Source organism: Sminthopsis crassicaudata, chromosome 3, assembly GCF_048593235.1.
Source record: "Sminthopsis crassicaudata isolate SCR6 chromosome 3, ASM4859323v1, whole genome shotgun sequence".
In the NCBI taxonomy this organism is placed as follows: Eukaryota; Metazoa; Chordata; class Mammalia; order Dasyuromorphia; family Dasyuridae; genus Sminthopsis; species Sminthopsis crassicaudata.
In genome coordinates, this window is record NC_133619.1 from 636154776 (window position 1) to 636404775 (window position 250000).

Below are 250000 nucleotides of genomic sequence, written 5' to 3' on the forward strand. Positions count from 1 at the left end.
CTCTGAAATTACCAGTCTTGTCATTTTTTAAAATCATAGAATAATGGGACAGCTAGGTGGTTCAGTGAATAGAGTACCAGCCCTGAAGTCAGGAGGATCTGAGTTCAAATGTGGCCCAGACACTTAACATTTGCTGATATTGGGCAAGTCACTTATCCCCAATTGCCTCAGAAAAAAACCAAAAAACCATAGAATAACATTTCATTACATTCATGTGCCACAATTTGTTTAGGAATTCCCCCAATGGGTGGCTCACCCCTTAAGTTTCCAATTGACATGACATGAAAAATGCTGCTATAAATATTTTTGTATATAGAGATCCTTTCCTCTTGGAATTTAGGGAGAGGGTTATAGAGCTGGTAGTAGCACGGTCGGGTCAAGGGTCTAGAAGATTTGGGTGACTTTCTGGGCATTGTTCCAAATTGCTTTCCAGAATGGCTGAGTCAGTTCATAGCTCCACCATCAGAGTCAGTGTGCCTGTTTTCCCATAGTACCTACAGCATATCATTTTCTGCTCTTGTTATCTTTGTCAATGTGAAGTAGAACCTCAAAGATTCTTCTAATTTACATTTCTCGTATTAGAGGTTTTGGGCATTTATTTTATTTACCTCATTTAATGATTTTATTTATTTATTTTTGCTAAAGCAATTAGGCTTAAATGACTTGCCCAGAGTCACATAGCTAGGAAGTGTTAAGTATCTGAGATCAAATTTGAACTCAGGTCCCACTGACGGGTGCTTTATCCACTGCGCCACCTAATTTAATGATTTTGAGTATTTTTTCCCACTGGGTTAATGGTAGGTTGAATTTCTTTAACTGAGAACCACTTCTTCCTATCTTTTAACCCTTTATCTATCTGGGAATATTTCCTATACTTTAAAGTTTGAATCAGTTTCTTATATATTTTGTATATATTAGAGAAACTTGCTGCAAAGATTTCTCCTCAGTTACCTGTTTCCCAACTAATTTTTTACTCTGTATTAGTCTGCGTACAAGCTTTTTAATTTTATAGAACCAAATTTTATTGGTTTATTATTATTATTATTTACTATTGAAATACTTTATATATATATTTTTTTAATATAACCAAAATTTAATTTTATATAGCCATCTCTTATTTCAGCATCAATTCTTCCCTTTATCCATAGATCTAAAAGGTACTTTCTTCCTTGCTCATATATGGGCCTCTAGGTAATACTATAGTTTGTATATATATATATATATATATACATATATATATATATATATATATATATATATATATATATATACATAGTGTATATGTATAATATAGATATGTATAGTATATCCTCTAGTCCTGGAATCCAGATTTATCTTCACCAGTTCAAATCTGCTCTCAAACAATTGCTAACTTTGGGACTTTGGACAGTTCACCCTCTTTGCCTCGGTTTCTTCATTTATAATACGAGCTGGACAAAAAAAATGACAAACTACCCCAGTATCTTTGTCAAGAAAAATCCCAAATAGAATTGGACACAACTGGAAATGACTAAACCACAATAAGACCTTTTTATATCGTAGCCAAGTATCCATTTGGAGTTTACCTTAGTATCTGGCAAAAAGTGCTAATCTCTTTCTTTCCTTGTTAAATTTGTATCCGATTCAAAAAAAAAAAAAAAAAAAAGGTAATCTAGGGTATAATTCAAATATTATTAAGTTTCCAGAAACTCTCTCTCTTTTACCGGTTCATGTTTCTAGCACTCTCCTAGTAAAAATATTTTCCCTTTGAATTAAAATCCCCTGTCTCAGTTTCTAACCACACACCGACAGACTCCCCACCCCCAAAATCATGGTAAATGACCTTTTGTAGCTGCTTCAAGTGACATGGAAACGCAAATGAACATCAGCAGACATATGGCGTCCAAATGTAAGCCATGGCGGTTACAGCTATGGGATGAATGTCTTTCTCTCTCATGTACCATCTCCCATCTGCCTAAGGGGAAATAAGCAATGAGGTGTGATTGGACATTTTGGGAATCAAAAACTTCCCTAAGCAGTGAGGGGAAATATAAAGAAGGCCACAAACTAGGTTCTGTGGACCTCACCAGGTGACTAGTTGTCTGAAGTTCCTATGCAATGCGCTTTCTATTCCTTTGACCAAAATCTATCTATTTCTTTTCATGTTCTGGTGATATTCTCATCTCCCTATGCCTCTCCTCCAAGTCAAAAGCAGTTTGTTGGCCACGCTTCCACTCTCCACCTCATTAGCTAATTTAGGGTCCTGAAGCATCAATCCATCTATCTCCTCCATCTGTCCTGGGGCCAGCTGAATTCTCTGCTGAAATCTCTTTCAAAATCACTAGAAACCCGAAAGACCAATAGCTTTCTGGTTCAACCAGCAGATGACTAGCCCCGCTGGTGACATTTCTGGAAGACAATTATACCATCAAGCAATCAATAAGCATTTTTTAGCCAAGCATTGAGTATACAAAGATGAAAGTGGCCCGGTCTCTATCCACAAGAAGGTTCTGCTCTACTGGGAGGATACAGGAGAGGCTAAGAGAAGAACCACAGTCATGAGGGAAACCTGGAAGGGCTTCTGTAGAAAGTGACAATGGAGTTAAACCTTGATGTAAGATGAGGAATCCAAGAAGGAGAGAGGGGTGAAGACATATCAAGCACTAAGGACAGCCTGTGCAAAGACAAGAAAGTGGAAATGGAATGACCCATTCAGGGAACAACAGAGATCATTTTGTCCTACATGGAAAATGTGATAAAGGGGAGACTTGGGAAATCAGGACTGAGAAAGTAGATTTGAGCTAGACTCTAAAAGGATTTTACATATCAAAGTAATTGGTTCCTTGAGTTCAGTTGTTCAGCCATGGCTGACTCTTTGTGACCCCATTCGGGGTTTTCTTGGCAGATATCCTGGAGTGGTTGACCACTGCCTTCTCCAGCTCATTTTACAGATGAGGAAACTGAGGCAAAGAGAATGAAGTGACTTATCCAGGATCACACAGCTAGGAAGTGTCTGAGGCTGGGTTTGAACTCAGTTCTTCCTGACTTCAGGCTTGGCACTCTAGCTGCTTGAGAGAGATCATAGCTTGCACACAGGAAATATGTCCTGTTTTCAGATAGCAAGTGCTTAAGAATAAGTGATATGTAATCATTCTGGAAATATAAACTCCACAATGAGAAAATTCACAAAATAAAATTGGATATGTTGTAATTACAATAACTTAGAAACTTCTCCTTGAAGAAAAATTGAAACAAATTCACCTTGTTTCATTTTTTGCCCCGGTGGAGGACTATGGGGATGTGACTCCCCATTGCCCTGTCGGACAATCTTCATATATTGATGGCTTTTGCTACTTCTCTCCTCTCCTCTTCTGTCTTTTTAAAAAAGTCTTTTTTTTTGAGGGGTAACTCACTGGATAGGAGAGAGCCTAAGGAGCATATTCCAAAACTAAAGTGTTGTGAAAACAAAAGATTAATAACTTTTTATAAAACCTGTTTTTTTTCCTCAGTTACATATAAAATAAATTTTAGATTCATTTTTTTTTAAATTTTGAGTTCCAAATTCTCTCCCTTCCCTCCCCCCTCCCTGATATATTATACATGTGGAATCATACAAAACATATTTCCATATTCATCATGTTACAAAAGAAAACACGGGACAAAAAGAAAGAAAGTTAAGTCTGCTTCCATCTGCATTCAAAGATCATCAGTTCTCTCTGGAGATGGAGAGCTTTTTTCATCATGAGTCCTTTGGAATTGTCTTGGATCATCGCATTGCTGAGAATAGCTCAGTCATTCACAGTTGATCAATATTGCTGACACTGTGTACAATTCTGGTTCTGGTTCTGTTCACTTTGCATCGGTTTACTTATCAATACAATTTTTAAACAAAAGCCAGATTGTAAAGAACTTCCAATGCCAAATTAATTAATGAATATTTTATCCTAGAGACAATACATAGCCACTAAGATTTCTTTAAGAGTGGGATAAAACAATTAAACTAATTTTTAGGTTTGTTTGTATTTTCGGCAAGGTAATTAGGGTGAGTGACTTGCCCAGGGTCACACAGCTAGTAAATATTGTCTGAGACCAGATTTGAACTCCAGTCTGGTGCTCTCTCCACTACACCATCTAGTTGCCCCCCCCCCCTTTAGGATTATTTGTCTTAGTTCCATTCTTTTCCAGTTGTTTTTTGTTGTTTTTGTTTTGTTTTGTTTTGTTTTTGTTTTGTTTTGTTTGGGGGTTTTTTTGGGGTTTTTTTTTTTTTGGTTATGCAATTTGAGCAAATGCCTTTGTTAAGAATTAATTGTGTCTACTGACATGATTGCTTGTAGGAAACATCCCAGCAGGGGCTTGTGAGCTATAGTAGTAACACCACAGATTTCTTTCTAGAGCTGTTCTTATTGACCTGAGGATAAACGCTTGAGAATCTAGCCTGCAAACCTTGGGTGAAAGTTGGAAAAGGAACCCAGAGGAAGTACTATATGAAGAGGTTAAGCTACATCTTTGAATCTGTGACTGAAAAAAGGAGGAGACCACAGCTGTCTGTGAGATGGGAAGTATACTGAAGGACCTGGGAACACTCATGAGTGGGGCTGGGCTACAGAGATGGGGGGAAGAGTTAGGGAGGGGCTGTGAAAGGGCCCAGGAGCCACAGTCTAACATTCTCGGAGACCCGATGCCAGCCGGAGAGAGAGATTATCCAGGTGCTGGAAACCAAGCCCGAGGAAGCTTAGGAGCCCGGACCCCTGAGCTGGCCAGAGCAATGTGGCAGGCTGCCCAATGCATCTCTCCCTAATGATCCAAGACCCCCTCCTCCTTTCTCCAGCTTCCTTTCTCACCACTGGCTTCCTATGGGAATTGGAGGCAGGGAAGGGAGAGCTGGAAGGCACCTGTTCTCAGGCCTGGGGATTTCAGACACTGAATGTGGAAGGGCTGGGGGACTTGCTAGACCAGCTGACCTGAGCAACATCTGGAGACTGAAGATTAGGGAGTCCTGGAGACATCCGTGGGAAAAAGTACCAGCCATCTGGGGGAGGGGTGCTTCCAACCTTTTTTCTCCCTCCCAGCTGTTCCCTGGATCCTTTCCCTCCTGGGCTCCAGTCCAGCAGCTGTTAACCCTTTCAACAATCATGATGAATTACAGTGTGTTAAATAGATAATAAAAAGGGAAAGGAAATTTAATTTGAAACCTTAATGTATACCTTTCAAATTTAGGCAAAATTCACAAAAATAATTTTTTTTCTTTAAAAAAGAATAGCATCGAGTCCTGAGGGTACATGGACCCTGGGGCCAAGTCTCGAATTCAACTCAGGAACTCCAGGGGAGTAGAGCAGCTGGGGAGGAACAAGGAGTTGTGGGAAGAGTCTACCCTCCAGGAGCCCCGGGCTCCCCATTGACAGCTTAGCTTGGCGTAGGGAAGGCTGGCAAGCACGGATGGGGGCTGTTTTGAGGTCAAAACAATGGAAAATATTGGCAGGACAGAGGGAAGAACAGGGGAGCTGGCCTGAAGCTCTTCCCATGTTTCCCCCAATATAATGTAAACTCCTTGAGAACAGAAACTGTAACAGGAGAAGGACTTCCTCTACATTTGTAGCAAATAGACCAGTGCCTGATCCATAACTGCCATAGGAAAAGTGAATGAATGGGGGAAGGAGGAGAGTTCCGCACTTGAGGCTCTAAGATCTAGACTGGGATAACCTGCACTCAGACCCTGGCCATGGGGCAGGACCTGAATTTGCTGTTTCTGGTCTGAGCTGAGTTCTGGACCCAGGGCTCTGAGGTTGGGATCAGAAAGATGGGGCTTCCTCATGTCAGACTTTCTCCAGAACCCCCTCCTAGAGCACAGCCACAAATGAAATGTAGCTCTCACCTTCCTAAAGGGAATCTCCAAGGGAAAAGCCATGTCCAGAGAAGGGAAAACTCTGGGGGTTTCCCACTCCTCATTCTAACCTAGTACAGACAGTATTGGCTTTAGGAACCAGAAGATCATAGATTTAGAGCTGAAAAGGATTTTGGAGACCATCTAGCCCAGATAAGGAAACTGGGGGAATAGAATGCCCAGGATCAGCCAGTAATAGGGTTGGAAAGTCAGCTGACTCCAAATCCAGGGCATTTCCCACAGCACCACAATAGACTGTGAGCTAGTTGAAGACAGGATTATCTTTCATTCTTGATTGTAGCCCCAACACTTAGCCTGTCTGAGACTCAGTTTCTTTATCTAAAAAATTGTGGCAATAATCATAACATGGATTCAAACTCCTCACACACAGGCTTTGTTGTGGGCCTGATAAATCACTTCATTTCTTAATACCCTGGTCAACTTTTTAAGGCTCATTGGTGAAAGGAGTTTCCTTACTAGGAACTATTTAAATAAAGGAAATCACAAATTAATAATTATATATGTGTGATATATAATGTATTACAAAGTGTGATGCATGTCATGTAAGAATTACATATGTGTGATATATCACATATATTATACCTATATCTGCCATATGTATATGCATGTGGTGATAGAGATAGATATAGAAAAAATAGATGATTGATAGAAAGGAAGGAAGGAGGGAAGGAAAGAAGGAGGGAAGGAAGGAAGGAGGGAAGGAAAGAAGGAAGGAAGGAAGGAAGGAAGGAAGGAAGGAAGGAAAGAAAGAAAGAAAGAAAGAAAGAAAGAAAGAAAGAAAGAAAGAAAGAAAGAAAGAAAGAAAGAAAGAAAGAAAGAAAGAAAGAAAGAAAGAAAGAAAGAAAGAAAGAAAGAAAGAAAGAAAGAAAGAAAGAAAGAAAGAAAGAAAGAAAGAAAGAAAGAAAGAAAGAAAGAAAGAAAGAAAGAAAAAGAAAGAAAGAAAGGAAGGAAGGAAGAAAGAGAAAGTGAGGAAGGAAGAAGGGAGGGAAGGAGGAAGGGAAGAAAGAAAGAAAGAAAGAAAGAAAGAAAGAAAGAAAGAAAGAAAGAAAGAAAGAAAGAAAGGAAGGAAGAAAGGAAGGAAGAAAGAAAGAGAGAGAAAGGAAGAAGGGAAGAAAGAAAGAAAGAAAGAAAGAAAGAAAGAAAGAAAGAAAGAAAGAAAGAAAGAAAGAAAGAAAGAAAGAAAGAAAGAAAGAAAGAAAGAAAGAAAGAAAGAAAGAAAGAAAGAAAGAAAGAAAGAAAGAAAGGAAGGAAGGAAGGAAGGAAGAAAGAGAAAGTGAGGAAGGAAGAAGGGAGGGAAGGAGGAAGGGATGGAGGGAGGGAGGAAGGAAGGAAGGAAGAAAGAAAGAAATGTGGCTGATTGATGGTTAGATGGATGGGTGTGTGGTTGGATGGATAGATAAATAGATGGGTCCATAGATAGTTGGATGGATGAATGGATGTTTACATAGACTGATGAGATATTGATAGATAGACAGATAGATAAATAGATGGATAGATAGATATGTGCATGCTTAGATAGATGGATGGATGGGTGGATAGATAAATGGATGGATAGATAGATAGACAGATAGATAGATAGATAGATAGATAGATAGATGATAGATAGATAGATAGATAGATAGATAGATAGATAGATGGATGGATAGATAGATATGTGGATGCTTAGATAGATAGATGATGGATGGTTAGATATATGTATGTGTGGCTGGATGGATAGATAATAGAAGGGTGCATAGTGGATGGAGGGATGGATGGGTGGACAGATAATTAGCTAGATAGATAGATAGATAGTTAAATGGATGGATGCTTAGATAGATAGGTGGGTGGATGGTTAGATAGATGGATGGATGCCTAGATAGAGAGATGGATGGATAGAGAGATGCAGCTCGATAGATAAATGATAGATACACATCTACTTCACAGAGGTACTGCAAGGACAAGAATGCTAAAAGGCAGAAGGGAGGAGGCAGGTATTTCAGGGCACACAGAATGCAGCTTGTACAAAGGCTGAGCTCAGGGAACAGCTCTCTAATTGTCCAGTGTGGCCTGAGTGACTAACAATGAATCATCTAAAATGAACCTGGAAAAGCATTATAGAGGCACCAAATGGGAGAGTCAAAAGCGAGGTCAGCATCCAGCCCACAGCCCGCAGGACTTATACCCCATCCCTGCTATAAATGTAGGTAGGAGGGAGACGTCTGCGTAGGGCCTTGAATGCCTTATTGATTCTATATCTGATCCTAGAGGCAAAGAAAGCCACTCAGGGTGATTAAACCAGAGAGCAATGTGACTTCAGACCTGCACTTTAGGACAAATCTTTTGGCAGCTATGAGGAGAAAGAAATGAGATTGGAAACAGAAAGACCAATTAAGAAACCATGGAGGCTGTTTCCCAGTAGAGAAATGGTCAAGGAATGTGAACAAACAATTCTCAAAAGAATTATGAACAACCACCTGAAAGGAGGGCCAGTAGGAGGCATCATGTGCCCAAAGGGCTGGGCCTGAATTAGGAAGACTCAACTTTCTGAGTTCAAATCTGTCCTCAGAATTGTATTAGCTGCATGACTCTGGGCAAGTCACTTAATCCTATTTTCCTCAGTTTCCTCTTCTGTAAAACGTACTAGTGAAGGAAATGACAAACACCTCTAATATCTTTGCCAAGAAAATCTCAGATGGGGTCACAAAAAGTTGGGCATGACAGAAATGATTGAACAATAGCATAAGAAAGACCACAGACCATTAATAATAAGGAAAAATGCAGATCAAAACAACCTTGAGGTTTCACTTCATCACCAGAAAATTGGTAAATGTAATGTGCCCTCCTGGCAGTTACAATTACTAGTCTGTCCTAGACCCACCAGAGTACCTTTGACCACTGTCCTCTGCAGTGTGAACTCTACCTGGCTCGCCTCCTCTGAGGCCTTCAAAGGTCTCTGGCCACAATCTCTTGAATCTATAGTTTAATAACCGGTAGCGCACTCAAGAACAGGCATGTGTAATCTTAAAAGCCTTTATCATACCTACTCACATAATGCCCTGACTGATGCCCTGACTTGTTGGTTCCCGAGTGAACACCTGGTCAGAAGACTCACGTGTTCACTACCAAAACCCTTACCTCTTTTGGCTATCCATCTTGGCTTGGCCACCCAGGCTAGGAAGCCAGGGTGAAGAACGCCAGGTTAAAGAGAGCGACTGCTGCCTGCAGTGGGCTTATAAAGGGCCTGTGAGGTCTCACACACAGCCAACCAGCGAGAGAGTCACCCATTAGGAAGCTATCTCAATATGGCCAGGATCCCACCCAAGGGCAGTCCTAATATCCACAGAAATTTAGAGTTCCAGCAGGTAAAGATGACAAAAGATGGGAAAAGCCAATGTTGGAAAGAGTGTGGAATGGTAGGCATGCTTGTACATTGTTGGTAGAGTTGTGATTTAGTGCAATTATTCTGGAAAGCTATTTAGCATTATGTAAATGAAGTGGCTAAAATATACATACCCTTTGATGCAAAGATTCTAGTGCTAAGCATATAATTTAAGGTTGTTGCCACCTAGTTGCCCACCATAACCCAAAATGGTCATTGACAAAGATAAAGGTGCTACCTACAGCAAAATACTTGTTTCTTTAATGGTATTTTATTTTTTCCAAATACATGCAAAAATAATTTTCAACATTTATCTTCACAAAAACTTGTGTTCCAGATTTTTCTCTCTTCTCTCCCCTCCCCAAGACAGCAAGCTATTTAATATAGGTTAAATGTGTGCAATTATTCTAAATATATTTGCATGTTTATTATCCTGAGTAAAAAAAAAAAAAAAAAAAAAAACAGATTAAAAGTTAGGAAAACATGAAAAAGGAAAAAAAAAAAAAAAAGCAAACAAACAACAACGACCAAAAAAAGTGAAATTACCATGCTTTAATCCACATTCAGGCTTCATAGTTCTATCTCAACATAATATTTAAAACTACATTTCTGGTAGGAACAAAGAAACAGGGACAACAAGACACAAGAATCCAATGAGATCCCAGGTGACTTTATGTCCATTTGAGGGTCAGAAAGGTAAAAATTGCATATTGTGGCAATAAAAGCATTCAAGAGAAATAATTTGGGGGTAATTTAATCATTTTATTAATCATTATTAATTATTAAGAAAGTCATCATGTTTATTAATAAAAGGATGGCCATTTGGCCCTCTCAGTTTACGTGCCTTTAGAAGACAGTGCTTCTGAGGGTGACCGCTCTGATTGGTTAACAATTAATGAGCAAACACAATGAGCAGAAATGCACCATTAGCCAAACTTCAATTTTCTTTACTGTCTGGATCTTAACCTGAGCACATCTGTGAGAGAGATTTCTCATACTGATTGGTCTCTCAATAAGGAAGTAGAAATTTGAATGTAACATTTAGTTGTTAATAAATAATTATTTCTCGGATTAACCATAGTCACATGGCTAATGTCAGAAGCACTGTGTGAATCCAGATTGACTAGATGCCAAGTCCAGACACAAGCCAAGGCCCAGAGGCAGGAAAGCCCAAGGGTTTAGGGGAAGGCAGCTGGGAGCCCAGCACAGCCAGAATTCAGGGGAAGGGAGGAAGCAAAGCTAGAGAGACTAGAGGAGAGATTTCTTTTTTTTTTTTTTTTTCTTTTTTCTTTCTTTCTTTCCTTTTTTTTTCCCCTGAGGCAACTGGGGTTAAGTGACTTGCCCAGGGTCACACAGCTAGGAAGTGGTAAGTGTCTGAGGGAAGATTTGAACTCAGGTCCTCCTGACTCCAGGGCTGGAGCTCTATCCTCCTAGAGGGGAGATTTCTATTCAGCTCTGGGTTGGACAGGATGCCCTCTGAGGAAAGTCTGAAGATCCTGTGATGCTGAGGATCCTGGGAGGGAGGAAGTATCCACAGTTTCAGAGAGAACTGAGATGAAGGAGAAAAGGCCAGCAGAGCAGGCTAAAAGGAAGAGAAGGAAGAAGAGGAGGAAGAGAAAAAAGGAAGAGGAGGAAGAGGAAAAGAACAAGGAGGAAGAGGAAGAGAAGGAGGAGGAAAAGGAGGAAGAAGAAAAGAAGGAAGAGGAAGATTTGCGAAGGTGCCTTTGCCGGCACTTGCTGTGACTGAGTCACAGAGGCTGGACTCCCAGCCAGCCTTTCTAGCCTAATGCCAATTATTCCCCTTCATGCACACTGTGTTCCAGCTGAGCGGACCCACGTGAGCTGCTCCCCGGACTTGGCATTCAGTCCCGACTCCCTCGCCTTGTCTCGTCTCTGTGCTTCACACTGATTGTCCTGCATACCTAAACCAGAAGGATCATAACAAATGGGAGATTCCGAGCCAGACATGACTTCAGAGACCACCTAAGTCAAATCTTTTCTTTTACCGATGGAAAAACTGAGGCCAAAGAAGAAAAAGTCACTTGTTCAAGGTCATACACTAGATCATAGCGCTGGAGGAGCCCTCAGCAGCCATGTAAGCCAGATCCTTCGTTTTACAGGTGGGGAAACCGAGGCAGGAAAGCTAAGTGACTTGTCCAAGATCACCCAGACAGTATCAGAGAAGACATCCCATGAAATCAGTCACCTTCATCCTCAATTTTCTGTAAAATGGGCATAATATTACCTTATTGTGCATCGACCTTACGGGGTTGTGAATTTGAAATGGCACACTTGTGAATCACTCTGAAAACTACAAAGCTCTAAGGAAGTCAGCTGGCAGCTCACTGTCTTCCACCTATCTTCAAGGCCCCTTTAAGGAGCTCCTTCCCTCTCCTCCAACAAAGCCCTCCCCACCCCTGCTCCCTCCACTCCCTCCTACTCTTCCCCTCAAACTACCCTGCCCTATCAACACTTCTCGGTGCCCTCATTATTTACCCCTTCCTCCATAGAGTCTAAGTTCAGAGCAAGAGTCATCTTCCACATGGGGCTTTATGTGACCAGCTGCCCCTGCCCTCCCTACAAAACTCTATACGCAGCCCTCCTTCTGGGCTCACTTCCTAACTCTGCCCCACATTGGTGGGTCAGGGTCCTCGGGGTGCAGCTATTACTGCTCTCCCCACAGGCACCAAGGGTCACGCAGGGGGACTTTCTCACACTCTGGCTGCCGAGCCCCCACCCAGGGCGGCCCTTGTTAGCGATCAACTGGTTGGTCTCCGTTTGCTAAAAGCAAAGGCCATTAAGCCAATAGAGTAGGAATAAATTTTCTATGTGTGTATATACCCAATATGTGTATATTATATGTATATTATGCATATCACATTATATATTATATATAGATTTATGTTTATCTGTCTATATATACATATATTGTGCATTTTATATATGTTGTCTATGTACACACGCATGTGTACATATTATCTCCTTTAGTTAGATTACATGCACTTTGAAGGTGGGCCCTTTCTTACTTCCATCTTAAACTCTAGCTCCTAGCACAGAGGAAGTGTTTAATAAACACTAGCAGATGGATTACTAAATTTATTCTATTCTTTAGGGAGCTTTTCCTCATTCCCCCCCCTTTATGTGGCTATAGCCCTCCCTCCCCAAATATCTCCTCTTCATTGTGGGCTGGGGCTCTGTCCTCCTAGAGGGGAGATTTCTATTCAGCTCTGGGTTGGACAGGATGCCCTCTGAAGAAAGCCTGAAGATCCTGTGATGCTGAGGATTCTGGGAGGGAGGAAGTGTCCACAGTTTGTGCCCTGTATATACTTATAAATGGGTGTGTTGTCTCTCCCAACAGAATATAAGCTTCTTGAAGACAGGGATTATTTTTGCTTTCATTTCATATTGTTAATGTTTAACATAGTGCCTAACATACGGTAGATATTTAATAAATGTGTGTTGATTATTTGAAGGTGGGTACTTTTCTTTATTCTTAATTATTCTTATTATTCTTATTTTTTTTTTTTTTGCTGAGGCAATTAGGGTTAAGTGACTTGCCCAAGGTCATACAGCTAGGATGTGTTAAGTGTCTGAGTCAGATTTGAACTCAGGTCCTCCTGACTTCAGGGCTGGTTCTCTATTCACTGTACCCCACTAGCTGCCCCTTTTTCATTATTTTATTTATTTATTTATTATTATTATTATTTTATATTATTATTTTTGTTTATTTATTAGCTTCTTATTTACAAAACATATGCATGGGTAATTTTTCAGCATTGACAATTGCAAAACCTTCTGTTCCAGCTTTTCCTCTCCTTTCCCCCTACTCCCTCCCCTAGATAACAGGTAGACCAATACCTGTTCTTAATTAATTTTTAAGAAATTAATGTATCCTTTCCACTATCCCCGCATTGAGTAAATAAAAAACCAAAAACCAGACCCCAAAAATGAAACCCTCAATACTTCATCTTCATTCTTCTGAATTTAAAGTTTAAATTCATTACACTGTTCTTGATCTTTTGAATCATTCTCTCTCTTCTGACTGGCATACAGTAGGCTCTAAATAAATGCTTATTGGTGATATTGATGATGATATCATCACCTAACAGTTCCTTGTGCATAACAAGCAATTAATAAACACTTGTTGAGTCGAATTGAAATGAGATCAATCGAATTGCGTTGACAGAGGCCAGAATCCAGGGCCCTTGGGCATTGGACCTTGGACTTAGGAACTTGCTTTATTCTCCTCAAAGATCACACACAGTTTGTACTCTGCCCTCCTCATAAAGTGCACTCCCCGTGACTGGTCAGCAGGGAGAAAAGTTTGTCCCAGAGACGAGGGCACAGCTTGTCCAAGGGTCTGGCCACCCATTCTTGGCAGGCATTGAGCGGCACTCCTAATAGGAACTGCAGGCTCAGAGAAGCTGGGGGTCTCTTCTCCCTGCTTGCCCCCTTTGGGGCCGGCCAAACATGTGTCACACATACCGCGGCCGTCCGGCTCTAGGGAGTGGTTTTGGAGAGCCGGCCCGGCCTGGCTGAACAAAGGCCTCCCCCCAACGTATGGGTTCTCCGGGCGACCTGGCCAAAGCATTTGGACCTGAGTGGTCACTCGAAGAGGGAAGCCAGAATTCCAAACAGGGCTTTGGCTCCCAGGCCCCTGGTACCCGTCCGGTGCCCAGAAAGGTCACTCTGGCTTTTTAGTGGGGGCAGCCTCCTGCACGCTGAATCACAGACCCCAGAGTCTCGAGGACCCTCAGCAGCCAGGCCAGAGCAGGAATCCCAGGGATACATCCCTGCTTGAAGAGCAGCAGTGAGGCAGACAACCCAGCCTGCTTCTGGACAGCCTTCAGCGCCCGGAAGCCTTTGGTGAAATCAGACCTAAACTGGATTCTTCATAAATCCACCTGGTTCTATCCTGGTTCTTGGCTCCTCGGGGGCCAAACGGAGCCGTCCTGTCCTTCCTGCCTCTGACATTCATCCAAACACTCAGGACCAGCCCAACCTTCTCCTCCCCAGCCTACCTCCCCAGCTCCTAGAACCAGTCCCAGGGCAGAGGCTTATGGGTTTTGCCCCATGGCAGAGGAAACTCTGAAGGACAAAATTCAGAAAACCAGACTGGACGGGCAAATCTTCCGGAATCTTTCCAGGACCCAACCCCCAATGCCTGTGAGACATGGACCAGAGTTCTGATGGACCCAGAGAGACCCATGTTTCCTGGACACCAACCAGGGTTGCTGGGAACCCAGAGGTGGGGAACGGACCTGGAGCCCATGAAGTTAACTGCACTCAGCTGACTGGGACCTTCATGCAGGAAGGAAATAACAACAGCTCCAGGACTCGGCTGAGAAATTCCAGGGACCCCAGGGAAACTTTTTGTTTTCTGCTTTTAATTTCCTTGCTCGAGGTTTTCACCTGATTCTACTTTCCTGTTTACCGTTTGGGGGCCATCTTCTACCTGGGGCTTGGTGAATGTTTTTATTAAAGGGATTGTTTATCTAAGCCCTGGAGCTCTGAGTGATTCATGGCACCAGATGTGTCTGGAGTGGAATCCCAGACTACAAAAGCAAAGGCAGGCTTGAGGTGAACAAAGAGCCCGGTTTGGACCGACCTGGCCAGGTACAGATCTCAACTCTTTTTTTTTTCCTCCTTTTTAAAATTTTCACTTCAGCTGCTGAGTTGAATTGCATTGATTGACCAAGGCCAGAATCCAAGGGCCTGGGCCTAAGAACCTGCTTTCCGGAGGTCACAGTTTCTAGGTCAGAGTTCCCGGCCCTCGGCATCCATCCGCATTCCCCCCGATTGGCCAACCAAAGGGGAAGGTTTGTCCTGGAGACGGACGCAGGGGCCAGCTGTGCCCATTGGAAAGGGTTGGCTGGTGCTGCTCGTAGGAACCAACTTTTCGGGGTTAGTGAAGGGTCCCCCCTCCTCCATTCCTTCCTGTTTGGGAGGATTTTTTGGTAAATCAGTTGGGATAAATGATTTGCCTAAGATCACACAGCTGAGCTTAATTTAAATTCAGGTCCTCCCGACTTCAGGGCTGGTGCTCTACCCACTGCACCACCTGGCTGCCCTAATATCACTGCTTTTGCCAAAGAGAGAAAATCAAGGGACAAATCAATCATGACCCCCATTAGGGTTCTCTTGGCTCGGATTCTGAAGTGATTTGCCTTCCCTTCTGCAGCTCATTTCCCAGATGAGGAAACTGAAGCAGATAGAGTAAAGTGACTTGCCCAGGATCACACAACTAGGAAGTATTTAAGGCTGTGTTTTAAAAGTTACATTTAAATTGAGTTAAATTAAATAAAGGCTGTAAATTTAAAAAAATTTTATTTTCAAAACATAAGAATAAGCATGATTTTTGTTGAAATATGTATAGAAGAATTGCACGTTTAACATAGATTAGATTACTTGCTGTCTAGGGAGGAGGTGGGAGGAGAAGAGGGAAAACATTTGGAATACAAAGTTTTGCGAGTGAATGTTGAAAATTATCCGTGGCTATGTTTTGAAAATAAAAAGTTTTAATAAAAAAGAAGGAAAAAAATGTGCATAGATAGTTTTCAACATTCACCCTTGCAAAACCTTGTGTTCCAGATGTTTTCTGCCTCCCTTCTCCCCTTCCCTAACAGCACGCAATCCAGTGTAGGTTACACATGTGCAATTCTTCTGTACAAATTTCCACAATTATCCCGCTGCACAAGAAAAATCAGATCAAAAAGAAAAAATGAAAAAGAAAACAAAATGCAAGCAAAAAAAATTTCAATGCTATGTTGTGTCCACTCTGAGTTCCCAGGGTCCTCTCTGCGGGGCAGATGGCTCTCTCCATCCCAAGCCCATGGGAACTGGCCTGAATCACCTAACTAGGGAAAAGAGTGAGGCTGTATTTGAGCTCAGGTCTTCCTGCCCCTCTGTTCACTCCATCCACTGCCCCCTTTGGCCTGGTGGTCTGAGACAAATTCTCCGAGATTCCAGATCCTTCTACACATGGAGGGACCTGGAAGTTCTTAACCGCGCCTGGTCATTGGAGAAGAAAACTCGGTGGCTCCTGAGCCATGTCTTTAATAACTAATCATTTAACATTCAACGCGGTGTCTATAGCAATATGTGATGTGTGGGTAGCAGAGCTCACGGATTATAAAATTGTCCATCGCACACGTCTATCTCCAAGATTATCACGACAGCTGTGAAATCGGCGATCGCGAGTGAATTACATGTAATATATATTATGTGCATGAGTTAGACACGGCATATAGCGTACACAATTATGTAAATGTATGCGCGGAGACACAGGCCGGGAATACACTGAACTTCACTGGAGATCAAACAAAATTCTCAAGAACTTGTCCAAATATTCGTGAAATAAATAAATTTGGGGATGAATGAAAAAAAATGAAGGGACCTCGCCCTCAATCCACACTCCCACCGGTGACCTCGGGGGGGCCTTTGGGGCTCCCTCAAGTGGGAGCCAAGCGGAGAGCCACGTGACACGGGGTCAGCCTTCGCCCCTGACCCGGGGTCTCTGGAGGTGACTCCCGCAGGCCCCGCCTCCTGGGGACGGGTCACGGGAGCGGGCGCCGTTCATGTTGTGGACACCAGGTGGCGCCCTGCTCCGCGGGCCCAGCCAAGTGGCGAGTCGCTCCCCCGGGTTCTGGAGGGGCCCAGTTGTTGCTCCGGGTTATAAAGCAGAGCCGCCCGGCCCGGCGCGCCTCCCGCCCTCTGGGAAAGGCCCGGGCCGCTCTCACCCCCCGGGCCGATCGCTGTGAGGGACTTTTCAGCAGCCACGGGCTTAATTCTCCATTATTAAACTCAGAGAGCGCGCCGGGCGCTCCACGGTGCGGCCACGAGGTGGCGCTGCAGCCAAACGCAGCCTTAGAAGCTTTCCAGCTCGATACCCCAGGCCGCTTAATTCCCCAGAGGTTCAGTTTTCTCAGCTGTAAAATGGGAATAATAACAGCGCCGCTCCTGCAGGGTTGTTGCAAGGCTCAAACAAGGTGCTATTTGTAGAAGAGGCTGGGCGTGTTCCTTGGGGAGCACCTGTGGCCCCTTTAAGAAATACATTCAGATTTGGGGTATGCTCTGTGGAGTCACAGCCCCCCAGACACTCCTTAAAGGGGAAGGCACCAGCTAGCATGGGGTGTTGGGGGGGGGGTGAGGGACGGCTTTCTGCAAGTCATGGGGAGGTGTGCCGAAAGCAAGCAGGGGGATCGTGGGCCCAGAGGCCGCCTGGCCCATCGTAGGCCTAGAGCCGGGGCTGAGGGCAAAGAGAAAGCTGAGGGGGATAGTGGGGCCGGGAGGAGAATGGAGGATGAGCGGAACACTTTCTGGGGGCTCCAGGAGGGGGAATCTCTGGAAAGAGAAGGAAGCGGAAGCATCGGGGCGAATCCTGGCTCGGTGCCCACCTGGTGGCGAGAGGAGGGAGTGTAACTGGGATCCAGAGTGCCTTCTAACGCGGCCTTGGAGAGGAAGCATCTGGTGGGGACCCAAAGCCAGCCCTGCTCCCCAAGAATGCTTGGGCCTAAATATCTTCCCCTTCTCTGGATGTGCTGATGAAAATTTCTCCGGGAACAGGAAGTAGTCCAAACAAAGACTTATTAAACCCTTTTTCTCAATCATCCAGACATTTCCCCTACTTTTCTAAGGATTTGTTTGAAGACAGGGGAGGAAAAAACCCTGGAGGAGGGAACCGTTTTTGTGGCATCCTCACAGATAAACATCAAAGGCTCCTAAAACTTAGAAGCGGCTCATTCTCGAACCATCCTAGCTGCGTGTGATTGTGGGCCAGTCATTTACCTCCTATAAGCCTTGCTTTCCCCATCCGTAAAATGGGGGCAATCGTAGCACCTTAGGGTGGTAAGGATCAAATGAAATAGTTCTAGAGCACCTAGCAAATCTGAAAGCTACTATTAGAGCTAGAAGGGTCTACAATCCAACACTCACACCCCCAGCCTTTTACTAAAACCTAGAATGGGAAAGCGATCCACCCAAAGTGATAAGAATTAGTTGAACTTGGACATAATAGGGAGAATGCTGAATGTTTAATTCAGAAGATCGAAATTCAAATCCCACTTCAGATTATGCCCAACTCCCTATGAAGCCACTTGGGGTCTGCTTAGCAAAGACACTAGAGTGATTTGTCTTTCCCTGGGGTAACATAGCTAGGAAGTATCTGGGGTCCAATTTTAATTCAGGTCTTACAGACTTCCTGACTCTAGGTCCACTGAGTGCCCTATCGACTGCAACCCTAGCTGCTAGAGGCTATGGTCTTGGGCAAGTCCCTTCACCCGTCTACCTCAGTTTCTTTATCTGTAAAATGAATTGTAGGAGGAAAAGAAAATGTAATTGCTCCAGTATCTTTGCCAAGAAAACCCCAAACAAGGTCATGAAGAATCATACAGGACTGAAACAACTGAAAAATAATAAAATCCATTATCCTACCACATAATAATCTGGAGTGTCTGCCTTACAGGCTTGTTGGGAAACTCGAATAAGGTAATGGAAGCTAAGCCTTGCAAACCTTACAGTTTGTGCAAATGTCCAGTAATCAATCAATCCCACAATAAGCTTAAGTGCTAGCTTCTTAGGCATGGATTACTCTCTTGAAGTGATTCTTTGGGTTACCACCATCAACCATATTCCTTTTTTGCTGACGATGAAAAAAAAAATCCTGGCTACAGCAGAGTGACTGAAATCTCCAAATTCAAGATAAGTGGCTAGACTAACTAACTCTTTTAGGATGTTAAATTCTTCTATAGATTTAGCCTGAGATCAAACAACAAATCACAGAAACAATCAATAATTTCATCCAAGAGAATGACAACAATAAAATGACAGACTCCAATCAAGTGTAGCAAGCTGAGAAATGAGATATCCCAAGTCTCTAACTTTCTCCCCAAGAGGATCTCAGCTGCCTGGGTGAGAAATTGAAAAGTGGAGTTTCTCTTTATTCCTGAGACTTCTCCCCTGAGGTATGCAGGATGGAGCTGGGATGGGAGAGCTAGTTGTTAAATGTCCAATGTGAACATTTGCATCTTAGAAATATACAAATCAGGCCTTAGTTTGTTGTTTTGTTGATTTTTTCATACCAAAGAAAACAATGGGAAAATGGAATTAATACAAGTTAAATTTAAAAGTCTATGGATAAAAATGTTTTTGTTTTTGTTTTTCCTAGAGGATAGTTGTTAAATAGTCACTAGCCCTTCCCTGATCATTACCAAAATAATAACTCATGTTTGCAGAAGGGTTTACAGCTTTGAAAGGCTTTATTCCATAGTCCTCAGATACCATTCCAATTCCAACAGGAAGGAAAGTCTGAAGGGAGGAAACAGATACTTCCCTTCCCAGCCAAATAGAGCCCTGGAAGGAGGAGGTGGGAGATGGAAGTGCCCAGATGTGAACCACTGGATGGCTATCTTGGAGGGCAGTATTTATTACCCTCTTGTAGACACAACCATCCTAGGACACAGACAACCATCAGAGAGGTCTAGTTTCACAATGAATGGTCAATGGAACAATAAGCATTTCCTTTAATTTTTAAAAATATTGATCAATCAATAAACATTTATTGCGTACCTACTATGTGCTAGGCACATTATTCTAACAAGGATGCCACAGACTTCACTTTAAAGAGTCCAGAACACACAAAAAAGGATAAGAACCCTTATGTTTAACAGTCCTGGCCACGGGAAGACTTAATTCTAAGAGAAGAAGAATAGAAACATACACTATCCTAGAATAATAAGGACAAGAAACATCCCCTAGATCTCCTCCACAAGAATGCTCCCTTCAGAGATGATGCAAAGATGACCTCTTCATGTCTGTTCATGCCCTGAGCTGTTGTTATTCCTGTTCTACCACAGGATTCATTGACAATCTATATAAAGTGATATAGGAGAGCAATTCCTGGCTCCCAGTGATGTGTTTGAGATTTGACACCAAATAATGAGATTTTAAGCACCAAATGTTGGGGTTTAATCATATGAAGAACTCACAATGGTCATTGTCTTTGGCAAAAGGTATGTATATTTAGGAGAAGAGGTTATAGACAAAAAGAACAGATACCAAAAATGGTAATTATGAAATAAAGTAGGGAGAGCACTTAGCAAGAAAAGGGATTTTAATAATTAATAATGGAAAAGACAAGTTGCCTAGTGGAACGCACAATTAACCAGGAGAAATGAAACACCCCACAAGGAAGGTTGGAGTATGCCCTTACCTAGCAGGCTAAATCTATACTAATATTTTATTTAATATTTTTGCATCAATATTCATAAGGGAAATTGGGTTATAATTTTCTTTCTGTTTTTGCCCTTCCTCGCTTAGATACCAGTACCATATCTGTGTCATAAAAGGAATTTGGTAGGATTCCTTCTTCCCTTAGTTTTCCAAATAGTTTATATTGTATTGGAATTAATTGTTCCTTAAATGTTTGGTAGAATTCACTTGTAAATTCATCTGGCCCTGGAGTTTTCATAGGGAGTTTTTTAATGGTTTGTACAATTTCTTTTCTTAAATGTGACTATTTAAGCCCTTTATTTCCTCATCTCTTAATATGACTAGTCTATAAATTTTCTATGTACTCATCCATTTCACTTACATTATTAGGTTTATTAGCATACAATTGGGCAAAATAGCTCCTAAATTGTTACTTTAATTTCCTCTTCATTGATGTTAAATTCACCCTTTTAATTTTTTATACTGATAATTTGGTTTTCTTCTTTTTTTCTAATCAAATTAACCAAAAGTTTATCTATTTTGTTTTTTCATAAAACCAACTCTTTTTATTAATCCAATAGTTTTCTTATTTTCAGTTCTATTAATTTCTCCTTTGATCTTCAGAATTTCTAATTTGTGATTTAATCAAAAGGTTTTAAATTGCTCTTTTTCTATATTTTTAGTTGCATGTCCAATTCCTGATTTTCTCTTTCTCAAGTTTATTCATGTAAGCATCTATAGATAAAAAAATTTTTCCCAAGAACTGCTTTTGGCTGCATCTCATACGTTTTTTATTATGTCGTCTTAATGTCATTCTCTTGGATGAAATTATTGATTGTTTCTATGATCTGTTGTTTGATGTCAGGCTAAATCTATAGAAGAGTTTAGCAACCTAAAAGAATTAGTTAGCTATAAGAAGAAGACATTATGAGGCATTGTTGGGTGAGAGGAGAGATACCATGTGGAATGGGGGATGGAAAAGGGGAAAGACACTGTTAGGTAGTGCCATGGAGGAGCAGAAGAGGATGGCTTTGGGAAACAAGGTAACACTGAATAAAAACAGTTATTGCAAGGTAACTTTTGTTCTGAGCAAAGGACTGAAAGATGGGGATGAAAGGGGAGGATCCTGGAAGGGGAATAGAGCCCTAACTGGAATAAGGGAATCCAAGAATTGGAGAAGAAAAAAGAGGCACTTTCCAGGCCCGGGGGTCAGTTTAGGAAAAGGCCAGGAATAGTGAATCTTTTGCCACAAGGAAGTCCCAGTGACTGGAAGGGAGAATGGATGAGGGGGTAAGAGAGTCAGAAACAGAGGTTGCAAGCAGACAGTGAATGACTTCCAATTCCAAGCAGAATAGTTTGTATTTTACCCTGGGAGTACTAGGGAGTTACAGAACCCTCATGAGCAAGGCAAGTAATTGGTCAGATATGAGTTTTAGGAATAATAATAATTGACCATTAACATGCTGTATTTTTTTCAGGCTACTGGGTGGCAAAGTGCCCAAAGGACCTGAGTTCAAATCTGACCTCCCAATACTCTCTAGCTGTGTGAATCTAAACAAATCCCTTAACTTCCAACTGACTCAGTTTTTCTCATCTGTAAAGGATAGAGGAAATAGCAAGCGCTCCACTATCTATGCCAAGAAAACCCCGAATGACTTGGCTCTTCTCAACAAAGAGATGATTCAAAGCAATTCCAATAGACTTGGGATGGAAAATGCCATCTGCATCCAGAGAGAGAACTATGGAGATTGAACGGGATCGAAGCAGAGTATTTTCACCCTTTTTTTGTTTGTTTGTTTGCTTTTCTTTCTCAGGCCTTTCCCCTTTTTAGTCTGATTTTCTCTTGCACAAAATGACAAATATGAAATATGTTAGAAGAACTGCACATTTTAAAACCTGTATCAGATTGCTTGCTTCTCGAGGAGAGGGGAGGTAAGGGAGGAAGGGTAAGGGAGGAAGGGAGAAAAAATTGGAACACAAAGTTTAGAAAAATGAATGTTGAAAACTATCTTTACATGTACCTGGAAAAATAAAATGTTATTGAAAAGTGAAAGGAAGGAAGAAAGGAAAGAAGGAAGGAAGGAAGAAAGAAGAAAGAAAGAAAGAGAAGAAAGAAAGAAAGAAAGAAAGAAAGAAAGAAAGAAAGAAAGAAGAAAGAAAGAAAGAAAGAAAGAAAGAAAGAAGGAAGGAAGGAAGGAAGGAAGGAAGGAAGGAAGGAAGGAAGGAAGGAAGGAAGGAAGGAAGGAAGGAAGGAAGGAAGGAAGGAAGGAAGGAAGGAAGAAAGAAAGAAGAGAAAAGAAAAGAAAGAAAACCCAAATGGGATCAGACAGGACTGAACCACAAAACTTCATTTGATCCTATTAGAATGGAGCAAAGGTAGCCCCTTTTCTCTCCCTTTCGGCTTTGGATGAGGAAAACATCTTTCTAGAGCTTTAAATATATTATCTCACTTAATCTGAGAGGTAGGGGCTGTTGTTTTTGTTATTTTATCCATTTTACAGATGGGGAAACTAAGTCTAAAAAAAATAAAAAGATTTGTCAAGAGTCACATAGCTAGTCAGAAGTTAAATTTGAATTCCTGTCTCAGTCTGATGAAAGACTTAGAGATTGAGATGTGACTCAGCCACAGTCACACAAATGGATCAGAAGCAGAATTTCAATGTGCATCTTCCTGATCTCAAGCTCTTTTGCTCTTTTTTACTATGGACCTGAATCCAATGATAGGGAGTGAAAGGCTGGGGCCAGAAAGACTAGCCTGCCTTCCATTTTCTACCGTGGGATACCACAGGTACTCAAGTTCTCAGGACAATAAAAATGTGAAAAGAAGAAAATGCTGATAACTAAGGGCTGGGCCAAGGAGGAAAGGCTCAAGGAGTATTCAGCTCCCAGACAGAACCTCATCCTTGTGGGACAATGGGAGAGGAGCAGAAGAGGGCAAAGGGGGGGCTGGTCTCCCGAGCTAGGACCCTTGGGGCGATTAGGGAGGATAATAGCTCTGGCCAAGACCAAACAAAGTGTGTGTTTGGCTGATTGAGGTTTGAAAGACCTCTTTGGAAATCCCTGGGAAGAAAAGGTCTCAAGGAATTAATGGGGCAGCGAGACGACTTTAGTGAACTTGGGATCTTGGAATTGAGAGAAAATGGGAATTCAAATCTAGTCTGTGACTAACTGTGGACACATCTTTTCGATTTTCTCAGCCTCAGTTTGCTCGTCTGTAAAATGGAGATACTAATAACAATAGCACCTACTTTCCCGAATTAAGTGAGATAATGTGTTTTAAAGTGCCTTATATAGATGTTTTCATTAGAAAAATTATACACTTACTAGCTGGGTGACCATAGGCAAGTCACTTAACCACAATTCTCTCACAAAAAGAAAAAGAAAAGAAAAAAGAGAGAAAACAAAGTTATCTATAGTCATATCTGAAAAAGCCTATCACTACTGATTGTTGTTGCTTAGTGCTCCCCACCTCTTGGTCAACTCCATTTGAAGTTTTCTTGGCAAAGATACTGGACTGGTTGGCCATTTCCTTCTCCAGCTCATTTTACAGATGAGGAAACTGTGGCAGAGAGCAGTTAGAGCAATTAAGGGACTTCCCCAAGATTATACAGTTCAGGAAATGTCTGATCCCAAATTTGAACTCAGTTCTCCAGGACTACAGGCCTGCTATTTTATCCACTGAGTCCCTCACTATTGATTAAAGAAATGAAAATTAAAACAACTCTGAAGTACTGCCTTCCATCTAGCAGAAATGACAAATACTGAAGGGGATCAGGAAAAATAGGTACGCTAATACAATTTCCGTGGAGTTGTGAACCCGTCCAAATATTCTGGAGAACAATTAGGAACTCCACCCAAAGGACTATATGATAACTGCATGCTTTTGACCCAGCAATACCTCTACTCAGAGAAAACCAACTCAAAGAAGGAGAAGACCTTTCTGTGCAAAAATATTAATAACAGCTTTTTTTGTCATGATGAAGAATTGGAAATCAAGGGCATCCCCAAATGGGGAATGGCTGAACAAGTTGTGATATATGATTGTAAAGGAATACTATGGTGCTTTAAGAAATGAGGGGAGCTGGGGGGGCAGGCGAAGAGGTCTTCAACGAAATCTGGGAATAATACTTATATGAACTCGTGCAAAATTAATTGAGAAGAACCAGGAGGGACCAACAGTGAAAGACTTGGCTACTGGGATGAATAGGATGGTCCAAAGGACTCATTCTGTAGAAATGCTCTCTCCAGAGAGATCTGATGAACTCTGAGTGCAACTTGAACTATCATTTTCTGTCTTTCTTCCTTTTTTCCACTTGGCTAATAGGAAAATATGATGATTCCACCCGTAGAATTGATATCATTTGCTAGCCTTTTCAGCTGATAGAGCAGGGGTCGAAAAAAGATAATTTGGAATTCAAAATTTAAAAACAATGTTAAAAGTAAATAAATTTATTTCGAAATAAATGTCTTGGGCACTCAAAAATGCTATACAAACACTACTATTATTTTTATTATTAATGTGATTTGTTTTCTGGACAAGTGACCTTTTAGGTCACTCAGGAGACCTAATCTAAACCCAAAGAAGTCAAGAAATCGAGTCTAATTGTAGTTAACAGAGCCCTTCCCGGTGATCATTTCGCCCCCCCCCCCCCAAGAAGCCTTTTAGAAAGGGATAGGAAATGAACACCCGTCGTGCCCTTTCGCTCTGGTTCTTCTGAAGTGCGTCTTCCGCAGTACCCAGACTAACCGGGCGGTGGCGCTGCTGCGCTGCTTTCTGGGACCCTCAGGCTGTGGGCAGCCACTGGCCCAGGGCCCAGACCGCAGCAGGAGGTCCAGAACACTTCCAGCTGCTCCCAGGAAACTCCCCAGAAAGGGGAGAAACTTCAGCCTGAAAGAGGCTTGGGCGGGGCCGGAGGCGCCTTTCAAACGTCGCCCCCCTGGCGTCTCCAGTGTGGGAGCGCACTGTTCCCATGCGGCGCCCCCTCCTCTCTGTGCCTCAGTTTCCTTTTCTGTAATACGGAGGGGCTAAATTGGATCGTTCTGAAAACACGATTCTGCGGTGGAAGGGGCTGGGGGGGGGGGCTCCCTTAGAGCGGGGGAGGCGGGAATGGGGGCTCTCCCCCAGCAGAGACGGACGGGAGCCAAAGCTCCCTCTTTGCACAGGAGGGGACTTTAGGGGGGTCTCCCCTCGGATCAGAGGCTTTCCAGGGTGTAGGGGCGCCCTTAGTTGAGGTCTCCTAGGGCCGGAGCCAAGCAGTCTTCCCCACAGAGGGATGGGGTGTCAGAGGCGACCTTTAAATGGGGAATCTCCATCTAGGGCAGGAGCTAGGCAGTCTCCCGTGAGGGTGAGGTTCTCAGGGGTAACTAGGCCCCCCCCTCAGATCAGGGGCTCTCCAGGGTGTAGGGGCGCTTTTATGTATGCGCTCTTCCTAGGGCAGGAGTCAGGTAGTCTTCCCCCTGGGAGGAAGGACCCCCTGCAGATTATGGGCGTCTCCCCCACTTGGGGGGTTTGGGGGCGATGGCCAGAGTTTAAAGTCTGTTTCCAAGCGCTAGGGGGACCGGGAGGCCCACACTCCGCACCTCCCCCACACTGTGGGTCGGCTCTGGGGTGATGGGCAGGACAAGGGGCTCCCGGGCCAAGGGGGATGGCTCCCAGAGGCGGCGGCGGCGGCCCCAGCCCGGGCTCCCCTCTCTCGGGACCTCGCGGCCGGCCAGCTTCCCCGGCAGGGGCGGGGGCGAGAGCGGAGGGGGGCCCTCCGGAGGCCGTGGAGGGGGGGCGGAGTTTTCCCAGGCTCGGCTCGCCGGCCTCCCTCCCCGAGGCCGGACCCGGGCGGGGCGGACTGGGGCGGGACGCGCGGCTGCTCGGCTGCGCGCGGGGCCCGGGGCGCCTTGGCACGTGCTCCCGGGGACTGGGAGCCGGGCGGGGGCGGGGGCCGAGCGCGCGTCGCGCCCGCCCCCGCGCTCCTCGGCCCGACCTCAAACCCGCCGGCTGATTGACAGCTCCGGCTCCAGCCAGCCAATCAGAGTGGGCCCGCCCAGCCCCGCGCGCGCCCATTGGGTTACCCGCGTGGGCTAGGCGCAGCCGCTTCGCGTGCCTGAGCTGCTGTGGCCACAGCTGGAGGAGGATTGAGCCGCGGGCTCCTGGGGACCTGGGGCCTGCTTACCTTGGCCGGCCCACGCGCTCGGCTGCCTCTCATGGCTAGCCCTGCGTGCCAGGTCCGGAGGATGCGCAGTACGCATGGGCCACAAGGTCACAATATCGATAGTAATCGTACCAGGAGAACAATTGGGTTTTATGTCGGATTTCAGAGTTTACATTTACAATATGAATCTCACCCCAAGGAGGTAGGAGACAGGTACTCCGACATTACCCCCACTTTGGGGATGAGCCCAGAGAAATTAGTAACTCACTGCAGAGGTCTCTGAGCTGTGTCAGGGGTGGGTCAGACCCAGCTCTCCCTGATTTCTAGGGGTCAAAAACCCCAGCATTTTCTTAAAAGAAATCGATCAAAAAGATGGGGTTCCCAACCCAGGAGGGGCTTAGCTAGTCGGGAAGACAAAAGCACGCAGAACAGTCTGGTTTCTATTATTCACCCCCTCCCCCTTTAATGAATGATCCAAGAACGTTTCCGGGTTGGAATCTTGGGCCTGGCTTGGAAGGATGGGGCAGCCGAGGTTAGAAATCAGACAGTCCATCAATAATTAAGTACCTGTTCTCTGTCTGGCCGGGAGATTCTAATACAAAATCAAGACGGGTTCTGCCCTGGAGGAGTATCTGACAATAGAAGGGGATCTGCCTCAGTCCCTCCCCCAAGTGCTTTCCCCATGTGATCCATTACTTCGGGGACATTCAGGTGGGCCCCGACTCCCCCTGGTTCAGGAAGCTATTTAGAATTTAGGGTATAGAGGTGGAACTGGGAACTTCCTGGTTCCAAAACACCCTCTCCACGAGGCTCCCTAGTCTCCAGGGGGAATTAGATCCAGTCACTAGCTGAATGTTTATTAGGCAACTACTGTTTGCAAGGCCCCCTATTGAGTAATAATAGTGTAGTTCAACCCCTCACATCCTTGGCCACCTTCTATTTTCATAAACCTACAATTATTCTTCACATTTTTTACACGTGGGGAAATTGGGGCTCAGACTGACACCCTCACTTGCTAATGAATGAGTGGTGAGACCAGGATGGGAAATTGTCTGAGTTCCAAATTGAAGGCACTTACAGTCACTGGGTTGAAGCTGCTGAGCTCCCACAATACTGAGCTTGTCTCCCTGCTGGGCTTAGCGTCAAGTTTAAACATTTGTTGAATGAATGGAGGATACTTCAGGCTGTGGGTGATCTCTCCCTCCTCCTCTCCCCTTCCTAAAACTTGGGGATGCTTTCTGCCTCCCCAGCCGCGTCATCCTTCCCCTGAGCAGACTCTAAGATTCCCAGAACAGGGACAGTCACTTTTGTGGCTTTCCTTCTCGGGCTGCTCCCAGTCTAGGGCTGCCCCCACCCAGCCCCAGCTTAATAAATGAATGAGCTGAAAAGCAGGTTGAGGAGTTGGGATTTAAGTGATAATTAATGGACTAAGAGCCGGCTAGAATCTGGCGGAAGGAGTGACTGGGCCTGTCTGAGGCCCGTGACTCCCCGGGGCCGGTGCGTTGGCGGTGGGGGATGGACTGCTAAGAAGCACCTGGGCTGTGGCAAAAGTCCTGGAACTGGAGGGGATGAGCCCCGGACGAGAGTGGGGGAGGGGGGCGGGGAGCGAGACGTCTCTTACAGAGAGGTCCAGCTGAGCCTGGCGGGAAAGTGTTCAGACTCTGGAGGTGGAAAGCCCGCGGGTTATTGTCAAGGATTATTCTGAGGTTACAAGCCAGAAGCTGGGAAGAGGGGCCCTCCCCACCCCCACTCCCCAGCCAATCAATCAATAAGAGTATATTGAGCGCCTGCTTTGTGCCCACCGGCCTTAGCCTGGGAGATGAAGACATTAAAACAGAGCTGGGGCGGGCGGCGTTGCGGGAAGAGATCGGCGCGGGGTGGGGAGGGGGGGAGCCGAGCGGCCCCTCTCTGGGGAAACCTTGGCGGGCCCACCAAGAACATGCCCTTCCCAGCCTTTCCAGAGCCTGTGCCGGTGCCAGGCGCCGAGGGCGAGCTGGGCTGGCCAGATCTGGGAGCCCTCCCCGCCCAGGCCTCTCGGGACAAGAAAACAGGCAGCCAAGCAGCTCTCTCCCTGGCCCCGCGCCCGGCCCTCGGGCGGTGGGTCCAGCAGGCGCACCCGCCAGGCGAGCCGCACGCAGGCAGGCGGGCGGGCAGGCAGAGTGGGTGGGTAGTAGGTGGGAAAGGGAAGGAGAGCGAGGGAGGGAGCGGCGCGTCGGGGAACCGCTGCCCCTCCCTCTCTTCCTCCCTCCCCCGTGCACCATCCCAGGGAGGCGGCCGCCTGCCTCCAGCGCCCCGGGCCCTTCCTTTTGTCCGCTGTCCCCGACCTCCGGCAGCAAGGGGGGAGGGAGGGAGGCCAGCGCGTGACTGACAGCTCGCGGGGGCGGCGGCCAATCGCGAGCCAGCCTGGGGCTCCCGGGAGGCGAGGCGGGCCGCTCATTGGCTGGCGCGAGTGTGGGAAAGAATGCAGAGCGGGTTTCACACGAATGGGTGGCGGCGGTGGCGGCGCGGGCATAAATAGAGGCGGCGGCGGCGGGAGCGGGCGCAGCGCGGCAGAGCGCGGCACAGATCGGACGGACACCGCTCGGGCCCTAGGGCAGGGAGGGAGGCACCGGGAGGACACACGCCGAACTGCCAAGGCGCGCTGAAATTGGCACGCACAGAGCCCGGCCGGCCAGAGGCTAGGACAGGGATTGGCAGCCGCCTGCAGCTGAGTCTGCCCGCTTTCCTCTGCCACCGCTGCAAGTTCCAAGCAGCCTTCGCTGGCGATCGGGATCCGGGGCGTCCTCAGCCCGCACCCCGCAGGCTCTAGGTGTGTTCGGAGACCTCGGGCGGAAGCCAGTCAAAAAGCCTTCTGGGTCACGATGCCGGCGGACACCCTGGAGAAGCCGAGGGCCTCTCCTCTAGCCGGAGCGCCGGCCAGCGCCAGCCAGACCCCGGACAAACCCAAGAGCGCGAGCGAGCACCGCAAGGTAAGGGCTGGGCTGTTCTGCTCCGGAGGGCGGAGGTCACCCGCGGGGCTCCGGGGAGAGATAACCATGTCCGGCCCCGAAGCGGCAGCGGACTGATGCCGACCTTTTCCTTTTATCCTGCAGTCGTCCAAGCCCATCATGGAGAAGCGGCGACGGGCGCGGATCAATGAGAGTTTGGGCCAGCTCAAGACCCTGATCCTGGACGCCCTAAAGAAAGATGTAAGTGAGAAGGCGCGAGACGGGATGGGGGAGGGGGAGGGACACGACTGGGATGGCTGCTGGCCCTACGCCGGCCGGAGCGCGGTCTCATCTGCATACGTCTCTGCTCCCCCAGAGCTCCCGCCACTCGAAGCTGGAGAAGGCCGACATCCTGGAGATGACCGTCAAGCACCTGCGGAGCCTGCAGAGGGTCCAAGTGACAGGTGAGCCTTGTGGACGTGCGGAGCGGGTTCCAGTGTGGGAAGTGGGGGTGACTCGGCCCTGCGGCCCGCCGCGAGCGCCCCCCTAATCTCGACTGCCGTCTCTCCCCAGCTGCCCTCAGCGGTGACCCGAGCGTCCTGGGCAAATACCGCGCCGGCTTCAACGAATGCATGAACGAGGTGACCCGCTTCCTGTCGTCCTGCGACGGGGTCACTTCGGACGTGCGCTCTCGCCTCCTGAGCCACCTCGCCGCCTGCCTCAACCAGCTCGGACCCGTGCGATACACGCCGCCCGGACTCGTCCAGCCCTCGCATCTGTCTCAACCGCTGCACGTCCAGCTGCCCGGGACGGCGGCCGCCGCTCCTGCCCAGTGCAAGATGAGCCCGGCCGGAGCCCTGTCGCCCAAAGTATACGGCGGCTTCCACCTGGTGCCGGCCCACGACGGCCAGGCCGTAGCTTTCCTGATCCCGAACCCCGCTTTCGGGCCCGCCCCGGGCTCGCTGCTCCCGAGCTACCCCGGGGCCGCGGCGGCGGGCGGAGGTCCGGCCGCCCCTCCCCCCGCAGCCGGCGGCGCCTCCAGCTCCCCGGTGCACGGCCTCACCTCGCTGGGAGGCAGCGGGCCGCGGGCGGGCAGCCCGGCCGAGGACAGATGCGAGCCGGTCTGGAGGCCGTGGTGAGCCGCCGCAGGCCTCCCTTGCTCGGACTTTGCCGGGGAACCAAGGTTGCCCCGGGCCCGCCCTCTGTCGAGGGAAGCCCCTTGTCCAGTTCGTTCCGTTTTATGGGACGCCCGAGTGTCAGACTTATTTATCTCCACAGGTTGGAGTTCCCGTGTTGTCGAATTGTGACTTGTTCTTAGTGTCAATGGTTTTTATATATAAATGCCTTCTTGGAAACTTTGCAAAGTCCCTTGTTTTTGTAGCTGCCGCCGCTGACCTCAAACTCCCAGCGAGCAACCTGTAGAGGGGGGAGGGGTGTGAGTCTCGGGTTCCAGCGGCCGAAAAGGCTCCCACTCGGGGCTTGGGGGTGGGGGGAGAGCCCTGACAAAGGGAGAACGGGAAAGAACTTCCTGGGATCGCCTGGCTCGCTTCTTCCCGCCACCTTTTCCTTGCCCCGCCCCTCGCCCGCCTCCAGAAAGAGTGGGATTGGCGTAGTAGAGGGCCCCTTGCTCCCCTCACCCCCTTCCCCGGGGGCATCACGGGGGGGGGAGGGGGCGGAAGCTTTGCTGTGGGAACGAAGGGTGGGAAATAGGGCGGATTTTGCATCTCTTTGAAAGAGAAGGGACTGGAGTCTATCTTTATTCCTAAAGCAACTTCCTGCTTTAAAAGGCCCTGAGCCTAACTGGGGGCTGGGCTGGAACCCCCGATCCTTTTCCACGGCTTCGCTGGCGGCCGTTCGGCCCCACGTCCTGAGCTGGAGGGGGAAGGGTATTGAACTAGCCTTTCCCTGGCTTCCCGGGTGACTCACCTCACCTTACCCAGGGCGGAAGGAAAAGCAGCTATAAAGCAGTGCTTTGACCAAAGTCAATAAATCAGGCTCCGAACTCTTTATCTTTAGTCAGCGCCAGCCTTGCACACACAGGCACAGCGCCTGCCATCCCCGTGACCTCAGCCTGGTTATCCACTTTATCCTGCCCAGGAAAAGTCCAGGGCTGACAAGCAGGGCAGGGTCCCGGAGCCAGAACCTGCAGGATGACAAGAACTGAGCCCTTTGGCTACTCTTGGGAGATTACGTCTCTCCGTCCCCGCCCCCCCGGGTCCTTCCTCCCTGGCCCCTTCGGTGATGGCTGAGAGGATAAGAGGTGATCCTAAACAGAGAAAGGGACCTTAGGGCAAGGTGCGCTCCTGGCGTCCCGCAGACGAGATCTGTAGATCCGCCCCTGGAATGGGGGAAATTTAGTCCCCCGGGGCCTGTGAGCCCCACTGTCTCCAGGAGGGCTAGGGGGGAAATTACCCTGCTGGCGCGGGGCTAGACAGGCCTCCTCCAGATCTGTAATGCAAACACCTGACCCCGGGCCTCCCCTGGGGGCTGCCCTGTACTGAGGAGGGGAGGGAAGGAGGAGGATAAAAGATTAGGCAATGGAGGAGGGGTTTCCATCCTCTCAGACCGGCCTCCCGCCCACCTGAGTAGGCCCTGGAGTATTAGACCTAGAGAGGGGAAGTCTGGGCCAGACTCTCTCTGCGGGTGGGAAATTGGCCCCCCTCTAGAATTCCTAATCCCATTTCCCTGCCTCCGGGAGCTTAACTCCCAGGCTGGGGTCAGGCTCTGCTGAGGAAGAATTTACTTAGACTGAAACAAATAAGTTCACACTCGGGGAACCCTGGGTGTTCTCCAGATGTGCCTCCCGTGCAGGTGTTCTGGGACTGGGTTTGTGTGGCTATCAGCGTGGGAACTGTGCATTCTGTGGGAGCTTTGCTCTATAGGAGCACGTTCATCATTAACTAATAAATCCCTGGGAACTGGGAAGTGCCATAAAGCAAGATTTGAGTCCAGGGCTCATCCCTCTTCCCTTCCTGATATTCCACAGCATCTCCTTCAATCCCACCGGGGTTTGGGAAATGCTTTACAATTCACCTCATATCCCTGTGAGGTAGCTGCTATTCATATTCCCATTTTACAGAGGAGAAAACTGAGGCACAGAAGGACTGTGATCTTAACTGGCTGACTGAGAACCAAGCATGATCTACATAGGTGATGTCAACCTCAAATAAAAGTTGTTCTTCAGTTCTGGCCCATCTTTGGTGACCCGGAGGACATGCTACTACTGTTCATGTGGGTGTTCTTGGCAAAGATACTGGAGGGATCGCCATTTCCTTGTCCAGTGGATTAAGGCAAATTGGTTAAGTGACTTGCTTGCCCAGTGTTACACGGCTAGCTGAGGTCAAATCTGAATCCAGGTATTCCTGTTGTTCTATCCACTGAGTCACAAAGGTACCCTGAAACAAAAATTGAGGGGATGTGCTGGGGACTCTGCTGCCCGTCTGAAAGGCCACATATTGACCTAGAACAACATTATGTATGCTCTATTGTGTTTCTATTTATGTTGTTCAACATTTCCCAATTTTATTTTAATGTGGCTAAATATGCATGAGATATTGGGTCTATACAATGTAAAGGAAAGAGTCTATTCCACGATCAATAGCGATTAGGCAGATCAGTGTAATATTCTTCTCTAAAATGTAATCTTCTTTTGTTGGGGTTTTCTTGGGGTTCTCTGGAGGCAGCCTTCGTTTCAGTTCAGTAATCACTCCAAATGCAGCCGGGAGTTAAAGGCCAATCCTTTATTGTCTCTTTCCAAGCCTTTTTTTCCTGGGCCCGGTTAGCTTTCTCAAAGGCCTTCTGTAGTCTTGGTTCCGAGAGCTTGAGCTCTGACTTCCAAATCTCCCCGACTGAATCCTGGTTGAGACTCCTAGCTTATACATGCTCTCTTAGAGGGGTGAAGCTTGTGGAATTATAGTAAGTACTAAGTGCATGTACTGAACTAGAGAACTGTTAAGCACCATGCTAAATAACCGTTGTCTCTATCAATTCCACTGACTTAGCACCTTGTTTCAAGTTCTGGCCCACAACAGATCAGAAAAGAAATATATGGTTGTCTACACAGGCTGGCTCTGTCTAGACTTCCTTTTGGTTTTGCAGCCACTTCTCAGGTCCCTCCTCCCAGTGACCTATCACCTCTCAGGTCCTCTCTTAGTCTGACAGACTTCTTCCAAGTTTTTCATCTGGGGTCTCCATACCGGAGTAGATTTCATGGGGATCCCAGAACTTGGATGGAGGGTAAAAGTGGGAATCATTATTATTGGCTTCCTTTATAATCCTAGGCATAACGCATTTAAAGACAATATTCTGGGAAGGGGTCCCTAGGCTTCACCACACTGCCAAAGTAGTCTATGATTAAAAAAAAAAAAAAAAAAAAAAAGAACCCTAATTCCTTTTCCAAAGAAGTGGGGAGGGAAGATGGGAGATGGAAGGAATAATCTCAGAAACACTGGCCTGGGGTCAGGCTGGTAACTTTCCATCCTTATTTGCAAGGTTCTATTCCTGGAAGCTCCCTATGGAGTTCAAGGCTACTGAGGGTGGTCCAGCCCCAGGGTCTTCTGGGAGAAGAATATTCTGAGAGAGGGGAGTCTGGGTTCTCCTGAAAGGATAGAATTAGAGAATTGTGGGCCAGCCTGGGTGGTGAGATAATTCAAAGAGTCCCATTGAAAAGCTAAACATTAGCTGTCATACCTTGGGAATAGGAAGGGAGTTTCTCTGCTCCTTGCCAGGAGTCAGAGTAAGGAGGGACTGCCATGACATAGAGCAGGGAGGTGTTTCTGGGAAAATTATTCACCAGTAAGAAACAGCTGCTCCAGGCTGGGTGTGGGGTAGGTATTTCTCAGGGGCAGTGGGGGCCCCCAGGGATGAAGGTTGGGGGGAGGAGGGCCCTGCTGAGTGAGGAGGACAGGTGAGGAATCCACTTTAGTGTACAGAGATTTCCCCCCCTCTGCTCATGGTGAGACTCAATCCTCAGCCCGCCTATATTTAACTCTGTGTCAAGGGGCCTGGTTTCCAGTTTCACTGGGAAAGCTGTTTCTCCGTCTCCTGGTCTAGACACAGAGATAAAGAAAAAAAAAAAATCCAAACTGGGGAGTTGAGGGGAAACTGAGGTCATGGAGGGTGAGGGAGTGGAACTCCAAGCTCAGGGGGGTGAGATCCTCACTGTGTGACAGGAGGTAATCATTCCCCCAAGCTGACCCTCCCCCGCCATATGATGGGGGGGTTAGTCTCCCTTCTGGGACAGAAACTCTGATGTCACCCTGTCAGTATCCAGGAGTCTGGCCCCAGCCCCTTTCATCTTCCCCCAGGATCCCACAAAGGACTCACCTCAGGAGACTAGCCTCCAGCCACTGTTCCTCTTGGCCCATAAGCTCTCCCAGACCAGACTTTTGGCTGGGGACGCTTCGGAAACGAGCTTTGTTGGAAATGGGGGGCAGGGGAGGATCGCCCAGCCAAAGTTTTCTCCAGAGCCAACTAGGCAGAAAGGCCCAGGTCTGGCCCTTTCAGAATGAAAGGAAGTGCTTTTTGTCTGTATTTCCAGTATTTAGCACAGGGCCTATAGGAGCGGAGTATACAGTGGGCATTTACTAAATGCTTCCTGATGGAAAGAAACCTACAATGAGAGTTGCAAGGGACCTTATGGTCATCATCTAATCCAACTATTTTCTCTTAATGGATGAAGAAATGGAGGCAAAGGGAGTTGTATGGCTTCCCCAGTGTCACACAGGTGGGGTCTCCAGGTCCCCTGACTTCTATCTATCTGATTGCTCCACTCTTGCCTTCTCAAATCTACTTTTCCCTAATAAACGACTAGTTATCTACTCCCTGACTCCCTAAAAGCTGGCCAGCTAACTGTGGACTTTTAGCCTTGTCCCATTTCACAGGACAGGTAACTGAGGCTGCCAGAAAGGAAGTTAGGAATTTCACCAGTCCAGTGATGTTCAAACAAGTTCCTAGAGCAAGAAAAACAGGGTCAGTTCTCCCCTTTGGCTTGCAAAAAAGTAAAGTGTGAGGAACCGAGGTCCCCAAACTCTGTCCACCCTGGAGAAGTTCCTCATGGTCTTTTGTTCATTCCCTGGAAAAAGGGAAAGGGAAACTAAGGCTTGGATCAGGAAAGGAAGGGCCTTGGGAAGGTCCTGACAAATAACTGTCAGTAGGGAAACAGGGTGCCAGACAGATAAAGGAGGAGTGTGAGCGGAGAGCTCCTTGGTCACTGAGGGGCAGCCTAAAGATGACCTCTCACTCAGAAAGGGATCACTGGTGGCAAAGGTCCTGAGTGAGCCCAGGAGGCAAAGGCCTGAGGAGAACTGCTGATTCAAAGGGAAGCCTTCAGTGGTCAAGGGAGACCTGAAAGACACCTGACCAGGAAAGAGCCTGAGAGGTCATTGACCACTGGTGGAAGGGGCCTCAGAGATTATTGACCACTGGAGGGGGGTCCTGAGAGGTCATTGAGCATTGGTGGGAAGGCCCTCAGAGATCATTGACCACTGAAGGGGGAGTCTTGCTCATTGACCACTGAAGGGGGGATCCTGAGAAGTCATTGACCTCTAGTGGGAAAGGTCAGAGAGGTCATTGACTTCTGGTAGGAGGAGCCTGAAAGGATAGAGGGGGTGTCCAGAGAGGTCAATGATTTCTGGTAGGAGGAGCCTGAAAGATTACATTATCACTGGAGGGAGGAGCCTGAGTGGTCTGTTGATAGAAGGGTCTAAAAGTCATTGATTACTGAGGGAAGGGCCTGGAGGTGGGGGGAATGTCATTGACCCTCCCCCAATGGGAGGAGCCTGAGGAGTGACTATTTGCCAAGGGTGGAGCTAGAAAGATCAGTGATCCAGGCTGGAGGGACTTTCTTACCCCCTGAACTCAAGATCATGTCCAAGTCCAGACCCAGGTCCAGTTCAGGTCTAGAACCTGAGGCCCATTGGATCTAGTTGGGCCTGGAAGAGGCAGAGAGGTCCCAGATGACTGGGAGAAAGGGCCTGAGCAGCGAGTGGTGCCAAGAAATAGAGAGGCTGGAGAAGGCTTTGGTGGTCCCTGTCGCTGGAAGGGGGAAGGTGGCTGGTCAGCATGGGGAGCTGGGACTTTGAGGAACCTCTGACCACCACTGGAAAGGACCTGAGGGCTAGGGGGAGGCACTAGAAGTCAGCAGGTCGGGACCTGGGTTAGAAAGGCCCAGATTTTTCCCCCACTTCCGTCAAGCTAGGGTGTGGTTTGGATTTTTCTCAGCTCCCCCCCCCCCAACTTGGACTTATCTCCCTAGGGCCTCTAGGAGGAAATAAACCCAACTAAGGACCCTACAAACAAAGTCCACCCTGTTTCCTCCTTCTTGGGAAATCAGTCCCTTGTCAGATCATCTGCACACAGTCAGTGCCCCCAGCCTCCGGGCCCCCAGCTTCCCGGTGCTATTTTATTGTCCTTATTTAACCAAAGCCAGATTCCTCCTGCCCCCTCCCTCCAGACACCGAGGCTGGTCTGGGAGGAACTGATTGGGCAATTGGTTGGGTGGGTGGGGACCCACAGGCCACCCAAGGACGAGCAAAGGTCTCTGGGGAGGGAGGCCAGATCTGCCTCTGAGTCACACACAGCCCAGACACAGAGGATTCGGGGTCATCCTGTCTGTGCCTGCCAACCTCCCCCAGCCCTTCCCCTGCACGGGGATAGCCCTTCCCTGGGGGCTAATGCTTCCTTCTCTCTCTCAGAGGGAAGGAGAAAACCCTGCTCTGGGAGCTCCCCCTCCTTCTCCCCAGCTTCCCATGGCCCCTGTCAAGTCGAGATTCCCAGAAAGTCCATTAAAATCCCTCTCCAGCCTAAGGAAAGATGGAGGGGACAGCTTGACAGATCTTTCCCTAGCTGCCTCCCAGATCCAGTCCAGCCCTGGAGCTCTCCAGAGGCTCAGCTGCTTCACCCAGGAGATGAAGGCTCCCCAGTGGCAGGGCGTGGGAGTCTCCACCCAGGACACCTGGGTTCAGGGCCACCTCAGTCCCTGTGAACTCCGGCCACGTGGGGAGCTGAGGGGGGAGGTCCTGAAGGGCTCGGGCCGGGCCGGGAAGGGGCACAAGCTCAGGCTTGCTCTGGAATGAGTTGACTCAGACTTTCTCAGCTACATTTTCCCATCCAAAGCCTGGCATTTTCACAGCTGGGGAGGCCACGGGGGAGGCAAGAATGGGGAAGAGGAGGCTTTCAGAGGCAGCCCAACACCAGTCCTTTCAGAGCTGCCGCCTGGATTGGAAAAGCTCAGGAAAAGTTAAATCAGGATAGCCTCGGTGTCACAAGGGAGCTGACCAGATGCCAAGAGGGAGAGGCTCCTGACAGCTGGGGCCTGGGTGAGCTCCCGGAGGCCAGGCCTCTGGGCCAGCTCCAACTCCTGCTGCTGTGGGAACTGGGAAGAGAAAGGCCTTCTCCTCGCCTCGGTCTGGGGAAGGGCCCCTTCGGGCACCCAGAATGATGGGTCTGGAGCCTGAGCCCTTTCTGGGCCCTGACCAGGAGGGGCTGTGGGAGTGAAGTCTGTGGGCTCCTTCTGAAAACCACCCTTTTACTAAAAAAAATGGCTGGGATTAGGAGGGAAGCCAATGGTGAAACGCAATGATGTCGCTTATTTTTAAATCATTTTTAAAAATCTATGTTTTCGGACCCCAAGTTAATAACTCTTGATGGAGATGGGACAGAAGTGAGTGTGCTGAACAAGTCTCCAAGTGGCAGGGCCCACAGCCACTTCCCCCACACTGGGCCAGGGCCCTGCTTTGCAGGGGGGACATAGGGGGAAAGGGGGGGTGGGCTGACTAGGAGCAGGAAACCCCCCACCCCCCTCAGCAATAGCAAAGCCATCCAGGTACTGGCAGACTGTGTCAGACAGCAGCCAAAGGGGAGCACGGGAAGAACCCTTTCGCCTCTGAACTTTGGTTCTGCAGTTCCCCTTATACCCAGTGCCCACACCTGGGCCCTGCCCTCTAGAAGGAGGCTTTATTTTCAGGAAGGGAATCTTCAAGTATAAGTTAATAGAAGTTAGCTAGGGAGCAAGAACAATTTCTGCGGGTCCTTGTTGAGTACATACAGCCTTACAGGAAGAGTCTAAATCCCAAAATACCTTCTTCTGGGATCCATAGCAGAAGCTTAAAAAGTATTGAAAGTAAGAAAAAGTCATTTCAGGGAGGAGAGAAGACAAAACTCTGGGGGAGTAAGAAAACAAGGTGAAAGACAAACCTAGGAAACACGATTTGAAGGGGCTTTGGACCTCAAATAAGGACAGAACAAGGAAATGGTTGAAACAATTGAGTCCTGGGAAATGAGAATGGTGGATGAGAAGGCAGTCCCAGCTTTATTTTAAGAAGTGGGGGGTCTCTGAGTGTGGAACACAGGGTACAGCAGTTGAGTTTGGGGCATATGTAAATAAATGACTATGGTCTGACTGGAGGTAGTGTATGGTTTTGCTGAAATGTTTTTTTTTCCCCCTTTTTTGATTTATAGCTCTCTGGGAGGGGAAGGGATTAGGATACACTGGGAAATGTAGGTGATATAAAGACAAAAGATTCATTGGAAATTTAAGCCATTGGAAACAATTTTTACAATTAAAATTTTTTTTAAAGGGAGGCCTCTTATAGCTAAAATCCCATTTTCTTGCTATAAGAAATCTTTCCGGATCTGTCTTAATTCTAGGACCTTCTAGCCTTTATTATCGCTAAATTATCTTGTCTTTATCGCGTTTTATGTACTCATTTGCATTTTTATTTGGCATAATTCCTCGGGGCCAGGGACTATCTGGGGTTATTTCCAGAGTTTAGGGCCCCTGGGCAGGGCTTGTATTCAGTAGGGATTTAATACATGTTTATTGATTGACTGACTGATACTGGAGACTCTTCTATGAGAGGAGCCACACAGAGTATGCAAAGACATAGGAGTCTGGAGAAAGTAATAAGCTACTTGGACGGGACAGAGACCAGTGTGTGAAGGGGAGCAATGTGAAAAAAAAAGGTTAGGGAGGCAGGGGGGAGCACCTTCCATAGGGAGGACTTTTCATGGAGTTGAAGAGATTTCAAAGTCAGGATTCTCAGAGATAGGGAAACCTGTAAATTTCTTCTATGAGACTCAGTTTCAACATCTATAAAATGGAGTCTACAAGATCCAAATTCTCTTCCAGCTTTGAAAGGTAGATTTCCTTTTTAAACTTGTGTTTTTTAGGAGACAATTGGAGTTACCTAACTAAATAATACCTGAGGGTGGATTTGAACTCTGGTCCTCCTGCTTGCAAGGCTCATACAGCTATCCTAAAATCTATTCCATTTCCGTGTCCATGCCCTAGGACTTGGAGGAGGGAGAGGGAAGCATCTCGAATTCTAGGATTGCTCCCTGAGAACTCTACCTCGGTTTCCCCATTTTCTGAAACACAAGCAGAGGAGGGAAGGTCAGCGCCCCTTAGATGGGACCCCCCAAAGTCAGCACTAAAGGGCGGTGGCCATGAATCAGACAGAAGTGGAAGCTCCTAGCTTATTCCTCAGGCTTAGGTTCTTCATTGCTCCAGAAAGTTCTGGGAAGTTTTCGAGATGGAGTTAGAACAGAAAGGGCTCTTGGGGTGATTTCTTTTTTATAAAAGAGGGGAAAGACTCAGACACCTTAAGCGATTTCCCCCAAGATCACAATGAATAAATACATGGCAGCAGCTGGATTTGAACTCAGGGACTTTGTCTGGCTCGGGTTCCCTGGAATTGCACGTTTTAACCTTTATCCCATTGCTTTCTATGGGGGGGGGGGAGCAGAAAAAAAGTTTGGAACACAAGGTTTCACAAGGGAATCTTTGCATGTATTTGGAAAAATAAAATAATATATATAAAGAAATAGACTAAACAAAAGTCTCTCTATTGCTGGCAATCTCCGGGGGCACAAAAGGGATGATGGAGGGTACTTCTGTATCCTTCCTCCATTCCAGGGCCCAAGGCGCAGAAGGGACTGAGAATTGTGGGTTTCTACCCTGCCTTCGCTTAGATCTAGGGAGAAAACTGAATTTTGGGGAGAATCGGGGCTAGAAAAGGAATGAGGTGATGGTGAACGGAACAGTCAGTAGAAGAATAAGCATTTATATAGCACCTACTATGTGCCGGGCTAAGCATCCTATTTCATCCTCACTTCAGGAAGAATGATAACGATCGTTAGCATTTATACCCAGCTCTGGGGTTGCCAAACGCTTCCTATTTTCTCCCTTGATCCCCGCTACAACCCGAGGAGATGAAATACTACTATTCCCATTTTACAGACGAGACAGACTGAGGTTCAAGTTCCTCGCTCTGGGTCCCAACAGCTCGTAAATGGCTGGGGCTGGTTTCATAATTCAGTTAATGGCTCTGTCTCGATTTCCTCTAGTGTTAAATTAAAAAAAAAAAAAAAAAAAAAAAGGCAGCTGAATCGGGAAGCCGCGGGGTTCCTCGCCTCTCCAGGCCGCGGTCCCGGGGCAGGTCCCTTCAGGCTCCGGATCTGGGGTTTGATGATTCCGCCGGCCTCAGAAAGTGCTAATGGCTGTGGAGGGCACACTTCGGGGGGAGGCGGATTGTGGATTAGAGTCCGAGGCCCCGTGCCTGGAGGAGAGGGGGGCTGCGGTGAGGGGGAGGGGGCGTCGGGCGGAGGGAGACCTTCCCCTTAGAAGAGCGCCACCCCCATAGCGCCCATAACTACTGCCCCGGAAAACGGCAGGGAAGGGGGGAAGGGCGGCAGGCTTGGGGGAGGGGGCGCCGGGGTCCGGCTGAGGATCCCACCGCCGAAAGGGCATTTTCAGCCGGGGCAGCTTAGTGGGCCCCCGGGCGGACCCCCGGCACTTCAGCGCTCGGAAGCCCGGCTCCTCCGGCTCTCCCACTCCCCTACGCCCCGCCCTGGCTGGCGGCTGGGAAGGTGTTTCATACATTATTCAGCAGGAAAAGTCTGGAGAACAAAAGCTCAGATAAAAATAGTCCGCTCGCCCCCCCCTCCTCCTCCCCCTCTCCCCAGCGAGGCTGAGGGCGCCTGGCCCGGAGGTGGGGGTGGGAGACTGAGGTGACCCGGAGACGCCCCCCGAGACTCCGGAAAAGTGGGCAGGGAGGGGAAGGAAGTGATGGGGGAACGGAGGAGAAAAAGGTGTCCGTAAGGGCCGCCCCCCCCCCACCCTCAGCCGGGCATCTGGGCGTGAGCGGGACCACGTGCGGCCGGCCCACGCGGCGGCGAGTCTGAGGCCCACCGGGCGTGGGGATGCGCGGGCACCGCCGTCTGCGGGTGCTCGGGCGCCCGTTAGCGTCCGTGGCTGCGCGTGTCCGTGGCTGTGCACGAGAGGTTCCTGTAGCTGGGGATGCTTTTGCCCTGCACGGGGGGTTCGGTGGGATCGGGCGCGCGCGTGTATTTGAGGCTTCCTCGGCACCTGTGTCCGTGGGCCTGCTGGCGGGGGGGGGCAGCTCTGGTCGGGGTTGTGTGCGTTTGCATCATCTGTGGGTGGCTGTGGGCATCTGTGGGAGTCCCGGCCGGGATCAAAAAGGAGGGAATTCCCCCCGGCCGGAGGCGGGGCTGGGCAAGGCCTCCGGGCCCCGAGACCCCCCAGGGGCCGGCAGGGCCGGGCTGGCCTTGGGACTGGCCTCCGACAGCCGCTCACAGGCTGTTGAAAACCTGGAGAAAGGCTTGGTTGCCCCGGCGACCTGCTGGCGGGCCTGCTGGGCCCCATTAAACTCCAATCACATGTAAATCTCCTCCAGGGGGCGGGGGGCGGGGCGGCCTTATTTATGAGCTGAGGGCAGAGGCTGAAGTGAGAGACTGAGACTGAGGGGGGGGAGGGACAGGGAGAGGGGGAGGAGGGGAGAGAGCGAAGAGAAACGGAGTGAGAGACAGAGATAGAGAAAGGAGGAGAGACAGAGAGAGGGGGAAGGGGGAGCAGAGAAAGAGAGAATGAGAGCAGAGAGGGAAAAGAGGAGAAAGAAGAGAGAATAAGAAAAGAAACAGAGAGGGAAAGAGGAAGAGAGAAGGAGAGACAGAACGAGGGAGAATGAGAACGAGAGAAAGAGGAAATGAGAGAATGAAAAAAAGAAGACAATGAGAGGGAGGATGAGAGAAAATGAGAGGGATTCAGAGAAACAATGAGAGACTGAAAATGAGAGGGAGAAGAGGAAAGAGGAGCAACAGAATGAGAGAAAGAGAGAATGAGAGGAAATGAGAAGAGAGACAGTCACAGGAGATGGGGCAGAAAGCTGGAGGCGATGTGATGTGGAGAACGCCCGAGGTGGGAAGATGAGCCCCCAGTCAGGGCTCAGGGCACAAGGGGCAGCTCAGATTCTGGTGCCATCTGCGTGCTACTTTGGACAAAGGGGTGCTGAGAAGGGAGTGAGCCTTCTGTGTGCCGGGTCCAGGCTGAGCTCTTTACAGATATTACCTGATGCTCACAACAGCACTCTTACTGCCGGCCTTTTTACAACTGAGGAAACTGAGGCAGACAGGCGAGGTGACTTGCCCAGTCACAGCCAGAATGTGGAGGCGGTGTTCTCCAGCCTGTTGCTCAGTCCAGCTGCCGTCCGGTTTCCTCCTCTGCAAAAAGAGGGGGGTGGAGGGCCTGAGAAAGCTCCCTTCCATTTTCAGATCTTCTCTGGGGAAGAAGAGACCAGGCCCCGGGGAGAGGAGAGGTGATGGGGGTGGGGAGGGGAGAGGAAATAAACAAGCAAAGCAGACATGGGAAAAGGCATCGAGAAGCCCTCATAAATGCTTGGGGAATGACTGAGGAGGGGGTGGGACACTGTGACCCGTTAATGGGCCTCGGCCCTCCCCTCTTTGTCACCCCACAAAGGGTCCGGATTTATCACCCCCACGCTCCATCCCTCTCTCTCCACATCCCGATTTGGGGCCCAGAATATCCTCTCCCCCTGGATTTCCGCCTGCCTGCTCCAGCTCCCCACCCACAGAGGCTCAGACTGGGGGTGGGGGACCGGGAGGAAGGGCCTGGCAGTCCCACCAGCTCAGGGATGATCCCCCCTTTTATCACACCTGTCCCCTTCTGGCCTAGGCGGCAGGCAGGAGCTTGGGAAGAGGCTGGGATGGGGGAGGGACAGAGCCCACGCTTCTCTCCCTCCTGGATGCTTTGGGGGAGGGGGGGTCACCTTTCACGGCTTTTGAGTGAGAGAGCTGGGTGAGAGACAGACCCAGGAGGGAGAGACCCGGCTTGGGGAGGGCCCAGACAGAGGCAGTCCCTTTCCTTATGGCCGCCCATCTCTGGGATGACTGTCTGCTCAGGCTGCTAATGTGTCAGGATCAGTGTTTGCATTCAAAAAAGAGTTGCTTTTCCCCTTTTGCTCTGATTTTTCTCTCCCAACATGATTCACAAAGCAATGTGTATTAAAAATAATTTTTTAAAAAATTGCATTCCCTCTGGCCAGACTTAGTACTTACCTCAGTTTCCTCAGTTGTAAAATGGTGATACCAATAGCACTTACCTTTTAGGATTGCTGTGAGGACCAAATGAAACAACTGCTTACTCTCTTCCCCTTCTTTCTTAACCCCAATCATTTCCAAATCTTCTGGCTGTACCCCAAGGGGTGGCTGAAATCAGAGTCAGTTCTGGGACTACAGGTAAAGACAGATCAGTGCTGGGATGAGGAAGAGGGGAGTGGGGAGCTGAAAGACTGGAGTCCTGAATCCCAGTGCTGACTTTGCCCTTCAAGCTGACTATGTGACTTTTATGGGCCTCAGTAGTCCTACTCTGTAAAGACAGTGATGGAGCTTTGAAGGTCACTGAGTATGACCCCATTGCTCTATAAAAAGCTAGGATTGGAAGAATCTCTTCTAATTTGTCGATTCCAATACCAGGAATCTCATCATTATTCTAGATATTTAAAGGATTCTGGGAAAAATCCTACCCTTCCCCCACCTTAGGGATGCCTAGAGCATCAATCATAGGAATCACAGGGAGGGGGGCTCTCAGTCCCCAGTTCTTCAAACTGTGGGACAAGAACTGAAGGGGAAGGGACTAAGTCCCCGCCACTTCCCAGAGCCCTCTTTCTCTCACAGCAATGGCCCTGACATTACTGGATGTTTGTAAAAACAACTTTATTTTTTCGATGAAACAAAGCACATGTGGATTTTTTTTTTCAAATGCTGTAACTGGGGATGGGGGGGCAGCGTGTGTGGCCTGCTGTCTGCTGCCTGGGAGCCCCAACTGCCTCCCTCCTAGTTCTCTCCTCAGTTTCCTCAGGAACCATCCTGGTTCCACCCCTTGCTAGTGCTCAGACAGAGGCTCTGAATCACAGGGGGAGTAGGGAATTGGACCCTGAGCTGGGAGAGGATGGGGCTGGGACCCACATCCTCCCTGATTCTCCTGGGACTCTCCTATTAACAAAGGGAGTTCTTTGGATTGGACACTGTGGATGAACCACTGAGGCCCTGGTCACACCTGCTGCTTTGGGGGGGGGGGGGCAACCACATTCTTATTTCTCTCCCCCATCCTTGGTAACAAGCACCAACAGAGTAATCCTGTGCTCAGGCCAGCTTGCCAACTATTCCCAGACCCCTGAGCTGACGGTACCGGCTCCATCTCATCCGCAGGCCCCCATCTGGAGATGTTGCTGCCCTCCCAACAATGGCACAGCGTGGCTCAGGGAACCCCAATCATCAGTTTCCAGTGTCACCCTACTCATAAAAACCTGACAGAGGAAAGTGTGGGGGATGGTCCTCAATGTTCCCAACCAGAATTCCTCTTTTATTATTATCATTATTATCCTCATCATACTGAGGCTGACTCTGTCTTGCCCAAGTACAGCAGCCACACGCCGGCTCGATGGGTCCAAGAGTTCTGACTTCCATTTTCCAGCCTGGACTAGTTGACCGTTCCTCAGGGGTGGAAGCCCAGACTCACAGAACCACATTAGTGCAGACATTCAATTAGCTTGGTCCACCATAGCTCAATCTCAGCCTCCGCCAGATGCCATTCTTCCATGGATCTTCTTCCCTTCTTCCAAAGGCCTCCCTGCCTCCTTTGTCCCATCTCACTTTTCCTGGTTCCATCAAGCTGGAGGAGTCACTTGGGACAGTGACAAAGGCCTTTGAGTCAGGGAAACTGTCTTGGTTTAAAATCCTGGTTCTCACTAGTAAATGGGTGACCCCGGGCACCCAGTTATGCAAATTCTCTGGGTCCGAGCTTCCTCATCTGTAAACCAAGGAGGTCAGGGTAGGTGGCCTCTCTGGACCCCAACTCTTCCGTTCTGTGATTCTGAGAGGACCCTTTATTCTTCCTCCAAGATTCTCGAGCAGGGAGAATTTGTGGGTTGAGTCCTGACTTTAACACATGACCTCTGTGGCTAAGTCACTAGGCAGCCAAGCTCAGTTGATCAGATGGAGCCTCTAGGGCTGGCTCAACTGGGAGCTCCTGGGGGCGCAGATACAGCTCTCCCCAAGCTCTGCAGCCTCAGGAGGCCAGCCTCAGCCCAGCCAGAGCAGACCAGGTGCTGGAAAATCCATTTATACGGTAAAGACTTCCAGAATCACAGATTTTGGAGCTGGCATCCAGTCCAGCCCACACCTGAAGGACATTCCTGCTTTACCACATTCAAAAAGGAGTCCATCATCCATCCTCAGTCTGAAAACCTGCAGGGGGAGGGACTCACTGCCTCATGGTTAGCAGGTGTTTCCTGACATCGGGCCAGAATTGACTTATTTACTGGCTGTGGGGGCAGGGGTGAGTGACTTCACTTCTCTGACTCAGGCAGCTCTAAGCAGATTGATTTATTAAATTGTAGATCGGTTGCACTCTGCAATTTGAGAAGGGAGTTCCCAATTGTTTTCTATATATTTCTTGGCATAAGAGGCTCTAGCTATTGGCCAGGAGTCGGCAGACAAATATATAGATATAGACATAGGTATAGACACAGACATAAACCCAAATACACACACAGATGCAAAGATATAGACATAAATGTAAGTAGAGACACAGATACCGACACAGACCCAAAGATATGGACATGGATATAGACACAGATACAGACATAGACCCAAAGATATGGACATGGATATAGACACAGACCCAAAGATATAGACATAAATGTAGGTACAGACACAGACATAGACCCAAAGATATGGACATGGATATAGACACAGACTCAAAGTTGCACACCTAAATAATAGACACAGATATAGACACAAACTCCAAGATATAAACATAGATATAGGTAGAGACACAGAGATATGGTTTCAGAAATAGATCTAGGCATAGACATAGACACAGATCCAAAGATTTATTCATACGTTTAGAAATAGACATAGACATAAAGATATAGATACAGTCACAAATACAGCCACAGATGCAAAACATAGACATAGATCTAGTCACAGACACAGATGCAAAGATATAGACACAGATACAGACACAGACAAATACAGACTCTAAGATATATTTATAGATCTAGACAGACACAGATGCAAAGATATAGACATAGATCTGAACACATAGACACAGATACAGACACAAATTAATATAGACATTGATACACATACATGCAATCTTTGGGACCCCCCTATGCCTTTGATATCTTCCCCACTTCTTTGTCAGTTCTTTTTTATGTCTTGTCTTTCTCTGTTAGAGTGTAAATTCTTTGAGAATAAGGAATGTCTGTCTTTTAAAAATTTTATTCTCTGCCTTTAGCACTGTACACAGCACATAGTAAGCACTTCATTTAATTGATTGACACAGACACAGGTAATAATTGTGGCCATTACCATTTATATAGAAGTACTTTATAATTATTATCTCATTTGATATTCCCAACAATTCTGAGATATAGGTGCTGTTATCTCCATTTTACAAAGGAGGAAACTGAAGCAAGTTAAATGACATTCCCAGTTCTAAGGGCCTCCCAGCCCTGACAGTTCTAAGATTCTCTCCACCCAACTTTGAATCCTATAATCCCATGAATGTCAGCTCAGAAAAACAGGCAGCTGGGTAGGCAGGATTGGAGCAAAGCGGGATGACTGAGTGACCTTTGCTAGAGGAGTCTGAGACTGTCCTCCATCCTAGGTACAAGATGCTAGGGGACCCACAGTCCAGCTGAGAGGTGACCAGTACAAACATCATTTTACAATTAAGGAAATGGAAGCCAGAAATTAACACTAGATTTGGAGAATTTAAAGACTGATTTCTGTTAACTCTGGCCCCACATTCTTCTCCCTACTCCACACTGAGCTTGCCGTGACTGGCGTCCAGTGTATTCACCACTCTATATCTAGGTTTCCTCTTCTGAAAAATGGGGAGAATCATATTCCTCTTCTCCTGGGAAATTGGTCAGAAGGAATTGCAAACCTTAAAGTTGTGTCCAAATGAAGGCTGTGATGGTGGGAAAGATGGAGGCTTCAGTAGAACTTTAGCTGCTGTGAGTCCTTCTTCTCCTTCCTCGTTGTCAGAATGGCAAGAATGAGGCTCAGTAGCTTGGTAGAGTACAAGTTCTCTGAAGGCAGGAACTATCTGTCCTTTACCTCTGTGTGCCCGACATAGGGTGGCTACTTAACACTAGCTTTCTGAATTGAATTAAATTGATTTTAAGAAAGAACTTGGTGTTCACCCCTTGATAAACCAGCTGCCCCGACCTTCATGTTCTTCCCTTGGACACCAGGGGCACGTTCCCAAGCTCAGCGGCATCTGTGGATGTGAGAACATCTTCCCTTTGGAGGCTATGGCTCAGCTCCTTGGCATGGATGACCATGGGCAGGGCTCACCTCTGACTGGGGACAGTAGACTAAATGCTACCTCCTTGAAGGGGTTTGTGGGGAAATAGAGTAATCTCTGATGGCCCCTCCAGAGAATAGTGGAATTCATGGGTATCGTGTACTCAGTGGAGCAGAATTTGAAACCCGACTGCTCAGCTAACTGCCAGGGTGTTCATGGGAAGGAAACTTTCTGTTTCTTTACCTGTAAAATGAGATTTTGGCCCCAGAAAAGCATTAAAGCTTCTTCAGCTCTAAGCTGAAAAGGAAGATGAAAAGGAGGAATGTGAAAGAGGAAAAGAGAGGGAGAGAAAGAGAAACAGGGGAAGGGACAGAGAAAGAAAGAGGAGAGAAAGAACTTAAGAAGAGGACTCCTGAAGGGGGCCAGATGAAAGGCTGCGGCCTGCGCTCTCCTCCCTTTCCTCCGGTGGGACAAAGGCCCGGGAACCGGTCACTGGTCACTCCTTATGGTCTGGCTGCCACCTTGGTGACAGCTGGGCCACCAGCCTGGGCCATTGTCCCTGGGGAGGGAGCAGACATGGCCCGTTGCAGACAGAGGGATCTGGAGGCCTTTGTTGGGGCTCCAGGGAGAAGGGAGGGCAAGGATAAAAATGGCAGGCGGGGGAAGGGAGGGCCTGCTGTGCCCCATAAAGGCCAAGCTGCCCCAGGCCCAGCGTACACTACAAAAGCACAGCCTCCCACTGGGTCTGGCCTTGGAACCTGATTTTTTCCCACTAACTGCCCCTGATTTATGGAGCCTGGGCCTGCCTGACTCTGGAGAGGGCAGGGAGGAGGGGCTCCTACTCCCCTCCACTGGCCTCGAGGTGCCCTCTGCCTGGGCCGCAGGCATCCTGGCCCCACTCCCCAGCCCCTGGCTAGTGTTCCTTCTCTTCTAGAACATCTGGGAGCCGGCCTTCCTCCCCTAAAAAAAAAAATAATGATTCTTTTGAACTCTGCTCTTCCTGGAGAATGTAGAATCCTGAGCCTTCCATCACCTAGAGTGGAGACCCCCCCCCTCGATCATCTTATCTCTATTCCCACCTTCTCAGGGGTTCTCCTGTCCTCTGATCAACCTCATTACCTGACCCTGGTCATTGCTTGGGCCCAGAAGATAAGTGGGGGACCCTCATCCTCTTCCGCCCACCTCAGCAAAAGTCTGACTGACAGATGAACTATCTCTGAATCTAGCCTAACTCAGCCAATTTCCCATCCCCCCCCCTGTAGATAGACCCCAAGATCCAGCCAAGGGTCAGCAAATCCATCTCACGCCTCTCCCAGGAGCCAGACAGAATGGGGGTTCAGCACATATAAATGTGGGGTGACTTGAAGTCTCATCACTGCACAGGAGTGCCACAGAAGTGATTCTGGGGGGTGTTTGTACCCCTACTCTTGTCTGGAATTAGAGAAAAGGGGTTTGGATGTGTAGGAGAAGGGAGGCTGTGAATGGCCAATGTCTGAGGTGGATTGCTCTTCTCTAAGCTCCTAACCCCTTTCAGACCCCACTTTCCAGTCCTTCCCCCCCCCCAGTATTACCTGAGGCCGAGATTCACCTTGGAGGTGACCTCAGGTGGACTCCTTCACCTCTCCTTCTGTATTCCCTGGATTCCTTCCCTAGCCAGGCACCATGATTGTCGATCTCCAGCTACCACCCTGCAGATCCCCTGCTCTTGGCCATCCTGTCCCCCGGCTTCCTGGCCGGGCCCCCCAAACCTTCTTATTTTTCAAACCCCTTCTTCCCCCCCCAGCCCCCTTTTCTTCCCACTGTCCAGGTGAGTGACTGCTTCCTCACACTGGACCCGGCCTCCTCTCCAGACTCAAAGACTTAGCTGGTCACCCTGCTTCCATGGCCCGGCTCTTGGATGATGGGTCTCATGGGACCCCAGAAGGTTCCTTCTCCAGCCCAGCCCCAAGGATTGGCCCTTCCCCCCTCTCATCTCCAATGGCTCGCTCTCCTTCTGCCTAAACCTTCTCTAATCTCCACCAGCATAGGAGCCGGAATTATCAATTTGGTGCCAGAGCATTTTAAGACAAGCTCTTGGGGCAGGGATTTACCCCACACTGAGCCCAAACTGTGGGGGAGGGGACGGTGTCCTGGGCTGGAAGGAGAGGGGCGGGCCTCCCTTAGCTTCTCCTGGCAGTTAATGATCCTTACTGCCCAGTGCTAGAAGCACTTGCTTCTGGCCCACCAAGGATCCTGGGGATCGTCAGCACCGAGGGGCAAAGCCTGGGCTGCCCGGCTCTGCCCTGCCCCCCTCCCACTGCCCCCAGCTCCCGTCTTCTGTCTCTTCAGCGCCAGCCTCTACAGCCATCTTCGTCCTCTACCTCACCGGCTCATCTCACAGGCCCTGGCGATCTGATTTCTGTCTCTGTCACTCTAAGGTCACCAGGGACTTCTCCGTTGTCCAGGGCAGCAGCCTGTTTTCTGTCCCTTAACTTAAGGCACCAATACCCCAGCGCTTTCATCTTCTGGCTCTGCTTTCTTCCACGCTCCCCTTGAGACAATTAGAGGCGCTCCCCTGGCCTCTCCCCTTGATACTTGACCCCTTCTCTCTTTCACTCTCTATCTCCCTCCCTCCCTTCCCCCCTCTCTTTCTCTGTCTCCCTCCCTCCCTTTCTCTCTCTCTTTTTCTGTCTCTGTCTCTCTCTCTGTCTCTCACTTCTCCCAAACATCTCCTCCATGGGATCCCGCCCTCAGAGGTTCAGACCAGCCTTTCCAGCCGCTCCCCCCCCCAGGGCAGTAAATGGCCAGGACCCAGTGGTGGCGGGAAGAAGAGAGAAGCCCCCAGTAGAGGTGGGCCATAGACCCGAAGCAGGGAGGGTTGTCAAAGCCACTGAGTCTAAAGCCTGCATTAGGCAGAGAAGGAAGCTGCCCAGTGACTTGATCAGTGTCTGGGGGCAAGAGTCAAATCCAAGCCCTCTGGACTCCACTCTGCCCCGAGGTCTCCCAGACAGATATAAGAAAGGAGGGAAGGAGAGGGGACAGAAGGAAGTGGGCAGAGATGGAGAGAGGGGATTGGAGGAAATTGGAGCAGAAGTAGATTGTAGGGAGGGGAGGGGAGGGAGATAAGGACTGGGGTGTGGAGGGAGGCCAAGGACAAAGGTGTGGCCCTCCCGGCGAGGGGACCCTCCCTCTCCCCGGCCTCACCTCAGGGCACCTCCTCTGAGCTGGGGGCGGGAGCTGAGTCTCCAGGGGCCCCCGGCACATCTCAGCAGCCCGGACAGGCTGGGCCTGTTTTTCTGGATCTGGGTTCTCATGCTGGCCCTCCCAGGGCCCTGGCTCCCAGCCAAGCCTTCCCTTTGCCTCCCCTGCCCAGGGCTGAGCCCCTACCCAGTACCCAGGCAGGCAGGTCTGCAGGCGGTGCCGGCCCAGCCCACTCGGCCCGGCCCAGCTTAGTGGGAGATTGGCTGGATCCAGGAGCCCCCAGGGACGGAAGAAAGCTCAGCTCCCCTGGCCTGGGGCCAAGGCTGCTGCCTACCACGTGGGAGGAGAGGCGTGAAAGGCCCCAAAGTCAAGGGAACTGCCCGGGGATCCGGGGGAGGCTGGGAGCTGAGGCTCTGGGGCAGGGTACAGCTGGAAGGGGCTGGGAAATATCCAGGGAATCATTCTGAACCCCCAAACCTCACCACTCTTGCCCGGACAGGAGGGGGTAGATGTGAAAGGGGAGAAATGGTAATTAGAGAAAATTAGAGAGAAGCTGGGTACCCGTGAGAGAGAGGGGGTGAATGGGAAAAAAGAGGGGGGAGAAAGGGAGAGAGACTGACACACAGAGAAAGAGAGAGAAAGAGTGAAAGAGAAAGAAAAGAGAGACAGAGAGAGGGGGGAAAGAGAGGAGGAGGAGGAGGAGGAGGAGGAGGAGGAGGAGGAGGAGGAGAGAGGAGGAGGAGGAAAGAGGGAAGGGAAGAGAGGAAGTGAACACAGAGGAAAGTGGAGTGGGAGAATAAATGTGTGGGAGAGGAAGAGAGATTGAAGAGGTATGGGGAGTAAGAAGAGAGGAGAGAAGGAAAGTGAGATAAGATGAATGTGAGAATGTACTTATGGGTGTGTGAGAGGGCAAGGAAGACACAGAGGAAGAGAGAGAGAAAGACGGAGAGAAATGAGAGGGGGTGGAGAGAGGCAGAGAGACAATGACAGAGAGAGATGGGGGAAGGGAGAGAGACAGAGATGGGGAGGCCAGAAAGGAGACACAGGCACACTGAGACAGACTGCGAGAAAGGGGGGAGGAGGAGGGAAGGAGGCGGAGAGCACGGCGCTCATTGGCTGGGCTCCAGGTGAGAGTCTGCCTGCCAGTCAGGACCAGCAGGTGAATCCCTTTCTTCCCAGAGCCACACCCGGGCCTCCAGTGACCGAGAAGCTCTGACGGGGAGGCTAGAACTAGATCGGAGGGGGGTGGGGGAGTGAAGCCTGCGGGAGTGGGGGAAGGGCATGAGCCTGTCAGGTGTGTTAAAATCCCTCTGAGACTGAGTTTCACCCAGACTCCCACTCCTCCCACTCCTGCCCCAGTAGGGAGTTCCTTGGTTTTAATTAGATCATTAGATAATTAACAATAGTAGAGCAGACCTCCTAAGACTTTTTCCAGTTAGATGTGGGAGAAAGGGGGCCATGAAGAGACCAGAGCCCGAGGAGGTGGCCCCCCCCTGAGGCCCCCCCCCCCCAGAAAAAAGCTCTCTCCAGAGCTGTCAGTTTTACTTTGGAGATCCTAAAGCTCACAGACTGGGCTGGGAAGGGAGAGTCATGTGACTCAGTTTAGCGGGGAGGGGGTTGATGGGAGAAGAAAGGAGCCTCCCTTTTCCCCTTCAGCAGAGGCTGGGTGAGGATGCACTGAATATGTTGGGGTAGTGGCCCCCCTTCTTATTGGGGCTTGGATGGAAGTCAAGGAATGGTGGATCCTTCCAAATCCCAAATCATCTGATTCTGGCTCAACTCATCCAGATTTCATTCAAGGAGAGCTGTAAATGACACCCCCAGACTCCTCAGGTACATCAGTCAGGAAGGGCCCGGACAGGGAGAAGGGATGGGAACCTGGGTACCCCCACTCACACATACACATACACTCACATAAACACCCCCTCCCCACCCCCACCCCACCCCCCACACATGCTACACACATTCCCACTGCCATGAACCACATCTGGAGAGCTGGCCTTCAAGGGGAAGAAGAGAGAGACAAGGAAGGGACATGCAGTCACATCCATTCTGGAGCTGTGTGACCTTGGGAAAGTCTCTTAACCCCAAGTACCTCAGGGAAAAAAAGGCATTTTGGGATCCCTCTTTCCCAGGTGGCCCAAGCAGCAGCCAGAGACCCCATGGCCACCTGCCTGGAGAGGTTTTCTGAGCTGGCCTAGTTCTACTGATGGAGCCAGTTGGAGGGGATGGTCTCCCTGACCAGAAGACACCTTCCTCACTTGAAGGTAGCACTGGGTGTGTCAAGGTGTGCCCCTTGCTTGGTAAAGAGTTGACTAGTGAAAAGATGGGGGAGGAGATGTGATCTGGTTAAGGGGGTGAGATTGAGGTGGGCTATCTAACTATCCAATAGAAGAGCTCCTGAGTGCCTCCAATCAATCAACCAATCAATAAGCATTTTTTTAAAATATTTTAATAGTTTTTATTTACCAGATGTCTGCATGGGTAATTTTACAACATTGACAATTGCCAAATCTTTTGTTCTAATTTTCCCCTCCTTCCCCCCCACCATGGCAGGTTGACCAATACATGTTAAATATGTTAAAATACAAATTAAATACAATATATGTATACATGTCCAAACAGTTGTTTTGCTATACAAAAACAATCAGACTTTGAAATAGTGTACAATTGGATGGCAGCTAGGTGGTGCAGTGGATAGAGCACCAGCCTTGAATTCAGGAGGACTCGAGTTCAAATTTGACCTCAGACACTTAATACTTCCTAGCTGTGTGATCCTGGGCAAGTCACTTAACCCTAGCCTCAGGGGGAAAAAAAAATAGTGTACAATTAGCCTGTGAAGGAAATCCAAAATTTTTATTCTATGGAGTGGTTCATAGTCATCTCCCAGAGTTCTTTGGCTGGGTGTAGCTGGTTCAGTTCATTACTGCTCTGTTGGAACTGATTTGGTTCATCTCATTATTGAAAATGGCCACATCCATCAGAAGTGATCATCATATAGTATTGTCCTACTCATTTTACTCAGCATCAGTTCATGTAAGTCTCTCCAGGACTTCCTGAAATCATCCTTCAACAAGCATTTTTAAAGCTCAGTGGTTTGTTTGTTTTTATTTGATGACCAATCTTTTTTTTCTTGATATTATTTTATTTTTCCAAATACATGCAAAGATCGTTTTCACCAGGCACCTTTGCAAAACTTTGTGTTCCAAATTTTTTTCCTTTCCTCCCTTCCTCTTCTCTCCCAAAGAAAGCAAGCAATTCACTATAGGTTAAATATGTACAGCTCTTCTAAACATATTTCCATGTCTGTCATATTGCACGAGAAAAATCAAATCGAAAGGGAAAAACCACTAGAAAAAAAAAGCAACAAACAATAAAAAGGCGAAAATACTATCTTTTGATCCACTTTTTCTGGATGTGGATGTCTCTCTCCATCCCAAGTCTATTGGAATTGCTTTGAATCACCTCCTTTGTTGAAGAGTCAAGTCTATCACAATTGATCATCACATAATCTCGTTACTGTGTACAATGCTTTCCCGGTTCTGTTCACTTCACTCTGCATCAATTCACGTGAGTCTTTCCAGGTTTTTCTGAAATCAGCCATCTGCAAGCATTTCTTAAGCTTCCCTTTTGTCTTAGCACCGAGGATACATATCTAAATAGAGGCAGCCCCTGCCCTCTACCATGATGAGTTCTCTCCTTTCTAAAATTAAATCATTCACTGTGATTCCTTTTCTCCCCTCTTCCTCATCTCTTATCACTCAGCTGCCTCTTCCCACCCCTTCTTTGTGTGTCCCTTAGGGGACATACCATGGCTAAACCATCATGTACAAGCAGTTAATCCACTCCACCCCCTCTCATTTATCTTCATTCTGTCGCTCTGTCTTGGGCTCTGCCTCTGTCTCTATGTACATCTTCCTCTGTTTCTCTTTGTCTGTCTATCTATCTGTCTCTCTCTATATTTCTCTTTCTTTGTCTGTCTCTATATATTTCTGTCTCTATATATGTATAGTCTTATATTTTTTCCTGTCTTTTTTGTTTGTCTCCTTCTCTTATATATATCTCAATCTCTGTATATAATTATTTTTCTCTCTCTGCCTGTTTCTTTCTCTTTCTATATATTTCTCTGTATATATATTTGTGTCTGTCTCTCTATATATAATTATTTCTCTGTCTCTGTCTCTTTATAATGATTTCTCTCTTTATCTGTCTCTCTATATATATTTCTCTGTCTCTCTTTGTCTGTCTCTCTTCTGACTCCTTCCCTACTGCCCACAAACATCACCCCCATCCTAAAAAGACCCTTGATCCTTCCATCCCTGTTAACCGGTATTATCCTATTTCTCTTCTGATCTTTGTAACTAAACTCAAAAAGACCAACTACAACCGGTGTTTCCACTTTCTCTCTCTTAGTCCCTTACAATCCAGCTTCTGACTTATCAGTCAGAACTGCTCTCTGCAAAGTAACTAGGGTTCACTTAATTGCCAAGTACGACTTTTTCTCAGTCCTCCTTCTCCTTGACCTCTTTGCAGCCTACAGCCTTTAACAGGTGGCTCACTCTCTCCTAGACACTTTCTCTGTTCTAGTTTTTGGGGACCCACCTCCCTACTTCTCCTGCCTCTCTGACTGTTCCATCTCTGTCTTTGTTGCTGGAACCTCCTCCAGATCATGCCCCCTAATACACACAGAGTCCCACAGGGTCCTTCTAGCTCTCTTCTCTTCTCCCTCTAAACCAGTGGCTCCCAAACTTTTATTCTCAGTATCTTTATACTATTAAAAACTTATTGAGGAGCTGTCCAAAGAGCTTTTGCAGATTATATTTATGGATATTTACCATATTAGAAATTTTAAAACTAATTTTGAATTTTTAGGCCCTCTGAAAGGATTTCAGAGAACCCCTAGGATTCTCTGGACCACACTTTAAGAACCACTGCTCCATAGTACTTGGAGATCTCATCAGCCCCTGTGAATTTAATTACTCTCTCTCTGCTGCTGCTTCTCTTGCCCCAAGCTCTCTGCTGACCTCCAATTTCACATCCCCAACTGCCTTCAAACAGCTCAAGCTGGATGTCCCGTGGACATCTGAAACCCCATATTTCCCAAGCGAAGCTCCTTATCTTTTCTCCTAAAGCTCCTTATCTTTTCCCCCAAACCTTCCTCCCCTCCTACCTTCCAAGTGACTGTAGAGACCGCCCCCCTCCTCCCAACCCCCCCACTCTCAAACCAGAACTATCCTGGACTCCTCACTCTCTCACCCCCCCCCCCCCCACATCCAAGCTGATTAGAAGGCTGGGAGATTTTACCTCTTGAATACAGCCCTGCCTCTCTGCTGATATTGCCTTGACCCTGGCCAAAGCTCTGGTCACCTCACGCCTGAACTGCTGCAGTAGCTACTGGTCTGCCTGCCTTAAATCCATCCCCACTCCAATCCACCCTCCTTCCCACCACCAAAGGGATTTTCCTCAAATGAAGCTCCAATCATGTCACTCCCACTCTATAAACTGCAGTGGCTCCCCATTGCCTTGAGAATCAAAGACCAAGCATTGTTAGCCATTTAGAGCCCACTTTCCAGTCTCTTTACAACTCAATCTTCAAAGTAAACTCTTATATTTAGTGACACTGGCTTCCTGACTATTGCATAAACAAGATGCCCCGGGGTCTCTCTGGGTGCTCCCCATGGCCATAGCACTCTCCCTCTTTTGCTTCAGTTACTGACTTCCCCAGCTTCCTTTAAGTCCCAGTTAAAAAGTCCACCTTCTACAAGAAGCCTTCCCCCACCCCCTTCCAGTGCCTCCCCCTGTTAATTATTTCCTATTTGTCCTGTGTATACTTTGCCTTGTATGTATTTGTTTGTAGGATTTCTCTCCCATGGGACTTGTCTCTTTTTACATCCTTAGTTGTCTAGCACTGTCTTAACTACTGAGTGGGACAGAGGGCCCCCATCTTACCTGCTGAGAAAGAGAAGATCTGATAGAGGAAGGAGGCCCAGAATAGCCCATTCTTATGAACAAAAGATCCTCCTTTTTCATCCTATTATATTTTTTCCAATTCCCTGTGAAGACAGGTTTTAATATTCTTTTTTTTTTTTTTTTTAATTTTGAGCTCTAAATTTTCTCCCTCTCTTGCAAAACCCCCTCCCTAATGTTTATTGATTGCTTGCTTTGTTCCCTGGAATATTCTTTTTTTCTCCAGTTCTGCTTCCCGAGATCCCTTGGTTGTACACATCCCCTCTTCCAGAAAGTCAGAAGCCCCTCCCCTCCCCTTCTCCCCCATTTGGTTCCCCCCCAGGTCAACCTTTGAAGCCTTGAAAGCTCTAAAAGGCTCCCTTTGTTTTCTGCTTTCTAATTAGTCATTTCTGTGTTTCTCCCATCTCTCTCACCCAGCAGCTCATGGAGCTATGGCCATTTCATCCGGGATGCTCTGTTGTGCTCTGTGATATCTAATGGGGGCTCTGAGGGGAGTTGATGGAGAGAGGGGGGATCCAAGCTCCAGATAGTAGTGTCTGGACTCCCAGGAGGCAACATGATGAAGCAAGGTGTGTCTACAAGGGGGTCACTGCCTCGGTAACCTTGTGGAGGGCAGCCCAGAGACTCCCAAGGAAGGCTGGGAGGAGTGGGGGAGGAGGAGCACTGTATACCTGGAACAGAGAAGGAGCACTACCTGCTGAGGAGGGAAGGGGATGAGGGGAAGAGGAGTGATCACTCTTGAGCAATTCTCTCTCTCTCTCTGCAAGGCAGAGGAGGGAGGAACACAATCTTTTCTGCTGGAGAAGAAGAGCATTGTCTTAACTACTGAGTGGGACTAACTAACTGTCCCTGAGTGGGACAGAGGGCCCCCATCTTACCTACTGAGAAAGAGAAGATCTGATAGAGGAAGGAGGCCTGGTGTAGCCCATTCTTATGAACAAAAAGATCCTCTTTCTTCATCCTATTTTATTTTTTTCAATTCCCTTTAAAGACAAATTTTAATACTCTTTTTTTATTTTTAATTTTGAGCTCCAAGTTTTCTCCCCCTCTCCCACTCTTGCAAACCCCCCTCCCTAAGATGCTAAGCAATTTGATATGAGCCTTCTTTGAAACAGAAATCTCTCTCTTTGCCTGCAGCCTCCCCCACCTCCCTGAAGCCCCAGAGGAATAGCTGACAAGATGCAGGCTGAAGGCTGCTTCACTTTCCTCCCACTCCCTGCAAGAAGTACCTTTTATCCACTCCATCCCCCTTCCAATTCTGCAACCGTAATCAAATCAGTCTAGTGATTGCTCTCAGAAAGAATAAGTCAATCTACTCCCCCATGGTTCCAGTTCCCATCCCTGGAACTGAACATCTCTCCCAACTCCCTACTTCCCACGTGAATAGTCTCCTCCCAACAGCATGTAAAGGTCGGGGAATGGCTTACCCTTTGTTTCCCATAGTACCTGGCGCATAGTAAGTAGCTAGGTGGTACAGTGGCTAAAACATCCAGTCTAGAATCAGGAAGATTTGAGTTCAAATTCTGGAAGGCCTGAGCAACGGACTTAACGCTCTTTGCCTCAGTTTCCTCATCTGCTGGAAAAAGAAATGGCAAGCCACCGTAGTGTCTCTGCCAAGAAAACCCCAAACGGGATCGAGAAGTGTTGAATAGTTGTGGCTAACAGAAGTAGCTACTTTTTCTCTCTGTCCTGGTGCTGCTCCTTTACCATTCTGACATTTTATTTCCCAAGAGTCCCAAAATGCATGTAATTTGAGAGAGAGTTCTAAGGATCTGAAAGGACACTTAGTGCCCCTGAGCAAATAAGCTGAGAGGACTGTCTGAAAGCTGAGCAAAGTGGGAGACGCTGAACTTTCCAAAAGTTCATGGGGGCTCAAAGGTCCAACTGCCCCATTTGACGGATGAGGAAACTGAGGCCCTGACTTGGCCAATGTCACACATCTGAACCAAGATTCAGCGGGGTTTTCTGACCTCTCTTACCACAGTACCAAGGCTGGATTCCCTGGGGAAGTTGATTCTCTAGTTTTCCCTTTCTAGTGCCCACATCTTTCTGCCCCAACCAGGGCCCAGGCAGAGACAGACCAGGGAGTTTATGCCTCAGTTGGCTCCTTTTTGCCCCCATGGCTCCTTCCATTTCTCTCATCATCCCCCCTAGAGCTGTCTCTTCTCTGGCTAACATCTCCTCCCATTGATCCCAGGGCATAAGTCCAAGGCCATTCACCCTCCAGAAGTTTCTCTTCAGACATCACTGATTAAGGTTGGCAGCGACAACCGCCACTATTTTATTGGGATTGAGTTCACTCCAGGCCTCTGTTCTATAGGCTTCAACTTGATGGTGTCCAGATGTTCCTTCTGCTCATTTTGGGGGTTTCAGCTCCCCATTAACCCCTTCTGTTTTATCGGGGGACAGAGGAGAAGGGAAGATTTCCCAGAACAGCTGTCTCTGGTATGCCCTGCTGTGTGGACAGGCAGGGGAAATATGTGTGATGGGGATAGAGTGTATTGTCGTCATGTCAAAACAAGCCAATTAGGATTTATTGTGTCTACTGTATATCTAGCACTGTGGGGATCTTTGGCAACAATAAAAATCCCCTTCACTCAAGAAATTCAAAATCTAGTGGGAGAGACCAGGCAACTGTGCACAAACATAGTGAGAGGCAGCCAAATGGAGCAATAGTGCATAAAGCATCAGGAGAACTGAATTCCAATCCAGTCTCAGACACTTACTGGCCGTTTGACCCTGAGCATGTCTCAGTTTCCTCATCTGTAAAATGGGCAGCAGAAGGAAATGTCAAGCCATTCCAGTATCTTTTCAAGAAAACCCCAAATGGGAGCACCAAGAGTTATATATGATTGAAATAACTGAACAGCAACAACCACAAACAAGACTCAGTCAGTATAAAGTGGAAATACTCTTAGAGGAAGACACTAGCTTAAGGGAACTTGGGAAAGGCTTCTTGCAGAAGGTGAGATTTTAGCAAGGACCTAAAAAGTGAAGGAAGCCAGGAGGGGGAGATGGAGGGAGAGAATTCCAGCGGGGTCCCTAGCATTTCCTCTTCTCAAAAGACAAATGAAGGGAAAAGACATTCTGGGATCCATCAGTGGGAGACAACCAATGACAAAAGAGCTGGGAAATGGGTGTTTTGTTAGAAGAAAGAAAGAGACCCACGTCACTGGATTCTAGAATAGATAAAGGAGAATAAGATATCAGAAGATAAGAAAGATTAAGAGAGACTAAGATTATGTTCAGTCTTTAACTCCTTGAGACCCCATTCTTGGCCAAAGGTGGCTTGCAATTACCTATTATTTTATTTTACAAATGAGGAAATGGAAGTAGATTTGCTCATGGTCACAAATACAGTAAGTGTCTGAGGCTGGATTTGAAGTCAGGCCTTCCTGAGTCGAGACTTGGTCTCTATGCAACACGCCACCTAAATACCCAGATTAAGGAAAATTTTCAGAGGCAAGCAGAAAGTTTTCTATCTGATAGTAGAGCTGATTGGGGGGCAGGAGATGCCATGTGCTTGAAGAAGATCACTTTGATGGCTGAAGGGAGAATGAATGGAAATGGAGAGAGATTTGAGACAGAAAAACCCACCAGCAGGTATTGCCAAAGTCCAGGCTCGAAGTGATAGGATCTCCTCCAAGGTAGTTGAAATATGAGAGGAGGGAAGAGCCCCTATACAGAAATGTTGCAAAAAAGAGAACTGGGAGAATTTGACAGATGTTGGATATGTGAGAAGGTGAGAATGGCACCTAAGCTTTGGGCCTGGATGACTAGGAAAATAGTGGTACCTCCACAAATAATTGGGAGGCTTGGGAGTGGGAGGGTTTGAGGGAAAGAGTTCAGTTGCGGACATGTTGAATTCAAAGTCTTTTCAGGACATCCAGTGCAAAATGTCCATTAGAAAGTAGGAAATGTGAGACTGGAGATCAGAGAAGTGTGGGCTGGATAAGGAAAATCTGAGTTCAAAACTGACCTCTCACACTTAGTAGATTTGTGACTCTGGACGAGTCATTTCACCCTCTCTGTCTCAGTTTCCTCATCTGTAAAATGAGCTGGAGGAGAAATAGCAGACCATTGGCTGTGTGACCCGGGCCAGTCACTTCATCTTATCTGCTTCAGTTTCCTCATCTGTAAAATGAGCTGGAGAAGGAAATAGCAGTCGGGTAACTGCCAAGAAAACCCCAAATGGGATTGTGAACAGTGGGACGTGACTGAAGCAGCTGAACTATAACAAATAGATCTGAGGATTATTTATAGAGTTAATAACTGAGTCCGAGGGAGTGGCTGAGGTCACCAAGTGAAAGAATATAGAAGGAGAAGAGAAGAGGGCTTAGAATCTGTCCGTGGTTATAAGCAGGATGGGGAAATCCAACAAAGGAGACAGAGGAGGAACAGTGGGACAGTTAGGAAGATAAGGAGGACAGAGCCAAGAGCAGAGGGAATGATCAAGGAGAAAAGGGTGGCCACCAGTGTCAAAGATCATGGAGAAGTTAAAAGGGATGAGGAAAAAGTCATCACTTTGGGCAATAAAAAGATTATTAGAATTTCAGTTGGATGATGAGGTCAAAAGCAAAAGAATTAAGAAACGAATAAGACTGGCAACTAGATGGCACTGTGATAGATAGAGCACCTGCACTGGTCAGGAGGAACTTAATTAAAATATGGACTCACTTACACTGTGTGAGCCTGGGCAAGTCACTTAACCCCTTTGCTTATAAAAAGGAAGAAGAAAAAAAAAAAAAAGAAAAGAAAGAGGAGGAGGAGGAGGAGATAACTTAGATGGCCTCTTTAAGGAGTTTAGCCACAAAGGGCAGGAGAGAAATGAGGTGAAAGTTATCAGGGATGAACAAATTCAGTGAGGAATTTTTGAGAATGGGGGTGAGACATGAGCAGTAGGGAAGCAGCCTGTAGACAGGGAGAAATAAAGAGAAATGAAAGAAGGGGATGATGGGACAGAATGGGATCCTTTGAATACGATTAGCTATAAGAATTTCAGAGTTATGTCTGTGGAGGTACAACATTTGTTCGAAAAGACCAGATCAAGTATATGAGTCGTTAAGGTTGGGTGGAGGAGAAGGCCATGGGAAATGAGTAAGGTGAGGAACTGGGAAGTGATTGAGGGTGAATTAGTCTGTGTGGGGAAGTCCCTCAGTGTGAGCTCAGGAGTTAGGGAGGAGAGAAGGGCTCTAAGCCACTTACTGACTTCATTGAGGAAGAAAAGAGTCTGAAATAATTGCAAATAACAGCCCCCAGAATCTTGATTGGGGAATTAACATGGCTTAAGTCAATCTCCAAGGAGAAGAGGGGGCTGAGCCATAGTGAAAAAAAGGCCACAAGGAGTTGGGAGTATTCTGACCCCCCTCCTCCCCCCCAATATTGTTTCCTAGCAAAGCTGTTCGCTATCAGCCTGTCCCTTGGGGGATGACTTGGAGCTCTGTCTCTCCTCTCTTGGTCTGGATGAGCCTGAACCTTTTGGGGTATCCCCACTCCAGAAACTCCCTCAGGTCCAGGACTGGTGCAAAGTGTGATGGCCAGGCTGGTTGATTACAAGAGAAAAATGACTTCCTTGTCGGGTTCTAGGACCACCCAAGACCAATTTGACTTTTTAAAAACTTATAGCCAATTTTAGGCTTGAGCCCAGAAACACCTTCTCCCTTCACATTACGAAGTATTCGCTGTGTGTAGATTCTGGCCACCAGAAGTTAGTCACTTCAACTCAACCAGCATCTATTAAATGCCTACTGTGTTCCAAGTACATTGCTAGGCACCAGGAATACAAAAGTTAAAGGGAAAAAAAAAAAAAGATGAAAAAAGAAAACCTTCCCCCGGCCTCAGGGCTGTTCATATTCTAGGTATTTGCTTGATTAGGGTAGTGGAGATGAGATGCTGAATATTGTTTTGAAGCAAGAGAAACTAAAGAATTAATCCCTGAGCCAAGCAGGCAGAAAATTCTAATAGAGATCAGTTTAGCTCCATGGTCTCACCCTTTGGGGAGATGGTCCAGTCTGAAATCCACCTTATGTCAAACTCCTGAGACCTCCCCCCCCCCCCCCCCGAGTCTGGAGCAGTCTCACCTTGCCAGGCCCTGTTAGAAATCCCAGTCATGTGCCTGAGGTTAAATTTTCCTTATAAAGTCTATTTGTGGTCCATCCCATGGCTGCTACCTTTCTTTGGGTCAGTCCACCAGACATCCTGCCTCGGGGTATCTTTCCCCTTCCCGGTGACTCAGTGGTATGTTCCCCAACTCCACTCTACTTCCCAACCCCACTTCTCCTCACAGCTAACTAAGCCTTTCAGGGTGCTAAGTCCCTTCCAGGATTCAGCCTGCCCACTAAGGGCGTGCCCCAACATCATGGAGTGCTCCCTTTCCACTAATTGTGAGTTCCCCTGAGGAGCTTGTCTGCCATGCTCTCCCCCTCTATTTCATATTTACCATTCCTGGTGTCTATTACATCCCTCCATTTTGTCGGTACTCTATTTGCCTAAACAAATCTGCCTTTTGCCAAAGAGAACATCCATTGTGGATTTTTCATGTAACCAAATCCCAACTGTTGGTGCCTGCCATCATTTGATGACAAATCCACAACATACATCACATCAGTGGGATCATGGGATCATAGCCTGACTCCTGCAGAGACCTTAGAGATCTAGTCAATCAAATCAACAAGCATTTACTTGCTAAGTGCTGGGCACTGGGCTGAGACCTGGTTAAAAATATCAACAACGAGGGGCAGCTCTGTGGCTCAGTGGATAGAGCACCAGCCCTGAAGTCAGGAGGACCTGAGTTCAAATTTGACCTCAGACACTTGACACTTCCTAGCTGTGTGACCCTGGGGGGGGGGGGAACAATCACAAACAGAACAAAAAAATAATAACAATATAAAAAAATCAGTCAGGAAATCATTGACTTAAAAATTGGGCAGCTTTGAGTTAGTTCCAGGGACTTGGAAATGCTCCCCAAATCAAGAAAAGAGTTTTCCAACACCCTCAGGGGTCTTTCATTCAAGACAAAAGTGATCCACATTCTGCCCTCAAGGCGCTTCCTTGCTCGGGTGGTGGATTGTATGCAAGAGATATTCTGGACCTAGGAGAATCTCTCCGATGTCACTGTCCAGAGTGCTGAATGCTTCGTGTGGCCCATCTCACCTAGGTAGGCGCCTTCCATGCTTCTCACTCTCCAAGAAGTTCCCAAAAGACACTTTCTTTCAGAGCATGACTCTAGACTCTTTCCTTCCTCCCCTTTGCAATTCTAGACCTAAAACCAACAAATCAATACTGCAATTATCATTATTACTATATCATATTTTTTTATATATAATATTACTATATTATATATTGATATTATACTATAGAATTACTATGGCCAGTTTGCAGCTCCCCATGATAACATTTTCTCTCCTATCCCCATGCCTGGAATGCTTTGTCCTCTCATCTCCTACTTCTACATTTCCCCTGATTTCCTTCAAGAATCTATTACAGGGGGCAGCTAGGTGGAGCAGTGGATAGAGCACCAGCCCTGAATTCAGGAGGACCTGAAATCAAATGTGACCTCAGACATTTAATACTTCCTAGCTTTGTGAGCCTGGGCAAGTCACTTAACCCCAATTGCCTCAGGAAAACCCCCCAATAACTCATATATGTTCTCCCCCACTTCCAGTGGGATGTAAGCTCTCTGAGGGGAGGGAGGACTGTTTTATTTTTCCTTATAGTCTCAGCTCTTAGTACAGTATAGCAAGCACTCAATGTGCTTTCACTGATTCTTGAATAAGTGTGTTAGTTGACACACATACACATACACACACGGTTTCATTCACTACCTCCAGTAACTTTTCAAATAAAAAAATCCCTTCCTAGTGGTTTGGACTTTTCTGTATGTGTTGTCTTTTTTTTTTTCTTTTCTTTTTCTGAGGCTGGGGTTAAGTGACTTGCCCAAGGTCACACAGCTAGGAAGTGTTAAGTGTCTGAGAACAGATTTGAACTCGGGTTCTCCTGAATTCAAGGCTGGTGCTCTATCCACTGTGCCACCTAGCTGCCCCTTTCGGTGTTGTCTTAATAACTAGCATGTATGTAGCGCTTTGTGGCTTGCAAAGCATTTTACAGATATTTTGTTTAACCCTCACAACAGCAATGTAAGACAGGTGCTATCATGTCCTTATTTTATTTTTTTATTTTTTTTTTTTAATTTTATTTTATAATTATAACATTTTTTGACAGTACATATGCATGGGTAATTTTTTACAACATTATCCCTTGCACTTACTTCTATTCAGATTTTTTCCCTTCCTCCCCCAAACCCCTCCCCCAGATGGCAAGCAGTCTTATATATGTTAAATATATTACAGTATAATTTAGATACAATATATGTGTGTAGAACCGAATTTTTTGTTGCACAGGAAGAATTGGATTCAGAAGGTAAAAATAACAGTTTACATTCATTTCCCATTGTTCCTTTTCTGGATGTAGCTGGTTCTTTCCATCATTAATCAATTGGAATTGGATTAGCTCTTCTCTATGTTGAAGAAATCCACTTCCATCAGCATACATCCTCGTACAGTATCATTGTTGAAGTGTATAATGATCTTCTGGTTCTGCTCGTTTCACTCAGCAATGTCCTAATTTTATTGATGAGGAAACTGAAGGAGGCAGAGATTAAATGATTTGCTTTGAGCCAGTAAATATCTGAAGCAGAATTTGAACTCAGGTCTTCCTGGCTCCAGATCCAGCCTCCTAACTTAGCAACCCTAGATAAAATGTAAGGTTCTTGAGGCTCACGTGCCCTTGCATGTATTAATGTATGTACTTGTGTTTGGTACTCAATAAGCACTTAAATGCTTTTTTCACTCCCTGATTCAACTGGTTGTCATCCTTCATTCTGGAAGAGGACCAAAATGCTGTCACTAATGTTGAGGTCAAGGGACAGTGTGTCTGATTGTGGCTGATCAAGTCAATATGATCTTGGAAGACTCTACCCCAAGCTGGGCACAAATAGTCCATGGGAACATTTGGAGTGAAGATGGCTCTAAACTTGGGCATTCTGTGTTTCTTTTAAGCTACTGCAATCCAACTCCGCTCATAGAATGCAGCATCTTTTAAAAATAATTTTTTTATTTTAGCTTTTTATTGACAAAACATATGCAAGGGTAATTTTTCAGCACTGACCCTTGCAAAACCTTCTGTTCTAACTTTTCCCCTCCTTCCTCTCCGCAGATGGCAGGTAGACCCATACGTGTTAAATGTTAAAATATATGTTAAACACAATATATGTATACATATTCATACTTATTTGCAGCATCTTCTTTGATAGGGACACACCATGCTGGGAGGTCCTGTGCCAGCACCTCCCATGTCAGCTGTAATGTTCTTCAGGGAAACCTTGGGAGTATCCTTGTATCTCTTCTGACCACTACGTGAATGCTCTGAAAAATGGTCTTTTAGGCAAACATATTTGAAGCATTCAACCGCTGGATTTGTGTTCTCTGTAGCAGAGTTTGAAGGCTCATAGTGTCCGGTACCTTTCCCTGCCCAGGTGATGTTCAGAATTTTCTTATGACAATCCAGATGAAAGTGGTTCAGTTTCCCGACATGGCTTACAACAGTGAGGTCAACCCAAGCCTTTCAGTCTGGCAGTCAGCCTAATACCTCTTTTGTCCCCCACTTTCCCTCAGAGATGTTCAAACACTGAGCTGGCTCTGGCAACACCTCTGTCAACCTCATCATTCAGAGTGCACATCCTTGGGAAGCACACAACCAAGGTAAGTGAACTCTGCAGCATTCAGAATTTCCCCATTTGCTGTGAGCTACAGTCCCACATGTGGATGCTGTGGTGCTGGTTAGTGGAGAAGCTGTCTTTTCTTGGTGTTGATTGCTAGGCCAAAAGCAGCCCAGGCAGCAGAGAATCAATCCATCTCAGCCTCAGAGGCTGCACAGAGTGCCCAGTCATCTGCAAACAGATTGTGTCCAACTCTCCCTCTGCTTCAGTATTGGCTTTTAGCCTTTTCAAGTTAAGTTAATTTACTGTCACTGCAGTAGCTGACCTTGGTGCTGTTTTCATGCTTGGTAAAGGCATCTGAAAACATCCTTCTAAAAGGTATGGGAGCAAGCACCCAGACTTGTTTACTCCACTGGGGGAAGGGGATGGGAAGCAAAGAAGAGCCTCATCCATTATCCAGAACTCTGGGCAAGCATATTATCATGGCACCAGTATGCAATGTTGATGAGCTTTTCTGGGCAAATTTTGACATAATTTCCTTACAATTCACAGTATCAAAGGTCAGAATGATTAAGAGAATGTTAAAAAAAAAAAATCAGGTGTACAAAGCTCTGTTCCACTCCTAGTATTCTCCTGAAGTTGTCAAGTTCTTCCATCTCTTCTGACCCCACACTGGCTTTCAGATACATGACCTGGAAAAGTGAAGGCTCTGTCTAGTAAAGAGGACCATGATAAGAATCTTGCCATCAACGACCAAGAGAGACTCTCTGTGATTGCCACAGGACAATCTATTCCCTTTACCTTTATAGAGATGGACAAAGGAGACATCTTTGGACTTCTGGGAAAAATCTCTTCTTGTCATATAACCTAGGAAATTTCAGGCAGCTTTTGTGTGGGCAATAAACTCCCAAGCTTGTAAACCTCAGCTGGAATAGAATCAGTGCCAGATGTTTTCCATATGAGAGGAGCTTCATGGCATTCAACATTTCTTCTTATTTGGAACTTCAGCCAAGGAGGGAGGGACTTCAACCAGAACTATATAGTGGCTTCAGTGGCTTCAGCATTGATTGATGATAGCCTATTGAGAATACCATGGAAGTGTTCGGCCCATTTCTCTAGGATCGTATCCTTGTCACCAATCAATATGACTCCATCAGCACTGAGTAGTTGAGATGCAATATAGGTCTTTGGTCCATAAATAGCTTTCAGGGCATCATAAAAGCACTCTGCATTGCTACAATCAGTGTAAAATAGTGTAAAATTAAATTTCATCTGCCTTCTTACATAGCCAAGAATCCTGCATGTCTCTGAGCTTCACTTATACTTTATTTTTGATGAAGTTAAAAGCTGCCTTCTTAAAGGCAAATGAACTATCTTGCTAGGCTACTCTGTGAAGTTCTCATTTTTCATCTACCAACTTCTGAATTTCTCTAAAATTTTCATCAAGATCAACTCTGATGGACGTGTATCTTTTCAACAGTGAGGTGATTCAGGCCAATTTCAATAGACCAGTGATGGAGAGAGCCATCTGCATCCATATGGGAACTGAATGTGGATCACAACATAGTATTTTCTATCCTTTTTGTTCTTGTTTTTTTTTTTCTTTCTTTCTCATTTTTTCCTTTTTGATCTGATTTTTCTTGTGTAGCATGTTAAATAATTTATTTAGAATATATAGAATAATATATATACGCTATATGTTAGACTATATATAGAATAATTTGTTTAGAAATAGATTTAGAATTATATATTTTAACTTATGTTGGATCAATTGTTGTTTAAAATAGGGTGGTGGAAGGAAAGGATGGAGGTTTTGCAAGAGTGAATGTTGAAAACTATCTTTGCATGTGTTTTGAAAATAAAAGGCTATTATTAAAAATAATAAAAAATTAAAATTTTCATCAAATCATTCTTTATATTTGTGAGTGTTCTGACTCAGATGAGTAAATGCAGTTCTGTACACCGAATCTCTGAAAGTTGTGCACAACTGTTCTGCTCCGATTTTGCCAATTATGTGTTGGCTCACCTTTCCCTTCAAATTAGTACTAAAGAGTTCTGCTCCATGAAGTGCCCTAATCTGTTGACATTTAGTCTGGCAGTCATCTTGCCTTGGGGCCTCCACTTTTGTTGATTGGGAATATTTATTTTGGAGGAGAAGATAAGTCCATGATCCATTCATATCATCATCTTTGCCACTCTCACATCCTGTTTGTCTCTTCTCTTTGTAATGACATTATTTATTAAATGCAGAGTTTGCTGCTAGTGGCTGCATCCACAAACTTTCATTATATTTATGTGACCAGAAGGCCTTGTTGGTGATGAGAAGGTCATGAGTCACCCAAATCTTCCAGAGTAAATGACCATTACTCTTGCTATTTCCAACTCCATTCCTCTCAAGGACTCTCTGCCACATCTGGTAGTCTGTGCCTAATCTTGCTTTAAAGTCACCAAGAATTATAAGCTTGTCCTCTTTTTTATTTTTTTTTATTTTTTATTAAAGCTTTTTATTTACAAAACATATGCATGGATAGTTTTCCAACATTGACTCTTGCAAAACCTTCTATTCTAACCCTCCCACCCCCTTCCCTAGCTGGCAGGTAGTCCCATCCATACATGTTAGATAGCTTGTCCTCTTTTGACACACTGATGAAGAGAGTCTCCAGGTCTTCATAAAATTTTTCTTTGACTCCATCAAAGTTCATCATGGAGGGAGCATAAGCACTGATGATGTTGACGTGGCGTTTTCTTGCGAGTGGCAATCACATTGTCATGAGCCTGCCATTCACTCCTTTTGGTGGGCATGCAAACTTGACTTAATCAGTTTTAATAGCAAAGCCTACACTTGCTTCAGAGTGCTCCCTTGCATTGCAGGCACTCCAGAAAAAGTCTTTCCAGCTCTGATTTCAGTAAGCTGGCCTTCATTTATCAGCCTTGTTTCACTCAGAGCTGTTATTTGGATGGAGCACATCCTGAGTTCTCTTGAAACAAGAGTTTTTTATCTTTCAGGTCGATTGGATTTCATGTTGTCCATAATTGTGAGCACATTCCATGTACTTATGGTGAGTGGAATCAATCATCTTTGCAAAAGGTTTTGTACATTTTTTAGTGTTTCAATCCCAGAGTAAAACTGCCTACATATGCCACGGAAATCAGGCCAGGATTAACTAAGCAGACAATTTTAAATTTAAATTATTTAATATTTTCCCCCAGTTACATTCAAAACAAAAACAATTACATTTTTAAAAAATTTTTTGAGTTCTATATTCTTTCTCATTCCTACTCAAAATTAAGAAACCACTTGTGAAGTTATGCAAAACATTTTCTTAAAGATCAAGTTATGAAAAAAATCATAGATCTCTCACCCTAATAAATAGTATGGAAATAAAACCCTCAAGAAAAATTAAAAGAGAGAGAGAGAGAGAAAGAGAGAGAGACAGAGACAGAGAGAGATAGAGACAGAGAGAGAGAAAGAGAGAGAGAGAGAATAATTCAATCTGGTTCATACACAATCAGTTCCTTCTCTGGGTATAGATAAGATACTTCAGAGTAGTGGTGGATCATTGTACTGCTGAGAATAATAAAGTCATTCACAGCTGGTCATCCCACAATATTGCTATTACTTTTTATACAGTATTTTTCATTTTGCTTGAGTTCATGGAAGACTTCCCAGGTTGTTTTTTCCCTGAGAGCATCCTGCTCATTATTTCCCACAGAACAATAGCATTCAGAAACATACACCACAGTTTATTGAGCCATTTCCCAATTGATGGACATCTCCTCAATTTCCATTTTTTTTTCCCTGAAAAGAGAGTAAGCAACAACTTTTAGAGCACCTTTTTTAGTCCTTTACTACTACTTGGAAGTGAGCAGCAGGGTCCTTATAAAACTGTTCAGACTGCTGAATCCCTCTGCCGTTTCCAGTGAGAAGATGATCTTCTGGCTTGGGCCACCTGTGTGTAGGGTTTTGTCTAGAGCTGCTAATGTACCTGCTGCTTTGCCACAGGGCTTTGAGATAGGTACAAATGGTATGGATAATGCCTTTCGATTCACCCATAAATTGGATTTAAGTGAAGCAGAGCTGCACAAAGTCATCAATCTCATTCTCTCTAACAAAGTCCTCATAGTCCGGTGATAGGTCATAGTCAAGATTGATGAGCTAGTTCTTCAGTATTAGGTGCTGGTCTTTACCAGAGGAACTGATAAATATTAATCCCTGAGGCAAGCAGGGAGAAGGCTCTAATGGAGATCAGTTTAGCTCCATGGTCCTACCCTCTGAGGACATCATCCAGTCAGAAATCCAAGTTATGTCAAATCCTGTAGGGCTCTCTGGCAGTGTCACCTTGCCAGGCCCTGTCAGAAATCCAAGTCATGGCCCTGAGATTAAATTTTCCCTATAAAATCTACTTAGGGGCCATCTCATGACTGCTGCCTTCCTTTGGGTCAGTCCACCATGACACTGCTCTTCCCCTTCCCCCATGCCATCAGTGTCTCCCCCAACTCCCCTATGCTTCCCACTTCTCCTAACCCTAACCCTAACCCTGAGCCCCTTCAGGATTTAGCCTGCTAGCTAAGGATATGCCCCAACCTCACAGTGTATTCCCTTTCAAAAGGGTAATTGTGAGTTCCACTGAGGAACTTGTATTTCATATGCTCTCCCACTCTATCTTATATTTACCATTCCTGTTGTCGATGGAATCCCTTCATATTGTCTATAACTCTTTCCCCTTTTGCCAAAGAGAATGGCCATTGTGAATTCTTCACATGACCGAACCCCAACTTTAAGTCGCCTGCCATCATCTGGTGTCTACATTGCCCACAACAAAGACGACTGGTGGGTGACCTTGCACTTCAGTGTCTGACCACTCTCCACAGAGCCTGCCTCAGTTGCCTTCGTGGACTTGGGAACAAATTGCTCTCATCCACCCATTCCACCAGGGCAGCCCTCGCATGCTCCGGGTAAGCACCCCTCTAGCTCACCAATAGGTTTTAGATCCCTGGGTCACCCTCAACCTGGCTGAGCCTGTCTGCCCAGACGGGATCCCAGGGTGGGCCACTTTGCACTCTGTAGCTTCTTGGAGGCACGGGTGAAAGCTGGGTGAGTCAGGAGGCCACCAACCGTCACTGAGCAATCCTCCAAAGGGCTCTGCATCCCTCTCACCACAGGGGCTTAGTTGTCAGGGAAATTTTTGTTTGAGGGAAGGGCTTCAGACAGAAAAGTTGAGCTGAATCGTGAAGGAAATTGGGGTGTCTAAGTATCCCAGAGAGAAAGGAGGACCCTATAGAAATGGGAAAGGATGAGTGCAAAGGGACAGACAGGGAAGAGGAAGCCAGTGCTCCAAGTCAGCATCAGCCCAAAGATGGGGTTGGTTGGGCCTGAACATAACAACAAAAAACAAACAGAAAACAAAAGCAAGCAAGTGAGAATCTCCTCCAAATCCCTGAAAGGGTCCCTGCCTTCAAAGAAGTTTTTACAATTTTCAATTTGATTAATTATATAAAATGAATGAATAAGTAGAAAAAGAGTAAAAGATAGGGCAGCTGGGTGGTGCAGTGGATAGAGCACCAACCCTGAAGTCAGGAGGATCTGAGTTCAAATCTGCCCTCAGATACTTAATACTTCCAAGCTGTGTGATCCTGGGCAAGTCACTTAACCCTAACTGCCTCAGCAAAAAAAAAAAAAAAAAAGTAAAAGATGGTCATAAAATGGCAAAAATGAATGTGGTAGAAACAGATCTCAGCTCCAAAGTAGGACTAAAAGAACCTTCATCTTGCTAAGTTCCATGGGGATAAGATTTGCAAAGGCAAGTCAGATTTTTTGGATATCTGTAGCGAGCTGTCGTCTCCAGAAGCTGCTGGATCGTTCTCTGGGAAGAGATCTGCTGTGTCTACTCAAATCTCTCAGACAGATTCTTCTTCCTGTAGTGAACCGTTGTCTCCAGGCAGTTGCTGTTAACTCTTGTCCAGAGAAGTGACTTCCCTTCCTGCAGAGAGCCCCGTCAAGCCTGATGCAATTCAGAGTCTTCTTCTTGAATCGTGGCTCTGAATCTCCTCTACCTCTTATCCTTCTCCAGGCCGATCTGCTCTCTGGGCCCAGTGCTGTCTCTTTTATCCTCCCAGAGAATGGGCGTGGAATAATGCAAGGGCTTCTGGGAAGAACCACCCCAGCCAATGAGCTTGCCCCCTCTATCAAGTCAACCTGAGTTCTCACCTTGTAATTGTCCAGAAAACCTGAGTTCTCACTTAGTAATCCTAACATCTCCCCCTTTCTTTTGATTTAGAACATAGGACAGTCATGACCTTGAAACATAAATCCATCAATATGGGAAGTATTACAGATAATTACATAAATGACCTTGAAACATAAATCCATCAATATGGAAAGTATTACAGATAATTACATAAATTACATAAGCATATAGTAACATAGTAACATAACACATGCTAGAAGTATATAACATAATCATAAATTGAAAATTTATAAATGTCCATAAGTCCATTGTCCATTAGTCTCATCTTGTGTGAGGAAGTCCAATGATTCCTGCTAGTTTTTAAAGTTCTTTAACAGTCTTCTTATTATCCATGCTCTTTCAGTGTCAGATGTTTCTTAGATCTTCTCCTTTATTTTGAGGTCTTTCTCTTTTTCTGTCTCTCTCTGATGGACAAGGCGAATATGACTCGTTGGCACCCATCTGATTCCTTCTCCTGCTGAAGAAATACAAGCAAACCCTCTCCCCCAGGCAGTTAACCTATCTGGTCCCTTCCATTCACCACTTTCTGGATCTCTCCACATCACCTGGCGATTATCTAAGGACAGTGGAGATGCTCGCACTGGACACTGCCCTTCTGGTGGGTTATAAAACCTGTCTGCCGGAGCCAGTGCATCTTTGTCAAAAATTAGAAAATTAATGGTATAGAGAACTAAATTTAGAAGTTCCCTAGGGCTACCTGTGGCTCCCCCTTTCTTTTGTTTTTGGAGGAGTGTCTTAATATCTCTGTTTCTTCTCTTTACTATTGCCTGACCTTGAGGATTAAAGGGTATGCCCGTGGTATGTAAAATCTTATACTGTGCACAAAAGTGTGTAAAATGTTTGGACGTATATGCAGGTCCATTGTCTGTTTTTATTGCTTGTGGCACACCCATAATTGCAAAAGCTTGTATAAGGAATTCAGTGACCACTCGGGCTGTCTCTTTTGCTGCTGGCATTGCAAATGTGAGTCCTGAAAAGGTGTCTACCACGACATGAATAAAAGATAGACGACCAAAAGATTTATAAAATCAAAATAATAATAATAATCAAAATAAATTTGATGTTAGGATTACTAAGTGAGAACTCAGGTTTTCTGGACAATTACAAGGTGAGAACTCAGGTTGACTTGATAGAGGGGGCAAGCTCATTGGCTGGGGTGGTTCTTCCCAGAAGCCCTTGCATTATTCCACGCCCATTCTCTGGGAGGATAAAAGAGACAGCACTGGGCCCAGAGAGCAGATCGGCCTGGAGAAGGATAAGAGCTGGAGGAGATTCAGAGCCACGATTCAAGAAGAAGACTCTGAATTGCATCAGGCTTGACGGGGCTCTCTGCAGGAAGGGAAGTCACTTCTCTGGACAAGAGTTAACAGCAACTGCCTGGAGACAACGGTTCACTACAGGAAGAAGAATCTGTCTGAGAGATTTGAGTAGACACAGCAGATCTCTTCCCAGAGAGTGATCCGGTAGCTTCTAGAGACGACAGCTCGCTACATTTGGCGCCCAACGTGGGGCAAGGACTTTTTCTTATTTCTGACAAGAGGAGCTAGACTGGACCATAGCAATTAGACCAGACCTTCGCAATCTGGCGCCCGAACAGGGACAGACACAGTCCTGATTCCAGTGGAAAAGCTTCTGATCTAGATCTCAGTCTCTCTGACCCAGAACCGTGAGTAATGAGGAAACTTTGTTAAAGATTAAGTGAGCGTGCTAATAGATAAATAAGGAACTTAACTTGTTAAGGGATAAACCAGCAATCTCTTATAGTGAAATGGGGCAAACACCTTCTGTTAAAGGAAAATGTTTAGAGAGCATCATCAAGGTTATGAAAAGCCAAGGCTTGATTATAATTTTAGAGGAGATTACTGAACTTTTAAGAACTGTGAAGGTCATATGTCCTTCTTTTTCTCTGGAAGAAGAATTGGATCCAGATGAGTGGAAATTAGTAGGAGAGCAATTAGGTGAACAGTACAATTACCTTTGTGACATTTTACCCTTTGGTTCCAGACCAAACTCAGTTTCCAAAGATACAATTCATACCTACAATTTAATCCAAATGGCTTTAAAAAATGTTATTCTAAATGAAGAGATGAAGGAGCAAAATGGGGAAGTGTCAACTAAACTAGGTGAAAAGGATGAATCAGATAACAATGAAGTTAAGTACAATTCTGAGCAACAGCAACAGGAGCACCTCCCATCTCCTCTCTCAATTAACCCTTCATGGGTGGAGCAAGAAGGAGGAGAGGAAGAGGCAGAAACACAAACAGAATTGCCTGTGAAGCAGCATAAGCCTATGACAAGATTAGAAAAAGCATTGGTTAAAGCTAAGAGAGAAGGACAGGATATAAGTGATTTTATACATGCATATCCTGTGATTGAAAATATTGACTCTGTAGGTAAAAAAAGGAGAAGATATTCACCTTTAGATTTGAATAAAATTAAGGATTTGAAAAAAGGTTGTACCCTTTATGGGGCTACATCAGCTTATGTCAAAATGTTACTAGATGGTTTGTCTTATGAAGTCCTAACCCGAATGATTGGAAATCCATAGCAAGGATATGCCTGGAACCTGGAGAAAATTTATTATGGCTTGCGGAATTTCATGAATTATGTAAAATTCAAGTCAGATGCAATTTGGAAATAGGAGTTAACACACAATTCACTTTTGAGCACTTAGCTGGTGAAGGTCAGTATGGAGAGAATTCGGAACAGATTAATTATACCATGACAATATATGAACAAATTGCTAAGGCTGCAATAAAAGCTTGGGGTGTCCTCCCTGGACAGAAAGATCGGGGAGAGGCTTTCACTAAAATACAGCAAGGTCCCAATGAACCTTTTGCAGATTTTGTGGGACGTTTGCAAACTGCTGTCAAAAGAACTATTGGAGAAAATTCAGCTACAGAAATAATGACCAGACATCTGGCTAAGGAAAATGCCAATGAGATTTGCAAAAGAATTATATGGGGATTAGACAAAGATGCTCCTTTAGAGGAGATCATAAGACGCTGTGCTACAGTGGGAACAAATGCTTTTTACACCCGGACAATGATGAATGTGGAAAGACAGGGTCCCTCCTGGCAAGGGACTTCTAGAGAAACTCGGAGATGTTTTCAATGTGGAAAAGGGAGGGAGAGAGAATCTTGATAGAAGGAGCAAGCCCATTGGTTGAAGTGGTTCTTCCCAGAAGCCCTTGCATTATCCCACGCCCATTCTCTGGGAGGATAAAAAGCAACAGTGGGCCTGGAAAGTGAGTCTGCCTGGAGAAGGATAAGAGCTGGAGGAGATTCAATAAGAAGATTCTGCATTGCATCAGGCTTGATGGGGCTCTATGCAGGAAGGGAAGTCACTTCAAAGGACAAGAGTTAACAGCAACTGCCTGGAGACAACGGTTCACTACAGGAAGAAGAATCTGTCTGAGAGATTTGAGTAGACACAGCAGATCTCTTCCCAGAGAGTGATCCGGCAGCTTCTAGAGACGACAGCTCGCTACAGATATCTTAGTTGGTTTGGTGGAAATTTTTCCCTTTTTTCTATGGAAAAACATTCTTTGGTTCTCTGGAAGAAGAAAATGGAGGAACAAGGTATAAAATTCTAGGTGATATAATGAAGGGAAAGGAATATGCATTTATTATTCTCCTACCATGTGCCAGGTATTTTGCCAAGTGCTGGAGATCCAAAAAGAGGCAAAAAAGCAGAGCCTGTCCTCAAGGAGATTACAATCCAATGGGCAAGACAACATGCTGACAAATAAACAAAGCAAGTCATCTACAGGTTAAATAAAAATAACTAATAGACTTTAAATTTGATTAATAATTGCAAAATTATAACTCATTAACAGACTTTTGATTGATTACATTTGATCCTCAAAACGATGAGAGGTAGGTACTATAGTAAGGCCCAATTTACAGTTGATAAAAGTGAGGAAACAAAAGTTATGTGACTTGCTTAAGGTCAAAATTGAACTTCAGTCCCAGACCTTTATCCCCTGAGTTACCTAGCTGCATCTAAAGGAATATAAGAACAAAAAAAGCAATTTAAAAAACCTCTCATTTAAAAGGAAAAAAGAAAAGAAAAATATAAGCTTGTCCAAGCTACAATAAAAATTAGTTAATAAAGCAATAAATTGGATAGAATCCTGGACCTGTAATGAGGAGTGGCTGGGATAAGTCAGAATCCTATCAGTTCTTGAGATAGTCCAATTCCTCTAGAACAGCTATCATTGCTGGGAAATTTTTCCTGAAATCAAACTTAAATCTGCCACTTTACAATCTTTTTACTAGCTATAGGAGACTTATTAGAGGCTTACACCTCTCTGAGCTTCAGGCAATAATTATAATATATATATTTCTAAGTTTTGCAAAGTGCTTTACAAACATTTTTATCATCACAGCAATCCAGGGAAATAGATGCTATTAGTATCACTATTTTACAGGTGAGGAAATTGAGATAGCAGAGGTTAAAAGACTTTCCTGATTCAATGTAAGGCTTCTTGACTCCAGACCTAGAGCTTTGTGCCAAGTAGTTGTCTATGGGCTTGGAGCTAATACAAAAATTAATATATAAAGTATAAATACAGACGCAGACACATCTACACACACAGAAACAGACATAGACACCAACATAGACACAGACATACTAGAACTATGGACTCAGGGACTCACAGTTACAGACTTATAGATGTTAGAGACATATAGACACTGGACGTGCTCACGGACTTTGGGGATACAGTGTACATGACATTACCTATGAAATCACCACAGCAGGATGCTATAATGAGTAACCTTCTGGACTTGAAGTCAGGAAGACTTAGATTCAAATTCTGTCTACTGTTGTATGACTATAAGAAGGTAAATTAATATTTCTGAGCTTCCATTTTACTGCTATAAAATAAGATCTAGAGGGTTGTCTACTTAGTTGGATTGTTTAGAGAGCCAAAAGGAAATAATACATTCTTCAAATCAAACAAACTCTTATTATCCCTCAAGTCCAAGATTACCCCCAGGTAAGTGAATTTGAAAGCAATATAATCCCTGCCCTCAAAGAGTTTAAATACTAATTGGGGAAGAGAAATGCAGTCTGGGTGTGATAAGTGTTTTAATTAGGGAAGTTGAGGGGATATTGGATGTAGAAGTGAGAGTATAGAGGTTGAAGTGAAGTTTCTGAAAAGGGAATTGTTGGGCAGCTGTCTGAAAGATGTCCAGACCACTGGGGAAGTGACACTGCCTGGATTTGGTTGGTCCTGGAGAAGCTTATAAAATCATTTAGAGTATAAGGCCCCAGAGCAGGAATTTTAAGTCCCTCCAATGATATAAAAGTATTATTTTGTCAATAGAATTGTTGTTTTCATGAACCTCCCACAGCCCTAGTTTCCTTGATTATTTCTCAGGTTATTCTAAGGATCCAGATAATTTATTTAAAGCTCTTTATAACACTTATCTATATAAATATAAGACTTGTCTAGGAGCATAGGATCTAATCCTATGTGATTAAGGAGGGGCCATTAATGGACTCTGGGGTAGGAGTTTACAATATTGAAATATGTAAAATGTAATTCAATTCAACAATCACATACTAAGCTCAACTAAAGGTATACAAAGACAAGAAATCCCAGTGAAAAAGCTGATTTTTTACCAGCATTGGGAGAAGAATAAGTAAATAAAAGATACAATCTAAAAACTGAGAGCAAAGCACAAATTGAAGAATTCCTGGGACTTGAAAGCTTACAGATCTTTTTTTCAGTTGATATCAAGCCTGTTCTATCAATCCCATGCACAACTGCAGAGCATCCTGGAAGAGATCAAAAAGGACTGAAGAGAATTTGGCCTAGTCATCCACATGGGAAAAAACAAGTGGATGAAAAAGGCTGCTGTCACATTATGATCTCAGAAATCATGTTCTTCCTGATGTCTCCTGACTTTCACCACTATTCATTGGAAGGCTAATCCCTGCTGGATTATGCTAAATCTTTATTACTGTTTGTTGAAGCAACATTACCTAAGAAACCTCCACAAGTGTCTTGGAACCTGAGAAGTTGGTCTATTGCAACAAATAGCTCTCCCAAAGCAGCAGAAACAAGGCACAAGGCACTTTCCAAATGCTGTTGACAAGTAACACCCAGTCAGACACACCAAGATATTGATTGAGGAGTGTATACAGGCCCCTCTGCCCCGGAATTCCCAGGGGGAAGTGTTTCCCAGAATCAGATGACTTCATGAAGTAGACACTTAATCCCTACTCTTTGGAATAAGAAGCCTGTTGAAATGCATATTTCTAAGCATTCCTGTTCACTGTTTCTTTGTCTTTCTGATTATCATTATACTATTGACCATTGTTTGATATAATTCCATAACCCTTATATAAAAGTACTTAGCTTTAGAACACCAGTAGGCAGCTAAGTGGCAGGGTGGATACAGTTAGGAAGACCTGAATCCAGCCTCAACTTACTAATTGTATAATCTTGGACAAGTCACTTAAATCCTATTTGCCTCAGTTTCCTCATTTGTAAAAAAAAAAAAAAAAAGAGAGAGAGAGAAAGAGAGCTCAAGAAGGAAATGGACAAACCACTCCAGTATCTTTGCAAGTGAAACCCCAAATGGGGTCACGAAGAGTAAGACATGACTGAAATGATTGAACAACAAAGAAGTTTAAATCTAGGTCATCTATTGTTAGCTCCTTGTTCATCTCATCATCCTCTGTGAATGACAGAACCATCAATCTCTATAAGGTCCTATTCTTTGAGCTCTGGGTTTTCCACCTCTGAGAATAAATAATTTTGCCAAATAGTCACACCTGTTCAGAGTAATAGCTGTAAAAGCTGCAAGGCGTGATAGGGTTCTAAAAATGATTATGACTTTCTAATCTTGGTAAGAGGTTTTGTTCAGACTATTTTAAATTGATTTTTATTATAGTATATACCAATAATTCTTGCAATACTGTAAATCATTACATGGTCCATTGATTAAAGATATATTTTTTTAAACCAAGACCAATGGAAGAGTTGTTGAAAGTAGATTTTTGGGGGGAGAATATAACTGATTACATCTCATGCTATACTTTCTATTATTTTTTCTTATTTTTAAAATTTTATATTAGATATCTTAATAGAGGACAAAAATGAGAACTTTCTATTGGCCCAACTTGGGTCAAAATCATTATTTCTAAAGTAGAAAAAATGGAAACTTTCAAGGTATACGGACATTTTTTCATCTTGTCAAATAAAACTTTTATCATTTTAATTTTTCTGAGAATTTACAAATTCATGGTCTATTCCAATTCTCTAGATTTTTTATCAGCAGATTCACTTAGAAAATTTAGTCCTAAATCATTCACTACAAACACACCACAGGATGGGGGAAAATGTTCTCTTTCTGATTCAAACAAGTTTTTTCTTTCCAAGCTGGAGAGAACAGTTCAGAGTTGCATTAGGTGGATAATAGTTTTCAAAAGTTCAAACTGAAAAACCACGTGTCTTTTTTGAAAGATGAAACTTTTAAACTTCCTTCTTTAAACTTTGAACTTCCAATTCTACTTAAAAATTGAGCATTTTGTATCATTCTCTACAGAAAAGAGAAAACTGGGGCAGCTAGTTGGTGTAGTGGATAGAGCACCGGTCCTGAAGTCAGTAGGACTTGAGTTCAAATAAGACCTCAGACACTTAGCTGTGTGACCCTGGGCAAGTCACTTAACCCCAACTGCCTCAGTAAAAATAAAACAAGAGAGAGAGAAAAAATTAGAATAGTGGTATTGTTTCTGTTAAAATTTCACTAACTTAAATACTAGAGAATTGTAACTCCAAAAACTTCCTAGGATATTTTATTATATATTAAAAAAAAATCCCAAACAAACAAAATTTCCCCTTATCTGTCTTTTTCTTTTCTCCCAACTAGGCCAGAATTGGAAATACAAAGAAATCTGTCAATAAACATTTCTTAGGTACTGTGCTAAATTAACACCAGGGAGGAAAAAGTAACAAAACATAGTCTGTTTTCAAGGAACTTACAGTCTAATGGTAAAATACAGCTTTTAAATTTTCTTCTCTCTCTCTCAGAGGAAATAGGCAGGATCACAAAGTTAGTAATTGTCTAAGGCTGGATTTAACTAGGGCTACTGCTCTATTCACTGCAACACTTAGCTACCTCCAACTTTGAAATTTTCTCTTTTCATGGACCCACATTTAACACCACATACTAAGATTAGATCAAAATGGGTCCAAGATTTAGGCATAAAGAACGAAATCATAAATAAATTGGAGGAACATGGGATGGTTTACCTCTCAGACTTGTGGAGGAGGAAGGAGTTTGTGTCCAAGGGAGAACTAGAGACCATTATTGATCACAAAATAGAACATTTTGATTACACCAAATTAAAAAGTTTCTGCACAAACAAAACTAATGCAAACAAGATTAGAAGGGAAGTAACAAATTGGGAAAAAATTTTTACAGTTAAAGGTTCTGATAAAGGCCTCATCTCCAAAATATACAGAGAATTGACTTTTATTTATAAGAAATCAAGCCATTCTCCAATTGATAAATGGTCAAAGGATATGAACAGACAATTTTCAGATGATGAAATTAAAACTATTTCCACTCATATGAAAGTGTTCCAAATCACTATTGATCAGAGAAATGCAAATTAAGACAACTCTGAGGTATCATTACACACCTGTCAGATTGGCTAAGATGACAGGAACAAATAACGATGAATGTTGGAGGGGCTGTGGGAAAACTGGGACACTGATGCATTGTTGGTGGAGTTGTGAAAGAATCCAACCATTCAGGAGAGCAATCTGGAATTATGCCCAAAAAGTTATCAAACTGTGCATACCCTTTGACCCAGCCATACTACTACTGGGCTTATATCCCAAGGAAATACTAAAGAAGGGAAAGGGACCTGTATGTGCCAAAATGTTTGTGGCAGCCCTTTTCATAGTGGCTAGAAGCTGGAAGATGAATGGATGTCCATCAATTGGAGAATGGTTGGGTAAACTATGGTATATGAATGTTATGGAATATTATTGTTCTATAAGAAATGACCAACAGGAGAAATACAGAGAGGCTTGGAGAGACTTACATCAACTGATGCTGAGTGAAATGAGCAGAACCAGAAGATCATTATACACTTCAACAATGATACTGTACGAGGATGTATGCTGATGGAAGTGGATTTCTTCAACATAGAGAAGAGCTAATCCAATTCCAATTGATTAATGATGGACAGAACCAGCTACACCCAGAAAAGGAACACTGGGAAATGAATGTAAACTGTTATTTTTACCTTCTGAATCAAATTCTTCCTGTGCAACAAAAAATTCGGTTCTACACACATATATTGTCTCTAAATTATACTGTAATATATTTAACATATATAAGACTGCTTGCCATCTGGGGGAGGGGGTTGGGGGAGGAAGGGAAAAAATCTGAATAGAAGTAAGTGCAAGGGATAATGTTGTAAAAAATTACCCATGCATATGTACTGTCAAAAATGTTATAATTATAAAATAAAATAAAAAATTAAAAAAAAAAAAAAAGAAAAAGAAATTTTCTCTTTTCTTTTTTTTTTTGGAGGGGGGAGGGCAATTGGGGTTATGTGACTTATCCAGGGTCACACAGCTAGGAACTTAGGTCCTCCTGAATTCTAGCTGCCCCAGCTTTGAAATTTTCTTCCTTTCTTTTTCTTTTCTTTCTTCCTTCCTTTCTTTCCTTCTTTCCTTCTCTCTCTCTCTCTCTCTCTCTCTCTCTCTCTCTCTCTCTCTCTCTCTCTCTCTTTCTTTTTCTTTTTTTTTTTTTTTTGGTGAGACATTTGGGATTAAGTGACTTGCCCTAGATCACCCAGCTAGGAAGTATTGAATGTCTGAGGTCATATTTGAACTCAGGTCCTCCTGACTCCAGGGCCAGTGCTCTGTCTGCTGCACTATCTAGTTGCCCCAAGTTTTGGAATTTTCAATGGCAAAATTATTTGTCTTTCCTGTCTCATCTTTCTACATATCTTCCAGTGACAGTTTGGTCAAAGTATCAGTAGAAGTCACTGATTATTGGGAAGGAGAGCTTACCATCAGAAATGGCTTCTACTTTTCAGAATTCGTAAAAAAGTACCATTTAGTGACTATTTAGATCGACAGCTCAACAAACACAGACAGAAAAACAGCCTTTCCTGGGATCTTTTCCCCTCAATTTGTTAACAGAAGCTCCACTGGTTTTATTTCCAGGACAAATCAGATTCTATAGTGACCACCGACCACTTCCATTATCATTATGTCATTTTGGATATTTGAATCATTAGATGAGAGAATCTACATGACTCCATAATGAAGACTGCTACTCAAGTTAGAATTGAGGTACTTCTTTAGTTTTATAACATTATTGATAGGAATCCTGCTAGCCACTCTTTCTACATTAGCTTTAGGAATTGAACTTTTTTTTTTTTTTTTTTTTTTTTTTTTTTTTTTGCTGAGGCAATTGGGGTTAAGTGTAATGTTCTCTCTAAAATGTAGTGTGTTCTTGTTTCTGTTTTCTTGGGGTCTCTGGGAGCAGACCTCGTTTCAGTTAGTAATCACTACACAAATAGTCAGGGGTTAAATTCCAAATCCTTTATTGTCTCCTTCAAAGTTTTGTCTCCTTCACTTGGGGCTTGGCTAGTTTTCTAGAGACCTTCCTCTCTCCTTGATTCTGAGAGCTTGAGCTCCAGCCTTCCTTCTCTGGCTTCTGCATCTCCCCGACTTCCTAGGGTGTGTGCTTCAGCCTGCAGCCACAACAAAGGTAGATGATGAGATGAATCTGTCTCAGCCTGGGAGAGCTTCTATGTGCCTGCCCTTTCTGGTCCTGAGAGCTTCTTGCTTATAAGCCCCATACTGAGTACAAACCAATCATTACATCACTAGGAAACCATTATTTGTTGTAGGATTAAATCAATGCTAAACTAGATTTAACCATTGTCTCCTCAATTCTACTTGTACCTTGTTTCAGGCCCATAACAGTTAAGTGACTCACCCAGGGTCACACAGCCAGGAAGTGTTAAGTGTCTGAGGTCAGATTTGAAGTCAGGTTCTCTTGACTTCAGGGCTGGTGCTCTATCCACTGCTCCACCTAACTGCCCCAGAAATTGAACTTTAACTGACAATTTAAACAGAAAGGGTAATCAAGGCAATGTAGTTATCGTAAGCCGATGATTTATCAGACAGATAAGTCTTGTATTTATTTGCCTGCAAAAAATAAGATGAAGGCCCACCAGATTCAGAAAATTAGCCCAAAACAAGTGTTCCCCTAGAAATAGAAATACAAAATTTTCTCAGACACAGTGAGGACAGTCCATATGGAATTAGAAAACATGAACCTCTCTCTAGTTTTCTTTGTCATGAACCTCTCTCTAGTTTTCTTTGTTTTTAGAGGCCGAGTTGCCCAGGATCACACAACTAACAAGTGCACTCGAAGGGCTGGGGTTCCATCACTGGGGCTTCTAGCAGTTCCTATAGTTTTCTCAGTTTGGAGAACAAAGGTGTTGTTGGACTGCAGCTTTTTCAGCTGTCTCAGTTTCTCCTCTCCAGGAGTTCCTAAATTGGTGAAATCACCTTTTATGCATATGTTGGAAGTTCTTAAAGATGCGCTTCTGAGAGTCTGAGTCAGCAATCCCTTAGTGGTTGCCTGAATTTTCAATCCTTACTACCTATTGCACAAATAAGCCCAAATAGGTTAGACAGATTACTCATACATTAGAGTTTAATTATTCACTCTAGGTATGACATATACCATCAGGAGGTGATAGACATGTGTGATTCACAATTCCATAGATCTTACACACACACACATACACACACACACAAAATCTCCATTTTGGTTATGTGACTTGCCCAAGGTCACACAATTAGTAAGTATCTGAGATCACATTTGAACTCAGGTCTTCAGGGCCAGTGCTCTATATATTAAGTCACCTAGTTGCCCCCATACGTACAATCTCTCCTGAGCTACATAACCCGGAGAGTAAGATCAGGTGGGTCATGGGCAGGAAAAACACATTTTTATAAAAAGGTTTTTTAAACATTCATTTAGGAGCCTCTCTTTCTCTTAGTTTCATACTCTTCATATCAACCACCTTATGAAAATCCTAGTAGATGTAGTCTATAATCCCTCATTCCCATCCCTGTTACTCCCTTTCCTTCCTCAATGAGCTTTAGTATATGGTTTACATTTTTTCTTTAAAAAAAAAAAAATAGTATTTGGTTTTTCCAAATACACTCAAAGATACTTTTCAACGTTCACCTTTGTAAATATTCGGGTTCCAAATTTTTTCCTCCCTCCCCCACCTCCCTTATCCCCAAAGACAGCACGCAATGTGATATAGATTAAACAAGTACAATTCTTCTAAATATATTTCTGCACTCATTATGTTGTGCAAGAAAAATAAGATCACAAGAGAAAAAACCACAAGAAAAAAACCAATAACAGCAACAACAATGTTGAAAATATTATGTTTTATTTGGAACTGTGCCCAAAGGGCTATAAAATTGTTCATACCCTTTGATCCAGCAGTGCCATTACTGGGTCTGTGTCCCATAGAGATCATAAAAAAGGGGAAAGGGACCCACATGTGGAAAAATGTTTGTGGCAGCCCTTTTTGTGGTGGTAAGGAACTGGACACTGAACAGATGCCCATCAGCTGGGGAATGGCTGAATAAGTTGTAGTATGTGAATGTTATGGAATATTATTGTTCAGTAAGAAATGACCAGCAGGATGATTTCAGAAAGGCCTGGAGAGATTTACAGGAACTGATGCTGAGTGAAATGACAGGACCAGGAGATCATTGTACATAACAACAAGGCTATACAACGATCAATTCTGATGGATGTGGCTCTTTTTACAGTGAGGTGATTCAGGCCAATTCCAATAGACTTGTGAGGGAGAGAGCCACCTGCACCCAGAGAGGACTGTGGGAACTGAGTGTGGATTACATGATATTTTCACTTTCTCTGTTGTTGTTTGCTTGCATTTTGTTTTCTTTTTCATTTTTTCTTCTTTTGATCTGATTTTTCTTGTGCAGCAAGATGATCGTAGAAATATGTTTAAAAGAATTGCACATATTTAACCTATCTAGGGGATGGGAGAGGTGGGGAGGGAGGTGAAATTTTGGAACATAAGGGGTGAATGTTAAGAACTATCTTTGTATGTACTTTGAAAAATAAAAGTTATTATATCTCTATATATTATATGTATACTTACATATATAAACATTTACACAGGAGAAGAAAATACTATGCTTTGATCCACATTCAGTTTCCATAGTTCTCTCTCTAAATGTAGATGGCATTTTCTATCTCATCTATCAAAAAATGGCTAATATTTTTCCTATTCTCCCCAGCATCTACCCTCATATTAGGGGACTTCAACGTACAAATTGATTCTCACTCAAATACCCTAACTATTCAATTCCTCAACAAATCCACCTCCCAACAGCTACTCCTCCACTCCACCTCAACCACACACAAAGATGATCAGACCTTTGATCTTGCCATCACCCACAAATATATCACTGCCATGTTCAAGTATTCCGAAATCCCCTTCTATAATCTATTGAACTTTCACCTTTCCTTTTGCTTTCCCTTCCTAAACCTTACTCTTTGTCCACACCATGATCTCTGGTCCCTTGACCTCTCAGTTCTCTCCCAGGCCACCTCCCTTTCACTAGCCACCTTCTCCTCTTTTTATCTCAGCTCCTGCATTAGCCAATTCAACTCTACTCTGGCCTTCTCTAGGAATCCCTCGACCTCCTTATCATATCCCCGATCTTATCCAGCCAATCCTAGGCCTTGGATCACTCCCACCATCCCTTGCTCTCTTGCCTACACCCATGTTGCTGAATGAAGGTTGAGAAAGTCACACAACTGTTAGTACAAATTTATACTATGTAACCTCAACTGGGCCCTCACTATTGCTAGGCAATCCTACCATGTCTCCCTTATCAACTTTCTCCTACTCTCTATAGTGACTTTTCATCCTTTCTCAAACCTCCCAAAGCTGCCTTCTATCTCCACTCTTTCAACTGGGAATATACCTTCTATTTTACCACAACAACCAACAAAATTAAGGCCAAGCACCAGGGATTCCCTCTTTTCCTTCTCTCATCTTCTATCACTCAGGTGCTTTCTGTTACTGTCTCTCTCCCCAAAGAGAGCAATGATCTCTTAATTGCCAAATCCCAAAGTCTTTTCTCAATCCTGATTCTCCTTGATTTTGATACTGTGTACCTCTCTCTCCTCCTTGAGACTCTCCTCTCACCTTTCCTCTTACTGTAGAAGGAAACACCATCCTCCCAAGTTTCCTAGGCTCACAACCCAGGAGTCACCCTGGACCCCTCACCTTTTTCACCCTCCATATCCAAACCTTGTTTGTCATGTCATGTCATCTCTGCAGCATCATTCTCAAATGCCCCCATTCTCTCCTTTGACATTGCCCCCACCCTGGTGCTTACCTTACTGCCTCACCCCGACTAGTGCAATAGCAGTTGGTAGGTATGCTCAAGTCTCTCTCTATTTCAATTCATTCTCTGCTTAGTCATTACATTCATTTTCCTTCCCGAAAGCGCAGGAATGACCATATTACCCACTTGCTCAATAAATTCAGTCAGTGGCTCTCCATTATCTCCAGGATCAGATAAAAAATCATCTGTTTAGTATTTGAAGCCCTTCATAGCTTAGTGCCCTTCTACCTTTCCAGTCTTATATTCCTCAACATATACTCTCCAATGCAGAGACACTGGTTTCCTGCCCTTTCTAGGAGAAAAATGCTCCCCACTCTGAAGAAAGGAGCTTAATAAATATTTACTGATTTATATTGAATGGTTACAAAGGATTTTGTTTCCTCTTTTTACTTTATTTCTAAAATAATAATAGCTTTTCTTTTTCAAAATACATGCAAAGGTAGTTTTCAGCATCCTCTCCTTCAACATCTCTCTCCTTCCCTACCTCTCCCCTCCTACTAGACAGCAAGTAATCCAACATAGGTTATACATGTACAATTCTTTTAAACATATTTCCTCACATATTATGCTGTGCAAGAAGAATCAGATCCAAAGGGGGAGAAAATGAAAAGAAAAAAAAAAAACAAGCAAGCAAACAAATAAACAATGACAACAAGGATGAAAATACTATACTTTGATCCACATTCAGTCCCCATAATTCTTTCTGTGGATGCAGATTTTTCCATCTCAAGTCTATTGGAATTGCCTTGAACAATCTCATTATTGAAAAGATCCAAGCCCATCACAGTCCATCACATACAGTCCAGTACACACAAGTCCATCACAACATAATCTTCTTGTTGCTATGTACAATGTTCTCTTGGTTCTATTCATCTCACTTAGCATCAGTTCATGTAAATCTTTCCAGGCTTTTCTGAAATCATCATTTTACATAGAATAATATAGCCATTCCCCAATTGATGAGCATCCACTCAGCTTCCAATTCCAAAGAGCTTTATTAGCAAAACTATTTACACCAATCTATAAAAACCAATATCTTCTTTACCGGCCGATTAATTTAGCATTTATTTTGCTCTTTCTATATATCTTCTCAGATAGAATATAGAGAAATAAGTTAGTTCCTGGAAACTATTCAGAGTCCTGTGATTCCCTTTTGCAATCATAAAGTGATTGGGGGAGGGAGAGGACATATGAAGGAGAATCTTCAGTATATTTTGTGCAAATATAGCACAAAATGGAGTCTGTTATGTCCTCCCAAAAATCTACTTCCAATAAAACACTTGGTAATATGCTTAGATTACATATAAAATCTCTCCGTGGGAGAATTTATACTTCATTGACAGAATGACAGCCCAGAGTCACCTCATTTAGATATCAGTAAGGAACTTAACCTCCCTTAAATCCAATTCATCCAAAGTTAAGATACTCCATGATGTCATTGGTCTTCTTCAACAATGAAGGAGGAACAACAACAGTGAAAATCTTGTAGGAAACTGGAAAATACATTGGTAAGTGTAGCAATGATGGTTTGTTGGTATTATTTGTCCCTATCTTACTTGTAAATTGTTGCCTAAATGTATCTCCCAGTATAAACAGTTAATCCCTTTAGCAAGATGTTGTAAAAAAAAAAAAAAAAAAAAGAATTAGTAATAATATTTAGAATTACCCTTTTTATTTTTATTTTTTTATTTTATTTTAAATTTTTTTATTATTAGCTCTGAATCCCTACCCTGAGACAGTTTTGTAGCAAAACAACAGTTTTATACATACCCCTTCTTTCCTAGAATAACTCCTCAATTTATTCCCAGTAAATGCCGTAGATTAGCAACAACTATGGTTAACACTGTCTATCACAACTGTTGACTTAAAAGACAACTGAAATGTTTAAAAGAAAACAAAACAAAAGCTCTAAATAAACTTTTAAGACTGATTTTTTCCCTGTGCCCAAAGAAAAAGCTTCATACTCCTATTTGGGATTCTAATGAGAATAAAAAAATTATATAGAATGATCATTCTGGGATCTATAGTCTGGAGTCTCACAGAGACTCTTGTCTATCATAGCTGGTGGGCTCGGACATGATTATATTCAATCCCAAATATGTGGTTATAATAATTTAACAAACTCATATAATTAGCTGTCCCAATGCTTGCTTGACTTGATTTCCAGCCTACCTCCTACCCATAAGTCCCCTGCCAAAGTTAGAGTGCCTAGGTCTTCTCCCTCCCTATATAAGTATAATAAAAAATCAGTGGAGGGATCTAGACAAAGTGCTCAAGGGAAATCGGAGGAATGAGACAATGTTTTTCAGTTGGGCAGAAGAGGAAATTTTCATGGTTATAACCACGAAGTTAGGTCTTAAAGGAAGATCAATATTCATTTATAAATGTTTAATTTACTACTGCTTAATATTTCAACATTATTACCTAATTATTGTTTGGCCTTTATTGTTTAATAAATGCTCATCTGCTGTGGGATGAAATGATGGAAAACTAAATAGTCTCCCACCCTCAAGCAGCCTATGGCCTAATTCATTCACCAAATATCTGTTTTTTAAGTTTATATTGATAGCTTTTGTTTTTACAAAACTGATATTTCCCAATATATCTTCCGCCCGGGAAGAGAATTCCCGGAGATCCATCCCTAATAATGTGTTTAAAAAGAGAAGAAAAATATAACCAACCAATACTTCAAAGAAATGAAATATTTTATGCAATACTCTGCACCCATAAAACCCCATCTCTTGCTTTTTTGTTTTTGTTTTTTAAATTTTTATTTAATTCTCCTAGCTCATCCTTGGGGCCAAGCTTAATCATTATAATGTCAAATCTTTCCATTTAGTTTCAACAAACATTTATTTAACATATATTATAGACCTGGCACTGTGCCTGCCTTCAAGGAGCATCCTCTGTTACACTCATTCGATTTAATTAAGTTATCACTTATAACACCATAGATTTTAGAGCTGGGAGAGACCATTAGGTCTGATCTGATCATTTTACAGATGAGGGAACTGAAGCACAGAGGTTTGCCTATTGCAAAGGTGATAAGTACCTGAATTTACTCAAGTTTTTTTTTTGACTCCAGGTGCAGGAGTTTATCAACTGGATCACACTTTAATTGTTGTTATTCAATCAAGTCCAACTTGACTTTAAGTCAAGACCCCATTTGGTATTTCCTTGGCAAAGATTCTGAAGTGATTTGCCATTTCCTTCTCTGCTCATTTTGCAGATGAGGAAACTGAGGTAAACAGGATCAAGTTGCCCAGGAAGTGTCTGGGGTAGGGTTTGAACTCTGGAAGTTGAGTCTTCTTGATTTCAGGAAAAGAGCTCTATTCACTATGGCGCCACCTAGAGGCGTATCGTATAACACTGCCTCTTATTTATTACTCTCGTGCCTTCTGGCCCAAGGACTAGAGCAGAATTTCTTAAACTTTTCCATTGGAGACCCCTTTTCTCCTCAGAAAGACCCCAAGTATACAGATATATAAAATAGGTCTGCAAATTAAACATTTACTAATAATAAATCATTAAAATATATTTTAAAACAGTTCTTCGGGATACATGTAATTTACATGTATCATGTAATTAAAGAGAAAAGCAAATTTGCACGCTAATTGGATGGACACACTTGTTTATTTTTACCTAAGGATTTAAATCCTGGGGTAATATTTGTGGCCAAATTTTTCAGTGACAACCGACAGTTTAAGAAGCTTTGGGCTAGGTCAGCTGAGGGGATTTTCAGCCCGAGAGCTAGGATCCTCTGCGCCCCCACTCAATTCTAAAACTACATATTTCGGGGGCAGCGGGATGGCGCAGTGGATAGAGCACCAGCCTTGAATTCAGGAGGACCCGAATTCAAATCTGATCTCAGACACTTAACACTTCCTAGCTGTGTGACCCTGGGCAAGTCACTTAACCCCAGCTTCAGGAAAACAAAACAAAACAAAACAAAAAAAGCTGCATATTTCAGAGGAGCTGAATCTCTAGCTCCCCACTAATGTGAATTAGCTTTCCCCCCACCCAATGCCAGGCCCTTTGTTGGGGATTGGGGCTACAAAAACTAGAGGGAAGTTGTCCTTGCCCTCAGCTAGGTCAGTGTGAGGTTCAAATTCTGCCTCGGAGACTTGCTTCCTTTTTGATAATGGACTAGTCACGCTTCGTGCCTCAGTTTCCTCATCTGTAAAATGGGGATAACAGCATCTCCTTCCCAAGTTGGTTGTGAGGGTCAAATGAGTTAGCAGCCATAAAGCGCTTCATAAATGCCCTTACTTTCCAATAAGAGGGAATAAAAATAAGCCAGAAGGGCAAATAGAGAAGTGGCAATGGGGGAGAAAGTCGTACCAGGAAGTGTGTGAGAGCTCTGAGCCCGGGGACTCCGGCCAGCTAAGCGGCCTCCGGGACTCCCCCAAAGCCCAGATCCAGCTTTGTCTACACGGTCTCGGTACTCGGTTAGTGGACAATTATTAAAAAGGTGGGGGGGGTGCTTGGGAGGGGGGCGTTCCTGTTCCCCAGGAAATCACATCTCACGGAGCATCTGGAGATTGTTCCCCCAGTGGCTAACCATTGGTCTCCGGCTGCTCGGGGAGGTTTCTGGGTCTCAGGTGGCCCGGCTGATCCCTCGTCCTCCTCCCAGGGAGCTTCTCCCAGGTATGGGGAAGTCTGAGCAAAGGCAGAGAGGCGATGGAGGGATGGCCGCCCCTCCCCCTCTCCAGCTTCCCAGGGCACCTTCGCTTAGGGCCCGGGGTGCTCTGGGAATGGGCTCTCTCGCTTCCCCCGGGGGCACGAGGTGGAAGATGCGGGTGCTGCAAGCGCTGGCGGGAGTTAGAGGAAGGGCGTGGGGGGAGGGGGTTTTCGAAACTCAGTGGCGGCTGGAGGCCCTTCCCGGGAGTCACTTCCCCCCTTTCATCCCCTCCCCCTCCGCCCCCCACGGAGCCCGGGAGGAGCTCCCGCCCCTCCCCCCTCGGGATTCCTCTCCCTTCCCCGAGCCTGCCCCAGCAGCCCCGGCCCGGCCTCAGAGCAAACCCGGCCTGACCCCGGGGCGGGCCCGGGGCGGGGCGTCGGCTCCTGCCAAGGTGTGTTTGTCCCGGGCTGAGCAAACATTTGCGGAGGGAGGGGGGCGGGGGGCGGGGAGGAATGCGCCCGGGGCCGCGGCGGCTGCGGGCGTGGGAAAGCGCTGCTCGTTCCAACCTCGCCCCCTCCCCCCGGCCCTGGCCCGGGGAGAGTCAATAAGGGCCGCGCCAGGGACTCGCCGCGCCGATAACCGGAGCGGGCCCCGAGCGGCCCGCCGCCCGCGGGGGAGGTCACCTCCCCCGGCTGGAGCCACCGTCTCCTCCCTCCCCCTCCAGAAGGATGTCCACTCTCCAGGGGGTCGGGAAAGGGGGGGCGCGGGCTGCCCTTGACTTTCAGACTCGGGCCCTGTTGGAGCAGTCCGAGCTGCGAAGCGTCTCTCGCCTGTGGGCCACTCCGGGGGGCGTCCCTCAGCCCGGTCCGGAGCCGAGGGCCCAGAAGCCCCCTCCCCAAATTGCCAAAGGCTTTTTCGGTTTTCGCTATCTCCCCCTGTTTAAGCTGGGGAAGGTGGCCCTCCCGGTGTGGGTCTCTCCTGGCTTTTTGATTTCCCCCCCCATCAGCCCTTGGGGCCTCCCGTCCAGCCCTAAATCCCTCTGCCCTCTGGGCCCGGTCATGGGTAGGGGGCCCGTGGTTCCCCCTTGAGGTTCTTTTGGGGTTCGGGTGACCCAAACCTCCCTCGCCTGTCAGAGGACGCTAGTCCGGGCGGGGTCTGCAGGGAGGAGGCAGCTGAGATTGGAGGCTTGGAAGAACCCAGCTCCGGGCTGCGCGGGCCAGAACCAGGGTGCAAGATGGACCTTTGGACCCCTGAGTCCCAAAGACACCTCATTAATGTTGTGCCTTCTGTCCCAAGGTACTGAGAAGACTGCATGTGGAGGCTGGACCCCCCCCCCCCCAATTGTCTGGAAGTCTCCTTTTTGGAGAGTAAAACCGCTGGCCTCCTGGTGGGCGGGTGGAGGTCCCATAGGCCCGGTCCCGGGCTTCTGGACCCTCAGATCTGGGCGCCTTAATGCCCCACCACGTCTAAGCCTCCAATGGAGGCTCCAGATAAAGATGCGGAGGCCAGCGGAGGGTTCTCCCCAGCCTTAGTTTGCAATGAACTTCCAAGTGTTCAGGTGTGTGTGGAGGACTAGGGGGCAAGGCCTCGGGCTCTTGGGAGTTTCCCAATGTCCCGCCCCAGGGCTTGGCCCCAGGGATTAGGTGATAGAAAGGAGTTTAGCCCTTTTTCCTCAGGTGAGAAGGCAGTCAGGCAGTTTCCAGGATCCCCTCAGGGCCGCAGTTGGGGGGTGGGGTGGGGTTAGGTTGCTCAATTAGGAATGGCAGGCGGAGGTCAGAGATCACCTCTGGGGAGGAGGAGGAGGGTTTGGGGGCTGGGTTTGACTCCGGGTCACCTCTCAGTTCACCACCTGCGTAGCCCTCAGGGAGCTGGGTGGTCGGGGTGAGGGTGGGGTGGGGGGCAGGGTGAGAGAAGCCCTTCAGGGGTCAGTTTTCTGCCTTAAACTGTCCCAGATGCTCCAGCTGTGGGTCTTGACACTCCAGCAGGGCAGGGGGTAGGGAGGTGGGGTGGGAGGGTGGAGCTCTGCTGAGAACCAGAGCTTCCTAAAGAACTTCAGTCGTTCCCCACCCCCACCCCAGCTCCAGTCTGGCCCCCAGCCCGAGGTCCCCTCCCAGGATACCCCGTCTCTCCCTGAGGTTGCTGTTTCTGCTCCAGGAAACCTTTGTAGGCAGGACCTGGAGGGTGGGAAGGAAATCCAGGCATGGTGCCCAGGGTGGGGCTTGGTTTCCCAACTGAGGAATGGGGCTAGGGCAGCCCTGGCCTTGGACTTGCCATGTCTGGAGCAGCTGGGAGAAGGGCCACGTCTGGGAGGGGAGACCCAGTGAGGGGGGTCACAGGCCCGAAGTGTCCCCTTCCCCAGAGTCCCAGATGGGAACGAGAAGAGGAGGTCCCTCCCATGGGCCTGGCTGATGAAAGCCTGGGGTGTCAGTGGCTCAGGGGCCATTGGCCCCTGCCCCAGATACAGACATTTTACGGCTGGGGCCCTGAGACAGGCTATCCCCTTTCTCTCTGTCTGGAAATGTGGGTTCCTAATCTGCCTCTGCCTCTGCTCTCCACCAGGCTAGGACCCCCTAGCCTCTGTACCCTAGCTTCCGCTCAGGGGAGCCTCTTCCCATCCTCCTCAGCTACCCCAGTGAAAGGGGCTCCCGGGTCACATCCTGACAGGAAATGCTCTTTCTGGAGCTCTGCCCAAAAGATGCAGGACTAAGGTGGAAAGGGACCTTCCAATCTCATGTTTGGCAGCCATGGATCTGGTCTAGAGGAAGGGGGCTTGGGTTCAAGTTAAGAAGCATTAAAGGGCCCACTGTGTGTCAACCTGTGGTTCGTCCTTTCTTTTAGAACAGGACCAATGACATCTTGGGCTGGGGCTTGACATCTGAATTAATTAGGCAGGGCTGCCCACTCTATCTTCCAGTGGCAGGACAAAAGTCAGGATGGCTAGCAATGACTGACCTTGGTGACTCTCATCCATTCTGGGGGGGAAAGTCTTCACACACACCCACCCCTCTCCCAGCTTAAATATTCACTTGCTGAATGACCTTGAACATTTCATTCCCCTGAGCCTCAGTTTCCTCACCTGTAGAATTGGGTCCATTCTGGGGTTAAATCTATTATCCGAACTCCCTTTTCCTTGGCTCTGTCTTCTAGTACTCCCTGCTTTTTAGTTCATGCTCACACCCTGCCCCACCACAGTCCCAGGCCCCTTCCCACAATTCCACCTCAGGATCTGCCCTTAAAGCAGTAATGCCTCTGTTTTAGGGAAGAACCTGGCAACCAACTCCCGTATGCTTCCATTCTTACCTGAGATTTCCCCCCAAAAAATAGCCCCCTGGGGCAGTTAGGTAGTGTAGGGGTTAGAGCACCTGCCCTGAAGTCAGGAGGACCTGAATTCAAATGTGACTTCAGACACTTAACAGATCCTAGCTATGTGACCCTGGGCAAGTCACTTAACTCCAGTTGTCTCAGGGAAAAAAATAGTCTCCTCCAGTCACCTAGAAGGTAAGCAAGTGAGCTGCTTTATGTTTTGTATCTGTGTCCCAAGGCTAACTAAATGCTTTTCATTCATTCATTCATCAGTCAAATGAGGGGAATAAACCAGATGTGGTCCCTCCCAAATCTCAATGATTAGTTCATCTTCGGCTCAGTTTCCCCATCTGTAAAACATAAGAGTTGGAGTCATACATTACCCAGTTGGAATTTCACAATAATCTGTATCTAGTCAGGAAGATCTGAGTCCAAATTCACTCTCAAAACCTCACTAGCTTGTGTGATCCCGGGCAAGTCACTTAATTTTTTTTTTTTGCTCAGTTTACTCATCTGTAAAATGAGCTGGAGAAGGAAATTGCAAACTGCTCCAGTATCACTCACTGCCAAGGAAACCTCAAATGGGATCACAAAGAGTCAGACTTGAATAACAATTTTTACTTTATTTTTTTGTGAAGCAATTGAGGTTAAGTGAGTCACATAGCTAGTAAGCGTTAAGTGTCTGAGGTTGAATTTGAATTCAGAGCCTCCTGACTTCAGGACCAGTGCTGTAGCCACTGTGCCATCTAGCTGTCCCTAGCCAGACATTTATACATTTTTCAATCATGTCCACATATAAATGTTAGCTATTTTTATTATCTGTAAAATAGGCATGTGTATATATATCTACATATATATATATATGTAGATATATATATATATGTAGATATGAATATATGTGTGTGTCTAGATAGACACATCCATGCTTAATTGTAGGCTTTTGGGGTGAGGGGGAAGGAAAAGGGAAAAATGGGATAAAATTAAAAATGCACAGCAAAGAACAAAAGAAAATCTACAAGGAAACAAAGTGCAGATGTGTAGTATTTCTTGAAATGGAAGTTTATTGACTCATATTTTGAATCCTTTCTTATGTTCTGTTTTGCATGTGATGATTTTTTTCTTTTTCCTTTTCCATGTTGTTTTGTTTTTCTTTTTATATTTTGCATTTAAGTGTTAAACAAATAAATATAATTTTAAAATAAAATAAAATCAGCATAATGATAGAATGTTCCAGGGTAGTGGGGATCAAAGTATTTTGAAAATCTTAAGAGTACTATGTAAATGTTTTTGATTATTAACATTTTCATCATCATCATCACAATTTTAAAGGTGAAGAAGTGAGGCTCGGAAAGATAATAAACATGTATATAGTACCTACTATGTGCGAGATTCTCAGTGTTTTTTAAAACACATATCTCATTTTGAGCTTCACATGGGAGGAAGTTGCTATTATTACCCCCATTTTATAGATGAGGAAACTGAGGCAAACAGAGAAGGTCATTATTAGACTATAGTGATCCAGCTAGTGAATGTCTGAGATGAGATTCAGATAGTTCTTTCTTACTCCCAAACATCAGATTTGGCTGCTTTTTTCTAGCTTTGATGGCTAGGAATGAGATGCCCTTGTTTCTCCTTGGGGTAGGTGGGCCAGTGGAGGTGGAATTCAGCTAGTCTGCAGGTATTTGTTAAACCCCTACTGTGTGCCCTTCTTTGTGTTAAGCCCTGAATAGAACAAGAAGGTAAAAACCATATGGGTTTGAAATCCCAACCAGGCTGATCCCTGCTCAGGCCTGTGGGCCAGAACGCAAATGAAGGGTGAGAAAGAGCTGGACTTGGGTCTCTTCCAGCTAAATGTGACTCCTAACAGATTCCTGATCCCAGCTTTCAAGACCATTAGGCTCTGCAATTCCCATAAAGCTCCCCTCCTTTATTGCTTCCTGGTTTATCCTCACATTATTCCAGATGCCTGGAACTCAGCCCACCTCTCCCTATGACTTTCTAGCCATCTCCAGCACCCAGTCCTGGCCCTCTATGGTGGAGACGTGTTCTTTCAATACACCGGGGCCAGGAGGGGAGGAATTGGCAGAGAGATCCTGTTATTCCCATGACGCACTGGGGTCCAGATAGTAAACCTCTCCATCAATCTCTCATAGAAGCCAAGGCAGAAGATTTGAAGGAGAGGCAATAGCAATCTGCTCTTTCCTTTTTCTCCTCCTACCTAGGCACTAAAGACCCTAGAAGTTCTAGAGCCCTGCCCTGGACACTCAGATCCTCAATAAGACCCTCAAAGACCTTGCCCAATGTGGATCTGAGACTTCCTTTCCCCCACAATCTTCTTAGAACAGGTGATTTAACTTTAGGAAGGGCCAAAGGCTCCTGGAATCTTTTGAATCATAATATGTAATAATTAAAGAAAATTCTAAATTTCAGTTAGAAATTAGTGAAAATCGGGATGTAATTTTGTTTCTAATTCAGGTTTTCCTGAAATATATATATAAAATTAATATCTCTAAGAGAATATTGGTGGCCCAGAGCTCTCAAATTTCCTACCTCACAGACTAATAGGATTAACACTGATTTAGAATTCAAATGGACTTTGAAGGCCCTTTAATTTGAGACCCAGAGAAATAAAATAGCTCATGTAAGTGACTGGACAAGATTTGAACCCATGGTATGACCTTAAAGCCCATACTCCTTCCATGGAAGAGGCTTCCTCCTTACTATAAACTCCTGGACCACCACATCCTGTTCCCCCTCCCCCCAGGTCCTTTATTTCCATTTAGATTCCCCCTCCAGAGGACCCAAGTGTCTCATATATATCTCCCTCAGCCCTCAGTCTCCCCATTTCTATCCCGAATCCCACTCAGGCCCTGGCCTCGGCCTCTCAGGCCAGCCTATAATGCTCCCTTCTCCCTCCCCAGATTTCTCACACTGCCCGGTCCTTCCCAGCCCTGCTCTGGGTGGGGCGGCCCATGAGAGAGGGCCTGATTCATGAACCCTGGCACACATGGAGCGTGTGTGGGCAGCCCCATGATGCCACAGCCCATGAAGGGGAAGGGGCTGCAGTTGTCTCGTGGTCAGTGGGAGGCTGGGGCAGGCAGGATGTGTGCGCTGAGGCAGCAGAGACTCTGGGTGAATGGGCCAGAGGCCAAGGACTCAAAGGTGAAGCTTGTCCCGGGCTTCCTGCCAGCACTGCAGAAGGGGAAGGCTGTTCTGTTCTGTTCTGGGGAGTGGGAACTCAAGTCTGCAGAGGGCAGATATCCTGAGGTGACTTCCAAGAAGGCCTCAGCCCGGCCTTCCCCATGGGGCTCTAAGCCCTCCCAGGGCCCTCTGGATGAAGCCTGAGACCCCAGCTGGCCTTTGCCCCTGGTCGTTGATAAAGGAGGTAGTTACCCCCCGGGGAACCAACAAGCTCCCATCTGTCCTCCAACAGCATGCTGGGAAGGAGCAAGCCCAGCTGAGCTGGATCAGGCCCTCTGGTCTTCGGGTGGGGAAAGGAGGTGGGGGAAATCTTCAGTAATGTCATCACTACTCTCCTTGGCCCAAATCCCTGCTTAGGGATGTGGAGGGAGGAGGGAGAGAAGAGCAGTGTTGGGTCTTCCTCCCTGTGCCCCCCTCTCCTGCCCTCCCTCTCCCTGGGAAGGCTTTATTCTGAAGTCTGTTCTTCTAGATCCTTCCCTCCCCTAGGAGAGGGTTCCCAGCAGCTCCGGAAGGCCCCTAAGGCCTGCCCAGACGGAACCACATTTCACCCTCCTCCCCATGAATCCATAAGGCTTTCTTTCAGATCACAGGAAGAGCCAGGAAGGAAGTTAGGGACCATCCAGACCAGACTTTCTTTTCTTCTTCCCCTCTTTGATAGTCCCTGGGAGTCCCTTTCAGGACAATGGTTTTTGTTTTACCAAGGAGGCTGCTTAGATCGAAATAAAGATATAAACACCCCCCCCCAGCATCTAAGATCAGACCTTGATCTAGTCCCTCCCCCTGTTCTACAGAATTGACGTTTAAAATGTGGAAGTGACTGGCTCAAGGTCACCTCACGTGAGGAAGCCGGGTCCCACTTCCATAGGCCTGACCCTCTATTCCGAGTTCTGCAGAGGGAGGGTGACTCCTTAGGCCTGGAACTCCCCCCAATTTGTGCGTATCAGAAACTGAGCCGGACTTGTCCTGAGGTCACAAGTCAGCGGCTGAGTCATCGTCCTCAAAATGCAGTCTCTTTCCACTGCGGCCGGCCCGGACTCGGGGATACAGGCTTTGCTGGCTCAGTGAGGGGCTGGGAGGCAGAGGCAGGAACGGGCTTAGCCCCGGGGATCGATAGAGAAATGGAGCCTTGGCTATCCCTTCCGAGCCGAGTCTTCACATGTCTGTGCCGGCCACACCCTCCGCAAGGCCTGGGAAGGCTGTGGGGGGGGGGGAAGGGCGCTGCTGCAGGAGGGGGTTGGTGGGGGGAGGGGTAATATTGCAGGAGGGGGGGGGCTTTCCGCTCATTCTCCCCCAGGGACAACCCTATAGCATCAAGGGTGTGGCACTTGGGATTCTAAGAGACACTGGAGGGGGTGGGGGAGGAGGGAGGGTCCCTAGCAGCCGGCGCTGGTGGCTTAGGGAGCCGAAGCCCACGGAGTGAGGGACGGGTGGCAGCCGGCTCCGGCCCAGGGCTGCGGGGAGGGGAGGGGGCGCAGGGTGAGCGGGAGGCCCAGGGTCATCTCAGATAGTATTTGAACGCAGCCCTTCCTGACCCCTGGTTATCGGGAGGCTGCTGGAGCACATGACTGGGTCCGGAGAGGCCGGCTTAAGGCTCACTGTGTAACTGCCCAAATCTCGCCCTTCCCGTAAAGTGAGAGGAGAGACCTCGAGATCTCCAGGGGCCTTCCTGGCCCGGCCATTTCTCCCGGGCAGTGGGAGAGGCAACTCCCTGGAAAGGGAAGGAAAGCTCCTGGGCCCCGCTAGTCATAAATAACTCCCTCCCCCTCCCCAGCCGGCAGCCCACCCCCTCCCTCTCGGGATTTTCTTGGGAAGGAAATCAGGCCGACAGCTCCTCTTCCTACACACATCTGGGAGTGCATCTGTCAGGCTTAGGGAGGCTCCATCCTGACCACCCAGCCAGGCCGGGAGAGGCCGCCCCGACTCCAAGAAAGCCCCTCCCTCAGTCCTTGTGGCACCTGAGGGACGTGGGGGGCGGGGAGCAGGCTAATAACTCGGGTTATTCCGCTGGAGGTGGGGGGGCGCAGCTGTGCCCCAGCCTCGGTTCCTTTAGTCCCGGGGGTCAGCCTCGGAACTCGTCTCACCCCTGTCCAATCACTCAGGTGCCAGCCTTCCCTGGGCGGCGGGAGGGGAAACTGAGGTTTCTTCCGCCCCCGCCCGGGTTGGACCTCCGGCTCCTTCCCTGGGGGCCCAGCCAGGCGTGGCCCCGGCTCCCCCGCCGAGCCTGGCCCGGGCGCGGGGTCAGTGCGTGCGGCCTGGGCGGGCGGCTCGGGCTCGGGTTTCCTCTCCCCGGGGCCGCCCGCCGAGCGCAAGGTCGGTGAGTCAGCGCGGGAGGGGCCGCCGCCGCCTCCGGCCTCCGGCCTCTGCTGGGCCCCCCTCCCGGCCGGAAATCTCTCTCCCACGGGGGGGGGGGGGGCGGGGGGAGAGGCGGGGGCGGCTGCTCTTTGCTCCTCCGGGCTGTCTCCTTCCCCCCTCCCCCCGCGGGCCGAGCCCACGTACCCAGGGCGGAGAGACTGGCCCCGCAGCTGGAGGGATTGAGGTCAGACAGCATTTGTTGATTTCATCGGCAGGGAAGCTTTCCAGACCGGAGGCCGGCTCCCAGGGAGGAGGAGGGAAGGGGGATGGGGGGGACTCCCGAGGGCCTCGCCGCAGGCCTGCAGAAGCCAGGACGCTGCCCGCGTGGCTTGGGCCTGGGGATCGTCAGCTAGTGACCTCTTGACCGCCCCCCCCCCAGCGGGCCCGAGTCGGGGGCCGGGGCCCAGGCCCAAGGCCGGGAGCACCTTTAGCCTTCCCCCTCTAGTTCTCTGGCTTCTCGCACGTTTTCAAAGCCTCCTCACGGGCAGGAAATTCTTGCTCGGGATCTAACTTCTAGGCCCGCTTCCCTCTGAGCCCGGCTGGGCTGGGAATGGGAAGGAGGCTTCCGCAGGGTCAGATGCTGGACAGTGACAGCTGGGGGGAGAGCTGGGGGGTCTTGGGGACCCGGATTTCGTTCTCAGCCGCATCCCCCCCATTTCCCCACGGACATTCCTGGTGGGGGGAGAAATTGGGGAAGGGGAGGGGGCGCTGAAGGAGACAGGGAGAAGGGAGGAGGAATGGCACAGTGGGCTCGGAAAAAGCCCACCCGGGAGGGGCAGGAAGTCAGTTCTCTCGCAACACGTGCGCACCCCCAGGTGACAGGTGGCGGGGCTGAGGGGCCTCGGCTTTTAGGAGGCTCTGGGGGCATATTGTGCCTCTCCAGACCCGGAAATCCCCCAATCCTGCCCCATGTGAGTGAGGGGCTTTCCCCCTTAAATCTAGATGGGGGAGGGTGAGTGCTGGGCCAAATCATGAACTTACACTGTTTATTTTCAGGATTCTTCCTGCAAACCCGAAGCCGCAAACCCCAAGCCCTATTTACACAGGGTTCAGGAAGGGTCACATGACTCTGGGTGGCCACAGGCTCCCGAGGGAGGGGCTGCAGTGGGTGGCCACAGGGACACCCCACCCTGACCCTGCTGACCTCCCTCCCCCCGACCTCCAGCTTAGTTTTCCTCCAGGACCTTGTCCATCTCCCAGTTTCCCCTCGGGGCCGTACGGCGGGCTGCCTCTCCCACATCGCCTTCCTCCCCACCGGTCCCCTTTGCCATCTCCCTTCCATGGCGCCCTCCCTGCCCTTCCACTGAACCTCAGCCCCTTCAGCCTTCATTCACTCTCCCCCCTGTCATGAATAAAAACGTGCATTAATTCATCGATAATTAATTCTTCACTAGTAAATGTTTTCTCTATTATTGCCCCCCCCCCTCCATAGCATGTTTTCCTCCCTAAATGACCCCCTCATCACCTACTCTCATTTCCCCCCAGGAGCCTCCCCCTCCCGGAAGCTCTCGGACTATGGAGAAAGTCTGGCTCCTTTAGGGACAGGTCACCATCTCCCCCTTGTGGGCAAACGCGGTCACTGCATGATTCCCACCCTTTGACTACACTTCTAGCTTGAGCTGGAGGGAGGGAGTTATTCTGGGAAGGCTGGGGGGGTGGGCTCCCGGTCATGGTCGAGCTCCCCAAAGCATCCCCTTCTGCCGGGATCCATTCCCCGGTCTTTCTCAGTCTCCTTGCTCTCCTTCTGAGATCATCCATCCCCAATTATCTCCATCCATCTTGTTTGTACATCATTGTATGCATGATGGCTCCCCCGTAAACTTCTGGCTCAGAGATATTCTTTTTTGCTTTTCTTTGTATCCCTAGGGCTTAGAACTTAGTAGGTGCCTAATAAAAGCTTTCTGACTTGGCTGCTTTGATGAGACCCTCAGAGATGTCAGCTCCAACCGTGGGCGGAACCTCCTTCCACCATCACATCCCTGGGTCCTTCTTCCCTCAGGGAGCCTTTCCCTAAGCCCCAGCTCCAGCTGCCGGGACCCCAAATATTCTCAGTCTCCTCCCAGGAAGAGGAATGATGCTCAGGGGTTGGGCAGTGACGAAGGGGCTCTGGGGGTATTCAGTAGGGGGCTACTTTTCTGACATCTGTCGGGTGCCCCCGGTTACCTCTCTAGAAAATGAAGAGAGTGTAAGGATTATCTCTCTGAGGGGTCCTGAAGGGATAGCTCCTTTGATTAAATCTGACTGGCACCTGGGAGAGAACTCAAGCGGTCTGTTCTTCATTAGGCCTTTCTTTCTCTATCCCTTCCCCACTATTGCCCCCCCCCCATTCTCTGCTAGGGCCCTCCTTCCCGAGATGCCTTGTACTGCACTACTTGATATTTATTTATTCTGTTACATGTATGTATACGCTTATCTCTCCGTTAGAATGTAAGTTCCTTGAGAGCAGGGCCTGTTTCAGTCTTGGGCTTCTAGTGCCTGGTATATAATATGCAATATTATTATAATAATTAACACAATACAATAATAAAATAATATAACAATCAAAATACAATATAGTATGTATTATTAAATACATATATTATGATTGTTATATTATTATAATTATGTTATATTAATGAAATTATATTACATATTATTAAATGCATATTATGTAATACAATTATATTAATATAATAAAATTATAATATGTTCATATGTTATTATATTATTAATATGTTATATATTAGAACATATAATATGTGTATATATGTTATATATAGTATAACACAATATAATATTTTTATATGTTATAGTCACTTTTGGTGTCTGATTATCCTCCTGCCCTTCATCCACTCTTCCCCTTCATCATTCCAACTTTTCTTTCGGATGGGAGGAGCGCTACCTTGGTGTCCTGGAAAAATACTGGTTTGGATCCGCCCCTTGGTAGCTAGAGGACTTTGGGTAAAAGTCCCCTTCCTCTCCGAATTTCCCTTCTCCAATGAAGGCCTTCGATGAGATTTCTTAGGTCTCTCCACTTTCAGAATCTGTTCCTGGTTATCTGGACTACGAGTTCAGAGCCTGATTTGTCCACTCACTTGAGTGACCCCTGAGGCTCAAATAGAATCTGTGTCACTCTGAGTCCCTGCCACCAAGGAGCTGTGACTGGGACATGTGGCTCAGGCAGCCTTTACCCTGTGTCCCTGACACAGGAAGACCCCTCCCCTTCCCCGCCCCCCAGGGGGCTGGGCTCTCTCAAATGCCATCTATTTGTAGAGCTGGGTCCCAGGGTGGGTCAGCAGGGGCTGGCAGGGAACATGTGACCAGTGGGCAAGGAGAGTATTTTTAGGATGTCAATGAGAGAGGCCGGAGGGGCGGGGCTCAGCCCTAGACTGAGCCAACGGCATGCCCCTCTGGACCCAGCTGCCTGCCACCCCCAGCCTGCTCCATGCCCTCCATCAAGCTGTAGGGACCCAGGTAGGACCTGTCAATCCCTTCCCCCTCCCCATTCTTCTCCCCCATTCTATAAGGGTGAGTGTCCCGGAGCGGTGGGAGTCAGCAGAGGCTAATTCTGTCCATTTGGGGTTTTCTTGTGGCCTGGAAGTGGGGGGGCCTTGGATCCTCCATTGCTGGGGTCACTGTGAGAATCCGTGCAGGGGTGGGGGGGTCTGTCACCAGGAATGGGGCCCCAGGACTTGGGGAGAGTCCAAGATTCGCTTCCTGGGGTGAGTGGGTGGGACTCCTTAAAACCTGGGGTGCCTCTAGGTATGAAGGATCATTCTGGGAAATGGTGGGTCAGGGAAGGAGCAAAGAGTGAAGGTCCACACCGTGGAGCTGTGTACTTGGAGACCTCAGAGTCGTCCCTGCTGAGGGGAGCCAGAGGGTCTCTCTGTTGCTCCTATGAGCTGTGTGACTATGTCCCACTCCGTGCCTTGGTTTTCCCTGCTTTGGGCCTCAGTTTCCCCACCTGCTTTCAGGGATATCCTGGAATCCCCCCTGCCCCCATGGGAAGGAAAGGGAATGACTGGAATTCTCCTAAGAGAACTAAGCCCAGGTTCCGATTCTGGCCCAGCCTTTTACTACTGCTCTGACCTTGGATAAATCTCCCTGGGTTTCAGCTTCCTGGTTTGTAAAGCGAGTGCTTTGACCTAGATGGCCTGAGAGCCTTTCCAGGCCTGAGCCCATGATCTCCCTGCTGACCACAGGCCCCTGACCCTGGGGGGTGAAACGACCTTCAGAGACTGACCCAGTGACCTCTTGAGGCTGCCAAAGACTGCTGGGAGCCCGAGGTGCCCCTGGAGGGGCTTGGTGGTCCTCCTGGGCTGTCTGCCCTCGCCCCCTGCTCCAGGCCCACTCCTTGCTGAGGAGGGGTCTGATCCCCAAAGAGCAGCCCTGAGTGTAAGCTCAGAAAGGGTTGGGGTGTCTGAGAATATTAGCGTTATTCTGTGGAGGGAGATCAGGGTTGGGAGAGGGGAGGGACCCACCAGAAAAACAACTATATACAGAGATATTATATAATATATAATTACACATAACATAAATATATAATATAGTATTATTATATAATATATTTATATTATATATAATTATGATATATTACATATAATATATATCATCCTATAATAGCAAATCACCTTAGCTAAGCTAAAAGATTATATTGTTGATACTTTTTCCTCAAGAAAATATAAATTAAAAGACCCCAGAGGAAAAAAAAAAAGAGCATACCCACAAGAAAGCATTTTTGTTTTCTGATTTTAGGGAAAATATCCAAAAAGTTTTTAGGGAAAAAAGGGGGGTTTGTGAGTCTGGAACTCGATCCCCTTTGGCCAGGGGAAGAGAGGAAAATGAAATGATTGGCTTGTAGTCAGATGGGGGGGAGAGGGAGACTCCCCAGGACCCATGACTCCATGCAGGGTTCCAGGCTGCTCTCAGAAAGGGGGGGAGGAAGATGAGCAGAATTGAAGCCCCAGACCATGGGGAGAAACTGAGGCATGAAATATGGGCGAGGCTGCAGCTCTGGGTTGGGCTCTCCTTGGCACTGGCTCCATGCTCTAGCCTCTGGCCCGGAGGCCCCCAGACTGCCCCCCCCCCATGTCTCTGTCACCCCAGAATGGAGAACTTTGAGTACAGCATCCAGCTGAGTGACAAGGACTGGGCCGACTTCTCGGCGGCCGCAGAGGAGTGCGGCCTTCTGCAGGCGGCTCTGGCTTCAGGGGATGAGCCTCTCTCCAGTGACATTGAGCAAGGGGACAGCAGCGGCAGCAGCCCCCCGGGGCCCCCTCCCCCTCGGCTCCTCCGGGTGCGAGCAGGCAGCCCCCCGCCCAAGGGCCTGCTCCAGGTGCTGAGCAGGCGGGCCTTGGCCACAGCCCAGGGGGGCTGCTCTGGCAGTGAGGAGGAGGAGGGCCCAGACGCCCGCCTGGTCAGCAGGTTTCGGTGTGAGCGTGTCCTGGCCCCGGGGGCCAGTCAGCAGACTCAGTGCACGTCCACCCAGCTGGAGGAACAGCTGCCCTCCGGTGTCCTCTGCCCCGAGCAGCTCACTCCCACCCTGCCGCCTGAGCCTGGTCCCCGAGGCGGTGAGATGCAGAAGTCCTCGCGTGGGACCGCCGCCCAGCTTGCCGAGTCGGGGGGCCGCTCAGGGAAGGACCCCCCCAGCCAGGAGCAGCCCAACAGCTTCGGCTCCGCCGATGGGAAGAGATCTCCCCGAGAGCCCAACCCCAGCGCCTCCCCCCGGAGCCCAGGGAAGAAGAAGAGGAGGTCAGTGGCCACCAAGGGAAGTGGATCCCCAAAAGCTCAGGACTCCAAGAGACAGGGCCCCCCCAGCCCCTCGCTGTCCCCTTCTGGGAGCCAGCCGGACAAGGGCCCCAGCCACTTGGCTCCAGCTGACCTGGAGGAGGATGGTCTGGGATCAGAGCCGCCGACCAGAGCGGCTGGCCTGGGAACCAGAGCCAGCCGTGGGCCAGACCCACTGGGCCCATCCTCCTCCCCTGTCCTGGGCCCAAGGCCCTCTCCCCCTGCACCAGGTCCCAAGACAGGACCTGCCCCCCAAGGACGGTCCTTCTCAGATCTGCCTCCACCTGCCTCAAAGACAGTGAATGTATCCACACCTGCCCGGATTCTGGAAGCAGAAGAAAACTTGTCTACACCTGTCTCCTTCCCTGAGAAGTCTGGAGTGGCCTCTGAGGCTGAGCCAGGTGGTAATCCATCTATACCTGTCTCCAAAGATAAACAGCACAGAAATGTGTTTACACCTGATAAGACCAATTCAGACTTCTCTACTCCTGTCCCCAAGTCGGAACGGCAAAGCCATCAGTCTACACTTGTTCTCTTACCTAAGGAAGAGGTACCCAAAGCCCAGCCAAATGTGAATATGTCTATACCTGCTCCCCAGTTCCAGCCAGAAGTGGATGTGTCTACACCTGACCTCAAGGCTGAGCCAGATAGGAATCTCTTTGCTTTTGACTCCAGAGCCAGGGCTTATGTGGATGTGTCTACACCTGACCTCAAGGCTGAGCCAGATAGGAATTGCTCCGCTTCTGCCCCCAGAGCCAGGACAAAGGTGGATGTGTCTACACCTGACCTCAAGGCTGAGCCAGATAGGAATCGCTTTGTTTCTGCCCCCAGAAACAGGGCTGATGTGGATGTGTCTACACCTGACCTCAAGGCTGAGCCAGATAGGAATTGCTCTGCTTCTGCCCCCAGAGACAGGGCTGATGTGGATGTGTCTATACCCACCCAAGTTACTAAGAGTTTCGATTCCCTGGCTCCACAGGAACTCCAGGCGGAACCCAAGGAAGGGGCTCCCTTGTCTCCCGGCCCCCCGGAAATACCTTCACAGGGCTTAGCTCTAGCTACCCAGTCCCCTGGCATTACAGTCCCGGGCCGAGCTCCAAGGAGGAAGAAAGTCCGTTTTTCAGGAGTGTCCAGCTCCCCCGGGGAAGATTCTGCCCCCGCCTCCCCATGGGCAGACAAGTCTGGGTCCGAGAGCCCCCGGACTTTGGGTGGAGGCCGAGGGGGCCCCAGAGCCTGGGACGCCGTGGCCGTGGGCTTGCACCCCCAGCCTCGGATTCTGAAACACCCGCCCTCCCCCTCGGCCTTGGCCAGGGAGTCTTCAGGGCCCAGGGAGGACTTTGCTCTGACTCTCCCTGAGGCCTATGACTACTTTTTCTGTGACACCATTGTGGAGGAGGAAGAGGAGGAAGAGGAGGACTTCCCGGCTGATGTGCAGTGGCCTGAGGTGTGTGAATATTTTTTCCGGGACAGCCGACTCCCCCACCCTACACCCGCTCTCCAGGCGCCTGCTCGGGGCGATCCCATCCCCATCTCGATCCCGGAGGCCTACGAACACTTTTTTGGGGAGCAGGGGCCATCCCCCGCCTGGGTGCCGGTGACCCTGTCCGACAAGCAGACTCAGGGGCCTGAGCGGGCGCCCCTCCTGGTCTGGCCCAGGCTCCCTGCTCCTGAAGAACGGGGCCCACAGAAAGCGGAGGAGCTGGGCGTGAGCGTGAGCCTCGAAGGTAAGGGCCAAAGGTGGGGGCTTGGCTGTGAGAACAGTCTGTTCCTGGGCCAAGGAACAGGCTGTCCAGGCAGAGGAGTTGCAGCGGGTGCTGGCCAAGGCATTCGGGATCAGCCTTAACCCCTTGTGCCCCTAGCCCCCAGGCTTTGGGTCCTGCCAACCCCTGCCCCCAAAGTGACCTCAGGACACAATCCAGGCAGGGGTGGGGGACTCCAAGGGCTGGTTTCAGAAGTGAGTGGAACCCCATCCCCCTGCCCGACCTCAGCTGCTGTCTCCATGCTGGCTCCCATCCCCGACCATCTGCTTCCGGTCCCTAGTTTAATTCCATATTTAATGAGGATCTGGGAGGGGAGACTCCTGAGGCTCCTCTGGGCCGGGGACCCGGGTAAGGACGTGGCTCAGGAGCCGGCCCTGGGACGGAGGAAGCTCGGGGCCATGTGCTGTGTTTTCTCCCCAGGGGAGCAGAGGGCTCCACTCATCCCCATCACCTTTAACCAGAATGACATGTGTCTGGGGTTCGTGGCCTTCGCCACGTGGGCCGTGAGGACTTCAGACCTTCATGCACCGGATGCCTGGAAAACAGGTCTGGGGGGCTGGGATCTGGGAGGGTTCCGGGGGGCTGTGGGCAGGGAGTGGCAGGTGACAAGGGACTTCTAGGGAGCATGGAAAATCCTTTCCCTTCTCTGAGCCTCAGTTTTACCATCTGTAGCACTGAGGGGTTGGGTTGGAGCCATAAATTCAGGGTGAAAGTGGGGAAATGCTCAGCACTGACAATGGAGCCCAGGGTCCCATCACCTCCTGATCCAGGGGAGCCGTTATTCCCACCCACCCCCACGTTCCTGTTCCATCTTTGGGGTGCTTTAAAGGATCCTTCCAGCATGGATAGTCAGTGATTCTACATCCTCTCCTCATCCTCCTGGGTCGAGACGGGGTGCCCCCGAGAGCCAGCAGTCCTGCCCGAAGCACCCCCACCTCTCCCAGCTGCCTCTTTCTGCTTTTCCCCTCCAGTGTTGCTGGCCAACATCGGCGCCCTCTCAGCCATTCGATACTTCCGGAGGCAGACGAGGGAAGGACGCCCGAACCCGTAGCCTGCAGGCAAAGCCAGCTGGGGCCCAGGCGGGCAGGCCCCAGCCCAGGATGACTGACCAGATTCAGGGTTCGAGTGAGGGGGGCTGTCCGCCAAGGGGGGCCTGGCTTCTTCAGACCTCTGGTCTTCTGCCATATTCACACAGCATTCCCCCCCCCATCTCCCAGCCTCTCTCCTCCCCTGGCCCTCATGTCCAGCCTGGGGCCTGCATGTCGCCCAGCAGGAGGCCCGGGTTCCAGGGGGGTGAGGCCTAAGTTATAGCACCTGTAGTAAGTCAGATTTCAGAAGGTAGAGTGGGGAAGAGGGGGATGGCCCAGGCTGGCTGCTAAGGGGTGGATGGATGAGGGGACGGGGCAAAGGGACCCCAAGTGAGTCCCACCTGCTTGGAGGCTCCTGAATGTCTTGGAGGTGGGGAAGAGAGCAAATGGGAGGTGGGGGGGAAGCAGCTGGTGGGGCACAGGATGGTCACTTCAGGTAGTCCCTCTGGACTCACTGGTGACAGGTCCTGAAGATAGGGGGACAAGGGGAGCCCCTCTCGGGTGGGTTCTAGAGTGGAGAACACAGAGGAATGCGGTCAGAGGGACACAGCTCCTGCTGCTGGGGATGGGCCGGGCCCCTACAAATTGTGGGTGCACACAGTGAGGATCCCCAGAAGGAGCTGGCGGGAGTGGGACGATGGCGCAGAGACATTTGGATGTCATTTAGAAACCAAGGGCTCCCTAAGGAAGGACAGAGGAGGCAAGGAGACGTGAGTGGGGGGCAGGAGATGGAGAGGTCATTTGGCTCCTGGCTGGAGATGGGGAGCAGAGGCCTCGTGAGGGATGGGAGGCTCTTGGTCATTTGGGGAACATGAGGGAGGTGGGAGAGGAAGCTGAGGGAAGGAGCTGCGAGGACAGCAGGGAGGTTAAAGGTTAATGGTCTCACTGGGGGCTCTGAGCCCTTCTGGACTGAGTTACCTGAGTGAATAATGCTGGGGGGGGGGGGAGAAGAATGGATACACAGACCCTGGGTGACAATAAATTTTTTTTTTCTATTTCTGGGTTGATGGGTCGATTTCCCCAGCATCAGCTCCATCCCCTCCCCCAGACCCCATTGTCAGGATTATGGCTCATTACCCCGAAGCCACCCTGGGTGACACAGGCTGAATTCAGTGGACAGGGATCACGCAGGAGGCCCAGAATCCCTCCTGCCTCTCCGGGCGTGGCTGGGGGGACTGGGGGACTTCCCTGAGTGCAGGCCCTAGAACCTCTGGCAGAAAAATCAGTCCCCCCTTCCAGAGGTCTCCTCAATACTGTGGGGGAGGGGTCTGTCTAACCTGTCCTTACTTAATCCTCTGGTCCTAGGCAGAGCGGAGAGAAACCAGTGACCCTTTTCTGTTCACAGCTCTTCACTGCCCCCACCCCAATTTTGCTGCCTCCTACTAACTTCCTGGCTCACTGCCCCTTCCAGCCCTCGCTGCCCCCATAGCTCTTGTGCCCCACCAGGCCCTCGCTGCTCACTGCCCCTTACAGCCCTCATTACCCCTTAGGCCCTTGTGGCTCACCGCCTCCCACAGCCCTCGCTGTCCCTTCTGGCCCTTGCTGTTCCCTATAGCCCTCATTGCCCCTTATGGCTCTCACTATCCCATATTTATGGCTCTTGCTCCCCTCTATGGCCTTCACTGTGCCTTCTGGCTCTTGCTTCCCACTGCTCCTTACAGGCCTTGCTGCCCCTTGTGCTCTAACTCCACTGCCCCCTTACAGCCCTCACTGCCCTCTTCTAGCCCTCGCTGCTCCTTCTGGCTCTTGCTGCCACTGCTCCTTACAGGCCTTGTTGCCCCTTATGGCTTTCGCTGCCCTTCCCCGCTCTTTGCCTCTCACTCTCATCCAACTTCCCTTCTCCCCGACTATCCAGTGCCCATCGCTGACCGCCTCCCCCACAGGAACCTTGGTTTGGGCTGACCGGTGCTTCTCTTGCATGTCCCCAGACACGTCCATGCCTTTTCCCCCATCTTCCATCCCCGGACGTTCCCTGCAGTTTCTTTCCCTGGAGCAGTGTATTACGGTGTGATACAGACTCAGGGTCCAACGCTGCTGCGTTTCCTCTCTCTGTCTCTCTCACTCAGTGACCCTCTCCTCCTTCCCCAACCCTCCCTCCCTCCCTCACGCCATCACTCATAATTTTCCTGAAGAAACAGCTCCAATCACCAGCACAGCCACCAGGGGGTGCCCCTGATTTGGGGCACGCAGGACTGGGAGGAGCGGGAAGGGCACTTGAGCATCCATAGACTAGGATACACTGAGGATCCTCTCCCCCAGAGGGAAGTCAGGAAAGGAAGAGATAGAAAGGGGGGAATAGGAGTGGTGACAGTAGCAGCCACTGATAGGACGTATCGTCCCCCCCATCCCCACCAAGGGACCCAGACTTTGCCACGATTCTCTGGGTGCGTCCTCATGTCCCAGGCCCTTACAGCCAGGGTGAGAAGGACCTGGGGAGGTCCCACCTGCCGAGCCCTCCCCATGATATACAAGCTCCAGCTACTGGGGCTGGGAAGAGAAGCAGCTGAAGTCTGGAGCTTCATTCATCTCGACCCCCGAAATTCAGAGTGATACCCCTGAGCACAAGCTGGAGCTGCAGGCTGGTGCCCAGCTTCCTTCTGCCCCCGCTTTGACTGGCGGGAGAGTCCGGGCCAGCTCAGATCCACTGAGGCAATCTCCCTGCAGCGTCTGAGGCAGGGGGGCGGGGCCACTGGTGGTGAGAAGTGGGGGGTGGTCCTGCTTTGTCCCAGATGTTATCATAACTGAAGTTCCTCTGGCTGCCGGAGGGCTCCGAGGAAGATTGGTCCGGCTCCCTGGCCTTCCTTCTCGGGGAGCCGCCGCCTGCAGAGATCAGGAGATCAGTCAGGCTAGGAGCTGGGCCGGGCGCAGAGGTGGGGAGGGCCCTGCCTGAGCCCTGCTTGACCCAGGGGGCATTGGGTTGCCCCATCAAGGGCCCTGTGATGGGGGAGAAACAGAGACTAGACTGGGCTCCCAGCCTTCGAGTGCTCGAGGGGCCAGAGGCCAGCTGGGGCAGATGTTCCCATGACCGGGGGCTGTTCAGGGGACCAGAGAGGCGGCCGCACCCGTCAGTGCCAGAGGAAGCACTCAGGGCTGAGAGGGGAGGAGGGCACAGGCTAGGGAAGGGCAGGGGGAGGCAGCTATCTCAGCATCAGAGTTGGGGAAAGTCCCATGGGCTTAGCTGCTGAGCCCTCAGAGGGGTAACTCACCTGGGAGTCTAAGCTGAGGTTTGGGGGAACCTTCTTTTGACGGAGAGACCCGGACCTGAGGAGACAAACCGGGAAACTGAGGCATGAGGGGGGAAGCACTCCTGCACCTGAAGCCGGAAGATTTGGATTGGCATCTCATCTCTGCTGCTTATTAGCTAGCTGTGAGGCACAGAGCACAGGACCTGGAGTCAGGAAGTCCCAAGTTCAAATTCAGCCCCAGATGACTTACTAGTGATGTGATCCTGGGCAGGTCATTAACCTGTTTGCCTCAGTTTCTTCATCTGTACAATGGGGATAATAAAAGCACTGGGAGGTATTGCAGGGTGGTCGTAAAAATAACAGGAGATATGTGTATGTGAGAGAGAGTGTGAATAAGATTCCTTTCCATTCTGACCTTTTACATCCTATGTTCTGTTCTAAGATTTCACCCACTTCAGACATTCTGGGCTCTGTGTTCCAATATTCCACATTCTAAGGGTTCTCCCAGCTCCGAGTCTCCATTCTAAGGTTCCTTCTCACTCTGGCATTCCATGTCCCAAGGGCCTTCCCAGCTCCAGATCTAAAATCCTTTGAAATGACTGCTCCCTGCATCTCTCTCTGGATGTATCTCTCATCTCTCTGTATGTCTCTGGATCTCTCTCCTTTCTGTGTGTCTGTCTCTTTTCTCTTTCTATATCTCTCTGCTTCTGTCTCTCATTCCTGTGTGTCTCCATCTCTCTCTGTGTCTCTGTTTTTCTCTCTCATCCTTGTGTATCTCTGTCTCTTTCCTCTCTGTTTCTTTCATTTCTTTGTCTCTCCCTCTGTCTCTCCTCTCCTACTCTCTCTTTCTGTGTGTCTCTGTCGCTCATCCCTCTGTTTCTCTGTCTCTTTCCTCTGTGTCTCTCTCTTTTATTTCTCTGTGTCTCTCCATGTCTTTCCTTTGTCTCTGTCTCTCTTTCTCTCTCCCCTCCCCCCCCTCTCTCTGTCTTTTTGTCTCTCTCTCTGCTTTCTCTGTCTTTGTCTCTCTCTTCTCTTTGTCTCTTTGTCTCTCTCTCCTTCCTCTGTCTCTTAGTCTCTCTCTCCATCTCTGCTGCTGTCTCTGGACACCCCCAATCCCAGCTTCAGACGTTCCAGTTCAGGCCCAAGGCCCCTCCTCAGGCAGCCCCCCCTCACCTGATGGGGTCTGGAAGGTTCCAGAAGACCAACTCCCCGGACTTTGAAGGAGCCTCGTTGTCTCTGAGACTCCCGGTGCTGAGGGGCTGGCTTTTTCTGAAGGGGATGTGAGCTGGGGGACGGGACGGGGACCGAGACGGGGACGGTGGGGAAGGTGTTCGGTGGCTCCTGGCCTGCACAGCTCTTAACTGCCTCCAGAAACTGTGGGGAAAACCGAGAGTCTCCATCAGGTCCCGAGACAGAGACAGAGGAAGCCGGGAGCCGGGACGCCCACCGGAGGCTCCCCTGCCCCAGCCTGGGCCTGGGCCTTGGGTCAGCCTCCAAGCAGAGCTGCCTCTGCCCAGACTTGAGTTTGGATGTTAATCAGATTGGGTTTCACCAGAACCCGCTCCAATCCCCCCGGAGGACTGACCTCACCCAGGTCACTGACGTCCCTGAGCTTGATGTGGGTAGTGGAGGTCGGGGTATAGGGGTCAGCGTACAGAGGGGACTGGGGCTTCTCTAGGCTGTCAGCGGCTGCATCCTCACTGCCTTCCAGGCTCCTCCGGTTTAGCTGCAGGAGAAACGGGGAGGATTGTGGGGACCACTCGGTGAGGGGTCCCTTTGGGTGGGGGGACTGAGTGACATGGTGGCTGTCTGAACCCCTATTCCTGGCTAGAACCACACATGTGGGCCAGAGATTATTTGGGGTGAGGAAGACAATGAGAGACAAATGGAGGAGAGATAAAGAGGTACAGAGACGAAGAGAGACCCAATGAGGGAGATGAGGAAAACAGAGTTAATAGGGCCAGAGAGAGACCAGGGAGACAAAGAGAAAGTGAGCGACAGACTGGCAAGCAAGGGCAGGGAGGCAGGCCCAGGATGGGGCTGGGGGAGGCCCCTACATTGGTGAGACCCAGGTCCAGATGCAGGGGAACCCGGAGTGCCGGCTCCTCTCCCTTGGGCTGCCCTGTTCCTTTTCCCTTGGATGAGCGGCCGCTGCCCTTGCGTCTCAGTTCTAACCGACGCCTTCCCAAGCTGGAGCTGCTGAGGTTGCCATGGCTCTGGAAGGACAGAGAGAGAGTGCTGGGTGCCTCCAAACCAAAGAGGGATGGCCAGTCCCCATGCTCTGTGACCCCAGTCCCCATGTTGTATGATCCTAGCCCCCATGCTCTGTGACTCAGCCCCTGGGGGCTGAGAACGAGGAGCCCCTTAGTGCAAGGAGCCACCCTGTGGCCCCCCAGGCCCTGCCCAGGCTGGCAGGTAGGGACAGAGAACTTGTTTGGGGACACTTGGGCAGTCCCAGCCCTTACTCTAGGAGTCTTACATAGTGTCATCCCCTCAACTTCAGCTGGTCCCTTCCAATCGAACCCCCAATCCCCCAAAGCTGCCTGGGTATCCAGAACCCTCCCCCCCCCCCAGGATCCCATCCCTGAAGTCTGTCTGACCCAGTAGACCCTGCTCTGGCCTGGATGACTCACATGGTCCCGCTGGGGGTTGCCGTCAGCGCACCCAGGATAGTTGCTGGGCAGCATGGGGTGGTCGGGGAGGGAGCTGCTGGTGTGGGAGGAAGTGGACGGGGCCCCCGTGGATGCCCAGGAGTTGGTCCGGCCATCGGAGGTAAGGGATGCTCGTCCGCCGACTGAGAACTGAGCCAAGTAGAGTGGAATTAGTCCCGGAGAGGAGGGAGCGATCTCCCCCAGACTCCCACACTGAACCCAGCCGGCCAGGCTCACGAGCCCTGCCCTCCTCCTGACTGCCAGCCTCCTCCGGCTGAAGTGGGAGGGCAGTGCTGGGCACTGAGAGTACGAAGGCAAGATCAAAAGGGCTTTTTGCTCTCGAGGAGCGCCCAGTCCCATCCTTCCCCCTTACCTGTGCGGGGAGCGGTGGCCGTGGCCCCTGGAAGCTCTCGGGGCCCGAGCGGGTGGAGGAGCCCCCCTTTTTGAGGCGCACAGTTCGCAAACAAAGCAACCAGTCTTGGTAGTCTTCATAGTTGGCACAGAGCACACGGATGGTATTGATGAGGCGGCCTGTGGGGGGGGTCACAACATGGGCTCTTTCTGGGCTCCCCTGGGGGGCACTGCTCACTGGGTGGGCCCTCTGCAGAGCCCTAAACACAGGACCCAGTTTGCTTAGGTTAAAAGAAGCATTTCCATTATTTCCACCTCCCAGGGATTAGCCCAAGAAGGGTATACAATGTTGTTGTTACTGAGTACACTGTATACAGTGTAGCCCCTGAGCCAGGAAGGAGCTCCATGTTAGGAGGGGAGCCCCCCAAGGGAGTCAAAGCAAGTGTCTACAGTAACAACAATGCTGTCCGAAGAACAACTCAGAGCAACAAAGTCACGTGGGCGATCATCGTATCCAAGCTCCAAAGGCCTAGGAAGAAAGATGCTACCACAGAAATGGAAATAGACCCGGGAAGATTCTACATGTGACATATGAACAAGTGGGGGGGGGGGCGTAGGTGGTTTTGGTCTAATGATAATCATCTCTGGCAGGGGAGAAAAAAGGGAAAACGAGGTAACCATTATATGTTGAAATGGAATAGCAAATTATTTGCACATTTGCATTTTCACAAATCATTTTTTTCTATTCCACTGTTATAGAAATACTTGTTTTATTTCTTCAGTTCAGAATAACATAAAGAATAATAAAATAAAATAAAAATAAAAAATAAAGTTAAAAAAAGGAAATCTCAGAGTTATCTAGGTTATCCCCTAAAATCCAGAACAAATAGATTTGCATTTTCACAAATCATTTTTCCCCTTATTCTACTATTATGGAAATACTTGTTTTATTTCTTCAGTTGAGAATAAAATAAAGAATAATAAAATAAAATAAAAAAAAAAGGAATCCCAGACTTATCTAGGTTATCCCCTAAAATCCAGGCCAAATAGATTTGCAGTTTCACAAATCTTTTTTTTTCTATTTTACTATTATGGAAATACTTGTTTTATTTCTTCAGTTGAGAATAAAATAAAGAATAATAAAATAAAATAAAAAAAATAAAGTTAAAAAAAAATCCCAGAGTTATCTAGGTTATCCCCTAAAATCCAGGGCAAATAGATTTGCAGTTTCACAAACACTTTTTTCTATTCTACTGTTATGGAAATACTTGTTTTACTTCTTCAGTTCAGAATAAAATAAAAGGTCTTTTTTGTTTTTTGTTTTTTGTTTTTTTTTTCAAGAGGGACTCTCAGGACTAGGTTACTCCCTAAAATCCAGGACAAAAGATTTGCAGTTTCACAAATCAATTTTTTCCTCTTCTACTGTGATAGAAAAACTTGTCTTATTTCTTTAGTTCAGAATAAAAGCTTTAAGAAAAGAGGGATTCTCAGGACTATCTAGGCTACCCCCTAAAATCCAGGGCAGACACATGAGACACTGGGGGCCTGTAGCAGCCAGACAGGACAGGTCCACCCCAACCAAGAATGTCACCCACCTGGCTGATTCCACTGAGATCCCTCCCTGCCCTGACATCCCCAGCCTACTTCCCCTCTTCCCCCTTGCTCAACAGGAGAGAGAAGTGACTCAGTCCCCTCTGATTATAACTATGGCCCGGAGGAACAGGGTGAGTATGGGTCAGCGTAGCTGCTGGAGTTGCACAGGGAGGGTGCCAGGGATAAGGATCAGGCTGGAAGGAGCCGAGAGGATGAGGATCTCTGAGGTGGAAGCTCACTGACCTTCGATCAGGAAGGACCGGATCTGTTTCTCACTCTCTTCAAAGTTGAGCTGGACAGCGTTGAGCGGAAGCTCCCCCTTAGGGAAGATAAAGTGCATCTTTAGACCTATTTGTAGGAGGTGAGGGGGATGTAGGGAGATTGCTACTTCCCTGTCTCCTGCCATCCCTTAACCCATTTTCCTGCCTTTTTCTCCGCCATCTTGGTTCTGCCCCCACTTAATTCATTTCTTTCTGCTCTTGATTGGGAAGAGGCAGATCAGAAGAGCTCTTCAGTCCGACCCATTTGGACTCTGACGTGGTCAGTGGTTATTATTATAATATATTATAATGATTTCTGGTGATTATCAGCTCTGGATTTGGGAGTTGGAAAAATGAGTTCAGATAAGCACATACTAGCCATGTAATCCGACTGAACCTACCAGGTAACCTCACCTAGGCTTCCTCAGTTTCCTCATCTGGAAAATGGGGATAACGATAATATCTATCTTCTAGGGTTTTTGTGAGGATGGCCTGAGATAATATTTGTGAGGAAGCGACTTGCAAATCTTAATGCATGTGTAAACACTGCTGGATCCCAGTCATTCTGAGTCAATTTAGAGAAAGCTGGTGGAGACAATCCCGCTCAGGGTCATACTCTGACCCGGCCAGGAAGGCCACTGGGGTTAAGGCATCCTTGAGGGTCACGGTGTCTCTCCCCTTGTCTTGGGCAGGTTTTACCTGCTAGTGAACACCCGGGAGAGGAGAATCTTTTGACCTCGCCCAGTGTCTTACCCATCTCCTGGACAGGAAGTTTTTCTAAACTAATCCTTCATATTATGGATCAGTTCTTTCTTTGTTGTCTTCCTCAACAGCAGGAGGAAGGGAAATGAATACTGGAAAACTAAGGACCCCCATCAGGAGGAGGAGGGACGCAAGACCCCCCCCAGTTTAGGATGATCCACATCTGGCCCTGACCCACTTCACCCTAGTAACTCCAGTGGGGCAGAGGCCCCCCTCCACGCAAGCCTCAGCCCAGGGAAGGCAGACAAACAAGAGGCCTGGCAGGAACCTCCCTCACCCTAGACCAATCTTGAAATTCTGGTTTTCAACTTGAATCCCTCCCTCCAGCCCCACCTACCAACCTGATGGGGGAGGGAGGGAGGGAGACAAGCAGAAGACCTGGGGAGGGGATGTAGACCTAGAAGATATAGTCAGTAGATAAATCTCTTGAAGACTTAGTTTTCTCATCTGAAAAATGGGGAGAATGGCTGTAGTCCTACCTGACCGGATTGTAGGGAGGCTTAAACTAGAGAATGGCGGCCTTAAAGGCTCAGAGAAACGTCACTTGGTACCGCTTTAAGGGGCGCAGTCTGGGAGAAGAGGGGGCAGTGTCGGGGACATCCGAGCACTATGGTCAAGGCCCAGAGGTGGGTGGGGAGGGAGGGAGGGCTACCTTGAAGTTCAATCCATCGGAGTCCTCTGATAGGATGACCAATGTAGATGGATAGAGAACCAGAATCCGATCATGGAGCTCCTGAGAGGTCAGAAAAGGTTAGAGTGATTGGGGGCAGGGGCAGCTAAATGATACAGTGAATAGAGCACCACATTGAAGTCAGGAGGATCTGAGTTCAAATCCAACCTCAGATACATATGACCTCACTTAACCCTAAATGCCTCACAAAAAAGAAGGTGATTTGGGGGTCAGGGATGACCTCAGCTAGCTCAGAGCTTCAGGAGAAGTACGTGGGTGGGGAGGGGGGCAGCGCCTGCCCTCGCCCCTTACAGCTGCACTTTCCTTCGTTTCCTATCCTGCCCAGATCTTTTCTCCCATGCCCCTCTCCCTCCCACCTGGCTGCTTTTCTCTCTCCCTCCTCCCCTGCCATGCCCCGTTCCCACCTGGGAAGGCAAATGCTGCATTTTCACTCGGGAGGCACAGACCACATCTCCCAGAGTCTCACGATTGGTTCCTTCCCAGTGATGAACCGGGTAGTGCTGGAGGGCCCAAGGGAGAGGGCAGAGATGGTTCTCCCTTGTGGAGTCCTTAGGGGGCAGAGATGGAAAGAGCCAGTTTTAGAGGTCAGATCTGAAATCGTGGGCCAATCAGAGACCTGGAGAGCAGGAAGGAACCTCCTTGGCCCTTCAGCCCATCTCACACACCAGAGGAATCCTCACTATTCTACTCCCCCAAAGCAGTCATCTGGCTGTTCTTGAAGACCTCCGACAACGGGGATCTCACTACCTCTCTACATAGATGGCCTGTTGCTAGCTGTGTTCACGGAGGAAGCTTTTCCTGACATCAATTGCCTTTTTACAGCTTTCAGCCTCCCCGGAGGGCTGACTCAGCCCTCGGACTCGGGAGAAGACCTAATAGCCCTTGACATCGATAGCTCTCATGACTCACTGGATTCCCTCTTCTTTCTGCTAAACACGACCCGTTCCTGTGACTCAGACTAGAGACCCTTCAGCAGCGGGTCCATCTTCTCTGGCTCTGCTGGAGCTTAAGCTAGGACACTGGAGATGGACATGGTGCTCCTGATCGAGTCACTTGAGGGCAGAGTGCGGGAGAAGTTCCACCTCCCCATTCCCAGAAGCCTTGTCTAAGAGGGAGAGGGAGGGAGGGGAGGAACACTGAGCATTCACCTGGAAAGGTGGCCACGGGGGCCTCTTCATGAGGTCCATCTGCTTCTCCAGGTGGTAGAGCCATTGGTGGAGCTCATCTTCACTGGGACAGAACACCAGAAGAGGAGACGGCAGGGGCCCTTGGGAGACGGGAAGCAGGGATGGACGGGAAGGTCACTGGTCTGTCACAGCCTCATATCGCCTTCCCTGGCCCATCAGCACCTCCCATCCTCCTTCTCCCTCAACCAGCTGCCCAGCCCTTCTCCTGTTCTCAGACCGGCCCCACCCAGCTGCTCATTTCCTGCCTGCTGGGAAGAGGGAGCATCAATCACCGGCCTCAGGGCCCAGAGGAAGCTGGAGACTATAGGCTAGCACTATAGGCAGCCTCAATCCTCTGAGCTTCCTTGGGGGAACCCGACAGCCTTAAAAGTGCTTCGGGCCGGTCAGGACCCTGGCCAGCAGCTCTGGTCACAGAGATTCCCTGAGACCCCAAGAGCCCCCTGAGAGACTGGACGGCCTTCTCCTTAGCCAAGGCCCTCGGTCACTGGGGCCAGTGAGTGGTTATCCCTATGTAAGCCTGCATCTCCACCATTCAGTGGCTACCCTGGGATCAGCACCTCGGCCAGCACGCCTGCCCTCCACTCCAGGCTCTAATGAGGGCCAGTCAGTGTCCATGAACCTTGATCAGCACCTGTCTCTAACTAGCCCCTGTCAGTGCCCAGTCAGCCCCTAAGCCAGGGTCCTGGCCACGCACGCTCTCGGGTCAGAACATCCCTTATCCACGACATCCGAGTCAGCATCCCTCTTCAAGCCCTACGCCACCGTCCCAGTCGCTTCCCCAGGGAGAACGGTCCTGCCGGTGCCCCAGTATCCGGGCCCCAGTCAGCACCCAGAGCAGTATCATTAGTGGAGGCATTTGCCAGGTCACTGGTGGGTCCCCCCAGTGGTATCCCATGTCAATGCCCTGCCCCCGGGTGGGCCTGAGCTCTCTTCCCAACCAGGAGGACAGGCCTCAGCCCAGGTTAGTGATGAGACAGGATGGTCACCGCCAGGGGCTTCAGATTACCCCCACACACACACAGCCCCTGCCTGCCACAATAGCCAAGGTTCGCCTTCCCTTACCCATGATCTGAAAGGCGTGCTGTCCTTCCATCTCGAGCTTAGAGACGCTCAGCTCTGTCAGTGGCAGCAGCACCTGGAGGAGCCCCGATGGGATTAGGAGGGAGCGGCCAAAGGTCCTGGGGCCCCAGGGTGGGACAGAGGAATGGAGCCTCCCTCCCTTCCTCCCTCCTTACCTTCCTTCTTCCCTCTCTCCCTCCATCACTGTCCTGAGGGGCAGGTTAGGGTCATGGGAGGGACAGGGAGAGAAGAAGGCTTCATAACCTTGAGGGGAGGGAGTTGGGGCTAGAGGAAACCTTCTTCTCTATTTCTCTGCTAGGTATAATTAGGAATCAGTGCAACGGGGTGCAGGGCCAAGGCAGTTTGGGGAGTGAGACAATAACTCAAGGCTGAGCAGGACCCTGTTCTCTTGGAGTCACAGCCAGCCGGGGAAGCCAGAAAGCTGTCCCTGAAATTTCAGCAGGTGCCTGGGGCAGCCTGGACCTCAGCAGGGGCAGTCCCAACAGATGCTGAAGTTGTGGCATTCTATCTCAACTGCAGGATCGGGACTAAAAGACTGATGTAAGCTGGGACCCAGAGGCCTGAGTTCAAATCCAACCTCCTAACTTAGCTGTGTGTCTCTGTGCAGGTCATGTCACCCTGTCTGCCTCCTGTAGAATGAGCAGGGATGCACCAGATGGCCTCTGGGAGGTTGTTTCTAACCCTAGATCTGTTTTGCATCAAATAGAGGTCAGGAAAACCAAGAAGGCTTCGGTTCTCCCGGCGCAGTGACCCGGGCCCTTCCCCTTACCTCACGGAGGACCCATGACTGTGGACAAGGAACGCTTCCCAGAGTTCCACAGGCCCGGCCTGGCAGAGGCCGGGCCCAGGTGAGCGTGAGCCCTGAGATGCGGAGCTGGCTCTTAGGGGTAGAGGCCCTAGGTCGGGGGCCGTCACCTCCCATCCCTACACCCAATTGCTCACCTGGTAGGTGAGGCCGCTGGTGCCATGAGCCTGGAAGTACAGACAGGAGGGGAACAGCTCCAGGTAGCAATCATAGAGATCCTGTGGGGAAGGGGAAGACTCCGTTTGTCCAGGGAGCCAAGAAAGATTGAGGCTGGAGCGAAGGGTGGGGAAGGCAGCCTGGCTGGCCGGGGATGACTTTTCTCACCCAGAGTGTGAAATCTTAATAGAGCGCCATTGAACATGCTTCTCTGGCTGGCCATGAGCCTGAGGCTTTGGAGGCCTGCTCCTCTTCCTGGGAATAAGGGCTATTCCACCAGGGGATGAGCTTTCCCATACCCCTAATTCCTCCATTCCACTGAACCCTGACCTTCAGCTGGAACTCACCGCACAGTGCTGGAACTTGAACTTGACTTTGGAGTAATGGATAATCTTCCCAAGGTTCCTCACGGGCATTTTCTGCCGGCTCTTTTTGAACACACTGAGCAATGGCTGGTCCACATTTTCCTTGTGACTGTCCAGGCTTGGGATGTCCTGGAGGAGGGTAGGGCCTAGGAAATCAGGCTTGGGGGGAAGTGGCCACAAAAGGGGGCCCCCCTCTCCCCAAACAGGTGCAGGGAAACCAGGCCATGGAACCGGTTTGGGGGACACAATCACTTTAAAGCAGGGCAAAGAAATTTGCCAGCATGGCTAGGCGGTCCAGCATGGAGTGGGGGCTCCTCCGAGGGTCCAGAGTTCAGCTCCAATCCCGAGACCACTTAAAGCTTAAGACTGAGCAAACTGCTCCCCCACCTTACTCACTCGGAGCCCAAATGGGAACCCCCACAAACACGGGCACACACAACCACATATCTCCGTGGAAGGAGGGCAAGAGCAGAGGAAGCAGCATTTATTAAGTGCCTACTGTGTGCCCGGAACTATGCTGAGCTCTTCACAAGTATTATCTCAATTGGTCATCCAGACACACCGGCAGATAAAAAGAAAGACAGTTGCCATTTCTATAACTATCCAGACATAGTTACAGACACAAGGAGTCCTAGAAACTGTGTAAGGGCATAGAATAATATGTATAAGGGCCCAGATGGAGTAAAAACTAGGATCTGAGCCCAGAATCCAAATCTGGAGGGTCCTTCCACATATCCCAGGCTCCAAAATGGTTACAGACTCAGGAGTAATGTCAGGAGTCCTGGAAACTGTCATCCCATTGGCAGATGAGCTCACTAGGCTCAGTAAGGGCATATAATAATACGTATAAGGGCCCAGACAGAGTAAAACTAGAGTCTGAGCCCAGAATCTACACCCAGGGGTCTTTGCACCTTGTGTCTCCCAGGTTCTGTACACAGTCAGGCTGCGTAGCCACAGAGCTACAGCCTGAGCAGCCACACAGAGAATCACACAGACAGAGTCACGGAATCGCGCCCTGCTGTTTGCTTCCTGTGGGACCTGGATAAGGCACCTCCCCTCCAGAAGAGCCTCAGTTTCCTCATCTGTAAATGAGGGGGTGGACCAGAAGGTGGTCCCTGAGGTCCCTTCCAGGTCTAGAACCATTCTAGAACCACATGGGATCTGTAGATGAATGCCACGCAGACCCATGTGCAGGTGGTCACGAGGCCACGCCTGCAGGTGCACCAGGTCTGGAGAAAGGTAAACCATGGCCAGGGCACGGGACCCAGGGTCTGCAGCTCTCTCGGTGCCCGTTCCGAGCACTGGGCGAGGGAGCCAAGTGAGGCGTGTTGCAACTCAGGCCACTGGCTCCGGGCCTGGCGCTTTACCTGCTTCCAGGGCCGCCCCCTTTGCTTGGGCAATCCCAGGGAATGTGGAAGGGCAGACAGATACAAGGGCTGGCTTCCCCGGCCCTCCCACCCTTGGGTGGGGCCTCCCACTCCCCGTGGGAACTGGCTCAGGGCCCCAGGGACCTGCAGAAAGTAGGCCACCGACTCAGCCCTGCACGCTGCCCAGGGACCCCGGATGCTTCGAGGGACGTGGCAGCAGAAACGGGCTTGGGGAAGAGGCCCCCCAGGCTGCCCCCCCCAGCCTCACAGGGAGGAGGGTGAGGGAAGGCTGCTGGAGAATCTGACTCAGCTCAGTGGCTTCTCAGGCCACTGCCCCACTCCCCAAGCCCAGCTGGCAGCGCTACCCGGGCCTCCCAAACCAGTTCTGCCCCCAGGTGGGCACGGCCCCCACCCCCACAGCCTCTGCCATGGAGTCACAGCGGAGGAGCCCTGGCTGCCGCGCCGGTCGGAGGTGACCTTAATGCCCAGCGCTCCCCTTTCTGTTTCTGCACAATCAGCACCCCGGCTTCAGGGCCTATCTGGTGACACGGAGCTATTAATAGACAGCAAGGGGGTGGCCTGAGGCTTCGCTGGCCGTTCAGCCAGGCCCCTGGACACAGAGCAGGACAGCCCCTGGGGGGGGGTCACTCCTCCCCTCTCTCAAGGGCTCCTGGCTAGGGGCTGCCCAGGCTCTGAGGGGCCCATGGGGGAGGGGGGAGGGCATGCTCCCTCTGCTGACAGTTCAGTGGGTGTATGTAGATCTACATATATGTTAAGTGTGTATGTGTGTGTACATGTATAAGTGTGGCTATACATGTGTGTGTGTAGGGCTGTCTGTGTCTGTGTGTATGTGTAAGAGTGTATATATGTATGTGTGTAAGTGTGTGAGGGTGCATGTGTGTCTGTGTGTGTGTGTGAGGGTGCGTGTGTGTCTGTGTGTGTGTGAGGGTGCATGTGTGTCTGTGTGTAAGTGTGTGTGTGTGAGGGTGCGTGTGTGTCTGTGTGTGTGTGTGAGGGTGCGTGTGTGTGTGTGTGTGAGGGTGCGTGTGTGTCTGTGTGTGTGTGTGAGGGTGCATGTGTGTCTGTGTGTGTGTGCGTGAGGGTGCGTGTGTGTCTGTGTGTGTGTGTGTGAGGGTGCGTGTGTGTCTGTGTGTAAGTGTGTGTGAGGGTGCGTGTGTGTCTGTGTGTGTGTGAGGGTGTGTGTGTGTGTGTGTGTGTGTGTGTGAGGGTGCGTGTGTGTCTGTGTGTGTGTGTGAGGGTGCGTGTGTGTCTGTGTGCACGTGTAAGTGGGGGTACCTAGGTGCCCATGTGTGGGGAGGCTGGGACAGAGAAGAGGCTCCTGGTCCTGGCTGGTGGCAGACAAAGGGCCAACCTCTCCTGGTATAACACAGTAGGTGCTGACAGATTGGGCCTCCGCCCCAGCACCGGCCCAGCGGGAGGCAGGAAAATGTCCTGGGGGGCCCGGTGGGCTTCCGCCGCAGCAGAGGGGCCTGGTCGGCTCTGAGGGTGCCCGCTGAAGGAGCCTGGGAGCCGCCTTAGGCCCCACCGGGAGGGAGGGGGTTTGTGGGCTCCCTCCCCCTCCTGGCTCCCTTTGAGCCCCAAGGGGCAGGTGCGGGAGCAGAAAGGCAGGAGCCCGGGAGGGAGGAGGGCGGGGTCCGCCCGCTGGTTCCGGGACCCCGGGAGGGGCTGGCTCAGATGGGCCGAAAGGCCTTGCTCCTCTGGGCGCTGGCAGACTTCGAGCCTCCCTACTCTGGATAATCCAAAGCTTCCTCCGCCTCCTCTGTCACCTCACAGGCCAAGACTTAAAGCAGGGGGAGGCTTGGGAGGCCGCTGGCCCGAGCCCTCGTGTGCGGGCGGGGAAACTGAGGCTCCGAAAAGTGGAGGCAACCCCGCCCCCCAGCCTGAAGCTGGAGCTTGAAGCCCAGTCTCCCCCCCTCAGGACGGGCCCTCCCCGCAATTCCCGGCTAAAGGAGATGCCCCCCTAAAGGGGGTTTCCCTGCAGTTTCGGGTGGAGGCGGAAGCCAGGAAGCCTTCCTGGAGGAGTCGGCGGGAGTCGGGCTGGGATGGAGGCCCCTCCCCCTCCCCCGGCGCCCCCCCTCCGGCGCGCACTGACTCAGTCCCTGCTAGTTTCGCTGTCTGCGGAGACTTTCGGGCCAGCTGGGAGTGAGGTGCTGGAGGGCGGGGCCGGCTTCCCGGGATCGCGGGCCGGCTGGGGAGGGGGTGCGGGGCAGGGGGAGCGGGCGCCCCTGGCCCAGGACGGGACCCGCGCGCGCTCACTCACACGTGGGCACAAGTCCCCGCGAGTTTGCCTCCCTCCCCGCCGGCTCTCACCGTCCCGGGGATGAAATACAGGATCTTGTCCGCGGCCTGGGTGTCCCCGTCTTGGCTGCTCTCGCTTCCAAACAGTCCCCCGCGACGCCTCAGGCTCTCCTGTCTGGGGGGGAGGCTCAGAGGTCGGGCTCCTTCCCCTCCCCAGACCCCCGCCCCGGGGAGCCCCTGGCCCGGCTGGCAGCGCGGGGGCAGCGAGGGGGAGGACCCCAAGGCGGAGAGCCCCTAGTCCTAGCCCCCGTGTCCCCACCCCCTCCTCCGTGTGGGAGCCAGCCTAGACTTGGGGGGGGAGAAGGGCCCCCGCCGCGCAGGTAGGAGAGCCCACCTCCTGCCTCAGGTGCCCAGAAGCCCCCTCCCTCCGGCCGAGTCCCGAGTCCCCCCCTCCCCCCGGGACCGGGCCCCAGCGGGGGCAGTGCTTGCGACCCCGGCCCGCCAGCCCCGTCTTACTTCTTTCCTTTCAGCGAGGACTTCCTGAAGGAGGCTCGGAAGCGGGCCTGGGGGACACAATTGGCATTGCCCATGGCGAGGGGGGGCTGAGGTTACAGGGAGCTTCTGCCCGGCACCCTTGGGTGCAGCCGGCCGGGCCACTCGTCGGAGCTGGCTGAGCTCAGGTTGGGTTAGAGCGGCCGCCTTCCAGCGGTGGGCGTGGCCCGGGAGCTCCGCGGCCCGCCCCGCCCCCCCCCCCAATCAGGCTTCCGGGGAGAAGTATCCTAGCAGCCAGGTCCGAGGTCCCCTTAGCCCTCAGGCCCGCTTTCTGGCCAGCCTGCTGATGGCTTCTGGCCCGAAGCGGGCCGGCCGCCGGTCAGCAATGGCGCCCCCGGGCCCGGGACTGCGGCTCCCGGCCTCCAGCTCTCGCTGCCTTCCACTGGGGAGGGGGCGTCAGGGGCCACACCGGCTGCTTTATTTTTTAATGTCCCTGAGCACAGCCCCGCCTCCCCTCAGGTACTACAGGGGAGCCTGCATGGCTCCCCCAAAAACGGTGCTTCTGGGGTACGTGGGGCTCACTCCTGAATTTGGAGGGGGCAGCCGGGATCAGAGAGCAAACCTATCAGAACCCAGCCTTCCTCCCCCCCCAACTTCCTGTTTCCACCTTGGATTCCTTAGCTTCTGAGTCACGGTGACTAGGACAGTGGAGGGGGGGTCTAGGCCAAAGGTCCTTCCCTCCCAGATCCCCAGTCGGGGACCCCTCCCCACCCCGTCCACAGGGAGGCGCCCCCCCCCCAAAGGAGGGCCGTCTCGGGCTGTGTACAAGAATTTTATTGGTCAGTTGGGTTCATATTGCTGTGTGGATGTGCATGAAGGCTGAATGTTGGTGGCTTGTCCACGCGTGGACGCCTGTGTATGCACGGGGTCTGTGTGCGTGTGTCCAGCTCAGTGCATAATTCAAGGGAACAGACAACTTTTCACAGAAGACGGGGAATGAATCGTCCCGGGTCACCTGCACAGCCCCCTCCCGGGACCAGCCCCCTCCCGGGGCCCCCAGCCGTCGCTTCTCGGCCCTCCGGGGTCCGCCCAGCGGGATTCTGGGTCTCCTTCATCCTCTCTGTGCCGTCGGGGCAGGGACTCCATCCGCCCTGGGTTCTCTGTATCGTGGAGGGGACCCTGGGCTCCGGGCTTGCTTCCCAAAGGAAACTCGGCCGTCACAAATGCCCCAGAGAGAGCAAAATAGAAAGGGGGGCGAGGCGGCCGTGGGACGTTTCATAAATAATAATAAATACATAAATAGACAGACAGGCGGACGCAGACAGGACTCTGGGGCCTGGGGCCCGTGTGCTGGGTGGGAGACCGAGGCCCTGGGCCTCAGGCCTTGGAGCAGGGAGGGGAGGAGGGAGAGCCAGGGCCCCCCGAGTCACTGTGGCTCAGAGACCTCCACGGCAGGAGTCGCCCCCTCCTCCTCCCTTCCTGGGATGGGGGGAGCATTAAGGCATCTGCAAGAGGCCCAGTGGGGAGGGCAGCCATCCCCGCCCCAGCCTTCCACACCCGGGGATGGGGGCATCCGTCTCCTCTGGGGGTCTCCGCGTTTCCAGTCCAGGGCCCCGTTACAGTCCGGCTGCCCAGGAATTGGGGCCTGCTCCGGGTCTCCCTGAGGGTCAGAGGCTGGTGGAAGACACCGAGAGCGTAGGCGAGGAGGGCGGTGGGAAGTTCAGCAGCTCGAGCACGGCCACCCCCACGCTGCTCCGGCGGGTGAACATGCAGGACGCGGCCACCCACTTATTGGTGCGCGGGTTGTACTTTTCGATGGAGTTCAGGCTGGAGCTCCCGTCGTTGCCGCCTACGGCGTAGAGCCAGCCGTCCATGGCCACGAGGTCGTGAGTGCTCCTGGGGGGGGGGGGGATGAGGGGCCTTGTATTAACTGAAAGGTGAGGGGGATGCACTCACTGAAAGGGGAAGTCATGGGGGGGGGAAGCTTCCCAAATCCAAAGCTAAGCGGTTTCCAAATCAAGAGCCAGAGGCTCTTCGCGTGGAACATGTCAAGATCAAATAAGGCTCTTCCTGCTTTCAGTCACTATATTGGGGGAAACTGAGGCACACGCTCAGCAGGTCAAAGCAAACAGGACTCAGGAGTCTTTGCTGCCTGGGGCGGGGCGGGGGGAAGGGCCCGGTCCCTGCCTCGAGGAAGCCTGAATGGCCAGGCTTATTTATGGTCAAGGTCAGGCCCCTATGGGCACCTGTGGCTGCCACCAGTTGGCCAAGGGTGTGAGATGGCAAAGGCCCCGGAAGTCCAGGAATACCTGCGGATGTTCATGGGTGCCACGCTCTCCCAGGCATTGGCCTTGGGGCTGTATCTCTCCACAGAATTGAGACAGCTGGTGCCATCATTGCCCCCCGCCACGTAGAGGGCACCCTCCAACACTGCTACCCCAGCGGAGCTGCGCCTGCTCAGCATGGTGGCAATCGGAGTCCACGTGTTCACCTGGGGGAACAGGAGAGGGGTAGCGGACACCCCCCCTCAGGACAACATCCCTCTGGACAACACCCCCCAGGACAACATCCCCCGCCTTGGGATAACATCCCCCCCACCCTATATAATTTTTCTGGTAGATAATAATTCAGTAAAAGGGGGAAGCCGTGAAAGGAGGAGGCTATCTGAATGAAACTCTCCAAATCAGGGGTGCCCGAAGTCTTCCTCTCTAGGATCAGTCCTGGTCCAAAGGGGAGTGATGGGACCAGAGGCAGTTCGGGGGACGGGGGCGATGGTCCGTGAGGAGGAGCAGCCATACCTGGGGCTCGTATTTCTCCACAGTGGCCAGGTGAGAGGAGCTGTCGTAACCACCCACAGCATAGAGATTCCCATCTGTGGATACAGTCACTTAGAAATGGGGGACTTTGGAAGTGACTGGGGGAGTCCCGGAAGGCATCAAGGGAGCCACCCAAAGGAAGAAGCTGTTGGGGTCAGGGGCTCGGGGCTACCTACCGAGCGTGGCCACTCGGACGTATCTCCTCCGTGTGCTCATGGCTGCTATGGATGTCCAGGTGCCCGTCAAGGGGTCGTACCGCTCGGCGCTGTGGGTAATTCATGGAGGTTAATAAGAAGGAAGAGGGAGGATTTCCAAGTGCAGGACATGGAGATCAAGCCCCTGACCCCCTTCCCCAGCTGCTGACTCCCCAGGACCCTCGGAATGAGATATTCCCAGTGAGTCATTTTTCACTTTCAATACAATGGACATAACTACTGTAAGACTTTGCTTAAAGAAATTTGAGTGTGCTTAAAAATGCCTGATCCTGTGGGATTAGACCATGTAGATGTGGATGAGACCTTGATCATCTAATCTGACTCCCATTTTACAGATGAGGAAACTGAGGCACAGAGCGGAAAGGGGACTGCTCAAGGTCACACATGAGATGGAGGCCAGCACTCTTTCCACTACACCACCTGAAGAATCCTACCCCATAGCCATCCTCACCTCAGATCAAGCAAAAACAAAAATTGATCTAATTAAAAGAGATAAGGAAGGGTATTATATCCTGCTAAAGGGTAGCATAGATAATGAAAAAGTATCACTATTAAACATATAGGCACCAAGTGGTGCAGCATCTAAATTCTTAAAAGAGAAATTAAGAGAGCTGCAAGAAGAAATAGATAGCAAAACTATAATAGTGGAAGATCTCAACCTTACACTCTCAGAATTAGATAAATCAAACCACAAAATAAATAAGAAAGAAGTCAAAGAGGTAAATAGAATACTAGAAAAGTTTGATATGATAGATCTTTGGCGAAAGCTAAATGGAGACAGAAAGGAGTATTTTTCTTCTCAGCAGTTCATGGAACCTATTGATCATATACTAGGACATAAGAACCACAAAATCAAATGCAGTAAGGCAGAAATAGTAAATGCATCCTTTTCAGACCACAATGCAATTAAAATTACATTTAATAAAAAGCCGGGGGAAAATAGACCAAAAAATAATTGGAAACTAAATAATCTTATACTAAAGAATGACTAGATAAAACAGCAATCATAGACATAATTAATAACTTCACCCAAGAAAATGACAATAATGAGACATCATACCAAAATGTGTGGGATACAGCCAAAGAAGTAATAAGGGGAAGTTTTATATCTGTGGAGGCCTACTTGCATAAAATAGAGAAAGAGAGGGTCCATGAATTGAGCTTGCAACTAAAATTGCTAGAAAAGGAACAAATTAACCCCCCCCCAGACAATCACGAAACTTGAAATTCTAAAAATAAAAGGTGAGATTAATAAAATTGAAAGTAAAAAAAACTATTGAATTAATTAATAAAACTAAGAGTTGGTTCTATGAAAAAACCAATGAAATAGACAAACCCTTAGTAAATCTGATTAAAAAAAGGAAAGAGGAAAAGCAAATTGTTAGTCTTGAAAATGAAAAGGGAGAACTCACCACTAATGAAGAGAAAATTAGAACAATAGTTAGGAGCTACTTTGCTCAGCTTTATGCCAATAAATTTGATAAATGAAATGGAAGAATATCTTCAAAAATATAGCTTGCCCAGATTAACAGAGGAAGAAGTAAGTAGTCTAAATAGTCCCATTTCAGAAAAAGAAATAGAACAAGCTATTAACCAACTCCCTAAGAAAAAATTCTCAGGACCAGATGGATTTACATGTGAATTCTACCAAACATTTAAAGAACAACTAACTCCAATGCTATGTAAACTATTTGAAAAAATAGGAATTGAAGGAGTCCTACCAAATTCCTTTTATGACACAGACATGGTACTGATACCTAAACTAGGTAGGCTGAAAACTGAGAAAGAAAATTATAGATCAATCTCCCTGATGAATATTGATGCTAAAATCTTAAAATATTAGCAAAAAGACTACAGAAAATCATCCCCAGGATAATACATTATGACCAAGTGGGATTTATACTAGGAATGCAGGGCTGGTTCAATATTAGGAAAACTATTAGCATAATCGACTATATCAATAACCAAATTAACAAAAACCATATGATCATCTCAATAGATGCAGAAAAAGCATTTGATAAAATCCAACATCCATTCCTACTAAAAATGCTTGAGAGTATAGGAATAAATGGACTATTCCTTAAAATAATAAGGAGCATATATTTAAAACCATCAATAAACATCATATGTAATGGCGATAAACTGGAACCTTTCCCTGTAAGATCAGGAATGAAACAAGGTTGCCCACTATGACCATTACTATTCACTATCACGCTTTGCAGATGACATGATGGTATACTTAGAGAACCCCAAAGACTCTGCTAAAAAGCTATTAGAAATAATTCAGAACTTTAGCAAAGTTGCAGGATACAAAATAAATCTACATAAATCCTCAGCATTTTTATACATTATCAACACAATCCAACAGCAAGAGACACAAAGAGAAATTCCATTCAAAATAACTGTCAATAGTATATTTGGGAATATATCTACCAAAGGAAAGTCAGGAATAATATGAGCAAAATTACAAAACACTTGCCACAAAAATAAAGTCAGATTTAAATAATTGGAAAGACATTCGTTGCTCTTGGATAGGCTGAGCGAATATAATTAAGATGATAATACTCCCTAAACTAATCTATTTATTTAGTGCTATATCAATCAAACTCCAAAGAAACTATTTTAATGACCTAGAAAAAGTAACAACAAAATTCATATGGAAGAACAAAAGGTCGAGAATTTTAAGAGAAGTAATAAAAAAAAATTAAATGAAGGTGGTCTAGCTGTACCTGATCTAGATCATTTGCTATTGGCTAAGAAATAGACTAGTTGATCAGTGGAATAGGTTAGGTTCACAGGGCAAGATAGTGAATAAAAATAGCAATCTAGTGTTTGACAAACCCAAAGATCCCAACTTTTGGGATAAGAATTCATTATTTGACAAAAACTGCTGGGAAAACTGGAAATTAGTATGATAGAAACTAGGCATGGGCCCACATTTAACACCACATATTAAGATAAAATCAAAATGGGTCCAAGATTTAGGCATAAAGAACGAGATCACAAGTAAATTAGAGGAACATAAGATAGTTTACCTCTCAGACTTGTGGAGGAGGAAGGAATTTGTGTCCAAAGGAGAACTAGAGATCATTATTGATCACAAAATAGAAAATTTTGATTACATCAAATTAAAAAGCTTTTGCACAAACAAAACTAATGCAAACAAGATTAGAAGGGAAGTAACAAATTGGGAAAACATTTTTACAGTTAAAGATTCTGATAAAGGTCTCATCTCCAAAATATACAGAGAATTGACTTTAATTTATAAGAAATCAAGCCATTCTCCAATTGATAAATGGTCAAAGGATATGAACAGACAATTTTCAGATGATGAAATTAAAACTATTTCCACTCATATGAAAGAGTGTTCGAAATCACTATTGATCAGAGAAATGCAAATTAAGACAACTCTGAGATACCACTACACACCTGTCAGATTGGCTAAGATGACAGGAACAAATAATGAAGAATGTTGGAGGGATGTGGGAAAACTGGGACACTGATGCATTATTGGTGGAGTTGTGAAAGAATCCAACCATTCTGGAGAGCAATCTGGAATTATGCCCAAAAAGTTATCAAACTGTGCATACCCTTTGACCCAGAAGTGCTACTACTGGACTTATATCCCAAGGAAATACTAAAGAAGGAAAAAGGACCCTTATGTGCCAAAATGTTTGTGCAGCCCTTTTTGTAGTGGCTAGAAACTGGAAAATGAATGGATGTCCATCAATTGGAGAATGGTTGGGTAAATTATGGTATATGAAGGTTATGGAATATTATTGTTCTGTAAGAAATGACCAACAGGAGGAATACAGAGAGGCTTGGAGAGACTTACATCAACTGATGCTGAGTGAAAGGAGCAGAACTAGGAGATCATTATACACTTCAACAATGATACTTTATGAGGATGTATTCTGATGGAAGTGGATACCTTCAACATAGATAAGAGTTAATCCAATTCCAATTGATCAATGATGGACAGAATCAGCTACACCCAGAAAAGGAACACTGGGAAATGAGTGTAAACTGTGAGCATTTTTTTGTTTTTGTTTTTCTTCCCAGATCATTTTTACCTTCCGAATACAATTCTTCCTTTGCAACAACAACAACAAAATTCGGTTCTGCACATATATATTGTACCTTGGATATACTATAAGATATTTAATATGTATGGGAATGCCTACCTAGAGGAGAGGGTGGAGAGAAGGAGAGGAAAAATTCGGAACAGAAGGGAGTACAAGGGATAATGTTGTAAAAAAAAAATTACCTATGCATATGTACTGTCAAAAAAAAAGTTGTAATTATAAAATTAATTTTAAAAAATAACGTCAGTATCTTACTATAACATATTTAACATGTATGGGACTGCCTGCCATCTAGGGGAGGAATGGAGGGAAGGAGGGGAAAATTCGGAACAGAAGTGAGTGCAAGGGATAATGTTGTAAAAAATGCATATGTACTGTCAAAAAAAAAAGTTATAATTATAAAATTAATAAAACAAATAAAGTTAAAAAAAAAAAGAATCCTACCCCAACTGGAGCTTCAAAGAAAAAAAAAAAAAAAGATGCCTTGCTGAGGATTAAATCTTTTAGCAACTTAAATGGCAACAACAACAATTACCCCCTAAAAGGATAAAATCCAAATGCTGGTGGGGCTGTGGGGAAACAGGCACTCTACTATCCAGCTTCTTAAACTGTGACTCTCAATCCCACATGAGTCTTGTAACTGAATGTGGGGGGTTGGGAAATTATGATTTATTATTAGGAAATGTTTGATTTGTATACATATTTTATCCACCATATAATTTCTTGGGTGAAAAGAGGTCACAAGTGGAAAAAGTTTTAAGAAGCTGTACACTATTACATTGTTGGTGATATTGCAGTGTCAATTTGCAATGATATACAGAACTGATTGCACCTTTCGACCTGGTGGCTGTTAGGACTTTTAGTTCAAAAACATTATAAAAAGAAAAAAAGAAGCCTGTGTGTTTAAAAAAAAACAAACTTCCTAATTACTTTAATTATAATTGCAAAATAAATAAATGGGAACAACCTATGTATGCAACAACTGGGAATGGTTAAAGACATTATGGAATATGGATGGAATGGAATATCACAGGACCATAAAAATGATAAACATGAAGCATGAAGACATAGGACAGGATTTCTGTGAAATGATCACAATGAAATCAGAATTAAAATTATATACGCAAAGGAACTGGGAACTGAGCAAGTGACTTAGCAGTGGAGGAATGACTGAATGGGTTAAGGTAAATGAATGTAATGAAATATTCTTATTCTTTAGGGAATGCTTGCTGAAGGCTTACTTCAGAAAGGCCTGGAGAGACTGACATGAAAGATGCTGAATGAAGTGAGCAGAATCCAGAAAACACTGTGCACAGTAACTACACGGTCATGTAATGATCAATGATGATGGACATAGCTCTTCTCTTCAATGCAGTGATTCAAGACAGTTCCAATAGACTCAGGATGAAAACTGCCATCCACATCCAGAAAGAGAATTACCAAGACTGTCGATTGAAGCACAATATCTTTGCTTTTGTTGGTTTTTTTTTTCTTTCTTGTGCTTTTTTCCCTTTAAGTCTAATTTTTCTTGCACAACATGATAAATATGGAAATATGTTTATAAGAATTGCACATTTAACCTATATCAGATTACTTGTTTTGGGGAAGAAACTAGAAGAGGGAAGGAGAAAAATTTGGAACACAAAGTCTTAATAAAATGAATGTTGAAAACTTATCTTTACATGTATATGGAAAAATAAAATGCTTTTGAAAATAAAAGTAAAATAAAATAATTTTTTAAAAAATTATATGCTGGGACAACTAGGCGGTGAAGTGGATAGAGCATCAGCCCTGAAGTCAGGAGAACCTGAGTTCAAATCTGACCTCAGACACCACTTTCTAGTTGTGTGACCCTAGGCAAGTCACTTAACCCTAATTGCCTCAGCAAAAAAAAAAAAAAGAAAAAAAAAAGATTATATCTTTATAATAATTATGTTATAATGTGCTTATATGCATGTTACATGTATGTTATATCATTTGGATATGCTTATATTACACATGTACATTACATATTACATGTACATTATATTATATGTTAATATTATTTTCAGCTTTGAGGTTTTTTTCTTGTGGTTTTCCCCTTTTGTTCTGATTTTTTTTCTTAACATGACTCATATGGAAATGTTAAAAATGATTGAACTCTGTATCACATTTCTTGCTGTCTTGGGGAGGGGAAGTAAGGAAAGGAGGGAGAAAAAATATGGAACTCAAAATCTTATAAAAACAAATGCTGAAAATCATCTTTACATGTAATTGAAAAAATATTATATTAAAAGAAAAAAAAGGAAAGAAAAATTACATGTACACATGGCTACAAATACAGAGATAGAAAGGAAAAAAAATATATCCACAGAGATGAAGTGGAGCCCATATGCCACAGAAAATCCAGCTCTATCGGAAGGGGCACAGGTAGAAGGAACTTGGAGGCCCTTAACTCTTCCCACTCCCAATTTTACAGATGAGGAAATTGAGTCCCAGAAAGGAGAGGTGATTTGCTCAGGTGGGTTTTGAGTTCAAATTTTCCTGATTTCCACACTTCTCAGAGTTCTTACCATTCACTAGCCAACTAGCTGTTTTTGAAAAAAAAAATAAAACAAAAAAACAAACCAAAACAAAAACCCCACCACCCTCTTTAATCATCTAGGGAGGGGGTTATCATCAACAAATAAAGTCATCACTGGAAAACTCATCAGTAGGGAGATGACTTCAGTTGTGCTACCTCCTAAGTACCTTTCTTAGGACTGAAGAGCAAAAGCTTTCTCTCATTGCCTCTTTTTATTTACAGATCAAAATGCCAACCAGCTCCTCTGTGGCGACCAGTGGCTCTGCTGGGTTTTAACTCCACTGCTATGATCTACTACACCTCTCCTTCTCCCCTGCTCCTATTAATTATGAGCTCTTTGAGGGAAAGACTGTTTTTCCTTTTTCCTCTTTGTATCCCTGGGGCTCAGTAATCAATCAATCAAAACAAACAAAACAAAACAAAACAAAACAAAACAAACAAAAAAAAACAAACCTGTTTATTAAGTACCTACTAAGTGCCAGGCATTGTGCTAAATACTGGGGCTGTAAAAGGAGGCAAAAAACAGTCTCCATCCTCAAGGAGCTCCTGACCTAACAGAGAAGATGGATGTATAAAGAAATATAGTCAAAGCTTGCTAGGTATAGGATAAATAGCAAATAAATAAAAGAGAAAATAAATATGAAATAAAGAAGGGATGGGGAAGGCTTCCTAGAGAAAGTGGAATTTTAATTGAGAGAAGCTAGGAAGGCATTAGTTGGAGTGCAGGATAGAAAGCCTTTCAGGCCTGAGGTAAAGCCAGAAACAACATCCTGGGCTGAGAAATGGAGGATATCTAATAGTAAGCACTTGGGAAATGTTAATTTTCTCTTAAGGGAATCAGACTTTATATAAAGGGAAAGAAATAAAACAGCCAAGAAAATTCCACCTGGCTAGAAAAGGCAGAAGAATTAGGTGGAAGACTGGTTGTGTTTATGGGACCAGGAGCTTTCTTTTTCTGTCATGTCAGAGAATATTGAACAGAGAAGGAAGAAGGACCATCTGTCTAAGGGAATAAAAGGCAGGAGAAGTAGACAGACCATCCTTCTAGATGGGATTTGTGTGAGATGGCAGCAATGGTACACGGTGTGTGACACTAGGCCACTTCCTTCCCTTTCCTTTTCCTGGCAAACTGGACACTAAAAATTAAAGGGGAGGTACAACTTGCTCTGGTGGAAGGATTTTCCTACCCTGGGAGTTCGTATTAGTGAAATCATAGGTTCAGGCCTTATCCATAAACTTCCAGCACATGAAGGTTTGCAAAGGGTTACTGGTATGCTAAGGTCCCTTTCAATTCTGAAATTCTGTGAGAGGAAGAAAACAGTTGGCCAGGAGCTGAGAAGAGAGATGGGGAAGGGAATGACTATTTACTAAACACTATTTGCCAGGGACTGCTGTTTAATGGTCTCAGTTACTCTTTGTGTCCCCAATTGGGGTTTTCTTGATCAAGATACTGGAGGGGTTTGCTATTTCCTTGTCCAGCGCATTTTACAGACAAGGAAACTGAGGCAAACAGGATTGAGTGAGTTGCCCAAAGTCAGCGGCTACTAAGTGTCTGAAACTGAATTTGAATTCAAGTTTTCCTCACTCTAGGCCCAGTGTTCTGTGCATTATGAAGCCACCCAGTTGCTCCATTGAGCATCAGGATCACTTGGTCCTCAGTTTCTTCATTTATAAATGAAGGGGACTGGACTAGGTAACTTCTAAGTCTCTCCCAACTTTAAATCTCGAGATTCTAGGAACTGTTGTAGGGGCTTTTGATTGTAAGCTGTTCTGAAGTTCAAGAGGGCCCTGAATCCAAGATGATAGAAAAAGAGTGTGAGGGATTCACAGTTTCACATGTAATTCCCTTTTTTGTTCTGCTTTGTATGTGGAAGTTTCTTCCTTTCTTTCTTTTCTTTCTTTCTTTTTTTTTTTTTTTTAAAGGGGCATATTCCAGGATTTTAAAAAAGAAAATCAGTCTAAAAAGCTCTAGTTATGAAAGGATTGTTGCATTAAGCACAGACTGATCACAATTAAGGATTAACAAGTACCCAATCACTCCCATAAATGAATGAGATGAATGAATGAAAGGGTAACTCACTCACTGCATGGGGATAGGCTAAAGGCCCTCCCTAGACACAGGGCCCCAGAATCCAGGGACATCATTGTAAAAATACCACTTTGGATGCCATGGGTGTCCTCTAGAGACGGTTTGTACAAGTAGCACTGGGTGTCTCCTGAAACCAATTAATAACAGACTCCCAGGCTTAATCCAAATATTGGGTGTCTCCCAGGCTGTGTTGAGGAAGGCCTGGCGGTGCATTGCAACATATCTGAAGTGCAGAGTCAGACAGCAATGCAGGGGGTGGGATCTTCATGGACCCTGGAGAGAGACTAGGTCGGTGTCCCTAACACTGCTGGGAAAGGAGGTTCCCAGATGCTAGCTAAGCATTCTGGCCCTTAGTTCACAAACATCTCCTGTGAAGGCACATCTGTAGACAAGCCCTGGAGAGGCAAGGCTCTCAGCAGGCCTGGACTTGGGGGCAACAGGAACCAGCTGAGCAATTGAGCCTCACCTCAGAGAACTTCAACACTCGTTGTTAGTACCACCTCTTATAGGAAGCCTACCTTGATTGCCTCCTCCCCATCCCCTTGTTTCTGCCCCTACCTTTGCCCCTCTATTATTTACTGTATTGATCTGAGTACAAGATATGTTGTTCTCATACTTTGTGTACAAGAAATATGAATTCCTTATTATTGTTCTGTAAGAAATGACCAACAGGGTGAATACAGAGAGGTTTGGAGAGAATTACATCAACTGAGGCTGAGTGAAACGAGCAGAACTAGGAGATCATTGTACACATCAACAATGATACTGTATGAGGATGTATTCTGATGGAAGTGGATATCTTCAACAAAGAGAAGAGCTAATCCAATTCCAATTGATCAATGATGGACAGAATCAGCTACACCCAGAAAAGGAACACTGGGAAATGAGTGTAAACTGTGAGCATTTTTTTTTTTTTGTTTTTCTTCCCAGATCGTTTTTACCTTCCGAACAACAACAACAAAATTCAGTTCTGCACATATATATTGTACCTAGGATATACTATAAGATATTTAATATGTATGGGAATGCCTGCCATCTAGGGGAGGAGGTGGAGGGAAGGAGGGGAAAAATTCAGAACAGAAGGGAGTACAAGGGATAATGTTGTTAAAAAAAAAAAAATTACCTATACATATGTACTATCAAAAAATGTTATAATTATAAAATTAATAATAAAAAAGGAGATATGAATTCCTAAAGAATCTTTTTTAGTTTTCTAGCCCTAGACTAGTCAGCTAGGTTAGTCAGTCAATAAAGATTTATAAAAGTCCTACTATGTGCTAAACTGGGGATACAAAAAGGCAAAAGACAGTCCCTGTTTACAAATTGTAATTCAATGAGGGAGACAACTTGCAAAGAACTATGTAAAAACAAGCCATATATAGAATAAATAAGAAATATTTACAGAGAAGGTACTAGAATTAGGAGGGGTTAGGGAAAGCTTCCTGTAGGAGGTGGCATTTTAATTGAAACGTAAAAGAAGCCAGTGAGGTCAATAGGTAGAGAAGAGAGTGGGAAGAGGTTTTCAGGCATGTGGATCAGACACAGAAAAGATCGAGAGATAAGAGATGAAGGATCTTGTTAATATAACAACCAAGAGGTCAATGTCTCTGGACTGAAGGATATATGTAGGGAAAAAAGATGGAGGAATAGTGGAAAAGTAAGAAGGCTTCATTATGAAGGAATTTTAATGCCAGAAGATTTTTGTATCTTATCCTGGAGGTAATAGGGAGTCACTAAAGTTTATTGAGAGGGAGGTGACATGATCAGACCTGTACTTTAGCAAAATTACTTTGGTAACTGAATAAGGATGGACCAGAGCGGGGAGAGATGAGGCAGGCAGACCCCGACCAATAACTATTTCAACAATACAGGTGTGAGGTGATCCTAGACCCAGATGTTGGGGACAGTGTCAGAGGAGAAAAGGGGACATATTGGAAAGGGGTTGGCAGATGAAACTTACTACAGATGCTTGCAGAGGTGAAATTTACTAGACACATGGCCAAGATGAAATCTACTAGATATCGTGTTGAAGTGAAATCCACCACAGATGCTGCCAAGATGAAATTATTAGAGATCCTGCTGAAGTGAAATCTACCAGAGATCCTGCTAAAGTGCAACCTATCATAGATGCTGCCAAGGTTAAAACTACTAGAGATGATGCTGAGGTAAACTCTACCAGAGATCCTGAAGTGAAATCTACCACAAATGCAGCCAAGGTAAAAACTACTAGAGGGGATGCTGAGGTGAAATCTACAAGAAATCCTGAAGTGAAATCTATTAGAGATGATGCTGAGGTAAAATCTACAAGAGAGCCTGAAGTGAAATCTACTAGAGGTCCTGCTGAAGTGCAACCTACCACAGATGCTGCTAAGGTAAAAACTACTAGAGATGATGCTGAGGTGAAATCTACTTAGAGATCCTTAAGTGAAATCTACTAGAAATGATGTTGAGGTAATTCTACTAGAGATCCTGCTAAAGTGCAACCTACCACAGATGCTGCTAGGCTAAAAATTGCTAGAAATGATGCTGAGGTAAACTCTACTAGAGATCCTGAAGTGAAATCTACCACAGATGCAGCCAAAGTGAAAACTACTAGAGAAGATGCTGAGGTGAAATCTACAAGAAATCCTGAAGTGAAATCTACTACAGGTCTTGCTGAAGTGCAACTTATCACAGATGCTAAGGTAAAAACTACTGGAGATGATGCTGAGGTAAAAACTACCTCAGATGAAGTGAAATCTACCACAGATGCAGCCAAGGTAAAAACTCCTAGAGAAGATACTGAGGTAAAATGTACTAGAGATGATGAAGAGCTGAAATTGATAGACCTTGGCACCATATCGGATGTAAGGGGTCAGAGAGCAAATCTCCAAGATGATTCCTCCACTGGAGGAAGGGAAGCATATCTAAACGCAGGCTCTGTCAATCAGTTGTTAAGTTCCTAATATGCACTGGGCATTGTATTAGACATGCTATGTAAAGACAGAAATGAAATTTCCCTGCCCTCCAGGAACACATTCTATAGGGGGTGTGTGGAAATAAGACGCAAGTTGTTCACAGGGTATGTAATTTTTGGTAGCAGAAGACTAGCACCTGAATGGACCCTGAAAAGCCTGCTGCAGAATGGGAAAGGTCAGTGGAGCTCTGGACACCTGGAATTCTAATACTCATCTTAGAGATGAGGAAGCAATTCTTCCAAGCATGGAATGACAATGGTAGGAGATGGAATTTTACATGTCAGGAAGTCTAGAATGGCCAGTTTGGCTAGCCCCACTAGTATACAAAGGGGAAGAATACAGGAGCGAGGTTGGGAAGGTCGTTAAATGCTAAACAAAGGAGTCTGGATTTGTCCTAAAGGTTCTCAGTTATTGAAGGCAACAGGCTTTCACTAAATACGGTCACCCCTATGTGTCAGGAAAATCTCTTGGCAGTTAAGTAGAGAAAGCATCGAAGAAATGGAAGTCTTAAGGCAAGGAGACCGATTTGGAGGCTGTTATAGTAGGCCACGAGAAAGGAAGGAAGAAAAACATTTATTAAACACCTAATATATGCCAAACACGGTACTAAGTGCTTTAAAAATATTATTTCATTTGATTGTCATCACAATCCTGGAAGGTAGGTGCTATCATTGGTCACATTTTACAGATGAAAAAATGAGGCGGGCAGGGGTTAAGTAACTTGCCCAGGGTCACCCGAATAGTAAATGTCTGAACTCAGGCCTTCCCACCTGCAGCCTCAGTGCTCTATCCTCAGAAGTGATAAAGAACAAATTTTGCAAGTGGGGAGGAGACCGAGAGGCAAGGGGTGTTTTGGAAGTTGTGGTGATTGTTTAGTCATGTCCAACCCACTGCGACCCCATTTGAGATTTTCTTGGCAAAGATACTGCAGTGGTTTGCCATTTCCTTCTCCAGCTCATTTCATAGATGAGGAAACTGAGGCAAATGGGGTTAAGTAACTTGTCCAGGTCCACACACCTAGTGAGTATCTAAGGTCAAAGTCAAGTTTTCCCGATTCCAGGCCCAGCACTCTATCTACCGCCCTACCTCGAGGTCTCTTGGAGGTAGAATTTGGCAAGTGATTAGACATGGCAGATGAGAAAGAAGGAGTGGCAGATGACTGAGGTTTGTGAATCCCTTGCCAGAGAAAACGTTTGCAAGGGGAAGGTAATACGTTCTGTGCTGGACGTATTGAGTCTAAGATGCCTATGGATATCTAATGGGAGATGTTTGTTAGGCAGTTGGAAATGCGCGCGCTGGAGCTTCGGAAACTAGATATATGGATCTGTGAGTCACTTAATCTCTATCTGCCTCAGTTTGCTCAACTGTAAAGTAGGATAATACCAGCAAGGTTGCTGTGTGGATTAAATGAGATATTTCTAAAGTGCTAAATGCACAAGATCTGGCATATAACAAGCGCTTGATAAATGCTATTTCCTTCCCCACTTCTAGGAATTTTAGCACATTTTCCCCTTGGGGGAGTTTTTTTGTGGCTTTTCCTTTTTGTTCTATTTCACAACACGATGAATGTGGAAATGTTTAAAATCACTGCACGTGTATGACTGTATCAGATTGCTTATTCTTATGGATGGGAGACAAAGGGAGAAACATTTTCACACTCAAAAGCTTATATAAAAAATGAATGCTGGGGCAGCTAGGTGGCACAGTGTATAGAGCACCAACCCTGAAGTCAGGACAACCTGAGTTCAAATCTGACATCTGATACTTAATACTTCCTGGCTGGGTGACCCTGGGCAAGTCATTTAACCCCAACTGCCTCAATGAAAAAAAGAAAATAAAATAAAAATTTAAAGCAAAAAAAAAAATGAACGCTGGATGCTATCTTTACATGTAACTGGAAAAATAAAACATCACTTACTTTAAAAGAGTCACTGGATCCAAAGCCATTTTAAGGAAAATCCCCAAAAGGCTGGCTGTATCCCCCCGCTCCCTTCTCTCAAGCCTGGTGTCCCTGGACATCCTTGGCCCGGCCCTTTCTGAAGGAGGCTGTCTCTGTGATGTCTTCCCCTCCTTCAGACTTGTTAGGCTTCCTAAGACTCAGGCCCAACTTGTGTCCATCCCTAGGGACCCCACTGGTGCCAGACTTTCCTCCGTCTCCATGTTCCAGTCCCTCTTGGTCTCCCTTCCCCATGTCATTTATGTATTCAATAAGCACTTAGTAGCAACTAATATCTACTATTTATAGAGAACTTTAAGGCAATCAAAACTTTTCACATCTTAATTTGTTTTAGTTCCCATAACAACCCTCTGAGGCAGAGACTGTTATTTCCCCTATTTCACAGATAAGGAAACTGAGGAAAACAAACTTAGGTGATTTACCCAGAGTGACAGAGCTAGTGAGTGTTTGAGGCTCTAAGCCCCTAGTGCCTCCTGACTTAGAACCAGCCTCAGAATCTCTCCCCCATTCCTCCTCCCTATTATCCACAAGGCAACAGTGTCCTCCCTCCCTCAAGCCCCCGTCCTTCCCCTAGAGTCGCAAGCAACGTCCGTGAAGGCCAGACTTAGTGGGCCCGTGGCCAGAATGAGGCCCAGGGAGGTCCCTACCTGTTGAGGCAGGAGGCCCCGTCGTAACCACCGGCAGCATACAGGAGCCCGTGGAGAGCGGCCACCCCTAGACAGCTCCGCCGGGTCCCCATGGAGACCTCGGGCTGCCAGACGTTGGTGACGGGGTCATAGGACTCTACGGTAGCCAGATCAGACGTCCCATCGTAGCTTGGGGGAGAGACAGGGTCAGGGACCCCTGGGCTCTCAGCCTCCCCCCCCACCCCCCCGGCACCTCCAAGGCCCTTTACCCGCCGACGGCGTACAGCCGGTTCCCGATGGCAGCCACGCCTACTCGAGCCCGCCGTGTGGACATGGAGGCCACCATGTGCCATCGATCCGTGCGGGTGTCGTATGCCTCACAGTCTCCGTGGATGGCGAACAGGCTCCCGCCACCTGAAGGGAGATTCAGGATTGAGGCTCTTCAGCCTGCTTCCTTCAGGCCCCCCGGAGAGAGTGTGGGGTTAGCTATGTGTCCCCCAGCCCGTAACCATGGCGAGGAGCCCTGGCCCTCCCTTCACCCAGGTTCACAGGGAGAGCAGGGCCGGGCCATCTTCTTGGGGAAGTTGTTGTCAACCTCAATGGCCCAGAACAATCGGGGGCCACTCCCCCAGCCCAGTACGTACCCACCGCAAAGAGCACGGGGCCGGCACCCTCGCAGCGCCGTGGCCGAGTGCGGCTGGTGCCCAGGACCCCGCGCTGCTCGGGCAGCAGGTGGAACTTGAGGGCCTCGATGAGCAGGTCCTTGCAGTCCGGGTGGTGGCGGACCAGGCCCTCGGCGTCCACGTGGCCCAGCAGGAAGTCTCGGCTCAGCAGCGGCAGCCGGACACACTTCATCAGCTGGGGGGAGGGGGTCAGCAGGGCCAGAAAGTCCCCCCTCCCCCCAGGCCGGGGAAGATCATCCCCCCTTCCCAGCAATGAGGGGCAGGAGCACCCCCCCCCCCACATACACACACAAGTCAGAGGCTGCTCAGGAAGGGACGAGGGATGAGCTGAGAGAAGGCAGGTGGAAGGACAGGTGGGGACCAGTCAGGGAGGGGGAGGGAGGATGGGCCACAGGGGGGGGGGCTGGGCTCCCCTCACCCGGGGCACGTGCTGCCTGCGCCCATCGACGTCATGTTTCACCCAGCTCAGGACGGCCCGGTAAACGTCCTCCTCCGATGGCACATTGAGGCTGTCGCTGGAGATGAGGTCCAGCACCTGTGGAGGTGGAGGGACAGGCCCGTGCCAGCTCTCCGCCGTGGGCCTCCTGCTCAGAGGCTGCTCAGGGAAGGCCAGAGGGTTTCCTCCTGGAGGTGGGCCCCACTTGGAGTCTGGGGCAGTCCTCATGGGATCGGGGGGCAGGGGATGAGGGGGATCCTGGCAGGATCAGGGGTCTGAGGGACGCCTGGGTGTCTCTGGGGTCCTTCAGGCCCTCGAGGCCCTGGGGGAGCTCCAAGGAAGGAGTCTGGCTCTTTGTGGAATTCCAGGGCCCTAAGAAGCAGCAGACTCGGGGGTCCCAGGCATGGTACCTGCTTCAGAGGGAGCAGCATGAACTCCTCGGTCCGGGCTACCTCCACGAAGTGCTGTAAGACGTACTTGTGGGCGGCCTTGAGGAGGTCACTGCAGGAGTGCGTGTCGGCGAACCCGCGGATGCCCAGGCAGTTGGATGGGTCAAGTTGGCTCAGCAAGAACTTGCAACAGGCGTCCCTCACGCCATTCAGCTGCAGGAGGCTCGCAGCGGGGAGCAGCGTCTGAGGGCAGGGGGCGCGGTGACTGGGGCTGCAGCACCGGGGGGGAGGGGAGGGCAGGCAGGGGCGGCTGACACAGGGCGGGGGCACAAGAAGCGGGAGGGCCAAGGGGCCATGAGAGGGGCAGCGGCCAGGGGCGCAGGAAGCGGGGGTGATGCTTGGGGTACAGTGCTTGAGGGCATGTGGGGAGCAGCTTCAGGGGCTGCTGAAACAGGCTGGAGGCATGAGAAACAGTAAGACCGTGATCGGGGAATGGGGTACGGGTGGGCAGCGAAGAGGGCCCAGAGTGGGGGGGGTACCGGTGGGCAGCTAGCCTCACCTGCACGTTGCCCTCCCCCACGACAATCTCAGCCGTGTATGCAAACTGGACCAGCTGCTCCAGAGCCTGGGGGTCGATGTCGTGCAGCGTGACGTGCGTCTGGCGGCTCTCGCTCATCTCGTCTGCAGGACGTCAGAGCGGCCCCGGTCTCAGCCTGTGACCCGCTCTCCTCCCCACGGGGAAAGTGTCCCTCCCTCCTCAGAGCCCACAGCTACTAAAATCCCCAAGTCCCCGACCCATTTGAGCACTCCCTCCCCAAGGGCTCTACACCGAGGCCCCCTCGGTCTATCAGACCCCCAAGTCCATCATGCGCAACCCTGAGGCATTCCCGGATCTGGCTGAGATCAGCGGCCACACAGGGGGGGGGGAACCCCCTCCTCAGGCATCATTCTGAGACCCCTGACCCAGACTCCCACCCTGGGGCGAGCCTCCTGGATCTTAAGCAGGCCCTCATTCCTTCCCTACTCAGTGAATCCCATCAGCCCCTCACTCACAGTCCCTGCCACTTGGGGGTGGGGGGAGGACCCGGGGGAAGGGGGTTCTGGGAGTAGGAGTCTGAAGAACACCTAAAGGGGCGCTAGCAGGTCCCGGGCCAGGGGGCTGGGTGAGTCAGGAGGGAGAAGCCTAGTTTGGACCTGGGGGAGGAGGTGGGGCTGGCAGGTCTGGCCCAGGGCTCAATTGGAAGGGGGGCCCCGGACCAGAGCTGGATCCAGCTGGAGAGGAGACAATCCAGCCCGGGCAGGGGCTGGGCCGAGGAGCGGGTGCTCAACTTGAGGATACGTGGCCAGCTAGGCCTGGGAGGGGGGGAGCAGGACAAGTGCAAGACTAGGAGCTGGGCTAGATACAAAAAGCCACAATCAGGGGCTGAAGTTCTGGCTTTGGGAGAGTGGAGAAGGTCAAGGTCAGGGGTTTCTGCTCTGTGAAGGTCAAGGGTCCAGCTTTGTGAAGGACAGGGGAGGTCAAAAGTCGGGGTTTTGCTCTGCAGTCCAGGGAAGGTCAAGGTCAAGGCCAGGGTCCTGCTCTGGGGGGGTCCAAGGCCGGAGTCCACGGGGTCGGTACTTGCTTGTGAACATGGCGTGGAAGTAGGGGCTGCAGGAGGCCAGCACCACCTTGTGGGCCTTGATCTCCTTGGTGCCCACGTGCAGGACGATGTCGCACAGCAGCCCCCGCTGCCGCATGCGGCTCATGCACACGAAGGCGTCGTGGTAGTGCCGCTTGGAGTTGTGGGCGATGCTGTGGCCCTCTCTGGTCAGCAGCTGCATGGCGCCCTGCATGGCGCCCTCCATGGTGCCCCCGGGGCCGCGGGCCGGCCGGGGCCGGGGTCTCTCGGCCGCCTCACTGTGGGGACGAGGTGCGGCATCGGCACTGAGGACCCTGCAACGGGAGGGGGCGGGTCACGCCGCGGGGGCCGAAAACACCAGGCTCCAGCCCTGTTCTCCTCGAGCAGAACTCATGCCGGGGTCTTGGGCCCCTCCCCCACAAAGAGTCTGAAGCAGGCTGGCTGCTGTGCCAAGATGGCGGACCCGGGCAGCAAGGTGCCAGTCGGAGGAGCCGAGGCCGAAGGCTGCCTCAGACACAGCCCTGGGAGAGAGGGAGGCCTGAGCTGGGAGCTCTCCATGGTCCCCCGTGGGGCATTCCCAAGCTCCTGGGCGCCCAGCCTCCGGCTGGTAGGAGGGGCCTTGGCCCAGATGGGGCAGAATTGGGGGCACAGAAAGGAACGTCTGGAGGTGGGAGATGGGCCTGGAAAGGGGGGTGCCTCTGAGGAAAGGCAGGGGGTGGGCCAAGGAATTAGCACTTAGAGAGCCCTGCTCCATGCTGGGCGCCTTAGCAATACCCCTTCGTTAGATCCTCCTGAGAGCAATTATGCTCCCTCCTTACAGTTGGGGAAACTGAGGCAGGGTCAGATGCTTGTCAGGTCGCATTGAGGAAAAGGGTCTTCCTGACTCCAGGCCTGCACTGGGCTGCTACCCAGCTGCCTCTAGAGCCTTCCATGGCTCCCCAGCTGTAGTGACCTAGGACAGCTCCTTCCTCACCCAAACCCGGACTTTTTCCAACTTGGCATTCAAGGCTCTCCACAGCTTGCCCCCTCCTCATACTCCTGGCTCTCTCCCGCTTCACTGAGCTTGGTCCAGCCCCCATCAATGCCGCCCACTCTGCCCTCCAGCCTGGCACGCTGCTCCTGGGGAGCTCCCCTCCTCCCAGGGAGACCTTCGATAAGTCGCTTAACCCTGAGCTTAACTTCCCACCCACAGAGCAGGGGGAGCAAGGGCCCTGCCCACAGGCCTTCAAGAGCCCTCGCCAAATAAGTGGGAGACTTTCCAGCCCGGGCCCCAAGGCCTGAGAATCAGGAATGGCCGTGCGCGAGTGTGGCAGTGAGTGTGTGTGTGTGTGTGTGTGTCAGTGTGTGTCCGTGAATGTGTGTCACTGAGTGTGTGTGTGTCAGTGAGTGTGTGTATGTCAGTGAGTGTGTGTATATGTGTGTCTGTGAGTGTGTGTGTGAGTGTGTGTGTCAGTGAGTGTGTGTCAGTGTGTCCGTGTGTGTGTAAGTGAGTGTGTGTGTCAGTGTGTGTGTTAGTGAGTGTGTGTGTGTCAGTGAGTGTGTGTATGTGTGTCTGTGAGTGTGTGTGCCAGTGTGTGTGTGTCAGTGTGTGTCCGTGAATGTGTGTCACTGAGTGTGTGTGTGTCAGTGAGTGTGTGTATGTCAGTGAGTGTGTGTATATGTGTGTCTGTGAGTGTGTGTGCCAGTGTGTGTGTCAGTGAGTGTGTGTCAGTGTGTCCGTGTGTGTGTAAGTGAGTGTGTGTGTCAGTGTGTGTGTTAGTGAGTGTGTGTCAGTGAGTGTGTGTATGTGTGTCTGTGAGTGTGTGTGCCAGTGTGTGTGTGTCAGTGTGTGTCCGTGAATGTGTGTGTGTCAGTGAGTGTGTGTCAGTGAGTGTGTGTCAGTGTGTGTGTGTGTCTGAGTGTGTGTCACTGAGTGTGTGTGTCAGTGAGTGTGTGTGTGTCACTGAGTGTGTGTGTGTGTCAGTGTGTGTGAGTGTCAGTGAGTGTGTGTGTCACTGAGTGTGTGTCACTGAGTGTGTGTGTCACTGAGTGTGTGTCAGTGTGTGTGTGTGTCTGAGTGTGTGTCACTGAGTGTGTGTGTCAGTGTGTGTGTGTCAGTGAGTGTGTGTGTCAGTGTGTGTCCGTGAATGTGTGTGTCACTGAGTGTGTGTGTCAGTGAGTGTGTGTCACTGAGTGTGTGTGTCACTGAGTGTGTGTCAGTGTGTGTGTGTGTCTGAGTGTGTGTCACTGAGTGTGTGTGTCAGTGAGTGTGTGTGTGTCACTGAGTGTGTGTGTGTCAGTGTGTGTGAGTGTCAGTGAGTGTGTGTGTCACTGAGTGTGTGTCAGTGAGTGTGTGTCACTGAGTGTGTGTGTCACTGAGTGTGTGTCAGTGTGTGTGTCACTGAGTGTGTGTGTCAGTGAGTGTGTGTGTGTCACTGAGTGTGTGTCAGTGAGTGTGTGTCACTGAGTGTGTGTGTCACTGAGTGTGTGTCAGTGTGTGTGTGTGTCTGAGTGTGTGTCACTGAGTGTGTGTGTCAGTGAGTGTGTGTGTGTCACTGAGTGTGTGTGTGTCAGTGTGTGTGAGTGTCAGTGAGTGTGTGTGTCACTGAGTGTGTGTCACTGAGTGTGTGTCAGTGAGTGTGTGTCACTGAGTGTGTGTGTGTCAGTGAGTGTGTGTGTCAGTGAGTGTGTATCACTGAGTGTGAGTGTGTGTGCCACTGAGTGTGAGTGTGTGTCAGTGAGTGTGTGTGTCAGTGAGTGTGTGTGTGTCACTGAGTGTGAGTGTGTGTGTGTGTCACTGAGGGTGTGTGTCAGTGAGTGTGTGTGTCAGTGAGTGTGTGTCACTGAGTGTGAGTGTGTCAGTGAGTGTGTGTCACTGTGAGTGTGTGTGTCATTGAGTGTGAGTGTGTGTGTGTCACTGAGGGTGTGTGTGTCAGTGAGTGTGTGTCACTGAGTGTGTGTGAGTGAGTGTGTGTGTCAGTGAGTGTGTGTGTGTCACTGAGTGTGAGTGTGTGTGTCACTGAGGGTGTGTCAGTGAGTGTGTGTCACTGAGTGTGTGTGTGTGTCACTGAGTGTGAGTGTGTGTGTGTCACTGAGGGTGTGTCAGTGAGTGTGTGTGTCACTGAGTGTGAGTGTGTGTGTCACTGAGTGTGTGTCACTGAGGGTGTGTGTGTCAGTGAGTGTGTGTCACTGAGGGTGTGTGTGTCAGTGAGTGTGTGTGTGTCACTGAGTGTGAGTGTGTGTCACTAAGTGTGTGTCACTGAGTGTGAGTGTGTGTGTCACTGAGTGTGTGTGTCAGTGAGTGTGTGTGAGTGTGTGTGTCAGTGAGTGTGTGTGTGTCAGTGAGTGTGTGTGAGATCCTGTGGGACACCCCCGGGTGGGACTGAATCGGTCTGTGTGGACATTGACGCGCCCAGGGTAGATGCTCCTTCTACCACAGCCTGCTGGCCTGGGAGCTGCTCCAGGCCGGCCAGCCTCCCACCGCTGCCACATTTCTGCCCATAATGCCCCAACAAACTGCTCTGCCCAGCGTGGGGCCCCTGGCAGAAGCGGCCGCCTAGGGTCTCTCCCCCCACAGCACGTTCTTGCCAAGGGCAGAGGGGCTAGCTGGGAGAATTCGGGGACGTGGGACAGGACACACCAGGAGGCCCAGGCTGGTACTGGGGTATTGGGAACCGCGGGACTTCGGCGAGGAGTCTGGGGGTCCTTGGATACCTAGACTGGGCTATAGTAGGAATGGGTGTGAGTCTGGGGAGGGCGTCAGGGATGAGAGGTCAGGGGTTACTCATCTGGAAAGGAGGGGACTGAGTCGCATACCCTCCAGGTGAGCAGGGTCATCTGAGGGTCACCTCGTTCTTGGGGTTCACAGGACCAGAGAGGGTTGGGCTCTACTTACTCCCGGTGACAGGGGCCTAGGGAAGTCCTGGGGCCTAGGCTGGGATGGATGAGGGGCCACGGGGAGACCCAAGGCTTGGACATTTAGGCTCACATGTGGAGGGGAGGAAGAAAGCCCCCCCTTGTGCCTTAAAAAGGGGCAGAACGGCTTAAGGGGACAGTGGACTAGGAGGATCCGGTGTGTCTTATACCCTGAAAAGGCGCCCAGAGGCACAGGCAGGGCTGGGGCTGGGGCCAGAAGGCTTGAAAGGTTGGGGACCAGTAGGGCCCAGGGGCCAGCCCCCATTCCTGCCCAGACTGAGGCGGCTCAGGTTTGGGATTGGAGGAGTAGGGAAGGACGGGAAATAAGCAGGGGGTGATGGGGGGGCAGCGGTTTGTGGAGGCCCGGGCGGGAGCCTTCTTCTGAGTGAGGGACTGGGGGGAGGCCGGGACTGGGAGGCTGGACTTCGGAACAGGGGCCGGGCCCCAGGGTCGGGAGGAGGGAAGGCTGGGTCAGGTCCGGCAGAGACCGATGAAATGAGCCTGGGACGGGGAAGGGGTGACCTTAAGACTACCCAGCCTGGTGGGCTGAGGCGTGGGGGGAGGGGCACCCAGGATGCAGCGAGGGTCCTGAGCCTGATTCTGGGGCGGGGGCGGGGGGGGGGGCTGTTCTGTCCGCAGTGGTGTTAGACAGCCGGGGCGCCGGGATGGGGGCGGAGTGGGAGGGGACGGGCAGGGGGACTCCGAGACGGGGAGGGCCCGGGGAGGAGGCTTGGCTTGGGGGCGGCGCCGTCTGCAGTGGGCGGCCTCATTCTGACACCCGGGAGACTTGGGGAGGATCCGGGTGCCTGGGGAGGGGGCCGGGGTCCAAGCTGGGGGGCTGGACCTCGGACCGGCAGTCCTGGGCTGGCGGGGGTGGGGGCGGGGCCTGGGGCCCCGCACTGCACTCACGCCTCGGGGGGAGCCGGGCTGGGGCCGGGCCCCGGCTGGGGGGGGCCCGGGCTGCTGTGCTCGGGGCTCTGCGTCCTGCCCGCCGCGCGCTCGCCCCAGGGCTGCATGGACGGGCCTGGGCTCGGGCTGCTCGGGCTCCAGGGCGGGCTCCAGCTCGGCCCGGAGGGAGGACTGGGGGGGGCGCTGCTGCTGGGGCCGCGATGCAGATGCTGCCGCCGCTGCCGCGGGTACCGCTGCTGATGCCGCCGCCGCCGCTTTCCCCGCCCCACGCTCCGCTCGCTCTCTGCAGCCTCGGGCAGCGCGGCGCGGCTGTTTGTCGGGCCCGCCCGCGCCGCCTCCCCGACTTCTGGGGTCCCCGCCACCTCCCCCGCGGGACGGGTCCCGACTGCGCCCTTGGTGATAAATTCCAGTATTCTATCTCTCTCTATATATAAAATTATAAAATCAATAAAATGGCCACTCCGGGTCTTTCGGTGTTAAAGCATCTGCGGGGGGGGGGGGGGGGTCATTCCTCTGAGCAGCAGACGGGTCTGAGACAGGTCTGGCCGCCCCCCCGGCCGCCGCGCGTCGCCTGAGAGCCCACATACTGCCCCTCCCCCCACGTTGTTATTTATTTATTGTGTTGTCAACATCTCCCGATTACTTTTAGTCTGGGCCGGGGGGCGGGGGGGAGAAAACATGCCTCGTTCCCTGATGCTGCTGGAAGCCGAGGCTCCTAGACTCAGGGCTGGGAAAGCCATCTCTTCTAACCCGGACAGTTAAGAGAGGGGGAAACTGAGGCAGAACTGACAGCGGAGATCACACTGGGCAAAGGCGATTCGAATCCAGGTCCTCCTTCCCTCCTCCCTCCTCCCTCCTTCCTCTTCTCCTCTCTCCCCTCTCTTCTCTTCCCTCTGACCTCCCCTCCTCCTCTCTCTCCAGCACGCAGGATTTCCCTTGCTCCTGGACCCCCCCCCCCCCTCCCTCGCCAGTTTTTCCTCTTGCCCGCCCGCTTCATAAGCAGCTACTGCGCCGTTCGAGAACCCGAGAGCCAACGCAGGGAGGCAGAGCCTCGGCAGGCGAGGGGGCGGGGCCTGGGCGGAGCCGCCCCGAGGCGCAGGGCATGGTGGGAGAGGAAGCGGAGCCCACGCTGCGCAGCGTGGATGATGGCGGGGGTCGCGGAGCCGCCGCGCGGCGCGGGACGGAGGTACGTAGCGAGGGGCGTGGGGGGTCGCCGTGGCGGATACGTGGCTGGGAGGGCCTCGGCAGCAGACGGGCGCTGAGGAGCCCCGGCTCCCCTTCCTACCCCCCGGCCCTGCTTCGGTTTCGCCGAAGGTTTCGGAGGCTGGAGAGGGGCGCGCCCCGGCCTCGGGCGTGGGGGAGGTGACAGCTCACATTCAGGCGCGGGAGCGCGGCCTCCCAGCTCCTCGTTCCCTGGGGGGAGGGGAAGGGGGGAACGAGAGTCGATGGAGCCCGTGAGAGATTGGGGCCCGGGCGGCTGCCGGGATCACCGCCATCCTCGATGGGGAAACCGAGGCAGCCCCTTCCCCCCCGCCTCCGGGACTTTCGGGCCGGGCCTTCGGCTAGCACGCGCTGGGATTCCAGTCTTTCCGACTCCGAGTCTGGCGCTCGGTGGCGCCCCCTAGCTGCCGCGGGGGCCGAGGTGCAGGTCCTCCATGCCGCTCCCCAGGGATCCGGCGAGTCCTTCTCCTCGGGCCTGGGTTTTTTTTTTTTTTTTTTTTTTTTAAGGGGGAGGGGGGAGCGTTCAGGCCCAGTGACGCAGCAAGTCTCTACGTCTGATCTAAGCTTCGGGAGAAAAGGGCAGTGTCTGCCAGCTTACAAAGCGATTGGGGGAGGGGAGGGGTCTTCAGGGGAAGGGTCTCCAGCTAGAGCTGCCTGGAGGCCTAGGGGAGGAGGGGCGTGGCTTTGTCTCTTTACTTATAGATTTGTTCATTCCTTGGTTTATTTGCTATAAGAAATAAGGCGTTTGCTAGTTAGCATTTCCGTATCGCCGCCGATGGGGGGATGGGGGGCGGCAGGTGGCGGCCGCGGGGACCGTCGCTGGCTGGTGGTGACAATGACAATGGGCCCCGAGGGAGAGACGTTTAAGGGCGCGCTTCGGCGGCCAGAGGTGAGCTCCGCAGGTGAGGTCGGGGCGCCGGGGGGCGGGGCTGCCAGACCCAGGCTGTCCGCCTTTCTTTTCAGGAAGCTGGCCGAGCTGAGCGTGGACGAGTTCCTCACCTCCGGCTTTGACTCGGAGCTCGACAGCGGGTCCGAGGAGGAGGACGAGGCCCCCGCGGGTGCAGCGCGGAGCCGGGCAGCCGCCGGGACGCCCCAGAGGAAGCCCAGCGCCCAGGAAGGGCCAGCCCCAAAGTAAAGGATGGGGACGGGTGGTGTGTTCTCCTCCTTCCCCGCCCTTCCCCCCTCCCAATTAAGCTTCCTTGGTTTCTTTCAGGGCTTAAGCTTTTTCCACCCACAGAGAAATGTTTCCCTTATGTAAAAGCAGGTGTGCAAATCAAACACCGGTAATGAATCATAGTCTCCCGGTTGCCATGGCAACTTCTGAGACCCTATGTGGGCTGCAGCCCACAGTTTGAGAGGCTTTGGTCCCTCGGTCACAAGTGGGCAGAGGGGATGGGCCTCCCCGGCCACCGAGATTGACGGGGATCGGGACCCAACTTGTTCTGCTTATCGGAGACACTCAGACCCCGGCCCGTTTTCTCGAGTTTGGTGAGAAAGGCCTTGCTCTGCAGCCACCGCAGAGGGTAGTGGGGGCCACGTAGGCCGTGGCTTGGGCGCTCGTCCCAGCCCAGTGCCTGCCCTTAGCTGGCATTGAGAACTGCAGAAAGGTCACCTGACATTGAGAGGCCGTGGGATTGAGGAGACGGGAAGAGGTGACAAAATGACCTCAAGTCCCCCCCACCTTTCTCAGCAGCCCTAAAAAGGGGCCTTCCGGCCTTCCTGAAGCCTCCGCAGGGGGGACACCGCCAGCTCTGGGGCCTGTCTGCCTGAGGAGGCCAGTGTGGAGACCTGTCTCTGTTACCGTATTTATTACATTATTAGCTCATTGTGACCCCCGCACGCTCGCCACTAACCACGGCATCCAGAGCTGTAGATGGGCTCTGATTAAGGCAGGATGCGGTTTCCCTGTTACCTCCTCCCGGGAGCCAAGACTCCCATTAGCTTTTTCTGCTGCCCCAGTGATGACTCCGCTGTGAGCTGGGGGTCCACTAAAATCCCCAGATCTTTTTTTTAGACTGCTTTCTAATCACACTTTCCATGTCCCGTACGGGTGAAGTTTTTTAAACCCACACGTGAAATTCTACACTTGTTTCTGCTGAAATTCCTCTTACCGGTACATCCTGCTGCTGTGACCTGCTATGATCTCTTTGAGAAAATAGCCCAATGCCTTTTTTTTTTTTTTTCCAAATTATTGACAATCAACTTGAACTGTTGACTAAAGAGCACAGAGCGGCTTCCAGGCTGCCGCCGCCGAACAGCTCTTGGGCGCTTGCAGGCCCGCCGCCCGGCAGCCCCCTCTGTTCTCCCCCGCACAAGGCACCTCTGCTGGGCAGAGCATCTCTGAGGCTCCGCCCCGTCGGGAACAGTGGAAGCTCCCCGGGCTGCTCTGTCCTGAGCGGGGCCGCTGCCCCAGCGCTCACCAGCCACCCTGTAGGTGCTCCAGCTTGGGGTTTTCTCCAAAGCTGGAAAAGTCAGCTCTGAACCCCCCGCTTTTTCAGTCTTTTTAGTGATTTTAGTGGTGAGGGGCAGTATGCTCTATTTGGAGTCTGGGGTCCTAGTCTCAATCCTCACTCTGTCAGCCTCAGTTTCCTTATCTGTCAGGTGGCCCCTCTGCTTCTGACCATGTAGGGTTCTGGTGTCTGTGGCTTTGCACCCCCCCCCACTTTGTTCTACTTAGTTCAGCCCGTTTTTCTCCCGTAACATTTTGTGCTGGGTGACTGCCCTCCCTCCCTACGCTGGCTCGCCGTTCCTCCGGCTGCTCGGGACCATTGTCCAGCCTGGCCCCCGCAGGACACATGGGTACCCGCCCCACACAGATCCCCGGAGACGGGCACCTGCCAGCAGCCGCCCGCCCCCCCAGGGGCCGTTCTTGTCACCAGGCCCTCCTTCCGGAGGCATCTCTCTGCCCTTTCCCTTCATGGGGTGCCTGGGTAGGCTTTTGACACGACCCCCAAGACCTTGGCTGCGCTGGCTACCCCGGGGGCTGAGGACGGCGGCCCCTCCCTACGCCCGGAGGCTATGCCTCTCCCTGGGTGCCTGGGGCCGCGCTGGCGGAGGATTGACCCTTTGGGGCCCCCATGAGCCCCTCCTCCTAGCAGCCCGTGGCTGCCCTCTCTACTTTGTCTGCTCGGCCAGCCGGAGGACCTTGCTGGATTGGTTATTGGGAGGAGTCAGTCCAGGCTAGCTCCCTCTAGTGCTATCCTGGGGAGCTAGCCTGGACTGACACCCCCCAATAACTGCGCTCCCCGCAGATGCTCCAAGTGTTTCCAGGATACCGTAATGTATCTCACAGCTGAGGGAGGTATGCTTGGATCGCCCGGAACCTGGGTTCTCTGTGGTTTGGCTGGGGGTACCCTCCCTCTCTGGCTCCACTCCCCCTTCTCAGCTCTGCTTTCCTCCTTGCCCTCTTTGTGGGCACTGTCTCCCCGCCTCTGCGTCCCTTCTTTCTGGCTTCTTCGGGAGCCGTTCCCCGCCATGCTTTGTCCCCCATCACTGCCTTGGTGCTGCTTTCCCCTGCCTGGGCTCCTGCCCCTTCTCCCCTGCACCCGCAGGCTTCCTCTGAGCCTCAGCCCAGATTCCTCCTTCTGTCCTGAGCTTCCCCTTGGGGGTTACCTCCTTTGTACTGAACCGTTAGGGGCTGAATCCCAGAATCTGGGCACCAAGTATGGCGTGGGGGAGGCACTTAGCTGGGCAGCAGAGCGATGAGCCTCTGCTCTGTGGCCATGCTGACCCCGGCTGCCCTTGTCCCCAGGAAGTTAAGGAAGGGCCAGGCGTCTGAGCACAAGGACCAGCTCTCGAGGCTGAAGGACAAGGATCCCGAGTTCTATAAGTTCCTCCAGGAAAATGACCAGACGCTCTTGAACTTCGATGACTCGGACAGCTCCGAGGAGGAGGAGGAAGAGAAGTTCCACACGCTCCCAGAGGAGCTGGAGGTGGGGGGCCACAGAGCGGGGGGGGGGTGAGGCGGGGGAGGCCGCAGGCCAAACAGTAGGAGGGGAGGTGGGACCCGCCTTAGGAAAACCCTGGGCCTGCTGCAGGGCTGGTCTCGACGCCATTTGTCCCTGACACCGCTGGGAGGGCCAGTTGCCTTTTGGGCAAGGCCCCGGGTGGCGGGGGCCCTGGGGCTGGGGAGCTGCTGCTCATCACTGGCCCTGCTGCATTCAGGAAGCCAGTGAGGATGAAGAGGGGGAGGAGGAAGAGGAACAGAGCACACGGAAGAGCCGATCCAAGCGGACTAAACTGACCCTCAAGATGGTGGAGCAGTGGAAAGAGTCAGCTAAGGTGAGGGTGGGAGGGAGAGCAGAGATGGCTGGGGGCAGGCCAGGAAAGCCCTGCTCAGACTCCCCTTGTCTGCGGCTCCTGCCTCCGACCCCGGAGCTCAGGCCTTCTCTCTCCGTCCCACGTGTCCCTGGGCTTTGTGATCCTAGCAGGTGGCTTCCCCTCCCCCCATCCCACAGTGACATTGAAGAGCAGGGGCTGATAGGCCTGGGCAGCAGGTGTCACATCCCAAGCCTTGGATCCAAGACCCAGGCTCAGTCACTAGGAAGTGTGAGGGGAGGCAGGGAGGCTTAAACCCAACAGACATGAAGCCCATGGAGGCCCAGCTCTGCACCAGAGCTGTGCCATCTCCCACATCCGTGCTGTGGCTCATACACTCCCCCAGGCAGCTGCCAGAACCACCCTTGGTTTTGGGGGTTTTCTGTTCTTTTAATTTGTTTATGGGATCACTTGCTTTTAAATTAAAAAACTAAAACATACACGGATAATTTTCCAACATTGACCCTTGTAAAACCTTGTGTTCCAAATTTCCTCCCCCTCCTTTAATTGGCAAGTAATCCAATATGTGCTAAGCATGTTTTATATATATATGTATATATATATATATATATATATATATGTATGTATGTATATATACATATATATGTAGTAAGTCCAGCATGTATATGCATGTTTCCATAATTATCGCGCTGCACAAGAAAAATCAGATCAAAAAGGGAAAAAATGAGAAAAAAAAAATGCAAACAAACAACAGGAAGAGTGAGAACACCAGGCAGTGCAAACAGAGAGTGACAGGTAGTGACCTACACTCGGCCCCCACGGCCCTCTCTGGGTGCGGACGTCGGGACCGGACCCGACTGGCTCATTGAGAACCCCGTGTGAGGCCGGTCTGGCCGCTCTGGCCTCCTCGAGGCGCAATAAGCTCAGCCTCTGAACCTTGTGTGTCCAGGCCCAGTTTACGTTCCTCCCCATATGCCATCCTCCTTTGAGGTCCTCCAGCCCATTCCCCTCATTCTGAGACCCAGAGGAGGGAGCCCTGAGTTCCAGTCTGGCCTCAGACATTCCCTGGGCAGGCCACTTCTTCCAGTTTGCCTCAGTTTACCCAGCTGTAAAAGGGAGTTGATCCCGGCCCCAGCTGGGCGTTTGGGGGGACCCAGGGGGCGGGTGTTTGTGTAGCAGAGGCCTGGCCCAGGAGGGGCTGCGTGAGGGGGCCAGCTCACTCGCCCTCACACCCGGGTCTGTGACACCTCTTGTTTCCTGCCACTTCTAGAAGGACCTCTCGCCACGCCTCTTCCACGAGATCCTGCAGGCCTTCCGGGCCGCCGTGTCCACCACCCACGAGGACAAGGAGCACAAGGAGCCCAGCAAGTTCCGGATTACAGACAGTGCAGGTGAGCCCTGTGTGGAGTGGGGGAGGGGGGCTGGTCACGGAGGCCCAGGAGCCCCCTAACTGTGCATGTCCCCCGGCCTCCGCAGTGTTCAATGCCATCATTACCTTCTGCATTCGGGACCTGTTCCCCTGCCTCCAGAAGCTGCTGCAGCTGAAGCCACCTAAGGATAGGACAAAGTAAGGGGGGCTGCTGCAGTGGGGGGTGGGCTGCCACAGTGGGGGGCTCAGGGGCGGAGAGACCTGGGGGAAGAGTCTTGCCTCTGGCACTTCTTCCTAGAGTGGTGGTTTGCTCTTCTGTGAAACGGGCACTATAACCTTGCCCTGGGGGGCAGGGAGACCCAAGTTAGAGACACGCACAAAGTGCTTTGAGAATCTCAAAGGCTGTAAAAAGGACTCTAGTTTTTCTTCCTCAGGGAATGTGTTTGCAGGGGAGGCAGGCTCTCACTGGGTCCTGTTAACGACTGGGCTCCCCCCCTCCCCCACCAGATCCAGCTCAAGCTCTGCTTTCTCCCTTCCCTCCACCACCTTGGCTCGCACCATCTGGGCCAGTAGCCCCGTGCCCATGACTGGATTCTTAACTCCCTGGTAGTTCAGGGCAGGCCTTGGACCCACAGGCAGCCCTACGGCGAGTGTCCCGCAAAGCCAGGTCAGAGCCGTAGCCCAGCCTGCGGGCAGCCCATGGCCATCGGAAAGACTCGGGGAGCGCCAGACGCTTTTGGTTTATTTAAGTAGGAAGTTTTGTTTTTTTTCCAATTACTTGTAAAACCATTTTTTTAAGTTTTGAGTTTCACTGGAAACAGTGGGTGCCCATCGTTGGCTAAACACATTATAGTTTGGGAGTATAATGGAGTGTTATTGTTCTATAAGAAGTGATGATTTCAAAACTGATTACACGAACCGATGTTAAGTGAGATGAAGTGCCAGGAGAATGTTGTACACGGCAACAAGATCATGTCACGATCCACTGACGGACAGGGCTCTTTCCAACAATCAGGTGACTGACTGGGCCCAGTTCCAGTAGACTTGGGATAGAGAGAGCGCCATCTGCATGCAGCTGGAGGCTGCGGAGAAATGTGGATCACGACACATTATTGTCACCTTTTTCTTGTTTGCTTGTTTTTTGTTATTTTTCTTATCCCCCTCTTTTTGATCTGATTTTTCTCATTTAGAACACTAAATGTGGAAATACACATAGAAGAATTGCACATGTTCGACATATATTGGGTTACTTGCTGTCTAGGAAGGGAGTCTTGCCAGGGAGACTCCCAATAGAAAAGGAGGGAGACACATTTGGAATACAAGGTGTAAGGATGAATCTTGAAAACTAGCTTTGTATTTTGGAAAATAAAAAGCTATTAACAAAATTTAAAAAAAAAAATCTGAGTTCAAGATTCTCCACCTTTGCTTTCCCCTCTGGAGAAGACAGGGAATTTTCTACAGATTATACATGTTCAGTCATGTGAAACATTTCCTTATTGGCCGCATTGTGAAAGAAAGCAGTTTTAAAAAAAAAAAAAGAAAGAAAAGTAAAGTTAAAAAGGCATGCTTTGGGTCTGCATTCAGACTTCATTAGTTCTTTCTCTGGAGGTAGGATAGCATTTTTCATCATATGTTTTTGGGAATAGTCTTGAATCGTATGTTGAGAATAGCTAAGTCGTTCACAGCTGATTACTGTTACAACATTGCTGTTATTGTGTACAATGTTCTCCTAGTTCTACTCACTTCACTTTGCATCAATTCATGTAAGTCCAGATTTTTTTGAAATATTTTTTATTTTTCAAAATATATGTATGCATAATTCTTCAACATTAGCCCTTGCAAAACCTAATGTTCTAATTTTCCCTCCCTTCCCCCACACCCCACCAGATGGGAACTAGTATAATATATATTAAACATGGTAAAATTAAGCTAAATCCAATATATGCATACATATTTATACAATTCTCTTGTTGCACAAGAAAAACCCGATCAAAAAGGGAAAAAAAATAAGAAAAAAATTATACGTAAACAAACAATAACAGAGTGAGAATGCTATGTAGTGTTCCACCCTCAGTTCCCACAGTCCTCTCTGTGTAGATGGCTCTGTCCATCACAAGACCATTGGAACTGGTTTGAGTCATCTCTTTGTTGAAGAGAGCCACGTCCATCAGAATTGATCACCGTATAATCTTGTTGCCGTGTACAATAATCTGATTCTGCTCATTTCACTCAGCATCAGTTCATGTCAGTCTCTCCAGGCCTCTCTGAAATCATCCTGCTGGTCATTTCTTTTAGAACAATATATTTCATAACAAATATACCATAACTTATTCAGCCATTCTGTGATGACCGCGTTTGCACCTTGGATACCTTAGAATCAGCCAGAGTCAGGAGAAGCAAAAGTCCTTGGTCTTTATTCTTGGTCTTTAGTGGTAGAAGTGAAGGGAATAAGAATCTCTGTGACCTCACCTCTTCATCTCCCACCCAGAAGTGACCCCTGGCTAGTCTCACTGCACCTCCTAGTCCCTCCCACAATTCTCTGGATACACCAAACGATTAGGCCAGCACAGGATAGTGGGAAGGGCCATTTTCCAAGCATATTCTTATATAGTAATGTCCAATTGGTAATTAGCCTTAAGTGCTCAATTGTTCCGAGCTCAGTGCATTAACTCAAAGAGTTTCAGCCCTTTATATTATTCTCCAACCGATGGGCATCCATTCATTTTCCAGTTTCTGGCCACTATGAAAAGGGTTGCTACAAATTTTTGCATATACAAATCCCTTTCCCTCCTTCTCTTTGGGATATAATTACAGTAGAAACACTGCTGGGTCAAAGAGTATGTACAGTTCAATAACTTTTTGCTCATCATTTCTTATAGAAATAATATCCCATTACTTTCACATACCGTAATTTGTTCAGCAAACCTCCAGGTGACGGGCATCCCCTCAATTTCCAGTTTTTGCTGCTATATAAAGAGATGCTAAAAATATTTTTCTTTGATCTCTTTTGGCTTTCAGACCTTTTGGTGTTGATTAGTCAAAGGACATGTCCATATTATAATCCTTTGGACATAGTTCCAAATTGCTCTTCAGAATGGTTGGATCAGTTCACAACTCCACTAACTCCATTAGTGTCCAGTTTTCCCGTGTTCTCTCTGACATTTGTCTTTTTTTCTGTCCCTGTTAGCTAATCGGATAGCTGTTAGGTGACACTTCAGAGTTCTTTTAATTGGCATTTTTCTCATCAAAGAAATGTATTTTTTCATATCACTATAGGTCACTTTGATCTCTTCTTCTGAAAACTGTTTCCTTTGATCATTTATCAGTTGGGGAATGATTTCTATTTTTATAAGTTTAGCTCAGTTCTCTGTATTTGAGAAATGAGGCATTTAACACAGAAACACAGAAACATTTAACACATAAACTCCCTCTTCCCCCTTCTGTTTCCTGCTTCCCTTGACATCTTGGCTGCGTTGGTTTGGTTTGTGCAAAACCCTTTCAATTTAATGTGATCTAAATTATCCATATTATTCCCACAATGTTCTCTATCTTGATTGGTCCTAAATTCTTCCTTATCTACAGATCTGATGGGTTAACTGTTTCATGTTCCCCTAATTTGCTTTTGGTATCTCCCTTTTTCTCTAGATCATATATTCATTTTGATCTTATCTTTGTATCTGGTGAGAATGTTGGCCTATGTCTACTTTCTGGCCAAACCACTTTACAGTTTTCCGAACAGATTTTGTCAAAAAAGGAATTTTTTGGCCGAAAAGTTTGTCTTTCAGTTTATTAAACACTAGATAGCTGCGGTGATTTACTACTATGTATTGGGTACTATTCCACTGATCCACTACTCTGTTTCTTAACCAGTAACAGTTTATTTATTTTCATGACTACTGTTTTGTATTATACTTTGAGATCCGATATTACTGGGGCTTTTTCTTTCATTTTTTTTTTCATTTTTTTCATTTCACTTCATTCATGAAATTTTCATTCATTTTTTTTTTCATTTCTTGATTCATATTAAGAATTTTCATTCTAGATAGTCTTGACTTTTTGCTTTTTCAGATGAATTTTGTTATTTTTTCTATAAAATAATTTTTGGTAGTTTGGTATTAAATAAATTGTTTAGGCAGAAATGTTATTTCTATCTTTTGGCTTAGCTTACCCACGAACAACTGATATTTTACCAATTGTTTAGATCTGGCTTTATTTGTATGAAGTGTTTTATAATTGTATTCTTATAGTTCCTGGGTTTGTCTTGCCTGGGAAACTCCCAAGTATTTTTTATGGTTTGTAGTTATTTTAAATTAATTTTTCTATCTCTTGCTGCTGGACTTTGTTGATAATATATAAAAATTTATGGGGCTTTATTTTACATATAGAAACTTTGCTAAAGGTAGTTATTTCAAGTGGTTTTTAGGTGATACACCATCATATCATCTAGGAGTGATGAGTGATAGTTTTGTTTCCTCATTTCCCATTATGATTCCTTTTTCTTTTTTTTTCCTGTCTTATTACTATTGCCATAACTAGGATTTCTAGTATAGTGTTGAGTAATAGAAATGATAATATGCATTTTTGATTCACTCCTGATCTTATTGGAAAGGCTTGCAGCTTATTCCTGTTGTAGCTAATGTTTGATGGTGGTTTTTGAAATACACTACTTACGATTTTATAATTTAATAGGAATTTATTTTTATAATTTTAAGGAAAGTTCACTTATTCCTATCTTTCCTGGTATTTTTAAGAATGAGTATTGTATTTTGTCAGAAGATTTTTCTATATCTGTTGAGATCATAATATGATTTTTGTTGTTTTTCTTATTGATATCGTCAACTATGCTGATAGTTTTCTGAATATTGAACCACCCCTGCATTCCTGGTCATAGTGTATGATCTCTGTGATATATTGCTCTAATCCCCCTAATCTTTTAGTTAAGATTTTTAAGTCAGTATTTGTTAGGGAAATTTGTCTACAGTTTTCCTTCTGTGGTTTTGCTTTTCCTAGGTTAGGTATCAATCAATACTATATTTAAGTTAGGAGAAGAAATCTGGGGGCAGCTAGGTGGCGCAGTGGATAGAGCACCAGCCCTGAATTCAGGAGGACCTGAGTTCAAATTTGGTCTCAGACACTTAACACTTCCTATCTGTGTGACCCTGGGCAAGTCACTTAACCCCAGCCTGAGGGGAAAAAAAGAAAGAAATCTGGCAGGACACCTACGTCTATTTTTCCAAAAAGTCTGTATAGTATTGGACTTGAATATAGTATTTACTTGGGACTGATGCTGGAAATTTTTTCTTAGAGAGTATTGATGGCTTCTTCAATTTCTTTATCTAAGATCTGTTATTTAAGTATTTTTTTGCTCTTCTGTTAATCTGGGCAATTTAAATTTTAAATATTCTTCCATTTCACTTAAATTATTAGCTTTGTTGGTATGTAATTGGGCAAAACATCTGATAATGGTTTTAATTTCATCTTTGTTGACAGTGAATTCACTTTTCATTTTTTGATATTGATAATTTGGTTTTCTTTTTTTCTTATTTTTTTAAATCAAATTAACCAATGGTTTATTTTATTATCTTTTTCATAAAACCACCTCTTATTTTTACCAGTTAGTTCGATGGCTTTCTTACAATTTTATTATTTCAAAATTATTTTCATTATTACTATTTGAATTTCAGGATTGATATTTAATGGGAGAATTTAAAGTTTCTTCTTTTTTCTAGTTTGTCTGGTGGCATATCCAATTCATTGATATGTTCTTTCTCTATTTTATTGATATAAGCATTTAGAGATATAAATTTTCCTCTGAGTACTAAGTACTTTTTTGGCCACATCCCATAAATTTTGGTATCTTGTTTTATTGTCATTCTCTTTAATGAAATGATTGTTTCTGTGAATGTGTTTCTTTAACCCACTCATTCTTTAGGATTTAATTAATTTTCAATTAATTTTTAATCTGTGTTTCCATAGCCTTTTGTTGAATGTAATTGTTGTATTATTATCTGAAAAAGATGCATATGGTATTTCTGCATTTCCTTGTGAGGTTTTTATGCTCCAACATAATTCTTTTTTTTCTAATATCTTATTTATTTATGTTTTTATTATTGCTTTTTATTGACAAAACATATGCATAGATAATTTTTCAACATTGACCCTTGCAAAAACTTCTGTTCCAACTTTTTCCCTCCTTCCCTCCACCTCCTCCCCTAGATGGCAAGTAGTGTCATACATGTTAAATATGTTAAGTCATATAGTTCTTTTTTGTGTAGGTGCCATGTATTGCTGAGAAAAAGGTGTATTCCTTTCTATTCCCATTCATTTTTTTTTTAGAGGTCTGTCATAAGTAACTTTTTAAAAATTCTCTATTTAAGTACATATTTATATAAAAACACAAAAGGTGTTTTTTTGGTTGGTTTTGTTTTTGAAAGATTTATATAGTTAGAAGAGAAAGTTGAGGTCTCCCATATTGTTTTATTGTCTGTTTCCTCTCGTGAGCCATTTAACTTTTTCTTTAAGAAACCTGGTTGCTGTATCATTTGGTGCATATAGATTAGCACTGATATCACTTCATTGGCTATGGTACATTTTAGCAAAATGCAGTTTTTCTTTTTTCTTTTTTTTTTTTAAATTTTATAATTATAAAATTAAAAAAAAATTGACAGTACATATGCATGAGTAATTTTTTTTTTTAAACATTATCCGTTGTATTCATTTTTCAAAATTTTCCCCTCCCTCCCTCTACTCTCTCCACTAGATGACAGGCAATCCCATACATTTTACATGTGTTACAGTATAACCTAGATACAATATATGTGGGTAAATCCTATTTTCTTGTTGCACGTTAAGTATTGGATTCCGAAGGTCTAAGTAACCTGGGTAGAAAGTTGGATCTTCTTTATGTTGAAGATATCCACTTCCATCAGAATACATCTTCATACGGTATCGTTGTTGAAGTGTACAGTGATCTTCTGGTTCTGTTCATTTCACTCAGCATCAGTTCCTGTCAGTCTCTCCAAGCCTTTCTGAATTCATCCTGCTGGTCATTTCTTACAGAACAATAATATTCCATAACCTTCATATACCACAATTTACCCAACCATTCTCCAACTGATGGACATCCATTCATCTTCCAGTTTCTAGCCGCTACAAAAAGAGCTGCCACAAACATTTTGGCACATACAGGTCCCTTTCCCTTCTTTAGTATTTCTTTGGGATATAAGCCCAGTAGTAGCAATGCTGGATCAAAGGGTATGCACAGTTTGATAACTTTTTGGGCATAGTTCCAAATTGCTCTCCAGAATGGCCGGATTCTTTCATAACTCCACTCTTTTCTTGCTCCTCTAGTCCTTTACACGGGCCCTGTCATCCCCCTGTCCAGCTGGCCTCTGGCTTGTCACCTGTGGCCTGTGCAGGACCCTGCTCTGGCCCAGCGAGACAGACCCTCTGGGTTGTCTGGGCATGGAAGGTCTCCGCCCACGTCCTCGGCACTCATGCTCCAGAATTTGTTCCTGCTTCTGAAGAGCCTTGCCAGGCTCCGGAGTTTGCCCGAGCAGGACGGCTTCCGGGCGTTTGGTTTCATGTCTTGGGTTGGAGCAGACTCTCCCTTGTGGCTCCTGCCACCGGACATGGGTGGCGGCTTTTCAAAACGCTGCTGCTTTGGGGCTTTGTTTTGTGTCCCAAGACTGGGCCAGAGTCGCTCGGTGTTCCATCTGCTTCGTGGTTGGTTCTCAAGGCGCGGCAGCTGTGGGCACCGAGTTCTGTCTCCTCGTTTCCTGTCCTCCTTCCTCCCCTTTTTCTTTTTTTTCTGCAGCGTGCATTCTAGCACAATGTCTGACTTTCTCTTTGCTCTTCTCTTCTTTTCCTTTTTTTGTGACGCAGTCGGTTTCGAGTGACCTGCCAGAGCTACACAATCAGCATCAGGTGTCCAGAGTCAGATTTGAACTCAGGACCCCCTGGTTGCAGGGCTGGTGCTCCCTATCTCCCCTTCTCTCGTGTTCTCCCCCCTGCCCACAAAAGACAAGTCATACTTCGGAGCCCAGCTAGTGTAGATGGCGTCCAGGGTTCCCTGTATAGTAGTAACATGAAGAGATGCGTCCCAGGATCTTGGGTCTCGAAGATTCCAAAGCCGCCCCCTCTTGGGGTAGGGAAAGCCCAATGTTTGTCTCCATTGTACATATGAAGAAACTGAGGCTTTGAGAGGAAAAATAGAGCCTGAGGCCAAGAGAGAGGCATTTATTAAATACCTGTGGTGTGCCACACATTGCTGAGAGCTGAGGATACATTCAGCAAGCATTTATTAAGCACCTGTGTTGTGTTCTGGCTGATACTTTGTGGTAACAGAAGAACAAGAATGTCTGCTCTTGGGAGCTTGCGTTCTCACGGGACAGGTGGTGCAAACACACAGATAATGCCGCAGTACACACGTGTGTGATTGTACACATGTCTGCTTTGTGTCTGGATAGGAGACACATGTTCTAAATGCACTCACACGTAGCTGTGGGGAAGGGGAGCAGCCTGAGGGGAGGGAGACTCCGAGCCAAGACTCACACTCGGGACCTGAGCCTCCCCAGGGGCTCATGCTGACGCCCTCTCTCTTGCAGGCTGGTGCAGCCATCCAGCAGCCCCCTTTGGACCAAACTGCGGCTCGATGTCAAGTCGTATCTGAACTCCGTCATCCAGGTACCGGGGAGGGGTCTGGGGCCCCCGCCTCCCCTGCGCTTTTGCAGGCTCCTAGAACCCGGGGGCTTTCTCAGGTCTGCTCTGATCTCCCGCTCTTTCTCCCCCGCAGCTGGTGTCTTGCCTGACCGAGGCGTCCGTGGCCACCGCCGTCCTCCAGCACATCAACGCCATTGTCCCTTATTATCTCACCTTCCCCAAGCAGTGCCGGGTACTGCTCAAGGTAAGGCTCTGGGCCTGGGCTGGAGGAGGGAGTTAAGACCCCCTCCAGAGCCTTGTAGCCAGTGCCCCCGTTGGGGGGGGGGGCAGCCTTCTGGGACAGGCTGCAGTAGTCGTTGTCTGAGGCTGGCTAGGAGTAATGTAGGAAAGAAACCTGTGAGCCACTTGGCCCCTGGACAAGGTCCTCCAGTGCACAGAGAGGAGCCTGGCCAGCCCGGACCCCCTGGGCCCCCTGAATCCCTCTAACCCCCCCACCCTAGGCCTCCTGGACCCCCCCCCCACACACACACACACACCTCATGGGCCAGGCTGGTGACAGGCCCACTCCTGTCAGGCCCTGGCTCCCTGAGGAGCTCCTCCAGGAGCCACTGCCCTTCTGCAGCCACAGCCCATGCATAATGCATGGCTGGGCCTCCCGTCTCCCGCCGTCCCCCGTGCCCTCCTTGCGCTGGACCGTTGGACGCCATGATTGCTCAGGGTGTGCTAACAGCCAGTGCTAGAGCACGGCCCTCTTGGGGCTCAGGGGAGGAATATGTTACAGGGCCCGAGTCAAGCAGGCAGCTGAGAGTGAGGGGAGGACCGGGGGGACTGGGAGGCGGGGTGAGGGGGTGGTGAGCTGGGGAGTGGGCCGGCTCCCTCATGGCACCCAATGGAGAAGAGGGAGCCCTGCGTTCTGTGGGTGCAGTGGGGGGGAGACACCCACGTTTGATGGGAAGCTTCAGGTCTTAGGGACTTGGGGCTTTGGGGAGGCAGGTCCAGGTCCCCGTGAGAACTTGCGTGTGTGTGTGTGTGTGTGTGTGTGTGTGTGTGTGTGTGTGTGTGTGTGTGTGTGTGTGTGTTGGGGGCTCCCCAGTGTGTCGTCTCAGCCTTCCGGTGGGGAGGAGTAGGGAAGACTATCGACAGCTGTGGGGAGGACTGTGGATGGCTGTCAGCAGGCCTCCATCCTCTGGGAGCACAGCGTTGAGCGCAGGGGGTTCGGGATTTTGGGGGCTGGCGTGGAAGAGGTGATCATCATTAACCCCTTCACCCCAAAGTCCCCGAGCAAGGCCCAGTCTGGTTGGGGATGATGTCCTTGGGCAAACCCAAGGAGGCTGCAGTGGGGAACCCTGCGGTGGCTCCTGCCCTCCCCCGCGCCTCTCCCTTACCTGCCCCCTCTCCTCCAGAGGATGGTCTTGCTGTGGAGCACGGGCGAGGAGACGGTGCGGGTGCTGGCCTTCCTCGTCATCAACAAAGTCTGCCGCCACAAGAAAGACCCCTTCCTGAGCCCCGTTCTCAAGGTGACTCTCCGGGGCCCAGGGGTCTCAGGTCTAAAGCCCCCAGGGACCTCGGTTCCGTTGGCCCAGACCCCTTGCTTTATTGAGGGGGCAGTGGCCTGGCCCAGGTCTTGTAGCCAGGAGGGACGGAGTGGGTGGTTCCTGGGGACAAGCCCTGGGGCCCTCTGGGGCAAGTGGGTGAGGGTGAGTCGGCCTCTGTAGCCCCTCCTTCCTGTGGGCAGATGGGGTCAGGGGAGGGAGGGCCCCGGGCCCCAGTTTGGTGTGGACAACAAGAGGCTGGACTGGGTCCCCCCTCCATGACTGCCTCCTTCCCCTTGCAGCAAATGTACATCTCCTACGTGAGGAACTCCAAATTCACGTCGCCCAACGTGCTCCCCATGATCAACTTCATGCAGCGCTCGCTGACGGAGATGTGCGCGCTGGACCCCTCCCTCTCCTACCAGCACGCCTTCCTCTACATCCGCCAGCTCGCCATCCACCTGCGCAACGCCATGACCATGAACAAGAAGGTGCGGGGCGGCCTCGGGGGAGGAGGGTTGTGGGAGAGCACCAGGGGCTTCCTCAGGACTGCCGGTCCCAGCCCCTCTCTTCTGGTCCCAGGAGACCCACCAGTCCGTGTACAACTGGCAGTACGTGCACTGCCTCTACCTGTGGTGCCGCGTCCTGAGCACCATCCACCCCAGCGAGGTCCTGCAGCCGCTCATCTACCCGCTGACCCAGGTCATCATCGGCTGCATCAAGTACGGCGCCGGGCGGGGGCAGGGTGGGGAGGGGGCCCCCACAGAGCCCTCCCTGGGCTGGTCAGGGCCGCTGCCCCGGGACAAGGGAGGGGGGTGAGAGCCCTTCCAGCCCTGGCCCTTGTGGCCCCTCCCCTGCTGTGGTGCTGCCCCACCCAAACTAATGGAGACTGTCTGATTCTGTTTTATTTGCATATTCATGAGAACCTTGGGGTCCCGGGAGCCCACAGTCTGAGGGGTGGGGGGGCTCCCTTCCTCCGGCACCTTGGGCAGGCCCAAGATTGGCCCTGGGCCAGGGAGCCAGGAGGGGCCCCAAAGGCCAGCCGGCTCCCTACTTGTTTTATGGAGGAGGAAACTGAGGCAGGCAGGGCCCCAGCTGAGACCCTGGAGGCCAGATGAGGGAGGGTCAGAGAATCCAAGGAGCCCATGGAAGGGAGGGTGAGGCCCTGACAGGAGGCAGCAGCCTCTGTGTGCCAGGGAGGGGCAAATGCGGGAGCAGAGCGCTCTGGGCCATGTGCATACATGTGGTATGTGTATACAGGTGGCGTGTGTATGGGTATACAGGGGGTGTGCTGTGTGTATACAGGGGGTGTGCTGTGTGTATACAGGGGGTGTACTGTGTGTATACAGGTGGCATGTGTATATAGGGGGTGTGCAGTGTGCTGTGTGTATACAGGTGGCGTGTGTATGTGTATACAGGGGGTGTGCTGTGTGTATACAGGTGGCATGTGTATATAGGGGGTGTGCAGTGTGCTGAGTGTATACGGGTGACATGTATATGTATATAGGTGGTGTATGTATGTGAATACAGGGGGTGTGCGGTGCATGCATATGTGCACACATGTGGCTGTGCACGTGGGATGTATATACAGGTGGTGCTTGTGTGTGCATGTGCGGTGCTCCGGAGCTGCCTCTGTGTGCACCAATTCCTGGCCCTGCTGGGCTCCCTGTGCACTGGGTGCATCTCCCTCATTGGCCAGGAGGTGGCGCTGCTCCCCAGCAGGAGGCACTGAGTGGGGCCCAGTGGGGGAGGGGAGGCGGATGTCCCGCATGGCTCCAGGCAGGGCAGAATTGGGAACATGCTTCTGCCAGATAAGGAGGGCGGCGGGTGCCTGGGGGAGCCCCCTCCTGGCCCCCTCCCCTCTTTCCTCTCTGGCCTGGAAAGGGCATTAAAAATGTAGGAAGGAAAGGGGAAGGGGGGGAGGGCAGGGAGCCTCTGGAGGAGTTTCAAGGCTCCCCTTCCCCCAGGTGGGAGCTGCAGGGCAAAGGTTAAGGGGGTGATTCTGCTCTTTCCTGGAAGTGGGGGCCTGATCTTCAGGGTTCATCTCCCCCGCTGGCCTCAGTTTCCTCCTCTGGAAAATGGACCGGTGTCCTCTGAGGGCTCCTAGCTCCCCTGGGAAGGGCAGAAGTGGGGGGACCCCCACCCTGACTCTGGTTTCCCATGCCCAGGCTGGTCCCCACGGCCCGCTTCTACCCGCTGCGGATGCACTGCGTGCGGGCCCTGACGCTGCTCTCCGAGAGCACCGGCACCTTCATCCCCGTCCTGCCCTTCATCCTGGAGGTGAGTTTGCCTGGGCCCCGCGGACGCTGCCATGGGCATGTGTGCCCTAAGTGCGGGCAGCCGGACCCGGGCACCCCAGCTCTGGTCATCAGCCACAAGAGCCCAGGGGTGGTGGGCACGTGCGGGGAACACCCATGGGCAGAGATGCGGGTGCCAGGGGGCAGACCCAGCTCGTGCTTGCTGCCCTCACATGGTCAGAAGTCTGTTCAAGGCTGTGCTGCCTTTGCCAGGTCTCCTAGTTGGGCGTCGGGGGCCCCGGTGCAGAGCCCCCAGAGAGGCGTGTCAGGTGCCCCCCCACCCGTGGCACCCTGGAGGCCGCTGTCCCACCCAGACAGGATCGGGGTGTGGTGACCCCAAGAAGTCCCTTTGTTTCCATTGGGCCGCACTGGTGGCGGCTCCTCCCTGTGCCTGCCTGTGGGGCTCCTGCTGCTCCCCACGCTTCGGGGCCTCTCCCAGGGCCCCTGCGCACAGGCCGGGCACGCTGCCAGGCGAAGGAAGGAGGGCGGGGGCGAGTAGGCCGACCAAACCCCAGACTCCCCCATCGCTTCTGCCGAGGCTCCGGCCCTTGTGGTTTCGCGCTGTAAACGTCCGGCGGGAACCACATCCTCCCCGCGGGGGGGCCGCCGCTGCTGCTCCTGCTCCTGCCCCAGGCCCGGGCCCGGCTCCTCTGGCCACAAGCTCCCTGGGGCCCCGTCTCTCCCTGACGCCTAGACGGGCAGGGCCCCCGCCCTGCCGGTCTCAGGGCTCCCAGCAAGCACCACAGGGCACAGCCGCCCGCCACATCCGCCGTCACCCCCGCCCGGGCACCTGGTGTGGGGACCCTCCCTCTGCTTCCCCCTCCTCCTCCTCCTCCTCCTCCCCCCAAGCCCGAAGGCTCAGCCGCAGCGGGAGGAAGGGCAGAGCCGCGGCTCTGGGATCGATGCATTATTAATCGGGCTGCTTTTCATTTAGAGTCTGGCAGGAGCGGCCCCAGGGGGAGCGCGGCTGGGGGTCTTGCTGGGGGCTCCCTCCTCCTCTGCAGCCCACCCCACTCTGCAGCCAGTTGCTGGCTCCTCTTTCTACCCCCCCCCCACAGTGGCGGACTCCTCTCCTTCCTGAGGGTCCGGCCCCCAAGCTGGTCAGCTCAGAGCGTGCCAGGCAGTGTGGTGCAGTGGGCTGTGCCCCACCTGGCACATGTGTTCCTGCTCCAGGGTTCCCCCTTGGCCTTCGTTTCCTTAGTGCTAGAGGATTGTGAGACTTAGATTCAGCAGGGGAGATTCAGTCGCCCAGGCGGGCCCAGCAGGGGGAAGCGCCCCATTGTGCTGGCTGGGTCATGGGCTTGGCCCTGGAACCCCCAAACCCCTCCCCAGCTCCCTTCCTCCTTCCCCCCTTCTTTCCTCTCTCTTCCCCCCCCTCCATTCCTTCCCCGGTGACCCTGAGACTGTATCAGCCTGAGGCTGGGGACATGGGGGGGGGGGTGGCCCTGTCTGTGGGTCAGCCGCTGCCTGTGGCGCGGCAACTTGGGCGATCGATGCCATTTGGACGAAAAACTTGATCGTGGCTAATAAGGTTTGTAGCATTGATTCTCCAGGAGGGGACGTTTAATTTTTTATTTCCACAAGCTGCCGAGAAAGTCTCCCGAGCCCCCAGCTGGTCCTCGGTGGAGGTGGGGGAGGTCAGAGGCTGTTCCTCTCCCCCTCCCCCTAGTCCTTTCCTCTCCTGGGCCGCTGGGATGCTGAGCTCTGCTTTTTGCTGGATCCCCTAGCTGTCCCCCCCATTTTACAGATGAGGAAACTGAGCTAGCCCGACATTCATGACTTGCCCAGGGTCCCATTGTTAGCGAATGTCCGGGCACAGTTTGGATTTGGGTCCCCTGCCCGCCCAGCACCTCCAGCTTTCCTGGGGGTCGTGGGGTCATTGTGAGCCCCTCCTGAGAGCAGCGCGTGCTCCGGGACTCCTGGGCCAGTGAGGTGAGGTGGGGCTTGCTGGGTCTGGCTCCAGAGCCCGGCGGCCCTGCCACGACCAGCCTCAGTCTCTCCCTCTGGGTGGTGAGGTGTTAGCTCAGTGCCAGGCCAGGCCAGTGGGCACGTGGACACCTGACCCACTGTTCTCCATGCTAGTGACGGGCACTGGCACCCCCCGGGACAGCAATGGCAAGGTTTCTAGGGGCCAGGCAGGGTTCTCTGACGCTGTTGGAGCTCCCATTGTCCCTGGCGTGCTTAGCCCCCCAAGTGGGCATGGTGGGCATTTGGGGGGTTGGAGTCTGTTTTGTGGGCACATGGCCAGGCTGGCAAGAGAAACCCAGGACTGAGGACCTAGAGGAGGCCCCATGGGAGGAAGCTTCCGAGCTCCGAGTCACAGGGACTGCCGAGGACTGGAGGCAGTGATGGGCACCCCAGAGCCAGTGGGCACTTGATGGGCTCTTGCACAGGGCAACTGAGTGGGCAGAGTGCCAGCCACGGCCTGGGCAGCTCCCGGGTCAGAACCCACCTCGAGTTCTAAAAAGAGGCACTCGGTCACGTTGCAGATCTTCCACCAAGTGGATTTCAACAAGAAGCCCGGACGCATGAGTGCCAAGCCCATCAACTTTGCCGTCATCCTGAAGCTGTCCAACGTCAACCTGCAGGAGAAGGCGTACCGGGTAAGGGGGGCGGGAGCGGGGAAATCAAGCACAGAAGGACGGGCGGGACCGGACGGCAGCCGCGGAGGAGGAGGCCCGTGGCCTCCAGGTGGGCAGCGAACAGAGCCAGCGGGATCGTTGCCGCGTGATGGGCTCCATGTCCGGGTGCTCGGCCCTGAGCCAGGCCAGAGGAGCCCCTCCAGGAAGCCAAGCTCATGGGATAGCCCTGGGCCTTGAAAATGGGGGGACCTTGCCCCGAATGTCAGCCGTGGGGGGCTCTGCCAGGGACAAGGGACCTGCCTCGATGTCCATTAGGAGCCAGGGATCCGGGGATCCGCTGGGGAAGAGCGGCTTCCAGGTGGGGTCTGCCAGCTCCAGCCCCATCCCTCCGGCCCTGCCAGGGGCTGCTGGTGGAGGCCGGTGAGCAGAGGCTGCCTGGGCCGCTCTCAGAGCCTGGGGCTTGCTGGTCCCCGGCCTGACGGGCCGGCTGCTCAAGTCTTCCCAGCTTGGAGATGGGTGCTCATGTGTGGGCCCGCTGGGGAGACTGAGGGCGGAGCTTGTGGTGGGAGCCACAGTCTCCCCCTGGCCCCAAGAGCTAAAAGAGCTTCCTGCCACTGAGACAGGCTCGGGGCCATCAGGAGCACCCCCCCACCCCACCCCCACTGGAGAAACTGCCCCAGCTCCGGGCTGCTGTTAGGAGAACAAGGCGTTGGAGGGAGAGGCCGGAGGTGGCTCCCAGGGGCCTGTGAGAAGGGCCTGGAGGCCTCGGGCCTCCTCCCTGCCCCTGGCCAGGGCCGCTGCTTGCCCGCCTCCTGGGGGCGCTAAGCCTGTCTCCTCCCTGTAGGACGGCCTGGTGGAGCAGCTCTACGACCTGACCTTGGAGTACCTGCACAGCCAGGCCTGCGCCATCGGCTTCCCAGAGCTGGCCTTGCCTGCCATCATCCAGGTGAGGGCCCGGGCCCTGTGGTGGGGGGAGAAGGGGGGGACCTGCTGGCACGGAGGCTGGGAAGAGGCTGAGCTGTCTGGGGGCGGGCGTCTCGGGCAGGGGTCAGCCGGAGCACAGGAGGAGGGCAGGATGTCCGGGGCCCTGGGGCAGGGGTCAGCCGTCCTGGCAGCGGCAGTAGGGTTGGGTTGGCCCTGGGCCTTCCCCCTTCTCTGGCCTACGGGAGCCGGTGCTGAAGAGATGCCTGACCCAGCAGTGAACCCCGGGAGCGGACTCCACCCCAGGCCTGGCGCAGCCTGGCCACAGAGCCGCCGGGGGAGGGTGGATGGCGGCCCGGGGTTGTGGGAGTCGTCGCCGGCTCTGGCTTCCTGTCTCCGGCTTGCTCTTGACCTCCATCCACAAGTGCTGGTGAAGCACCTACTGTGTGCTGGGCACCATCTAGTGCCAGGTGCTGGCACACAAGGGACAAGAGAGTCCCCCCCCGGGAGGCAGACATGGGAATGGGCAAAAAGGTTCAAAGAGAAGGGGGTCATTCTGTCCCCATGGGCCCCACAAGCCGACAGTCCCTCTGGGCCTGGAGGTTGGGCGGCTGACCCCGGGCCGGAGGCTTCGGCCTCTGCTCCCCTCCTTCCCGAGGAGGCCTGGGCCAGGGGCAGCTCCCGCCGGGCTGGCCTCCCCACCCCCGTCTCCCCATCCCCATGTGTCTGCCTGCCCCCCTGCTCTCCCCCACGGTTTGCTCAACGCCCCAGATGTTTCCGATCACGGGGAGGCCCCGGTCTCTTACAGGAAGGCGGCGGGTGGGGGCGGGGCAGCGCTGCGGTCCCTGCTGGCAGCCGCCGTCACTGCTTGGCCCTGGCAGGCTGACAGGGCCGCTAATCACAGGCCGCCCGGCGGGGAGACGGCGTGCACTAATTACACACATGCACGGCCTGGGACAGAGACGGCCCGCGCGGGGCTCTGGGTCTGCCCTATCTCCGCGTCCCTGTCTCTGCCATCTCGCTCTTTAATGTCTCTCTCTCTCTCTGTCTCTTATCTCTCGTGTCTCTTTCCGTCTCTGTCTCTCTCTCGGTCTCTGACACACACAGAGCCTTGTGCTCCCCGTGTCTGAGGCGCCTCCCCCTGAGCCAGGCCTGGGTCTCCCTGCAGTGACAGCCCTGAGAAATGGCCCAGCCCTTCTCAGTGGGGGCCATCTGCTTCTGGCTCGAGACCCCAGGATCCAGGCCTGGGTGGGCCCCATCATGGCCGGGGCCCCTCCCTCCCCTCCCCCTCCCCCTTGGGCCACAGCCTCAATCAGGGAGCAGCCATTTCTGCCACAGCCTGTGGTTTAGGCACTGGCCCTGCCCGCCAGAAGCTTATACTCTAGGGGAAAGAACATGTCCAGACAAAATCCTCAGTCTTGGGGGTCCTAGAGCCAGGGTCCGGGGCAGCTCCCCAGGAGGTTGTGGGGGGGGCAATCCCTGGGACTGCCAGCCCTTGGCTGACGTGGGTGGATGAGGGTTTCCCCTCCGCCATCCGCTATCCCTGTCAGGGCCCTTGAGATGCCCCCTGGGAGCTGGCAGTGACCGGAGGACTCTGGGGCCGTCAGAGCCCGGGTCCCTCGGGGCTGGCCCGGGCGCTGGTCCTGGGGACACTTGGGCCAGCTGGTAGCCATGGCAGGTTTCTCGGTGTGGCCTGGATGGCGTCTCCTCGGGCAGGAGCTTCCCAGCCAGGCTGTGTCTCGGAGAGAACCCCCACCTCTGGCCGCCCCATTGGCAAGAAGCCCCCAGTTCGGATCCCCCCTCGGGCCGTGCAGGGGGTGATGGGATCCGCTCAGCCCCCTCCCTGTTTCCTGTGGCAGCTCAAATCCTTCCTGAAGGAGTGCAAGGTCGCCAACTACTGCAAGCAGATCCGCCAGCTCCTGGAGAAGATACAAGAGAACGTGGCGCACATCTCCGGGCGGCGGCAGAAGGCCGCGTTCGGCGTGTCCGACCAGCAGGCCGTGGTCAGTCCTTGTGCGAGCCGCCCGGCGGGGGGTGTGGAGGTGGGATGAGTCTGGGCAGGGCAGCCAGAGCCCCTTGGGCGCCCTGGTACATTGGGAGCATGGAGCTGGGCCTTCCCCAGCCAAAGAGCCGCCCCCCACTGCTGTTGGGGGGGTCCCCGAGTGTAGAGAGTCCTCGGGAGTCTGCAGCCCCCTTAGCCTCCTCCCCCAGGTAGAGGGTCCCTGCTGCCTTAGTCATCCAGGGCACCTTGGGGCGCCCCCTGTTCCTAGGGCCTCTGATTGCGGGGAACTTTGCCTCAGTGCGTTCTCTCATAGAGAGCCAAACTGGGCATTGAGCAGCATGGTGTTGTGCCCCTGCCCTGTGCCCCATCAGTCCCTGGGTGGGCAGGGGAGGGGGCCCGTGGGCTGCAGGCTGAGGGCCACTCGTTGGGGCACCTCTGTCTGCGCCCGGCCACAGTTTGGGGAACACCGAGTACAGTGCCTGGTTCTGAGACCCTCCAGAGGAGAGCCCGGGGTCTGACATTCCAACGTGCCCTCAGGATGCCTGGGAGAAGCAGGTGCGGGCAGAGGGTACTCCCCTCACCAGGTACTACAGCCACTGGAAGAAGCTGCGGGACAAGGAGATCCTGATGGAGATCACCGGCAAAGAGAGGGTGAGGGGCAGGGGGGCTGGGCAGGAGGGGTGGGCAGGAACAGCCGGGGGGAGGGGGGAGGGGAGTCTCCCCCCTGGGCTCCAGGTCCATGCTCTCTCCCTTGAGGGAAAAACTCATGTCCGTGCGAGCACACAAATGGATAAACACAGTAATGGGCACAAACGCCCTGAGCCCCCTCAGACAGCACACACGCATGTGACCTGGCTCACGGCTGCAGCGCACCCCCTCCCTCCCCTTCCCTCCAGGCTGTCCGGGGGCCCCGTGTTCTGGCGGGCCGGGCAGTCGGGAGGGGGCCCGCCATGGAGCTCAGCTCCTGGGGGTCCCACAGGGAGGGGCTCTCGCCAGCCCGTCTGACCTCCCTCTTCTCCTCAGCTGGAAGAGCTGAACTTCCCCGAGATCAAGCGCCGGAAGCCGGGAGACAGGAAGGAGGAGGACCGGAAGGAATTCAAGGATCTCTTTGACCTGGACTCAGACTCAGACGAGGAAGACGGAGGCTTCTCCGTGAAAGGTGGGGAGCGGGGCAGGGCCCAGGGAAGCCCGGGAGAGGGCAGTGTGGGCGAGGGCATGGAGGCCGGACTGGGAGCCTGGCTCAGAGGACGCTCCTGCTGGCTCTGCCCCGGGGAAGGGGCTCTTCACACTGGGAATTTCCTGGTCCGCCTGCGGGGAGGGGACCGGGCTTGTCAGCTTTGCCCCAAGGGGGTCGGGCTGACTGAAGTTTGATGTCCATCTGAGAGCCTGGGCCTGTGAGACTGGGGGCTCAGGACCTCCCGGGAGTGCTCCCCTTTTGGGTAGTGGGAGCTGCTGCTGCTCCTCTGCCCACCCCCTCCACAGCTGGGTCATCCCCACTTCCTCTCATCACCAGTTCTCCTACTCCCGGCACTGCCTTTGCCCCGAGGCACCAGAGAGCACAGCCGGGAGCCCTGGAAAGCCCAAGGCCCCTCTGTGCTCTCTGAGGGCTGGGCAGGGAGTCAGTGACCTTGGCTTGGTCAGCGTGGGCCCAGAATTCCCCACTGGGGGAATAGTGCAGGGCACAGCAGAGACCCGGAGCCACTGCCTCCCACTGCCCCCCTCGTATCACCGGCAAGGCCGAGGCCTTGGACCAGTGGGGACCCAGACAGAGGGACCACTGGGACAGAGGGAATGCTTCCGTCAGCCTCCAGGGGGAGGGGGGGAGCAGCCTTCAAGCGCCTGGGGGAGCGACAGAACCTCAATGCTGGACGCCTGGGTGCGCCTCAAAGTCCAAGAAAAGCTTTGCACACCCTCGTTCCTGCGTTTCTGGAGGGATGGGAGGGCGAGAGCTTGGACTCCAGGAACAGAGGGCGAAGACCCCCTGGTCCAGTCTGTCACAGACTGCTGGGTGCCAGGCCCCCCCCCCCATGCCCATGGAGTGGGGGTGGGGGGGTGTTATCCAGGGGCAGCCCCAAGCCGAGCCCAGGCTGAGGGGCGCAGATGGATGACAGGAGGGGGGACGCTCCGGGCTTGGGAGCGGGCTGCTGTGTGCCAGTGCTCCTTGCCAGCCTTGGGGGTCTGGATCAGGGGTTCCGGGGCTGGCTCTGCCCCTCCCCTAGCCTCTGCAGCTGCTGCTCTGGGGCTGATCCCTGCCTTGGGTTCCTGGGGACGAGGGAGTGGACCCCAGCTGGAGGCCATTAGGGAGCAGACTGGGGAGGAGGCCCCGCTTCAATGTCCTCCCTGGGCAGCTGTCCTGCGTCTTGGGGTGTGGCTGTGTCTGGGTCCACTCTCGGCCCAGAAGGGAAGGGCACTGAGCCAGAAGCTGCTGTCGCCCCCACTCCCCCTCTGGGCGCCTCTTCCTCCACCTCCCCTTGGTGAGGCTCTAGGCAGGGCGAGGGCTTGGGCTCTGCCCAAGTGGCCCCTGTGAGGGGGCAGAGGTGAGAGGTCAGACTGGCATAGACACCCATGGGAACATCAGTTTTTTGGTTTTGGGGTTTTTTTTTCCCCTGAGGCTGGGGTTAAGTGACTTGCCCAGGGTCACAAAGCCAGGAAGTGTTAAGTGTCTAGATCAGATTTGAACTCAGGTCCTCTTGAATTCAAGGCTGGTGCTCTATCCACTGCGCCCCCTAGCTGCCCCCGGAACATCAGTTGTTAACGGTGGGACCCAGTCTGTCCTCTTCAGCTGTGGGGTGGGGGTCCCCATCATTAGTAGGGCTGATGCTCCTTACTGGGAGCTGGGGGGAGGGGGCAGCACAAGCTTTAGAGTCCAGAGCCCTGGGTTCACCTCTGGACGAGTCACCTCACCTCTGCCTGCCCCGTTTCCCACACAAGCCCCTCCCAGGCCTCCCGGAGGTGAGCACTGAGGCTGCTGGCGCCCTGGCTGTCCGGCCGGGGTCCTTCCAGAGCCTGTGAGGTGTTAAGTGGGGAGGAGAGAGAGGCCCTGGGCACGTGCGGGGGGCGGGGGGGGGGGAAGAGCCCATGAGCCTGCTGGCCAGTGATCCTCTAGGAAGGGAGGAGGGGGTTGATGGGGCCTGGCCCCGGGGCTGGGGAAGCACCCAGCAACGGGGTTCTCCTTTTACCCCCAGCTCTGATCCTTGGCTAACTACCCTTGGGGGAGGGTGATGGGCACCCCATCTTAGGCACTGAGGAGTTTGGGGGTTTGGACCTAGACTGCCCCAGGTACCCCCAGAGCTGCCCAGAGATCAGAACAGCTGGTAGCCACCCCCATCCCTGCTCCTGGAAGCTGGGAAGCAGGGGGGGGGGCTCTGGTCAGCCTTGTGGACGCCTGCTGCCTCCCCTGGGCAGCCCTTGGGGGGGGCTCTCTGGCTCCCTCATCTCAAAGCTGGGAGGGGCTTGAGAGCTGCTCTGTGCCCCTCCCTCTGCAGAGGGAACTGGGGTGCTTAACACCTTGCTCTCATTTCCATGGAGGGAGGCCAGCAGTATGGGCCTTGGGCTTTGGGGGGGCACAAGGGCAGGAGCAGCCTCTGGAAGCCGCCTTCTAGCTGGGGGGCTGGGGCTGGGGGGGGCTTCCTTGGCCTTAGCTAGGTCTGCTCTGCTGCCTTTTGTTGGGGGGGGGTGCCCGTAGGGTGACGGGGAAGGAAGCGCATGAATTTCTCTCATTTACCCCCTGACAGGTCTCGTGCGGGAGACAGGCCTGTCGCAGATTATTAATGGCTCCGGGTGGGAGCCGGGCGCCTCAAGGAGGCGATTAAGGCCCAGGCAGAGATGGGCCGTCACCCGCCCGCCCGGCTCCCTAATGAATCTTCCCCAGTGGGGCCATCACCCAGATGGCTGACCCGGAGATCTGTCTGACCCGCAGGAAAGGCCGGCTCCCGGAAAGCCCCGGCTGAAGGCAGCGATGGTTCTGGGGACAGCGCGGACGAGGCGTCCAGCCTGAGCGGGGACAGCGAGGAGGAGGACGAGGATGAGGAGAACGATGGCAGTGACTCGGAGGGTGAGCGGTCACCCCCCAACCCCCAGCTGGCAGTAGGGGCTTGGGTGGGAGAGGTGCAGGCATCCATCATCCCCAGTGCCCCCCTGCGGGCCAGCTGCTCCTTTCTCTCCTGCTATCTGCAGACAGCAGCAGCCTCATAAATTAATTAGCGCCATGATTAATTAGCGAGGAGAGGCCCCGCTGGCTTGTTGCTCCCTGATAAAGCGGCCGGCACCTCCAGCCTCACTCTTCCTCCCCAGGCCGGGCAGAAGCCCCGAAGCTGCCCCCCGCAGAGCTGGAGAGACTGGCGCAGGGGGAGGCCGACGTGGTGGAGGAGCTGCAGCTTTCTGACGAGGACTGAGACCTGGGAGTCCCCACAGGAGGAACGGGCACAGGCGGCTCGGGGTCGGGGCCTTTATTATTTTTCTTTACAATATAAAGAAGCTTAAATGTACCGAGGAGTCTCTAAGAAAAGTTGGTGGCACGTGCAGTGTTTGGGGGGGGGGGCCGGCCAGACCAGTCCCACGCCCGCAGGAGGCCAGACCCTGGCCTGCCTCCCCTCCTTGCTTGTCTGTCTTTGGTATGGTTCAAAGTTGCTAGAGATGCATAGACACCTGAATGGGGAACTGAGGCCAGCAGGAGGTGGAGGCCGGCTTGGGGCTGCGGAGGCCACCAGCCTCCCTCACCGGGTGGGGCCCTACTGTGTCTGTTCAGAGCCTCTGCTGCGTCCAGAAATTCTTTGGGTTTTTCCCCTCCTGGGCCTCCAGTCCTGCTTTTCTGGGGTTTTTTCCTTAGTTTTTGGCCTCAAAAAGGGACAAAGCTGGGCAAGGAGGGAAAGCAGCACAGGGCCAGGGCCTCGGCGGGGGGCCCTCTGGAGTTAGGAGGGGGGCTTGGGCACGTCCCCCATCCCCACCAGCAGGGAGGGAGTCCCGTTCTCCTGTTTGGGGGAACCTCTGCTGGCCGAAAAGCTGCCCCCAAAGGGGGAGGCCGCGTGCGCTGGGGAGGGGGGCTGGAGCTCCACTGGCAGCTCTCGGTCCGCTGCGCCTCGAAGGCCGGGGGCCTGCAGGGGGAGGGCCACAGGGAAGCTGGCCATGTAGAAGAGCCTGCCCACGCGCTTGGCCACCTGGAAGAGGGAGGGGAAGGTTGGTGGGCACAAGGTCGGGGCCTGGGCCAGCACCTGGCAGGGCCCCGAGTCTGGTGAGGCTCCTTGGCCGGCGGCTTCTGATTAAGGAACTGCCACAGGTATCGGTGCCCATGCCCCCCAGAGGAGGGGGTGCCCCCAGAGCTGGGCACTGAGCATGCGACAGGCTGGGGTGCCACCACCCACTGCACAGCTGAGCATCTAGGGGAGAGTCTTGCCTTTCCAGGGTTTCCCAGTCCCACCACCCCTGACAGGCTTGTTCTAGTAAAGGGGAGAGCTAGAAGAGGATCTGGATTCAAATTCTAGCTTTTCTATTGTGGGGATCGCTGGGGACAGTGAGGGAGGGGCCTTGTGGGGGGGAAACTCACGTGGGATCGGATCTTCAGGGCCGGGCCCAGCTTCAGCCCCATGTTGGTCAGCAGATGTTCCTCGGTGAGCAGGGGCAGCGTCTCCCCATCAATGGCCTGTTCTCTGAATACCTGGGCATGCAGAGGGCCCTGCGGTCAGCCAGGAGGTCACCCCGCGTCTCCCTTCCCCACGCCCCCAAAGTGGGGCCACAGGGAGGACGCTGAGGACGTGGTCCCCAAGCTCCAGCATCCACCTCGTCTATGGGAGCGTTCCCAGAGCGGGGACCCCAGGGCTTCCGGAGGGGCCGGGTGAGGGGGGCCAGGAAAGCAAAGGAACTGGTCCCGTTCCCAGCCGAAAATGAAGTCGTTCCCCTCCCGGCCCAATCTCCGCCAGAAAACAAGCCCCTTTTGTGTAGCTGGCCAAGATTGCTGTGGTGTGGGCTGCCTCCCCAGCCTCACCCTCACCCCGACACTGCAGGAGAAATCTGGAGGGAGGACTGAGCGCTCTGTGCCCCGCACTTGTGGGGGTCTCTGCCAAAGTACACAAAGGCCGGGGCCCATCCCGCCTCAGACCTGGCCAGAGGCCAAGGGTCTCCCCTCAGGCCCTCTGAGCATAGGACCTCTTGGGGCCGGGAGGGGGGAGGAAGAGGAGCTGGGGACAGGAGGGAATAGTCCCAGCCCAAGTGTCTGTGACTGGCTGGGGGTGGGGGGGGACACACAATCCTGGGCTAGCTGACTTCCCCAGGCCCCCTTCCTACCGAGGCATACTCCCCGCAGCCGGCCAGGCCACCCACGAAAGTGCACACGTCGTCCACTGTCCACTTGCTGACGTCCTCGGGGCCCACAGCCTCCTCCGCGCTGTCCAAGAACAGGCCCCCCATGGCGCCTGCACGAGCAAACGGGGTGAGCTGTCGCTGGGCTTGCCTCCCATCCCCCAGAGCTCCCGCACAGCCTCCCGGGTCAGCCTCTATCTGCCTGGCCCTGGGAGGCACTCCATCTCTTGGTTTCTGAGGTTCCCCTGGCAGTGCCGGGGACTCAGCACTAGCCGCTGGGCCCTTAGTGCAGGGTCTCGCCTCAGACCCCTTGGAGGTCTCGGCCTGTGGCGGATACTGGGGGGGAGAGGGGCCGGGGACTAGATGCTCAGCCCTCTTCATCCGCCCCTCTGGGTGCATCCCAATCACAGCCAGGGAGAGAGGCGGAGGGAGGGGTGCAACCTACCTGTGTGAAAGTAGGGGCTGACGGCGTAAGGGAGGCTCAGAGGCAGGGGGGGCGGCAAGGGGGCGCCCAGGAGGGGCCCCTTCCCCTCAGCCCGGCCTCCCAGGCCATGCCCTGGAGAATCACCGCTCGGGGCGCCGGGGGTGTCCTTGGGGCCGTCACAGGTGCGGCTGGCGCCCCCCGCCTCCGCTCGGGGAGCCTCGGCCTCCTCACTGTCCGACTCCTTGGAGTCATTGTTTTCAGGGCTGTCCTGGGTGCGGGCTCCGGGGCCCGGGGCCTCCTTGGCGTCTCCAGGCCTTCCTATCCCCTTTCGGCCGGCAGGGCGCTGCCGGGCCTGCTCCCTGGGGGGCGTCGGGGGGCCGGGGCCCGGGCAGGGGGCTCCATGGGGGGGCAGGGCCAAGAGAGGCCCCGAGCTGTGCCTCAGCACCAGCATGGCGCTCCTCCGACGCTGCAGGTCCTCCTGGAGAGAGGAGGGGGGCAGCGAGTGGCTGTCCGGGGCCTCGTGGGTGCGGAGGGCGGGGTGTTCCTGGGGCAGCCCCAGGGGGTCAGCGGCCAACAGCCTGGGCCTGTGCAGGTTCTCCAGTTCCTTCTGCCGGAGCAGCTCTGCCGACATCTCCAGCCTGGGGAGGGAAGCGGGGTCAGGCCAGACCCCAGAGGGGGCTGCGGCTGTCTGCAAGGCTGCTCAGCAGGGGCCTGGGGATGGCTGGGCCCAGCCCTCCACTTCTGGGCGCCCTCCCTCTTGGCCAGGGAGGGAATGTCGGGGTCCAGCTCACCTGGCCAAACTCTGTTTCCGGAGGATTTCCTGCTGCCTGGCAAACATCTCGGCTTGGGCTGGCTGAAGGAAGCCATATCCTGGGGGGGGAGGAGGGCACAGAGGTGGCTGGTCAGTGGAGGCCGGAGCCCTCTGCCCCCAGTGCCCGCAAACTACCAGTGGGCAGCCCAAGATTGGAGGAAGCCCCCCAGGGAGGCCCCCCCCAGCTCGGTTCCCAGAGTAGACCCTCACCTCCCCCCCCACCTCCGGCCGGCTCCTCACCTGGGGTTGGGCACAGAGCTGAAGGCACACCCAGGAAAGGGGGTCTGAGGTGGGGGCCCAGGGCGATGTGGGGGGCGTTCTGGGGCGACAGCAGCGATGGATGGGCCAGGTCCCTGAGGGGAGGAGAAAGCACTGAGCCGGCCCCCCCCCCCAGGCTTGCACGCCCCCCCTCACCCCCGGTGCCCCCCAGGAAGATGCCCTGGGCAGCTCCGGAGGCGGCTCAGCCTGCTGCTGGGGGAGCCCTGCCTGCGGAAGGGGGGCCGCGCGCTGCCATTTCCCATAATCTCCGCGGCCCCCGCGGCCCCCCTGCTCAGGCACTAATTGCGCCTCCGCTGCCGGGCGGGCAGGGGGAGGGGGGAGCGGTCGATGCGCGGCTCGTTAAAGCCTCCATCAGGCCCTGCCCCCGCCCCCGGCGGCGCCAATTAATCTCGGGCGGCGGCGCGGAGGCGCTGACCTTGGCGGGCGCCGAGCCGGGCTGCGGCGGCAGTAATTACCCCGCTGCGCGGCGAGGCCAGCCCGAGGCCCCGGGGCACCCCTCGCCTCTCCGCCCCCGCCCCCCGCGCCGCAGCGGGACCCCGCTCGCCCCCTCCCGCCCAGCGCGGGGGCGGGGCTGCGCCATCTGTCTCCCTCCGAGCTCCCCGCCCGGGGCCGCCCCCTTTCTAAGTCAGCAAAGCGGCGGGCCGGGGGCCTGGACGCTGTTGGCGCCAAATCTGGGGGGCGGCTGAGGGGTCTCCGCGCCTGGGTTAGCGCAGACCTCCCGGTGGTCCCAGCGCCGGCCCCGGCACCCCCAGAGCCGCCCGGGCTGCCCCTTTCCCGCGGGGCTCCCCCACGATCCCCCGCGAGCCCCTCCCGAGCCTTTACCTATCGGAGAAGTGCCCGGTGACGGCCGCTTCCCTGTGGGGGGGGAGGCCCTGCTTCCGGCGCTGCCCGGCTCCCCCTCCGGCCCCCCCTCCTACTCCAGCACCCGCCGAACTGCTGGAGGCCGAGGGGAGATGGGGCTCCAAGGCCCCGGGGCTCCTCACGGCGGCTGCAGCGGCAACCTCCTGCCTGAGCCGCAAGAGATCTGGGGAGAGACAGAAGGAGCCCCTGAGCAGCCGCTCCCCAGAGGCGGGAGCCGCCGGGGACTCAGGGCTCGCGCCCGGGAACTTGCCGACGGGTGGGGGCGAGGCGAAGGCCTCCCCTCCCCCCACGGCGGGGTGTCGCAGGGACTAGAACTGGGCAAAGCGGAGCAGGGACGTGGGAGCGGGGCCAGAACACGGGGCACAGGGCCACGTGCCAGCGTCCACGGGGGTGGCCGCGAGGGGGGAAGTGAGGGAGAGGATGGGCAGCAGCGAACGGGAGCCCCGGGCAAACAGGATGGGGGCGGGGAACCAGAAGCGGCCTCCCAGCCCCACCCCCGCCTCGCACTTGGGGGTTTGGGGCTCCCCTGAGCGAGAAGGAAAGCCCCATCCACGATGGAAAGAAAGAATTCTGCAGCCTCGTCCCCGAAACCAGAATGAGGAACCCCCAATCACCCCCATACTTCCCGGGCCTGAGGAGCCAGGGGGACCCGCAGGGGCGTCCCCAGAGACAGCCTCCAGATAACCCCAGAAAAGGGCTCGCAGAGCGCCAAGGAAACGGGGCTGGGTGCCCTTCCCCCACACACATACATACACAGCAAAGGGCCCCGGCCCACCCCACCCCCTTCCCCACTCTCTCTGTGGCCGGCCGGGCCGGGAGCCGCGGGGCTGGCCAAGGCTGGGGGACGAGGAAGCTGGGCAGCCCCCGCCTGCCCGCCCTGGCCCTGGCCCTGGGCCTGGCCCCCGCCCCCTCCCCGCAGCCTCGGTGGCTGCTCACAGATTAATGACCCGAGAAGAGCCGGCTCCGGGCCCGGCCCGCCCGCCCGCCCGGGGGCCTGTGATTTCGCCCCGGGCTCCGCGCCAGCTCCGGAGCCGCATTGATCCCCAGTGACCGGAACGGCCCCCGCCCCCGCCTCCCTCCCCTCCGCGCTCAGTTATTTACAGTCGGGCCCGGACGGCAGCGGGACGGCGCCGCCGGGAGGGGGGGGGGGCAGCCCGTGACTGACAGCCCAGCTCCAGGCACCGCCGCGGTGCCAGCGCCCGCGCCTGTCCCCCAGCCCCCAGCGCCTGCGGCACCGCCCCTCCTGCACAGCCCCCGGCCCGCCCCAGTCCGCAGCTGGGGAGGGGGGAAGGCGACGCGAGAAGCAGGGAGGAGGAGCAGGGGGGCGGGGGAGGCAATTAAAGGGAAGGGTTTTAAATTATTAAGATTTTGTGAATTATTCAGGCCGAGGAGGCCAGAGCAGACTCCCCGCTCCTCCCGGCCCCCGCCGGTAGCGCAGCCTTCCTTCTGAGCGCGAGAGGAAAATGTCAGAGAACTGCGCTCCCCCGGCCCTGGGCAACCACCTGAAGCCGCCCCTGGCCCCAGAGCTCCTGTGTGACTGACGTGGCGGTGTGTGTGTGTGTGTGTGTGTGTGTGTGTGTGTGTGTGTGCGCGCATGTAAGGCTGTTACCCTGAATCACTGAGGCTGCATGGGACTATCCACGAGAGACTGGCCCACGGGGAACACCACTGACCCGAATGAGGCCGAATGTGGCTGCCCACACGGGGGCTGATCCTAGGTATGGCTGCTGTGACTCGGGCCGTGACCCTGAGGCCCTGTGCGTGTGTGCGCCATCCAGAGTGGAGAAATAACGTCTTCCAGTGTGGCAGTGGGGGCAGGGCAGGAGATTTCTGCCCCCTCCCCCCAGCCTGCCCTCTTCAGCCATGGCACGGAAGGAGATGGGGCAGGCAGCCCCTCCCCCACCCCCTAGAGGGTGCCTAGAGCTGACAGATCCAAAGCAGGCCATTTTGGGGGGACACGAAATGGGAAAAGCAGCGGGGTGGCTGGCAGGCAAGCGGGCCCACGGGGGACAGTCCCGGGGAGCCGGAGAGTGGGAGGCCGGGAGGCTGCAGCTTCCTGGGACATCCCAGAAAAACAGAGGCGGCGGCCCTGGGGGGGGGCAGGGCGGCGAGGGGCACTCACCACTGTGGCTGGGCAAGCCCACCGTGCTGGCCAGCTGGTAGAGCCGCTGCTGCTCCTCAAAGGCGCCGGGCTCGCTCAGGGCCGACATCATCCTCCGGTAGTGCTCCTCCGGGGTCATCTGGGGGGCCGGCTCCTCTCGGAGCGGGGAGGGGGAGGGCTCTGGGGGAAGGGAGGAGCAGGGGAAAGGTGAGGGAGCGGCTGGGTCTGAGGTGGAAGCCCCCAGTGCTCAGGAGGCGGGAGGGAAACCTGTGTCCACACGTGCCGCTCCCTCCCTCCTTTCTCCTTCAGCGCCATTTAAATTCTGTAGCCAAGGCCTTCCCGACCCACCGGCGCAGACTCTCACTCGTGGGGGGCCACAGGCGTGCACACACATGGCTCTAGCTCCATCTGCTAGAACTCGCGGGGGCAGCCCCGGGGTTTCCCTAGGAGCCACATCCGGCTCTCCCAGCTTGGCAGGGGCAGCCCCGGCCTGGGGCAGGGCTGCCCACCGGGCACCTCCCCGCACACTGACACCGCCCCCGGAGGCTGGCCCTTACCCTTGGGGGACTCAGTCCTGGGCTTCTTCTCAGTGGGGCGGTCACCGCCGCCGCTGCTGGGGGAGCAGCCCCGCCTTTTACCTAAAAGGTCATCTGGGGGAGGGGAGGGGAGGAGAAAGAGAACAGCGGGGGGCAGTCAGCTCGGGGAGCCCCCAGCACTGGCCAAGCCCCACGAGCCGGTCGGCGGGGGCCGAGGTCGGGCGGCCAGAACCACCCCCAACGGAGGCCACAGCCGCCCCGCCCCCTCCCCTACTCGGCGTACTGAGTTTCATGGTCAGTGCAGCCGCCCCCGGGCCCTCGGGGCTTCCGACGGGACGCGCCTTTCATGTGCTAAGCCAAGCCGGCAGAACGCCTCCCGCAGCCTCGTCGACCTCCGCGCCCCCTCTGCCCTGTCCTCCTAGAAATCTGGGGTTCTCTGCCCCCTTATTATTCCTGAATCTCCCTCCTTTGTCCCCGAAATCCCTTCCTTTCTCGTCTCTCCCAATCTCCTCTTTCGGGCTCCCCCCGCGTCCCTGACTCTGTCCCCTCCTCAGGGCTCCCAAATCTCTTCCCCACGGCGTCTCTCCGGGTCCTGCCTCCCCGCCTCTCCCGCGGTCAGCCAGCCCACTCCTCTCAGTCCCACTCCCCCCCCTCTCTCAGTATTTCCCTTCTGGACTTTCTGCCCATCGGGATCTCTGTTCCCACTTGACTCTGGATCACTCTCAGCCTAGTTCCCTCGGTTTCATTTCATTTGTTCTTTTTTCTAAACACTGTTTGTTTCTCTTTCTTCTTTCTCTGTTTCTCTGCCTGTTTCTCTCCCTCTCTCTCTCCCTCTCTCTTCCCCTCTCTGTTTCTCTCCCTCTCTCTTCCCCCCTCTGTTTCTGTCTCTTTCTCCTCTATTTCTCTCCCTCCTTTCTCTCCCTGTCTCTTCCCCTCTCGGTTTCTCTCCCTCTCCCTCCTTCCCTCCCTCTCCCTTCTCCCTTCTGTTTCTCCGTCTCTATTTCTCCTTTATTTCTCTCCCTCTCTCTTCCCCCTTCTGTTTCTCCGTCTCTATTTCTCCTTTATTTCTCTTCCTTTCCCTCCTTCCCTCCCTCTCCCTTCTCCCTTCTGTTTCTCCGTCTCTATTTCTCTCCCTTTCCCTCCTTCCCTCCCTCTCTCTTCCCCCTTCTGTTTCTCCGTCTCTATTTCTCCTTTATTTCTCTCCCTTTCCCTCCTTCCCTCCCTCTCCCTTCTCCCTTCTGTTTCTCCGTCTCTATTTCTCTCCCTTTCCCTCCTTCCCTCCCTCTCCCTTCTCCCTTCTGTTTCTCCGTCTCTATTTCTCCTTTATTTCTCTCCCTTTCCCTCCTTCCCTCCCTCTCTCTTCCCCCTTCTGTTTCTCCGTCTTTATTTCTCTCCCTCTCCCTCCTTCTTTCTCTCCCTGTCTCTTCCCCCCGGTTTCTCTATTTCTGTTTCTCTCCCTCTCCCTCCTAGCCTATCTCTCTCTTCCCCCACTCTGTTTCTCTATTTCTCGGTCTCTGTTTCTCTCCCTCTCTCTCTCCCTCTCTAAGAGCCTCCCCCCCCCTTCCGAGTCTCTCCCTCTCTTCCTCCCTCCCCTTCAATCTTCTCCCCAGAGAGTGTCCGGAAACGCCCGGAAACGCCGGAGCCAAGGCTGCATTAGAGCAGCCCCCCCTCGGAGCCCAAGCCCGAGGCCGTCACAACCACAGCGTCCCCGATGATCCAGAATCAATATCCGCCCGTAACTAGCGGGAACAGGGCTGATGGACGGACCCGGGGAGGGGAGGGGCGGGGAGGGGGCGGGAATCCGGAGGCGAGGGCCGGAGCTAGGACGAGTGCCGGGACTTGGGGACCGGAGAAAGGAGGACATCGTCATGGGGAGCGTCCGACCCTCCTCATCCATCGAGAGCTCGTTAAAGATGCTCCCAGGAAACGAAAGTCTGCGATTGACAGCCTGGAGATGCCGCTGGCCGGCGGCTCGGCCCCGGGCCCCCCCACAGCCAGCTTGGGGATCCCCCGAGCTGGCCCGCGGGGCTGACCTTCCCCTCCCCCCTTCGCTTCGCCCTACATTGTCGAATCCACCTGTGAGTCCCCCACGAAGCAGGAAACCCGCCCGGAACCAGACAGCGGCTCCCCTCCCGCCTCCCCTTCCCTGCCTCGGGCCAGAGTGGCCTGAGTCAGCACGCTTCTAGATTAATGAGGATGCAGTAGTTCAGGAGTCCAGGGAGTCACTCGGCTCAGTCTTCCCCTCAGTAAAATGGGCCCGAGGCTCCACTTCAGCGGAGATTAGACTCCCAGCAGCCGAAGCTCCCAGCTTAGCAGAATGCTTTGAGGGGAGACCAGAGACCTGCGTTCTCTCTAGAATCTGGAAGGGCTGATGGAGCTCTAAAGGGCCGCATGGGGCAGTGGGTAGCCCACCTGGAGTCACCAAGACTTCCTAAGTCCACACCTGACCTCAGACACTAACAGGTTATACGACCCTGGGCAGCTCTGCCTCAGTTTCCTCATCCATAAGATGAGCTGGAGAAGGAAATGGCAGACCCCTCCTGTATCTCTGCCAAGAAAACCCCAGATGGGGTCGGGAAATGGAAGAACCGAGGGGGGCGGGCGCCTTACTCCCCCCCCCCCTCAGTCACCCCCAAACAGCGGCACCAGGAAACAGCTTCCAAGAGTTTCTCTGCTAACCATACCTAGGGTTTTAAGGCCCACGCCCTGATTAGAAGTCAAATGCGGGGTGCCACTGATTATTCCTAGCCCGGTTCCACAGTGGATGAGAACCCCAGACATGCACCCCCGGGGCCCCCCTTTCTCCCTCCCGCCCATCCGCCAGGGGTGCTGTGCAGGAGGGGCCCCGCCACCCCCGCACCACAGAGGGAGCAGGAGATTTAGCCCCGAGAGTTCGGGCGCCGCTTGGGCCCGCAGCCCCGCCGTCATCCCGTGAGCCTGCCGGAGAGGGCCTGAATGAACGCCCCCCGCCCCCCCAACTCATTAAAGGTTCCGGTTTCTCTGGCGGAAGACGCTTCGCCGCCGCCCCCCCCCCCCAATCCTTTTTCTTATTCCCTTAATCCGTCATCTTTATCAGGCCGGGAAGCGCCGGGCGCCCCGATCAATCTCCGCATTAGGGCTGACAGAATGGTGCTAATAACTTATCGATCTCCGCCCGTCAGGCCGCGCCGCCCGGGGCGCGGGGGGGGGGGGGGGGGGGGAGGGCCGGCAGCGGCAGCGGGGCCCCGCGGCCCCGAGCCACCCCGGCACAGGGCCTGTGAGAGAGACAGAGATGGCCAGAGATCGAGAGAGACAGGGGGACAGAGACAGGGAGAGAAACAGAGACAGGGAGATAAAAGAGACTGTGTGTGTGACAGAGTGAAACAGACAGAGACACAGGGAGAGAAATGTGGGCGGGGGGAGGGAGAGAGACAGGGAGACACAGGGAGAGAGACAAGAGACAGGGAGACAGAGACAGGGAGATACAGGGAGATAAAAGAGACTGTGTGTGTGTAACAGAGTGAAACAGACAGAGACACAGGGAGAGAAATGTGGGCGGAGGGAGGGAGAGAGACAGGGAGACACAGGGAGAGAGAAAGACAGGGAAACACAGAGAGATAAAAGAGACAGAGTGTGTGTGACAGAGTGAAACAGAGACAGAGACATAGGGAGAGAAATGTGGGTGGAGGGAAGGAGGGAGACACAGGGAGATAAAAGAGACAGTGTGAGACAATGAAACAGAGGGAGGGAGGGAGATAGAGACAGGGGAAGGAGGAGGGGACACAGAAACAGAGAGATAGATGGAAAGGAGGGAAGAAGACAGAAACGAAGAGAAACAGAGACAGAGACAAAGAGAATGAGAGACACAGAGAAAGATAGAGGGAGGAGGAAGGGAGACAGAGATAGAAACACAGAGACAGAGACAAGGAGAAATGTGGGAGGGAAGGACATAGAGAGAGAGGGGAGGGGGAGAGGGAGAGGGAGAGGACCCAGGCAGAGACAGAGAGAGAGAGAGTGAAACAAAGAGCAGAAGGGGGGGGGGGGGGGAAGCAAAGATTTTGAGATCAGAAACAGGAAATGATAGACACAGGAAGACAGAGGCACAAGCAGAGGCAGACATGGGAGGGCTGGGGAATGAGGTGACTGAAAGTTGTAACTGTGCTGGACACTCGAGGCCCTGCTGGGCCTTCCCTTTATCCCCTTGAGGTCCCCCCCCCCCCCGTAGGCTGTGTTCAGTCAGCCTCAGAGATGAAGCCACATGGCAGGTGTCCCTTGGCTCCTTGCCCCAGCCTACCTCCGGGCCTTTGCTCAGGCTAGGCCCTATACTTGGGACGCCCTCTCCCTTCATCATTTCGGGGTGATTTCTGCCCTCTCTTTAATCCCATCTCCAAAACAGCTCCCCCCAAGAAGGGAAAGAGGAAGGAAAGGAACATTTAGGAAGTGCTTACTACGCGCTTTGATCCCCACAGCACTGCTGTGAAGTAGTTGTCATCGTCTCCATTTTACAATTGAGGCATTTGGATCCTAGGGTGGGTGTGGGGAAGGCTGAGAGGGGCTGGGGTAGGGAGGCTGAGGCAGAAAGTAAAGGCGGATCCAAGTCCCTCATCCACCCTTCCCCCTCCCCAAACCCCCCTCCCCTCTGCCGCCAGGACATAAATATAGCCAAACCCAGAGACCTCCCAGGCCCAAACACACCTCTCTCAGAGCTAAAAATCTCTTGAGGGGGAGGGGAGGAGAGGAAGGGATCGACTTTCTATAAATCACCTGGCTCGTAGGCAAATCTGCTGTCTTGACACTGAGAACCACAGCCTTCCCCACCCTCCCCAGCCTTCACAGAGATCCCTTGCCATCTTTGCTCCTGAGAAAGGAAGACTGGGGAGGGGGGCATTGGACCGGGGTTCAGTGGGAAAACCCTGGTGTTCTGGGAGGCAGGAGGATAGACAGAGGCTGAAGCTAGCCTGGGTGGGAGGCAGGAATCCAGCTTGGGACTCTGAACCTGGAGAACAATACTCACTCAGACCTTTGGGGGTCAAAGAGGGCAGAGTTCTTTCCCAGGGAGCAAGAGCAGAGGGACCAGCTTAGGACAGCATTAGAAAAAGAGCAAGATCTGGGAAGGGCTTGAGAATCCTCCGAGCGGGCCCTGGCCATAGCCCAGAGATAGGAGGAGGAACCTGTTTTCCCTTCAGACCAGTTACACCAGGGCTTAATAACTGCTTCTGTGTCCCTTCCCTTTTCAGCAAGGGCCTATCTTAGCTCTTTAGTTGTTTGGGGAAGGGGAGCCAGGAAGAGAGAAGGCAGGTGTTTGGACACCTGCATGAGGGAGGTGGGGCAGAACACCCCTGGCTAGGCTGGTGCTGGCAACAAGTGCCATGGGAGGTCAGCCAGGGAATAACCGTTGGGAGCCGACTGGCCACCGCCCCTCCCCCAAAGGGTTCCAGCTTAATCAGGCAAAATCACAGCGACTCCTCGAGTCCACAAGGAATCAGGGGATAGGGTGGTTCGGATCCCAGATCTGCTTCTAGAAACTTGGTGGGATTTTATCTCATCTGATTTCAGTCTCATCTTCTCTAACATGGGAGGGTTAGACAAAATATAACATCCTACACTCTTCATTGGGACAGTTTCTTTTCTAAGGACTCTTCCAAGTCTACCATTCTCTGTTTTGCATTCTCACATTTTCTATGTTGAGGTTTCTCCCAGCTCTGACTGAGGATTCTAAGATTCCTTCTAGCTCTGATCTCCTCCTCTACCTTCTGAGCCCTTGTTCTCTCCAGTTAGGGCATTCTTTCCTTCAGATCCCCTCCGATTCTAAATTCTAAGAATCCTAAAGCGTCCACCACAGAAGGAGAGCAAATGTTGCCTCCTGGCTCTGCAAAGTCAAAGCCACAAGCATTATTCTGACAGGAGACGTGTTACAGTCAGCAACCAGGGCTGACATCCCCGCTGCCCTGGGACTCACTCTCTAAAGTCAGTGACTAGAATCTCAATGTCTCTGCTAGCGGTTAGTATTCCCCACTCTCTGTTTCTGATTAATGTCCCTGGGTCAGTGTTGATGACCCCTAGTTAGTGTTTCCCATCAGCATCCTGGTCACTGACCTCTAGTTACTGTCAGTCATTGTCCTCTCATCAGTCCCATGATTTCAGTTCCCAAGTTACTGCCCCATAATCAATTCCTTGGTCACTGTGCCCCCAGTCACCATCTCTCAGGCAATTCCTTAGTCAGTTCTCTGGTCAGTGTCTCAGATCAGTTTTCTGGACACAGTATCTCTAGTCAGTTTCCTGGTCAGTATCCCCTGGCCAGTTCCTTGGTCACTGCCTCTAGTCAGTTTCTTGATCAGTATCTTTTAGTCAGTTTCTTGATTAATGTCTCTAATCAACTTCCTGGTCAGTATCTCCTGGTCATTGTCTCTAGTCAGTTTCCTGGTTAGTGTATCTAGTTAATTTCCTAGTCAGTATCCCCTGGTCAGTTCCCTGGTCACTATCCCCTAGTCAGTTCCATGCTCACTGTCTCTAGTTGGTCCCCTGGTCAGTATCCCCTGGTCATTGTCTCTAGTCAGTTTCCTGGTTAGTGTCTAGTTAGTTTCCTAGTCAGTATCCCCTGGCCAGTTCTCTGGTCACTATGCCCTAGTCAGTTCCATGGTCACTGTCTTTTGTCAGTCCCCTGGCCAGTTTCCCTGCCTGCTTCAGGTCTTCACCTTGGCCCTACTCTGCCTCTTCTTTCTCCCAGGACTGAGGATTCAGGGCTGGCTTGTGTGTGATTAAGAGATCTTGAAGAGTGAGGGGGGGCCCCAGCTGGCACACAGAACATCTCGATCATTACCTCGGCTCACGCCGGCTCGCAGCCGATCGATAGGGCAATTAGATTTTATCAGCAGCCTGCTTGGCCTCCCTCCTGCCGTCACAGCCCCAGAATTGCTCCCTCCCTCCCCCGTCTCTTCTCTCTCCCCCATCTCACCCCGGCACCAAGACAGAGGCTTTCCCAGCTACAGAGACTGAGGCAGAGAGGGATGCAGAAACAGAGAAACAATCACGGAAAGATTGACAGTATCTGAGATACAGAGATCAGTAGAGAGAGACAAAAAAAGACCCAGAGAAAGAGGGAAGATAGTTCCCAAAGTACAGAGAGGGGTTATGACAGGGTAGGAGGAATCAAAAGGAATAGAGACAGAGCAGCTCAGGCTGAGAAAGCCCCCAGACCCATTAGCTGTTCTCAGGGAAGAACCCTCTGCCCCAACTTGCTCTCCTAGTCAAGAGTCACCTTGGAATCCCTCTTTCTCCCCTGCCGTGCAACCAGTCAGTTATGATCAAGACACTTTTACTTCTCTCTAATTCCCTCTAAAGAGCTGCCAGCTCATCTCTCCTCATTTCTTCTGTGTCTAAGCACCTGTCATTCACCAGGCTCCTCAGAAATGAGGGGTTCCCTTCTCTACCCTCCTCCTGACCCCTTCCAGGGACCCCAAAGGGACAGCTCATCTGTCTCTGTGGTTCTTCTCCCCCAGACTTTCCATTCCCTGAAACTTCTATCCTCGCAATCCCAAGGTAGCAAAGGCAGGGGGAGCTGCTAACAGTGCCCACATTATCCCTCATAACCTCATCTTCCTCTCCTGCTCCCCTAGTTTCCCTAGAGGAGAGGGCTTTTCCATCTCCTCTATTTCCCAAATTTCCCTATACTTTGCTCCAAGGAAAGTGCTTTTCTGAGACTTGAGGCCCCTCACAGGTCCCTCCTCTGGGGAGGACACGGGGCTAAAGGGAAATATGGGGATACACTCGTGTACACTTGAGTGGGCATCTCTGTGTGAGGCTAGGTGATTGGGTGATCCAGCACTCATGGCTCTCCATATATTTCTATGTATCTGTGGGGGTTAGCAGGTGTTGGACAATTTAGCCTGTTCCTTGTTTGTGTGTGTGTGTAAGTGTGCATGTGTCCCTCGGAGTTCCTAGCCTTATAAGTTTTTGCCGCCTTCTGGGCAGGCTGAGGCTTGCAGCCTGAATGAATGTGATGGCAGATCCCAGAGGCAGTCCCGGAGGACAGCACCCTCCCCAGTTTCCCCTGCCTCGGTCAGAGCTCAGGGAGCAGACGCGTCCCCCCACCTCCACTCTGATCTACTCCCCGAACCTTTGGGTGCCGGCCCCTCACCTGCCGGGCCCAGGCCGATCTCCACGCTGCTTCTCTGGAATTCACAGCGGCTTTGGCGCTCAGGCATAACGAGGTGGCGGCTCTGGTGCAAATTGGAGATGATGGTAGAGAGGTCGCTGTCACGGCTGTGCAGGGGAGAAGAGGGTGAGAAGAAATCAGCTCCCTGGCTGGCTGCAGACAGTGTGAGCCTGTGAGGTGTGAGTGTGTGTGAGTGTGTGAGAGTGTGTGTGTGTGTGTGTGTGTGTGTGAGAGAGAGAGTGAAAGTGTATCCACAAGGGGAGAATATACAAGTGTGTATATATATATTTATATACATATATGTTTGTGTATGTGAGTGTGACTATGTGTGTGTATGTGTGAGTGTGTGTGATGTATCTACAAGGGGAGAAAACACAAATGTGTGTGTGTGTGTGTGTGTGTGTGTGTACATACACACATATGTGTGGGGGAGGAGTGTGAGAGAGACAGGGACAGAGAAGAAGACAGAGACAGAGGCTGTGTAGACACAGTGGAGAAGAACATTCCTTCCCCTGACTTCTACGAGGGCTGGGAGAGTGGGAGGATGGGATTAAGAAAGAATGGGAGATGGGGATAGGAGCAGACACCTGCATGGCCCAGGAAGGCTCGGGGCCCCGAACCCAAAGGAGAAAGCTGCTTTCTAGTGTTTCCATCCTGGAAAACTCCCACGCCATTCAGCCAGCCAGGCCTGAACCTCAAGAGGCAGCCTCAAGGCCAAGCACACAGTAGGTGCTCAGGTAATGGTTGTGGAAAGGATACACAGCTAAAAACCAGAAGACCCGGGTTCTAACCGAGCTCTGGCCCCACCTGCCAAGGGGACTAAGGCAAATCATCCCAAACCTGCATGGCAGGAAATAGGTCCCTCGCCCCAGAGCTTCCAGAGTCAGAGCTAAAAGGACAATGGGCATTTCCAGGGTTTCAATGTTGAAATGTCACACTCACACACAGGGACAAGCAGTTACACACTAGGTACACAGAGAACCCCAAAGACATCAATAAACACAGTCACAAACTCAGAGACTGAGTCACACACGTCATCTGTTCATCAACACACACACATTACACAAACCTGCAGGCCCACACTCACAATGTGTCCAAAAGCCACTGACCCCAGAGGTTTGGGTGCAGGGACCTCGTACAGACCTTCTACTTCCACCATTTTGACTCTTTGAGAAACACACACACACACTCACAGCCTGCATATGTACATGGCTACTTCTGGGCCTGGAAGGCGTCATTCACCTGAAATGACAGGTGTCACTCACTAAAGCTCTCCATTCCAACCCTGTCCTTGCCTGAGAACCACTCCCAGGCCGGCCTAGTTACTGATAACCAAGACCCGGACCCTTCTGGTCCTTGCTTTATTTCCTCAGGGTTAGTCAGCCTGCGTGCCTGGTTACTGCTGTCAGAGAGCCCGAGCTCCTGCGGAAATCCAGTGGGGGTGAGGGGAAAGAGAGACACACAGACAGAGACATAGAGATAGTCAGAGACAGAGTCAGAGAGATACAAAGATAGAGACACTGTGAGAGAGAGACAGAGATAAAGAAAGTAGAGAAAGACAGACTCTGAGAGAGATAGAGATAGTCAGAGAGAGACAGAGACACAGAGAGAATCAGAGACAGAGACACAGTCAGAGAGAGAGATACAGAGAGGCAGAGAGACAGAGATACAAAAAGTAGAGAAAGATAGAGTCTGAGAGAGATAGAGATAGTCAGAGAGAGACAGAGACACAGAGAGAGTCAGAGAGACACACACACGGAGTCAGAGAGAGAGATACAGAGAGGCAGAGAGAGAGACAGAGACAGAGAGACACAGAGAGAGTCCCAAGATACAGAGAGAGTCAGAGAGACACACACACGGAGTCAGAGAGAGAGATACAGAGAGGCAGAGAGAGAGACAGAGACAGAGAGACACAGAGAGAGTCCCAAGATACAGAGAGAGTCAGAGAGACACACACACGGAGTCAGAGAGAGAGATACAGAGAGGCAGAGAGAGAGACAGAGACAGAGAGACACAGAGAGAGTCCCAAGATACAGAGAGAGTCAGAGAGACACACACACGGAGTCAGAGAGAAGCAGAAACAAGCGCAGAGGGAGAGGATGTATGTATGTGGTCAATGCCCTCAGCTTTTCCCTCACTCACATATTAACACCTTCAGCCGGACAGACGCAGGAACAGAAACACACTTGGCCCCCCAGGACCCCTTTCCTTGTTGGTTTCCACACCGCCTCCCCTCTCCCCCCCCCTTGGCAGCCCACCTCACTGAGGAAGGAAGCACCCCATCCCTGGCAGGCGCCGCCGGCTCCCATCCGCCACAGAATGACCGGGAGTCCCAATTCTAACTTCATTAAATATTCCTTGAGCTTCAGCCCCCCCTTCCCTAAGCCAGGCCTCTCCCTGTAATCAGATCAGTTTCCACCTGAGCCTCTGGCCCCCCCTCTGAGTGCTGGGGTGCCCCCATCGGCCAGGAACCCTGAGGGTCAGTCCCGTGGGTGCGACCCCCCCTTATTTCCCGGCCTGTCTCTCTGGGCTCCCCCCCTGCAGCAGGGCTCTGACCTCTCCCTCCAGGGAGTCCTTCCCCCCTCCTGGGACCATGAGCCTCACCTCCTCCGTGACCCCCAGGGCCACACAGGCTCCCAGGCTCCTGGGACAGCGGACCCCTTCCCCCAGGTGGGCCGGCCTGATCCCCTCTGAGCTGCCCTTCCCGGCATTATGCAAATAGCCTGAATTGTGAGCAGTTTATCGGATTAATTGGAAGTGATTAGCAGTTGCTTTAATCAGGCAGGCTCATCAATGAGGGACAGACAGGATGAGACAGAGAATTGCTGGTCTCAGCACTGGGGGACAACAGATGGGGAGCAAAGGGGGGCAAAGCACCCAGTGCCAGCCCCCCCCACTGCGCCTCCCTCGGGACATCTCTCTGCCCCCCCCACTGCCAAAGGCAGGAAAGGGAGCTTGAGTGCCACAAAGGACCCAAGTTGGGGAGGTGGGGAACTCCGAACTCTGACTGGGTCACACTCTCTGAGCCTCAGGTTTCCTCATCCGTAAAATGGGGCTAAGAGGACTGTAGTGAAAAGATCAGGGGATTGTTACTGAGCTGAATTCCCAACATGACATATTCCTGGGGTTCGGGGCACCTCTCTAGGCCACTATCTGGCAGAATGAGCATCCACCTGCACAGGAGAAGAACTTTCCTCCTGTGAGAGTTCCCCCGACTTTGGTTCCTCCGAATCCAGGGCAACGCTGGCCCATAGCCAGCCCTTGGATTAACTGACAGAAAATGCCAACTAATATTCTTTTTCAAAGTTTCTCACTTCTGTGGGCCCCAGCCACTGCCAATGCCTACCCCGAGGCCAGGGCCTCAGTACCTTGGACCTCCCCACTGGTCTCCCCCTCTTCAACCTGTGCCCCACAAATGTGACCACGTCGTCCCCCTGGAGGAAGCCCCTGGCTGCTCATTCTGTCCGTCCAGGCCCGGCCCGTCTGTCTCCAGCCCACCTTGCCAGCGGTATCTCACCCTGCTCCACTATGGAGTCTGCGCCCTCTCCTGCCGCCATGGTCCCACGCTAGGCGCCTCCGCTCTGCTGGCACAGCTGTCTGCCTCCCTCCCTCCCCCCTTGCCTGTCTTTGCTTCCTACGGGAGCCCTGTCCCTGGCACTTCTGGGCCCAGCCCACGGGGGTCCGACTGAGTACTTAGGCCCCACATTTGGAGCTGGAAGGGGTTTTGGGGGCCATCCAACCCAGTCCCCTCATTTTAAAGATGGGGAAACTGAGGAACACAGAAGGGAAGCAATATACATTGCTTCGGGGTCCTGAAGGTAGTAAGGGGCAGAGATGAGATTCAAATCCAGCTCATAGGATAATAAAAATTAAGATTCAGTGAGGAGAGGAGGGGTCGGAGGGAGGGAGAGAATTTGGAACTCAAAATTTGGGGGGAAATTTTAAAATGAATTGTCAAAAGAAAATCTATTTAGAGCTAGGAGGAACTTCACCTCCTCCTTTACAGGTGAGGAAACTGAGGCACAGAAAGGGATGTTTTGCTGCAAATACAGCATTCTCTTTAGGACCCCATTAGTTCTGCCCTCCAGTGTTCCCCTCTTTCTGTCCCCCATCCTCTCCCTGGACTGTGCCCTTCTCCTGCAGTTTCTCAGCTCCTCTGGGTTTCTCTCCCAGGCTCCAGAGGGAGCTTGCTGGTGGTTAAAGAAAATGTGTCCTGCACTTCCTAGCTGTGTGATCCTGGGCCAGTCACTTAACCCCAATTGTCTCAGAAAAGAAAAGAAAAGAAAAGAAAAATGTTCTGGTACCCAGGATGATGAGAAGGAGTTTCAGAGGTTGAGACAGAGAACTATCGGGAAGATGGGCAAGGGAGGGAGTAAGAGCCCGGGGGCCAGGGGACCCCCCTACTCCCTAGCAGAGCCTGACCTGGCCCTCTGGGGAGCAAGAGAGAATCGGCAGTTGGTGGGCATGTGCTCTGGCCCTCCATCCACATTTTGGGGTCACCTGCTTCTCCATAAATCCCAGAAGGTAAGCCCAAGCCAAGCAAAGGAGCTGAGCACCCCCTCCCCTCCTACTGCAGAATCAAGGGACTCAGCAGGAGGCAGACAGATGGAATCTGCGTTCTGCAGACATTCTGGGCCCACGAGGCTCCTGGGAGCCCCCGCCCCACCCCCTCCGGTGGCCCGGCGAGTCCAGGACGCTGACTCAGCGCTGAGGGCCGGTGGCTGGAGGTGGGGATCGGCTTATGGGCTCAGGGCGCCCGGGCTCATCGCCTAAATCCCCTTAATCGCATTGTCAGCTCCCCGGCAGCTCTCCAAGAGATGGGGGGAAGGGGCGGCTGGCCCCGCTCCAGTGGCCCAAGGTCCCCCCCATCCACACCCTTCTGAGGCTTGGGGCCGCCTGGAGGGTCAGAGACTGGAAGGATTGGGAGTTTCTCCATCTGTGCAGAGCAGATGGACAGACCCCCAGGCAGACAGCGCCACAGGCAGCCTGAGCCGCCCCAGACCGTCACCCCTAATGGAGGCTGCACAGGAGAAGCCTTGGCAGAGGGAGGTAGGGGGAAGGGTGACTTCCCCACGGTCCCTTAATCAAGTTCTGGGGAGTTTAGGGCTGCAGGGCACCCCAGGGGCCACCCCGTCTGACTCCTCGCTTCGCAAGTGGGGACGGTGAGGTCCAGAGTTTGGCCAGAGTCACACAGGGAGGACCACACTGCCTCTGGGCAGGGGAGAAGGGGGAGCTGGTGACCCAGGGAGATTTGGGAAGGACAGGGACTTTCAAAAGGTGTAGCAGAGGCTTCTCTAGCAGACCAGGCCTGAGACTAACCAAGAGCGGCCCGTTCCCCTCGCCTGGCTCTCTGGGAGCGCAGGTTCTCCAAGGCTGTGGCTTCCCTTGCTTGGGGGGCCCGGTGTCTGGGAGGGCTTTGACAGGCAGCTCCTAGCCCTGACCGGGAGGGTTGGGGTGGGTGGGGTGGGGGTGGGGTGGTCCCGCCAGGCTGGGGCAGGAAAGGGGGAGGGAAGGGGGAGCAGGAGGCGCCTCCTTGATTTCCCCACAGGCCCTGCTGACAAATTTATCCTGTAATGTCCCAAGTAAAAGGCTCATAAAACGTCATTAATGTTCATGACAGGTCATAAAAATGATCAGTTGAGCTGGCAACTCCAAAATGAGGTAGAAATAAGTTTAAAGATGTTTTTATTGTAATTCGGCCCCATAATCTGGCCCTTCTCGGGAACATAAAATACCTCCGGAGCCCAGCCAGGCCCGGGGGCCAGGGAAGTGGCGGGAAGTTCACCCTCTGCTCTACCCTCTACTCCTGCTGCAGCTGAAGGCCCATTTTTCTTAGGCTCCTTCCCAGGGAAGCCATTCGGTTTGTTCACATGAACCCCAGGTACAAAACTCTTACACAAACCGGCCACAAACTCATCTCTCCGAGCATAACTGGGGGGGAGGGGAGCCCTGGCCCTTCAAAATTCCCATGTTGCCTCTAAGAATTATATTCTGGATGACTTGCTACCACTCAGTTTATCTTACTATAAAATGAGAAAGGGGTAGATGGTTTCTGCCATTTATCTCTAATTGAGACCGATTATCCAGGATACCTCCCCGCCATTCCTAAGACCAACCATGCTGACTTTCCTCATGCTCATGGATCTCCAAACAGGGAATCTTTGGCCTGCTCCAGCTTTAGGATGAGACCCTCCCCAGACCTCTGTCACGCTCAGGGTTAAGACCCGGCCACTCGTGCCCTAAATCTGTGGCAGGGCTCTTTTGGGGGGTCTGGTTATGGCCTCTGCTCCTCAGGATGTCCAGGTCCAACCCACCACCCATGTCTCTCTGTCCTCCTGTCCTCCCTTTTTGAGGATTAGACTGGAATATAATCAGCCCACAACCGGCGCCTCCAAGGCCATAGCTGGGCCGGCCCTTCCCAAGGGTTCCCCTTTCCTTGCGGCTCAGATAGGCCCAAAGGGCCAATTAAATCAGGTATCATCCTAAATGCTGGTCAGGGGTCACTAGCTTTGGCCCACTAAGGGGCCTCTCCCAGATGGCCTCAAGCTCGGGAAAGGTCCAGGACTCCCCTTTGGAGCGGGTGGCAGCAGTGGACTGATCAAGCCATCAATGCTCCTGGGCAGAGCGGCTAACTAAGAGATGGGCATCCCCTTCTCCGGTCTTTTGGAACTGGGGGCTCTGCTCCTTTCTGACATCAGCCAGCCCCAGGACTCAGGGGTCTGAAAGCTGAGAGGGGTTTGAGGATGAGGAGGGCAGCTGAAGATAAGGGGAAGAGAAAGGAAGCAGAGGAGACTCAGAAAGGAAAGAGATGGGGGAGGGAGGGCTGAGTCCTCCCTCATTTAGACAGATGAGACAGCACTGTTCCTAGAGACTCCAATGAGTCCCTTTTCCTACCCGACACCCAGGACCCAGAATTACCTGCAAGACGTCTCTCGGAAGGAGATGTTCAGATCCCAGTGAGTGTGGACCCTGCAGAAAAAGAGAAAAAGGGTCAGTTCAGCCCCTTCAACTCCTTTTCTCCTCATTTCCCTTCTCCCCCCAAGTCCCCATCCCCAGAATCCCCCCTGGCCCTCCCTCAGGGTCACCCCTTTACTCCTACCCTGAAATGGCTCTTGTTACAGTTCTAATATGGGGGTGGGTACCATAACAGGACCCTAGGTCATAGTCAGGGCTTCTAGGATGCCTCCTCTCTCCCACTCAGCCCCCAAGACTACAGAATAAAAGTCAAACTCCTGGTACTCTCATTCAAGCCCCCCAGCCCCAGTCCAAACTCAACTTATGAGAGTCTATGAGCATCTGGGTAGCAAAAGGATCCTTGATTTCAAGAGGCCTGGGCTCTGGATTCAAGGCCTTCCCACTCAAGGTCACTTTGTGACTGCTCTGCCTGAATCTGGCATGTGGCACCCTGTGGATACTGTGTCCCTCATTCGAGTGTAAGCTCTCTGAAGGCAGGGATGAATTTATCCTTGCCTTTGACTCTTCAATGCTTGACCCAGTTCCTGACACTGTGAATTAATCCACTGAGTCGGAGCCTAGATCTGCCCATGGCTACAGGAGCATAGATTTAAGGATGAAAGGAACCTTCAGATCTGACCCTCTCGGGTTACCGAGACGGCCTGGAGAGGGCAAGGGGTTTGCTCAAGATCACAGGAAGAGCAGAAGGAAACAGAGCCCTAACCTGAATTCCAATCCAGCTGCAGACACTTACTAGCTCACTGTACGACCCAAGAATCACCTACTTCTGTCATCCTCAATTTTCTCATCAGAAAAACCGCGCTAATAGCACAAACCTCCCAGGGTTCTTGCGAGGATCAGATGAAATAATATTTGTAAAGTGTTTTGTGAATCTTAAATAATTATCATTATTAGTATATATTAGTATATACTCAAGAGCCCCTTCCCTTTGGAGCCCTTTGCTCCAAACCAGCAGCAGCTTTTCTATTGATCTACAATGCCTCTCTTGTCCACTACCCCCAGACAGCCTGGGGATCTTGGGAGGGCCCTTTCTTTGTCCCCTCCTCAGCAACAAGTACATGCTCGGCCAGTCAGGAGGCCGCAGGAAGTGCCCACGATGAAGAGGACCATTCATTCTCACTCTGAGCAGTATACAGCTTCCTTGGAGGCGAACTGGAGTGTGAGCCAGGGGACTGTTCCTGGCTACGGATGTTAGCTCCGGAGCTAGAAGGGGCCTGTGAGGTCATCACATGTCACCTTCTCATCTTCCAGAGAAGGGAACTGAGGCCCGATGAAGGGTCGCTCCCGGTGTGAGGGAACGAACAATGCCTGGTCCTCAGAGGGGTGGGGAGCCCCACCCTAGTCTTATGCACAGAAATCATTGCTGATATAATCACAGTAAAAGGAGGCACTCCATTTTAGAGGAAGAAAATGGAAAGACCAAGATGGGGAGAAGGAAGGAGGAGGGAACAAGTACTTATTAAACACCTACTGCATAGGAGGCACTGAGCTAAGAGCTTTATAAATATCACCTCCTCTGATCTGGGAAAGGACTCGGAAAATGGAGGCATGTGAATGTGGCCCGAACGCCCGATCTGGGATTTGGTTTGAGAAGCTGACGGGTTGCCGGGATTTGGAGGATTCGATGTCTCAGGCCTGGACACCTGAGGCCCACCTGGGGCGGGGCAGGGCTGCCTACAGCTCAAGGACCATCTGGCCACCCCCTCAGCTTGCAGGAGATTCGCGACCTTGGGTTCCGGTCGAATGGCTTGACAGCAGAAATGGGTGTGATTTCATCAGTGGAAATGACTTTTACAAGGAGGCAGGGCTATTTGCTTGGTTACCCCACTCCTGGGATTCTTCCCTCACTTTTTCCCTGCTGGAGGGCAGGTGTCCCTGCCTGAGAAGTAAGAGCGTGTCCACTTTTCTATAAGGATACCCAGCTCAGTGCAATGATTTGTACACAGTAAGTGCATAATACATGATTTTTTCATTCCTTCATTTTATACCCAAGGAGATGCTCCTTTCTCCTGGATCGGGAGAGCCCCAAGTGTTACTACACCATAGAGTTCCCCAGAAGGGACTCCAAGTGTTATGATGGGGAGACGCCCAAGAAAGGGTCCCAGTGTAACGATGGGGGGACACCGAGAGAGAAGGCCCTTGAGAGGAGAACCCCAGGTGATGGCAGGGAGATGCCCAGACAAGGGCCTTCAGGTTACAACTGGGCTAGATCCCTTTAGAAAAAGGCACTCCGGGGCTATGGGAAGGGAGCCCTCCCTGGCCCAGAAATGGAGGTTTGCTGACTGGAGGAGCCGCCCAGGGCCCAACAATGGGGACAGCCCAGCCAACCCCAATCCGTCTCCTCAGACAAATGAATAGGTAAGAACAAAATTAAATCCTCATTATCTCTGCTTCCTTCCCCTCCATAGGAACTCCGAGAGGGAGCCCACACTCAGGGGGAGGGGAGTTGCTTGGGAGAGCCGGCTGGGGAGGGAAGAAGGGCCTGCTTCTTTCTAGCCATTAATCATCCAATTAAAATGGAAGAAGGCTGGCCAGGAACCCCCTGGGATGGGAGAGCTGGGAGGGAGGAGTACAGGGGGAGGGCAGGGAGTCAGGGGCCTGAGGCACAGGAAGGAGGTGCATCCCCCTCTCCCACAGGCCTTAGAAAGTATCCAATAAAACCTGCAGCTGGAGGGAAGCCCAGGAGCTCACAAAAGCCAAGCCAGCCCCAAACCTACGCTCCCTCCTAAAATCTGTCGTGCCCATGTGCCCATTTTGATCTTGGCAAGGTGATACCAAGAGGGTCTTAGGACCAGAAGGCCCGGAGCTGCCGTGGTAAGACTAATGCTCCATGAGAAGGGAAAGGCTGCTATTAATCATCACCGGTTTCTGAGGCTGTCTAGTCCAACCCTACCCTCTCTGGCTAGCCAGAGGAGGAAACTGTCCCAGGGAGGGAAAGGGAAAGGTCACTAAGGGTCAGAGGCAGGACCTGAACTTGGGTCCTCTGAATTCAGAACCGGCATTCTTTCCATTGAAATACACAGGCGGACAGCCCGAGCTTTTCATTTTACAAATTTGTAAACTGAGTCCCAAGGAAGGAACCTAAGGTTACACAGTCAGCTGAGCCTGGTTCCCAGGTTCCAGGGTCAGGAGCTCAGGGAATTGCAGCATGGGGATGATGTCAGGAGAGTGTCAGGGGTGGGGGTGGCCAAGACTCTCCAGGGGCACACTGAGCTTTGGGGGAATAGCAGGAGAAAGCGCTGGAGTGCCCTCCTGCCTTAGCCCCGGTTAAGGAGAAAGCCAGGGGCACACGGGTGTCGTGAGGGGCTCTCCCAGCAGCGGTCATGGCCAGCCTCCTGCCCCTCGTGTTCACCAGGGCACAAAGGATCATGGGAACAAGCTCTGCTCTCCCTTCAGGCCTCAGCCCAGAACTGTCCCAGTCTGTGCTCTCCCTCCTGATGCCATCATGGGTGTGTTTTTCTGTTTCCACACCGCACCCCTCAGGAGAGTGGGAGCTTCCAGAGGGGCGAGCACTCTGTCCCTCTTGTACATAGAGTCAGATGTGACTGAGTTACAGTCATAAGCACCGGGGCAGTGCCCCCCCAAATACACAATCAATAAACTCAAAGAGACGACAAGGGAGAATGTCAACCTTGACCTTGACTAGCAGTGTGACTATAGACAAGTCATTTCACTACTCTGACTCAGTTTCCTTCTGTGTAAAATGGATCAGTGATCCCCAAGAAAGCCCCATCCAGCACTGAATCTATGATCCCCTGAGAAATGATTGGGACAGGTCCTTGGATGCCAAAGCCCATTGCTGGGCACCTCCATGGAGCCTGCCCAGCTGGGAAGAGTGCCAGCTCTCACAGATGTCCCTTCCACACCATGCTGAGGCAGTGAAGGAGGGCCCTAGTGAAGGTCAGAGATCTGAGTTCAAATCTCACTACTCCTGCTTACACAAAGAAACAAAAAAAAATGCCAGCTAAATTGAATCTCGTTTGATCCTCTCAACAACCCTAGGAAGGAGGTGCTATTATTATTCCCATTCTACATATGGGGAAACAGAGGCTTTTTGGGGTTAAGTTACAGCCAAGTGTCACATTTGAACTCAGATCTTCTTAATTCTTTCTATCTATTGAGCAACCAACTCTCCCTAAATTATTATTATTTATTTTATTGGGGAGGGCGATCGAGTTAGGTGACTTGCTCGGGGTCACACAGCTAGTGTCTGAGGCTGCATTTGAACTCAGATCCTCCTGGCTCTAGGGCCAGTGTTCTATCCACTGTGACACCCAGCTGCCTCCATATAAAAGTGACTTAAGGTCACACCAACAGTAAGTGCTAAGGCTAGATTTGCCTGGAGATGGGCAACCTCCAAGAAATCCATAGAAGGACCCAAGCAGCCATTTGGTCTGCCCCACAGCCTGATCCATGGCCCCATCATCCAACATCCTCAGCAAGGAGACGTCCAGCCATAGACTGAGCACCTCCAGTGATGGGGAACTCACTACCTACTGCAACAGTCCACTCCATTTCTGGACGGATCTTGTTGTTAGGAAGGTTTTCCTGAAACCGAACCTCTCTCTGCACTGCTGAGACTTTCACCCACAGCTCCACGGTCCATCATCCCCAACAAGGAGACGTCCAGCCATAGACTGAGCACATCTGGTGATGGGGAACTCACTACTTCCTGCGGCAGTCCATTCTATTTCTGGACGGCTCTCGTTGTTGGGAAGGTTTTCCTGCTTGGCTGAAACTTTCACCCCCAGCTCCAGCTTCTGCCTTCTGGGCCAGAGGAAACAAGAATAATCCCGTATGGGCAGGCTAAAGGCTCCCCAGCTCCTTCCTGCCCCAGCCCTCCACAGGGGATTGGATTAACCCTTTGTGCAAGCCCACTGCCTCCTCTCAGGGCCTCCTCAGGAACAACCCTCAGCCCTAGGGCCACCCCTGCTGGCCTAAACCAGGTTCTGATGCCCAGAGGCCTTAGAGCAGCCCCTCATCTCCCGGGACCCTCATCTCCAGTATATTGATATTCCAGCATAATGAAAAAAGCAGTTCATGTATCTGAATGTAGGCCCTGCTCCTTACTGCCCGTGTGGCCTTGGATAAGTAACGATCTTTTCCTTTCTTCATCTGAAAAATAGGAGATGGGGACTGGAATCAGAGGACCTACATTCAAATCCTGCTCTGCCCATTCTTCTCTGACCTCCCAACCTCCGTCTGTAGGTCTCTTGGAACACAAACTCCCTACAGGAAGGGATTATTTCATGTTTCATCTGCAGCACTTAGCAAAGTACCCTGCATATCGTAGGGACTTACTAGATGCTTACTGACTGAATGAATTCCTTATCTATAAAATGTGGAAAATGAATCATAACTGGAGGATTACAGTTCAAATTCTGCCTCAGACATTAATTATATGATCTTGGACAAGTGACTCAACCTACTTGTGCCTCAGTTTCCTTTTCTGTAAAATGTAATTAGACTAAATCAGAGGCGCCAAACTCAAAAAGAAACAGCTTAATGACTTAGAAAACTACAAATTAACATTATCTAGGTTATATTGTATTTTTATTTATTTTGGTAAACATTTCTCAGTTACATTTAGGACAGCTAGGGGGTGCCACAGAGCACAGAGTGCAGAGTCTGGAGGCAGCCAGAAATGAGTTTAAATTTAGCCTCAGACACTAACTATGTGACCCCTGGGTAAGTTATTTAACCATGTTTGCCTCAATTTCCTCATTTGTAAAATAAGAAGGAGAAGGAAATGGCAAATCACTCTAGTATCTCTGCCAAGAAAACCCCAAATGGGATCAGAAAGAGCCAGATGTGACTGAAAATCACAACAACAAATTATATTTGGATATCATTTGGACTTTTCCCACTAATGTGTTCTTCAAGTCTTTAGGTGGTGTATTGGATGGCATATTGAGTTTAAAATCCATAAGATCTGAGTTCAAATTCAGTCTCAGATACTTCCTAAATGTGTGACCCTGGGCAAGTCATTTAACCTGTTTGCCTCAATTTTCCCATCTGTAAAATGGGAATAATTATAACTCCTCCTTCCTAGGATTCTTGTGGAAGATCAAAGAAAATAACAAATCTAAAGCACATAACACAGTGTTTGGCATAGAATAACATTCTACAAATGTTAGTTCTTATTTATTATGATTGTATCAAACTGGATCATGGAAGTCACATCAAAAGCCAAATTAATAATAACTATAAAATTTTTTAAAAATGTGCTTTGCTTAAGTATAGTATTTTCACCTTTTTTGTTGTTTATTTGCTTATTTGTTTCTTTTCTTTCTTATGTCTTTCCCCTTTTGATCTGATTTTTCTTTGTGCAGTGTGACAAATATGGAAACACATTTAAGAGAATTGCATGTGTTTAACCTATATTAGAGTGCTCTGTCTTGTTATTATCTTTGTATTTGGGAAAATAAAATATTTGCTTCCCTAGGCTTTGGTTTCCCCTTTTATAAAATATCTCCTAGACACTCCCTTTAATTTGGGTATCCTTTGAGCCCCTCCCAGCTCCAGATCAAGGATCCTGTTACAAGATAACTTCTGCCTTCTCTTCAAAATCCAACACTCTTTGTGCAAATGCCCCTCCTAAATCCGAAACTACCCCTCCGATGAGCCAGACAAGGTATGACCTCTAACCCCGACCCCTGCCTGTGACAACAATAACCATAGCAACAGCTCTCATTACAGAACATTGTAAGGTTTGCAAAAGTGCTTTACAAATGTTGTTTTAGTAAATAAATAGAATCAAGAAGACCTGAAATCAAATCCAGCCTCAGAGACTTCCTGGGTGACTCTGTGTTAGTCACAATCTCTATTTGCCTCAATTTTCTCAACTGTAAAATAGGGATATTGCTAAGGTCCAGTCTAGCTCCTCTGAAGGGCTCAGAATAAGTTCTTAAATGCGAAGATCTGGGCTAGTATATCCTAACACGATATACTCATTATGTGACCCTAGACAAGTCACTTCTGTTAGCCTCAGTCTCCTCATCTACAAAATGGAGATAATAATTGCCCCTACCTTTCAGATTTCTTGTGAAGATCAAATGAGTATATTTGTGAAGTGCTTAGCACAATGCCTAGTACACAGTAAAGGCTTAATAAATGCTTGTTTCTTTCCCTCCTCACAATAACCCTGGGTGAAAGATGAAGATAAGGAAACAGAAGCAGGCAGAGGTGGTGACTTGTCCAGGGTCATATAACTAATATGTGTCTGAGTTCATATTTGAATCGAGAACTTCCTGACTCCAACCCTGGTGCTCTTTCCACTGAAGCACCTGGCTTTCTCTTAGGTGTCACTGGGCCATTATCCCTGGTATGAGGCTGCTAACCCTTCTTTTAGGCTCCCGGATGACACAGAGACCAGTGGTCAAAGGATTACAGCAGACTTCTGGGTGATCCTGAACAACCCAACGTCCATGAAACAATAGCAATGTAAGTTCTGCAAAATCTCTTATGCAGAATCACAATCTCCTAATAATCCTTTTTTTCCCCCTTTAACTAGATAAAAAAGGCCATTCTTTGCCTCATTTCTTACCTCACCTTAATCAAAACATGGGCATTGCCTCAGTCAGATGGAGACCCTTGGCAAATCTTAGCTGTAAGAAGCCAAGGGCTTCCGGTACATCCAAGGCCACGTCCAGTTGTTCTGATCTATGTCTCGCCACTGGACCCAGATGGCTCTGGAGGGGAAAGTGAGGCTGGTGACTTTGCACAGCCTTCCCTCACTTCGATTCAATTCACTTGAATATCATAGTTTCACCTTCCCAATGTATCATCGAGAACAAAGAATAAACAACCAAAATTTGGCGAGCTGGGTGTTATCACTTCCTTTTTACAAAGGAGCTTCTAAGACGTCAAGTGATTTGCCAAAGGCCCCACAAGTACTGACTGCGAGTAGCAGGATTTGTTCCTCTATCTTCCTCCTCCTCCTGAGCTCACAGAGTCACTTCTTTCCCCAAATCTGCCAAGAATTTAAAGACACTCTTTCCTCTGGTCCCTGAAACAATCCTGTGGGGAAAGTGCTCCAGATACACGGTCTCCATTTTATGGGAGACCAAGCGCAGAGAGGTTCCGTGATGTTAAGAGAGGATCATCAAGGAAACCGACAAAGGTAGAAGTGAAATCCGGATCTTTCCAACTTCCTGACTCGCCAGCACGAGCGCCCTTCGGGATGTGATTGAATGACCAGAGCTGAGCAGACACACTCAAAATCTCTTCCCACAGCTTTGAACAGTAGGCTTTGACAATGCTGCTTTTCACACCCACCTCCCGGGGTTTTCAGACTCTACCAAAAGGCCCAAACTCCACCATGTTGTCCTGGGGGCAGGACCCAGGGCCTCCTCCCTCTAAAGTCGTACCTTCTCTTCATGATACTGATGTGCACGTCGTCCTCCTGCTTCACATCTGGCCGATGCCCATGGGCTGGGCTGCTCCCGTCACTGTCCCCATCGCTGGCTGAGAAAATCGAACTCAGCTCCTTCTTTGGGATCCTGGTGGGGGGCAGTGGGATGGTTCTCTTCTCAGCCAGACGACCCCGGTTCTAGGAGGGAAGTGAAGAGAAACAGGTCACTCTGGGCTCTCTGCCCCTGGAGTCAAGACGTGTAAGAACACGTCATTCTTATAGGATCCCTGTGACCTTTGGCCCCCTCCAGGGGGCCTTAGGGCTAGACTACCAGGGCTTCCCGTCTTCTGGAATCCCAACCTTCTCCACTCCCAATAACACAACTTCCTTGCTTCTGTATTTCTATCCTAAGCATGCAGTAAGCATTTAAAATTTTTCCACTCATTCATGAGGCAGCTAAGTGGCATAGATTCTGGAGTCAGGGGAACATCAATTCAAATTCAGTCTCAAACACTTACTAGCAGTGTGACTCTGGGCAGGTCACTTAACCTCAACTGCCTTAAAAATGCTTTTTCATTCATTCTTTTGGGATTGGAGAAGTCCATTAGCCCTCCACAGTGTGCTGTCCTACCACTCTCAAGTGATGATAGGAAGGAGAATGGAGGTAAGAATAAGGAAAGGTGAGAGGAGATTTTTTTTTTCTGAGCTATCTTGAAATGGCCACATCTTGGTTACATTTAAACCTTTCTTTTTCTATGTATGGGCTTTATGATTTTTTCTTTCTTAGTTCTTTTGAAAAAAAAAATTGGTTTAACTGAATTAAGGAGGAAAAGATTTCCCCCCAATATCTTAATCTGGGTAGAGGAGTCGGGGTGCCCCTGGCGGCCCATATGGTGGGGGCACCAGGGTTGGATCAGCTTCAGGATCCAGAGAGAGCCAAGAGAAAGAAATCTTCCAGGCTAACTCTGGCCACTGCCTCTTCCAGCCTGGGGAATAACCTTTAATTCTGACTCCTTTTTGATGACCCTGATACTCAGCAGTCACCAAATCCACTATGGCGCACACAAATCCACAAGTCTTCCCTTTTTTAGCTCTAGCCAGCCTCTTCTTCCTCCAGTCCTATTCTCTCCACCCCAGTTCTGGGAAATATTCATATCCCTTGATATCTACATCCAGTCTTAGCTCTGGTTCCAAACTGCCTTCTGGGAAACTCCCCGAACTCCAAGATGGCTGCCCCCTTACCCTGCCCAGGGACCTGGGACCTCAAAACCACTTTGATGTCTTTCTAGGATCTCCCATAAGCTCAGCTCCAGCTCAGACTGGGGAAGTAATCCTGGCTCTTGGGAAGGGACGTAAAAAGAATCCCAGGTTCAGTAGCTGGCGGGGTTCAGAACAATGGTCCCCCAGCCCTAACTCCTAATAACTTATTTCCCTACTCTTTTGTGACTGAGGAATGCCAGTAAAGTGTAAGCTCTTGGAAGGTATGAATCTGTTCTCCATTCTACCCCCCTTAGTGCCCAGTGCTTGAGAAATATCCACTATAGTTGTAGACTAAGAAAAAAAAAACCACACCTGTGTGTTTTCTATGACACATGTCACTCGACACGGTATGGGGCAGTGATTTGGGATCAGGGAGATCCAATCATGAACCATGAATGATGTTCCACATCAGGGCTTTCCACCCCCAAGCTCTGGTCCTTTCCAGACAGCCATCACCCCTACGCCCCCACTTGTCGCTGGCAGCTTCTCTGCCCAAGTCCCCAACAAGCCACGGGGATCATTCCTCAGTAGGAGTCAACTGCCACTAAGTCCCACCGATGAAGAAGCTCAGACCCAGAAAGGTTAAGTCACTTGCTTAAAGCAACACAGTAAATCTTGATGCTAATATCCAGACCCCGTCTGGCTGTCTTTCCCTCAAGTCTCCTACTTTTCTTGATCTTGACCTCAGTCAGGACCTTTTGCCTTCCATCAGACAACAACAGCAATCAAAAAACATTCATTAAAGTGCCTAATACATGCTGGGCATTGTGGGTACACACTGTGCTAGATGCTGAGGAAGCAAAGTCAACACGACCCAGTCCCTCAAGCCCTAAAGCAGTTAGTTCATCCCACCTGGCCTTGTCCCTCCGACTGACCTCTCAGTTTCACAATTAGTCTTCAGAATCGCCCATGGAGCTAATGATCCCATTGCTTTAGACCCGAGGAGATCAGAGATAGAAAGGCCCCATGGGGATGAAAATATCGATGGTGACACTTTTGCAGGGTGAGAGTTAGTATATGCAAGTGTTGAGCATACTGTGGTCCACATTCTATGATAACGCATGAACGTCAGGGAGGATTACGGAGCTGTAAGAAACAATGAATTCCCAGCAGCCTGGGAGGATCTCCACAAACTGATACAATGTAAAGTAAGCAGAACCAGAGAAAGTCTAGATACAATAACAATAACTGTAAACAGAAAGAAAAAGAAACAAGGAAACCAAACACCACGGCATTATAATCAGCAGGCTTAGAGTGGAAGAGAAGATGAAACAATGTATCACCCTCCTTTCTTTTCAGAGACAGCACTATGTGCAAAATGTTACCTAAACCATCAGACAGAGCTGGCAAGTTGTTGCTAACATGCTTCCTCACCACCACTGCCCCTTTACTTTCTTTGTTATAAGGCTCAGAACAGTGCTCAGCAAACAGTAGGCATTCAATAAATGCTTGCTGACTTGGGATGGCTTATAAACAATAAATAAACAAATGAATGAATGATAAATAAAAGAGAGGAGAGAGGAGGGCCATTTTTGAAAATGAAGGTGATATAAAAGAGAGAAGGTAGCAATAACCATTTCAAATATTTCAAAAACCCTACAGGAATTGTGTACCCCTCACCCAAAATAAATGGGGTATGACCGTGCACTTGTGTTTTGACCCTGGTCTTCTGCTGACTTGTCTGAATTTCTGGTCCCAACCTCTTTCAGGGACTATAAAGCAGGCAGGCCTGTCCCACCTGCCCTGGTTCTCTGTGAATCAGAACCTCAGTTGTTTTGTTTGACCCCAGAGAACAGAAGAATCTCAATTTGTCTTCCACATGCCAAGGTCCTGTGGCAGTAGGGAGGGAGTGCCCAAGAGGTGGGGCACTAGAGGGGAGAGCTGGTGGGCACCTAGGCCAGTGCCGGCACACCCACCCTTGCCTCACTTTGGCCCCAGAACACAGGCGCAAAGGTGGTGAGGGCCCTTTGGTGAATTGAACGACAAATTCCTCAGTCTTTTGGAAAAGGTTTCTGGGAGCTGCAGTGGATGTGACGGGGAGCATCCCGCACACATGTGGCTTTTGTGGCATGTGGCACGCATGTGGCATGTGGCATAGCATGGTACCGGCTCATTTTCCTCATGGGGATAATAGCAGCATCTCGCTTCCAGGTTGTTTGGGAGAGCGAACAGCGCTACATGCAAGGAATTCTGCATCCATTAAACTGTCATATGTGTTAGGAATTTCTATGCTGCTCTGCATCTGACATGAAGATGAGGTGCACGCGTGGGAAGCAGCCCGCAGAAACATGGAAGGGCGCTGAGAGCCACCGGGGAGCACCCCAAACCCGGGGCCAGGCTGCTGCAGGCTCCCGGCCCCCTCTCTGCTGGTTATACTGAAGAAAAGTTATCGATCATTATGTGGCTGGGGGTGGAGGTAGGGGGGCGGTCCCTCTGACTTATTTAATAATGGCTGGCTGGGGCCTCCAAATGCCTAATTCCTCCCATCTCCTTCAATCACTGCCTCTCCAGCCCCGCCTGGTCTGCCCCCCACGGCCTCGGCCACCAGCCTCCTAGGCCCCAGCTCCAGCTCCCTCGCCTCCTGTCACCAGGGCAACGCGGCCCCTCACATCCATCTGGGAGGCGGCAGGAAGGGAAGGCGGGAGGTTCTGAACCTCAGGGGCGGCGGAGGGGGGGGTGGGAGCATTCAGAAAGCCAGGATGGGCACTGGTCTGGGGGGGGAGGGAGAGGGAGAGAGAGGAAGGGACGGATAACCGAAAGGGAGGAGAGAAGCAGCGACAGAGATAGAGATACATACAAACACAGAAAAAAAGGGGGGAAGATAGAAGAGAGAGACTCAGAGACAGAGACAGAGAGGCAGAGACAGAGAGACAGAGGCAGAGAAACAGAAATAGAATGACAAAGAGAGACAGAAGAGAAGGACAGAGAAGGGAGGGAGGCAGGGAGGATAAAGGAAAGGAAGGAGACACACAGAGACAGAAAAAGAGAAGAGAGACAGGGGAGAGGGAAAGAGGGGGGAAAGGAGAGAGAGAAAGAGAAAGGAGGAAAACAGAAAGAGACAGAGACAGAAAAACAGAGATAGAGAGACAAAGAGAAAGAAGAGAAGGAGAGGGGAGGGAGGGAGGCAGGGAGGATAAAGGAAAGGAAGGAGAGACACAGAGACAGAAAAAGAGAAGAGAGACAGGGGAGAGAGAGGGGGAAAGAGGGAGGGAATAAGGGAGAGAGAGAAAGAGAAAGGAGGAAAACAGAAAGAGACAGAGACAGAAAAACAGAGATAGAGAGACAAAGAGAGACAGAAGAGAAGGAGAGGGGAGGGAGGGAGGCAGGGAGGATAAAGGAAAGGAAGGAGAGACACAGAGAGAAAAAGAGAAGAGAGAAAGGGGAGAGAGGGGGGGAAAGAGGGAGGGAAGAAGGGAGAGAGAGAAAGAGAAAGGAGGAAAACAGAGAAAGAGAAGAAAAGAGAGGGAGGAAGGGAAGGAGAGATAAAGAGTCAGGAGAGACACAGAGAGACCTAGAGAGAGACAGACAGAGAAGAGAAAGAGGGGAAGAGAGAGACAGAGAAACAGAAGGAAGAGAGGGAGAGACAAGAGAGACACACACAGATTACTGAAAAGGGGAAGGGGCAGATAAATGGAAATAAGGAGACAGAGAAGAAGGAGAGAGAAGGGGAGAAAGACAGGCAGAGAGAGATAAAGGCACAGGAAGAGACAGACAGAGACAGAGAAATGGAGATAGCACAGAAGAGCCGGCTAGGTCCCACTCCCTCAGCATACCCAGACTCCCCCGCACAACCACACATCTGTACACACAAAGGCCAGGCTCCCGAAGCCCCCGAGGCAGCCCTGCCACCTGGCCGGGAACCTGGCCCCACCCCCGCCCCTCAGGGAGGCCTGGCAGACAGCTGGGTCCCTGCAGGGGGAGGGGAGCTGTCTTGCCCCCTGGCGCAATCTCTCACCCACAATAAGAGCCTGGATCGAGGCTTAAACACTTGCTAAATCCCTCCCTCATCCCAAGCCCACCTGGCCGAGAAGCAGCACCCCCCTTTTAGAGCTGAAGGAACATTCAGTGACTTGGCCAAGCTCACACAGCTCCTGGGCGTCTGAAGCAGCATCGGCTCTTCCTGAGCCTGCTGACAGTGCCCCCAAAGCACCAAGACACAAATGGGCTTCCAATGGGGGCACAGAGATGAGCCCCCACAGCGCGTTCCCCCCTTCCCCCATGCACGCATACTTCCACCTGCAAAGCCACATCCTGAACACACAGTGTGCTGCTTTAGCAAGTTCCAGCAGACCCTCCAGCAGAGGTGCCCGCCCTGGGGCAGCAGGGGTATAACCTGGGGGACCCGGCCCTGGGGGGTCTCCGGGGAGGAGCCGGTGCCCTAGACCCAAGGCTGCCCCCGGGGCCTGCTCCAGCCTTCCTCCAATCTACACTGACAGTGACAAGCATTGACCCAGACAGAGCCAGCCAAGTGCCAGCCTCCTGGCATTCACAAATAAAGCCTCTCCAGCTTCCAGAAGGCGGGTCTCTGTGGGCATGGGCACCCGCCATCCACGCCGCTCGGGCTACGCCGGGTCCGAGGTGCAGAGCGGGGTTACCGTGGGGGACAGACAGAGACCCAAGCAACTTATTTCCAACTGATTTGATGAAAATAAAGCAGTTTTTGAAGTGAGACAGAGAACAGAGAGAGACAGAGAGAAGAGAGAAAAGAGATGGAGAGAGAAGGGGGAGAGAGGGGTGGGGAGAGACACAGAGACAGAAAGAAAGAGATGGAGAGACTGAGAGAGACAGAGGCAGAGAGACAGACAGAAAAAAGAGAGAAACAGAGAAGAGAGAAAAGAGACAGAGAGGGGAGAGAGATGGAGAGAGAGAAAGGAGACAAAGAGAGAGAGGGAGAGAGAGATAAAGGACACAGAGAGAAAAAGAGGATGGAAAGAAACAGAGAGATATGAAAAGACATACGGAGGCAGAGAAGAGTGAGAGAGAGAGACAGAGACAGAGAGACACACAAAAACAGAAAGAAAGAGATTGAGAGACTGAGAGAGACAGAGAAAAAAAGAGAAACAGAAGACAGAAAAGAGAGAGGGAGACAAAGAAAAAGAGAGGGAGGGAGAGATAAAGGACCCAGAGAGAAAAAGAGTGATGGAAAGAAACAGAGATATAGAAAGACATACAGAGCATAGAAGAGAGAGAGAGAAAGAGAGAGAGAAAGAGAGAGAGAGACAGAGAGAGAGAGAGAGACAGAGAGAGAGAGAGAGAGACAGAGAGAGACAGAGAGAGAGAGAGAGAGAGAGAGAGAGAGAGAGAGAGAGAGAGAGAGAGAGAGAGAGAGAGAGAAGGAGGAAAAGAGAAAGGAGAGAGATGAAGAGAGACAGAAAGAGATGGAGTAATAGAGAGAAAAGAGACAGACAGATGGACAGGCAGACGCACAGGGAGAGAATAAAAGGAATGGGGTAGAAAGAAGCGACTGGGAGGCGTCTCCCCTGTTCGGGGCCTGGGCTCCCGGAGCCAGCTCAGCCTCTGGGCAATGATGCACTCATGCAGGGGAGGGAGGGAGGGAGGACTGACAAGCGAGGCTGAGCTCAGACATCTGCATCCTCTCCCTCACCTCCCCTCGGTGGAACAAGTGGAGGGCGGGCAGGCGGGCAGGCGGATGGAGAGGAGATGACGGGTAATTTCCATGCAGCTCATTAATTACCAGCAGAGGGGGTCCCTCTGGGCACCAGGGATGGCAGGCAGAGCCGGGCCTGTTGCGGGGGGCAGGGGGAGCAGGATGATCCCTGGATCTCCCGAGCAGGGTGGGGCAGTGGGGAGTTCCACCAGAGCCTCCAACCCTTCATCCTCTGACCTTTGATCCCTGGCATGCAACCAACACCCCCCATTCCAGTTTTTACCATCAACAGGTGCTCCCATAAGACAGATGCTTTCTGCACAAAGAAGGAAACTGAGGTTTCCCTGACTCTCCATGCAGACAACCCTCATCTCGTTCTTTCCATGCCCTGTCTGAGCTAACACGCCTTCTGGATGAGCGCCACGGACCCGCTTGTCCTCAGGATCCAGGAAACAGAGCACCGGGGTCTGGGTGCAAATTCTGCCTTTGATTTTTACTACCTGTCCCACCTCAAGAAATTTCCTTCTCTAGGATACGATTGGATGGTTGGCTCTGGGCTCCAAATAGTGTGAGCCCATGAACATGTACAAATTTCCATTTATGGAGGGAGAGTCGCTGTCTTGCCCGGATTAAGGTGCCAGAGGGGAGAGGTTACCAGGCTCCCGTAGTGCTGGAAGCAAAAAGGGAGGCCTGAGCCCTGAAAGCCAGCGGCTAGCTTTCAGCATTGTGGCAATCTCGGGTTCTGTGGCGCCTCGAGGAACAGCCCAAGACTAAAGGTAACTCTTCCTGACACTGACCAAAGGCAGGAAAGGCATGCTGGGAGCCAGAGTGCCTGGGTCCTGCCCCAGCTCCATTTCAGACGTGGGAGCTTAGGATTTAGCGCAGAAAAGGCTCTTGGAAAACAAAGTCCAACCCCCTGCAGCTGCTAGAAGAGCTAAATGAGACCCAGCCAGCAACAGGACTTGTCCAAAGTTCCAGGAAAGGGACTCAAAATCAGGTCCGTTTCCCATAGTCCTTGCTGCCCCGTGCCCCTGCATCTGTGACCGAGGCCAGGATGGAGGAGGGAGATCGCCTCCGTGTTACCTTACAAGAAAGGGGAGAGGAATCCCCAGCAGGAAGGTGAGTCAGACTTTCAAAGTGAGAGGCCTGTGCTCGTGGTCACAAGGGGAGGGCTCTGGGATCCCTTTAAGCTTCCCCAGAACCTCCCCACGGGTCGGAAAGAAATTTGATTTCATGTTTGACTGGGGCCTGCACCTACAAAGACCTTGAAATGTGGGGGAAGCCTCTCTGGGGAAGCGGAATATAGGAAAAACTGGGGTTCCCCCCACCCCAACAGGAAACGTGGGTGGAGAGCTCCTAGGAGGCCCCTGCAGCTGCATTGAGAGAGGGGAGGAAAGAACAGAGACCAGAGCACCCCCTTATGCCCGGGGCCTCCTCTTACAGTCCTCCCCTCCCCAAAGTCAAATTGCCACTCAATCCATAGCAGGAAATGCTATGACTTCAAGACTACCAAGTTTGTGTGAGAGCGGCTCAGGTCTGCACCATGGTACCCCCTTCCCACACCTGTCTGTCTCTCCCTTACTGCATTACTTATTCAAGCATCTCTTGCATCCATTCCAGAGCTCCTCCACCCTCACTCATCACAAGGAGAAACTCTCTCCTGGGCCAATTCAGGTTATGGGGGATTTTTGGCTAGGCAATTGGGGTTAAGTGACTTGGCCAGGGTCACACAGCCAGGAAGTGTTCCGTGTCTCTGAGGCCAGATTTGAGCTCAGGTCCTCCTGACTCCAGGGCCGGTGCTCTATTCATTGCACCATCTAGCTGTACCCCCTCCCCAATTCAGGTTAAGTTCCAAGGTCACCTCAAGATCTGATCTTGAGGAAGTCATTTCCTGAGACCTCAGTTTCCTGTTCTGTACAAAGATTATGCAGTTGGATCCCTCCCAGCTCACACAGGCCTGATGGGTGACCTGTTTCTGCCAGAACCAGAGGCCAGAACCCAGCCTCCCTGCCTTTACACTGGCCTAGTTCAAAGCTCACATGCCATACAGACGCTCAAGTTCCTGCTTTCTCCCAGGATCCAGGCTAGGCACCCTGCTCTCAGTCATGACAGGTACACTGCAGACATCCGGTGGAGGAGGGGTTCCCCTCCTATGGAACAGCTGCCCTGGTGCACACAACGGCGCAGCATGGAGCATGGAGATGCAGGCCCCAGCCCTCAAAGGGCACCGAGGTCCGGGGTCCCCTTCTCTCACAATGCACACACCGGGGGCACGAGCCCTCACATACTAAGCATGCCCACGCCAGGGTCATTGCCCTCAAATGCCAGGGATGCTTGGGAGCTCTGCCCTCACATACTCAGACCAGAGGCTCCGCCCTCACATACCCAGACCAAAGGCTCTGACCTCACAGTAACTGATGCCCGAGGCCCTTCCCTCATATCCCAAGGACGCCCAGATCAGGGGCACACACCCTTAAATGTCACCATCTTCACACACCACGGATGAGCAGACTAGGGCCTCTGAAGTGCCATGGATGCCAGGGACTGCTCTCCCCCCTACAGATTTCCAGCCTGAGGACATCTCCCTCCCTCATAAGTCACTGGAGCCCTTCCAGGCACCCCTCTGGCAGGACTGTGTCCTGGATCTGGCCCCAGAGATTGAGTCTGGAGACCTGGCCCTCTCAACACTGATGGCCCACCTGATTACCAAAGATCGCCACCACCCCCCCCCATTGCCTGAGGACCTGGGAGGAGTGACAAACTGTGACAACATCACTCTCTGGGCTGCTGCTTCTCAACACCACCCTCATTACCTCAACTGGAAGCATGCTCCCCCTACACCCCTCCGGCAGGCCTGTGTCCTGGATCTAGCCCTGGTGCCTGCGTCTGGAGCTCGCTTGCTGAGTGACTTGGATCCCAGGCCCTTCTTTATTCTGGGCCTGACTAAATTTAACGTGGTCAGAGGCACAGGAACGATGATTGACTAGCAGACCTTTAAGGCCCTTCTACCTCTGAGATGGAAGGGAGCTCAGATCTTAGGCCTCCGACTTCCCTGTCTGTCCGGAAAGTCTTCCTAAGTCTTCCTTCATGGAAAAGGCAGTGGATTTGGTCAGAGGCCCTGGCTTGCTGGCATAACCCTGTGACCTTGATTTAACCTCTCCGGACCCATTTTCTCCTTTGCACAAAAGAGAGGGTGGCAGCAGAAAACCTCCAAGGAAGCCTCAGCTCTCCCCCATGAGCCCCCGGGGCAGAAGTCACCAAGAAAGGCCAGGCCGTGAGGTGAAATCCCGCTCTGTCCCCAGGATCTTACCACTGGCGAGGAAATGCGGCACCCAGGGCAGTCACAGATCGGAGGGTGAACCTGCAAGATGCCTTTGGACATCAGGGTCTTCAAGCTCTTCCCTGAAAGCAGCAACAGAGAGGAGAGGGAAGGTGAGACGCGAGGGGGCCTAAGTAGAATCAGGTCAGCGCAGGCTAGAACCCCATCACAAGGAGGGGGGCCGTCCTAAACAGGGCTAGAACCCCAGCAGGGGGGCAGCCTAAACACAGACTAGAACCCCATGGGGGCAAAATAATCACTGGCTATAACTCCATCAAGGTGGAGGGGGGCCTAAATGCTGCTAGAACCCCATCCAGGGGGAGCAGCCTAAAGGCTGGCCGGAAGCCCAGGGGGGGCAGCGGCCAGAAATGCGCCTCCTATGTACCTTGCAAACGTGGCAGCGACATGCAGAGGCTCCCAGACGCACATCCGTGTCCTGCTAACCAGCCACAGATGTGCACCCACACAAAGCCCGCGTGCACACACACATGCTCCAGGGAGGCCGGCTCGCAGATGTGCACATGCAGATGCAGGCAGGCTCGTACCCAGAGGCACCCAGGGCCCAGAAGCTGCGAACGTGCCCAGATGCACCCCCTCCCCCCGCAGCCAGGGCACAGACCACACAAGCACGCCCAGACCCACAAGATGGAAAGGCTGCACACTCAGACCTCCTGCGCCTGGCACAGACCACACACACACACTCACACACGTACACATACTCTCACAACACACACACACACACCCCGCACTCACACACACACACTCACACACACACCCCTTGAATTTCCGACCCCTCCGCACCCCCACATCTCCCCCCCCCCATGCTCAGGGACCCAGGGCATCGCCACACAGACCCTCCCTTGTACCTCGGGCCAACTTTCTGGGTAGAATTAGGCGCCCCGCCTCGCCCCGTCGGCTCGGCACCCCCGCCCCTCCCCCTCCTCCTGGCCCGAGGCACAGACCCCAGGGCTGGCCGCCCCAGAGCCGAGGAGGTGCCGAGCCCCCCCAGCGCCCCCGCCCCGCCCCACCCCGCCCCAGCCGCGCGCAGATCCGGCAGGAGACTGCTGAACCCGAACCGCAGCGCTCCGCCCGCCTGCCTGCGGTCCCTAACGCACAGCCGCTGCCCAGCGGGGCTTCCCGGGGGAACCCAGGAGGCCAGCCCGCGGGCAGCCAGACTGGCAGGAGGCGGGGGAGGACTGCGGCGAGGTGGCTCCCTTCCCCCCCCCCCGCCGCCTGCGGGCTCCTGCCCCGGGCTGCCCCTCCCGTCTGCTCCGCTAATGAGCTGTCAAGCCAGCCGCCCCCAGCACCCCGCCGGCTCCTCCACCGCCTCCGCCTCCGCGCAGCCCGCCTGGGGCTGCCCACTCTCGCCACTGCGGGGGGGGGGGGGCGGAGGGGGAGGCTAGGTCACTCTGCTCCCCCTCCCCCCTCCCCGGAACCGAGCGGCACCCCCTTCCCATCCTGCAGGACGCTTTCCCCACCCAGCAGCTCCCTGGAGCTGCGCCACCGCCACCACCCTCCAACTTTCTAACTCAACCTCGACCCCCGGGCCCGCACTCACTGGCTGGCTAGGCGGCAGGCCGGCCCCCCGGCCCCCCCAAAAGGCGCGCCCCGGCCCGCTCCCCGGGCTGCCTCGGCCGCCGCTCCCCGATCCGGCTCGGGTTCTGGCCGCCCACACTGTGCTCCGGGAAACCCCGCGCGCTCTCCCAAGCCGCCGCCCCCTCCTCCCCGCCCCGGCTCTCCAGCTGCCGCCGCCTGTCCCCTCCCCGCAGCGCGCTCACACACACGCACACACACGCACACCAGCACTGTCTCATCCGCACACGGACGGAGAAACAAACAAATGGCCCCGGCCGCCTCACCACCACGTACCGCCTCCCTCCCGGCGCTCCCGGCCCCTGCGGGCGCCCACACTCACACCGAGCGCGCGCACTCACACGCGGAGCCAAACGGCCCCCAGACACCGGCTCCCTCAGGGCACACTTCCAGCCCCGGGGCGCCCCCGGGCCCCCAAAACGGAGCTGAGAGCCCCGAGCCCCCACTGCTCCTGAGCCCGGAGTTCTCGCAAAGTTGGGGGGGGAGGAACGGGAAGAGAGGGAACCTCAGAAATTGGGGGAGACGTTCCTTCCTCCTGCATCTTTCGACCTCGTCCCACCTAGTGCCTGGCAGGCATGGGCTGTGCGAGTGGAGATGTGTGATGTGCACGGCTGGGGTGGGGAGAGGAGGGTGTATCCCAGGCCGGGGGGGGGGGGGTCGGCAGCGCCCCCTTGGGGCCAGACCGGGGTCCGGGCCGCCAAGGTCGGGGCGCCCCCTTTGGGCCGGGCGAGGGAGGTGGCGGAGGCTCCCCCGGCCCCTAGTTCTGAGAAGCCGGCGGAGTCCCGCGGGAGCCCCGCGCGGGGACTCACCTTTGTGGCGGATGCTCCGCTTCCAGTCCTTGGCCGTCTCCCGGCCGCTGACGAACTGGAACTCGTTGGGGGTGAGCCACTCGCCGCGGTAGCGGATGGAGGGCCCCTTGCTGCCCTGGCACAGCTTGTGCACGTAGAGCAGCGCCCGGTTGTCGCCACACTCCACCTCGATGCACGGCTCTCCGTGGTCCAGGAAGGGCTGGAAGTCGGGGGCCGCCGAGAAGCGCTCCAGCGCCAGCTCGTCCGGGGGGAGCGGCAGCGGCCGGTGCGCCCTGGGCAGGCTCAGGTAGGCGCGCGGGGGGTGGAGGTGGAGGTGGGGCGGCGGCGGCGGCGGCGGCGGCGGGGGCGGCGGCGGGGGCGCGAAGAGCGGCTCGTAGCCCCGCGGGGGGGGGGCCCGCCAGGGGCACGGGCACCGGGATGGGGATGGCGGCGGCGGCGGCCAGCGGCGCCAGGTAGTCGGGCAGCGCGTCCAGGGGCTGGTTGAAGGCGGCCAGGGCCATCTCCTCCCTGGCCGAGAGCTCCTTTTTGACGGCCGGCATGGTGCCGAGGCTGCACCGGGGCGCAGCCTCGGGTTCGGAGAGAGCAACTTGTCTGCCTCCTCCTCCCCCTTCCCCTCCTCCTCCTTCTCCTCCCGGTCTTCCTCCTCCTCTTTCTCCTCCTCCTCCTCCTCTTCCTCCTTCTCTTCTTCTCTCTACTGCTGCTGCTGCTGCTGCTGCTGCTGCTGCTCCGAGCTCGGCTCGGAGTTGGGCTGCCGCGAGCCGGCGGCCCCTCGGGCGCTCCGGGGGCGGGGGCGGGGGGCGGCAGCGGCGGCGGCGGCGGCGGCGGGAGGCGCCCGCCGGCAGCCGGCCGCCCCAGCCGCGCGCCCGCGCCCTGGGAGCTAGCGCGCCGAAGCCCCCGGGGCCGGCGCCTGGGCCGCCGCCGCCGGCGCCCCTGCTGCAGCCGCTGCGGAGCCTCTGGCTGGGCCGCCTCTCCGGCCCGAGCCCTGACATCCTGACGCGGGCTCTGCGGCCCCACACATGGTGCTGCTTGCAAATACTTATTGATCCCCGATCGACCCGCCGAGCTCAGCGGCTCCTACCCCCGGCCCGGGCTCCCAAAGTCCGGGCCCCGCGCCCCCGCCCCCGCGGTCGGGGGCTCGCGCCTGCTGGGCGTCCCGCCGAGCGCGGGCTTCTCCCTCAGGCCCCGCTCGGGTCCGAGCCCGGCCTGGGGCAATTCGCTCCAGCCTGCTCGGCCCCGGCCCCCGCCCCGGGGCGCACGCACCCCTGCTGCCCCAACCGCACACGCGTGTGCACACACGCGCCCCAGCCCCGGCACTTGGGAGACTCGGGCCCCAGCGGCTGCCCCGCCGCAGCCGCCGCTCTTCCAAGTTGGCCCATTTAAACGGCCCCCGCGCGGCGGGCGAGCGCCAACTCCGGCGGGGGGGTGCGCGACGGCCGACCGCGGCCCTCGCCCCCCGCAGTCGGGCCGCGGCGGCTGAGCCGGAGCGGGGCCCCGCGGAGGAGCCGGGCCGTGGGGAGCGGGGGGGGGGGGAGCGGGGCCGGGGGGAGGGGGGCGCGGGCCCATCCCAGCCTCGAATTCCTCCGGAGGAAGAGGAAAAAAGTCCGGGAGGACGGACGCGGGCAAGACCGAGCGTGCGAGCGGAGCCGGCGCCGTGCCCGCGCCGTTATTAATGACTTTAATTACTGGGTCGGGATCTGTGGGGGTAGGGAGGGCTGCAGGCCCGAGCCGCCTTCCACGGGGGGAGCTGACCCGGTGTAGGGGTGCCGAGCTCCCTCCCAAAGAGACACACGAGAGAGACCGACAGAGACACACAGGAGAGAGCTCAAGGGGGAGAGAGACAGAGACCCAGAAAGAGAGACAGGGAGAGACACTCAGAAGGAGAGACATACACAGGAGAGAGACAGAGAGAGATACTCAGAGGGAGAGACACAGACACAGGAGAGATAGAGAGACATACAAGAGAGAGACAGAGACCCATGGAAGGAGAGGCTAAAGAAGAAAGGCAGAGGGAGACATACAGGAGAGAGACAGAGGCACACAGAAGGAGAGAGGCAGGGAGAGATACTCAGAGGAAAAGACACAGACACACAGGAGAAAGAGAGAAATACACAGAGAAAGACAGACACACACGCCAAAGTATAGAGATGGAGAGATCCAGAGAGAAACACACAGGAGAAAGACAGAGACCCAGAAGGAGATACACACACACACAGAGAACTGGGTTAACCGGCATGGGGGTGGGGATAAGTGAGACCGATTAGGTTTGTCTGCCATTGGAATGGGTGGTATGCCAACCCAAGACAGTTTGGGCAGGGGCACAGAAAAAGGGAGAAAGGGAAGCTAGAAGTGAATGGGTGATGTTAGGGGGACCCCTAGGAGCTCCTTGAGAGCCAGGACTTGCTCTAAGTGCACAGTTCTAGTCAACTAGAGTGACAGTTGACTACAGTCAGTGGACAGGTAGTGAAGCCTATAAATTAGAACTCTAAGTCCAAAGGAGATAGAGGATAAGTCCAGTGGGGTCCGAGATAACTGAGAAAGTATTGGGGAACTGAAATTTGAGTGACTGTTTTTGAGAAGCATCTGAGCTGCACCTGGAAGGAAAATAAAGAATTTATCGGGCAGAAGTGGGATGGAGGAGGATCTGGGCAAAAGTATGGAGGTGGGAGATAGCATGTTGAATCTGGGAACTAGTTATCAGTCACGTTTGGTTGGAACATAGAGATTGGGAAGACAAGTAATGGGAAACGACTGAAAAGAGAGATTGGAACCAAATCTTGAAGGATTTCAAGATTCAGGCTGAGGAATGTGGGGTTTTATTCCAGAGGCAATAGGGAGCCAGTGAAGGCTAATTGACAGATGTTTTTGCTTGAGGAAAAAAAAATTTTAAATGAACATTATTTTATGAATTATGTTAGGAAAGAAAAATAAGAGCAAATGGAAAGAGGATGAACAGAAAAAAGAAAAAAAGAAAATACATAGCATGTGTTTATTTATATTCGGTCTCCTTAGTTCTTTTTCTGCATGCAGATGACATTTTCTGTCCAAAGTCTATTGGGATTGCCTTGGATCACTGACCCACTGAGGAGAACCAAGTTTTCATAGTCGATCATCGCCCACTCTTGCTGTTACTGTGCACCATGGATCCCTGGTTCTACTTGTTTCACTCAGCATCAGTTTGTACAAATCTTTCCAGGCCTTTCTAAAATCAGCTTGTTCATTATTTTTTATAGAACAAATAAAATACTATCCCATTACCTTCATATACCACTTCAGCCATTCCCTAATTGATGGACATCCACTCTTTTCCAATTCTTTGCCACCACAAAAAAAGCTGCTACAAATATTTTTGTACATGTGGATAATTTTCCCTTCTTGGTGATTTCCTTGGAATTCAGATCCAGTAATGGCACTGCTGGCTCAAAGGGTAGACCCAGTTTTATGGCCCTTTGGGCACAGTGAGGACAATTATTTTGACAATTCTGTAGAGGGTAAATTGGAGGAAGGAGAGAGAGATTCAGGAGCACAATTAGGAAGTGATGTTGTAGTCTTTTGGAGAGGTGATAAAGGCCAGAGCTAGGGAGGTGACTGAAAAAAGGAGCCAGGTGTTCCAGATAAAAAACTAAGGACTTGGCAGCTGCTGTATCCTGGGTGACAGGGAGGATGGTGAGGCTTTCACCAAGAGCTGAGATATGAGAGGAAGGGGCAGAGGTCCTAGACCCTGGGGGATGGGGGACAAGGAATGGATGAGAACAGGCCCCTTGCCCTGGTGGTAACACGATAGACAAATGTGGACAAAGCATCATCCTGATCTGTGCCAAGTGACAAAAGAAATCCTGGCCAGAAGTTCTGAGGGGATTTGTTCTGCCACTGAGGGCTGCTGCCTGATTCCTCCATCCAGAATTCTGCTGCTGATGTCCCCTTTACCCCACACCCTTTTTCAGAGTTCCTGGGTGCCCAGGACAAAGGGCCATCCCATTTCATAGATTAAAATGAGGCACAAGATGAACTGACCAAAATTCCTCAGTGCTCAGGACAGAGGGTCATCGCTTTTCATAGGTTAAAGTGAAGCATAGGATGAACTGACCAAAGTTCATTTTAACCTATGAAAAGGGATGGCCCTCTGTCCTGAGCACTGAGGAACTCTGGTCAGTTCATCTTGTGCCTCATTTTAATCTATGAAATGATGAATTGACCAAAGTTCTCTGTGCCCAGGACAGAGCCATCCCTTTTCATAGACTAAAATGCAATCAGCAGCAGCACCATGGTTATTGTTCCCATTTTACAGATGAGGAAACCACCACACAGAGAGACTAAGTAGGAAATCACTTGAGGTAAGATCTCTACTTCAATCTTCCTAATGCCAAGTCTAGCAGCCTCTTCAGATATGCAGTAATACAAGGAAAAGTATTTATTGGGCATCTCCCCAAAGTTAAAGCTCCCCCTCCCAAGGAGTTTACACCGTACTGACTGGCCTGATGGTGGGGCAGGATCTAATCATTAGGAAGTTCTTCCGGGTCTCCTACAAGGAGTAAACTGCCAAGGACCATGGCCAGGGCTCAGCCAAAGATGATCCACATAAGGCTGGAGGGTTGCCTTTCCCAAGTGCTGCTGCTCCCTGGATCTTGCTCTCACCAAGGCCAATCTCCTTATCCCAAGTCGAAGATTTGTGAACTGTGGAGAGAGGAGTTTCCTGGCAATAAGAGCAAGTCCATTTATAAAAAGTCACATTGCAATGTGTCCTTTGCTGCCCCCTCCCTGGTATTGTTGCCTGGGAACCTGGCTAGCCTGCCTCTTCCTAGTTCCAGCTCTGGCCTGGGAACAGATTCAGACAGGGAGAGATGAAGTCCCACCTCGAGTAAGGGAGGGGGACCTGGCACCAGAAAAGGAAAGAAATCGAGGTGGGTGAATTGTGTCCCCTCGAACTCTAGGGCCACCTTGGGGCCTTCCCTCTGCCTGACCTCACCTCTGCACAGTTACTAAGCTTACTAGCTCGGGCCCAAATCCAGTCCAGAAGCACTTGATGTCAGCCCAGGGGTGACAGAGATTGGAAGGGACTTAGAGCAGGACTGGAAGAGGTTGGAGGTCAGAGCAGAAACAGGGCAGGAGACTAGAGGGTGGAGCCCTAGTGAAAAGGGGAACCTTGGGGGAAAGGACCAGAATTCTGAGTGAAGCTCCCAGGAGAAGGGCCAACCACCCGGCCAAGGGCACATCCCACAGTCTTGAGACATCAGAATAACAACAAAAACCATACATGTGACACTTGGGGCACATCTGAGTCTCCTTGAAGCCTCAGACAACTGTGGGGTATAAGAAGAGTAGAGATGGAGAGGGGGCAGGTTATGGAGAGTTCCCAAAGAGTGAATTTTATTTTTGGTCCTGGTGGTAAAAAGGAGCTTGGTACAGTGCCTGGTACATAATGGGCACATTAAGTGAATGACACCACTGACTAGAGGTATTATTCTCCCCAATTTTCAGCCAAACAAACTGAGACACCATTTGAGATTAAGGGATTTGTCCATGAGCACACAACCAGCATTCTCCCTGGCTGTCCCCTCATGCTTGGAACATTCTCCTGCGGTTTGACTAGGGAGCTCCCCAGCTTCACTTACATCCCAAAGAAAATCCCATCTTCTGGAGGAAGCCTTCCTCCCTGCCCCGTTCATTTCCTATTTATTCCTTCATCCTTTATTCTCTCTTTTTTTTTTTTTTTTTTTTTTTTTTGAGGCTGAGGTTAAGTGACTTGCCCAGGGTCACACAGCTAGGAAGTCTAAGTGTCTGAGACCAGATTTGAACTCGGGTCTTCCTGAATTCAAGGCTGGTGCTCTATCCACTGCGCCACCTAGCTGCCCCTCATCCTTTATTCTCAATGAGGACCGTCACATAAGGGAAGTGATCTGGATCTGAATGAGGTGCAAGGTCACCTGCCTCATTCTCCATCAGGTCCAGTGGCAAGACACAGAGCAGGAAGACTAGAGATGGCTGTATATAGTTAGCACTTCATAAATGCTGACTGACTGAGAGCCAGGAGTTAAATCCAACTCTTCTCTGACTCAGTGCAAAATTCTACTTCTATGTGGATGCATCCCTTTGATGAAGTTGGGGGGGGGAAATGTCCATGGAAGGGCGGGACTGTCCAGGGGATGGGAATATTGGCCTGGGAGCGGGGACTCTTGTTCTAGACTCTCCCCCTCCCCTATACTTGTTTATCAGTCTTGGAACAGTCATTGTCGTCTTTAATAGTCTTGCTTCTAAGACAAGGGTTCTTAACCTTTGGGATCTGGGAGCTTGGATGGGAGGGGGAAAATGAATCTCTATTTTAATAAAATTGGCTTCCTTTGCGACCTTCTGTATTTGAATCTGAGAAGGGAGTCCCTCCGTTTCAGCGGCCTACCCAGAGTCCTTCACACCAAAACCCACAAAATCTGTGCTCAATCCAGAGATCTCTTGTTTAGCATTCTCCCACTGGCCGCAGCCAACCTGCCTGAGCTGATGAGACATTGCTCTCTTTCAGGAACTCTCCGTTCCATCCAAATGGGCCTTCTGACTGTCCCCGTACAGGACATTCTGGCTCTGTCCCTAGTGTTTGCACAGGCTGGGAATGCACCCTGCTCACCTCCTGACCTCAGAGAATCCCTGGCTTCCCTCAAAGCTCTGCATGGAGCCCACTCTATGGGGACCTCTTTCCTGATCCCTTCACTGGCTGATTGTCCTCCCTATATCTCCCCTCCCTACACCCCACCCCCGCCATGATGACTGTGTTTCCTTTGCATTGTTTTTGTTGTTTTTTATTTAATTTTTTGGGTTTTTAAAATTTCATGTTTTATTTTTCCAATCACACGGAAAGAGAGTTTTCAACATTCATTTTTGTAAGATTTTGTAAAAAAGTTTTCTCCTTCCCTGCCTTACCTCTCCCTCCCCAATATGGCAAGCAAGCTGATATCGGTCATACATGTGCAATTATTTAAAATATATTTCCATATTAGTCATCACGTCAAAGAGAAAAATCAGAACAAAAGGGAAAAATCAGGAGGAAAAAAAAAAGCAAACAAACAAACAAACAAAAAGGTGAAAATAGTTGGATATATTTTGAATCTCATTTTTGCTGTGCATAGAATCCCAGAAAATCTGGAGGGGAAGGGACGCTGTAGGCCAGCTTTGCCAAGCTATACCAGTGAGCATTCCCTGTGCCCCCCTCCCTCTTCCTTCTCCCTCCCCCTGCCACCTCCCCCTCCAAAGCTTCTCCTAGTGAGGTGCTTCCAAAAATGCCCGTCTTTGAGATTATTTTCATTTTCATTTCAAGTCAAAATTTGCCCCTCCATAGCTTGGATCTGCTTCTGCCCTTGAGGACGGAGCAGAATAAATGTAATGGCTCTTCTCCAGGCCAGTCCCTTCCTTCAATACTTCTCAAGGCTTCTCCCACAAGGGCTTGAGCAAGTCACCCAACTCCTGTGTGCCTCAGTTTCCTCAAAACTCTTCAATAGCACAGGCCTCTCAGGGTTAGTGTGAGGATCCAATGAGAAATTGGTAAAGTATGAAATATGGTGCCTTGTACACAGCAGGTGCTTAATAAGTGCTTGTTTCTTTCTTCCCTCTGACTGGCCAGCCTATTTGCTCTCCTTCTTTCCTAAAGGGCATCCAGAGATGTTGGAGTTCGAAATAGAGACTGACCTTATGATTTCATCTAGATAGCACCAGTCTCTTCCTCTTGATAGCCTCCATTCTGGCCGGCCTCCTTATCACTCTCTCCCTCTCCCTGCCATTGCCCCCGGCTCGGATCCAAACCTCCTACATTCTCTTTGACCAGACTGCCCGGCGCTGGCCACGCCTCGGCCCCTCCCAGGCCTCCCCTTCCTTTCCCACAACTCCCTAGAGGGCTTTCCTCTTTGGAAAGGAAGCTCTTTGAGGGAAGGCTCCATCTCCTTTGAAGTTCTGTCTTCAAGCTTAATATGGTGCCTAGAACTCTGTGACTGCTTAGGAAAAGCTCTCCAGCTCTGTCTCTGTCTCTGTATGTCTCTCTTTGTCTCTGTCTCTTTCTGTGTCTTTCTTTCACTGTGTCTGTGTCTGTGTCTGTCTCTCACTCTGTCTCTGTGTATCTTTTATTCTCTGTGTATCTCTGTGTGTTTCTCTGCTTCTGTCTCACCGTCTACTGTTTCTTTCACTGTTTCTCTGTCTCTGTGTTTCTCTATCTCTCACTCTTTATGTACCTCTGTGTGTGCCTCTTACTCTCTGTGTATCTCTGTGTTATGTCTCTCTGTCTCAGTTTCTCTCTATATGTCTCTCTTTGGCTATCTCTGGTTCTCTCTGTCTCTCACTCTGTCTCTGTTTCTCTTTCTGTGTATATCACGGTCTCTATCTCTGTGTCTCTCTGTGTGTCTGTCATTCTTTATCCAGCTGTCTGTTTCTCTTGGTGTCTCTCAATTTCCGTGTGTCTCTCACTGCCTTTTTCTATCTTTCTCGATCTGGCTCTCTGCTTCTGTCTTTGTCTCTGTCTGTCTCTGTCTTTCACTTTCTGTTTCTTGTCTTTGTCTTTGTCTCTGAATTTCTCTCTGTCTATGTTTCTCTGTCTCTGTCTCTCTCTGTGTCTCTGTCTCTCTCTCACTCTCTCTGTCTCCCTGTCTCTCTCTGTGTCTGTCTCCCTGTCTCTCTCTCTCCTCTCCTTCCCTTTGTCCCCTTACTTATCTAACCTGGATTAGGGAGCTGGGCCCCAGCAGGCGATCTGTGCAGGGAGGGACGGCCTGCCGGACTAAGGCTCCTGCAGCTTTCCCAGTCGCTCCCGGAAGGGGATGCTCAGAGACAATACTGACCCACTTTTGCTTCAGTGGAGAGTAAGTCAGGGAGAGGAGAGAAGGGAAAGGGAAGCCTGCTGGCTTTCCCTGCACTGCCTCGGATCAGCTCGGGCTTGTCCTTGAGGAGGGGAGACTGTGTGCTGGAAGGCTGCCTCCCTCCCCGGCCTCCCTGCCCCTTCTTCAGGAGGAGAATATGATTGAAATTGATTTTTCCCTTTAGCCTTGTAACATTAGTGGAGTTTGGCATCATTGCATTTCTTATCCCCATTTTACAGATGAGGAAACAGAGGCTTCAAGTCATTAACTGACTCAGACTCATCTTAAAAAGGAGTAAACTGAGGCGTGCAGTGATTAAGACTTGTCCAAGGCCACACAAGGTTCTAAGTGTCATGGCAGGGTGGAGGTGGTGGCACGGGGTGTTAGACTAAGGCCCTTTCATCCCCCAACCCCCTTCACTATTATGAAAATTTAAAAACAAGCCAACAACCCTGTGCTCTAAGGGCCAGTCTGGAAAGTGAGGCTCTGGGCTGCCCCGCCCCCAATGCAAAGTCTGAAACTAAGACTGCTGGGAATAAGTAAGGTCTCCCCCATGTTGCCTGGTGACCTCCAGGATCCTCTAGGATCCCAGCTGCTTCCTCTACTGACCCCCCATTACCCATCTGGCCCCTGGGATGTGGGCTTCTTAAGCTTAATCTTATGCTCCCTGTGCCCAAGCCTGTGCCAGGGGTTGGGAATGGTGGACGAATGGAGAGGGCAGGAAGGAGCTTGTGGTGTCTAGGAGGGGGACAGGTGACATGAGCCCTTTCTATGTGACCCCAGGACTCCAGGTCTCCTTCAATGACTCCCCCAGACCTCATCGAGGGCCTGCCCTGGATGGATGGAGCAGAAGGCTCCCAGCATCCCCCTCACTATGGCCACGTATGAAGGAAAGATGTAATCAGATGATTTGGATCTGACTGCTTTAAAGCCTGTAAGGTCATTGGGAAGTTCTAGATTCCTAGTCAATGTAGGAGTTAGGAGGGAACTCACAGGCTATTAAGCCCAAGCCCTTTATTTAACAGATGAGGAAACTGAGGCTCACATAAGCAGTATTTGAACCCGACTCAGATCCAGCTGTCTGTGCTGATTTGAACTCAGCAGTCACCCCCACTCTCTGTGCCCCATTTCCCACCTGCAGACCATCCCCCAACCGTGCACACCCAGTCTCCCAGCCACCCCCACTAGGACCATAGGACCATTGGACCATTCCTCCAAACCATTCATTCCTGCTCTGTCCATGTCTGCTGCAGGTACGACTTTGTCCTGGCTGCTCCTCCTCCATTTCCCTGATGTCCGGGTTTTGCCCAGTCACCCCGCTCCCTGTGTCTATACTGGGGCCTGCTCTGTTCCTCTTCATTCTCTGCTTGTGTATCCTCAACATCCAGGGCCTGGCATCTAACAAGTTCTGAATAAATGTGTAGCCACCGCTCAGTGTTTTACTCTGGCAGCTAGGTGGGGCAATGGAGCCTGCAGGCAGGAAGACCTGAATTCAAATTCAGCCTTAGACACCAATTGTGTGATCTTAGACAAGTCATTTCACCTATATCTGCCTCAATTTCCTCATCTGTAAAATGGAATAATAGCACGTATCTCCCAGAGTTATTGTGAAGATCAAATGATGTACTATTTGTAAAGCTCTTGGCACAGTGCCCAGCACATGGTAGGTGCTTAACTCAAGACTGTTTTCTTACTTCCCCCTCTGTTTATTCTATTTCTGTCATACTCCTGCTCTGCCCATGCCCAATGTCTATCCTTGCTATCCTACCCCCTCCTCTGCCTATCATGATCCCTGCTTTTTCTGGGCCTTCTCACTCTCAGCTTGGCCCTTTCCTGCTCTGCATCTTCTAGCTTTGGCCGTCCCTGCTCTGCCTGTTCCCAGTCTGGCCACCCCTGCTCTGCCTGTTCCCAGTCTGGCCACCCCTCCTCTGCCTGTTGTTACCTCTCCTCTGCCTGGTCCCAGTCTGGCCACCCCTGCTCTGCCTGTTACCCCTCCTCTGCCTGTTCCCAGTCTGGCCACCCCTGCTCTGCCTGTTACCCCTCCTCTGCCTGTTCCCAGTCTGGCCACCCCTCCTCTGCCTGTTCTCAGTCTGGCCATCCCTCCTCTGCCTGTTGTTACCTCTCCTCTGCCTGGTCCCAGTCTGGCCACCCCTGCTCTGCCTGTTACCCCTCCTCTGCCTGTTCCCAGTCTGGCCACCCCTGCTCTGCCTGTTACCCCTCCTCTGCCTGTTCCCAGTCTGGCCACCCCTGCTCTGCCTGTTACCCCTCCTCTGCCTGTTCCCAGTCTGGCCACCCCTCCTCTGCCTGTTCTCAGTCTGGCCATCCCTCCTCTGCCTGTTGTTACCTCTCCTCTGCCTGGTCCCAGTCTGGCCACCCCTGCTCTGCCTGTTACCCCTCCTCTGCCTGTTCCCAGTCTGGCCACCCCTGCTCTGCCTGTTACCCCTCCTCTGCCTGTTCCCAGTCTGGCCACCCCTCCTCTGCCTGTTCTCAGTCTGGCCATCCCTCCTCTGCCTGTTGTTACCTCTCCTCTGCCTGGTCCCACTCTGGCCACCCCTGCTCTGCCTGTTACCCCTCCTCTGCCTGGTCCCAGTCTGGCCACCCCTGCTCTGCCTGTTACCCCTCCTCTGCCTGGTCCCAGTCTGGCCACCCCTGCTCTGCCTGTTACCCCTCCTCTGCCTGTTCCCAGTCTGGCCACCCCTCCTCTGCCTGTTCTCAGTCTGGCCATCCCTCCTCTGCCTGTTGTTACCTCTCCTCTGCCTGGTCCCACTCTGGCCACCCCTGCTCTGCCTGTTACCCCTCCTCTGCCTGGTCCCAGTCTGGCCACCCCTGCTCTGCCTGTTACCCCTCCTCTGCCTGTTCCCAGTCTGGCCACCCCTCCTCTGCCTGTTCTCAGTCTGGCCATCCCTCCTCTGCCTGTTGTTACCTCTCCTCTGCCTGGTCCCACTCTGGCCACCCCTGCTCTGCCTGTTACCCCTCCTCTGCCTGGTCCCAGTCTGGCCACCCCTGCTCTGCCTGTTCCCAGTCTGGCCATCCCTCCTCTGCCTGTTGTTACCCCTGCTCTGCCTGTTCTCAGTCTGGCCATCCCTCCTCTGCCTGTTGTTACCTCTCCTCTGCCTGGTCCCAGTCTGGTCACCCCTGCTCTGCCTGTTACCCCTGCTCTGCCTGTTCTCAGTCTGGCCACCTTTGTTCTGCCTGATCTCCCTCTGGCTGTCCCTGTTTTCACTATAATGTGCCCCATCCTGTCTGTCCCCCATCTGCTTTTCGTTCCTCCTCCTAATCAGGGTCTAAGCTGCTGGGAAGAGACCACTGACCCTTGGCACATCAAACAATCCATCTCCATCTTATTCATTTCCAAACCACTTAAGTCACACAAGCCTCCCCCGCCCCTCACGTGAGGGCTGGGCTGACCTCCCCAGGCTTCTGTTTTCACTCACATCACAACGTCCCGGTATCTCATCCCATCGGCCTGCCAACTCTGCCCATCCGTGCTTTTACATGAGGCCTCCTTGTGCCCGAGCCCGTGCCAGGGGTTGGGAATGGTGGACAGGCCAGTGGAGAGGGCAGGAAGGAGCTCGTGGCGTCTAGTAGGGGGACAGGTGCCCTTTCCATGTGCTCCCTGGAGCCCAGGACTCCAGGCTAGTGGGGCATAGAGACAGGAGGGAGAGGCCCCATATTGGGCACTGGGGTCATGGGAAATGGCACAGATGCACATCTGCCAAAGCACACCAGAGCTGGCGCCCAGAGAACCTCAGGTTGGAAGGCTCTCGGCGGGAGGGGCAATCCGGGCTTTCTTGGGCCACACAAATCCCCCAGAATGCCCAGGGGATCATCCCGCGGCCACTGGGGATGGGGACCTCGCTCCCCCTCCTGCTCACCGCTCCCCCCCTCCCACGGGCCCTGCCGAGTGCTCCACGGGGCCCCAGGAGGGTGCGTGCCGTGCCCCTGCAGAGGAGCGTGGAGGCGCGGGGATGAGCGAGGAGCCCCCGCCCGGCCCCCTCGCGGTCCTCGCCTGGCCGGCCGCCTCCGGGACTCAGCGGTCGCTGCTCACAGTCCCCCTCGCTGGGGGCCCCGAGCTCCGCGGCTGGCTGGCAGAGGCCCGGGAGCCGCCGCGCTGCCGCCGGGGGAGAGAAGTAATAAATAACCCGGGGAGAGCAGCGGCTCGGCGGGGGCCGGCCCGGCGGGGCGGGCTGGCGGGAGGCGGCGGCGGCGGCGGCGGCGGCGGGGCAGACGGTGACCTGAGGAATCCCCGACGGGACCGGACGGAGCCTGGATGGACGCGGCCGGCCGGCCCTGACCCCCCTCACTCCTCCGTGCTCCCGAGCCCCCTCCCCCGCCGCGAGCCCCCGAGGTGGAGCCTCGGCCAATTAACTCTCCGGCCTGGGGCGGCTCCAGGGACCCCCTAGTGCCAGGCACGCTGGAGCAGATCCAGGCCCTGGGGTGGCAGACGGACCGCGGGCGGGAGGGGGGGCAGAGACCGCGGGAGAGAGGAAGGAGGGGGGCAGAGGGACCGCGGGGGGAGAGAGGGGGCAGAGGGACCGCAGGGGGAGAGAGGGGGCAGAGGGACCGCGGAAGAGAGGAGGGGGGGCAGAGGGACCGCGGGGGGAGAGAGGGGGCAGAGGGACCGCGGGGGGAGAGAGGGGGCAGAGGGACCGCGGAAGAGAGGAGGGGGGGCAGAGGAACTGGGGGGGGAAGGGGCAGAGGGACCGCGGGGGGAGAGAGGGGGGCAGAGGGACCGCGGAAGAGAGGAGGGGGGGCAGAGGGACTGGGGGGGAAGGGGCAGAGGGACTGGGGGGAGGGGGAGAGGGATGGGGGGGGAGGGGAAGGGAGGGGCAAAACGGCCGCACAGGGCAGAGAGAGAGGAAAAGAGGGACTAGGAGGGAGAGATAGAGTGAGATGAAGTAGAGACAGAAAAGAAGAGGGAGGGAGGCAGGGAGAGACTAAGGAGGCAGAGAGAAAGGCAAACAAAAAAAGGAGGAGAGAAAGGGGGAGAGAGATGGGGACAGGGGGAGGAAAGGCAGATCAAAGGAAAGGATAGAGAGGAGAAAATGTGGGAATGTGCAGGAGCAGAGAAAAGGGGAGAAGGTGGAACAGGAAGCCGAGGTCGGGACAGAGCCTCGGGGAGGGAGGGGGAGGCAGGGACAGAGAAGGCAGGGAGCCACAGACAGTGAGGGAGCTGGAGGCAGACCTCAGGGGGAGTAGGTGGCCTCTAGGGCCCTTCCAGCTCTGACACTCCGGGAACTTGCATGAGGGAAGCTCAGAGAGCTCCCTCTCCAGAACTCTGCAGTGGCTCTCCATGGACTATTGGATAAAACCCCAACTCCTCAACCCGGCATTCAAGGCCCTCCACAATGAAGCCACAAGGCCATAGCCTCTCCCCACTGACTCTCCCAGCTCAGAGCTGGCCAACTTACTTACTCCCAGAGAAGACTCAGAGAACAGTCACTTTCCTGCCTCCCTGCCGCCTGGCCGGGCACTGCCTCATTCCCTTGGATTTCCTCCCTTCTTTCAAAGCCCAGATAATGCTGCCTCTTCCACGGAGCCCTCCATCATGTATCTCTTTTCTCATCTGAGTCTTTTTCCGCATCCATACAAGCGCCTTTCAATGGTCTGTATCACATCCTCCCTTAGCAGGGACGAGCACTTATATAATAATTCAAGGTCTGCAAAGTCATTTGAAAACATCTCATTTTATCCTCACAACAATCCTAGGAGATGGATGCTCTGTTGCCTCTTTTTACAGATGAGAAAACTAAAGCCGAGTTCCCGGGGTCACCAGCTGGTAAATGTCTAAGCCAGACTGGAACTCGGGATTCCTTGATTCCAGGCCCGGTGCTCCAGCATGGAGCTAGCTAACTTGTGTCCCCATCACCTGTGGAGTCTGGGGAGAAGGGGATTGAGGTTTGCTGGGAGGGAAAGGTCCTGGAAAGGGGCTGCCCCCAAAGTGGTGAGCTCCCTCCCCTCCTTAGGGTTCTCCAGTAGCACTAGGAGACCTCTTGTTAGGGATGTGGTACTAAGGATTTCCAGCCAGAGGTTTGTAGGGCTTAGAGATCCTGGGGTAGAGAGCTGCTGAATTAAATTAAAGGGAGGAGAAAATGAGCCGGGATTCAGAGATTTCCTCTCATTCAGGTCCAGACACAAGTCAGACACCCCCCCCCACCCAAATGCACACATGCATGCAGCCAGGTGCACTTCCATCCACACATATATGATGATACGGGTCTTCATATGTGCTCACAGACACATGCATGCACACACGTGGGTATGTGCACACTGGTACACATGTTCACAGCTGAGTTTGGCCCTGAATTTGAAGTCAGAGCACTGGGGGGCAGGAGCTTTGGCACTCACTACCCAGGTGATCCACCCCCTCTGGGTTCCTTCAGCTCTGTTTCTAGAGGCCTAGAACACACTTGCTAGCAGGGAAGAGCAGGGGTCCCCAGTTTGGAATTATTGTTCACTACCCAGTGATCCACCCACTTCAGCTCTGTTTCTAGAGGCCTAGAACACACTTGCTAGCAGGGAAGGGCAGGGGTCCCCAGTTTGGAATCATCACTCACTACCCAGGTGATCCGCCCACTCTGGGTCCCTTCAGCTCTGTTTCTAGAGGCCTAGAACACACTTGCTAGCAGGGAAGGGCAGGGGTCCCCAGTTTGGAATTATTGCTCACTACCCAGTGATCCACCCACTTCAGCTCTGTTTCTAGAGGCCTAGAACACACTTGCTAGCAGGGAAGGGCAGGGGTCCCCAGTTTGGAATTATTGCTCACTACCCAGTGATCCACCCCCTCTGGGTCCCTTCAGCTCTACTTTTAGAGGCCTAGAACAGGGAAGGGTGGGGGTCCCCATTTGGAATCATAGAACCTGAGTCTGAATCCTCACATGCATTAAGTACTACATGGTGACCTCGAACAAGTCTTGGAGTTCTTGTTTCTTTGCCCGCCAGATAAGAGATTTGGACCGAGTGATCTCTGAAGTACATTTCTGGTAGACTGTGTTCTCATCCTCACATGGAAGAGAAAACAAGGTTTCCTCCCCGATTAGATGCGATATCTGCCCTTCCCCACCCCAACCCTCTCGCAGATCCCGAGTGTGAAAAAAGAGATGCCAGAGACAAAAACAGGGGTGAGGGTAGAGAGAGATACAGAGACCGTGATGAAGAGATAGGGAGGGGACTGACAGAGATAGAGAAAAGAGGAAGAGATGAGGGGGGGAATGGATGGAAATAATCTGAATAAAGAGAAAGAGAGAGAGGGAGAGACAGAGAAGGGAGGCATATATGGTGATATTACACACCAGCCCCCAACACACCCTCCCTCCCTTGTTAAGGATCTAGAGACCAGGACACTGTGACCTCGTGAGACCCTCTTTGCCTGGTTCTCAGACCAGAAAGGATTAGTCTGGAGGAACTTAGGTCTGGCTAAAATACCACGCTGAGAACTAAACACACATCCCAGAAATCCCATGGTTCCATTGTCTTATGAGGGCAAAGTTCAATGGGACCATGACATTACATCCCTGGTTCCTGATACTGTAGAGTTATTAGTGATCTCTAAGATCATGCTAGCTTTTCTGGCCCCCTTCTTTCAAAAACTGCAGCTACCAGATTCTCTCTCTCTCCAGGTCTCTCCCATCTTATATTTACAAGCAAGATCTGGGGAATCCAAGTAGAAAACTTGCCATTCATCCCTACCAAACTCACTGTAGATTTGGTGCTGTAGCCCAGCCTGCCAGGATCTTTGGGCATCTGTGCTTCAGTGTGTTGGCTATTTGGCAAGATTCTGAGGATTGGAAAATTCATATTGCACAGAGACTTGGCAAGAGCCGAGTTCAAAACTTGCCTTTGACATGGGCTGTGTGAATGGACGTGTTTTAATTTTTTCTGAGACTGGTTTCTTCATTTGTTAAATGGACGTAATAATACCTGATGGACCTACCTTCCAGGATTGTTGGGAGGTTCAGATGACTCTATAGGATTATGGGCTTAGAAGCAGAAGATATCTTAGAGATCATTTATACAACTTGCTTTGCAAACTCAAAAGCATCAGAGGAGTTATTCACACCCAGTCTGGGAGGCATCTAGGTGGCCTAGAAGATAGTATTAGGACTGGAGTTAGGAATATGTAACCTGCCTCAGATACTTGCCAGCTTTGTGACCCTGGGCAACTTATTTGGCCTGCCTCAGTTTCCTCATCTGTAAACTGAGGTTGTTATCCACAATGACCCTCAAAGGTCAGTTCCAGCTCTAAATGTATGGTCTTATTCCTTCATCAAGTCCCTCTGGTCTTTTTTTTTATTATTATTAATTTTATAATTATAAATTTTTTGACAGTACGTATACATGAGTAATTTTTTTTACAACATTATCCCTTGTATTCATTTTTCCAAATTTTCCCCTCCTTCCCTCTACTCCCTCTCCTAGCTGACAGGCAACCCTCTGGTCTTTCAAGGACTCAGTTTGTTCCTCTGAGCCAAATGTCTCATCAGGTCATGGTGAAACTCTCGGGATATTTCCCATTAGAACATGAGTGCCTTTCGGGCAAGAAGTACTTTCTGGCCTCCTTTGTATGGTGTCTGGTAACACAGTAGGTGTTCAATAAATGCTAGTTGTTTTTGTGATGTAATGCATGTAAAGCCTTTTAGACATAAAATATTGGGTAGTGAGTTAGCAGGAAGAGCTGATCCAGGGTCCCCAGGCTCCATAGAGACTCAACCCTCTCCAAGATGGATCATTAACCAATAAGCTCTTGTTACCTGTCAGTGATGACAGATTCCCAGTGCTTCCAGCCGGTAGCTTTTTTTTTTTTTCCAAGAGACATTAGGAATTTCTGAACATACTCCCCCTGTCCTCCGCCTCCATTATTGACAAAAATAAATAAGCAGCAGCCTAGGTTAACCTCCCTTTCCTCTCCTCTCCCCTTTTATTGTGATTGACAGCCCAGCTCCTGCACATGGACACAGCCTGAGATACCCGGAGACACAGGCGCCCACCCAGATGAGGCATTGACACGCTAATACACACACACACACACACACACACACACACAGAGCCATGCAGATACATAAAGTATAAAGGGATGGAGACACACACAGATAGCCAACAAGCATTTCTTAAGTATTCTTCTTGTTGGTCAACCATTTTTTTTTCAGTCATGTCTTACCCTTCATGACCCTATTTAGAGTTTTTCTCAGCAAAAGTACTGCCATTTGTTTCTCCAGTTCATTTTACAGTTGAGGAAACTGAGGCAAATAGGGTTCAATGACTTATCTATGGTCACACAGCTAATATGTATCTGAGGCTGAATTTGAACTCAGGCCTTCTTGACTCTATCCTTTGTGTTCCCAGTTGCCCTTAAGTGTGTACTCTATGCCAGGCTCTAAGCCAAGAAATGCACATACATAGCAGAGACCTGGACATAGACAAATACATATACACTGTTATTGTGGTGGGGTATTCCTGTACTATAAGAAATGATGAACTCAGTGATCTTAGCAAAACGTATGAAAAAAAAAAAGTAAAAAGAAAATCCATGCATGTATTCTCTTTTTTTAAACTAAAATGTTATTTACAAAATGTGCATGGATAATTTTTCAACATTGACTCTTACAAAATCTTCTGTTGTACCTTTTCCCCTCCTTCCCCCCACCACTTCCCCCAGATGGCAAGTAGACCAATACATATTAAATATGTTAAAGTATAAGTTAAATACTATATATATACACGTATCCATATAGTTATTTTGCCTCACAAGAAGAATAGGACTTTGAAATAGTGTACAATTGGGGGCAGCTAGGTGACGCAGTGGATAGAGCACCAGCCCTGAATTCAGGAGGACCCGAGTTCAAATCTGATCTCAGACACTTAACACTTCCTAGCTGTGTGACCCTGGGCAAGTCACTTAACCCCAGCCTCAGAGAAAAAAAAAAAAAAGATCTCTTTGGGATATAAACTGCATCATAGTTCCAAATTGCTCTCCAGAATGGCTGGATATATTGACAATTCCACCAACAATGTATCAGTGCAGGAAGTATTCTCTTGTACAAAACAGCCAGCATGCTCATATACCTCTGCCAGATCTTCATCCAGGTCATGCCCCCTAACTATGGGTGTCCAGCAGGACTCTGTCCTGGGCCCTCTCTTTTTCTCCCTCTCTCCTATTTCCCTGGGGAATCTCATCAGCTCCCATGTATTTAATTTTCTCAAGCCTACCTAACCTGCCCCAACCTCTCTATTGGCCTCCAGTCCCAAATCTCCAGCCAGCTTTTGACATCTCCACTGGATGACCTATTCAGCTCGACAACTCCACTATTATTGTTCCCAAATGTTCTTTTCTTCCCCATTCTTCTGTTATTGGCAAGGGCACCATTTCGCAGGCCTCCAGGCTTGAAACCTAGGTCATTTAAACTCCTCACTCTCTATCTGATCTGTCTCCAAGTCATGAATATTTTGCCTTCCAAATGTCTCCCATATAGAGCCCCCTCTGTCCTCCCACACTCCCCACCCAGTGCAGACCCCCCATCACCTCAGCCTGAACTATTTAGCTCCCTGATATAATGTGTGTCCACTCCAGCCTAAACCCTTAGCTGCCAAAGTAATCTAAAGCACAGATTGACCATCTCACCTGCATCCCTATCTGATCAACTTCAGAAGCTATTACTTCCGGGACGGGCTAAGATTCCCTCTCCCAATTTGACTTTTGAAGCATTTCATAGCCTGCATTTTCCCTCCTCCTCCCATCTTCTTCCCCTTTCCCCCTCACTTCCTCCCATGTACTCTGTGATTCTGGCCTTTCAACTCTGAGCATTTCACTGGCCATCCCACCATATCTGGATTTCCTCCTTCCTCCTCCTCCTCATCTCTATAATCCAGCTTCCTCGAAGACCTAGCTAAGATCCCACCTTTTACAGCCTCCCTGCTCTTACCCCTCTTCATATCCATACCTTCCGTCTGAGATCATCTCCAATTTAACCTGTCTAGAGCTCCCCCACCACAGACAAAAAATAAATAAGCAGCAGCCTAGGGTAACCTCCCTTTCCTTTCCTCTCCCCTTTTCCTGTGATTGACGGCCCAGCTCCCCTACGTGGAGAGAGCTAGGTATTTATTTGCATATTGTTTCATTAGACTGTGAGCTCCTTGGGAGTATTTCTTTTGCCTTTCTTTGTATCCTTTCTTTGCATGGAACACATTAGGCACTTAATAAATGTTTGTTGGCTGACTGATTGAAACCAAGATCTCTTCCTTATGTTCTGTCCCAGTATGATGTAGTGGAAAGAACAAAGACCCAGAATAACAAAGATCTGGACTGAAATCCAGCCATAAGCCATTTCTAATATTTTACCTTTTTTCCTCTACGCCCTCCTAGTTTGTCACTGTCCTTCCTAAAACATGATCCCTTGAACCAAATATAATACTCCTTCTCCAGTCAGACTGGGGCAGAGACCAGCAGAATAGCATTTCCCCTTACACTCACTACTATCTGGGAAATGAACCTATGGTGGTAGTAACTTTTGAGGGTGGCCATGTTCTACTATCGGCTCACATTGATCTTGTAAGCTAATAACAAGAAACAAAAATAAAAAATCCAATCTTGTTTTCAGGTGGACCATTATCAATCATAATTTCTTCATTGGTCTGGTTGACTTTTAGACCCAAATCTAGATCTCCATGTCCTTATTAAGTTTCATTTTATTAAAGTTCACTAAATCTAATTGGATCTTCTCCAGCTTTGATTGGATGTACCCAAGTCATCGGTACACATACTGAATCTGAGGACTAAGGATAGATCCTTGGGATGCTCCATTGGAAATTTTCTTCCAGCTTGAAACAAGTCCTTAATAACTGCTCTTTGGATCCAATCAGATGACCCCTTCTAAATCCTTTTAAGGTATTCATTTCTTGCCTACATCTCTCCACCTTGTCCATGAAGATATCATCAATGTCTTTGGGAGCTACCTTGCTAAAACCTAGGAGAACAACTTATCTGACACTTCCCAACTGCCAAACTTCACTTTGTAAAGAAAGCAGTGGGCCAAGTCAAGTATAATCTGTTCTTGATTTACCCATAGTGGCTCTTAGTGGTCACTGCTTCCCTTCCTAAATGCACACAGCCCATCCTTTTGATAATATATCCTACATCTTTGTCAGGTTTACAGCTTGAGGGATCAAGGGCTACACCGAGAGCTCGAAGGGAGCTACATTTTACAAATCAGGAAACGGAGATTTAGGGAGGTTGTGGTCAGGTTGGCCAGTGAGTGGAAGTTGCCAAATTCTCTTGCCAAAGTCACCCAGGTAGTACTCATCAAAGGAAGGGTTCATCTTCTTCCCTGGGGGCATTTGTCTCCTATTTCTCACTGTTTTCCCATGGTCACTGACAAGAGTTTTGGCAATCTCATAAACAAGTTCTTTCTACAAGAAGCCTTTTCCTGTCCTCTTTAATCTTGGTGCCTTCTCCCTGAGATTATCTTTAATTTATTCCTTTGACTTGTATGTACATAGTTGTCTGCATATTGTCTACCTTTTTATATCATGAGCTCTTTGGGGACAGAGACTTTTTTTCTGACCTTCCTTTGTCTCCCCAAAGAGTACCTGGCTATAATAAATAAATGCTGGCTGTTGACTTTTTGACCTTTACAATCTCCTAGGGTATCAGTATTTTCTGTGTAAACTGGGGTGAGGGGAGGAACAAGTGGAATGGATGGTCTTTGAAGTCCTTTCCAATTCAAAAATCTGAGTTTCTGGGACCTTGAAGAGGAAGAAGCACAGGAGCAAGACCAGGGATGAAGTCAATCAGATAGACTTGTTACTGTAGTCCACCTTTCTTGTCGTAGATATAGTCAGTGTGGAAAGATTGAACAATTAGTGACTTGCACATTGGTCAGTCAAAGTTTTCAGCTGACTCAGTGAAAGGAATCAAATAAGCTATTTAATATAATTCTGTGGGTTTGTCATTATTCAGATTCATTGGTTAATGTGGACAAATAGGTGTATCTGGGTGGTTTTGTGAGTTAATCAGTGTAGTTAGATTTGCCAATCAGGGTAGGCAGTTGGATTGGTCAGTGTGACCAGGTAGGCCGGTCCCTGTGGTCAGATTTGCCAGTGAACGTTAGTGGGTAGTCGATGTGATCAGGTGGACTGGTCAAGATGCTCATATGTGTTGAAAATGTGGTCAGTTGGTCAGTGAGTGTGGCCAGTAGACTAGTCAGTGTGGTCAGATAGGCTGGTTAGGGTATTCAGATTGTGGTTATATTATCCAATGAGCGTGTTCATTGGGAAGTCAATGTGGTTCAACGGACTAGTCAAGGTAGTTATTTGGGTTGATAAGTGTGGTCAGTGGGATAAATAGTGGGGTCAATTGGGCTGGTGAATATGGATAGGTTGGCTGGGCAGTGTGGTCAGTGGGCTAGTCAGGGTAGCCAGATAGTCAATTCGGTCAGACCTTTGTGAGGTGTACCAGGACACCTTCCCCTTGGTAACTGGGCTGTGAAGCATTTCCTTCCAGAGCCTACATCTCTATGTTGGAAGGAGTCTAACCTTAGCCCTCTCTCTGCCCAGCCCAGAGGGGTTTAGAACCAGAAAGCAAGATGGACATACCCTCTCCCTGAGTAAGGGTCGGACAAAGGGGTCAGGAAAGGCTGAAGAGATAAGATTCCTCTTTGCCCCTAGACATCCTTCAACCATCTCGATGTGGGCTCCTCTCCCTCAATTAATTCTAGAAGCAGGAGAAAAAGAGAACTAGAGAAATAATAGGAAAATGTAAACTTTTTATATTTTGGTTCAAAGAATCAATTGCACCAGTCTGGAGAGAGTATAAGAGCTCTGCATTTAGAATCAGGATCTTGGATTGGCCACTACCACTTCTTGGAAAAAGATTTGACTCCTCTGGGGCTTTTGTTCTTCACTTGTAGGATCAGGGGATGTAAGATGCCAGGCTCTAATTTGTAGATTCCCAGATCAAAGACTGGGAGGACCTTAGAGCTCACCTCACCCAATCCTTCCTTTTACACTGCCTAGGAACAGGACAGCTTCTCTAGTTCCAAATGCAGTGTGCTCTAGAATTTTTCAGGTTCTCTCCACCTCTAAATCTCTGATCGGATGGCTCTAGAGATAAGCTAAGGAAGCTATGGCTAGACAGTAGTCATTTAGGAAAGAAAAAAAACGAATGTCCCTGGGACTTTGAGTAAGCAGAGACTTAAAATGATACAAGAGTTGGATTGTGGACTAAGAATTGGAAGGAACTTTAGAGATGATTTAGTCCACTTTTTTTTTTTTTCCATTTTACAGATGAGGAAACCGAGGCCCAGATTAGTGACAGATATTAAAACTGTAAGATCAGAATTTGAACCTGGGTCCTCAGCTAAGTGGTGCAGTGGATAGAACATCCAGAGTGGAATTCAGGAAAACCTGACTTCACAATAGCCTCAGACACTCACTCGTGAGTTTCCACAATTTCCACATCTGTTAAATGAATTACAGTCTAAAGTTGCTTCCAGCTCAAGATCTGCTGTGTATGACCCTGAATAAGTCACTCCATCCTATTTGCCTCAGTTTCATCTGTAAAAAGGAGCAGTCCTTCCAAAACTTAATGTGGTCTCTGAGAATTTCTATGGTCTGAAAGATTTACTCCCCAGTGGTAATAAGAAGCCTCACACCAAAGACACACAGTTCATAGGACTCTGGTCGGCATTCAAAGCCCCTCTGGTTTGGTTTAGGCTTCATGGATGGGGACTGTGTCACAAGAGAAGGGGGTTCTCAGTTCTGAAGCCTGGTAAGGTGGACAGAGAATCAGCTCCAGAGTCAGAAGATCTGTGTTCAAATTCAGACTTTGGTATTTACTATGTGACTTTAGGCAGAGTGTTTTCCCCTCTTTGGGCCTCAGTTTCCATATCTGTTAAATGAGTGGGTTACAATATATGGCTTCTAAAGCTGCTTCCAGCTCAAGATCTGCTATGTTCTGTGCTTAAAAGTTTGATAGTAAATATTTAACAACCAGCTCCAGGTGGGAGGAATGATGTAGTATGACACACTTTTACATTTAAGATGTGATTTTAATATTTTTCTCTATCTCCTTCCTCTTCCCCTTCCTTCTTTCCTTCCTTCCTTCCTTTCTTCCTTTCTTTCTTTTCCTTCCTTCCTCCCTCCCTTCCTTCCTTCCTCCCTCCCTCCCTCCCTCCCTCCCTCCCTCCCTTCCTTCCTTCCTTCCTCCTTTCCTTCCTCCCTTCCTCCCTCCCTCCCTCCCTCCCTCCCTCCTTCCCTCCTTCCTTCCTTCCTTCCTTCCTTCCTTCCTTCCTTCCTTCCTTCCTTCCTTCCTTCCTTCCTTCCTTCTTTCCTTCCTTCCTTCCTTCCTTCCTTCCTTCCTTCCTTCTTTCCTTCCTTTCTTCCCTCCCACCCTCCATTCTTCCTTCCTTCCTTCTTTCCTTCCTTCTTTCCTTCCTTTCTTCCCTCCCACCCTCCATTCTTCCTTCCTTCCTTCTTTCCTTCCTTTTTGGCAAGGCAGTTAGGATTAAGTGACTTGCCCACAGTCACACAGCTAGTAAGCATTAAGTGTATGAAGTTGAATTTGAACTCAGGTCCTCCTGAGGAGAGGGCTGCTACTCTATCCTTTGCTCCATCTAGCTGCCTCCTTTATCACTTTCTCGCATCCCATGGGTATGACACAAACAGACGCGAGCGGATCCTGCGCCCCCCAGGAGCCCTTCCTGTGGAGGTTGTTAAGCTCCAACTCATCATGTCTCCTCATTTGGACTCACTCAGATTATGCCGTCAGCCTGTGGTTCCAGCTGTTTCAAGTGGAGAATTTACCTGGGAACTGGATTAGACAGGCCTCTCAGGGACACAGAGTCCTACTGAGTGCCATTCAATTCAGCTCAATAGACATTCAGTGATTGATTCCCAGTTTCCTGAGTTCAATAGTTGGTGATGAGGAGCCCAACCAATAAGCACTGATGAAACACCTACTGTATGCCTGGCACCACGCTAGATTGTGGGGATTTGTGGGCAAAAATGAGAGTGTCTGCTCTAAAAAGGTTTACAGTCTGTGTGGAACAAGGAGATAAATCCGAATGCACGAATGTGTGTGTGCAGTTACTGTGTGAGTATGTGTGTATTTACTATATATGTGTGTATACACATACCTTATATATATATTTGTTATATATGTAAATAGAAATATATACATTCTTTGTAGAGATTTATCATGTATATTTACCATATACATGTGTACATATGCACCTTGTGTCTATATGTATGTATTTATCATGTATAAATTTACCATATGCATATATAGATATAGACATGCTTTGTGTGTATATATTGTATATGTATATTTACTGTGTGCATATGTGTATGTGTTTCTGTGTTGAACTATAGATACCTTCTGTGTACGTGTATGTATTTACCCTGTACATATGTATATATTCACATGTAATATAAAACATATACATACCTTGTATACAGGTATATATTTATCACATGCATTTGCCACATACACGTGTGTATATGCATGCCTTGTATATATATTTACCGTGTGTATATGCATATTGCCACATGTGTGTGTATTTACGATGTATCTGCATTGTGTGTACACAAGAGAAACATTGAGGGGGAGGCAACAGCTAGGAGCGAGGGAGGGGACGGATCTGCTGCTTGACAAGCGCTGGGGGAGACTCCCTGAGGGATCCCAAGAAGCAGAGGGGAGATGGGAG

General features: G+C 50.7%; 6 protein-coding genes across 10 annotated transcripts; 3 read left to right on the forward strand and 3 right to left on the reverse strand.

Annotated features, from left to right (window-relative positions):
* Positions 1 to 29127: 29127 nt before the first annotated feature.
* On the forward strand, positions 29128 to 30867 carry HES4 (hes family bHLH transcription factor 4). Its single transcript, XM_074306644.1, has 4 exons — positions 29128 to 29559; positions 29683 to 29778; positions 29894 to 29981; positions 30091 to 30867. Exons 1-4 carry the CDS (start codon positions 29452 to 29454, stop codon positions 30654 to 30656), a joined length of 858 nt encoding a protein of 285 aa, XP_074162745.1. The 5' UTR covers positions 29128 to 29451; the 3' UTR covers positions 30657 to 30867.
* A 73154-nt stretch (positions 30868 to 104021) lies between these two features.
* On the forward strand, positions 104022 to 110812 carry PERM1 (PPARGC1 and ESRR induced regulator, muscle 1). Of its 3 annotated transcripts, XM_074306646.1 has the most exons (4): positions 104022 to 104658; positions 106291 to 108695; positions 109152 to 109277; positions 109703 to 110210. In XM_074306646.1, the coding sequence occupies exons 2-4, from the start codon at positions 106292 to 106294 to the stop codon at positions 109780 to 109782; spliced, it is 2610 nt and encodes an 869-aa protein (XP_074162747.1). In that variant the 5' UTR covers positions 104022 to 104658; position 106291; the 3' UTR covers positions 109783 to 110210. The 3 variants fall into 3 exon arrangements, with proteins under 3 accessions (XP_074162747.1, XP_074162746.1, XP_074162749.1); XM_074306645.1 differs by lacking the exon at positions 104022 to 104658 and having other exon boundaries at positions 105847 to 108695; XM_074306648.1 differs by lacking the exons at positions 104022 to 104658; positions 109152 to 109277; positions 109703 to 110210 and adding an exon at positions 110610 to 110812 and having other exon boundaries at positions 105847 to 108472.
* PLEKHN1 (pleckstrin homology domain containing N1) lies at positions 110792 to 127195 on the reverse strand. Of its 2 annotated transcripts, XM_074306649.1 has the most exons (16): positions 127048 to 127195; positions 126604 to 126706; positions 122888 to 123034; positions 122522 to 122602; positions 121562 to 121634; positions 120461 to 120579; positions 119717 to 119860; positions 119274 to 119354; positions 117843 to 117918; positions 116029 to 116186; positions 115638 to 115805; positions 115062 to 115220; positions 114590 to 114730; positions 114178 to 114378; positions 113026 to 113080; positions 110792 to 112639 (listed from the first exon to the last, which is right to left on the reverse strand). In XM_074306649.1, the coding sequence occupies exons 1-16, from the start codon at positions 127119 to 127121 to the stop codon at positions 112455 to 112457; spliced, it is 1965 nt and encodes a 654-aa protein (XP_074162750.1). In that variant the 5' UTR covers positions 127122 to 127195; the 3' UTR covers positions 110792 to 112454. The 2 variants fall into 2 exon arrangements, with proteins under 2 accessions (XP_074162750.1, XP_074162751.1); XM_074306650.1 differs by lacking the exon at positions 110792 to 112639 and having other exon boundaries at positions 113049 to 113184.
* A 644-nt stretch (positions 127196 to 127839) lies between these two features.
* On the reverse strand, positions 127840 to 152527 carry KLHL17 (kelch like family member 17). Its single transcript, XM_074306653.1, has 12 exons — positions 152262 to 152527; positions 147462 to 147772; positions 146399 to 146520; positions 145861 to 146082; positions 145433 to 145549; positions 144976 to 145189; positions 144601 to 144745; positions 144353 to 144520; positions 130016 to 130104; positions 129822 to 129895; positions 129333 to 129514; positions 127840 to 128919 (listed from the first exon to the last, which is right to left on the reverse strand). Exons 1-12 carry the CDS (start codon positions 152366 to 152368, stop codon positions 128691 to 128693), a joined length of 1980 nt encoding a protein of 659 aa, XP_074162754.1. The 5' UTR covers positions 152369 to 152527; the 3' UTR covers positions 127840 to 128690.
* Positions 152528 to 153307: 780 nt separating this feature from the next.
* On the forward strand, positions 153308 to 181631 carry NOC2L (NOC2 like nucleolar associated transcriptional repressor). Of its 2 annotated transcripts, none has more exons than XR_012488622.1 (19): positions 153308 to 153447; positions 154446 to 154613; positions 157234 to 157414; positions 157647 to 157763; positions 159031 to 159151; positions 159237 to 159327; positions 167736 to 167814; positions 167924 to 168034; positions 169194 to 169307; positions 169625 to 169813; positions 169905 to 170044; positions 171491 to 171602; positions 174109 to 174222; positions 175046 to 175147; positions 176982 to 177125; positions 177662 to 177839; positions 178021 to 178283; positions 181044 to 181178; positions 181418 to 181631. XR_012488622.1 is itself a non-coding variant. In XM_074306652.1 (19 exons), the coding sequence occupies exons 1-19, from the start codon at positions 153404 to 153406 to the stop codon at positions 181516 to 181518; spliced, it is 2313 nt and encodes a 770-aa protein (XP_074162753.1). In that variant the 5' UTR covers positions 153308 to 153403; the 3' UTR covers positions 181519 to 181631. The 2 variants fall into 2 exon arrangements, 1 of the variants encoding a protein (XP_074162753.1); XM_074306652.1 differs by having other exon boundaries at positions 177662 to 177775; positions 178148 to 178283.
* On the reverse strand, positions 181558 to 225109 carry SAMD11 (sterile alpha motif domain containing 11). Its single transcript, XM_074306651.1, is given in 15 exon segments — positions 181558 to 182280; positions 182667 to 182777; positions 183404 to 183531; positions 183864 to 184480; positions 184634 to 184712; positions 184894 to 185006; positions 185755 to 185956; positions 187916 to 188074; positions 188452 to 188544; positions 196547 to 196671; positions 203483 to 203533; positions 211909 to 212090; positions 222071 to 222162; positions 224482 to 224863; positions 224865 to 225109. Coding segments are annotated over 15 exon segments (2736 nt in total). The 5' UTR covers positions 225021 to 225109; the 3' UTR covers positions 181558 to 182034.
* Between the last annotated feature and the right edge of the window lie 24891 nt (positions 225110 to 250000).

Coding starts and splice junctions, on each gene's coding strand:
- PERM1 (XM_074306645.1), top strand. CDS start 106,130: ATGAGCAGAATTGAAGCCCCAGACCATGGGGAGAAACTGAGGCATGAA. Junction 108,696..109,151: donor CGTGAGCGTGAGCCTCGAAG/GTAAGGGCCAAA, acceptor TTTTCTCCCCAG/GGGAGCAGAGGGCTCCACTC. Junction 109,278..109,702: donor ACCGGATGCCTGGAAAACAG/GTCTGGGGGGCT, acceptor TTTCCCCTCCAG/TGTTGCTGGCCAACATCGGC.
- HES4 (XM_074306644.1), top strand. CDS start 29,452: ATGCCGGCGGACACCCTGGAGAAGCCGAGGGCCTCTCCTCTAGCCGGA. Junction 29,560..29,682: donor GCGCGAGCGAGCACCGCAAG/GTAAGGGCTGGG, acceptor TTTATCCTGCAG/TCGTCCAAGCCCATCATGGA. Junction 29,779..29,893: donor TGGACGCCCTAAAGAAAGAT/GTAAGTGAGAAG, acceptor CTGCTCCCCCAG/AGCTCCCGCCACTCGAAGCT.
- NOC2L (XM_074306652.1), top strand. CDS start 153,404: ATGATGGCGGGGGTCGCGGAGCCGCCGCGCGGCGCGGGACGGAG. Junction 154,614..157,233: donor CAGGAAGGGCCAGCCCCAAA/GTAAAGGATGGG, acceptor CCTTGTCCCCAG/GAAGTTAAGGAAGGGCCAGG. Junction 170,045..171,490: donor GTCATCATCGGCTGCATCAA/GTACGGCGCCGG, acceptor TCCCATGCCCAG/GCTGGTCCCCACGGCCCGCT.
- PLEKHN1 (XM_074306649.1), bottom strand. CDS start 127,121: ATGGGCAATGCCAATTGTGTCCCCCAGGCCCGCTTCCGAGCCTCCTTC. Junction 113,081..114,177: donor AACCTTCCAGACCCCATCAG/GTGAGGGGGGGC, acceptor TTGTCTCCTCAG/GTCCGGGTCTCTCCGTCAAA. Junction 112,640..113,025: donor ACCTCAGCTTAGACTCCCAG/GTGAGTTACCCC, acceptor TGATCTCTGCAG/GCGGCGGCTCCCCGAGAAGG.
- KLHL17 (XM_074306653.1), bottom strand. CDS start 152,368: ATGCAGCCCTGGGGCGAGCGCGCGGCGGGCAGGACGCAGAGCCCCGAG. Junction 147,773..152,261: donor AGCCCGGCTCCCCCCGAGGC/GTGAGTGCAGTG, acceptor CTCCCGTTGCAG/GGTCCTCAGTGCCGATGCCG. Junction 129,896..130,015: donor CGTCCGAGTGGCCACGCTCG/GTAGGTAGCCCC, acceptor CTGTATCCACAG/ATGGGAATCTCTATGCTGTG.